Here is a 288,358-nt window from a genome sequence, read left to right on the forward strand (position 1 = left end):
TTTGGTAGTCAGTAACTGGCTGGAAGGTTTCCCTTATATTCCCTGGTGGTCTAGTGGGGCACTCTGGGAAAAAAATCCATCACTTACCTGTCCTGCAGTACTGCACAGGACAGGTAACACACTGTGCCTGACAGCACCAACATGAAATTAAAAAGCCCATTAGTAGAGACCCCATCTAGGCTTATTGTTGCAATGGTGTCTACTTTACAGTTAAAACAAATCTATAATTGGACTGGTTTGAGTACACCAGTGCAATGCAGACAAGCTTTGTCCGAAAATACTAAACAATATGTGCAGTATGGAACTTGCAACTAATCTTTGAAAACATTGATTTCTAGAGAATTTCCTGTTAACTCAACAATCTTTTTACATAATAATAATTTCTCCATAATACAATTTCTCCAAGGTGTAGTTTGGCTAGAGTGTATGACGAGTGCTATTTAAAGGGGGATTATTTTAGTAAATTTAGTACATTTTGACAACAGTTTGCACTAACCATTTCAAACTGGAAATACGGTTCTAAACACAATTGCCAGAAATCATATGAAAAGTTTGTAAAGAGTGAAACATTTATATAAGCAAGTGGAGTTTTATTCTGTAATGCTGAGAGCTGTCATTGTGGTGGAGGAACCTGTCTTACCTGTCAAATTCCTCCTCCCCCATTCCAGTAGTCCACCCTATAAAAAGAAGTGACAGTATTCCAGCCCTACATTCCTCCAGGTTTCACAGCCTGGGCACTGGACAGTTCTGGTTTGGTGACAGTGATGACAGCTCAGTCATAATAGCCTACAGTGGAAGCAGCAAAAGTAGTGGTTACTGCCTGGTCTTGAAGGTAACCCAGGAGCTGACACCATGGGTGTCCTCCCTATTCTGGTTCTCTCAGCTCTTTGTCTACTCAACGCAGCATCTACAGAAGATAAAGGTAAATATGTATCCATTTTTTTTAAATTAGTCTAATTCTTAACCAAGTTTTGTTAATTGTTTTTTTTTTTTTTTATGCATTAGATACCCAAGATCTCATTTGTGCTCTATATGGGTATGGTGTTTGACCAAAGAGACTGCAAATAACAATTATCTGATTTAATAACATTCTTTGTCTTCCATGGAGAATACAAATGAAAAGAAGGTGGTTTTCAGGCATTTTAGCACTAGAAATAGCCTCTAAATAGCACCTTAAAATCGTCTCCCATTCATTTCAGTGTGTCTTTTCACACTGGGGTCGTGCGCTTGCGGGATGCTAGGAAAAGCCCTGCAAACAGCATCTTTGGGACGGTCTGGGAGCTCTGTACACATCTCTCCTAAAACGCCCTGCCTATTGAAATGAATGGCCAGCGCCTGACAAGTGCTTCAGAAGCGCTGCAACACAGGTGTTTTTAACCCCTTCATTGGGGTTAAAAGCGCCCTGCTAGTGGCTGAAAAGTGCCGTTTAAACATCGCTAAAATGCTGCTTAAACAGCGCTAAATCATTGCTAAAACAAGCTGCCCTTTAGCGCTAATGCAGCCCCAGCCCCAGTGTGAAAGGGGTCTTAAGGTTCCATAATAGTTTTTGGTAGTACTCAACATTTCTAAAATGTATAACTTATTCTCATTTTCGATCAGATGGTTAAAGTAAAAAGTAAATGTAAGTAAAATGTAAGGCCGCGTACACACGGTCGATCCAAACCGATGAGAATGGTCCGATGGACCGTTTTCATCGGTTCACCGCTGAAGTGGCCTGATGGTCTGATGTCAAAAACCGATCGGGTCAGAACGCGGTGACGTAAAACACACAATGTGCTGAAAAAAACGAAGTTCAATGCTTCCAGCATGCGTCGACTTGATTCTGAGCATGCGCGGGTTTTGAACCGATGCTTTTGTGTACTAACCATTGGTTTGGACCGTTCGGTCAGCGGTCCATCGGTTCGATTTTAAAGAAAGTTTTACAATTTTGGTCCGAAGGACAACAGACCGATGGGTCGTACACACGGACGGTTTGGACCGATGAAACTGAACTTCGGTCTATTCTCATCGGTTTGGACCAACCGTGTGTACGCGGTCTAAGAGGAATTTACTGATGTAAGGCTCCTTTCACATTAGCGCCTCTCCAAAGTCGCACAATTTCTTTGGAGCGTGACTTTTGATGCGATTTTGATTTGACTTTACAGTCTGTGGATCAAAGTCACATCAAAAGTAGTGCAGGCACCTTTAAGTCACAGTGATTTGAATGGGTGCCATTGACAAGAATGGTGTGCGATTTGTAATGCAACTTTGATGTCCAAATTCGCATGACAAATTGCACAAGTTTGAATAGACTCTAAGCCACTGTTCACACTGGTGCGACTTGTAATGCGATTTGAAATTTCCAAATTGCATGGCAAGTCGCACCCCCTTGCCGGCAATGGAACCATTCATATCTCTGTGACTCATGTCACAGCGAAAAGAGTTCCAGCACTAATTTGATTGATTGACTACTGTTAAATAAAGTCGCAAGCTGCAATGAAATCAGTCATGCAAATCGCACCGGCATGAACTGGGGCTAAGAGTTTAACTAGAACATAGTATCTCTTTAATGTTCTAAAGCTTGGTACACACTATAAGAAAATTGAGCGAACGATCGTCTGGTTTTCCTCGATGTTTCATAGCAAATCGGAACCGTATGAAAACAGTACACATTAAACTAAAATCATTTGTTCTGTTAATGTACGGGGAACATTTTGGAGTTTGTCCCTTAGGAAATGTCTGAACCAGATTTTGAAAGTCGTGTACACACTATATGACAATTGAACAATCAAGTCTTGTAAGGCATTTTTCTTCCGATTTTCTCATTGTGTGTAGTACCCAGCTGAAGTTCAATGGTGATTGCTTAAATTAATCAAAATTATTCTCATTCTGAAAAGTTTAAAGAGCTGTTTGTTTTGTCCACTAACACCAATCTGATACAGGTGTCAGGTCGGCCATACATGGTTCAAATCTGAGCCAGTTCAGCAGGTATTGTTCGAGATTCGAACCATTAATGGGCAGACTGAATGTACCAATCATTCAACTTGGGTACAACCAGCCTGCCGGATTCTCTTGTAATTATTAACGGCTGAGTGGCTATTGTGGGCAACACATGAGACTACACAAATACATATATTCCGTTTAACTTAAAGAAGCATAGTTATTTTCTCCCAAGCAAAAAATAAACAAAAATAAATATGAACTATGGTATAAAGTATTTTCTTGGGATTTTTTTAAAACAAAAAACTTTAATAACATAAAGAATATTTACATTTAATTGACAGATAATGATACAAATTAACAATTCAAACTTCTCAACAGCTTAGGCTTATCCCAAGTTTATAAATTACATGAAGCAAAAATGCATTTGATCCTTTTTCTACTAAAAACAATTGATAGAATATATGTTACTTTAGTTAATATAAAAGCACTAAGGTACTTACGAAACTGGTTTCCCCTTTAGCCATGGAATTAAACAAAGGATTTGATCTTAACAACTAATCTGTTTAGTTTGGTGATAGAGGATGAAACAACCAATATGGTTAGGATGATCAGATCTACAACTTTGTGAAAACTTTCTGGTGCAGAATATGAGAAGACTAAACTTGATATAGTGTGTTATTATAGTTATATGGCTCACCATAAAAAAAAAACTGCATTCTGTAAAAAGAACTGTGTTGTGTAAGTGTGTTGACCTGTTCTACAAACAATAAACTGCAGAGAAACCAGGCATCCAGGCATCACTAAGCGTCTTGTTTTGTCTCACATTGCCACTCATTCTTAGAATGTCAGTTTATGGTTTCATGCAGTTAAGTCGCCGAGCCTGTTCAGAGATTCCATATAAAGAAAGGTAAAATATTTTTTCCTGCCAGTTTCTCCTTGTGTGTCTTTTAGACATAATAAGCACAATATTAGATTCATTTCTGTTTTTCCTTTTGTAGTTTAGCCAAAAAACATAGAGTATTATACGCCAATAAATACAATATATCAGGAACCTCTTGTTTGCCCAGAATGCGTAAATTAATTAAGTCTTAGGCTCCGTTCACAATAGTGCAATTTCAAATGCGAATTGAGTTGCACAGAATTGTATGATAGTGCAACTCTGTATGGCATGATTTTGGAAAAGATTCCTGTATTACTTTGGTGCCATTCCAGAACGATTTTGACCCCATAGAATATGCAAATCACATCCAAGTTGCATCCAAGCTGTACTACATAATCACAAGGAAAATTGTATAACATTTAGATCGCAGAGGTGTGAATCTAGTCTAAGAGAAGTATGTATGAAAAGAATTCACCGCTCCAGGTGTAACTGATACGCCCACTGGAACACACACCTGAGTGCTAGCCCCGACTTTCACCTCCATGGTAAATTGTCAAAATAAGAAACGGCTGTACCTCATGTGGGCTCCAAGTAAAGTTTATTGGAATATGAAAATATCCAAAATGACATCAGAGGTACTTTTACCACTGTTGGTGTCCTCTGGTGTCATTTTGGATATTTTAATTTTCCAATAATCTGTACTTGGAGCCCACGTGAGGTGCAGCCCTTTCTTATTTTGATAAGAGAAGTATGAAGTCTACAATTTCTGACCTCTGCCTTTAAAAATGCTAGCTCCTTCATTGATATGTTGACCCCCTGGCTTTGAGTTGATCCTCTGAACTCAAGCAAGTGTGTAAATTAGTATTTTATAAGCATATGTATTTGGCCAAATAATGAGACAAGGAGTAACTGTCAAGCCCCATACACACTATCAGTTTTCCTGTCAGTTTTCTCATCAGGTTTACCAAAACCATGTAGTGCAAGGGCCTGCCTGATTGCATACAAATTGAAACTCTTGAGGTTTGACCTCATATTAGATGGTTTTGGTAAACCTGAAGAGAAAACCGTCAGGAAAACTGATAGTGTGTATGGGGCTTAACTGTCATTTACTAAACAGTTGCAATAATAGAAGCAAAAAAATAAAAGTTTAAGATGGAAGAGCATACACCACAGAATAATACAAAGCAGCACAGACATGGACTCTTCACAGAAATGTCTCTGTGGCTCAATCAGGATAACATGCCTGAATAGCATAGTCTCTTGAAGACACTATAACAACCTGCTAAACAGGTTAGAAGTTAGAAAAAACAGGTTTAGGATGACAAAAACAGGCATACACTGCAGAACATTACAAACCATATTACTAGAGGTTTGCCTTTGACTATTTCACTTTTAAAAAGTTTGTATGGTTGAGAATTCAGCCCTTTGGTTTTCTGAATGCAGTGTGCAAGATTATAAATTGAGCCCTCCATAAGCTCACAGCAAGGTAGAAATATGTCACACGCCAGCCACCTACATGTGTACATTTGTTTAACACCACAGCAAAAAAAAAATAAAAAAAATACTCATTGCAATAAAGCAGCACACACAGCATGCTGTGCCAAAGGCTGGATGGAGGCCATATTATGCTAATAGTTGGAGGGTCTTAATAGGGCATGGTTAAACAAAATTTGAGTCAACGCTCAGCACAATCTTTTATTGCAATCCAATGACTAATTAGTAAACACTTTGATTAGAAGGGCTGATGGTCAATGGCTGGCTACAAAAATACCTCTCCCAGCATTGGTTATAAGTGGCTGACTGAAAAAATACCCCTCCAGCCATGGTGGTCACTGTTAAAATAACCCCTAGCCCCCCCCCCCTTCCCCACCCTGCTAGCTTTGGTGTTCAGTAGCTGGCTAGAACAATAAGTCCCCACAGGTAATGCTGGTTGGCTGGCTCGAACAATAACCTGCTATTTTACCAATTACTACACTTTGACAAAATTACATTCAAGCATTTTTTGTAACTTTGCAGGATTAAAGTTTAAGCTTATTGCACAGACATTTGCCCACTTTAACAAAATACATGTAAAATGTTATCTATAATGTAAAAAGCTTTAATAAATCTAGTTATTCTAGATGTTTGCCCAGAATGTGTATATTAATTAGGTTTTAAGAGAAATATGGAGGCTACAGCTGCTGACCTTAGCCTTCAGAAATTCTAGCCGCTTCATTGTTATATTCATCCCCTGGCTTTGATTTGAGCCTCTGAGATAGAACATGTTATAGATCAGTATTTTATAAGCATACTACACAGGTGGAAAGTTAGAAGCAAGAAAACAACAGGTTCAGGATGGAAAAAACATGCCTGCACTTCAGAATAATACAAAACAATTTAATAAAATTGCACAAACATGGTTTCTTCACAGCAATATTTCTGGGTAACATGTGCCTACATAGCATAGTCTCTAAGACTCTAGCTGAGAATAATTACTTGAACAAAACAGTTACAAAAAAAAACATGCTTCTGATCATCATCATGAACAGCAGTAAAGTTTTGCCTGCTGAGTGGGTGAAATACCATATCATCAGATCAGACCACCCAACTTCACAAAAGACTTTACCTGGACCTGAGTAATTGGGTACTTGTTGCAGCAGGAATCCTGACAGGAACAAGTGGTACATTATTGCAGGGGAGGCAGGTTGTCTACTTCCATCTGGAGTAGTGCATCCGGTCCGGTCATCATTGTTGCACCACTCTCATCACCATTGTCTCAGATGGCCTGGTGCTGAGCATGGTGAGTAATTGGGCACTCTGCTACCGTTCCTTTCTCTGAATTTCCTAATCTGCAGTAACAGCATAATGGCATAACAACAATGTGTGATTTAAACTTCACTTCCTCCTCAGAGCCTTTAATGTTGTTTACAATAGTGCACTACTGGGATTTGCCATAGTCGTTAAAACAGCTTTTAACTAAATACTTCTGTAAAATATAGTGCTTTATCTGTTAAAGATTATCAGACAAGTTTCCTTCATAAAATTTCCTAAGTAAGTTTTTATTGCTCAAACCATATCAACCTTTATCTGATTCAAAGGTATAAACATGACAGCTCTCTTCACACCTTTAATCTAGAAAGGGACTCCCAGGTTGAAGAGCAGTAACAGGTGCTTGCAGATAACAATATCTTGTACAGTCATAGACTGGTTCTATGGCGTACAGGTAACAATAGCCTTAAATTCCTTCACCAGGATTTGTGCTGCTCCTTTGTTTTCTGAGAACAGAGCAGTTCAAGCATAGCATAGCTATTGGGAAACTCAATTGCTTAGACAGGCTATACACAATTTATTTTCTTTTGTTCAATTTGAACAAAAGGAAATTAATTAATTGCCCCATCCACACATTTGAGTTGGATGGAGGAAACCCTCCTGTGGAGATATTATATTTTGACAGTGGGGAGGCTTTCCTGGCATTAGAATGCATGCACCAGCCCCGCCTGCTTAAGCTGGCAGCACAGATCGAGCAAATATTTTCCAACAGGCTGGTTGTTCAGAAGACCATTGAGAGACGACTTCTGTACATCCAGCCTGTCGATGGATGGATGGAAATTCAGCTGGTCCCTGTAGAACCAGCTGAATTTCGATCCATCTAGGGCCGGCTTAAAGTGTGGTGGCACTCCAACTAAAATATTTCAACCTAGTTCAACCTATGTGTCTGTATGAGTGTGATTTATATTATCTAACAATTCCCATAGCCCTCTTTATTCCGCTTTCTGGAGAAAGCATCTAAATGTTTTTTTGAAGTTGTTGAAACTCTCATCCTTTACCATTTCCTGGGCAAAGGGTACACATTTTTACTTCTCTAATAGTAAAGAACCCATTCCACAATCAAAGGTTAAACTTCTTTTTTTCTAACCTCAAATCATGGCCAGGTGTCCTCTTCAGGGACCTTAGAGTAAATGGTTTATCACAGTGCCCCTCTTCTCCAGAGTCAATAACTCTAATCTATGTAATCAAGCTCATAGGAGACTGTGCATGTGTGCAGTTTCCAACATGTGTGACGACATCACAGCGCTCAAACTCCTCCCTACTTGCTTTTTCTCTTAGACAGTATCTAAACTGGTAATATTGGACACAGGTATCATACCATGTACACAGTGCCTGGTGAGTTGTTTAAAACACTGAGGTGTTTTTATGGACCCCCTACAAATATGAATCTAGCCAAGATTAAATGATTAATAATTTAACACAGTTAAATTATGTTCTGTGAAGTTCCTCATTTATGCATTATTAATTTATTTGTTTTTAGGGTAACCATGAGTCCTTATGGATGCTAAAGATAAAATAAAATGATGTAGCTCTTGTGTTTGGACCTTATATTCTATGGCCCAGATTCTCAAAAGAGATACGACGGCGCATCTCCAGATACACCGTCGTATCTCTGCCTAGCGCCGTCGTATCTTTGCGACTGATTCTTAGAATCAGTTACGCATAGATATCCATTCGATCCGACAGGCGTAAGTCTCTTACACCATCGGATCGTAACTGCAATTTTTTCCCCGCTAGGTGACGCTTCCGTCGATTTCCGCGTCTAGTATGCAAATTAGCTAGATACGCAAATTCCCGAACGTACGCGTGGCCGACGCAGTAAAGTTACGGCGTTTACGTTAGGCTTTTCCCGGCGTAAAGTTGCCCCTGGATCTATGAGGCGCAGTCAATGTTAAGTATGGCCGTCGTTCCCGCGTCGAAAATTTATAAACTGACGTTGTTTGCGTAAGTCGTCCGTGAATGGTGCTGGACGTAATTTACGTCCACGTCAAAACCAATGACATCCTTGCGACGTCATTTAGAGCAATGCACGCCGGGAAATTTTAGGGACGGCGCATGCGCAGTTCTTTCGGCGCAGGGACGCGCTTCATTTAAAATGAAACACGCCCCCTACCCGCCGAATTTGAATTGCGCCGGATGATTTACGCTATGCCGCCGCAACTTTACAGGCAAGTGCTTTGTGAATAAAGCACTTGCCTGAAAACCTTGAGGCGGCGTAACGTAAATCAGATACATTACGCCCTTACAATTTTGTGGCGTTCTACCAGAATCTGGCCCCATGTTCTCCTTTTCCAAAAAATAGCCTACGCAGTTAAAGAGTCTAAATAAATAGATTAAAAAAGGTGCAGCTTTATTTTATTGCCATACCTGTAGGTCATTTGGGTCTCCCCAGAAGCTTGGATGAAACAAAAGTTAGAAATTCTTACATCCTGCTGTGTTGCTAGGACAGGAAGTTACTGAACATTTTTTAAAGCTGTACAGATTTTAATACCTATTGGTGCATTTGATTGCATAGCCTGAATTTAGCTTTTAACTGAAAATATACTATATTTTCCCTTTAAACACAGTACTCTTTTACCATTTCTAGACCCTTTTTCAAGTAAAAATATTATCAGTCAGAAGTAATCATTAATTTATCTCTGAGGGACCCCCACATATTATTTATGATTAAGATTAAAAAAATGAAGAACCTATTCAGGAGGAGCTTTTCAATAACATATTTTGAATTTATGCCCACATTTCCTTAGTTTGAGTGTTTTGATGTCACCTTTTGCAGGTTAATAAGTAACTCTGCTTTCTTAACAAAACAACCTCAAGTGTTTGCCATGTTGCTATGAACAAGACACATGTATATTGAAAAGCATTTCACATAAAAACAACAGGGATTTTCTGCTGTAAAGAACTAGGCAGAGGGTGGGGTAGTCCTGTCAGGTTTGAGTCGTAGGTAAATAGCACTATTTATTGTACCATTTGCTTTTTTTAGGTGAAGGACCTATATCAATTTATTTTATTGTCATTGCATTTCCAACTCTCTTAAAAGCTCAGAACACCTTTGACGTTGTTCAATAAATTACTTACACTAAAAGTAATTCAGAAAATATGTAAAGGGTGGAACTAAATTTATTTCTGACAAGTACAAAGACAAAATCACAGACATATTATAAAATTGTACGCTTAAAGGCAAACTACAATGGCTTTTAATTATGTTATAAGTTTATTTCAACATTTACATATTTATAAATGTATCTTTTATATCATGTGCTTATTATTGTATACAATTTAACAATACAATTAAATCAAATTCAATTCAATTAAAACACATTTTTAAAATTGTTTAATATATGATGTGTCCTGGACTTTTTGATAGCTGGATTTTTAATGAAAAAAAAATGGACACTGTAGCTTTTACAGGTAGCTCAAGGTGTAGTAGTAAGATAAATGAACAGTTGTTCCTGCACGTTGTTCCTGCAAGTGATAAATACTAAACATTGATATGTAGTATTGCAGTATTTCCATCCTCCATTCTTAAATTCTGTTTCCTGATAAAAAAAATCTGTTAAAAATAGAAAAGAAACATTCCCTTTGCACAGTGTATATACAAATGAATGAGCAGTGTAGTAGGCACCCGATATGGGCTGTTACTCATTCACAAGCATTAAGCATTGGAATGGGAGAGTAGAAACCGAATTTTCACTAGGAGCAGAAGGTATTTTTCAGGCATTTACAAGCAAAAAGAAATTGCAAATCATAACATGCAGCAGTTGAGCTGTATAAAGTGAAAAATTAAATGTGTTAAATGTGGGACTTTGTCTTTAAGTTTAAGATAGATGGATGAAAACATGCATAAGCATAGACGGTACAATCATTCAAAATCACATCAAATGATCTGTAAACCAATAGCTATATGCAGCTATAGAGATACAACTATTGACCCTTTCTGTAAAGATCAGCTTTATCCCATTCCTTGCCTCTTAAAGGGATTATGTCACTTAAAAAAGGTGTTGTCAGGAATAGATTACAGGCATCTATCAGATTTTACAATTACTGTACAATAGTGATTGGTAAAGGCATGCTGCTGCATGTACAGTATATGTATAGATGTCTAGGGATTTGCACTTTTTTCTGGCCCTTTAATTTGATGTGTGGGCCTACTGACATATAAGAAAGATTTTGAGGGGGGGAAGAGAGCAGGTTAAAAGGTTACTCTACTTTTATGGGGAAAAAATGAACAAATAAAAAAATAGGGTATATATTTACGATGCAAGTCATATAATTGAATGTTATTGCAAATTACCTTTCCCTTTCAAACTGCAGCAATGTAATTCTCTGTAAATCGCAATGTAATATGGCTACCTGGGGGCATTCTGTACACAGATGGTGTGCAGAATGCCCTTCCCTCCAGGTATGTAATTTACTGCTTAGATGATTGGCTTACTAATTTTCCCAGAAGTCAGCAAAAATCGATTTTGAGCATCCCCTGCAACAAAAATAGAATTTTTGGTGAATTATTCCCAAAGGAAATCACATCTAAAGGGACACAGACCCTGCCATTTTCCCCATTAGAGCCCTGCAGGAGCAGCAGCTGATTAATAATTACAAAACAACTCCCATACAGATTTAGACAAACAAACAGCTATTTCTTCAGAAAAACAAAAGGTAGGAATCTGCAACAAAGTTTGTTAAAATCACTGCAACGCAACATTGATCACCCAGAGGGGAATATGTTTTCTCAATGACAGTGGAGTTTACTCATTAAGCTTGACTTTAACTGAGTACTTTCAGAGTCTTTCTCTGGTTTTACTGATCCCTTTGACATGTCATCTTTTATCATGTCATATTTTTTCCAATCCTGTTTATAAAAAAAATACCCTTTTATGAAATGCTATATAAATATAATCATTGTTTGTTCTGTCTTTTCCCCTTTACCCTTTTTATAGGGACACCAGCTATAGCTACTTATGTTTTCCCATATTGTTTAAATAGAGCTTAATGGTAGCTGAAATTATTTATATCATCATATCACCGAGAGTACTTTCCTGATAATCAGCTTAAATATACATAGACATTAACATATTTCATTTTTATTTGTAACAGCAAATTGTCTTTACAATGGGAACGTGATCAGCCATGGAGAAACTGTGACTGATGGCTGCAAGATCTGGTAAGTATCTAGATCTGATAATATCGTTCTGAAAAGGAAAGCTGGCTTTATAAGGAGGATATTTTAACCTTAAAGTGGATGTAAACCCTCCATACACCAAGTGAAGTGAACAGCCTCAGATGATACACAGCGATGAAACAAATCTCCCTACATAGGTTTTACATGTATATCTGCTGTCTTCACATTTATATACTATTTAGAAAGTTCAGATTGTGTTAGGAAATTTTCTCTTCCTGTTTAACACAGAGTGTGATGTCTGGGCATACAGCCAAGATCGCTAAAATTGCTGATTGAAGGAAAGGCACACACCCCTCTCCTCATAGGCAGAGACTCTCAGAGGTGTTTTGTAACAGGGCCAGTTCCCAGCTAATCTATTTTAGCAACCTCCCCTGACAGAAATTTCAACCTGCTTTTATCTGATGTGTCAGAGAATATGTCAGGAGTTATCAGGATGATAACAGAGGAATGGGTCAGGAGAAAGCTACAGGACTTAGCTTTTTTTAAGAGAGATAACAAAATACTGCAGATATATGTGCCCAGCTCAAATTTCATGAATTGGGTTTACATCCACTTTACATTTTTTATTATAGACATGCTGTTTATGAAAGAGATTAATGATACAAGCATTGATGCAAACAACTTTGACATGCTGTTAATGGGGTCAGCCCACACGTGCCAAAGAGCTCATAGAGCTCATATTCCACTATTCTAAAATGAACACAAACCTAAACATTGGTGTTAGAAGGCTATAATGGAAGTGGTGTTTTTACTGTCTTGTGTAAGTGTTCGCTGACACCAGTACTGTTGTTTTTGAAGTTTGAAAGTTTGCATGCGGCCCCCCATGGCATATGAAAACTTGTCTTGTGGCCCTCAGGTAATTTGAGTTTGAGACCCCTGTGCTAAATGATTTATTCCTCATTTAGGACAATAAGCATAACCATGAAAAAAATCATTCCTTTATTCCTATGAACCATTGGTGAATCCAGAACTGCTGTTTCATAACACAGATACAGCTTAATATTTTAGCTTAGTTTAGACTGCGTTCAGCGAATCTAGATTATTAGCCATCATAAGTGAAAATGATACTATTAGGTGGGAAACCAAGTGGTTCCTGATGCATTTCATTGATAAAATATTGGAGGAGTAGATAAGACTTTTCGATTGATTGTGCAGGCGTTCATCAGAACCCTGGACTTTTAGCCTGTTTGGCAGGAGCCGAACCTTAAGGCCCCGTACACACGACCAGTTTCCTCGGCAGAATTCAGCTTCAGACCGAGTTTCTGGCTGAATTCTGCCGAGGAAACTGGTCGTGTGTACACTTTCGGCCGAGGAAGCCGACGAGGAGCTCGACGAGGAAATAGAGAACATGTTCTCTATTTCCTCGTTGTTCTATGGGAGCTCTCGTCCCGCCGAGCTCCTCGGCGGCTTCAGGGCTGAACTGGCCGAGGAACTCGATGTGTTTGGCACGTCGAGTTCCTCGGCCGTGTGTACGAGGCCTATATATTGTAGTGGGTTTTTCTTCAGTTACTATGCAGTATATCACAGCTACCTTCTTTTATTGACAATGTCTGTTAAGGAAGTAATGGATGTTTGAACCCATTGTGTCCTTAGCAAACAGGGCCATTAGCTACTCCTTTTTCATTTACTGGCCTGAAATCCCCTGCCATGTAAACAAAGTATGGGGTTCACCATAATTCATACCATGTCCCACAATGCCCCTTAATCAATAACGTCATCCAGTTACATAAATTAATGCCAGAAACGATACCTGACATCCTCTGACACATCAAAAGAAAGAAACCATCCTACAATCAATACAATCCTCCCCCAATGACTTCCCCTGACACATTAAAAGAAATAAACCATCCTACCATCAATACAATCCTCCCCCAATGACTCCCTGTCCTCAACTGACAGCTCCAGTGGATGGCAGCTCAATATAAAAGACCCTCTGTTTTTTAACTGCATTTCATTATTTAACATTTTTGTTTTCCACTTTCAGTGAATGTGACAATGGTGAAATTAAAGACTGCGTTGTCAAGGCTGGATGCATTTGTAAGTTGCTTTTTAAAGAGCTGAGATGTTTAGGGGTGTGAAAAAGGAAAGGCTACTTCGAAGTAAAGTGGGCATTGGTATCAACATAAAGGGGGTAATTTACTAAAATCCACTTTGCACTATAAGTGCAAAGTGGAAGTGCAGTCACTGTAGATCCGAGGGGGGCATGCAAGGAAGATAAAAAAAAACAGGATTTTAGCTTGCACATGATTGGATGATAAAATCAGCAGAGCTTCCCCTGATTTCAGATCTACCTCCCAGATTTACAGCGACTGCACTTCCAAGTGCACTTTTGGTGCAATTTCAAGTGCACTTTGCACTTGTAGTGCAAATAGGATTTGCCTTTCGTAAATAATCACCAAAGCCAAGTGTTTCTAATAATGCATTCTTTCCTTTCAGAGAGTGGTGTATGCAATGTAATTTAGATGTATTCTCTCCCTGTCAGAGAAGAAGTGTCAGTTCAATGTTATGGAGACCTGGGCTACAGTGAGGGATACACAATTATGAGTGGGGTTACTACAAATGCTCACTGATGACCTTTCTAATGAAACTGAGTAAAAGTGAGCATGCAAAAGACCAAAAAAAATCATACCCATCCTTACAGCATTGCATCCTTACAGCATTACAGTTGCTCGATTTCAATCCCTACTACTACTGTGGCACCATAGGTGTGCACAGCCTATTGCATTAGAGTGTGCACCCCAAAGCACAAACATATACTGTATGCATGCATGTGTGTGTGTGCAGGTGTATACAGTATATACTGACGGTGTCAGTAGAGCAGTGGATAGTGTCATAAGCACAGAGACTGTTTTTTTTAGCGGGAAAAAAGGAGAATTTTTTTAATTACATTTTTATTTAGTGAAGTATCAGGGGTCTAAACAGGGGAAATATGCACTACACAGGGTGATTAGGGTGTGCCTAGGCACATCTGGCACACCCTGTGCACACGCCTATGTGTGGCACATTTGTACCACAGTCTGATAATGTATCTTTTCTTCTACATAGATGCCTGGGAATAGTAAGAGGGTTATTATTTGTTCACATGGTCAAATATACATTACAGTTGTGGAAGTGCATTAGTTCAATGTTCTGAAATGTTTTCCTTAGTATATAATAATATAATAATGCATTATCAGCCTAGTTACATTTCATACATCACCTATGTTGTTTCCATTTGACATTCATTTTTGTTTTTATATCAGCCAAGAATCTTGAAACCCATGATGGTGTTAGTACTAATTTTGAAGATGACCCCAACGTCATTGAAAGCAGTGTGGGAAAGCAGTTAAAACGCAAAACACGATCTATAAAGCAAGCAAATCTAAATATGGGAAAATCAGGTATGTTTTAATTACTATTTATTTATTATTATTTCATTTCTCTGGTTGTGAGCTGTCTTAGTAAAATAGGTATATGTCTTATAAGTCTACATAAAGTAAATAGCATACATGACTGCATTTTGAAAACCAAATACGTAACTACTCATGTTAAATATAATTTATGCAACTATTGTCTGTTTAATAAATTGTTCCTTTTGTTTAATATTTTTCCCAATGTAGCTTAAAGCTTAAAGTGACAGGAGCATGATTACTGTAAATAAAAACTATTTAAATCCAGTCATAAACCTACCCCAAAAAATAATAAAAATAATATGAATACCTACAGTGTACTGTATATTCTTTATACTGAATAAAATCTAATTTTGGAAGGAAGGGTTAGAACCTCTGTCAGGTTTTTACCATGTTTCAGGGCTTCATTAAAGAGGAGACAGGAAGTGAGGAAAACTCTCCAACTTAGATAGAAATAAAAATCCAATAGTTTACATTTCTTAAGATGTAAAAAGACATTTCACTTTAGCAGCTAAACCATGAGACCAGTTAGAGAATCCCTCTCACATCAGTAAGGGCCCTTATACATGGGGCTTTCCATGTGGGGGCTCCGCTTTGCTCAGCGGGGATCGCTCCGTCGATCCCCGCTGAGCAGGCAGATGACAGGTCTGTCTCTGCACACGGTGCAGGGACCGACCTGTCAGAGTGCCGCTCTATCCTTTGGGGGGATTGGATGATGATGGATTGTAGAGTCCGTTGTCATCCAATCTGATCCACAGACGGATGGAAAAATAGTTTTCCCCTGTCACACTTTTGCAGATCGGAGCGGGTCGGATGTCAGCGGGCATGTCACCGATGACATCCGTGGCTCTATAGAGGAGCACAGAGCACCCCGTTCAGGTCCACCTAAAAAACTGACAGGCAGACCTCAACGGTCCGCCCGTGTGAAAAGGGACTTAAGATGTCTGAGCAAAGTGCATACCTATAAAGAAGACATAGAATACTCACCTCACATACTACCTAGTGAATGTAATTCCCTTGCAGAAATATTGTCCTCCAAATCTGCAGGATAACTGACACTTTCAGGAGAGACAATCTTCAGCAAATACATACAGTATATACATATATATGAATTGTCTTACATGCTAAAGGTTCTAAAGAATGATCCATTTCTATAATTTACAGGTAGCAAAGGTGGTGCTAATGTGGATGGAAAGGTTGCGGTAACCAGTGGGATTGCTAGAATAAAGGGCTTTGGGATTGGAGGTAGTGCTGATGTGGTTATGGCAAAAAAAATCCATGGACTCAACATGACTCTCAGTAAATACCCTGGGGGTGTCTACTTTCCCAAAAGGGGTGTTTGAACTGCCCTGGCATTTTAAGGCCTCTAAAACTTTATGTGCATAGCCAGCATTAAGAGATTTTGCCACAAGCCCTAAGTTGGGCAGACATAATTACATAGTTACATAGTTACATAGTTAGTCAGGTTGAAAAAAGACACAAGTCTATCCAGTTCAACCATAAAAAAAAAAAATATATAAAATAAAAAACATCATACAATCCTATATACCCAATTCTATACCCACAGTTGATCCAGAGGAAGGCAAAAAAAAACCAGCAGAGCATGATCCAGTTTGCTACAGCAGAGCTGTATGAAAAAAATATCCTAACAGATTGATTCATTCATATGAATCGATGTGGAAAAATATATTTCTACCAGAAAAAGTGTATGCCCAACATTAAAAGCTTCCGCCACACATCTACCAACATCTATCCACTTCTAATGTTGGCCATACACATAGGGCCAGATTCTGGTAGAACGCCGCAAAATTGTGCGGGCGTAACGTATCTGATTTACGTTACACCGCCGCAAGTTTTTCAGGCAAGTGCTTTATTCACAAAGCACTTGCCTGTAAAGTTGCGGCGGCGTAACGTAAATCACCCGGCGGAATTCAAATTTGGTGGGTAGGGGCGTGTTTCATTTAAATGAAGCGCGTCCCCGCGCCGAACAAACTGCGCATGCGTCGTCCCTAAAATTTCCCTGCATGCATTGCTCTAAATGACGTCGCAAGGACGTCATTGGTTTTGACGTGGACGTAAATTACGTCCAGCACCATTCACGAACGACTTACGCAAACAACGTCATTTTATAAATTTTTGACGCGGGAATGACGGCCATACTTAACATTGACTGTGCCTCATAGACCCAGGGGCAACTTTACACCGGGAAAAGCCTAACGTAAACGTTGTAACTTTACTGCGTCAGCCGCGCGTACATTCGGGAACTCGAGTATCTAGCTAATTTGCATACTTGACGCGGAAATCGACGGAAGCGCCACCTAGGGGGGGAAAAAAATTGCAGTTACGATTCGACGATGTAAGAGACTTACGCCTGTCGGATCGAATGGATATCTATGCGTAACTGATTCTAAGAACCAGTCGCATAGATACGACGGCGCTAGGCAGAGATACGATGGCGTATCTGGAGATGCGCCGTCGTATCTCTTTTGAGAATCTGGGCCATAATGTTCTTTTTTTTCAGCCTATAGGCTGAATAAAAATAAAAAATAAAATAATTTCCTCCATTCATATGGTTCGATGCGGATGAAGAAATCTCTGCCACAAAAAAGTGAAAAAAGTTTATGCCAAGCATAGGATCTGAGTCTAGAATTAAGTAAGTTAAACTATGGTATTTAGTTCTTTAGCCACTTGCTTACTAGGCATTTATACTCCTGAAACTATATTTTTTCAGCTTTCAGTGTAGTCGCACTTTGAATGACAATTGCAACCTTTCCAACACACCAATACACAACAAATAGCTGATATTTCTAAAGAATGATATATTTATACAATTTACAGGTAACAACAAAGGTGCCAATGCTGAAGTAAAGGTTGATGTAACCAGTGGAGGGGCTGATGGAAAGAGCTTTGGGATTGGAGGAGGTGCTGATCTGAGTTCCATTTTTGGAAGTGGAAAAAGTAAGTAGAAAAAATGGCCGAGTCTAACAATAAAAGGGTTAGACTATTTTGTTTTTTAACCACTTGCTCACTGGGCACTTATACCCCCTTCCTGACCAGGCCAATTTTCAGCTTTCAGTGCAGTTTCATTCTGAATGACAATTACATAGTCATACAAAACTGTATAAACTGTATACATTTGTATAATTTTTTTGAGACAGATAGAGCTTTCTTGTGGTGGTATTTACCACCACTAGGTTTTTTTGCTAAATAAATGAAAAAAGATGGATAATTTTGAAAAAAAAAAAATTTTTTTTTTAGTTTCTGTTATAAAATGTTGCAAAATTTTTCTCCTTCATTGATGTGCACTGATTAGGCTGTACTGATGGGCACTGATAGTCTGCACTTATGAGCACTGATAGGCTGCACTGATGAGCAGCATTGATGGAGGCACTTATAAGGAGCACTGATGGCCACTGATGGGCAGCATTGATGGGCACTAATCAGTGGAAGGCCATCCATTAGGGGCGCCCGGGCACCACCCTTTCTATCCTAGCCACCCCCTATATGTATAATAGATAGATTCATGCATAGCATGAATCTATTCACGGCCGCCATGGCCACCCCCTATTCATGCGTTTGGCCCCTTTCACCATGCCAGTCCACAGGTGGCACAGCGGAACCTGGGATACATGGCAGGGCAGTCGTTGGGAGGACAGTACTATTAGCAGGCTGTGGAAGTGATTGTGTGGCTTTACACCTGAAAGCCCATCACCAGATGAACAAATTTTAACACACCCTCAGCTGCTATATTTAACCACTTGGGCCCCAGAAGATTTTACCCCCTTCATTACCAGGCCATTTTTTGTTATTTAATACTCCTCTACTTTAACTGCAATGCTGTACACAAAGAAAATTGACATAATTTTTTTTCACACAAATAGAGGTTTGCTTTGGTGGTATTTGACCACAACTGTTTTTATTTTATTGAAAAAAGACCGTTTTTTTTTTAAATAGCAATATTTTTTACTTTCTGTTATAAAACATATCCAAAAAAAAATACAATTTCTTCATAAGTTTAGGTCAAAATGTATTTAGCTACATGTCTTTGGGAAAAAAAGGGTTTTTGGGATAACATATGTGAGAGACTTTTTTGAAGTCTAGCCACATACCGGGGCCCAAAATCCAATGAGGACCTGCAGGCTTTTTGGGGGCGTTTATTACACATTGGATTTCCTGACTACCTATCACATTTTCAGAGGTCCTAAAATGCCAGGACAGTATAAACACTCCCCAATGACTTGTTTTGGAAAGTAGACACTCCAAGGTATTTGATAAGTGGCATGGTGAGTATTTTGCAGATCAAAATATTTGTTACAAGCTTTTGAAAAATGAAAAAAATAAAAATAAATACATTTTAGTTTTCTTTCTTCATACTCAACAGAAGTAGCAGAATGTGTTTGGGCTGTAATTTCACATATACCCATGGCATGCATAAGAAATATTGAATTAAAGTAGCAACTGTGTGTAAAAAATAAACCATTTTTGTGGCATATTGTAAAAACTTATGGCAAAAAAAATCCATGACTCTCAGTAAATACCCTGGGGATGTCTACTTTGCCAAAAGGGGTGTTTGAACTGCCCTGGCATTTTAAGGCCTCTAAAAACTTTGCGTGCATAGCCAGCATTAGGAGTTTTTGCCAAAAGCCCTAAGTTGGGCAGACATAGTTACATAGTTAGTCAGGTTGAAAAAAGACACAAGTCCATCTAGTTCAACCATAAAAATAAATAAAAAATAAAATAAAAAATATCATACAATCCCATATACCCAATTCTATACCCACAGTTGATCCAGAGGAAGGCAAAAAAAAAACAGCAGAACATGATCCAGTTGATCCTAACAGATTGCTTCATTCATATCAATCGATGTGGAAAAATATATTTCTACCAGAAAAAAGTGTATGCCCAAAATTAAAAGCTTCCACCACACATCTACCCACATCTATCCACTTCTAATGTTGGCCATACACATAATGTTCTTTTTTTTTCAGCCTATAGGCTGAATAAAAATAAAAAATAAAATAATTTCCTCCATTTATATGGTTTGATGCGGATGAAGTAATCTCTGCCACAAAAAAGTGAAACAAGTTTATGCCAAGCATAGGATCTGAGTCTAGAATTAAGTAAGTTAAACTATGGCATTTAGGGCCAGATTCACAGAAGAAATACGCCAGAGTATCTACTGATACTCCGGCGTATTTTCAAATTTGCCGTGTTGTATCTTTAGTTTGAATCCTCAAACCAAGATATGACGGCTTTTGGCTTCGATCCGACAGGCCTACGGCTTCGTACGCCTTCGGATCGTAGGTGTAATACTTTGGCGCCCGCTGGGTGGAGTTTGCATCGTTTTCCGCATCGGGTGTGCTAATTAGCTGTTTACGGCGATTCACGAAGGTACGCGCGGCCGTCGCATTCTCTTACGTCGTCGCTAGTCGGATTTTCCCGCCGTATAGTTAAGGCTGCTATTTCTTGGCTTATATTTAGACTTGCCATGTTAAAGTATGGGCGTCGCTCCCGCGTCGAATTTTAAATTTTTTTTTTGCGTAAGTCGTCCGTGAATAGGAAAGGACGTAACGCACGTCGCCGTTCAAAAAATTACGTCGTTGCAACATCATTTCGCGCAAAGCATGGCGGGAAATTTCAAAACGGAGCATGCGCAGTACGTTCGGCACGGAAACGCGCCTAATTTAAATGATACACGCCCCATTTGAATTAGGCGGGCTTGCGCCGGACGGATTTACGATACGCCGCCGCAAGTTTACAGGCAAGTGCTTTGTGAATCAAGCACTTGCCCGTAAAACTTGCGGCGGTGTAACGTAAATGCAAAACGTTACGCCCCTGGAATTCTACGTGAATCTGGCCCTTAGTTCTTTAGCCACTTGCTTACTAGGCATTTATACTCCTGAAACTATAATTTTTCAGCTTTCAGTGTAGTCGCACTTTAAATGACAATTGCAACATTTCCAACACACCAATACACAACAAATAGCTGATGTTTCTAAAGAATGATATATTTATACAATTTACAGGTAACAACAAAGGTGCCAATGCTGAAGTAAAGGTTGATGTAAAAAGTGGAGGGGCTGATGGAAAGAGCTTTGGGATTGGAGGAGGCGCTGATCTGAGTTCCATTTTTGGAAGTGGAAAAAGTAAGTAGAAGAAATGGCCGAGTCTAACAATAAAAGGGTTAGACTATTTTGTTTTTTAACCACTTGCTCACTGGGCACTTATACCCCCTTTCAGCTTTCAGTGCAGTTTCACTCTGAATGACAATTACGTAGTCATACAAAACTGTATAAATTTGTATAATTTTTTTGAGACAGATAGAGCTTTCTTGTGGTGTTATCTACTCACCACAATTTTTTTTTTTTGCTAAATACATGAAAAAAGATGGATAATTTTGAAAAAAAAAAAACGATTTTTTTACTTTCTGTTATAAAATTTTGCATAATTTTTCTCCTTCATTGATGTGCACTGATTAGGCTGTACTGATGGGCACTGATAGTCTGCACTTATGGGCACTGATAGGCTGTACTGATGGGCACTGATAGGTGGCACTGATGAGGCGGCACTAATGGGCACTGATAGGCGGCACTAATGGGCACTGATAGGCTGCACTAATGAGGAGGCACTGATAAGGAGCACTGAGGGCCACTGATGGGCAGCATTGATGGGCACTGATCAGTGGCAGGCCATCCATTAGGGGCACCCGGGCACCACCTTTTCTATCCACGCCACCCCCTATATGTATAATAGATAGATTCCTGCATAGCATGAATCTATTCACGGCCGCCACCAAATATTCATACGTTTGGCCCCTTTCAGTCTACCAGGCTCCTAAATTACAGTGGCGGGGGTGTTTTTTTTAAGCACCTGATAGGCTCTAACATGCTACATGCAGCTCGCTACATGCGTTTATGTTCTTATGTCTGAATACCTGGAAGCAGGGAAATTTTTCTTTTACAATTTATTATTTTTTAGTTTTTTTTTTTACAACACTTTGCTCTTCCATAGGGAGCCAATAGCATACTACAATGACAGGTTCTCTTTATTTAAAACAGCAGGGGTCTGTTAGACCTGATGTCTCCTCTCATTTACAATGAAGCTAAAGGAGCACAGATTATGCTCCATTACCTTCTTTTCAGGCCAAAGCAACTGGGGAAAGTAACAGACCAAGCCATAAGTGACCTATTACATCAGTAAACAGATGTTCATTAACTCCCCCACCCCTGTTCCACCACCAACACCCACCATGCCAGTCCACAGGTGGTACAGCAGAGCCTGGGATACATGGCATGGCAGTCATTGGGAGGACAGTACTATTAGCAGGCTGTGGAAGTGATTGTGTGGCTTTACAGCCACCTAAAAGCCCATCACCAGAATTTTAACACACCCTCAGCTGCTATATTTAACCACTTGGGCCCCGGAAGATTTTACCCCCTTCATGACCCAGCCATTTTTTGTTATTTAGTACTGCTCTACTTTAACTGCTATTTGCACATTCATGCAATGCTGTACACAAAGAAAATTGACATAATTTCTTTTCACACAAATAGAGGTTTGTTTTGGTGGTATTTGACCACCACTGTTTTTTATTATTATTATTATAATTATTATTATTATTATTATTATATAAATGAAAAAATACCGTTTTTTTTTAAACAGCAATATTTTTTACTTTCTGTTATAAAACATATCCAAAAAAATAAAATTTCTTCATAAGTTTAGGCCAAAATGTATTTAGCTACATGTCTTTGGTAAAAAAAAAGTTAACGTCTAGGGGCAATCAATGAGTTACCAGTGTGCCTAACAATATATTATGTGTGTAATGTGTGCTGATTTTACTAATCAATGTGGTTGTTTTTTTCTCCCTACACTGCAGGGAGAAAAAAACGGTCACATCACTTCTCCATGTGCAGAGCTCTGTGTTGTTTGTAAATGCTAATCTCTAGGCCAATCAGCAGGTCGCAGCAATAAATCATTGGATGGGACCTGCTGACCAACTTGTGCTATATCAAATCCCAGCACAGATGGGGCAGGGAATGCTCATGCAGTACCTGTGAATGCCAGAACACGTACAGAATTTTTGCAGTGGGACATTATGCTGGTGGTAATAACACAATAATGGATTTCCTGTAACTTTATTTAGGGTTTTTAAAGGGGTTGTAAAGTTAGTTGTAAGGGAGTTTGCAAAGTGAGAAAGTTTTCTATTTTAATGCATTCTATGCATTAAGATAAAAAGCCTTCTGTGTGAACCAGCCCCTCTAATACTTACTTGAGCTCCATCTCTGTCCAGCGATATTCACGAGTGTCTTGGCAGGAATATCTTAACACCTCATTAGTGCTTTTAATTTTTTATTATATTATTGTGCAAGTTTCGATCTTTCTATTAACTATATTTATTTATTAAAACAGGCCAATTAGGTGGCATCAACAGCGGTGCAGCTTTGAATGGAGCACAAGAAAACAAAGGTAAGTAATAGCTATTTTAAATCATCTCACTTGCAAAAAATTTTATGTTTAAGTGAATGTCCATTTAACATTTTTGCTATCGGTTTTTCTTTAGTCACCATTATTGATATCAGTGTGCACACCATGCTGTTTTGTCAAACATTTAAAAAAAATGATAGTAACTGAATTTTTATAGTGCAACCCACAGTTACACTATAAATGTCAACAGCACGATAAAAATGACATGCTATAAATATAGTATAATGCAGTCTGTCACTAGCACTTTAATTATTTTTCCACTCCTTGTGACAGGTCAAGGGGGTCCAGCAAGAGTGGCAATTACAAGTTTGTAACAAACAATTTAACACTGCCAGGAATGCTTACAACAATCAGCTATAATTCATTTAACTTAAACTTTTTTTTCCAAAGAAAACATGTTAATAGAACTGTTTAAAAAGATTTAGCTCGAGTTATGCTTTATTTTATTTACACACTTACGGTCCACTTGAAACTACAACTCCAAATAGGACTACCCTATCCACAGGGTGACAATACAACTGCATGATTTCACTGCAGAATTAACAGTGCGGTCAACCTGTTAAAAGAGAAAAAACAAACAGTCGGTCTGATGCTGTACCTGTCCCCTGCCACCTCTAATGCCAAGAACTGAGCTCTCAGTTCTCGGTCTACAGTGAGCGGTCTTGAGTCAGTCAGCGTCTTTCTGTTCTGCCCTTCCAGTGCACACTCGAGTGCCGGGCTGTGGAGGAGATGGGAGCGTCAAACTACAAACAAACTACACGCCTGTGATCCATAGGAGATGCATGGCCAAAAAAGCTTTGGCCATACTTCTCCTTTTTTTAATCTAGTTACACCAAACTGCAGACAAGATGTTTCCAATTCATGCAGAATATAAACTTTGATCAATATGTGTGTTTTCTAAACTATAAACAAGCAGAAATACCTAAACACTTCATCAGTGCTTCACATTGGTTGATATTATTGTGCAAGTTTCTATTTTTCTGTTAACTGTATTTATGTATTAAAACAGTCATCGGTGTCCAAGTTGGTGCAGCTGTGAATGGGGGACAAGACAACAAAGGTAAGCTATAGCTTTTTTTATTTCATTTTTTATCTTATTTGAACCTTTATTATTGAAAGTTTTGGATGAAGTAGGGAAAATTAAGACTAGAACCCTTGCACTTTCTGATACCTTTTCTGTTGAATTGTATTGTAACTGTACTGTCTGCCTCATTTTTCAAAGCACTGTGGAAACTGGTGGTGCTATATAATTCCTGTGTAATAATAATAATAATAATAATAATAATAATAAGAAACAAAAATGCCTTACTTTAGTTGATAGAGAAACGTCAGCTTGGGTGGGGGTGCTGGATCATTTTGTTAATGTAAATTTTCCCAACTGAAATTTCATCCAGACAGCTCTCAAGAGAGTAATGATCATTGGTTGGTGCGTGATTGCAAAAGGCTAATGAAGCAATAAATACAGTCCAGTTGTAGTGTTTTATTTTTTTTTAATTACATATTCAGTTAAACACTGGACTATATTCGATTTTTTTTTCTGTCTCTGTTAGAAATTTTCTCTTACTTTCTGTCTGGGTGAGTCTCTCTAATATTTGTAGTAAAAACCTGACATGTGTCTTAAACCCTCTACATACACTTTAAAATTCCACAATGTTGTCAATAAATGGGTACTTGACATAACATTAAGTAGGCTAGATTTATTTGCTGGATGATTTCCTTTAAATACAGTATATACACCAAACAACTAGATGGCTCACATTTTGCATGTCAGTAAGGGCTAGCTATTGACAAATATTATAATAGTTGACAAAACAAAAAATAGTTGTAAAATGCATTACATCATTTGATTCTTTATGTACTATAAAATGCAATCAATATAGCCCCGCATTTTTCATGTACTTGGGGTCACAAAATACAACAGCTCTTACAAACCTTTTTTTCAACATTATAGAGGATTACACATCTGCAGAAATAGTTTACTAAACAGAGGTCTGTTTAAGAACTAATGGCAGTCATCCAGTATTTCAAAGGCATACAGTATATATTTCAGTATACTCAGTTTGTAATTTACTCCTTTTACAATTAGGATTGGCTACTACCTTGCAACATATTTGCTTGCTTTAAAAGGTGGACTGAATCTTGGTAATGCCAATATGCAGTTAGGGTGTTATTTTGGGGAACAAAGTGAGCCAACTGTACAATTAAATGTATGTGGAATAGTTCTGTATGGATTTAAAGCAGGGGTTCACCCTAAAAAAAATAATAATAATTTCTACCATGCCATCCAGCATACTAGCGCAAGCTACAGTATGCCTTTATTTTATTGCGCCGTACTCACAGTTTAATCCCTTAGTTAAGTTTCAGTAGGCGTTCCTAGGCAGAGGGGAACATGATTGACGGCCGGCTAAGTACTTACGCTAGAAGTATGTAAAGTACATTTAATGTTTCCAAAATGAATTCATACTGCAAATGTGATTTGGGGTATATTCCTTTGTCACCAAATGGGCAGACAGAGTTTTGAAGACAAAACCATATAGTGGAAGCGGCGCCATGACGTCAGCATGTAGTTCCTCCTGAGGAGCTACATGCTAATGTCATGCCATCGCCGCTTCCATTTTTGGGAACAGCAGCTACATCAGAAAGTGAATGTTACTGTAAACTCTGGTGTGTAGATTTAATGGATGTATAGAAGCTGATTTTATGAATAATATACTACACTGTATACCTTTTATTGTGGCTCTGGTGTGGTGAGTGTTCCTCCTAGACTTGATATATCGGTTGTGTTATCTGCCTTCTGTGTGAGTGGAGGACTACAATGTGGGTGGATTCTTGCCCTGTCTGTGCTAAAAGTGCTGTCTGCTGCCATGCTGATGTAGCTTAATAACTGGTGAATATGCAAGGGTGGAGGTTTGGAGTGTGGTGATATAAATCCCAAATTTTTGCTGGTTATTTTCATAAGTACCATATATTATTAACACTTTGGTTTTTGATTATTATATTCATTCTTGATCACGTAGGTGCTGCTCTTTTGTTTTCACATTTTATTTTGGGGTTTGTGTACTTCCTTACATGCTAGCTGTCTAAGTATTGCACTTGTCTACTTTTGGAGGTTTAGCAGGGTCGGGCCTGGTCAGTACTTGGATGGGAGACCACCCTAACTTGGATATACAATAATTTAGGTTTTAATCATAAATTTTTGTCCTATAGATGAATTATAATGATTTTTGGCCAATTTTGTTTTAAAGTTTAAAGGTTTTTTAACCGAAGATTTAAACCAATCAGCCATAACGTTATGATGACCTGAAAAACACCACTGCCATCAGGGAATACAATGTCCATGTGGGGTTGTATTTGGTCAGCAATAGTGTTTAGATAGGTAGTGCATGTTAAAGTAACATCCACATGAATGAAAGGACCCAGGTTTCCCAGCAGAAGATTGCTCAAAACATTTCACTGCCTCTGCTGGCTTGCCTTCTTCCCATAGTCCAACCTGGTGCCATTTTTTCCCCAGGTAAGTGATAAACATGCATCTGGCCATCCACATCATGTAAAATAAAATGTGATTCATCAGACCAGACGACCTTCTTCCATTGCTCTGTGGTCCAATTCTGATGCTCACAAGCCCATTGTAAGCACCTTTGGCTGTGAACACAGGTCAGCATGGACACCCTGACTGATCTGCGGCCCCATACACAACAAATTGCAATGCCCATTTTTTTCTGCTTTCAGTATCAACTTCATGGACAACATGCTTACTTGATGCCGAATATATGTACCCCACTGACTTTCAGATGCTGTTCTAATGAGATAATCAATAGTATTTACTTTACCTGATAGTGATCTTAATGTTATGTCTGTTTGGTGTATATCTGTTTTGGACACCGAATATCAGTGCACCATGGCAACTGTCTAAAAGGAGGGAACATTTCACTTTAGAGAAGGAGAGAAAGCGGCACCACTCTGAGTGTAGTATTTAGGTTAAAGTCATCAAGTTTAATTGATAACATTTAACTCACATTTGAGTGGAAGTATACAGATGTGTGTTGTTATCAATCCAAAGGATTCCCTTTCGCTTCAGCTGGGCAGGGGTGATCATCAGTCCTGGCCACTCCAGTGGTCTCCGAGGCTGGATGTGACCAGTGCAATAAGCACGTCAGCCGTGATGGAGAGGGGCATGGTAGAGATCGTGTTCGGAACATGCATGCTCCTTCATCATGCCTGATGAAGGAGCATGCATTCTCTGAACGTGAGCTCTACCACTCCCCCTGTCCATCATGCCTGATGTGCTTGTTGCACTGGTCACATCCACCCTCGGAGACCACTGGAGTGGCCAGGACTGATGATCACTCCTGCTCAGCTGAATGGAAGGGAATCCTATGGATTGATTACAACATACACATGCCTGTATACTTCTACTCAGATGTGAGTTGGATGTAATTAATTAAACTTGATGATTTTATGATTTTAACCTAAATACTACACTCAGAGTGGCTCACTCTCTCTCCCTCTCTCATTTGCATACAGAGTTGTCTTTTACTCTATACAGATGCCTACCGACACTGACCCTGGCCAGAATCCTTTACAGGTCTGGCTTCAGTAGTATTAGGACTTTTGCTCCACGAGTGATACCTTGGACTGTTGGAACTCTTTTGATTATTACCTTACTAGTTGCCTACCCAGCGCTCCATTTTTACCTTATCCAAAACGTCACTTTAATGTATGTAAATTTTAGTTTGCACTAATAAATTCTGTAAGGAACTGACTTTTCAAAACAAAAACTAAAGCCGGCCACACATGAACCAAAATTCAGCCGGTTTAGCAGAGAAGATCGACTTGGGTACAAACAGCCTATAATTTTTACATGTGATTACTGCCAGCGGACTCTAGCAGTAAGCGTGTTCTGCCATATGGGGTGGCTCCCTGCACCCCACACGAGCAGACCACAATTTCCCTGTGGGAGATATTTGCACTAATGAATTCTGTAAGGAACTGACCTTTTAAAACAAATGCTAAAGCCAGCCATAAATGGATTAAAATTCAGATGGTTCAGTAGGGAAGATCAACTTGGGTACAACCAGCCTGTATTTTTTACGTGTGATTACTGCTAGCGTTTATAGCCACTATTGTGTTCTACCCCACCAGCAGAACACAATAGCTCTGCGAGAGACATTCCCTTATCAACACTGACTGGAGGAATTTAGCAATTAGAAAGAAGATCAAATCATCTATGGACTGCATAAATTAAAGGAGAATTCCAGCCTGAGCTTTTTAGGCTGGGCTTCTCCTAATGATCACAGGAGTGCAATTAGTTTTGCACTCCTGTGACCCATTTTGAGCAGAGAGCGGTCTGAATTCCACTTTCTGCTGACATCACTGCCATGAGTCAAGTCTTGATCCACTAGCTACCTTGATGGATATCAGTCTCAGCAAGCCGATGAGATGCTGAGAGGGCTGCTCCCTGCCCCTCCACAGCTCAGCGCTCCTATGAGCGTGAAAAAGCAGAGCAGGGGTGATGCTGACTGACAGTTAGCAACGCTCTGCTCGGGGAGGAGTGAGAACCGAGCCATCAGTGGTGTTCGTGGCTCAGTTCTCATAGATGCCGGGGGACAGCTGCAGCATCGGTCTGATGCTACATCCACCTAGGTACTGTAAGTATGATTAGCAAAAAAAATACTTTTCTTTTAAGCTTTAGTTATTTAGGTTGTTAAGGTCTAAGAAAGCAGAAACCTAGAGATTCAAGGTGACTTTGAGATACTATACATTGAAGGTAGAAGGAAATCAGATGTTTGTGCATCAGTCTGTAATATCAATGCATAACAATGGACATGAATGGTGGTGGGATATAGTTTAAGTAAACTGTTACTTTCATAAAAGATCCCTTTGTAAATCAATAATCATGGAAAAAAAAGCAAGGTGATTTCGTGCTTAATATAAGTTCAAATCTTTTATTTTTTAAATCAGATCTCTTTGGCTTGAAAGGTGGAAACATACAGTTGGGTGGAGCCAACTTACAGACAGGGGGGCTGTTGGGTCAACAAAAGGGAAATATAGAGCTTGGCAATAGTGGGAAAATACAGACATTGGAAATCAAAGGAAAACATGAAATTAAGGGAGAATCTGAGAAATCATCTGAAGAGAACAAAGAAGATGGAAAATGTGAGTTCCCAATTTCGGAACCATATATTTTAAGTACTAATACTTCTTAATTTACAGTATATTAGAAGGGAGTTGGGATTTTTTCTATATTTTTTTGTTAACCCCCTGGCTTTGGGTTATTTTAAGTACAGAATGATGATTACAATAATGTCAGTCACAATCATTTCTGCTTCAGCTTCCCAAATTAACCTTGAAGGTGGTGGGATGGTAGGTAGGTTTCGCTTGAAGGTCTAGCTGTTAGCTAACCAGTGTTTATGACACAGTAACAAGTAACAAATCATTGTCTGTAGTTTTGCAAATGTACCTTTATTAGGCATTTTGAATAACTTTTTTATTTGAAAGGAGACAAAATAAGACTGGGCAGTGCCAACTTACAACTAGGAGGGTTGTTTAAAAAGCAGATTCAAAAAGCTTTTAGATGTGTTTCTTAGCGAACATGATGTAAAGGGATTTTGAAAATGGTAGTGACACACACGCACACTCATGTTGAAATAAATAGATATGTGTCCATCTGCGCTAGCTATGATAAAATAACATCTACATAAGCAGCCAGCACAGTTTGTTGATTGTCAAACAATAATAAATAAAAGTCCAAAAAGCAGCGCTTGTTTCAAATAACCAATCTTTCCTAGAAGGGATAGATATGAAAGGACCCTTCACTAGCTTCAGTGTGTATGGGAAAGCACACCACACCCAATGTGAATCCAATCTACTTACCAGAAAGTGATGATAAATAGGCATATAATCATCACTGCATCGCTTCTCCAAACACTGATGGTAAATCGACTTGATTAGAGCCCAGCTTGTAATGGGCACTTATTCACTTAAAGCAATCAAAATCACGAACTCCAAAGATATGATAGATGTAATTATCCAATCAATAGGTCATTTGAGACTGGGCACTGCTCATCCTCCATCATGGGATCTTCACAGAACGACATTTGAAAGCCCAACTCCGGGGTGTGTGCAAGTTAGCGTTCTCGTCCTGGTTTATGAGTTCAAAAAAGAGGAACGTCCTCTTTTTGGAACCCATGTTTTGTACTGGAGTGTCTACTTGTGAGTCATACCCCAGGAATCTTCCCAGTAAGATCTTGATATAATGCCAAGTGATGTGAAAGACATGACTAAAGATAAGTAATAATAATCTAACTTTTTACTTTTTAAAAGTTAATAACTTTGCACACAGATCAAATTGACTGGAATGATGACAAAATACAGATGAGTGAAGCTTTGCTGGCTTCCATCATCAAACAATGAAATTATGTGCAAGCAAAAATAAAGATTTTTTTTCTTTGCACATGATTGGGTATTCTATGCAATGTCAATTTTTTACCCCATACACCGTGCTAGAAAAATTATGTTACAAAGGGAAAATTGCCTTGGAAATGAACAGACTGTTTGGATTCATTAAATTAACCCCTTTGTCTGTGATAGAAACTTTGTATGGAGCCATCTTAAGAGTGTGTGTGTGGACACGTTCTTGAATCTCTAAGGCCTCCTACGCAAAACTTGCTGTTTTTTTTTTTTGCCGAGGAAATCGGTCGTGTGTACATTTTTAGACGAGGAAACTGTCGAGGAACTCGTCAAGCCAAAAAGAGAGCATGTTCTCTTTTTCCTCAATGGGAATGGAGAAAATTGGCACGTTGAGTTCCTCGACAGCCTAACAAGGAACTCGACGAGCAAAACAATGTGTTTTGCCCGTCGAGTTCCTCGGTTGTGTGTACGAGGCCTAACATGTATATGTATATATCAGCTTGAAAAAATTTTTTTTTTTTTTGGATAGCATAGGAAAAGGTTAACACCCCTGTAACATTTGTTTTGCTGTCTGTGCCCCTGTTCAGAATGTTTCACCTCACTTTCTGTTCCTGTGACAATTGGGTTATTGTGGAAACAAGGATTGGTAATAACTTTTTTTCCATGGTAACTCCTACAGGAGTGAATTTTCCCTTTTCTAGTGGTAGATTTCCTCTCACTTCTTGTTGTTTTTTGCCACCTATGCCCCATTAGGGAGATATCCATAAATTTCCTGTCCAATAGCCTAAGCAGTAATGCCCTGTACACACGATCGGTTCGTCTGATGGAAACCGATGGACCGTTTTCATTGGACGAACTGATCGTGTGTGGGCCCCATCGGTGAAAAAAAATAGAACCTGTTTTAAAATTTTCGGATGGTTAAAAAACCAATAGAAAAAAACGATTGTCTGTGGGGAAATCCATCGGTCAAAAATCCACACATGCTCAGAATCAATTCGACCCATGCTCGGAAGCATTGAACTTCATTTTTCTTAGCACGTCGTAGTGTTTTATGTCACCGCGTTGGACACGATCAGATTTTTAACTGATGGTGTGTAGGCAAGACTGATGAAAGTCAGCTTCATCGGATATCTGATGAAAAAATCCATCATGCGGCTTTCATCGGATGAACCGATCGTGTGTACGTGGCATAAGTGACAGGACATGCCTCCACACTGAGGGAAACCTTGGTGATCACCAGGGTTACTAGAATTAGTGTCCCCTTTTCTAAGATTTCCCCTCTATTACTGTTCTGAGGCAACTCAAAATGTGAGCTCTTTTACTTTTGATAATAATGGTAAACATAGCAAATAGAGAGCATTAATCTCCCTAATAGGGACACAAACAGGAATAGATCCTGACAGGGATTCTAATACCTCTCCATTGTAACAAAAACTAAAAAACAAGCTTTACTTTAGTTATATTCTGAAACAGTTTATTGTACAGTCCTCATCATAATATATATCAAAATGAAAAACTATACAAAGTCACAATACATTCCCTTTACCTTTTAAGCATCAGTCTTCAAACATTAGAGCAAATGGGATTACATTTTGGGTTAGTGGCCAGCATAGAAAGTATTTGACTTTTGATGGTGGAAATAATATACTATTTGGTAGTTTACAATACATAATAGATGTAAACACATTTATAACGTATTTTCTTAAAACAACTGAAATCAGAGTACATGATAGTTAAGAAAGGTGTCAAATGTTAGTCATCACTGTTATGTGTAGTTTTGTTAACATTTTCAGGACCTGTGTCAACTGGCATTAGTTTGCATTCGACAGGTTTTGCATCGCAATATACAAGTGTATGGGAAGGCAAAATCGTTTGAAGCAGGATAAATGCCGGTTTGAAGGAACTCAACCGCAGGTCAAATGTACCTGTGAATGAATTTTCAGTGATCTCAGAACCATTTGAAACTGATATCAAACTGATACCATTGACACAAAAGCCCAACGATTGTCAACATAGACTATTTTGGTTTAGGGTGCCTAACAATTATTGGTGTTTTTATTACTTAGTTGTAGGGATTCTTTTTTTAATTTGTGCTAAGTATCATGTGTGATATTGCATAAATACTTGTGTTCTTCCTTAAAACAGATCATATAGATTTGAAAGGTGATACACAGTTGGGTGATGTCAATATAACACTGGGAGATTTGCTTGGTCATCTAAATGGGAAAACAGAAATAAGTACTGATGATTTGACAAAGTTATTTCAGCTCAATGAAACTGAAATTAAAGGTGGATTGGGAAAAACATTTAATGTAGACGGAGGAAAATGTAAGTAGTATTTCTAATTTCAGCGATTAAAAAGCTAAGCTAAGTAATAATTTTAATTGGGAATAGGTGCCACCCTTTTCCATGCTGGATTACATGAGCAGCCATAATACATCATATCTAGTCACCTGGTCATTTACAGCAATGCAGACAGAACTAAAACATATTGTTGTTAGTAAAGTGGGAAAGGTTGGAACCCTTGTCAGATTTTCATTGCAGATTTCCCTTACTTCCTGTCTGGTAGAATTTCTAGATAAAGCAAGAGAACATTTCTATAACAGCATTCTAGAAAAAAGTAAACCCCAAAAGGGGTTTTGAACCCTTCCTTATTTATTTGACATAGTGAACTAAAAGATCATAGTACATAAAAACCAATTGCATTCCATGTAAAATACATTTGGCTATTAACAGACCTCTACTATTTTGGGAACTGCTGGTGGCCTGATATGGCTAGTCAATCTAAGAGATCATATGAAGCTCAAGAGTGGCAAAAGATGAGTCTATAGAGTCATATTTCAGATGAGGATGATTTGATTAGACATCAGACTAGGAAAATAGAGTTTGGCAATTGTGAAGATACAAGAGTATCTGAAATCATGGGGGAAAAAAAGGGACTGGATTTGTGAAATGATATGAAAAAAAGTAAGATGGAAAACATAAATTGTAGCTATTTTATGTTAATATGTAATATTTATATTGCTAAAGCTAAACAATAGGGTAGTGGGATGTTTTTATTGATATAGATTATATATCAATTGCAAGGTAAGGCTAAAAAAGGGCATTGACGGTAAACAATTGATTCATTTGTTAATTTCCTAACACAGATCAAATTGGCCTGAAAAGTGGCAAATCACAACTAGGTGATACCAACCTACAGTTAGGAGGTTTATCTGGTAATCAAAATGGGAAAATAAACTTTGGTAATGGTGGGGAGACAAGGACATTTGAAATCAAAGGACAACATGAATTTAAGGGAGGACTTGGAATATCATCTGAGGAAGATGAGGAAGGAAAAAAGAGTAAGTTAATAAAATCTTTTTTACAAAATCTTAGTGTTAGTTCTTCTAATATAGTAACTCAAATAAGGTGGTGGAACAAAAGTAAGTGTATATGCACTATAGAAATTGGGGTTTATTTACTAGAACTGGAGAGTGCGAAATCTGGTGCAGCTGTGCATGGTAGCCTATCAGCTTCTAACTACAGCTTGTTCAATTAAGCTCAGAGTGGCTCCCTCTCTCTCCCTCTCTCACTTGCATACAGAGTCGTCTTCTCCTTTATACAGCTGGCTGCCGACACTCACACTGGCCAGAATCCTTTACAGGTCTGGCTTCAGTAGTATATGGACTTTTGTTCCTTGAGAGAGACCTTGGACTGTTGGAAATCTTTTAATTATTACCTCACTAGTTGCCTACCTAGCGCTCCATTTTTACCTTATCCAAAACGTCACTTTACTGTATGTAAATTTTAGTTTGCACTAATGAATTCTGTAAGGAACTGACTTTTTAAAACAAAAACTAAAGCCCCCCACCGGTGCTCTCTGCGCCCCCCCCCCCCCCACCGGCAGAACACAATTTCCCTGTGGGAGATATTTGCACTAATGAATTCTGTAAGATACTGACCTTTTAAAACAAATGCTAAAGCCAGCCATAAATGGATCAAAATTCATCTGGTTCAGCAGGGAAGATTGACTTGGGTACTACCAACCTGTATTTTTTACATGTGATAACTGCCAGCGGTCATAGCCACTATTGTGTTCTATCCCACCAGCAAAACACAATAGCTCTGCAAGGGACATTTCCTTATCAACACTGACTGTGTTGATAGAGAAATTGAGCATTTTTTTTCCTTCCACGGTTGGAGGAAGGAAAGACGATCAAATCATCTATGGGCTGCCTAAATTAAACTTTAGTTATTTAGATTGTTTAGGTCTGAGAAACCAAAAAACCTAGAGATTCAAAGTGACTTTGAGATACTGTACATTGAAGGTAGAAGGAAATCAGTCTGTAATATCAATGCATGACAATGGACATTAATGGTGATGGGATATAGTGTAAGTAAACTGTTACTTTCATAAAAGATCCTTTTGTAAACCAATATTCATGGAATAAAAAGCAAGGTGATTTCGTACTTAATATAAGTTAAAATCTTATTTTTTTTTTAAATCAGATCTCTTTAGCTTGAAAGGTGGAAACAAACAGTTGGGTGGAGCCAACTTACAGACAGGGGGGCTGTTGGGTCAACAAAAGGGAAATATAGAGCTTGGTAATAGTGGGAAAATACAGAAATTGGAAATTAAAGGAACACATGAAATTAAGGGAGGATCTGAGAAATCATCTGAAGAGAACAAAGAAGATGGAAAATGTGAGTTCACAATTTTGGAACCATATATTCTAAATACTAATACTTCTTAATTTACAGTATATCATTTTCTATAATTTTCTTGTTAACCTCTCACCCTGGGTTTGGGTTATTGTAAGTACAGAATAATGATTACAATAATGTCAGTCACAATTATTTCTGCTTCAGCTTCCCAAATTAACCTTGAAGGTGGTGGAATGATAGGCAGGTTTTGCTTGAAGGTCTAGCTGTCTGTAGTTTTGCAAATTTACATTTATTGGGCATTTTGAATAACTTTTTTCTTTGTAAATAATCAAATAGATTTGAAAAGTGGCAAAATAAGACTGGGCAATGCCAACATACAACTAGGAGGGTTGTTTAAAAAGAAAATTAAAAAAACTTTAAAACGTGTTTCTTAGCGAACACTAAAACGGGATTTTGAAAATGGTAGTGACATAATGCAAAAAATGATAGTGACATAATGAAACAAATAGATTTGTGTCTTTATTTAATATTACAAACTATGTAACAAAGTAACTACCCAAAATGGGAAAACAGAGACTGGAAATTAATGGAAGAGAAGGGGGCTGATTTATAAAAACTGGAGCATGCAAAATCAAGTGCAGCTGTGCATGGTAGCCAATCGGCTTCAAATTTAGGCTTCTTCAACTGAGCTATTGGTTTCTATGCAGAGCTACACCAGATTTTGCACTCTCCAGTTTTAGTAAATCAACTCAATAGTGTTAATATTTATTATTACACTAATGGAAACTCTGCTGACTTTCGTTATACAATCATATGCAAGCAAAATCGTTTTTTTTTTCCTTGCACATGATTGAGTATTCTTTGCAAAGATACATTTTACCCCACCGCGTTGGACACGATCGGATTTTTAACTGATGGTGTGTAGGCAAGACTGATGAAAGTCATCTTCATTGGATATCTGATGAAAAAATCCATCGGTCCGTTTTCATCGGATGAACCGATCGTGTGTACGTGGCATAAGTGACAGGACATGCCTGAGGGAAACCTTGGTGATCACCAGGTTACTAGAATTAGTGTCCCCTTTTCTAAGATTTCCCCTCTATTACTGTTCTGAGGCAACTCAAAATGTGAGCTCTTTTACTTTTGATAATAATGGTAAATAGAGAGCATTAATCTCCCTAATAGGGACACAAACAGGAATAGATCCTGACAGGGATTCTTATACCTCTCCATTCTAACAAAAACTAAAAAAACAAGCTTTACTATAGTTATATTCTGAAACACTTTATTGTACAGTCCTCATCATAATACATATAAAATGAAAAACTATACAAAGTCACAATACATTCCCTTTACCTTTTAAGCATCAGTCTTCAAACATTAGAGCAAATGGGATTACATTTTGGGTTAGTGGCCACCATAGAAAGTATTTGACTTTTGATGGTGGAAATAATATACTATTTGGTAGTTTACAATGCATAATAGATGTAAACACATTTATAACATATTTTCTTAAAACAACTGAAATCAGAGTACATGAAAGTTAAGAAAGGTGTCAAATGTTAGTCATCACTGTTATGTGTAGTTTAGTCAACATTTTCAGGACCTGTGTCAACTGGCATTAGTTTGCATTTGACAGGTTTTGCATCGCCATATACAAGTGTATGGGAAGGCAAAATCGCTTGAAGCAGGTCAAATGCCGGTTTGAAGGAACTCAACTGCAGGTCAAATGTACCTGTGAATGAATTCTCAGTGATCTCAGAACCATTTCAAACTGATATCAGACTGATACCATTGACACAAAAGCCCAACGATTGTCAACATAGACTATTTTGGTTTAGGGTTCCTAACAATGATTGGTGTTTTTATTACTTAGTTGTATGGATTCCTTTTTTAATTTGTGCTAAGTATCATGTGTGATATTGCATAAATACTTATGTTCTTCCTTAAAACAGATCATATAGATTTGAAAGGTGATACACAGTTGGGTGATGTCAATATAACACTGGGAGATTTGCTTGGTCATCTAAATGGGAAAACAGAAATAAGTACTGATGATTTGACAAAGTTATTTCAGCTCAATGAAACTGAAATTAAAGGTGGATTGGGAAAAACATTTAATGTAGACGGAGGAAAATGTAAGTAGTATATCTAATTTCAGCGATTAAAAAGCTAAGCTAAGTAATAATTTAAATTGGGAATAGGTGCCACCCTTTTCCATGCTGGATTACATGAGCAGGCAGAATACATGATATCTAGTCACCTGGTCATTTACAGCAATGCAGACAGAACTAAAACATATTGTTGTTAGTAAAGTGGGAAAGGTTGGAACCCTTGTCAGATTTTCATTGCAGATTTCCCTAACTTTGTGTCTGGTAGAATTTCTAGATAAAGCAAGAGAAAATTTCAAAAACAGCATTCTAGAAAAAAGTAAACCCCAAAAGGGGTTTTGAACCCTTCCTTATTTATTTGACATAGTGAACTAAAAGATCATATTACATAAAAACCAATTGCATTCCATGTAAAATACATTTGGCTATTAACAGACCTCTACTATTTTGGGAACTGCTGGTGGCCTGATATGGCTAGTCAATCTAAGAGATCATATGAAGCTCAAGAGTGACAAAAGATGAGTCTATAGAGTCACATTTCAGATGAGGATGATTTGATTAGACATCAGACTAGAAAAATAAAGTTTGGCAATTGTGAAGATACAAGAGTATCTGAAATCATGGGGAAAAAAGGGGACTGGATTTGTGAAACGATATGAAAAAAAGTAAGGTGGAAAACATAAATTGTAGCTATTTTATGTTAATATGTAAAATTTATATTGCTAAAGCTAAAAAATAGGGTAGTGGGATGTTTTTATTGATATAGATTATATATCAATTGCGAGGTAAGGCTAAAAAAGGGCATTGACGGTAAACAATTGATTCATTTGTTAATTTCCTAACACAGATCAAATTGGCCTGAAAAGTGGCAAATCACAACTAGGTGATACCAACCTACAGTTAGGAGGTTTATCTGGTAATCAAAATGGGAAAATAAACTTTGGTAATGGTGGGGAGACAAGGACATTTGAAATCAAAGGACAACATGGATTTAAGGGAGGACTTGGAATATCATCTGAGGAAGATGAGGAAGGAAAAAAGAGTAAGTTAATAAAATCTTTTTTACAAAATCTTGGTGTTAGTTCTTCTAATATAGTAACTTAAATAAGGTGGTGGAACAAAAGTAAGTGTATATGCACTATAGAAATTGGGGTTTATTTACTAGAACTGGAAAGTGCGAAATCTGGTGCAGCTGTGCATGGTAGCCTATCAGCTTCTAACTACAGCTTGTTCAATTAAGCTCAGAGTGGCTCCCTCTCTCTCCCTCTCTCACTTGCATACAGAGTCGTCTTCTCCTCTATACAGCTGGCTGCCGACACTCACACTGGCCAGAATCCTTTACAGGTCCGGCTTCAGTAGTATATGGACTTTTGTTCCTTGAGAGATACCTTGGACTGTTGGAAATCTTTTAATTATTACCTCACTAGTTGCCTACCTAGTGCTCCATTTTTACCTTATCCAAAACGTCACTTTACTGTATGTAAATTTTAGTTTGCACTAATGAATTCTGTAAGGAACTGACTTTTTAAAACAAAAACTAAAGCCCCCCACCGGTGCTCTCTGCGCCCCCCCCACCGGCAGAACACAATTTCCCTGTGGGAGATATTTGCACTAATGAATTCTGTAAGATACTGACCTTTTAAAACAAATGCTAAAGCCAGCCATAAATGGATCAAAATTCATCTGGTTCAGCAGGGAAGATTGACTTGGGTACTACCAACCTGTATTTTTTACATGTGATAACTGCCAGCGGTCATAGCCACTATTGTGTTCTACCCCACCAGCAGAACACAATAGCTCTGCAAGGGACATTTCCTTATCAACACTGGCTGTGTTGATGGAGGAATTGAGCATTTTTTTCCTTCCACGGTTGGAGGAAGGAAAGAGGTTCAAATCATCTATGGGTTGCCTAAATTAAACTTTAGTTATTTAGATTGTTTAGGTCTGAGAAACCAAAAAAACTAGAGATTCAAAGTGACTTTGAGATACTGTACATTGAAGGTAGAAGGTAATCAGTCTGTAATATCAATGCACGACAATGGACATTAATGGTGATGGGATATAGTGTAAGTAAACTGTACTTTCATAAAAGATCCTTTTGTAAATTAATATTCATGGAATAAAAAGCAAGGTGATTTCATACTTAATATTAGTTAAAATCTTATTTTTTTTTAATCAGATCTCTTTAGCTTGAAAGGTGGAAACATACAGTTGGGTGGAGCCAACTTACAGACAGGGGGGCTGTTGGGTCAACAAAAGGGAAATATAGACCTTGGTAATAGTGGGAAAATACAGAAATTGGAAATCAAAGGAACACATGAAATTAAGGGAGGATCTGAGAAATCATCTGAAGAGAACAAAGAAGATGGAAAATGTGAGTTCCCAATTTTGGAACCATATATTCTAAATACTAATACTTCTTAATTTACAGTATATCACTTTCTATAATTTTCTTGTTAACCTCTCACCCTGGGTTTGGGTTATTGTAAATACAGAATAATGATTACAATAATGTCAGTCACAATTATTTCTGCTTCAGCGTCCCAAATTAACCTTGAAGGTGGTGGAATGATAGGCAGGTTTTGCTTGAAGGTCTAGCTGTTCGCTAACCAGTGTCTATGACGCCAAGTAAAAAATCACTGTCTGTAGTTTTGCAAATGTACATTTATTGTGCATTTTGAATAACTTTTTTCTTTGTAAATAATCAAATAAATTTGAAAAGTGGCAAAATAAGACTGGGCAATGCCAACTTACAACTAGGAGGGTTGTTTAAAAGCAAATTCAAAAAGCTTTAAGATGTGTTTCTTAGCGAACACTCAAAAGGGATTTTGAAAATGGTAGTGACATAATGCAAAAAATGGTAGTGACATAATGAAACAAATAGATTTGTGTCTTTATTTAATATTATAAACTATGTAACAAAGTAACTACCCAAAATGGGAAAACAGAGACTGGAAATGAATGGAAGAGAAGGGGGCTGATTTATAAAAACTGGAGCATGCAAAATCTAGTGCAGCTGTGCATGGTAGCCAATCGGCTTCAAATTTAGGCTTCTTCAACTGAGCTATTGGTTTCTATGCAGAGCTACACCACATTTTGCACTCTCCAGTTTTAGTAAATCAACTCAATAGTGTTAATATTAATTATTACACTAATGGCAACTCTGCTGACTTTTGTTATACAATCATATGCAGGCAAAATAGTTTTTTTTTCCTTGCACATGATTGAGTATTCTTTGCAAAGATACATTTTACCCCACCACGTTGGACACGATCAGATTTTTAACTGATGCTGTGTAGGCAAGACTAATGAAAGTCAGCTTCATCGGATATCTGATGAAAAAATCCATCGGTCCGTTTTCATCGGATGAACCGATCGTGTGTACGTGGCATAAGTGACAGGACATGCCTGAGGGAAACCTTGGTGATCACCAGGGTTACTAGAATTAGTGTCCCCTTTTCTAAGATTTCCCCTCTATTACTGTTCTGAGGCAACTCAAAATGTGAGCTCTTTTACTTTTGATAATAATGGTAAACATAGCAAATAGAGAGCATGAATCTTCCTAATAGGGACACAAACAGGAATAGATCCTGACAGGGATTCTAATACCTCTCCATTCTAACAAAAACTAAAAACAAGCTTTACTTTAGTTATATTCTGAAACACTTTATTGTACAGTCCTCATCATAATACATATAAAATGAAAAACTATACAAAGTCACAATACATTCCCTTTACCTTTTAAGCATCATTCTTCAAACATTAGAGCAAACGGGATTACATTTTGGGTTAGTGGCCAGCATAGAAAGTATTTGACTTTTGATGGTGGAAATAATATACTATTTGGTAGTTTACAATGCATAATAGATGTAAACACATTTATAACGTATTTTCTTAAAACAACTGAAATCAGAGTACATGAAAGTTAAGAAAGGTGTCAAATGTTGGTCATCACTGTTATGCGTAGTTTAGTCAACATTTTCAGGACCTGTGTCAACTGGCATTAGTTTGCATTCGACAGGTTTTGCATAGCCATATACAAGTATATGGGAAGGCAAAATCGCTTGAAGCAGGATAAATGCCGGTTTGAAGGAACTCAACTGCAGGTCAAATGTACCTGTCAATGAATTCTCAGTAATCTCAGAACCATTTCAAACTGATATCAGACTGATACCATTGACACAAAAGCCCAACGATTGTCAACATAGACTATTTTGGTTTAGGGTTCCTAACAATTATTGGTGTTTTTATTACATAGTTGTAGGGATTCTTTTTTTAATTTTTTACTAAGTATCATGTGTGATATTGCATAAATACTTGTGTTCTTCCTTAAAACAGATCATATAGATTTGAAAGGTGATACACAGTTGGGTGATGTCAATATAACACTGGGAGATTTGCTTGGTCATCTAAATGGGAAAACAGAAATAAGTACTGATGATTTGACAAAGTTATTTCAGCTCAATGAAACTGAAATTAAAGGTGGATTGGGAAAAACATTTAATGTAGACGGAGGAAAATGTAAGTAGTATTTCTAATTTCAGCGATTAAAAAGCTGAGCTAAGTAGTAATTTAAATTGGGAATAGGTGCCACCATTTTCCATGCTGGATTACATGAGCAGGCAGAATACATCATATCTAGTCACCTGGTCATTTACAGCAACGCAGACAGAACTAAAACATATTGTTGTTAGTAAAGTGGGAAAGGTTGAAACCCTTGTCAGATTTTCATTGCAGATTTCCCTTACTTTCTGCCTGGTAGAATTTCTAGACATAAAGCAAGAGTAAATTTCTATAACAGCATCCTGGAAAGAAGTAAACCCCAAATAGGGTTTTCAAACCCTTCCTTTTGTATTTGATATAGTGGACTAAAAGATCATAGTACAAAAAAAAATAAAAAAATTGCATACCATGTAAAAAGCATGTGGCTATTAACAGACCTCTACCATTTTGGGAACTGCTGTTATACAGTCACACAATAGGTTTCTCTGACTTGGTGGCCTGATATGGCTAGTCAGTTTAAGAGATCACATGAAGCTCAAGGATTTCAAAATATGATTGTATGGAGTCACATTTCAGATGGGGATGATGTGATTAGACATCAGACTAGGAAAATCGAGTTTTGCAATTGTGAAGATACAAGAGTAGTTGAAATCATGGGGGGGAAAGGGATGCTGAGTTAGTGTTTGTGAAATTATATCAAAAAAAGTAAGATGGAAAACATAAATTGTAGCTATTTTATGTTAATATGTAATATTTACATTGCTAAGGCCCCTTTCACACGGGGGCGTTGGCGGTAAAGCGCCGCTATTTTTACCGTCATATTTGCGGGGGTATTCAGTCGCTAGCAGGGCACTTGTAACCCCCACTAGCAGTCGAAAAAGGGTTAAAACCACCCGCAAAGCACCGCAAAGCAGCGCTTTGCCGGGGGAATAGCCGTGGTGCCCATTCATTTCAATGGGCAGGAGTGGTGGAGGAGTGGTATACACACCGCTCCTTCACTGCTCCAAAGATGCTGCTAGCAGCCCTCCGCTGAGCAAGCGGAGGTTCACGGGGCGGATCATTACTGATCCGCCCCGTGTGAAAGGGGCCTAATGCTTCAAATTGTTTTACATACTAATAAAGAATGCCAACCTGAACCAAGTGGGATATTTTTTGGTCAATTAACAATTTTACAGCAGAAGAGTCCTGTGTATCTTTGGCTCCTTTTCAGGTTTGAATTCAGCCATAAATTCGGACCTAATTCAGACCTGAAATGGTGAACAGGGACGCATCAAACCCCCTGCTGTGCCCCGAGGCCGCACATAGTGTGAACTCAAAGCGCATGCATTGTAGGTTGAAAAACATAAAAATAATCCCAATTTAATGTTTCACACCTTTTTACATACTAATGGAGAATGTCAACCTAAACCTAGGGGGGCTTTTTGGTCAACAAAATAGCAAGATGGAGTTTGGTAAAGGTGGGGAGACAGTGAGGACAACATGAAATTAAGGGAGGATTTGGAAAATCATTTGGATTAGGTGATTTGCTTGGTCAGCTAAATGGCAAAACAGAAAAACTGAAAGCATTTACTGTAGAAGGAGGAAGATGTAAATGGTGGATATTTCTAATTTCAGTAATTAATAACAAATATTTTAAGAAATAATTTAATTTGGGAATAAATGCCATACATTCACATATTCTTAGTGATCAGAATATCAAGTGACCTGGTCATAAAATAAGCTTTGCTTGGATTACCTAAAGTGTTTTTATTGTTTACACATATCATATGATTGGAGTGGTGACAAAACCCAACTATCGCTTTGGAGGATTTGCTTTCTAATTTAAATCTGAAAGCAGAATTAAAGTGTTACTCAAACCAATAATATGAAAATAGTTCACATGAGGCCGCCCCCACCCCCCGACCAATGTGACCCACAGTTTATAATTATTATTTTTACATTAAAAATTGTCACTATATACCTTTTTGGCTGATCTGTATACCATAGTCATTGATTTCCATATAGGAAATCACGTCTAAAGGGATTTTCCTCATTAGAACTTTGCAGTTGCAGCAAGCTAGTTGATAATTATGAAACCTTTTCCATTAGACTCACTGTGAACATGGGCACAGACAAACACACAGGGATTTTTTCAGACTAACAAAAGAAAGGAATCTGCAACAAAGTTTGTCAAAATCCTTGTAACATTACAAGGATTTTGACAAACTTTGTTGCAGATTCCTACCTTTTGAATATTTTGATATTCTGTAGAAATCCCTGTTTGTTTCTCTATGCTCATGTGCACAGTTAGTCTAATGGAAGTGGTTTTATAATTTTCAAAAACATTCCCCTCCTGGTGATCTATGTACATACATACAGTAGATCACCTAGAGGGGTATGTTTTTTTCTCAACAAAAATGAAGTTTCTCTTTAAGGCTGGGTTCAGACTGTTGCCACTTGGATGCAGGTTTTTCCACATCCAATTCGCATAGCAGGAGATTGTGACTGGCTCTCTATGGAGCTGGTTCACACATCTCCACAGCGGCTCTGGTGCAAATTGCACAGGAGTCCTGTGCATCTTTTGGTATGTTTCAGGTCTGAATTCAGCCCAAAATTTGGGCTGAAATCAGACCTAAAATGGTGAATGGACACACCAGACTCTTGCTATCAATGATTGTTATCACTTAGAGTTGTTGTCATATTGTGCACAGCTTTTAGCTCTACTAATTTTCCTGTTTACACACTATTTAGTTAATAGGTTTAATTTCAGATATTTATTAAAACATAACCAATTGATGTGAAAGGCATCATAATAAAGCTGGGTGATGGCAATGGAAAGCTATTGGATTTGCTTGGTTAAACACAATAGCGAATTCACACATAGGTGTCCGTTTATGAAGCAGTGAAATCTATTCACTGCTTCTTTCTCCGGCATTCACGGTGAAGATTTTTCTCCTCTGTGTGCCGGTTTATGAAGCGGAGAAGATCGCTTCACCCTTGGAGGAGTGAAGTGATCTTCCAACGCTTCAAACAGTGGAGAATGGACCAGAAATTCACAGAAATACGGAGATGTCAGTTTATTGAGCAGTGATAAATTATCACCGCTCAGTTCACTGAAAGACACGTGGTTAATGTAATTAAAATAACGAGTCCCCCTGCATAATATATATATATGTATACACACACACACACATTGTATATACATGTATATACACACACATTATATATATGTACATGTATACATTATATATATTTATGTATATATATGTATACTCATAAAAATTACAGGGGGACATGGTTACAGTGTTGGGGGGTCTGAACGAGGTAGAAGGAAGTTAAAAATCTTCCTCCTTTCTCCTCAGAACCCCCGGGATTCCTTCTTCACTCCCCGCTTCACCAGCTCTGAGTTGGTGAATCGGGGAGTGTGAATTCTGACTCAGATCACCAGTGAAGAGTTCAGATCACAGCTTCATAAACTGTCCGTTTCTGTGTCAGTCTATGAGACTTCACTATGTGTAGAGATAATCTGCGGGAGAACAAGTTCAAACACTTCTCCCCCGATTATCTCTGTTTCATAAACTGTTTATGGGCTGTGATCAGTGGTGAGCCTTGGGATCATCGCTCTTCATAAACGGACACCATAGTGTGGTGACAGTTTTTTTTCTGCATTGTGAATGCCTGTAACCACAAAGACACACAGAAAATTGTAGTTTGTGTGTCACATTCACACTGCAATGCAGCCCAAAGCTTCAACTGCAATTTGAGACTCCATTAGAGAGAATATCCCTCACTTTCTTTACTACAATACAACAATGTAGACTGAACTAAAAACTTATCCTTCAGAGAGTAGGTGAAAGCTTGAACCACTGTCAGATTGTGGACAGAAAACAAAGGAAAATCTCTCTAATGGCGTCATTGAAGGCACTAAACTCCAAAGAGGGGTTTTAACCTTTCATTATTTAATTGCCATAATTGGCCAAAAGATCACAGTAAAATAAAATGAATTGCATACCATGTGAAAGACATTTGGTCATTAACCAGTCCCAGTCAGGGCCAAATCTGACATTCCCCACCTACTTGTAAAAATATAACTTTTTTTGCAAAAAAAAATATTTAGAACCCCCAAACATTTTAAGCTTTTTTTTAAGCAGATACCCAAGACAAAAATGGTGGGTGTTGCATGTTTTTTTGTCATACAATATTAGCACAGTGGTTTTTCAAATGCACATTTTTTTAATTGAATGTACAAAAACACAATACAATATCCAATTGTTTGGTGAAATATAAAAGATGATGCTACGCTACTAAGTAAATAAATACCTAACACGACTCAAAATTGTGTACACCAGTGGAATGGCGCCATACTACAGTACCTAAACATTTTCATACAGTAGGCAACGCTTTAAAAGCCTTTACAGGTTATTAGTTTAGAGTTACAGAGGAGGTCTGGTGCTACTAATATTGCACTTGCACCTCTAAAGTTTGAGGTGACACCTCATGTATGGGGTGTGATCATGGTTTGCATGAGAGACCTTAATGCATATTTGCATTTGTATGTGAGCAGGGAGCATTACATTTTATTTAATTCAATTTTTATATTTTTATTCATGTATTTATTCTACATTGTGCCTTTATTTATTTTTCAACTTTATTGCTATCACAAGGGATGAATAACATATGTGACAGGTCCTCTTATTGGAGATATCTAGGGTCTATTGGACCCTAGAAATCTCCTCTATTAATATGTAATATTTCCATTGCTGCATTTAAAAATAAGGTAGTGAGGTATTTTTATTGCTATAGATTATGTACATAAAAGAAGAAGTTAAAACAAAAATAGAGCTTTTGTAATCTTTGCAAGGGACATTGGTTAAAAACAATTAAATAATTTGTTAATTTTCTAACACAGATCGAACTGACCTGAAAAGTGGCAAATTCCAATTAGGTGATGCCAATCTGCAGTTAGGGGGTTTATTTGGTAAAAATGGGCAAAACAACTTCGATAATGGTGGGGAGACAAGGACATTTGAAATCAAAGGACAACATGAAATGAAGGGAGGATTTGGGAAAAATTCTGAGGAAAATGAGAAAGCTAATGGTGGAGGTAAGCGTAAGTTAATAAAAAAAAGTTTTTTACTAACTTGTAGTGTCAGATCTTCTAATTTAAAATAACTTAAATGAGGTGGGGAGACAAGGAGTTCTGAATCAATAGACAACATGAAATTAAGGGTGTTTCTGAGAAATAATCCAAGGAAGATAAAGAAGTTAGTGATAACTGTTTTCCAGCCTTTAGGCCTGATGTGCCAGTAGCTTTGCAGTGAGTTTTTCAATGTTTTTCAAAGTATTAATGTTTTTTTTTATTCAATGGTTTTAAAAACATTAAACGCTGACAAGCCACTTTTTGAGCATTTATCTGCGTTTTTTTAAATGTTTTTAGGTGTTTTTTGGCATTAGAGCATTTTTACAGCTGAACAACTCTCACTAGTTTTTTTTTTTCTACAGCCAAAAAACACCCCAGCCAAAAATCGCCCCAGCCAAAAACAGTTGATAACAGCCTATGTGTGCATGAACACATAGGATAACATGCTGGAGAGTTTATTGACTGTAGTAAAAAACGTCTGAAGCCAAAAACAACAGCTGTAAAAATGTCCAAAAACATCCAGTGTGCACAAGAAAGTGTCAAATATAAATATCCAAAAATGCTGGTGAAATATAATTACTTTAAATGGATGGTTATTGGGAAAAGTTGATAACTTGTTACATTCTATAAACATAACTAATTGACTTGAAAGATGGCAAAATTCAGCAGATATAAACCTATACCTTGTGGGGGGTTTTGTTTATTGATGTGGCAAAAGAGAGTTTGGTATTGCTATAGATTAAGGAATTAAAAGGTGAAGTTAAAGCAAAAATAGAGCATTTGTAATCTTTGCAAGGGACATTGGTTAAAAACAATTAAATCATTTGTTAATTTTCTAACACAGATCGAACTGACCTGAAAAGTGGCAAATTCCAATTAGGTGATGCCAATCTGCAGTTAGGGGGTTTATTTGGTAAAAATGGGAAAATAAACTTTGATAATGGTGGGGAGACAAGGACATTTGAAATCAAAGGACAACATGAAATGAAGGGAGGATTTGGGAAAAATTCTGAGGAAACTGAGAAAGCTAATGGTGGAGGTAAGCGTAAGTTAATAAAAAAAGTTTTTTACTAACTTGTAGTGTCAGATCTTCTAATCTTCTAAGTAACTTATATAAGGTGGGGAGACAAGGAGTTCTGAATCAATAGACAACATGAAATTAAGGGTGTTTCTGGGAAATAATGCAAGGAAGATAAAGAAGTTAGTGATAACTGTTTTCCAGCCTTTAGGAATGATGCGCCAGTAGCTTTGCAGTGAGTTTTTCAATGTTTTTCAAAGTATTAATGTTTTTTTTTTGTTCAATGGTTTTAAAAACATTAAACGCTCACAAGCCACTTTTTGGGCGTTTATCTCCATTTTTCAAATTTTTTAGGTGTTTTTTGGCTTTAGAGCATTTTTACAGCTGAAAAACTCTCACTAGTTTTTTTTTTCTACAGCCAAAAAACACCCCAGCCAAAAATCGCCCCAGCCAAAAACAGTTGATAACAGCCTATGTGTGCATTAACACATAGGATAACATGCTGGAGAGTTTATTGACTGTAGTAAAAAACGTCTGAAGCCAAAAACAACAGCTGTAAAAATGTCCAAAAACATCCAGTGTGCACAAGAAAGTGTCAAATATAAATATCCAAAAATGCTGGTGAAATATAACTACTTTAAATGGATGGTTATTGGGAAAAGTTGATAACTTGTTACATTCTATAAAAAGAACTAATTGACTTGAAAGATAGAAAAAATCAGCAGATATAAACCTATACCTTGTGGGGGGTTTTGTTTATTGATGTGGCAAAAGAGAGTTTGGTATTGCTATAGATTAAGGAATTAAAAGGTGAAGTTAAAGCAAAAATAGAGCTTTTGTAATCTTTGCAAGGGACATTGGTTAAAAACAATTAAATCATTTGTTAATTTTCTAACACAGATCGAACTGACCTGAAAAGTGGCAAATTCCAATTAGGTGATGCCAATCTGCAGTTAGGGGGTTTATTTGGTAAAAATGGGAAAATAAACTTCGATAATGGTGGGGAGACAAGGACATTTGAAATCAAAGGACAACATGAAATGAAGGGAGGATTTGGGAAAAATTCTGAGGAAACTGAGAAAGCTAATGGTGGAGGTAAGCGTAAGTTAATAAAAAAAGTTTTTTACTAACTTGTAGTGTCAGATCTTCTAATCTTCTAAGTAACTTATATAAGGTGGGGAGACAAGGAGTTCTGAATCAATAGACAACATGAAATTAAGGGTGTTTCTGGGAAATAATGCAAGGAAGATAAAGAAGTTAGTGATAACTGTTTTCCAGCCTTTAGGAATGATGCGCCAGTAGCTTTGCAGTGAGTTTTTCAATGTTTTTCAAAGTATTAATGTTTTTTTTTGTTCAATGGTTTTAAAAACATTAAACGCTCACAAGCCACTTTTTGGGCGTTTATCTCCATTTTTCAAAGTTTTTAGGTGTTTTTTGGCTTTAGAGCATTTTTACAGCTGAAAAACTCTCACTGTTTTTTTTTTCTACAGCCAAAAAACACCCCAGCCAAAAATCGCCCCAGCCAAAAACAGTTGATAACAGCCTATGTGTGCATGAACACATAGGATAACATGCTGGAGAGTTTATTGACTGTAGTAAAAAAACATCTGAAACCAAAAACAACAGCTGTAAAAATGTCCAAAAACATCCAGTGTGCACAAGAAAGTGTCAAATATAAATATCCAAAAATGCTGGTGAAATATAATTACTTTAAATGGATGGTTATTGGGAAAAGTTGATAACTTGTTACATTCTATAAAAAGAACTAATTGACTTGAAAGATAGAAAAAATCAGCAGATATAAACCTATACCTTGTGGGGGGTTTTGTTTATTGATGTGGCAAAAGAGAGTTTGGTATTGCTATAGATTAAGGAATTAAAAGGTGAAGTTAAAGCAACAATAGAGCTTTTGTAATCTTTGCAAGGGACATTGGTTAAAAACAATTAAATCATTTGTTAATTTTCTAACACAGATCGAACTGACCTGAAAAGTGGCAAATTCCAATTAGGTGATGCCAATCTGCAGTTAGGGGGTTTATTTGGTAAAAATGGGAAAATAAACTTCGATAATGGTGGGGAGACAAGGACATTTGAAATCAAAGGACAACATGAAATGAAGGGAGGATTTGGGAAAAATTCTGAGGAAACTGAGAAAGCTAATGGTGGAGGTAAGCGTAAGTTAATAAAAAAAGTTTTTTACTAACTTGTAGTGTCAGATCTTCTAATCTTCTAAGTAACTTATATAAGGTGGGGAGACAAGGAGTTCTGAATCAATAGACAACATGAAATTAAGGGTGTTTCTGGGAAATAATGCAAGGAAGATAAAGAAGTTAGTGATAACTGTTTTCCAGCCTTTAGGAATGATGCGGCAGTAGCTTTGCAGTGAGTTTTTCAATGTTTTTCAAAGTATTAATGTTTTTTTTTGTTCAATGGTTTTAAAAACATTAAACGCTCACAAGCCACTTTTTGGGCGTTTATCTCCATTTTTCAAATTTTTTAGGTGTTTTTTGGCTTTAGAGCATTTTTACAGCTGAAAAACTCTCACTAGTTTTTTTTTTCTACAGCCAAAAAACACCCCAGCCAAAAATCGCCCCAGCCAAAAACAGTTGATAACAGCCTATGTGTGCATTAACACATAGGATAACATGCTGGAGAGTTTATTGACTGTAGTAAAAAACGTCTGAAGCCAAAAACAACAGCTGTAAAAATGTCCAAAAACATCCAGTGTGCACAAGAAAGTGTCAAATATAAATATCCAAAAATGCTGGTGAAATATAATTACTTTAAATGGATGGTTATTGGGAAAAGTTGATAACTTGTTACATTCTATAAAAAGAACTAATTGACTTGAAAGATAGAAAAAATCAGCAGATATAAACCTATACCTTGTGGGGGGTTTTGTTTATTGATGTGGCAAAAGAGAGTTTGGTATTGCTATAGATTAAGGAATTAAAAGGTGAAGTTAAAGCAAAAATAGAGCTTTTGTAATCTTTGCAAGGGACATTGGTTAAAAACAATTAAATCATTTGTTAATTTTCTAACACAGATCGAACTGACCTGAAAAGTGGCAAATTCCAATTAGGTGATGCCAATCTGCAGTTAGGGGGTTTATTTGGTAAAAATGGGAAAATAAACTTCGATAATGGTGGGGAGACAAGGACATTTGAAATCAAAGGACAACATGAAATGAAGGGAGGATTTGGGAAAAATTCTGAGGAAACTGAGAAAGCTAATGGTGGAGGTAAGCGTAAGTTAATAAAAAAAGTTTTTTTACTAACTTGTAGTGTCAGATCTTCTAATCTTCTAAGTAACTTATATAAGGTGGGGAGACAAGGAGTTCTGAATCAATAGACAACATGAAATTAAGGGTGTTTCTGGGAAATAATGCAAGGAAGATAAAGAAGTTAGTGATAACTGTTTTCCAGCCTTTAGGAATGATGCGCCAGTAGCTTTGCAGTGAGTTTTTCAATGTTTTTCAAAGTATTAATGTTTTTTTTTTGTTCAATGGTTTTAAAAACATTAAACGCTCACAAGCCACTTTTTGGGCGTTTATCTCCATTTTTCAAAGTTTTTAGGTGTTTTTTGGCTTTAGAGCATTTTTACAGCTGAAAAACTCTCACTAGTTTTTTTTTTTCTACAGCCAAAAAACACCCCAGCCAAAAATCGCCCCAGCCAAAAACAGTTGATGACAGCCTATGTGTGCATTAACACATAGGATAACATGCTGGAGAGTTTATTGACTGTAGTAAAAAACGTCTGAAGCCAAAAACAACAGCTGTAAAAATGTCCAAAAACATCCAGTGTGCACAAGAAAGTGTCAAATATAAATATCCAAAAATGCTGGTGAAATATAATTACTTTAAATAGATGGTTATTGGGAAAAGTTGATAACTTGTTACATTCTATAAAAATAACTAATTGACTTGAAAGATGGCAAAATTCAGCAGATATAAACCTATACCTTGTGGGGGGTTTTGTTTATTGATGTGGCAAAATAGAGTTTGGTATTGCTATAGATTAAGGAATTAAAAGGTGAAGTTAAAGCAAAAATAGAGCTTTTGTAATCTTTGCAAGGGACATTGGTTAAAAACAATTAAATCATTTGTTAATTTTCTAACACAGATCGAACTGACTTGAAAAGTGGCAAATTCCAATTAGGTGATGCCAATCTGCAGTTAGGGGGTTTATTTGGTAAAAATGGGAAAATAAACTTCGATAATGGTGGGGAGACAAGGACATTTGAAATCAAAGGACAACATGAAATGAAGGGAGGATTTGGGAAAAATTCTGAGGAAACTGAGAAAGCTAATGGTGGAGGTAAGCGTAAGTTAATAAAAAAAGTTTTTTACTAACTTGTAGTGTCAGATCTTCTAATCTTCTAAGTAACTTATATAAGGTGGGGAGACAAGGAGTTCTGAATCAATAGACAACATGAAATTAAGGGTGTTTCTGGGAAATAATGCAAGGAAGATAAAGAAGTTAGTGATAACTGTTTTCCAGCCTTTAGGAATGATGCGCCAGTAGCTTTGCAGTGAGTTTTTCAATGTTTTTCAAAGTATTAATGTTTTTTTTTGTTCAATGGTTTTAAAAACATTAAACGCTCACAAGCCACTTTTTGGGCGTTTATCTCCATTTTTCAAAGTTTTTAGGTGTTTTTTGGCTTTAGAGCATTTTTACAGCTGAAAAACTCTCACTGTTTTTTTTTTCTACAGCCAAAAAACACCCCAGCCAAAAATCGCCCCAGCCAAAAACAGTTGATAACAGCCTATGTGTGCATGAACACATAGGATAACATGCTGGAGAGTTTATTGACTGTAGTAAAAAAACATCTGAAACCAAAAACAACAGCTGTAAAAATGTCCAAAAACATCCAGTGTGCACAAGAAAGTGTCAAATATAAATATCCAAAAATGCTGGTGAAATATAATTACTTTAAATGGATGGTTATTGGGAAAAGTTGATAACTTGTTACATTCTATAAAAAGAACTAATTGACTTGAAAGATAGAAAAAATCAGCAGATATAAACCTATACCTTGTGGGGGGTTTTGTTTATTGATGTGGCAAAAGAGAGTTTGGTATTGCTATAGATTAAGGAATTAAAAGGTGAAGTTAAAGCAACAATAGAGCTTTTGTAATCTTTGCAAGGGACATTGGTTAAAAACAATTAAATCATTTGTTAATTTTCTAACACAGATCGAACTGACCTGAAAAGTGGCAAATTCCAATTAGGTGATGCCAATCTGCAGTTAGGGGGTTTATTTGGTAAAAATGGGAAAATAAACTTCGATAATGGTGGGGAGACAAGGACATTTGAAATCAAAGGACAACATGAAATGAAGGGAGGATTTGGGAAAAATTCTGAGGAAACTGAGAAAGCTAATGGTGGAGGTAAGCGTAAGTTAATAAAAAAAGTTTTTTACTAACTTGTAGTGTCAGATCTTCTAATCTTCTAAGTAACTTATATAAGGTGGGGAGACAAGGAGTTCTGAATCAATAGACAACATGAAATTAAGGGTGTTTCTGGGAAATAATGCAAGGAAGATAAAGAAGTTAGTGATAACTGTTTTCCAGCCTTTAGGAATGATGCGCCAGTAGCTTTGCAGTGAGTTTTTCAATGTTTTTCAAAGTATTAATGTTTTTTTTTGTTCAATGGTTTTAAAAACATTAAACGCTCACAAGCCACTTTTTGGGCGTTTATCTCCATTTTTCAAAGTTTTTAGGTGTTTTTTGGCTTTAGAGCATTTTTACAGCTGAAAAACTCTCACTGTTTTTTTTTTCTACAGCCAAAAAACACCCCAGCCAAAAATCGCCCCAGCCAAAAACAGTTGATAACAGCCTATGTGTTCATGCACACATAGGATAACATGCTGGAGAGTTTATTGACTGTAGTAAAAAAACATCTGAAACCAAAAACAACAGCTGTAAAAATGTCCAAAAACATCCAGTGTGCACAAGAAAGTGTCAAATATAAATATCCAAAAATGCTGGTGAAATATAATTACTTTAAATGGATGGTTATTGGGAAAAGTTGATAACTTGTTACATTCTATAAAAAGAACTAATTGACTTGAAAGATAGAAAAAATCAGCAGATATAAACCTATACCTTGTGGGGGGTTTTGTTTATTGATGTGGCAAAAGAGAGTTTGGTATTGCTATAGATTAAGGAATTAAAAGGTGAAGTTAAAGCAACAATAGAGCTTTTGTAATCTTTGCAAGGGACATTGGTTAAAAACAATTAAATCATTTGTTAATTTTCTAACACAGATCGAACTGACCTGAAAAGTGGCAAATTCCAATTAGGTGATGCCAATCTGCAGTTAGGGGGTTTATTTGGTAAAAATGGGAAAATAAACTTCGATAATGGTGGGGAGACAAGGACATTTGAAATCAAAGGACAACATGAAATGAAGGGAGGATTTGGGAAAAATTCTGAGGAAACTGAGAAAGCTAATGGTGGAGGTAAGCGTAAGTTAATAAAAAAAGTTTTTTACTAACTTGTAGTGTCAGATCTTCTAATCTTCTAAGTAACTTATATAAGGTGGGGAGACAAGGAGTTCTGAATCAATAGACAACATGAAATTAAGGGTGTTTCTGGGAAATAATGCAAGGAAGATAAAGAAGTTAGTGATAACTGTTTTCCAGCCTTTAGGAATGATGCGGCAGTAGCTTTGCAGTGAGTTTTTCAATGTTTTTCAAAGTATTAATGTTTTTTTTTGTTCAATGGTTTTAAAAACATTAAACGCTCACAAGCCACTTTTTGGGCGTTTATCTCAATTTTTCAAATTTTTTAGGTGTTTTTTGGCTTTAGAGCATTTTTACAGCTGAAAAACTCTCACTAGTTTTTTTTTTCTACAGCCAAAAAACACCCCAGCCAAAAATCGCCCCAGCCAAAAACAGTTGATAACAGCCTATGTGTGCATTAACACATAGGATAACATGCTGGAGAGTTTATTGACTGTAGTAAAAAACGTCTGAAGCCAAAAACAACAGCTGTAAAAATGTCCAAAAACATCCAGTGTGCACAAGAAAGTGTCAAATATAAATATCCAAAAATGCTGGTGAAATATAATTACTTTAAATGGATGGTTATTGGGAAAAGTTGATAACTTGTTACATTCTATAAAAAGAACTAATTGACTTGAAAGATAGAAAAAATCAGCAGATATAAACCTATACCTTGTGGGGGGTTTTGTTTATTGATGTGGCAAAAGAGAGTTTGGTATTGCTATAGATTAAGGAATTAAAAGGTGAAGTTAAAGCAAAAATAGAGCTTTTGTAATCTTTGCAAGGGACATTGGTTAAAAACAATTAAATCATTTGTTAATTTTCTAACACAGATCGAACTGACCTGAAAAGTGGCAAATTCCAATTAGGTGATGCCAATCTGCAGTTAGGGGGTTTATTTGGTAAAAATGGGAAAATAAACTTCGATAATGGTGGGGAGACAAGGACATTTGAAATCAAAGGACAACATGAAATGAAGGGAGGATTTGGGAAAAATTCTGAGGAAACTGAGAAAGCTAATGGTGGAGGTAAGCGTAAGTTAATAAAAAAAGTTTTTTACTAACTTGTAGTGTCAGATCTTCTAATCTTCTAAGTAACTTATATAAGGTGGGGAGACAAGGAGTTCTGAATCAATAGACAACATGAAATTAAGGGTGTTTCTGGGAAATAATGCAAGGAAGATAAAGAAGTTAGTGATAACTGTTTTCCAGCCTTTAGGAATGATGCGCCAGTAGCTTTGCAGTGAGTTTTTCAATGTTTTTCAAAGTATTAATGTTTTTTTTTGTTCAATGGTTTTAAAAACATTAAACGCTCACAAGCCACTTTTTGGGCGTTTATCTCCATTTTTCAAAGTTTTTAGGTGTTTTTTGGCTTTAGAGCATTTTTACAGCTGAAAAACTCTCACTGTTTTTTTTTTCTACAGCCAAAAAACACCCCAGCCAAAAATCGCCCCAGCCAAAAACAGTTGATAACAGCCTATGTGTGCATGAACACATAGGATAACATGCTGGAGAGTTTATTGACTGTAGTAAAAAAACATCTGAAACCAAAAACAACAGCTGTAAAAATGTCCAAAAACATCCAGTGTGCACAAGAAAGTGTCAAATATAAATATCCAAAAATGCTGGTGAAATATAATAACTTTAAATGGATGGTTATTGGGAAAAGTTGATAACTTGTTACATTCTATAAAAAGAACTAATTGACTTGAAAGATAGAAAAATTCAGCAGATATAAACCTATACTTTGTGGGAGGTTTTGTTTATTGATGTGGCAAAAGAGAGTTTGGTATTGCTATAGATTAAGGAATTAAAAGGTGAAGTTAAAGCAAAAATAGAGCTTTTGTAATCATTGCAAGGGACATTGGTTAAAAACAATTAAGTCATTTGTTAATTTTCTAACACAGATCGAACTGACCTGAAAAGTGGCAAATTCCAATTAGGTGATGCCAATCTGCAGTTAGGGGGTTTATTTGGTAAAAATGGGAAAATAAACTTTGATAATGGTGGGGAGACAAGGACATTTGAAATCAAAGGACAACATGAAATGAAGGGAGGATTTGGGAAAAATTCTGAGGAAACTGAGAAAGCTAATGGTGGAGGTAAGCGTAAGTTAATAAAAAAAGTTTTTTTACTAACTTGTAGTGTCAGATCTTCTAATCTTCTAAGTAACTTATATAAGGTGGGGAGACAAGGAGTTCTGAATCAATAGACAACATGAAATTAAGGGTGTTTCTGGGAAATAATGCAAGGAAGATAAAGAAGTTAGTGATAACTGTTTTCCAGCCTTTAGGAATGATGCGCCAGTAGCTTTGCAGTGAGTTTTTCAATGTTTTTCAAAGTATTAATGTTTTTTTTTTGTTCAATGGTTTTAAAAACATTAAACGCTCACAAGCCACTTTTTGGGCGTTTATCTCCATTTTTCAAAGTTTTTAGGTGTTTTTTGGCTTTAGAGCATTTTTACAGCTGAAAAACTCTCACTAGTTTTTTTTTTCTACAGCCAAAAAACACCCCAGCCAAAAATCGCCCCAGCCAAAAACAGTTGATGACAGCCTATGTGTGCATTAACACATAGGATAACATGCTGGAGAGTTTATTGACTGTAGTAAAAAACGTCTGAAGCCAAAAACAACAGCTGTAAAAATGTCCAAAAACATCCAGTGTGCACAAGAAAGTGTCAAATATAAATATCCAAAAATGCTGGTGAAATATAATTACTTTAAATAGATGGTTATTGGGAAAAGTTGATAACTTGTTACATTCTATAAAAATAACTAATTGACTTGAAAGATGGCAAAATTCAGCAGATATAAACCTATACCTTGTGGGGGGTTTTGTTTATTGATGTGGCAAAATAGAGTTTGGTATTGCTATAGATTAAGGAATTAAAAGGTGAAGTTAAAGCAAAAATAGAGCTTTTGTAATCTTTGCAAGGGACATTGGTTAAAAACAATTAAATCATTTGTTAATTTTCTAACACAGATCGAACTGACTTGAAAAGTGGCAAATTCCAATTAGGTGATGCCAATCTGCAGTTAGGGGGTTTATTTGGTAAAAATGGGAAAATAAACTTCGATAATGGTGGGGAGACAAGGACATTTGAAATCAAAGGACAACATGAAATGAAGGGAGGATTTGGGAAAAATTCTGAGGAAACTGAGAAAGCTAATGGTGGAGGTAAGCGTAAGTTAATAAAAAAAGTTTTTTTACTAACTTGTAGTGTCAGATCTTCTAATCTTCTAAGTAACTTATATAAGGTGGGGAGACAAGGAGTTCTGAATCAATAGACAACATGAAATTAAGGGTGTTTCTGGGAAATAATGCAAGGAAGATAAAGAAGTTAGTGATAACTGTTTTCCAGCCTTTAGGAATGATGCGGCAGTAGCTTTGCAGTGAGTTTTTCAATGTTTTTCAAAGTATTAATGTTTTTTTTTGTTCAATGGTTTTAAAAACATTAAACGCTCACTTTTTGGGCGTTTATCTCCATTTTTCAAAGTTTTTAGGTGTTTTTTGGCTTTAGAGCATTTTTACAGCTGAAAAACTCTCACTAGTTTTTTTTTCTACAGCCAAAAAACACCCCAGCCAAAAATCGCCCCAGCCAAAAACAGTTGATAACAGCCTATGTGTGCATCAACACATAGGATAGCATGCTGGAGAGTTTATTGACTGTAGTAAAAAACATCTGAAACCAAAAACAACAGCTGTAAAAATGTCCAAAAACATCCAGTGTGCACAAGAAAGTGTCAAATATAAATATCCAAAAATGCTGGTGAAATATAATTACTTTAAATGGATGGTTATTGGGAAAAGTTGATAACTTGTTACATTCTATAAAAAGAACTAATTGACTTGAAAGATAGAAAAAATCAGCAGATATAAACCTATACCTTGTGGGGGGTTTTGTTTATTGATGTGGCAAAAGAGAGTTTGGTATTGCTATAGATTAAGGAATTAAAAGGTGAAGTTAAAGCAAAAATAGAGCTTTTGTAATCTTTGCAAGGGACATTGGTTAAAAACAATTAAATCATTTGTTAATTTTCTAACACAGATCGAACTGACCTGAAAAGTGGCAAATTCCAATTAGGTGATGCCAATCTGCAGTTAGGGGGTTTATTTGGTAAAAATGGGAAAATAAACGTCGATAATGGTGGGGAGACAAGGACATTTGAAATCAAAGGACAACATGAAATGAAGGGAGGATTTGGGAAAAATTCTGAGGAAACTGAGAAAGCTAATGGTGGAGGTAAGCGTAAGTTAATAAAAAAAGTTTTTTACTAACTTGTAGTGTCAGATCTTCTAATCTTCTAAGTCAACGTTTCTCAACCAGTGTGCCGCGGCACACTGGTGTGCCGTGAGGAGTCCCCAGGTGTGCCGCGGCAAAATGACCCCAAATATTGTAACATTACTGCTGGGCATTTGTCTTTACAGCGGTGCCGGTCCGCTGTGTAAAACTCCCTTCCCGGCACTCGGGAAGCTGTGCTGGCTGTGCGGGCCTCCCGACCGCGTCTTGCCAACCGAATACGTCATCGGTTGCTATGGGAGGGTCGGACGCACGCACTGCTTCTGTGACGTGAGAGCCGTGGGTACCGTCCTGAACTCTGCCTGGCGCGCTTTTCCCTGAGGGGGAAGAAGAAAGAGTAGAGCCACCGTGACCAACACTGCTCCCCTGCCCGCAGACATGGCCACCCGCTCAGAGAGGGAAAAGGCCCTGAAGCTGAATGAGCAGCACCAGGCCATCCTGTCTCGTATGCTGAGGGAGGAGGACAACAAGTACTGCGCTGACTGCGAGGCCAAGAGTAAGGTGGTGAGGGAGGGCTCTACTATGAATAACCAGCTGTCACAGTCACTGCCACCCCACATCCTCCATTCATGGCTACAGCACTCTGGATCTGATTGGTTGTTGTGCAGCTCTGACAGTTCTTCTTTCAGTGTATGTGTGCATGTGTACACATGTCTGTTAGTGTGTGTGTGACAAAAGTAGTTCTGATGGTACAGGAATAAGGGGGTCAGATTAAAAGTAACATACATACAGACAGATGCGCATGCACACAAACAGACACACGTACAAACACACACACTGTGCAAGGACTGCTGCTCCACTGAAAAGCAATTTGTGTTCAAATCGCTTTTCAGGGGCATTTGTCAGCCAGTAAAGAGGCATATCTTGCCTCCTTACCACCTGTTTTAAGCCCGTAAATGCAATGCACACAGTTTGCGGGGTAGTTGCAGTGCAGCCCCAATCACCCTGGGTATACCTCCAGCTGCAGCCACAGCATGTTTACACCCCCAGCTGTTGCCTCTGCAGCTAAAGGGGCAAAAGTTGGGGGTGGTAAAAACAGCTCAACCATGTGGTTTTACTGCCCCTCCAGCCTGACATGTGAACAAGCTCTTGGTTCTGTGTGGAATGCGTGCTGCGTGTAGGGCAGCCCATTCAATTCCCTACCCGCAGTAATGCGGGGAAAGAAGTCCCTGACCCTTTTTTTAAATTGTGCCACAACAAAAGCAACCCATGTTTGCCAATGGATGGTGCACCATTAAGAATTAATGGCACCCCTAAAGAGCAGAGCATTTGTCTGTGTGTCAAGAACGAGCGCGATTTTGCGCGTGTTCCGCAACACACAGCGACGTGAACCATATCTTGGACAGGGGTGCCTCAAGACTGAAAATATTTTTCAAGGGCGCCCCGACTGGAAAAAGGTTGAGAAACACTGTTCTAAGTAACTTAAATGAGGTGGGGAGACAAGGAGTTCTGAATCAATAGACAACATGAAATTAAGGGTGTTTCTGGGAAATCATCCAAGGAAGATAAAGAAGTTAGTGATAACTGTATTCTAGCCTTCGGGCCTTTTGCACCAGTAGCATTGCAGTGAGTTTTTTTTTATGTTTTTGCAATAGTGTTTTTTGTTGTGTTTTTTTTCAATGGGATCAAAAACGTTAAAAAATGCTGGAGAGCCACGTTTTTTTGAGAGTTTATCTGTGTTTTTTGAAGTTTTTAGTTGTTTTTTGGCATTAGAGCATTTTTACAGCTGAAAAACTCATCTCAGAACCCACTATTTTTAGTGTTTTTTTTACAGCAAAAAATTAACCCAGCCAGAAACAGTTGATAACAGTCTATGTGTGCAGGGACACATAGGATAACATGCTGGAAAGTTTATTAACTGTAGAAAAAACGCCTGAAGCCAAAAACAGCAGCTGTAAAAAACATCCAAAAATGTCCAGTGTGCACGAGGCAGAGTCAAATATAATTATCCAAAAATTCTGGTGGAATATAATTACTTTAAATGGATGGTGTTTGGGAAAAGTTGATAACTTGTTACAGTCTTAAAACAGAACTAATTGACTTGAAAGATGGCAAAATTCAGCAGATACAAACCTAAACCTTGTGGGACTTTTTAGTAATTGATGTGGCAAAATAGAGTTTGGTATTGCTATAGATTATGGAATTAAAAGGTGAAGTTAAAACAAAAATAGAGCTTTTGTGATCTTTGCAAGGGACATTGGTTGAGAACAATTAAATGATTTGTTAATTTCCTAACACAGATCGAAATGACCTGAAAAGTGGCAAATTTCAATTAGGTGATGCCAATCTAGAGTTAGGGGGTTTATTTGGTAATAAAAATGGGAAAATAAACATTGGTAATGGTGGGGAGACAAGGACATGTGGAATCAAAGGACAACATGAAATTAAGGGAGGATTTGGGAAATTTTCTGAGGAAGCTAAAAGTGGAGGTAAGCGTAAGTTGATAAAACATTTATTTTACTAACCTGTAGTGTCAGATCTTTTAATTTAAAGAACTTAAATGAGGTGGTGGAATATAATTAGAAGTACATAAACTGTACACCTTTTATGCTTCTGGGAACAGTTAAATGAAATTTTTTAAACAAAACTGATTTAAAAGGTGCCAAAATACAAACAAAAGCTGTCAATCGAAACCTGGGGGGAGGGGGTTTGGTCATCAAAATGTTAAAACGGTATTATTGGTAATAGTATATACTGTATATGTAATATAATATAATAATATAATAAAATGGTAGTAGTGGGGAAACAAGGAGTTTTAAATGGACAACATGAAATTAAGGTTGTTTCTGGGAAATCATCCAAGGAAGATAAACACGTTAGTGATAACTGTTGTTCAGCTTTTAGTGTCAAATATAATTATCCATAAATGTTGGTGGAATATAATTACTTTGAATGGATGGTTATTGGGAAAAGTTGATAACTTATTAAATTCTTAAAACAGAACAAACTGACTTGAAAGATGGCAAAAGTTAGGGGATAAAAAACGAAACCTTGGAGGGTTTTTTGATTGTAGAGTTTGGCAATGGTGAGGAGGCAAGAACTGTTGAAAAACACTAGACAGCAGACAGTGGAGTTCCACCCAGATATATTTTTTTTACCCCCCCCAAAAATAAATTACCAGAAAGGGCTGTTGCTATGCGGAAGTAGCTCTTCTGCCTCTTCCTCCACCGCGGTCCTCTTCTTCTTCGTCCTCCGTTGCTGTGTCTTCTGGTGAATGGGGCACGCTGCCTTCTTGGAACTGTGTGTATCCCAGGAGACAGCCGCCCATTCACAAAGTGCTGTGCGAGTCACGCATGCGCAGTAGAAAATGGGCAGTGAAGCTGTAAGGCTTCACTGCCTGTTTCCCTTAGTCAGGATCGCTGTCGGGGGCCCATCATTGCTGGCGCCTAGGACAGGTAGGTGTCCTTATTAAAAGTCAGCAGCTACAGTGTTAGTAGCTGCTGACTTTAAAAAAAAAAAATGCGGGTGGAATGCCGCTTTAATGAATTAAGTATACATTTGTAAAACTATTGAGGAAGATAAAGTAGGAGCAAAGAGTAGGTTAATCGTAAATGTGAAACTAATTTGTCTAAAAGACTAAATAAAGTTGTTTTATTGTGGGGTGACTAAGGCCCAGATTCTCAAGGGGCTTACGATGGCGCAGCGCCATGTACGCCGTCGTAAGTCCTAATCTGGGCCGTCATATCTATGCGACTGATTCTTAGAATCAGTTACGCATAGATATCCATTCGATCCGACAGGCGTAAGGCTCTTACACCGTCGGATCGTAACTGCAATATTTTTTTTCCCCGCTAGGTGGCGCTTCCGTCGATTTCCGCGTCGAGTATGCAAATTAGCTAGATACGCTAATTCCCAAATGTACACGCGGCCAACGTAGTAAAGTTACGACGTTTACGTTAGGCTTTTCCCGGCGTATAGTTGCCCCTGCTATATGAGGCACAGCCAATGTTAAGTATGGCCGTCGTTCCCGCGTCAAAAATTTATAAAATTACGTCGTTTGCGTAAGTCGTCCGTGAATGCTGCTGGATGTAATGTACGTCGACATCAAAACCAATGACGTCCTTGCGACGTCATTTAGATCAATGCACGCCGGGAAATTTTAGGGACAGCGCATGAGCAGTTCGTTCGGCGCGGGGACGTGCTTCATTTAAATGAAACACGCCCCCTACCCGCCGAATTTGAATTCCGCCGGGTGATTTACGCTACGCCGCTGCAACTTTACAGGCAAGTGCTTTGTGAATAAAGCACTTGCCTGAAAAACTTGCGGTGGCGTAACGTAAATCAGATATGTTACGCCAACCCATTTTTACGCCGATCTACAAGAATCTGGCCCTAAGACTCTAAAATAAATAGAAAACATGAAACAAAGGGAGAATTTACAAAAATTGAGGAATGATTAAGTAAGATGAAAAGCTGACACTAAACAATATTCCTATTCTTAAAAATAATTTATGTGGGAGGATTGGATAGAAATAAAAGCTTAAAGTGATACTAAACAATATTCTTATTCTTCAAAATAATCTACGCACATCCACTGCTAAATGGCTCTGTAATCTATTTATCGTGAAATTATTTCTTAGCATGTTTTTCTGCCTACCATTGTTTGACATTTAAACTTTCTTTCAATAATCTTTATTAGACATGGATATCATTGTATATCTCCATGCCTACAATATAAGGCCTCGTACACACGACCAAGTTTCTTGGCAAAAACCAGCAAGAAACTTGCTAGGAGATATTTTTTTGTCGAGGAAACCGGTCATGTGTACATTTTCGTTGAGGAAACTGTCGAGAAACTCGACGAGCCAAAAAGAGAACATGTTCTCTAATTCCTTGACGGGAATGGAGAAAATTGGCTTGTTGAGTTTCTCGACGGCTTCACAAGGAACTCGACGAGCAAGACGATGTGTTTCGCCCGTCGAGTTTCTCGGTCGTGTGTACGAGGCTTATAAGCCTTGTTATCTTCTATAACAGACCATTTTATTATTTACTGGTGCATAACTTTGTCTAGTTCCATAAATCACATACACTAAGCGTAGGTTCACACTGTTTTTCTATGGTAATGCAAATCCAACGCGTTTCAATTGCCAGGTAATACCCTCTCCATCAGGGCTTGAACTGAAACATATTGAATACTAGACTCAGCACAGGTTGTTGGAGAGCTGAGTCTGTCAGCTGCTGGTTCAGGCTGGTCCCCTGTTCAGGTTTGCCAACTTTCAGTAAATTTACAAACAGTTTGTAAAATCTGTCCTTTTTGTACCTGTCCTTGAATGTCCATTGCGGACATATAGGCTGCATGTCTATAACTGACATTCATGGACAAATGCAACAATTACGGATTTTACAAACTGTTTGTACATTTACTGACAATTGGCAACCCTGCCCCTGTTCCCTCTATTCCCTGGCCCCAGAAACACATTGGCTTTTATGTCACCCTGGAATAAAGATTGTGGCATGGCACATCAATCACAGATTTTTTGTCACAAACCAAAGAGACAGCGGAGGTTATATGGACTGGGGAAGCTGCTGGCCCCAATAATCCAGACATCTCAGTTGAATACATGCATAATTAATGAACAGATTTAAAGCAGAACTAAACCCTTTGAATTACCTGGTGTTCTAAAATAGTTCCATTCAAGGCATGCCTGAACGATGACTGTTACAATTATAGTGTGCTTATGTTAGCTCTCAACTGAACTTGTTAAGTGGTCAACTGGCTGGTGTTATAGCTGATCACATGTGCATCACTGTGGCAAGTAAAGATCAAACAGAGGCTAAGATGGCATTTAAAGGCAAATAGGCTGTTTACAATAGAATTTTCTCTTTGCAAGGGGATTTTCCTATAGCTTATTAAATGAGATATAGCTGTATTAACTTCCATCATCAAAAATGCAAGCAAAAATACATTTGATTTCCCTGCACATGATTGTATATTGATTGCTTGCCATTAGTGACTCAATTTCTTTTGTTCCTGATATAATCTTGTATGGAGCTGTCTTGGGGGGAGGGGGTGTGGTCACATCTTTGGATCCCTAATATATGTATATACAATTCAGCTTGTACTACTGAACTCTGAAAACAACCTGGCTTTTTTAATCCAGTGTGGGCATTTATATGAATAGTGCACACTATTATTTGTTTGAATTCAAATTATATTTTATTATTATTATTATTATTATTATTATTATTATTATTATTATAGATAAGGTGACTGAGGGGCAAATCCTCTCTTTTATTTTGTTTTTCTGTTTTATTTATTTTTCCCCAACATAACTTCAATTTGAAGTCTAGGTCTGAGGCCTTGTACACACGACCGAACATGTCCGCTGAAACTGGTCCACGGACCAGTTTCCGTGGACATGTCCGACCATGTGTAGGGCCTAGCGAACAGTTTTCCGACCTAGCGGACAGGTTTCCAGCGGACAAAAGTTTCTTAGCATGCTAAGAAACTTGTCCGCTGAAACCATGTCCGTCGGACATGTCCGATGGTTAGTACGACTCATCGGACATGTCCGCTGGTTAGTACGACTCATCGGACATGTCCGCTGGTTATGACGTATAACCAGCGGCCCGGAATCCCGCGCATGCGTCGAATTGATTTGATGCATGCGTGGAAGCATTGAACTCACGTGTTAGAGAACGTCGGTGTCTTAATACGTCACCGCTTTCTCTGTCCGCGGGGATTTTGGTCTGATGGTGTGTACACATATCAGACCAAAAGCTCCCAGCAGACATGTCCGATGAAAACGGTCCGCGGACCATTTTCATCGGACATGTCTGCTCGGGTGTACAAGGCCTGAGAGGGACCCACTACTCCTCTTATTCCCCCACTATCTGTTTGATGTCTTTACACAAATCTTTTTAATTACTAATTTGTTTGTGTTTTTGTGATGATGAAGTGTTAATCTGTGAAAGGATATTTTTTGAGGGACAGAATATTGTCACCCTATAACAGGAAGTGTTGTAAAATGAGCTTGATCGCAGGACCCACAGGTTTCTACAATTAAAGATATAAAAGTTTTGAAAATTACTTAAATAAAAGCTTATATGAGAGATGACTGATTGGATTTACATATAAAGGACTTTAGTCCTGACAGATATAATCAGGGCAGAAATGCCACAATGTTAGACTAGTCTTTAGTAGTACTGTATGTCTACAGTACAAGCCTAAGTAATCCAAGTTAGCTAAGTTAATGATATACGCATGTGTATTATGCCTCACTTATCCATGTTTCATTTTGGATGGTCATGGGCACGGCACTCGCGAGGGAAAAGTGGTTAAAAAATTCAGGGTGGAATCAGGCATTAACCTCATGAAGATAAATTTAAGTAGGACTTACAAGAACTCATAGACATCACTGTTACTGTTCATTAATACCACTCAATATAACTAAATCAATGGGGTTAATTTACAAAGGTCAAAATGGCTGTGCACTTTGCAAGAGAAACTTCCATTAGGTTAGTGAATGTGGTAAAAATTCAACTTGAAAAGAATACCCAGTCACATGCAAAGAAAAAGTATTTTTGTTTGCACCTGAATAAATTACGTAAATAAATCTTTTTTACTGGTACCCTAGCATAAGTGAATTAGACCACATCTCTACTCTACATTCCCTTCCAGTAATATTGCTCTATTGCTTGCTGTTTATAACAAGTGATTTGCTGCTGCAAAGATGCATGCTGGATATGGTCTAAAAAGGATGTAAAATACATTAGACTACAAAGCTGGAAGATATAAGGGACAGAATTGAGACATTTACAAATTAAAAGACAATTCTGGGATTTAGAGAGGGTAAAGGAAGGAAAAGGTTTGTGGTTTAAAATTACCATCTTAGGTGTATCTAATTTAGTTTAAAAAAAAAAAAAAAACAGTGGTGTCTTTTACAAAGGTGCTTTCAGCTCTGCTTTTTTTATTCTGTCTTCTGTCTATTGTTCTGCCACTTCAGTGACCTGCTGTAAAAAGTATTTTAAAATGCATTATATATTCTCTTTTTATTTTTATTCATACAACATTTTCAGATTAACAACATTGGATATAGGTGTTTCCACCTTACATCTCCGTTCATATAACATTCCATATCCTACATTCCCTCCCCCTACTGCCCCCCCCCAAACAAAATAAAACAAAACAAAAAAAACAAAAGGCAACACATACCCCCCTCTCTCTCCTCCCCCTCCCCCTTAAATTCAATCCTTTTTTAAACCTGTCACATGCTCCTCTCTTTTTCCTCATGGAGCTCTATCCTCTCCCCATCTCCCCATTTCCCTTAACCCTCCAAAATCCTTGCATATTCCATTGATTTTTCAAACTCTAACCACTTCCCCCAGATGTTATTGTATGTTTCTATGGAGACTTTACTTCTGTGTATTGATTCCTCTATTGACCTCAGCCAGTCTATCTTTACTACCCATTCCTTCATAGAGGGGGCTTCAGGGGGTTCTCCATAATCGAGGGATCAGGCCTTTAGCTGCATTCAGGAGATGGGGTACTAGCGTATTTTTATATTGGGCTACCGTTTTATCCGTGTCTTGAAACAAGCATTTCCAGGGGTTTCCTGTTCCCTGTTATTTGATGGGTATTTTTTATTATTCTTTCCCAGTAAGACTGAATCCTTGGGCAATCCCACCATAGGTGCGCGAAAGTCCCAGGAGCGTTGCAGCCCCTCTAACACGCTGGGGGGGTCTATGTGCTCATCTTATGTGCTCTCTGTGGAGTGACGCACCACCTTGCTAACAGTTTAAAGCACATTTCTGTTGTTTTAACATCACTAGAAGATGCACAGGCAACCTTCAGAATCGTATTCCTATGTTCCTCACTCCACAGAGACAGGGCCGGATTAACAATGGGGCTGATGGAGCTGCAGCTCCAGGCCCCTTTCTCAAGATAGGCCCATTTGCCCAAAAAAAAAAAGAAAAAAAAAAATTTTTTTTTTTTTTTTTTTTTAAGATTTTTTTTTTCTAAGATCGAATTTGGGGGGTTGTAGCTCGATGACCAGAGGTCACAGAAACTCTACATTTGGGGGTAGGCATGGGAAGAGCTACCCCACAACTGGTTAAAATATGGGACGGCTATCATTTATGGTTCCGGAGATACGGGCCTGCTTGCACAGCCTGTCAGAAGCTACATTCAGAGCGGCCAATATAAATACAAGCTGACACACTACAGCAGACTGATAGGATCACAGTGCTTATAATAATTATTTGTATATTACTCATAGTAATTAACCCCTTGCCACCCAGGCCAATTCTGACACTTCTCTACTACATGTAAAAATCATCATTTGTTTTTTGCTAGAAAATTACTCTATGGTGGTCTTTCCACTTTTTATGTTGCACGGTATAGAGCTGCACGATTCTGGCTAAAATGAGAATTGCAATTTTTTTGCTTAGAAGATCACGATTCTCTCACGATTGTTGCGGCGTAACATCATCTTTCACATTAAAAAAAAAAAAAAAATGGGCTAACTTCACTGTTTTGTTTTTATGGTTTTTATTATTCATTGAAGTGGGAAAATGCAGTGTGACATAACATATTGCAGCAATAGACATTGTATTCCCTAGAGTCTCTGCTAAAATATATATAATGTTTGGCAGTTCCAAGTAATTTTCTAGCAAATAATATTGCTTTCTAACTTAAGAAACAAGTGTTGGACTTTAAGTGGTTAAATTTAGTTACAATGTTAGTTAGTTACAATGTTTAATTTTGTTTACAAACTTCGCAGACTGCCCAGATTTGTTCTTTACACACAGAAGTCTATCCCTTTGATCTAAGAAGGAAGTGTCAGTTACAATGTTTCCTGTTAAAAACTTGGCAGACTGCCAAGATATTTTCTTTTGACAGCTGAAAGTCTCTCCACTTGTTATATGAAAGAATCAGCAAACTCTGCATTGAAGATCGTCAGGGGGGTTGAATCGAGATCACAATTTTTTTTAACGATTAATTGTGCAGCTCTAGCACGGTATTTGCGCAGCAATTTTTCAAACATGTTTTTTTGGGAAAAAATGTTTCATTCATTAAAAAAACAGTTAGTTAAGTTAGCACAATTTTTTTTGGTATCCTAAGCGATGCTTTACATTTTTTTAGGTTACATGTTTAGAGTTACAGAGGAGGTCTAGTACTAGAATTATTGTTCTCGCTCTAACGATCGTGGCGTATGTAACCTGTGTGTATCTGGCTCTGATACTACCCGTGCCTACCCAGCCACTGACTAGTATCTCTCCCCAGCCTGTCCCCACACACCCTCTCACCTGCTGACCTGTGGATGGGGGAATCACTCCTGCAGTGTTATTGTGTTCTGCCAGTGCGTACAATGATCAGTGTTGCTAACTTTAGCTGGCAGCACTGATTGTTTTAAGAAAAAAAAAACAGGCTGGTTGTACTCAAGTTAATTAATAGATTGACTTGTGTAAAACCAGCTAGCCCATACATAGATTGACTATGGCTGGTCTCTGCATAATTGGCGTAATTTCAATCCATGTATGACCCGCTTAACCACTACTCAGTCCCTAAATATCCTTCCACTCCTGTACATAGTGCTCACTGTCATACTCTCCACACTCCTCTCCTGTACATAGTGCCCACTGTCATACTCTCCACACTTCTCTCCTATACATAGTACCCACTGTCATACCCTACACACTCCTCTCCTGTACATAGTGCCCACTGTCATACCCTCCACACTCCTCTCCTATACATAGCGCCCACTGTCATACCCTTCACACTCCTCTCCTATACATAGCGCCCACTGTCATACCCTTCACACTCCTCTCCTGTACATAGTGCCTGCTGTCATACACTTCTCTCCTGTACTTAGTGCCCACTGTCGCACCCTCCACACTCCTCTCCTGTACATACTGCTCACTGTCATACCCTCCACACTCCTCTCCTATACATAGTGCCCACTGTCATACCCTCCACACTCCTCTTCTATACATAGTGCCCACTGTCATACCCTCCACACTCCTCTTCTATACATAGTGTTCACTGTCATACCCTCCACACTCCTCTCCTATACATAGAGCCCACTATCATACCGTCTACATTCCTCTCCTGTACATACTGCCCACTGTCATACCCTCCACACTCCGCTCCTGTACATACTGCCCCATCATACCCTCCACACTTCTCTCTGGTACGTACTACCCTCTGTCATACCCCCTCACTCTTCCTGTACATACTGCCCATTGTCATACCCTTCACACTCCTCTCCTGTACATAGTGCTTTTTTCCGTACCCTTTGTACTCCTCTCCTGTACATAGTGCCCACTGTTAGACCCTCCACATTCCTCTCCCTCACCTGCACATACTTCCCACTTATATACCGTCCATACTCCTCCCCTATGTCGCTTACCCACAAAAACAGTTCTTTAAAATTATACTGAATATCCTCAATGTTACCAGCTCTAGAATGGACACACTTTTGTTAGTTCAACTAAAGGAAATCTCAGTTCTCATATTTGTTCTGCCCCATTATTAGTACTCATTTAATTTTGTGATTACTACTGTGATGTATAGAGGAACATCGGGGATCTCAGCTACTCTAAATATAGCACTTATATAAAAAAGTGGCCCTGAAAATATTTTTTAAATGTTGGCAACTGTGCACTTAGGCACTGCCCAAGGGCCACCGTCCACCGGGTCAGTAGGGGGCCCCATGAGAGGCTCCTGGGATCCTGTGATAATAAAGCGGTAGAAAACTTTCCTGACATTACTACTTTTTAGAGGCCCTGGGGTAGGTTATGCCACAATGTACAAGTATGCACAGCATATTAGCACATTAGTGTACACTTCAATTTTCAGACTGAGCCCTCCAGTGCTGCGATGAATCAGGCGGGGCCTGGACACTTCCATCTTCACCCGGTCTTCCTTCTGGGTTCTGTGCCTTTGGTCACTTGCCTTGGCTGGGCTGCGTTCATGTCATTCCCACGCATTTATTTATTATTTATTACACCCCATTCACACCTCCGCGACAAAACGCCCGACGCCGGCCGCTCGAGGGGAGAATTCCCATTGCTGTCTATGAGATGGTTCACATCTCATAGACGCCGTACACCTGCGGCATGAAAAAAAGTCCCGGACCCTTTTTTTCAGGCGGCATTGGCGTTCGGCCATACAAAGCAATAGGAAGGATTTGTAAAAAAAAAGTTACACTATTCGCGGCAAAATACGCCGCGTACGCGGCGTTACTTGTCGCGGAGGTGTGAATGCAGCCTAAAAGGCCCCACCAAAATCCTCAGCACCAGGCCCATGATGTTCTTAATCTGGCCCTGCACAGAGAGCCTATTTCTTCCTCCCACTTTCCCAGGTAGGGTGGGTATTTGGGTCCTGTTTCTTCTATCAAAATTGTATATTTTTTAGACACGCTCTGCTCCAGACACCGCGGGCATCAGAACAGTTTCTCCATTAGCTTCATATCCCCCTTTCCCCACGGTGGTTGGGGGAGTGCCTGTGTAAAGTGCTGTATCTGTGCATATCTCCACCTGTCTAGTGGCCTACTCCCCCATTTTTGTATTAATTCTGTGATTGTGCATACCCTATTTCCTATCATCACATCTTGTAGTAGCATTTCATCTTTTTTAGATCATCTAGTAAAATAAATATATTCATCTTTCCCTGGCTTAAAATAACTTGTGTCCAATAAAGAAATTAAAGGTGAATTGCCAGTGATGTGCTCTACTCAAGCCATCCCATATCCTAAAAGTATGTTTAGTAAGTGGGTTTGTGTTTTTTGACAGCCCACAATGTTGTCGTGGGCCCCATACCCTTTTCCCTAACTCTACTTTACTTTGTCCTCTCTCAATTTTCACCCACCCTTTCCCATCTTTATTATACATTCAATCTGCTATCCGTGACATAATGATTGCCTGGTAATATTTCTTAAAGTCTGGTGCTGCTAGCCCTCCTGACTTTTTCACCTTTTACCAATGTTGCATATGAAATTCTGGGGTGCTTTTGCCTCCATATGAACTTTAAAACTAGGGTACTTAATTTCACAAAAAAATCCTGTGGGACTCTTATTGGAATCATTTGGAATATGTATGTTAATTTTGGCAAAATAATCTTTTTTATGGCATTTATCCTCCCCAGCCACAAAAGGGGTTTATATCTCAGATGGTTGAGTTGATTTTTACCTCATTCAATATGGGAATATAATCAGCCGCATATAAAGATTCCAATGACGCTGTCAATTTTACACCTAGTTATTTCAGTTCCGAAGGGAAATGCTGGCTAAATTTCCTGCTGTTCCTTTTTTGGAACCTATAAATTTAAGATCTCTGATTTTGATCTATCGATTTTAAAGTTTGTCAATTTTCCCATACCTACTCAATTCCTTTAATACAATTGGTATTGTTGTTCTAGGGTTAGAAATGTAAAATAGAACGTCATTTGCATATATGGCCACTTTATACTCCTTACCCCCAACTCTTACTCCTCTTATATCCTAATTTTTCCATATTGCAGCTAAAGGGGTTCCAGTGCCAGTACAAATAACATTGGTGAAAGGTGACAGCCCTTCCTTGTACTATTAAATAGTTTCATAGAGGGAGAGAGGCATGCATTTATCCTAATTTTAGCTGTTGGATGGAAATAGAATGCGGATATCCATCGCATCATCCTTTTTCCTATTCCTAGGTGACTCAAGGTTCCCAGCATGAGGCCCCAGTCTACTCTGTCGAAGGCATTTTTCGGCATCTACTGACAAGGGCACGACCGGGGCTCCACTCTCTTTTGCCTCATGTATCAAAAACAGAGACTTGAGAGAGTTGTCTTTCCTTTCCCTCCCTGTTACGAACCGCACCTGATCTCTATGGACCCACTGTGGGAGTAGTGGTTTTAGCCTTCCCGCAATTATTTTAAAATTTATTTAAGATATTGATGAATATCCGTATCTAAACCTTACTTATTATAATCCAATCAGCATTCGATTGGGCTAGCATTGCCTGTCTACATGTTCTAAGCAGTGGCCCAGATTCAAGAAGCAATTGCGCCCGTGTAACCATAAGTTACACGGCGCAATTGCTTACTTGCTCCGGTGTAACGAGTGCTCCTGATTCAGGAACCTCGTTACACCGACTGCAGCCTAAAATCTGCGCGGCATAAGGCTCTTATGCCTCGCAAACTTTAGGCTGCATTCTTGCGTGTGCCGCTAGGAGGCACTCCCATTGTGATCAGCGTGTAGTATGCAAATTGCATACTACCAACTGATTCACAAACTTGCGCGGGCCCCGCGCAAGCCAGGTATGGAGTCTCCGTACGGCAACTTTAGCGCAAGGCTGCCCTTTCTAATAGCAGGGGCAGCCAATGCTAAAGTATAGCCGCCGCTCCCGTGCCGTGAAATTTGAATTTCACGGCGTTTGCGTAAGTGATTCGTGAATGGCGCTGGACGCCATTCACGTTCACTTTGAAGCAAATGACGTCCTTGCGACGTCATTTGCTGCAATGCACGTCGGGAAAGTTTCCCGACAGAGCATGCGCCGTACGCTCGGCGCGGGAGCGCGCCTAATTTAAATGAACCCCGGCGGGATCATTTACATTGCGCGCGCTTACGCCGGGCAATTTTGCCGGCGCGCCCTCGCAATTCATGGAGCTACTGCTCCGTGAATCGAGGGCAGCGCAAAATATTTGTGTGGGCGCAGGGCAAAATCGTTGCCCTGTGCCCGCGCAAATATAGCGCAATTCTACCTGAATCTGGGCCATTGTGTTTAAGGCCCCGTACACACGACCAGTTTCCTCGGCAGAATTCAGCTTCCGACCGAGTTTCTGGCTGAATTCTGCCGAGGAAACTGGTCGTGTGTACACTTTCGGCCGAGGAAGCCGACGAGGAGCTCAGCGAGGAAATAGAGAACATGTTCTCTATTTCCTCGTTGTTCTATGGGAGCTCTCGCCCCGCCGAGCTCCTCGGCGGCTTCAGTGCTGAACTGGCCGAGGAACTCGATGTGTTTGGCACGTCGAGTTCCTCGGCCGTGTGTACGAGGCCTAAGTCTTGGGTTGTTTACCTTGACCTAGTTTATCATATATTTAGACAACATACGTTTCATCTTTGTTTTATGTAGTAGACTGTTTATTTTGCTAACCTGTACGTTCATCTGTTACACTAAATCACACTCACTGTTGAGATAAGAATATATGAAAATCAGTGTTATTATTTTAAACCTGAATTATTTTGTACAGGGCAACTTAATCTGGGTTTTGGACGTGGTAACCAAGAGAAGCAAGGAGAGGGGGGCATTAACATTCAGGGAGGAAACAAGGACTCATCTGAAGAGGATAAAGGTATGTAGAACTTAAGAAAGCTGTTACTGGTTAAAATACCTCTTTGATATTAAAGCAGCAGTAACCCTGGCTAGCATTGCATGTTTACATCACTACAATATGACACTTATGCCCTGTACACACGATCGGTCCATCCGATGAAAACGGACTGATGGATTTTTTGTCAGTTATCCGATGAAGCTGACTGATGATCAGTCGTGCCTACATACCATTGGTTAAAAAAACAATCGTGTCAGAACGCGGTCACGTAAACCATGTACGACGGCACTATAAAGGGGAAGTTCAAATCCAATGGCGCCACCCTTGGGGCTGCTTTAGCTGATTTTATGTTAGTAAAAGACGATTCACACTTTTCTGTCTGTTACAGCGTGATGAATGTGCTATCTCCATAACGAACGCTAGTTTTACCAGAACGAGCGCTCCCGTCCCCTAATTTAGTCTGAGCATGCGTGGATTTTTAACCGATGGACGTGCCTACAGACGATACGTTTTTTCCTATCGGTTAGTTAACCATCAGATAATTTTAAGACAAGTTCCTAGTTTTTTAACCGATGGATAAAAAACTGATGGGGCCCACACACGATCGGTTAGTCTGATGAAAACGGTCCATCAGACCTAAAATGCAGTATAGTTTTCTGAAATACCCCAATGAGAATATACACTGCACCTTGCTCCACTTGGAGCTGATGTTCATCTATTGCAGTGACCCACTGAAATAGAATGAAAGCTCATTAATTTTTAAATCCCTTTTATGTAAAAAAAACATTTTTGGAATTCAGACTTTTCATCTCAAGCCTTACTTAATGTATACAGGTAATTTAAAACTAGGTGGTGGTTTTGGTGTCGTGAGGATAAAGGAAAGCTGGGCATAAACATCCAATCAGGGTAAAATCAAGGAATGAGGGTGTAAAGGTGTAAAGAACAGAACTGAGAGATCTCCTAAATTAAAAATAAAGTTCTGGTAAAAAAAAGGAAGGATAGCGCTGTGCTTTACATATGTGCATTCATTTGTGGTTGTTTCTTGCAGTAGCCTGCAAAGATACAGTAACTGGTAACCTTATCCAGTTTTTTTATTCATAATTACCTATTTCTATTCACATCAGTGCTAGACCTGGCTAGAATTGTGTATCTACATAATTAAAGTATACTATTTACATTTTGGTCATTCATTTTGACCCAGTTTATTTTATATTTAAAAAAAAATATGCTTCTTCTATTGTTTTGTGTACCAGACTATATTATTGTTTGCAACCCTGTAACTTCTTCTGCTACATTCACTGTTAAGTGAAGAAATTATTTAAACCTGAATTATTTTGTACAGGAAAATTGAATCTGGGTTTTGGACATGGTAGCCAGAAGAAGCAAGGAAAGGTGGGCATTAACATTCAGGGAGGAAGCAAGGACTCATCTGAAGAGGATAAAGGTATATAGAACCTAAGAAAGCTGCTACTGTTAATCACTATCAAATGCCTTCTTTGATATAAAAGCTGCAGTACACCTGGCTAGCATTGCATGTTCACGTTTGTACAATATGATATTTAGTCATTTATTTTGGCCAAGGTCATTTGTGTATATGTAGAGAACATAAGCTGGGATCCTTCCTTCCTTGAATTACTCTGCTGTATCACAGACAATTTTTATTAATTACTGACATGAAGTTTATGTACAAACCATATTCACTCACTGGTAAGTGAAGAAATCATTGAAATTAGTTTTTAAATAAAATATTATTATCATCTTTTATAGGCCCAATCAATGTCAGTGGTGGATTTAGCCATGGTCAAAGCAGTAATGAAAAGCGTGGAAAGGTTGATAATAGCAAGAGATCATCTCAGGAAGATAAAGGTATCTGGAATGTTTAGATATTATTACTGTATGTTAATATATCTTTTTGGTATATATGTATGTATATATATATATATATATATATATATATATATATATATATATATATATACATACATATATACATACACACACACACACACACACACACACGTAACCATGTGAGTCAAAGATGCCAATTAAAATGTTGCTGGGTTAGAGGTTATTTGTTCCACTGTTATTTCTAAAGGTATTGGTCCCAGCAATGCCGTCTTGACAGCTATGGGCCAACAATAAGCCTGGGAGCTGAATTTATTATTTTCTGGGCTTGTAATCCTGCTACAAAGTGCTCCACTATAGCAAAGTGCAATAATTTACTGTACATTCACATTGCGTTTGAACTGGAAGTGCCTGAATATCCTGCCTGTAAAGATACTGCACTTCCTGTAGGTCTCTCATCTACTGGTAACTAGACCAGAGCAGACGTAGTTCTGCCCTATGTTTCCTCGCTGCATTATTGAACTATTTAAAAAAATAGGGGAGAGAAAACCGCGCTGCTAAAGACAAAGTGGGCAGCTGCTAGCACACAACATACAAGCCTTACTTAAAGCGGGGGTTCACCCCAAAATAATTTTTTAACATGGCATTCAGCCGAGTTTTCAGAATGACAATCGGCTGTTTTTTTTTTCAGTGCAGCACATACCGTATTTTCACTGCCGCTTCCGGGTATGTAATCTGCGGGAGTGGGCGTTCCTAAGTGATTGACATCCTTCCGACCGGCGCATACAGCACGTCACTAGTTGGCGAAAGAAGCCGGACTGCAAGTCGGCTCTGTACGGTGCCTGCGCACCGACATTCGGCTTCTTTCGGCAACTAGTGACGCGCTGTATGCGCCATTCGGAAGGATGTCAATCACTTAGGAACACCCAGTCCCGCAGATTACATACCCGGAAGCGGCGGTGAAAATACGGTATGAAAAAAAAAACAGCCGGTTATCATTCTGACAACTCAGCTGAATGTCATGTTAAAAAAAAAATTTTGGGGTGAACCCCCGCTTTAATATATACAGGTAATTTCAAACTAGGTGGTGGTTTTGGTGTCATGAGAATAAAGAATAAAGAAAAGCTGGGCTTAAACATCCAGTTTAGAATCAAAGAATGAGGGTGTAAAGGTGTAAAGTACAGAACTGAAAGATTTCCTAAATTAAAAATAAAGTTATGGGGATCAAGAAGGGTATAGGAATAAATGGGTCTGGGATTCAAGTGTTTTTAGAATCACCTTGTTAGCTTGTTCACTTTGTCTAATATATTTTTAAAGTCTACAAAGGATATAGAGCATAATTATAAAAAAAAAAAGGAAGGATATCACTGTCCTTTACATATGTGCATTCAGCTATGGTTGTTTCTTGCAGTAACCTGCAGAGATACAGTAACTGGTAACCTTATCCAGTTTTTTTATTCATAATTAGGGATGAGCTTAATGTTTGAGTCAAACATGAGTTTGACTCGAACATTGGCTGTTCGCCCCTTCGCCGAATAGCAAACAATTTGGGGTGTTTGTGGCAAATTGGAAAGCCGCGGAACACCATTTAAAACTCTATGGGAGAAATCAAAAGTGCTAATTTTAAAGGTTAATATGCACGTTATTGTCATAAAAAGTATCTGGGGTCCTGCCCCAGGGGACATGTATCAATACAATATATTTTTTTTTTAAAACTTAAATTTTTTCGGGAGCAGTGATTTTAATAATGCTTAAAGTGAAACAATAAAAGTGAAATATTCCTTTAAATTTCAGACCTGGGGGGGTGACTATAGTATGCCTGTAAAGTAGCGCATATTTTCTGTGTTTATAACAGTCTCTGCACAAAATTACATTTCTAAAGAAAAAAAAGGAATATAAAACTACTCGCAGCTATAATAAATTGTCGGGTCCCGGCAATACAGATAAAAGTAATTGTAAAAAAAATGGCATGGTTCCCCTTAGTCCATTACCAGGCACCTTTGGGTCTGGTATGAATATTAAAGGGAACCCCTAAAAAAAATAAAAAAAATGCGTGGAGGTCTCCCCAAATTCCATATCAGGTCCTTCAGGTTTGGTATGGATTTTAAGGGGAACCCCACGCCAAAATGAAAAAAAATATTGTGTGGGGTTCCCCCCAAAAACCCATACCAGACCCTTATCTGAGCACCCAACCTGGCAGGTTGCAGGAAAAGAGGGGGGACGAGAGAGCGCCCCCCCCAAACCATACCAGGCCACATGCCCTCAACATGGGGAGGATGTCCCCATGTTGATGAGGACAAGGGCCTCATACCCACAACCCTTGCCCAATGGTTGTGGGGGTCTGTGGGCGGGGGTCTTATCGGAATCTGAAAGCCCCCTTTAACAAAGGGGACCTCAAGATCCCGCCCCATGTGAATTGGTAAGGGGTACATTGTGCCCCTACCATTTCACAAAAAAAGTGTCAAAAATGTTAAAAACCACAAGAGACAGCTTGGGACAAGTCCTTTATTAAAAATAAAAAAATAAAACATAAAAAAAGATTCCAGCGATGTAATCCATTCTCGGTCTCCAGTGATGTTTTTTGGTGAAATGGTAGGGGTACAATATACCCCATTACCAATTCACATAGGGGGGTGGGATCTGGTGGTACCCTTTGTTAAAGGGGCTTTTCTGATTCCGATAAGCCCTCTGCTCGCAGACACCCAATACCACCGGGCAAGGGTTGTGGGTATGAGGCCTTTGTCCCCATCAACATGGGGACATTCTCCCCATGTTGAGGGCATGTGGCCTGGTATGGTTTGGGGGGGGCGCTCTCTCGTCCCCCCTCTTTTCCTGCAGCCTGCCAGGTTGCGTGCTCAGATAAGGGTCTGGTATGGATTTTTGGGGGGAACCCCACGCCATATTTTTTTTAATTTTGGCGTGGGGTTCCCCTTAAAATCCATACCAAACCTGAAGGGCCTGATATGGAATTTGGGGAGACCTCCACGCATTTTTTTATTTTGTTTCGGGGTTTCCCTTAATATTCATACCAGACCCAAAGGTGCCTAGTAATGGACTAAGGGGAACCCATGCCATTTTTTTACAATTACTTTTATCTGTATTGCCGGGACCCGACAATTTATTATAGCGGCGAGTAGTTTTATATTCCTTTTTTTCCTTTAGAAATGTAATTTTGTGCAGAGACTGTTATAAACACGGGAAATATGCGCTACTTTACAGGCATACTATAGACACCCCCCAGGTCTGAAATTTAAAGGAATATTTCACTTTTATTGTTTCACTTTAAGCATTATTAAAATCACTGCTCCCGAAAAAACTGCCGTTTTAAAAAAAAAAAAAATTGCATTGATAAATGTCCCCTGGGGCAGGACCCAGGTCCCCAAATAGTTTTTATGACAATAACTTGCATATTAACCTTTAAAGAGGATGTTCGGCTCATCCCTATTCATAATTACCTACTTCTATTTACATCAGTGCTAGACCTGGCTAGAACTGCGTGTCTACACGTTTAAAGTATACTATTTAAGTTTTGGTCATTCATTTTGACCCAGTTTATTTAAAAATATATGTTTCTTCTATTGTTTTGTGTACCAGACTATTTTATTGTTTGCGGACCTGTAACTTCTTCTGTAACTTTAACTGTTGGGTGTAGAAAGTATTTAAACCTGAATTATTTTGTACAGGAAAATTGAATCTGGGTTTTGGACATGGTAGCCAGAAGAAGCAAGGAAAGCTGGGCATTAACATTCAGGGAGGAAGCAATGACTCATCTGAAGAGGATAAAGGTATATAGAACCTAAGAAAGCTGCAACTGTTAATCACTATCAAACCCCTTCTTTGATTTAAAAGCTGCAGTACTCCTGGCTAGCATTGCATGTTCACGTTTGTACAATATAATATTTAGTCATTTATTTTGACCTTGTTAGCTTGTTAGCTTTGTCTAATGTATTTTTAAAGTCTACAAGGCTATGGGTGGAATTATAAAAATAAATAAAAAAAGGAAGGATAGCGCTGTGCTTTACATACGTGCATTCAGCTATATTAATTTTGATCCAGTTTATTTTATATTTAAAAAAATATGTTTCTTCTATTGTTTTGCGTACCAGACTATTTTATTGTTTGTGAACCTGTAACGTAACTGTAACATTCACTGTTAGGTGAAGAAATAATTTAAACCTGAATTATTTTGTACAGGAAAATTGAATCTGGGTTTTGGACATGGTAGCCAGAAGAAGCAAGGAAAGGCGGGCATTAACATTCAGGGAGGAAGCAAGGACTCATCTGAAGAGGATAAAGGTATATAGAACCTAAGAAAGCTGCTACTGTTAATCACTATCAAACCCCTTCTTTGATATAAAAGCTGCAGTACGCCTAGCTAGCATGGCATGTTCACGTTTGTACAATATAATATTTAGTCATTTATTTTGGCCAAGGTCATTTGTGTATATCTAGAGAACATACATTTGGATCTTTTCTTTCTTGAATTACTCTGCTGTATCACAGACCAATTTATTATTTACTGCTATGAAGTGTATGTACAAACCATATTCACTCACTGGTAAGTGAATAAATCATTGAAATAAGTGTTTAAGTAAAATGTTAATATCATCTTTTATAGGTCGAATCAATGTCAGTGGTGGATTTAGCCATGGTCAAAGCAGTCATGAAGAGGTTGATAATAGCAAGAGATCATCTCATGAAGATAAAGGTATCTGGAATGTTTAGATATTATTACTGTATTTTAATATATCTTTTTTGGTATATATATATATATACACACACACACACACACACAGGTAACCACATAAGTCAAAGATGACAATTAAAATGTTACTGGGTTAGAGGTTATTTGCTCCACTGCTATTTCTAAAGGTATTGTTTCCAGCAATGCAGTTATGACAGCTATGGGCCAATAATAAGCCTGGGAGCTGAATTTATTAGTTCCTGGACTTGTAATCCTGCTACAAAGTGCTCTAATATGGCAAAGTGCAATAATTTACTGTACATTGACATTGCGTTTGAAGTGCCTGAATATCCTGCCTGTAAAGATACTGCACTTCCTGCGGCGACAATACATGAATCTATGTATTGTTTTTCAGTGGTGGTGCAGGAGCGAGAGGGGGCAGCGCTCCTGCGCCCTCTATGGACGCACCGCCACTGCTTATATAGAAAAAAATAATATTAATTCTATCGTTTTGTGTACCAGGCAATTTTACTGTTTGCTAGCCTGTAACTTCATCTAATAAATAAATCACATTCACAGTAAGGTAAAAAAAAAAATATATATATATATATATATATATATATATATATATATATATATATATATATACAAATCAGAGTTTTTACTTTAAACCTGAATTATTTTGCACATGACAATTTAATCTGGGTTTTGAACGTGGTAGGCATGAGAATCAAGGAAAGGGAGGCATTAACATTCAAGGAGGAAGCAAGAACTCATCTGAAGAGGATGAAGGTCTATAGAACTTAAGAAAGCTGTTACTGGTTAAAATCTCTCTTTGATATTAAAGTAGCAGTAACCCTGGCTAGCGTTGCATGTTTACATCACTACAATGTGACACTTAGTGGTCTATATTTTAAACATTTTGTGCACAAACATACATTCATGCGATCCAAACTGAATTTCACAGTGGGTTTTCAAACAAATTAAATGCTGTATTATCCTTTACATCTAGATCCTAAAATGCAGTATAGTTTTCTGAAATACCCCAATAAGAAAATACACTGCACCTTGCTCCACTTGGAGCTGATGTTCATCTATTGCAGTGACCCACTGAAATAGAATGAAACCTCATACATTTTTAAATCCCAATTACCTTTCATGTAAAAAAAACTTTTTGAAATCAGACTTTTCGGCTCAAGCCTTACTTAATGTATACAGGTAATTTAAAACTAGGTGGTGGTTTTGGTGTCATGAGAATAAAGGAAATATGGGCATAAACATCCAGGGTAGAATCAAGGAATGAGGATTTAAAGGTGTAAAGTATGGAACTGAGAGATCTCCTAAATTAAAAATGAAGTTCTGGGGATCAAGAAGGGTATAGGAAGGAATGGATCTGGGATTCAAGTGTTTTTTTTTAGAATCACCTTGTTAGCTTTGTCTAATATATTTTTAAAGTCTACAAGGCTACAAGGCATAATTATATATAAAAAAGGAAGGATAGCGCTGTCCTTTACATATGTGCATTCAGCTATGGTTGTTTCTTGCAGTAACCTGCAGAGATACAGTAACTGGTAACCTTATCCAGTTTTTTTATTCATAATCACCTACTTCTATTCACATCAGTGCTAGACCTGGCTATGGCGTGTCTACACATTTAAAGTATACTATTGTTTTGTGTACTTCTTCTGTAACATTCACTGTTAGATGAAGAAATTATTTAAACCTGAATTATTTTGTACAGGAAAATTGAATCTGGGTTTTGGACATGGTAGCCAGAAGAAGCAAGGAAAGGTGGGCATTAACATTCAGGGAGGAAGCAAGGACTCATCTGAAGAGGATAAAGGTATATAGAACCTAAGAAAGCTGCTACTGTTAATTACTATCAAATGCCTTCTTTGATATAAAAGCTGCAGTACACCTGGCTAGCATTGCATGTTCACGTTTGTACAATATGATATTTAGTCATTTATTTTGGCCAAGGTCATTTGTGTATATGTAGAGAACATAAGCTGGGATCCTTCCTTCCTTGAATTACTTTGCTGTATCACAGACAATTTCTATTAATTACTGACATGAAGTTTATGTACAAACCATATTCACTCACTGGTAAGTGAAGAAATCATTGAAATTCGTTAATTTTTAAATAAAATATTATTATCATCTTTTATAGGCCCAATCAATGTCAGTGGTGGATTTAGCCATGGTCAAAGCAGTAATGAAAAGCGTGGAAAGGTTGATAATAGCAAGGGATCATCTCAAGAAGATAAAGGTATCTGGAATGTTTAGATATTATTACTGTATGTTAATATATCTTTTTGGTATATATGTATGTATATATATATATATATATATATATATATATATATATATATATATATATATATATATACACACACACACACACGTAACCATGTGAGTCAAAGATGCCAATTAAAATGTTGCTGGGTTAGAGGTTATTTGTTCCACTGTTATTTCTAAAGGTATTGGTCCCAGCAATGCCATTATGACAGCTATGGGCCAACAATAAGCCTGGGAGCGGAATTTGTTATTTTCTGGGCTTGTAATCCTGCTACAAAGTGCTCCACTATAGCAAAGTGCAATAATTTACTGTACATTCACATTGCGTTTGAAGTGGAAGTGCCTGAATATCCTGCCTGTAAAGATACTGCACTTCCTGTAGGTCTCTCATCTACTGGTAACTAGACCAGAGCAGACGTAGTTCTGCCCTATGTTTCCTCGCTGCATTATTGAACTATTTAAAAAAAATAGGGGAGAGAAAACCGCGCTGCTAAAGACAAAGTGGGCAGCTGCTAGCACACAACATACAAGCCTTACTTAAAGCGGGGGTTCACCCCAAAATAATTTTTTAACATGGCATTCAGCCGAGTTGTCAGAATTTTTTAGTGCAGCACATACCGTATTTTCACTGCCGCTTCCGGGTATGTAATCTGCGGGAGTAGGCATTCCTAAGTGATTGACATCCTTCCGACCGGCGCATACAGCACGTCACTAGTTAGCGAAAGAAGCCGGACTGCAAGTCGGCTCTATACGGTGCCTGCGCACCGACGTTCGGCTTCTTTCGGCAACTAGTGATTTAATATATACAGGTAATTTCAAACTAGGTGGTGGTTTTGGTGTCATGAGAATAAAGAAAAGCTGGGCTTAAACATCCAGGGTAGAATCAAAGAATGAGGGTGTTAAAGTGTAAAGTACAGAACTGAAAGATCTCCTAAATTAAAAATAAAGTTCTGGGGATCAAGAAGGGTATAGGAATAAATGGGTCTGGGATTCAAGTGTTTTTAGAATCACCTTGTTAGCTTGTTCACTTTGTCTAATATATTTTTATACAGAGGATATGGAGCATAATTATAAAAAAAAAGAAAAAAAAGGAAGGATATAGCTGTCCCTTACATATGTGCATTCAGCTATGGTTGTTTCTTGCAGTAACCTGCAGAGATTCAGTAACTGGTAACCTTATCCAGTTTTTTTATTCATAATTAGGGATGAGCTTAATGTTTGAGCCAAACATGAGTTCGACTCGAACATTGGCTGTTCGCCCCTTCGCCGAATAGCAAACAATTTGGGGTGTTTGTGGCAAATTCAAAAGCCGCGGAACACCATTTAAAACTCTTTAAAAATGGGAGAAATCAAAAGTGCTAATTTTAAAGGTTAATATGCACGTTATTGTCATAAAAAGTATTTGGGGACCTGGGTCCTGCCCCAGGGGACATGTATCAATACAATATATATTTTTTTTAAAACTTAAATTTTTTCGGGAGCAGTGATTTTAATAATGCTTAAAGTGAAACAATAAAAGTGAAATATTTCTTTAAATTTCAGACCTGGGGGGGGGTGTCTATAGTATGCCTGTAAAGTAGCGCATATTTCCTGTGTTTATAACAGTCTCTGCACAAAATTACATTTCTAAAGAAAAAAAAGGAATATAAAACTACTCGCAGCTATAATAAATTGTCGGGTCCCGGCAATACAGATGAAAGTAATTGTAGAAAAATGGCATGGGTTCCCCTTAGTCCATTACCAGGAACCTTGGATCTGGTATGAATATTGAGGGGAACCCCGAAACAAAATAAAAAAAATGCGTGGAGGTCTCCCCAAATTCCATATCAGGTCCTTCAGGTTTGGTATGGATTTTAAGGGGAACCCCACGCCAAAATTAAAATAAATATGGCGTGGGGTTCCCCCCAAAAACCCATACCAGACCCTTATCTGAGCACGCAACCTGGCAGGCTGCAGGAAAAGAGGGGGGACGAGAGAACGCCCCCCCAAACCATACCAGGCCACATGCCCTCAACATGGGGAGGATGTCCCCATGTTGATGGGGACAAGGGCCTCATACCCACAACCCTTGCCCAATGGTTGTGGGGGTCTGTGGGCGGGGGTCTTATGGGAATCTGAAAGCCCCCTTTAACAAAGGGGACCTCAAGATCCTGCCCCCATGTGAATTGGTAAGGGGTACATTGTGCCCCTACCATTTCACAAAAAAAGTGTCAAAAATGTTAAAAACCACAAGAGACAGCTTGGGACAAGTCCTTTATTAAAAATAAAAAAATAAAACATAAAAAAAGATTCCAGCGATGTAATCCATTCTCGGTCTCCAGTGATGTTTTTTGGTGAAATGGTAGGGGTACAATATACCCCATTACCAATTCACATAGGGGTCAGGATCTGGAGGTACCCTTTGTTAAAGGGGGCTTTCAGATTCCGATAAGCCCTCCGCTCACAGACACCCACAACCACCAGGCAAGGGTTGTGGGTATGAAGCCATTGTCCCCATCAACATGGTGACATCCTCCCCATGTTGAGGGCATGTGGCCTGGTATGGTTTGGGGGGCGCTCTCTCGTCCCCCCTCTTTTCCTGCAGCCTGCCAGGTTGCGTGCTCAGATAAGGGTCTGGTATGGATTTTTGGGGGGAACCCCACGCCATATTTTTTTTAATTTTGGCGTGGGGTTCCCCTTAAAATCCATACCAAACCTGAAGGGCCTGATATGGAATTTGGGGAGACCTCCACGCATTTTTTTTATTTTGTTTCGGGGTTTCCCTTAATATTCATACCAGACCCAAAGGTGCCTAGTAATGGACTAAGGGGAACCCATGCCATTTTTTTAAAATTACTTTCATCTGTATTGCCGGGACCCGACAATTTATTATAGCTGCGAGTAGTTTTATATTCCTTTTTTTCCTTTAGAAATGTAATTTTGTGCAGAGACTATTATAAACACGGGAAATATGCGCTACTTTACAGGCATACTATAGACACCCCCCAGGTCTGAAATTTAAAGGAATATTTCACTTTTAATGTTTCACTTTAAGCATTATTAAAATCACTGCTCCCGAAAAAACAACAGTTTTTAAAACTTTTTTTTGCATTGATACATGTCCCCATGGGGCAGGACCCAGGTCCCCAAATAGTTTTTATGACAATAACTTGCATATTAACCTTTAAAATTTGCATTTTTAGATTTTTCATGTACAAGTTCCCTAGACTTTAATGTTTTTTTCGCATTTTCGATCAAATTTTTTGTCTTTTCGCATGCTCTGCTGCAAACCGAACCGTGGATGTTCGGCTCATCCCTATTCATAATTACCTACTTCTATTTACATCAGTGCTAGACCTGGCTAGAACTGCGTGTCTACACGTTTAAAGTATACTATTTAAGTTTTGGTCATTCATTTTGACCCAGTTTATTTAAAAATATATGTTTCTTCTATTGTTTTGTGTACCAGACTATTTTATTGTTTGCGGACCTGTAACTTCTTCTGTAACTTTAACTGTTAGGTGTAGAAAGTATTTAAACCTGAATTATTTTGTACAGGAAAATTGAATCTGGGTTTTGGACATGGTAGCCAGAAGAAGCAAGGAAAGCTGGGCATTAACATTCAGGGAGGAAGCAATGACTCATCTGAAGAGGATAAAGGTATATAGAACCTAAGAAAGCTGCAACTGTTAATCACTATCAAACCCCTTCTTTGATTTAAAAGCTGCAGTACTCCTGGCTAGCATTGCATGTTCACGTTTGTACAATATAATATTTAGTCATTTATTTTGACCTTGTTAGCTTGTTAGCTTTGTCTAATGTATTTTTAAAGTCTACAAGGCTATGGGTGGAATTATAAAAATAAATAAAAAAAGGAAGGATAGCGCTGTGCTTTACATACGTGCATTCAGCTATATTAATTTTGATCCAGTTTATTTTATATTTAAAAAAATATGTTTCTTCTATTGTTTTGCGTACCAGACTATTTTATTGTTTGTGAACCTGTAACGTAACTGTAACATTCACTGTTAGGTGAAGAAATAATTTAAACCTGAATTATTTTGTACAGGAAAATTGAATCTGGGTTTTGGACATGGTAGCCAGAAGAAGCAAGGAAAGGCGGGCATTAACATTCAGGGAGGAAGCAAGGACTCATCTGAAGAGGATAAAGGTATATAGAACCTAAGAAAGCTGCTACTGTTAATCACTATCAAACCCCTTCTTTGATATAAAAGCTGCAGTACGCCTAGCTAGCATGGCATGTTCACGTTTGTACAATATAATATTTAGTCATTTATTTTGGCCAAGGTCATTTGTGTATATCTAGAGAACATACATTTGGATCTTTTCTTTCTTGAATTACTCTGCTGTATCACAGACCAATTTATTATTTACTGCTATGAAGTGTATGTACAAACCATATTCACTCACTGGTAAGTGAATAAATCATTGAAATAAGTGTTTAAGTAAAATGTTAATATCATCTTTTATAGGTCGAATCAATGTCAGTGGTGGATTTAGCCATGGTCAAAGCAGTCATGAAGAGGTTGATAATAGCAAGAGATCATCTCATGAAGATAAAGGTATCTGGAATGTTTAGATATTATTACTGTATTTTAATATATCTTTTTTGGTATATATATATATATACACACACACACACACACACAGGTAACCACATAAGTCAAAGATGACAATTAAAATGTTACTGGGTTAGAGGTTATTTGCTCCACTGCTATTTCTAAAGGTATTGTTTCCAGCAATGCAGTTATGACAGCTATGGGCCAATAATAAGCCTGGGAGCTGAATTTATTAGTTCCTGGACTTGTAATCCTGCTACAAAGTGCTCTAATATGGCAAAGTGCAATAATTTACTGTACATTGACATTGCGTTTGAAGTGCCTGAATATCCTGCCTGTAAAGATACTGCACTTCCTGCGGCGACAATACATGAATCTATGTATTGTTTTTCAGTGGTGGTGCAGGAGCGAGAGGGGGCAGCGCTCCTGCGCCCTCTATGGACGCACCGCCACTGCTTATATAGAAAAAAATAATATTAATTCTATCGTTTTGTGTACCAGGCAATTTTACTGTTTGCTAGCCTGTAACTTCATCTAATAAATAAATCACATTCACAGTAAGGTAAAAAAATATATATATATATATATATATATATATATATATATATATATATATATATATATATATATATATATATATATATATACAAATCAGAGTTTTTACTTTAAACCTGAATTATTTTGCACATGACAATTTAATCTGGGTTTTGAACGTGGTAGGCATGAGAATCAAGGAAAGGGAGGCATTAACATTCAAGGAGGAAGCAAGAACTCATCTGAAGAGGATGAAGGTCTATAGAACTTAAGAAAGCTGTTACTGGTTAAAATCTCTCTTTGATATTAAAGTAGCAGTAACCCTGGCTAGCGTTGCATGTTTACATCACTACAATGTGACACTTAGTGGTCTATATTTTAAACATTTTGTGCACAAACATACATTCATGCGATCCAAACTGAATTTCACAGTGGGTTTTCAAACAAATTAAATGCTGTATTATCCTTTACATCTAGATCCTAAAATGCAGTATAGTTTTCTGAAATACCCCAATAAGAAAATACACTGCACCTTGCTCCACTTGGAGCTGATGTTCATCTATTGCAGTGACCCACTGAAATAGAATGAAACCTCATTATTTTTTAAATCCCAATTACCTTTCATGTAAAAAAATTTTTTTGAAATCAGACTTTTCGGCTCAAGCCTTACTTAATGTATACAGGTAATTTAAAACTAGGTGGTGGTTTTGGTGTCATGAGAATAAAGGAAATATGGGCATAAACATCCAGGGTAGAATCAAAGAATGAGGATTTAAAGGTGTAAAGTATGGAACCGAGAGATCTCCTAAATTAAAAATGAAGTTCTGGGGATCAAGAAGGGTATAGGAAGGAATGGATCTGGGATTCAAGTGTTTTTTTTTAGAATCACCTTGTTAGCTTTGTCTAATATATTTTTTAAAGTCTACAAGGCTATGGGGCATAATTATATATAAAAAAAAGGAAGGATAGCGCTGTCCTTTACATATGTACATTCAGCTATGGTTGTTTCTTGCAGTAACCTGCAGAGATACAGTAACTGGTAACCTTATCCAGTTTTTTTTATTCATAATTACCTACTTCTATTCACATCAGTGCTAGACCTGGCTATGGCGTGTCTACACATTTAAAGTATACTATTGTTTTGTGTACTTCTTCTGTAACATTCACTGTTAGATGAAGAAATTATTTAAACCTGAATTATTTTGTACAGGAAAATTGAATCTGGGTTTTGGACATGGTAGCCAGAAGAAGCAAGGAAAGGTGGGCATTAACATTCAGGGAGGAAGCAAGGACTCATCTGAAGAGGATAAAGGTATATAGAACCTAAGAAAGCTGCTACTGTTAATCACTATCAAATGCCTTCTTTGATATAAAAGCTGCAGTACACCTGGCTAGCATTGCATGTTCACGTTTGTACAATATGATATTTAGTCATTTATTTTGGCCAAGGTCATTTGTGTATATCTAGAGAACATACGTTTGGATCCTTCCCTCCTTGAATTACTCTGCTGTATCACAGACAATTTTATTAATTACTGACACAAAGTTTATGTACACACCATATTCACTCACTGGTAAGTGAAGAAATCATTGAAGTAAGTGTTTAAGTAAAATACTATTATCATCTTTTATAGGTCGAATCAATGTCAGTGGTGGATTTAGCCATGGTCAAAGCAGTCATGAAGAGCATAGAAAGGTTAAAAATAACAAGGGATCATCTCATGAAGGTAAAGGTAGCTGGAATGTTTAGATATTATTACTGTATGTCAATGTATCTTTTTTAGTATATATGTGTATGTATATATATATATATATATATATATATATATATATATATATATATATATATATATATATATATATATATACACACAGGTAACCACATGAGATAAAGATGCCAATTAAAATGTTGCTGGGTTAGAGTTTTTTTGCTCCACTGCTATCTCTAAAGGTATTGTTTCCAGAATTCCAGCAATGCAGTTATGACAACCATGGGCCAATAATAAGCCTGTGAGCTGAATTTATTAGTTCCTGGACTTGTAATCCTGCTACAAAGTGCTCTAATATGGCAAAGTGCAATAATTTTCTGTACATTGACATTGCGTTTGAAGTGCCTAAATATCCTGCCTGTAAAGATACTGCACTTCCCGTAAGTCTCTCATCTATTGGTAACTAGACTAGAGCAGACGTAGCTCTGCCCTATGTTTCCTCGCTGCATTATTAATCTATTGCTTACTGATTATTATAAGCGATCTTTAGTTTCAGAGGTGTACAGGGGTGCTTGATCTGATCTAAGAAGAATGTATAATATATTGGATAAGACTATAAGCACCTATAATTGTAAAGTATGAAACCGAGACATCTCCTAAATAAAAAATAAAGTTCTGGGACTCAAGAAGCATATAGGAAGGAAGGGACCTAGGACTCAAGTGGTTAAAGAATCGCCTTGTTAGGTTATTTTAATATACTATATAATTTGTAAATCTAGCTAAGACCCCACTTCCTGTCCTGCTGACAACAACAGGAAATAAGTGTAACTCTCTGACAACAACAACGACCAAAATAAATATTCTTTTCTTTAATAGAGTAGGAAAAAGTTAGAACCCCAGATTTTCATTTCTGTCTGTGTCCCTGTTGCAGATTTTCTTTCTTTTCCAGTGTGCTGAAACAATAGTCAGCATTACAGGGATTAAATCTCTCTAATGAAGCCCCAGGTAGTAATTAATACTCCAGAGAAAATGTAATGTTTTTGGCTTACATCCACAAAATATACTGTCTATGCCCCCACAGGGGATATTTCTTCCTGACAACTGTCACTGGGGAAGGAATTGTGAGGAAATAATGGGGAGACAGACAACAAAGAGACAGATAACAATACAATACTGACAGAGTCTATGAGAGTTCCCCTCTCATAAAAATTATTGTTGATCTGACAGAAATGCAATTAGCTTCTAACTTCCTGTTTGCGCTGCCAATACCATACATTTACTGATCTCAAATCCCAAGCAGTGTTGTCAACCCTTTCTTCCTGACTATCCTACAAATATTATTTCCTACTCTAGATTTATAAATTGCTCAGCAAAAAAAAATGCTGCTGCCTTGACTCCAATAAGCCAGCCCGTGTACTTTATGTAAGGAAAGGGCTCTTGGAGATTGTAGTTCTAGGGACATGCCTCCACAAACAGAAACTGACCTCTTAGCAGCTGCCTCTTCATATATTTTACAAGCCTGGTGATTATGTCACAAACAATAATTAAAGCTGTTTCTCACTACAGAAGGAAGGTCAAGTAAAAAAAATATATTCTGGACAGGTTATAGAGGGGGGGAGGTGCACGGAGTTTTGGGGTTAAATTTATGCAATGTGTAAACAGAACCTTTAAGTTGTATTGGTTCATTGAAGAGACGTTTATCATTTTACTGTAATTTCAAAAAATCATCTAAATATATAAGGTCATCCACTATCTGGAGGTAAAAGTAGAAATGGGCAAGGTAGTGATGAAGAACAAGGGAAGATCAATATTCGCATAAAGGGAGGAAAAAAAGGGTCATCTGAAGAAGATAATACAAAAGAAAAGAAGAGTCTATTTTTTTTATAATGAATGTTTATCAATATCATCTATAAATTAATATTATGGTGAATTCATTTATAAATAATCTGTTTAGATAATCTTTCCTCTACTGTATGTTTTACACTGCATGTGTTGGTAGTGTTTTCTTTTACAACAGGTTTCTGTAATTTTTCTAATGCAAGTTTAAAAAACAGTAGTGATCCTATTTCTAATTACCAGCTGCTTTTAATTTCTTCCACTGACTGTCACCGATACTATAGGAATTAACTAAAAGGCTTACTCTAGCCAAACTTTTATTTATTTCATTTAAGTTTTGGTTATTTTGGCAAATGGATATTTTGGCAAATTAATATTTTGAGAAAGGCCTGAAACTTCTGTCAATTTTGTATTGTTCCCACCACACACACACACACACACACATTTCACCCAAAAGGAAATAGGTGTAACTTTCTGACAACAACAAAGACTGAAATAAAATATCTATCTGTCTCTTTTTTCAGTCTGATTTTCCGGTATATGGATATAATGGGGAGACAGACAACAATAAATATAACAAGTTCTGAGGCCTTGTACACACGGTCGGACCAAACCGATGTGACTGGTCCGTCGGATCGTTTTCATCGGTTCACCTCTGAAGTGGCCGTACAGCCTGATATGTGTACACACAGAACGCGGTGACGTCAAACACACGACGTGCTGAATAAAATGAAGTTCAATGCTTCCAAGCATGCGTCGACTTGATTATGAGCATGCGCGGGTTTTGAACCGATGCTGTTCTGTACTTACCATCGGTTTGGTCCGATCGGGCAGCGGTCCATCGGTTCGGTTTTAAAGAATGTTTTAAAATTTTGGACCGAAGGAAAACAGACCGATGGCCTATACACACGGTCGGTTTGGTCCGATGAAACTGAACTTCGGTTCATTCTCATCGGTTCGGTCCGACCGTGTGTGCGGGGCCTGAGGCCCCGTACACACGACCGAGGAACTCGACGTGCCAAACACATCGAGTTCCTCGGCGAGTTCATTGTGGAAGCCGCCGAGGAGCTCGGCGGGCCGACTTTCCTCATTGAACAACGAGGAAATAGAGAACATGTTCTCTTTTCGGCCCGACGAGTTCCTCGACGGGTTCCTCGCTGAAAAGTGTACACATGACCGAGTTTCTTGGCAGAATCCAGCTCTGACTGAGTTTCTGGCTGAATTCTGCCAAGAAACCCGGTCGTGTGTACGGGGCCTGAGATTTCCCCTATCTAAAAGCAATGAAAAAATATTAAATTGCTGCTTGGGTCCTTTTTGGGAAAATTTCCCCTCAGTTCCTGTTCTGTCTGACACCCAATAAATAGACATGAGAGAAAGAAGAGAAATCTCCCAAATGATGACATTAGTTGACAGATGCTATAAGTTATTCTTATTCTAAGGCCTCGTACACACGAGGGGACATGTCCGATGAAAACGGTCCGCGGACCGTTTTCATCGGACATGTCCGCTCAGAGATTTTGGTCTGATGGTTGTACACACCATCAAACCAAAATCCGTGCGGACAGAATACGCGGTGACGTGACGACGACGTGAAGGCGACGTGCCGGCGACGATGACGCGGCGACGTGCGCGAACCTGGAAGTTAAATGCTTCCACGCATGCGTCGAATCACTTTGACGTCATGCGCGGGTTCTCGGGCCAGCGGACATGTCCGATCGGTCATACTGATCATCGGACATGTCCGGCAGACATCGTTCCAGCGGACAAGTTTCTTAGCATACTAAGAAATTTTTGTCCGCCGGAAAACGGTCGGCTGGACAAATGTCTGCTGGAAAACGGTCAGACGACCGAACATGTCCGCGGAAACTGGTCCGGTCGTGTGTACGAGGCCTTAGATAAAACTAGTTTGGCTAGTGTTGACCTTTAGCTAACTTAATCACGTGTTTCTATATTATATATTTAATCTCTTGTTACTATTTTATATAATCCGAATAGAAAATGGCAGTGATAGCCATGAGAATAATGGGAAGCATGAAGGAAAACACAAGGGAAGACATGACTCTTCAGAGAAAAAAAGTAAGTTAATTTCTGACCAAGATTTATCCTTCTCTAAAAAAAAAAAAATTCCTTGAAGTAGACCTGAAGGTAAAACCTTTTTTTTTCATGTTGGAAATAAAAAGGCAGAGTTATAACTCCTTTCAGGAATTTTGTTTTCTATCTGTATCCCAGCATGGAGATTTCTCATCACTTTCTATGCCATAACCACAACAGTAATGCCCCATACACACCATAGAATCCATCCGCAGATAAATCCCAGCAAATGGGTTTCAGCGGATAGATCCTATGGTGTGTACACGCCAGCGGATCTTTATCCGCGGATATATCTCCCCTGGGATGGATTCCAGCAGATCGGATATTCGCTGACATGCAGAACAAATCCATCTGCTGGAATCCATCCCAACGGATGGATCCGCTGGTCTGTACAGACTCACCGGATCCATCCGTCCTAAGGGATCCCCCGCATGCCTCATAATGATTTGACGCATGCGTGGAATTCCTTATATGACAGCGTCGTGCACGTCGCCGCATCATTATCGCGGCGACGGCGCAACACGTCATCGCCAGAGGATTTCGGCGCGGATTTCAATGCGATGGTGTGTACACGCCATCGTATAGAAATCCGCGGAAATCCTCGAGAGGATTTATCCGCAGAAACGGTCCGCTAGACCGTATTCGCGGATAAATTCTCCCGTGTGTATGGGGCCTCAGTGATAGTAAATCCCTCCAGAGTGAGGAAAATCCCTAGTAGTCACCAGGCTCACGGTGGCGGTGCTGTAAAATAAGAATAAAATATGATCACAATGTTCCGTGAGCTGTATATCTGAAAATTATAGTGTTGACCTTTAGCTAACTTAATCACGTGTTTCTATATTATATATGTAATCTCTTGTTACTATTTTATATAATCCGAATAGAAAATGGCAGTGATAGCCATGAGAATAATGGGAAGCATGAAGGAAAAAACAAGGGAAGAAATGACTCTTCAGACAAAAAAAAGTAAGTTAATTTCTGACCAAGATTTATCCTTCTCTAAAAAAAAAAAAAATTCCTTGAAGTAGACCTGAAGGTAAAACCTTTTTTTTCATGTTGGAAATAAAAAGGCAGGGTTATAACTACTGTCAGGAATTTTGTTTTCCATCTGTATCCCAGCATGGAGATTTCTCATCACTTTCTATGTCATAACCACAACAGTGAGTGATAGTAAATCCCTCCAGAGTGAGGAAAATCCCTAGTAGTCACCAGGCTCACGGTGGCGGTGCTGTAAAATAAGAATAAAATATGATCACAATGTTCTGTGAGCTGTATATCTGAAAATTATAGTGTTGACCTTTAGCTAACTTAATCACGTGTTTCTATATTATATATGTAATCTCTTGTTACTATTTTATATAATCCGAATAGAAAATGGCAGTGATAGCCATGAGAATAATGGGAAGCATGAAGGAAAAAACAAGGGAAGAAATGACTCTTCAGACAAAAAAAGTAAGTTAATTTCTGACCAAGATTTATCCTTGTGATATAAAGTTGGCCTCTATAGGGTACATATGGTATAGAATTAATTAAAAGTACAATCATCCAGAATTCTAAATTGAATAAAGGTTGGAATTTGGGTCCCAAACCAAAAACCAGGGAAGTTGTGGGCGATTGGACTATTACGGTACGATAAACGAAGATAAGGAATGCACATGTAAAGGAAAGTACAATTTTTATTAATATTGCTGTAAAACAATAAAATACAAACAAACATGAAATTAAAAAAGTGACACTCCATGTGTATCATCACAGTAATCGACCCCTAGAGGGGTCGATTACTATGGTGATACACATGGAGTGTCACTTTTTTAATTTCATGTTTGTTTGTATTTTATTGTTTTACAGCAATATTAATAAAAATTGTACTTTCCTTTACATGTGCAAGATTTATCCTTCTCTAAAAAAAAAAAAAAAATCCTTGAAGTAGACCTGAAGGTAAAACCTTTTTTTCATGTTGGAAATAAAAAGGCAGGGTTATAACTCCTGTCAGAAATTTTGTTTTCCATCTGTATCCCAGCATGGAGATTTCTCATCACTTTCTATGCCATAACCACAACAGTAAGTGATAGTAAATCCCTCCAGAGTGAGGAAAATCCCTAGTATTCACCAGGCTCACCAGAACTAATGTTCCCAATGGAAGATTTCCCCTCTCTTCCTGCCCTGGTGACCATTCAAAGTTTTTTTTTTTTTTTCACTTTCAGTGATAAAAATCAACAGGAAAAATAGAAAAGGTGCATCTCTTTAATGGGGATATGGACATAAATAAATACCTGGCTTGTGTTCTAATCCCTCCCTGATTAGATATGGAAAAAAATAGGTTTTACCTTCAGTTATATTTAATTCAACCTAATAGTTACAATTTTCATTACCTTTCAAATGTAGACCATGTAATCCCCAATACTAAAACACTGACCATTGATCTGTGCTGTTGGGTAGCTTAGAAGAGTCCAGTAAACTAATACTGTACACTTTACCATAATGTAATACATATGCATTTTATACATGCCAGCCCTATTAAAATATTGCAACTAGTGTAACTCTTGACTAACATAAGACTGAGGTTGCACAGTTTAATCAATTGTTATTTATATTTAAAAGAAGACATTGGAAAAGTCCTCCTTGAAGACATAGACTTGGACAGTGGCACTGTTCCAACTTATAGCCCAGAAATCACAATAGAGCCGATAATTATACCTCAAACTGCTCACATACTATATGAAGATAACTCAAAGGGTACAGAAGAAGTAGAGAGTAAGTATAAATAAGCAGACATATAAAGTTCCAATCTAGCCAAGTATTTTATATCTTTAAACCATAGCTCAAATCAGATCATAAAAATATGGCATTTGCATATATTTCTACATTACCTTACACAGGTTACATACATGTAATCGGTAAGGAGGATTACAGAGACACTGTCCTCTTTCCAATGCAAGGCAAGGTGACAGTGTATTCACACAGGGTATCCCCTAACCACATATGCTCACCTTACCTGCACCCTCTTGCACCTCCTTGCTTAATGTTTTTTTAAATATAACCTGTGGTATGATTTAAATGGGAGCTTTCACTGATGATCTAGCCTTATCAATATGCTAGTTACACAGGGCTGGATTCACAAAGAGTTACGTCGGCGTATCAGTAGATACACCGATGTAACTCGGAATCTAAGCCTGTCGTAAGTTTAAGTGTATGCTCAAACTGAGATACACTTAAACCTAGCTAAGATATGACGGCCTGCGCCGTTGTATCTTAGGGTGCAAATTTTTCTGCTGGCCGCTAGGTGGCGCTTCCGTTGATTTTGGCGTAGAATATGAAAATTACTAGATACGCCGATTCACGAACGTATGCTTGCCCGTTGCAGTAAAGATACGCCGTTTCCGTAAGCGTTACGTCACGTAAAGATAAAGCTGCCCCCTAGGTGGCGTAGCCAATGTTAAGTATGTCCGTCGTTCCCGCGTCGAAATTTGAAAATTTTACGTAGTTTGCGTAAGTCGTTCGTGAATGGGGCTGGATGTATTTACGTTCACGTCGAAACCAATATGTCCTTGCGGCGTACTTTGGAGCAATGCACACTGGGATATGTACACAGATGGCACATGCGCCGTTCGTAAAAAAAGTCAATCACGTCGGGTCACCAATCATTTACATAAAACACGCCCCCCTCATCCCCATTTGAATTAGGCGCACGTACGCCAGCCACATTTACGCTACGCCGCCGTAAGTTAGGAGGCAAGTGCTTTGTGAATACAGCACTTGCCTCTCTGACTTAAGGCGGCGTAGCGTAAATACGATACACTACGCCGCCGTAAAAATGCACCGATCTACGTGAATCCAGCCCACAGTCTTTCTTTGTAATCTAATGACTTTATATTTCCTTACACTCTGATCTAGAATGAGTATTACATTTGTATCATAGCCAGTTACCAGGCACTTCTAGAAAAAGGTCAACAGCAACCTTAAAGTGTTAAGCCGTGTACACACGATCGATTTGTCTGATGAAAACAGACCGAAGGACTCTTTTCATTGGACAAACCGATCGTGTGTGGGCCCCATCAGTCTTTTTTCCATCGGTGTTAAAAAATAGAACATGTTTTAAATTTTTCCTGTGGATAAAAAAACGATAGAAAATCCGATCGTTCTGTGTGGAACTCCATTGGATAAAAATCCATGCATGCTCAGAATCAACTTAATTTTTTTTCGGCTTGTTGTAGTGTTTTACATCACCGCGTTTTGGCACAGTCGGATTTTTGACTGATGGTGTCTAGGCAAGACTGATGAAAGTCAGCTTCATCAGATATCAGACAAAAAAATCCATTGGATTAGATTCCATCAGATATCCGATCGTGTGTACAGGGCTTAAGTGTATTTTTTTTATGAACCAATCTGCTACTCCAACCCCCCCTACTCATATGTAAAAATCCCACCTCATAGCTTGGCTTGATCAGGTTCAGACAAGAAACAGCTCAGCACTCACTTGAATGTACTCCAGTGCCTGGACTTTAAAATCTTTGCGCATACATGCTGTACTTCTATAGTAATTACTCCTAATCGGCGCATGTACAGAGTTCAGATTATGTGCCCCGTTGCATTACATGAATGCACACCGCATTGTACAATTTCTAAACTACACTGAGGAGAAGGCTATAGCTATGCCCAATTGGGTGGCCAGTTTAAACAAAGATTTAAAATTAAGCTGTAGCACAATATAGGCAAATTAAAACAAATAGTATCTGCATGTCTCACTTCCATCAAAAAAATCCCAAAATAAGCTATTGTTTTCACACACTACACTGTTGATGACCAACAAGTTTGAAACATATCTATGCAGTTTGAAATGAATGACTCTACATTGTTAGGCTGTAGTTTTGCTATAAATAAGCTAAAAGCACTGGATAAACTATTGGCCCATGGGTATGAAAGAATTATTTTGTTTTCCACTCCTATCCTAAATTGAAGAATAAACCATATATTTTGGGACTTTTTAAGATACCTTCAGCTATCGTGCTTCTTAAACACTCCAAAAATCGCGCTTATGGTACTATGTACCATTATGTACCATTAGTATGTACTACCATTGTATGTATGTACCATAGCGCGATTTTTGGAGTGTTTTTGTGTGTTGGTACTTCCAGGTGCCTTTATTTTCGCAGCTCTGGCTCCTCTTTCCCACACCTTATTGATGAACTAACCAAGTAATACTTTCATTAGGAACTTAGCTATAGCTGTTTCAGCGCCTGTGTATTTGTTGAGTTTTCATATCGTGCTTCTTACTCATTCAGTGAGGGCCATTTTTGATTAATTTCATTTAATTGTTGGGATATACATTCGCTGAATATATCTATTTTAAAATAGATCTTTGTGGGTAAGAGGTGGGTTTGTAGATAAAACTGCAATGTTAGTGTGGTAATGAGACTCAGCACTCTACTAATGTTTTAAACTGACACTCCTTTAGATCTAATGATGTAACATTATTCACAAAATAAAAAAGCATAAGTGTATACTTTGATAATACAGTGCAATACTTAATACTAGTTGTGTTACATTTAAAAGCCAAGAAACCCATAGAGCCTGCAGTACCTGAGCCTGTGGTACCTGAGGAACCAGTGATACCCACAACCTAGCCCTGACCTAGCTGTACCTCCTCAGAGCTACCTGAGAGTACCTGAGACCAGTGAAACCTACAGAGCTTGTGATACCTGAGGAACCAGTGAAACCCACAGAGCCTGTGCTACCTGAGCCTATAGTACCTGAGACCAGTGAAACCTACAGAGCTTGTGATACCTGAGGAACCAGTGAAACCCACAGAGCTGTGCTACCTGAGGAACCTGAAACCACAGATCTGTGCTACCTGAGCCTATAGTACCTGAAGAACCAGTAAAACCCACAGAGCTTGTGATACTTGAGGAACCAGTGAAACCCACAGAGTCTGTGCTACCTGAGCCTGTAGTACCCGAAGAACCAGTGAAACCCACAGAATCTGTGCTACCTGAGCCTATAGTACCTGAAGAACCAGTAAAACCCACAGAGCTTGTGATACCTGAGAACCAGTGAAACCCACAGAGTCTGTGCTACCTGAGCCTGTAGTACCTGAAGAACCAGTGAAACCCACAGAGTCTGTGCTACCTGAGCCTGTAGTACCTGAAGAACCAGTGAAACCCACAGAGTCTGTGCTACCTGAGCCTGTAGTACCTGAAGAACCAGTGAAACCCACAGAGTCTGTGCTACCTGAGCCTGTAGTACCTGAAGAACCAGTGAAACCCACAGAGCTCTGTGTATACCTGAGAACCAGTGAAACCCACAGAGTCTGTGCTACCTGAGCCTGTAGTACCTGAAGAACCAGTGAAACCCAGAGTCGCTACCTACCTGTGTAGTAGGAACCAGTGAAACCTACAGACCCGAGGAACCAGTGAAACCCACAGAGTCTGTGCTACCTGAGCCTGTAGTACCTGAAGAACCAGTAAAACCCACAGAGCCTGTTGTACCTGAAGAACCAGTGAAACCCACAGAGCCGGTGATACCTGAGCCTGTGGTACCTGAGGAACCAGTGAAACCCACAGAGCCTGTGATTCCTGAGGAACCAGTGAAACCCACAGAACCTGTAGTACCAGAGAAACCAACAGAGATTATAGAACCAGCGCCTGCTACCTCACCAGGTAAAAGAGACTTTGCTTTTGAAGTTTTAATAAAAGCAAATATAATTTAAAAATGATATTTAATATCAAATGTAATGGTTGGTCCAGGGGCATTATGTGAAATCAGTGGGCTTGTGTGCAAAATTATAAGCTGAGCCCCATTGCTTGTTTAAACAAAAAAAAAATGTGGTGTGCTTAGTGCACAGTGATGAAGAGTGGGCATGGTTTTCACTGCACCAGGGGTGTTGCTAGAATTGTAAAGGACCTATTGTTCCTTTGGGAAATTAAAGTAGTGTAGTAATGCGGTGCATGCAGTGCTCTGCAGCGAATGGTTGGTGTAACACTGGGAGGGAATATACTTCAACACAATAAATTTGTAAAAAATAAAACACTGCCATTACATATGATTGTACACAGGAAATAGAGAGATAACACTTCATCTGAACCTACCTTACAGAAGAACTTTACTATAATAGCCAGGGACTGGTTAACTACCAGCACTTTGGTTAAGCGTTAAGTACAATATAGTGTTTATAGCGCAGGAATTTTTAATGTACACTATAGCGTCTATAGCTCAGGAGTATGTACCGGTAATTTAAAATATAGTGTATATAGTGCAGGAGTCTAATGTAAAATATAGTATATATAGTGCAGGAGTGTTTAATGTACAATATAGTATACTTAGTTAAGGAGGCTGCAATGTAGAATATAGTGTATAGTGCAGAATTTCTCAATTTTTTTTACTTTTGATTTACCCTTGGAAAAAGGTTTGAGATCTCAGGGAACTCCTGAAATAATTTTCAGATATACAGCTCACGGAACATTGTGATCATATTTTATCCTTATTTTACAGCACCGCCAAAGCATTCAGGAGAGTCTTGTACCTTTAACAAAGATATTGTGGCTGATGGACAAACTGTGGAACTTGATTGTGTCACATGGTAGGACAAACTATTTTTACACATTTCTTTGCTGATTGGCTGGGAGAGGTGGCTTGTAATTTTGTGATGGTAAAGTGCTTCATGTATGCCAGCAGACACCTCCTAGTAGATCTAAACATAAAAGAATGGCCAGCAACAATCAGGCCATCTTAATAGCATCATGGGCCCCTGGGTAAAGTAATGCTCTGGGGCCCCTACAATGATGACAATGCAGGTAAACAGACATCAAGTAGGTAGGAGGCAGACTGCCTCACTTGTGTATCTATCACTCTCAGTGCCATCATGGGGCCCCCAATTACAGGGTAGAGTGGGCTCAAGGACCAAGTGCAGGGGCCCCCATGCAGCTAGGGCCCCTGGGCAGTGCCCAGGTGTGCCCTCTCATTAAGACAGCCCTGGCAACAATAACAATGGTATATTTTAAAGGGGTAAATGTGATAGTCACCAATAATTTACTGCAGGTGAATCTTCCTGGTGCAGATGCGTTAAAAGACAATGATTGTTTAACCTGCATTGAATGTTTGGTCACAATATTTTATAAATGTGCCTCTTAGTATAAACATTACAAATATAGTAACATAGTTTGTCAGGTTAAAAAAAGACACAAGTATATTTCATTCAATCAATAGAAAAAAATAAAAATAATAATAATAATAAATGAACAGAAAACCTAGATATACAGAACCATATACCCACAGTTGACCCAGAGGAATGCAAAACCCCTCATAAATCATGGTCCAATTTACTTTGTAGAGAGTGAAAAAGAAATCCCTTCCTGATTCCCTAGAAGGCAATCAGATATTCCCTGAATTAACAATCCCTGATGTTATAATCTATATATGCTAATATCCAGTTAGATTGTGTTCATTTATGAATGCATCCAGACCTTTTTTTAAACAGTCTGCTGAGCTGTCCAGATTTAGACCTTGAGGAAATCTATTCCACATTTTCAACCACTATCTCAAAGCTAAACCGAAGTCCCCTGGTAAAGGCCAACATTCTGAACTTTGCATTTCCACAACCCCAAAATGTTTACCATGTAGCAAAGGGCCTGGTGATGGGCTGCTAATGCACCAATCATGTGCAGGGACCGCCCTGTCAGATCGTCGCTCTCCTCTACTGTATGGGGGGATCGGATGAACACAGACCCTCTGTCCGTGTTCATCTGATCTGCAGAAGGATGGAAAAATAGAATTTTCCTCTGTCTACAGAAACAGAGCATAGCGGAGACAGATGAGATCGGGTGTCAGCGGATGTTCATCTGCTGACATCCGCAAGCCCATAGGGATACATGTATGTCCGTAGTTCATCCTAAAACGGATGTGTGAAAGAGTCCTAACGATACCTGCTAGTGGACTACAGTCCTAGTTTATATCATATGTCCAAGCTACTACATTTACACATAAAGCTGCATCTGACACTGGTACCACAGGAATCGGGGAAGCCACTGGGTGAGACTTGTATGGTGGAAGAAACATTGTCACTAACAGGGGAAGTCTAATGTATCTGAAGCATAGTTCAAGCACAATAAACGTTGAAGCCTTTGAATTTACCCTGTACACTTCATACCACCACCAATAGGAAACGTGAAAATCAGCATAATCAAAGTTTTTTGTGAAAATGTCAGCTAAATATATTTTGTTACTGAAAACCACGTTAAGGATACCTCCCCACATTAATGACTGTCTTTTGTGTTTTAGTAATTGCAACAATGGAGCCCTGACCTGTGTGAAAAATATGAGTTGTCCAGGTAATATCCTATGTGCTGTATTTTCATTTTTCGTTTTCAGCAAATTTCCATTTTTTGTAGACTTGAAAAGACCAAAGAGTACTTGTCAATGCCAATTTTTGGCCAGCTTTTATGATGTCCTTGTTACTTGACATTTTCATAGAAGATTGTTTGGCTGATTTATCAATCTACTTATCTCTTTCTGCTATTGTCCACAATACTCTAGAGGTGTATTCATAGAGCAGCAAATGCGACATTCATTGAATGTATTTAGTATATGTATTTTAAATGACAGTGATTAGTACCAGTATAGTTTGGGTAGAAATTATGTATATACAGTATCTAGTACTATTGTTTTACTGCATTACTGTGGGCTGTGGAATTATTGTGAAGTAACGTGTAGTTAAACTAGTTATCCTAGGTGACAACACTAAAATTTAGCTCAACATTTAATGACAGTATTTAACATTGTTTTTTTTTTTTATTGTTTTTTTATTTAATTAATTGAAGAATGCATTGCAAATAACATGCTGTAAATTTATTAAAGTATAACTAACAGCAAAACTTTTTTTTAAGTTTTGGATAGAGTGGAGATGGTTAAGAACACCCGTTTTTATTGCCCCCTTGGCCCCTGTTAGGGAGATTCGTCCTTTCTATTGGTCCTGTTTAAGGAAAAGATAATCCAAATTTTGGGTTGTTCCCAGAACGGTAATAGATGGAAAATCTTCCAATGGGACACTAGTTCTCGTGAGCGTAAAGGCATTCCCTTAATTTGATTTCCTGTTTTGGCTATGGGACAGGAAGTAAAGGTACATGTCCCCAATGGGACACAAATGTAAAAAAAAAAAAAAAGACAGGGGGTATAACCCTCCCTTACGCTATCCAAAATGAAAAAAATTGCCTATAGTTCCTCTTTAAATAATGTAATGGCTATAATGTTCTGGGCCTCCTGTTTTTCAGGTGTCTGTTCTGTGACTGCATACCAGATGATTCGCACATTTGATGGCACATTATATGAGACTCCTGGAACCTGCAGCTATGTTTTGGTCAAAACAAAAGACTTCACTATCACTCTGAACAATAAGCCATGCTCTGATGTGAAGGTAAGTGACCATACTAGCAGCTTAACCACTTCGGCTCCGGAATATTTGCCCCCCTTCATGACTAGGCCTTTTTTGTAAAACAGCACTGCATTATTTTAACTAACAATTGTGCGGTCACGTGACAATGTACCCAAATACAATTTATGTCTTTTTTTCTCACAAATAAAGCTTTCTTTTGGTGTTTTTTGATCACCTCTGCGTTAAAAATTTTTGGCGCTATAAACAAAAAAAGGATGACAATTTTGAAAACAAAACACAATTTTTTACTTTCTGCAATAAATCATATCCAATATTTTTTTTTAAAGATGTCTTCATCAATTTAGGCCAATATGTATTCTGCTAGATATTTTTGGTAAATAAATAAAAAAAAGCATATAGTATATTGATTGATTTGCGCAAAAGTTATAGCATCTACAAACTATGGGATATAGTGATGGATTTTGTTTCTAGTAATGGCAGCGATCAGCGACTTCAAACGGGACTATGATATTGCACAGGACAAATCAGGCACTAACTGACACTTTCGCCACTTTTTTGGGAACCAGTGACACTAATACAGCAATCAGTGCTAAAAATATGCACTATCACTGTACTAATGAATCTGGTTGGGAAGGGGTTAACATCAGGGGTGACCCAAGAGTTAACTATGTACCTAGCCTGTGTTTTTGTAGTGTGGGAGATGCTGTTTTTAGGGGGAAACATAGATCCTTGTCCCTGATTTGCAGGAACACAGACAGAACAGCAGAACGGCAACCTGCCTTGTTTCATCTGTAGCAAATGATCGGTGGGTGCCAGCAGACATCGAGTCCATGGTACCTGCAGCTCGGCTCCCTCTGTGTATAATCACAGCAGGAGCTAGCTGCCAGCGGTGTGCATGTGCATCCTTTACCCAGAAGTGCAGGATCACGTATATATATATGTGATCCGGCACACAATGGCCACGCTATAGCGCTATATCTGCTATAGGGCAGTCGGCAAGTGGTTAAAACACATCTTGTATAACTCAGGTGAAAATAATTTCATATTAACAACTTTTGTTCTTCTGTTGTAGGATCCGGAAGCAGTTTGTATTGATTCCGTAGATGTGCATATTCCACAAAAGGCAAATATCAGACTACAGTCAGATGGAAGCATACTTGTGGCAGGAGAGAAGTCAGATATTCCATTTTCTGTTCTAGGTAAGTTACATATATTAAGCACGTTTTAGAAAGAAATATATAGTTATTCATACTTAGAATCTGAATAACAGCAAGGCAGATCTAACACACACACACAAAAAAACAAATGCAAATAGTTATATATATATTAAAAAAGCATGCAACTAGTATAAGTGCTTTTAACTATCTTCATATCAGTCTCCTTGTTTCATCGGATTTTCCGACCGTGTGTGGGCCCCATCTGACTTTTTTCCGTCAGAGTTTAGAAATAGAACATGTTTTATTTTTTTCGGATGAAAAAAATCCTTTCGGAAATTCCGATTGTTTGTGTGGAACTCAGACGGAGAAAAAAACACGCATGCTCAGAATCAAGTCGGCGCATGCTCGGAAGCATTGAACTTCATTTTTCTCGGCTCATCGTAGTGTTTTACGTCACTGTGTTTTGGACGGTCGGAATTTGGTTTGACAGTGTGTATGCAAGACGGCTTGAATGAAATTCCGACAGAAAATTCCATCGGATTGTATCCCATGGGAAATTAAGATTGTGTGTACAGGTCATAAGACTGGAAGAGGGATATCCAGCAGTTCACATGCAGTTCTTTACAAAGTGAGGCCAAGTGCTTTCTTAGACAGTTGTCAACAGAACAGGTGTCTCCATTGGAACATTTTTCCTCTCCTATTGTTCTAGTGACAACTCTAAGGCCTCGTACACATGGGCAAGAATCTTGCCAGGGAAAAAAAACGTTGTTTTTCCTGACGAGATTCTTGGGAAGAATCTCTTGCCGCCTAAGTGTACACACTGACCTTTCCAAAAGAACCCCGGTTCTCTTGAAAGGCAAGAACACGATGACTTCATCATGTACGACGAGCATGCGCTTGTCACATTCGATGCCGTCGTGGCCATCTTACTTCAACTTACCTATGCCGTGGAAACTACCGCGCATGCGTCAAAGTCATTTCGAGCATGCACAGGTTTCCACGGCGACAGGTAAGTATACACACTCTCGGGTTTCTCGTCGGGAATCAGGCCGACAAGAATCTTGATGAGAAAAAAGAGCGCAGGTTCTCTATTTTTCTCGTTGAGATTCTGGCCAGATTTCCTGATGAGAAACCTGAAAGCCTCGTACACACGCTCGGTTTACTGCCGAGAAAACCAGTCGTGTGTATGAGGCCTTAAACTGTTAAATGTAAATCAATCATTTTTGGTGACAATAATCACCAGGAAAAATAGAGAGCATTTAAAACCTGAAAGGGGTTCTATCCTTCCATACCCCATCCGAATTTAAGAAAAAGTTTCACTATACACTTTAACCTACACCAACAATCTATTTTACACTGAGAAAGTAATATCGACCATAAAAGCAATGATTTCTAAACTATATTCAGTTGAACAATATGTTAGATTTCTTAAGAAGGAAGTTGATTTCATTCATACTGTATTTACATTTCCACCTAGATACCATTACTGTCTTAAGAAGTTCTTCAGTCTTTCTGGACGTGGTCAGCCAAACATTTAATCTGCAGTATGACTTTGCTGGCAATCGCCTTTATGTTATCCTTGATGCCAGCAACAAAGATACAACCAGTGGCTTGTGTGGGACTTACAATGATAATCGTAATGATGACTACAGGTAAAAAAAACATTTTTTTTTTATTAAAAGCTGAGCTTGTCAGGCACAGAAGCTACAAGTTTATTTAATAAATACCAATCTTGAACATCAGTACTGTTTGCTTATATTTTTTTACAAAGACTTTGGTCAGTTCACCTATAAGTAATATTTCCTCACTCTATATTTGTATGGCCTTATTTCTACTCCAATGGTGGTCAACATATCTTTTGCATTCTCCATAATATTACACAAAAATAAATAGACATGTGCACACTGAAATATTTTGTTTTGAAATTTCGTTTTCGTCTGAAAAATCAATGTATTTAGTTTCTCCCGAAATTCTTTTTTTATTTATTTTGTTTCGTTAAAAAATGCATTCGTCTGAAAATCCGAATTAATTAAGGTCGAATCTGTCATTGAAGGCTTATGGTGTCTGTCGAATGTTCTAAGAAGATTCAACTGAGCAGCTAAACTGTACGACGCCACAATCCTACATTTCCGGTCGAATGTTCTGCCTACAAGCTATAGAAGAATTCTAATGTTGTATGACACTAGTAATAATTATATGTATAAATTATTATTACTAGTCAACCAACATTCAAATTCTTCTATAGCCTATGGGCAGAGCATTTGACCGGAAATGTACGATTGCGGCGTCGTACAGTTTAGCTGCTTGTCGAATCTTCTCAGAACTTTTGACAGACACCATGAGCTTTCAATGACAGATTCGACGTTTGTATGTTTTTCGCTGCTTCGTCGAATCTTCGTCATTCATGTCAAATGGTCTATATAATGTCGAATCTTTCCTCTCTATGTAGAACAATCTCAGACTAATAGAGTTAAGGTTGGCCACATTCAACCACAGGTTTGATAGACAGATTGCTATTGTCAGTGTCATGTCGAATCTCCTATCTATATCGAACTGTTGTAGCAACGAAAACGAAATATAAAGCATTTTTTTATGTCGGATCTTTCGGATTTTGGATTCTGCGCGTTCGTTTTCGTTTGTTAAAACGATAAAGAAAATCCCGAAATTCGGACGAAAATGCACACGTCTAAAAATAAATACATAAATAAATGAAAAAGAAAACAACTAGAAAAGTGGTACTTCCTCACCATATTTGTGTGCAGAGCTGGAAACTCTCCTCTTTCTACCACAAAATAATATATTAGCTTTAGATAAGATTTTTTTTTAAAGGCTGACCATTTCAAGCAGATATTTCTGATTTGATTACCTGTCATTGAATTAAAGAGAATGTACGATGGCTTTGTGTATATTTTCAGTCTTTATTTATTGCAGTTAGGACTAAAATAACACTGCTTTATTTATTTTTTAAGACAGGATAATATAAATTTTTGAACCCTCTTTTATTTATTTAAACAGGTACTTATATAGCACTGTCAATTTATTCAGCGTTTTACATATATATATATATATATATATATATATATAAAAATATATATATATATAAAAAAAAAATATATATATATATATATATATATATATATATATATATATATATATATACAGGCATACCCCACTTTGAAGTACACAATGGGGTTTATTTACTATCGATGGAGAGTCCAAAATCAGGCTCACTTCTGCATAGAAGCCAATGAGCTTACAGGTTTTATTACCAGGCTTAATTGAACAAGCTGGCGTTAGAAGCTCATTGATTTTACACTGGAACCTTGGATTACAAGCATAATCCGTTCCAGGAGAATGCTTGTAATCCAAAGCACTCGCATATCAAACAGAGTTTCCCTATAGAAGTCGATGGAAACAAAGCTAATTCGTTACACAATAGACTTTTATTGCATGCAATACTGCATGTGGCCAGAGGTTGGGGGGGGGGGGTGCTGGAGAGCCTCGAAAATACCCGGGGACAGCTGAACTCAGAAGCCCTCGGAAAGGCTCGGAAACACTCGGGAACAGAGTATTTCTGAGTGTTTCTGACTATTTCCGAGTGATTCTGAGTATTTCCGAGCAGCTCTGAACGGCTACAAATTAAAGGTCTTCAAGGGAGCCAAGCAGAGTAATTTTAAGGCATATGGAGCTGTACAGACAAGTGTGTGGCCATATATTATGCAGATATCGGGGTTAAAATATGCTATAAAGTATGAACATGGCTGCACTTTTGGGTTTCACACAGTTCTCTGAGCTGTTTTGAATTTAATGGCTCAGTGATGTCACAATTTTTTTGTGAGCTAATTGGATAGATAGAAATTGCTTCAGTAACAAACGTTGGCTCTATGCATTGTGCTATATGACCCCCTACTTTATTTCCTTTACTAATGAATTATTTGTCTGTCAAACGCAGGAGCTCAAGTGATATGACTGAAACTGTGTCCGGCTTGTTCAGCAAATCTTGGAAGACACAACCACAGTGCGCAGAAAGTCAAAAATCACCAGAAAACACTGGTAATTATAGGACTAGTAAAAAAAAATTCTAGGCAAAGTAAATTGTTTAACGTCTATGAGGCCTCCAAATATTCTTTCTCCTACCTGGGATGTGATTCACATCGCATTGTAGTGCTGATCACATGCAATGTCTGTGGGATGCAAACTCAGCTATACAGATTGTGTATTTTTGGTCCGCACCAGAATCAGATCGCATGGGTGTTCACACCCATGCGATCCGAGTCATGTCCGAATTCACAGTTCACACTGCAATATGGGGGTGTCATTAACTGTCTATTGACACTCCCAGTGGTTCGCATATGGCAGTGTGAACTGTCTGCGAGATGGGTGCGATGCGGGAAACTGAAGTGGATTCACAGTGTTCTCACATGGCACCAATGTGAACCGAGCCTTACAGGGCCGATCCTAGGGTCACAGATGCCTGTGTGCAGAAATATTTCTGGTGTCACCACATGGGCGTGGTCATCGTACTAACTCCTCCCCTTTACATATGCTTCTATGGCTATGACTCAAACACAGAGATTCTCCCCTAAGAAGTCTTCATTAGTGTCCCCCATCAGAGTCCCCCCAGGAGGTGTTCCCCATCAGACCCCCCCATCAGGTGTCCCCCATCAGAGCCCCCCAAGCAGGTGTCCCCCATCAGATCCTCCCCACAGCAGGTGTCCCCCATCAGAGCCTTCCCCACAGCAGGTGTCCCCATCAGAGCCCCCCACATCAGGTGTCCCCATAGATCAGTACTTGTCCAATAGATCCCTGTAGCTCGGGTGTGCTGGGAGCAGAAGCACATTACAGGGGGCGGGGCATACGCGGCATCTTTGGTTACTTGAAGGGTGGCACTCGGAGAGCATTTCTGGGAGTGCACAGGATGATTGGCAGACGCTCCTGCCAACCCAGAAGCCTCTCATCACACCGCCTATGGGAGAAGAGCCGACACACCCAGGGGGGTGGGGCAGACAGGAGACTGCTCCATGCTCACCGGACAGAATTAATTAGTGGAGCCTAGTACCGGATCGTATTCCAGTACTAGGCTCCGCTGTGGTACCCAGCCTGGATTCTGGGGACAGCGGGAGGTCAGTTGCAAGCAGAGAGAGCAAGCGGGATGGGGAACAGCAGCACCTGCCACATGCGCTCCGCCTCTGGACACAGACAAGGAGGAGGGAGGGGAGCACTTTGGACCTTTGACTCCCCCACCCCGTGCACCCTGCCTAGGATTGGCCCTGGGACCTTACACTAACAAACCCCATACAGTTGAATACAAAAAGAATGGCAGAGACCCCCCCACTGGTAAACTGTTGTAAAAAATCCCTTTAGATTATACAGAGGGACTACAAATATACATGATAGGCCCCGTACACACGACCGAGTTTCTTGGCAGAATTCAGCCAGAAACTCGGTCGGAGCTGGATTCTGGCGAGAAACTCGGTCGTGTGTACACTTTTCAGCGAGGAAGCCGACGAGGAACTCGTCGGGCCGAAAAGAGAACATGTTCTCTATTTTCTCGTTAGTCAATGGGAAAAGTCGGCCCGCCGAGTTCCTCGGCGGCTTCCACACTGAACTCGACGAGGAACTTGATGTGTTTGGCACGTCGAGTTCCTCGGTCGTGTGTACGGGGCCATATTCTCAGCCTTGCGGCTCTTTTAGGACTGGGAAATCTTTAAAGCACACTTTACGACAAAAAAAGCACATTGACCTTGTGCAACAATCTTCCATACCTTTTTAATAAATACTTCTCATCCTCACAAAGGTACATTGTAAATGAGCATATACAACATTATATCCACCCAAGCAAAGTTCTCTCAAATCACTGCTAACCGAAGGACTTATTTAGCTATTTAGCTATCGGCTACTGACACCATTGTGCATGAAGGTGACATTGTTTAAAGGATCAAATCCTCTTCCTCAGAGCTCTAAAGAGGAGGGTTTGGCCCTTGAAACAGATCAGCTTCATATACAGCCAATGCAGAGACGGGAGGTAGCTAAACAGGTCCGAAAGTTGTCACCTGCACCTGGGGAATTAAAAGAGCTTTCACTTGGATGAAAGCCATGTTTTACATGCAAATTTTCAAAGCACCTTTGTGAGTGTGAGAAGTATTTATTAAAAAAGTTGTATGGAATTTTTTTGCATGAGACACATTCAGTACATTAAATCAACATTCAGAAAGGGAGGGGCATCACCAGGCACTAATAAGGTCTACTGCATACACATGTGCTGACATGGAATATTGTAAGAGGAGAGAGCAGAGAAAGCAGAGATGATTGCATTATCAATCAGCTATGAGTGGAGACACTTCTGTATTAATTACCTGTAACAGTAGTATCACTCTCTTGGCTGCGCTGTCTGGCAGAGGTACAGTATATGACTCACAAAAATGGGTGGACAGAATTACAAATGTTTTAGCAAATAAAACAACCTACAGCCTAAAAAAACGTGTGTGTCATCTGTGTATTTAGCTATTTGCCTGGAGAAACACATTTCTAGTACTAATCTATGTAAGAATCGATCACACCAACAGTAACAAAGCAGAATTGATACTTTCCTAAAATATCCTAGTGTATTCTCAATATTCAAAATTGTTCCTAATTTTACAGATAACAAAGTAGAGGCTGATCTGACTTGCGCTGACTCCCTGGATAGTTCAATTTTTGAAGACTGCGCCCTCCTGATTGACACTCACAGCTACAAGACCTCTTGCGCTCACAGTGTATACTATGCTGGATCTAGTGGACTTTGCTCTGCCTTGGCAGACTATGCCTATCGCTGTGCCCGTGCAGGAATCACTGTCTCTGTTAGCTCTACATTCTCAGACTGCAGTAAGTGTTTCAAATTAATCTTCATATTTTTACTGCTTGACTCAGTGGCGGCTGGTGCTCCGGCTCTAATTACTTGCTTCACAAAAAAAAAAACCCTGTAGAACTCTATGCGTCTGGCGCCCTGCATGGAGATTAGGGACTGGTCGCACAGAGATTAGGGGGAGATTTAGGTATAAATGACTCTCTGAGGTTCACACCCCTGTCATAAACTATCAAAGTGACCAGTGGGCAGGACACCTACCTTGAAGTGTGGGTTCAGTACTAGTACTATGGATTAGGTATTAGCAAGCTTTATCAGCTAAATGTTTTCATTTCTTTTTTCAGCTCCGGCATGTGAAGATAAAATGATCTTCACTACAGATGATACATTCTCTCAACAAGACTGCGCAGAATATTCTATGAAGCTCCAGAAGATTACATCATCAATTCCTCTGAACGAAGCCTGTATCTGCCCTCCCAACCTCTACTATGATGCTTCTATCAATAAATGTGTAAACGGGTAATTAGTCTCCCATTATGATTCATTAGATGTGTATTTCTGAATTATTCCTAATATTTTTTGAGTAGTCCACATGAAAATGCTAGTTCCCTGGCTGCCTCTAAATTCAGCACTTATTATATCTCCTTCTTATGTTCATTAAAGTTCATGTGTAAAGGCAGGCATCACAATACTTTTGGCAATATAGGGTATTTGAATAACTGGGACTGAACTTTTTACTCTGATAGGAAAGAATATAGGTCTGCTTTGCCATGGCAAGCCGTATGCTGCCCCATGTTTGGTGTGACACTCTGCCAGACATGCAAAGAGGAGGACAATTCACAACTGTCTGACACAAGGATGGACATCCGACAACTGGGTTTTAACTGATAGATACGCAAAAAAGTCACTGGCGCTAGATGAGGATAATAGTAACCCTAAAGTAAAAAATTTAACTCATATGTAGGGTATGAGAAAGATAGTCCGGTGCTGCGGGAATCGTGGTACCCGGAAGTACCAAAAATACAGAAAATACACCAAAAATACTCGCTCACGAACATATACAGTTCAAAATAGACCCAGTAATATTGGGAAAAAGTAAAAGTTTAAAATAAAATATTTGGGAAGAAAATCCATTTATTAGAGATCAGCTCCAAACATATAATAAAAAGTCCATATGAACTTATGTACAAAGTTATGTAAACTGTATGGATAGGATGTGAATTCAGCAGGCAGCTAACAACCAGTTCATGGGCTCAAACTTCCTGGATTCAATAAACATGCCTTTAGATGGAGTACTAACAGTACCTTAGGGGCAGATGGTGGGATAGCGATGTTGAAGAGATGGCCGTTCAACTTTCAGCTAGAGCCTGAGCCTGACATCAGGCAGTCCGCGTATCCGATGTGTCACCACGGAGCGGGAAGGACGGAACCATCCGACGAATCCCACAGCCGGGGACACAGCGCAATGAGATCTGGAGGGACAGGCGCTCGTTCCGTCCGATCGTGATGACGTCACACGTCTGCGACGCCGCTCTACGGTCGAAAACAGTGAAGCGAGGATCTGATAGATGCCCTCTGGTGGAAAATCCGTAAATTGCACACTCCAATGCAATTAGGTGGAAGCCGCCAGCGGGAAAAACAATATTTAAAATGAAGTTGATCTTAAAAACTTGAAAGATGGATTAGACTTCCATAAATAAGGGGATCAAAGGGGGTCAGATAATAGTCTTGACGACGCGTTTCGCATACATAAACTTCACTTCTAACTTCAATGTTTGGTAAAATGTTTTTTTTTCTTTGTTGTTGTTTAGCGATTCATGCCCTTGCTACAGCAAAAACCACGTGTACCAGTTAGGAGAGATCATCACTCAGGCCGATGGACAAACATGGTAAGATGCTCTCGATAACTCCAGCTAATAGAAAACATACTTTTTAGAATTCATCTCCAGTATCTAACTTTCACAGTTTTACATGGATATTTTGCTTATTGGCAAAGATTTTTTTCTACCGTTGAATCAACCTCTATCAACAATTTTTTTTAACTGTAATTTTAAGTCAAGTTCCAGAAACAACCTTCATAATATATGCAGCTATATGTCAAAGGCATATTTATTTTTTATAACATATCATTATATAACAAACAAACGTATTGTTTTTCAGCCCCTGTGAGAGAGTATTACAGTGTGGAGAACCTGAACAGCCCCCAGCCCCTGGTAAGTTGCTCATGTGACAGAAGCATAATATGATACCATTAAAGAGCTGTCCAGAGCTGGAATCAATATGCATGCAGCCATACAGTATATTCTGTGAGCTTGCTGTGGTCATTAAAGTGTCATAAAGTGTTTACATAGGTTGGACTTGATGGACTTTTTTCAGCCTCACCTACTATGTAACATGGCTGCGGTTTTTCTTTACTGCTTTGATTTGGCTAGATTGCTAAAAGGAATGCAGATTTATTTTACTAATATTATTAGTAAGAGCATGTTTGCTCACAGTCTACATTCTGAATGCATTTCATGTGACAAATAGAAAGTTAAGCCCTGTACACACAACTGGGATTCCCAGCGGTATAAAGTCCCCCGGGAATCCCGACAGGAAAACCGAGAACCTGCTCGGTTATTTTCTTCATGTACACACGGCCCGGTTTCCCATCGGGAAAACTGCAGGGAGAGCTTTGGCCGGGAATACCGGCCGTGTGTATGCTCCCTCACAGTGTTTCCCCATAGGAAAACTCCTGGTTTAAAACCGCCAGGAATCCCAGTGGGAAAATAGAAAGCAGGTTCTCTATTTTCCCCCTGGGATTTCCAGCAGTTTTCCTGCCAAAAGCTCTCCTGGCAGTTTTCCTGGTAGGAAAACCGGTCGTGTGTACGAGGCTTTAGCGTACAGAAAAAGGGCAGAGCAGCCTAGTAAAATGAACAACATTCATATGCACCCACAAGTGTAAGATAGCAGGTTGCTGTCCATTACAGGTTCCAGAGCTTGATTGGGCTGGAGCCACTCTGACAAGGACCATGCTCAGGGAACTCTGGAGCAGGGATAGATACCTCAGTTGAATCTGTTCATGCTGGTGTTCCACTTGATCATGCAAAGGATCATGGGAAATGTGTTTCAAGGAGTAAAACCTATTCTTCATCAGTCTGAAAGCAACTAGCCTCCAGGATTCTAAAATAATGGCTCTCTTTAAAAATTCATATGCTGAAGCCAAGCAGCTGTCGTGTAAATGAATGAATGCTGACTGAGCAGAGTGAGCAGATTTTCTAACTTAATCAGTGTGTTGTTGCTTTTTTACTGTCAATTCAACAGGCTGTGTCTAGTGAGGTACTTTAGTAATCCTATGAGTACAGAGCCTGCTGTGTTAATTGCTTTCATATTCCAGCACTAATTACAAAGTGATGGAATTTTAAAGGGACATATTATATTGTATATTATTGATCTGCTTTTGATTATGAACACAAGGATTCAATAAGCCAAATAAGCAATGTCAATACAGATTTGGTTAATGAGCACATCACAGAGCATGCTACTGGTGGGGATCATATATTTGATGGACAGCTTTTGTACATAAGTCTTTATATCATGAAAAATTGTTTGTAAAGACTTTAGACAAACCTTAAAAAAACTCTAAAAAGGAAAGTTCCTAAGTGTCCTAGAGCAAATTGCACCAGAAAAGCTTAGACTTTGGTCCCTGGGTGGAGGGGGTGTAGTATAGATATTTGTTATTCCATCCTTTTTTTTTCAAACAAAAAGACATTAAAAGTATATTGATTGGTAATCTTTGATTGCAATGACCATAACTAACTAGTTTTGTTTACTTGGCAGATGTGCAAACATGTCCCAAAGGTGAAATATACTCAGACTGTTTATTGGGCCATGGCAAGTCATGTGAGCCATCTTGCCAGAACTTAGAAATACTAGACCAAGTCTGCACTTCAACATGTGAACCAGGATGTGTCTGCAGGACTGGGTAGGCTTTCTGGAAATGTTAAGGTGTTCCTGATCTGTAATAACGATAAACAACAGTATTTTATTTATTCTATTTTCTAATTACTCTAATCTGCATTACCTCTTAGTATGTTGAGGAGCAGTGATGGAAATTGTGTGCCACTAAATGAGTGTCCTTGTGTGCATGGCGAAGATGTGTACAACCCTGGAGAAACACTGGCCCAAGACTGCAACACATGGTAAGCACACACTTTAGTCATAATCTTGGGCAGTGATGTTGAAGATCATTTATTGTATTTAAGCAAAGTTAAAAAAAAGACAAATTATTTAAATGCTGTTTTTTTTTCCATAATTTCCTTTTAGCACATGTGAAAATGGCAAGTTTGTGTGCAGCAACAACCCATGTAACAGAGTGTGTAACACTTATGCCGGATCCCAGTTCTTCCTGTTTGATGGAGTCTGGAAGACCTTTCCTACAAGGCACTGTGCGATTTTGCTGGTTGAGGTTAGTTGAAAATTGAATGTTTATTTACCATAGTTTATTCAGAGTATTTAATCAAGGAAAAAGTTCAGTAAATTCATATAATATAAGGAAGCGATAGTGAATTCCAGCTCAGTCACTCAGAAGGTAACAAGCCATTCGACCGAAATGACAGTCAGGAAATTTGTTTTTTCAGTAGTGGATGTCTGCAGTTTTAGCACCCACACTCTCCTAGTACCGGTGTTCTTGTGCTCACCTGGTATTTCCATGTTTTCCATGTCCCTTTTAAAAGTCCTTCTAGTTACATGTTAAACTATACATGTGTTATATATTGTAAGCTCCATTTGTAAGGCCGCGTACACACGATCAGTCCATCGGTTCACTGCTGAAGCAGACTGATGGTCTGATGTGCGTACACACCATTGTTTCCACCGATCGCGTCAGAACATGGTGACGTAAAACACACGACGTGCTGAAAAAAACGAAGTTCAATGCTTCCAAGCATACGTCGACTTGATTCTGAGCATGCGCGGGTTTGGAACAGATGCTTTTCTGTACTAACCATCGGTTTTGACCTATTGGTCAGGCGTCCATCGGTTCAATTTTAAAGCAAGTTCTCTGTTTTGGGACCGAAGGACAACAGACCGATGGGGCGTACACACGGTCGATTTGGACCGATGAAACTGAACTTCAGTCCGTTTTCATCGGTTTGGACCGACCGTGTGTACGTGGCCTTATACTTACACTAATGATGCTGCTTTAAGATGTAAAATGTCGATTTTTATAACCAATAAAACATATTGAAATTAAAAAGTCCTTCAAGTTTTGAAAAAAAGATATTATGCCCAAAGCAAAATAAATTTATGAAGACTGCTTTAATTTTGCAATATGACCAATGAGTGTGCTGGTGCCATAGTGTAAATTGTCCCTTAGTTTTTCAGAATATTTGATAACTTGCATGGTACTTTTTATGACCATCCAATTATATTGTCTGCCCTCTTCCCATCAAGAAAGTTGCATCTCCTTTCCCATGCATTGCTTTATTGCACATGTGTTAACACACGTTGTGTCATGTTTATTTTCAAAGGTCTGCCAATGCACATGAATGGACCAAAATACAGGCATGCAGCATATTTGCCGACACAATGCACCACAGAACACGGTATTGTGTTGTGGAGTGCTGCAACATGTGTGCGTTGGCTCTGCATTGTTCTCTGCCCCGACACACGATCAGAATTTCCGATGGCCTAAAATCCGATGGAATTTTTTGTCGGAATTCCATTCAAGCTGTCTTGCATACACACTGTCAGACCAAATTCCGACTGTCCAAAACGTGGTGACGTAAAACACTACGACGAGCCAGGAAAAATTAAGTTCAATGCTTCCGAGCATGCGTCGACTTGATTATGAGCATGTGTGGGTTTTTTCTCCCTCGGAGTTGCACACAGACAATAGGAATTACCTATCGTTTTTTTTTCTATTGTAAAAAAATAAAACATGTTCTATTTCTAAACACCGACGGAAAAAAGTCAGATGGGGCCCTTTTTTCATCGGAGATCGTGTGTACGCGGCATTAGTGCATTGAAGAGCCATTCATAAATAATGGCTCTGCAACACGCTAATTTATATTTTGTGTTTTGTAGTAACACACACTTTACAATGTACATTACCGCAACACACCCAGTCACAAAGGTGTGTTTCTGACCACATTGTGGAATATTGTGAGATTATGATAAATATATTGAAAAAAACATAATAACAAATAATAGTATTTAATGTATGCTATTTGATTTTATTTCTTAGTCTGTGGAAGGTGTAAGCCCATCATTCAGTGTTGTCATGCAAAATACCCTAAATGAGGAAGATGGAGGAGCTTTACACAAGAAGATCATTACCATCAAATTTGGAGGAACTGCAGTGTTGCTCAGTGACTCTGACCCTGTGGTGGTAAGTGTTGATCCAAAAGGATCATGGTCATTTGAGGTTGGAAAAATTTACTGGGACTAAATGCTATTTTACAAAGTCTATCTAGTGCAGCAGAGTTTGGCTTCATATGAATTATATGGTTTATGCAGTAATTACAGGCTCATGACTTCTCTATATTTCTCCATATATCTCCATATTTCCATCCAAAATAGGATGATACCTCTGTTAGTTTTTATTGCTATCATGTCCTAGCGAACATCAGCTTTTAATTTATCAGTATTTAGAAGGTTGATTCCCTTTGTGCTTCCTAGTCAACTGATAACGGTATTACAGGTATTGACAGGAAGGGAGGGGAAAGCCGGCCACACATGGAACAACATTTGACCTGTTCAGCAGGGACTGGCCGTGATTCGATCCATGTATGGTCAGGCTGATGGGTACAACCAACCAGTCAGGTTTTTTTTACGAGATTACGGCCAGCTAGCAGTAATCATTGAGTGCAAAATCTGGGGCAGCTCTGTTTAGAAACCAATCAGTTTCCAGGTATTATGTCAAAGCTTAATTAAACAAGCTGAAGTTAGAAGCTGATTGACAACCATGCACAGCTACACCAGATTGTGCACTCCCCACCCCCCGGAGAAAAAAATAGCGCTGCGGGATGCATTTCCCCATCCACATTGACTGTGGGGAAAGGAAAGAAAATCAAATAATCTATGGGTAGCCAAAGCCTTCCAAAGAGGGCCACAGTCAGCAATATATAATAAACATGTGATACGATCGACTCCTTTTGCACTTACAATCCAAAACTTACTGGAGGGTCCACTATCTGTAATCAGATTAAAACCTTACAAAAGTATTGATACAGTTATCTTTTTGGTATTTTACTAGGCAAATTGCATGTATAGAACCATGTCAAATTAAAGTTAAGTTTCCTCATAAGAAAAATAAGGCACAATGCATGTCTACATTCCCCCCTGCAACCAGTGGGGTAGATTTACTAAAGCCAAATAAAATATTCACTTTGCAAGGGTTTTATCTTTCTGCATATGCAGTTGCACACATTTTGCCCATAGGCTTAGTAAATGTAGCAAAACTCTGCTGATTTCTAGCATCCAATCATGGGCAAAGCGAACTTGCTTTTTGTTTACCACGGAAAATGGATGCAACTACACTTTCAAAGTGCACAGTTTATCTGCTTTAGTAAATTCATTCCAGCGTGTACAAAAAAAAATTGCACAAATGACAAATAGGGAATGAATAATGGAAACTATTCTCACCCTTCTTTTGACCTTACCAAACTCAATTCTTTTGTAAAATATTAACATTTACATCAAATGCAATAGAAGAAATATTTCTCTATTGATCTTCAGGAAGCAAGCCAGACACACTTGATTTTCAGGTTTTCATCTTATATGCCGGCCATACAGGACTTGACAAAAACAATTAGTTCAACCAACCTGTGCATTGTTGCAACAGTCAGGCCATGTAGAGGTGCAGTCATTATCATCTCCTTTTGACTGATAGCCCATTTTGTTCCTTTTATGCAGTTCATCTCAAAACACTCCAAAGCTGAAACAAGTGCATTAATATGTATTGTGTCGCATTACTTTGCTCACTTTGCATTGCTTTCAGCTGCATTAAGGCTGGGTTCACCCCCCCGTTCGGAGCGGCTCACAGCAGGGGTCCGGTGAATTCCTGTTCACCATTTTAGGTCTGAATTTTTGGCTGAATTTGGACCTTAAACAGACCAGAAGATGTACAGGATGTACAGCCATGACTAAGCACTAACAGTGTGCGAAACGCGTCGGCTGTCCCTTCTTGTGACTGTATTTTTTGGATTTGCATGTCCAGTTTTTTATGAATAAAATACTACTTTTTAAGTTTCCCTGGAGTGCGGCTGTCCATTTATCTTCATTTTTTGTATCCAGGACTCTTGTGCAATTCGCTCCACAGCCGTCCTGGAGCTGTGTGTACCGGCTCCATTGAGAGCCGGTCACAGGCTCCTAACATGCAAATTGGATTACTGTTGTTTTAAACTTCTTTTTTATGTTTCTTCCGTTACTTCCTGGCTTCCATGCCCAGGCAAATCATGTCATACATCCCAGGTTTCTTCAGGAGGGAGGAGGGTTTTTCTCAACTTGACACACCTGCCTGCCTGAATGCCTGAACTAAGGGCAGATTACTTCCTGGATACCAGGAAGTAAATGCTACATAAATCATTTGCCCTTACCCAATATGGCCATGGAAAGAAATGCTAGAAAGTGTTTTTCTAAATAAAGCATGTAGTCATGGATGAATGGGTGAATGGGGAAGTTTGCTTTAAAAATAGATTAAATAACATTTTTGGCTTGTGGTGCTCAGATGCAGTGTTGTTCCGCTTTAAACGTTGATTACATATCACTTAGTTGTCTCCAGTATGCTAATAATTGTGTGCATGGTGTATTCTTTCTTTAGATAAATGATGTCGGTGCTAACTCTGAATTTAAAACCTACCGCTCTGGATTCTACGTGGTTGCCCATTTCCTGGGAGGACTTGCTGTTTACTATGATCAACACTTGGATGTCATCATTCAACTGGAGCCCAAACTACAGGTATAGTGGCTTTTCTAGCTACTTTAAGGGAAAGAATAGTTCATTTTCAGCGAGAAATGTAGAGATTAGTAGAATAGCCTCTAGAGGCAAGATATTGTTTATACTGTATTGAGTTTGCCTAACTGCTTGAAAAATTAGACTACCAAATATGTTGCCCATGTGCACCACTTTTTTACCACTCATCATTTTTCAGAGTTACAGGATTATAATGCAGTGCCCATACAGAATACTATAGATATGTCCAAATTAAACATTGTATTTCACACTTGTCAAGAACACTGAATTCTCATACACTAAATAGTTTTTTGAGCACATCTGCCTGCATTCGCAGACTGTTGGTGCGATATGAATCCTGTATAATAATATTCATTTCCCAAACTTATCACACTTTCATACTCTTTAAATGCTCATCCACATGATCTTCCTTCTTCTTACGTTGCTAGCTGGGAACGCAACTTGAGTTCTTCTGTTGCTCTGAGGGACTGGAGTAAATCTGGTCCAGGATAACTAAATGTTCTTTCAACAAGACCACTCTAGAATATGCCAATAAAGTGCTCTTGAAGTTGTATTGGACCCCTTACACATTGTGAAAGCAGACACATGCTTTATGGGCTGTGGCCAGCGGGATGATGTGCTATACACTTGATGGTCATGCCTCAGATGACTTTTTGGTCTAGATCATTTAGCCTCCTCCAACCTTTCTTTCACAGTACTGTTCAGAGAGAACCCAGGTCAGCCCTTCCTAAGCTCTCTACACAAAATGGTCACCTACCTTTTATAGCCCAACCAAACCATAGCCTGAGCTTGAAAAAAAAAACTAGATTTGATCTGAAATTTCATGAATATAATGTTTGTCAAAGAGAAGATGTACAGTATTCGCATAGTTAGCCTGGTTGAAAAAAGGCACTTCCTGATCCCCTAAGAGGAAATCTGATATTGCCTGGTTCTACTTTACCTATAATATTAGTATCCAGTTATATTATGTGTATCTAGTAAAGAAAGCAGGTCTTTTTTTAAACAATCTACTGAGTGGACCAGATCCAGCTCTTGAGGTAGTCTAATCCACATTTCCACAGCTCTTACTGTGAAGAAGCCTTTCCGTATTTGGAGATTACATATTTTTTCCTCCAGATGTAAAGAGCCCTTGTCCTCTGCGATGACCTTAAAGTGAATAACTCAATATCAAGTTAACTATAAGGACCACCTATGTATGTATACATGTTGAACATATCCCCCCTTAAAGGGGTTGTAAAGGATTTTTTTCTCCCCTAAATAGCTTCCTTTACCGTAGTGCAGTCCTCCTTCACTTACCTCATCCTTCCATTTTGCTTTTAAATGTCCTTATTTCTTCTGAGAAACCCTCACTTCCTGTTCTTCTGTCTACACACAGTAATGCAAGGCTTTCTCCCTGGTATGGAGAGAGCCTCTTGAGGGGGGAGGGGGCGAGCAGGAGGGTCAGGACACTCTCTACTTTGCAGATAGAGAAAAGAGCTGTGTTAGTGGGTGTCCTGACACTCCTGCTCGCCCCCTCCCCCCTAAAGAGGCTTTCTCCTTACCAGGGAGAAAGTGTTGCATTACTGTGTGTAGTTACAGACAGAAGAACAGGAAGTGAGGATTTCTCAGAAGAAATAAAGACATTTAAAAGCAAAATCCAAGAATGAGGTAAGTGAAGGAGGACTGCACTAAGGTAAAGGAAGCTATTTAGGGGGGAAAAATCCTTTACAACCCCTTTAATATCTTCTTCTCAAGAGAGAATAAATTCAGTTAATCTAATCTTTTATCACAGCTGAGCTACCCCATGCCATAATCTAATTGCTTACATCTATCCCTAAATCCTTCTAGCTATTGCTATATTTAGTTCATCATCTACAGTATCGTGGAACTGAGCCACCGAGGGAACCACTGGTTCCTTCTCTTCTTTTCTTACCCCTTTTCTTTTCCCCTCACTCCTTTTTATTTATCTCTCTCTCTCTAATATCAGTTTGTCATTCTTTGAACACAACATGCTTTTACAGTATGCTGTTATGGGTATATTATATTTTACATATAAACATTGTGGTCTGACTTCAATCTCATTTTTGTATAAGAGGTTAAACATGTCTTTGTATCTTACATATCATAGCCTTTGTATTGATCCATTAGTGGAATGTTGTCTAGGTAGTATTGCAAGTATTGTAAGTTCAGACAGAGCCGCTGGAGGCATTCCATTATAAGAAAAGAAAAAAAAACACATCTATGTAGCCATGACCTCCTTCTTTTTACAGTGTATGCTAATAAGAATAGAGACAATGGGGGAGATTTACTAACACTGGTTCACACAGAATCTGGTGGAGCTGTGCATAGAAACCAATCATTTTCTAACTTCAGCTTTTTTAAATTAAGCTTTGACAATAAGCCCTCATTCACATTGCAGCGATTTGTTATGCGATATGACAGGTCAAATCACATGACAAGTCACAGCCTTTTGCTGCCAATGGCACAGTTCCAATCGATGCAAGATCGACTTTGCGACAATATTTAATTTGGAGATATCAATTTGCAAAAGTAGTTCCTGCACTACTTTTGACGATTTCAGGAACGACTTCAATTGACATCTGTGCATGAAGGCGCACAGATGTATTTCAGGTAGCACCTGAAATCGCGCTGACCTGCTACTTTGAAATAGCGCTACTTCAAGTAAAGTAGCACGATTTCAAATTAGCATCAATGTAAACCAGGGCTAAAACCTAGAAGCTGATTGGTTACTAAGCACAGCTGCACCAGATTCTGCATGCAGTTTTAGTAAATGTCCCCCAACAATGACTAGTCATAGGAATATATCTTTAGATTCCTTGTGCATGAGATAGTAAATAGCCACCTTTTTTTTACGAACAAAACAAAGTAAATGCTATAAACATTAAAGGACTAGCTGTTGTAATAGTCTTACAGCAACAACAAAACAACAAAACTGCAAAGTTAGACACAGGGGCTAATCATAGAAATACATCTTTAAATTCCATGAGCATGGGATTTCCTAAAACAAGAGGCATCATAAATAGTCAGCAGTGTTTAACTAATAAAACCGACACCTCTGTGTCCTCTTACTTCAAAGTCAAATTGCACCACAGTCCGTCTAGTGCAGTGGTTCTCAACCTGGGGGTCGGGACCCCCTCGGGGGTTAAATGATGATTTTCCAGGGGTCATCGAATCCTGGGCTGTTCCTGAAGCTTGTACTGCCCTCCTAGCCTTTTTGGGCTATCTCTGGAACCTGTGGGCACCCAGCTGAACTGTTCCTGGAGCCCGCGGCCGCCCACTCAGCCCCTTTAGTTCACACCATGGCTGGGGGACTGAGACTAGAGGTCCGCTTACTGGTGAGGAATGTGAAGTGGGAGGGGCTGGAGGAGACCTCCGATTTTGGCATAGGTGTCTCTGCTGTGAGACACCACAAAGTCAGAGACACAGTGAGTAACACTACCTGTGATTATAGTCGCTATTAAAAGTCCCCACTACAGTTCTCAGATCAGCAGATGACCTTGATGAAGAGCACCTAAGTTGGCTGATCAGAACTCCCCCCAGCATTGCCACTCATCCCAATTCCCCATCAGCACTGCCACTCATCCCATTCCCCCCATCCCCCCACCAAGGAGTAATAGAAGGAAAGAAATAGAGAATACATGGAAGGGGGAGGAACAAAGAAAAAGGGAGAGAAAGAATAAGAGAAAGAACAAGAAAGATGGCTAGAGAGAGGGATGGGGGGGGGGGGGGACAAGAAATTAGGATAGAGAGAAATAAAAGAGAAAGAAGGGAGAACAGAGAAAGAGTGGTACATCCTAAAATGTACCATAAGGGGGTTTAATACTGTATGAGTGAAAGAAACTCTAAGTGATGCTAAATGTCCATGGGTTAGGGATGGAAAAGCCTTGTCTTGCCTTGGGTGCTGACAACCTACACTATGAAAATAATTTTACTGTTAGGGGTCCCCACAACTTGGGAAATTTTATCAAGGGATCACGGCACTAGGAGGTTGAGAACCACTGGTCTAGTGTCTAGTCCTTCAAATTCTTCAAGGAAAGGCTGTCATCCTTATTTATGCTGAAACTCCACATATCAAAGGTTCATTTTTTTGGACCTCAAAAATATCGCTTTCCTATTAGGATGAATTAAAAAATGTATAATCTTATGAGCCCTACCCGATTCACACAGGGGCGACCTGTCAGGCGACTTAGCCACCTGAAAAGTCGCGCTCCTTTTTGTACAATGGAACCGTTCTAATAGGAGTGACTCAATTTTGTCCGACTTAGAAAATGGTTCCTGTACTACTTTTGGGTGACTTCAGAGTGGTTTGCATACAGAAGAGTCGGGCGACTTTGAAGCCGCCCCTGTGTGAACCGACACAAGATCCATTTGGAGGTCTGGACAAAATAAACAACTGAACTCCTTCATAATATGTGTTATGGAACTCAACTACTGTATGTCAATGTAATTGCAGTCATACACCATATGATTTGAGAGGCTGATATGCAAAGCAGCACCAATATTTACCTGATAAAATAATCAGATTTTCTTTTCATTGGTTTTACCTTTATGCTTTATTGTATGTGGAGCCATTATCAACATGTGTTTTATGACCCTTCTTTCTGTGTTATAGGGCACTATGATTAAGAAATCAAAAAAGCCCCTAGACCAGTTTGAATTGAAGTTCCACAACAGCTGGAGGGCCCCAGGTTGCCTACCCTTGCCCTAGACCAAGCTGAAACACTGCTTGGTTTATTTAAAAATAGACAGTGTAAAGAACATTCACCTATATGATTTCAATTTACTATGTCCATATTAATACATTTAAATTCATTGATTGCTATAGGACACTGCCTATGTTTATTAGCTTAATAAACAGTTCTGCATCAGCTGACCTTTTTGTGGTTGACATTTAGATTTCTACGATCTGAAACCTGTGCCTAATGTTTTATATTCTCTTTTTACACAGGGCAAAGTCCAAGGTATGTGCGGTGATGCAGATGGAACTACAACATCTGAGGTGGAAATCAGTAACATGGCTCAGTATGCCTCTCGCTTCATAATTGGTGAGGTAGGTAATCTTTTCAGCACCATTGTACTTGTTGTATAAAAACTTAATGAGTGTGTTCAATAAGTTTGCAAATTTCATTTCTCCGAACATTTCCACAGTGTCCTGAAGATGAAAATCCTCTACCTCCTCCATCTGAGAATCATAAGAAGTTTGTGGAAAATCGATGCAACCTTCTCAAGAGCAGCGTCTTTGCTGATTGCCATTATGTGGTAAGAATTGCATTTTATTGTTTACAAGGTTATATAGAATTTTAATAGCTACTATGTGGCTTCTGATGCCAAAAGTGAGGGGGTCGACGGTAAGCACATTTGATTGCTTAATAACAAATTGATGTCATCACATATAATCCACACATAATGTTCTTATCCCACAAAATGATGTTTGTAATGGAATCCCTTCCTAAACTGATTTCATTTAAACTATACTAAAATGGATGCACCAGGAAGAAAATACATTAACTTGTAAATAGTGTTAGTTTAATACTGGTAAATAGGGTCTATGCAATACTTAGATGGACACAGAAAATCGATTTTGGTCTTATTTAGAATTTTACTGACCTGTACTGTAGTACTTTTATGCACAGAATATCAGATGTCATGTACCCCAACCTGAGACAAGTGATTTTTACCGGGTTCTGCATTCACCATAGTCACTATAGTCATAGTACTTAGAACTAAGGAAGCTATTTGGGTGCGTGGCAAGATTTTTTTTTAGCATTATAGGCATGTCCAGTTAAAAGTAACTAACTGCTACTAGCCATACCCATAATAGACCTTGCAACTGCTCACGTCTCTGGAATCACAGGGGGCCTGTCCAGCTACAAAGTGATTTATGGAGCTAGTAAAAACACTTTGATAAAAATAAAAGGGCAGTATATATAGTATATAGCTTGGAATCCTTTATATAATTGCTATGAAAGCAGTATTCTCTATCATTAGATAAAATGCTTTTGAAGCAAAGAATAGACAGATTGTTAAGAACACAGTAACACAGTACTGAAAAACACACAGCTCTTCCTAATTCATACCAAATTCTTTTATTTTTTGACTATTAAACTCCTTTATGCTGATGACACCTCTGTCTTCATGTCAGGTCAATGTGGAGCCTTATTTCTCAGCTTGTGTGGAGGAGACAGAGGCCTGCAGAGAGGGTGAAAGCTGTCTCTGTTACTGCACCTCATTGGCAGCTTATGCACGTGCCTGCTGCCGAAAGGGGGTCACAGTCGAATGGAGAGGCCCTGACACCTGCCGTAAGCATATTTGCATAAATATGAAATTATTATAGTTTTTGTGGGAAGAACCTGATAATAAACTTGTTTTAAATTTTCTTTCAGCATCTCCTTGTGAATATTATAACAGAGGTAAGATGTCTATAATTTCCCATAGTCCAAAATGTAAAGTCCAGTTAACAGGGTAATCATTTTCACGTAGAAACCCACTGGTACTAACTTTGGGTTTTGATTTCTGTTTCAGATGCTGGAGAGGGACCGTATCGCCTTGAAATGATCAATGGCAAATCTCTGGTAGCTGATTATGATAATGGTGCAGTGGCACTGGAAGAGATCAAAACTCCTGGAAATCTTCAAGCAAGCTTTATGGTTACCAAAGGCCTTTTTGTAGACCCATTGAGTAAGTCCAGAACTGCTGATAATGTTTCTTATGTTTATATACCTTTCTTTCAAAGTCTTATATTTAATACTAGGCCAAAACAAACATCGCTTGATATTGGGTCTGTTTATTTTCCTGCATTATGGAAAATCCTTTTGAGGAGCTTCATACAATAATTTGGGCTTTGTGATGGACAGAAGAGTAAGGCAACTTTGTTATATTTTACAACTGAAACTACTGAAAGGTAGACAGGATAAAGCCTACATATGACTCAGCTCTTTAAGCTTGAGTCCCCAGGATGCATTTAGGAGTCATTGGTGCAATTCTCTGTTCTTAACCACTTAATGATCTGGGAATTCTCGATACTTTATAAACTTTATAAAAAATATATATTTACAGATACAGGGCTGCAACAATATATCATCTCTGCTTCTTGACCAGAAAAGCTCTGAGGTTAAGATAGGCTTATATGGCAACCAAGGATATTGGTGACACTGTTTTTATAGCTGATCACTACAAGGTAGCTCACCAGCTTTGAGACATTGTGTTTGGCTACAAACCAATTCATGCTAGCCATTGATGCTAAAAACAATGTAGTCACAGAAAGTGGACAGTACACCTAAGTATGTACAGTACCTTTTCATTTAAACTATTTATGCATTTATGTGAATGTAAGGATATGCATATGTACTATCTAAAGAGGCTTTCAATATTCAGAGAGAATGAGGAAAACATCTGCATTTTCTACCTCCTGGGGGTCAGGGGATGTTGTGAGAAAAAGTCTGATTATAGTATAAGTATCCTGTTTTTGTATATTCTTTGTTTCTTTGTATGAAATACCCGCAGTTCCTGCTACTAGGCACCATGTGGTGAGTATTCTAGCTTTGCTGGGAACTCAGCCTGCTCTCCTCCAATGATCAGGCTTGTGCTCACATGCCCCCCCCCCGCACATCCATTTACTGGGGCGTTCAGTGTCCTGCTGTATCTCCTCCCTCGGCTCTCTAAGCTCCTTATGCCGCTGAGAACAGAGGGTATGTGATCACTTATAAAAATGTTTTTTTACATGTATACACAAATGTTTTGTCTTTCATTTCAATTTTAAACTGGATGGGTTGTTTTACAATGTGAGGCTTCACATATACTTTAATTTGTTTCCCATGTATGAACATAAATATTCCATTGGTGTACGCTCATGTGTGAGCCAATATTTTTTTAATAACATGTATGCTGTCCTAAACAGTTGTTGACAAGACATGCTAGTTTGAATATTTAAAAAAATATATTCCTGGAAAATATTTGAAACATTTATATCTTTATCAATAAACACATTGAATCTGATTTGTCTCCAGATGGCAGAAGGTTGGTCTCCCTGGAGTCCGCTCAGCACCACAACTTCTTCATTGTGCAGGATAACGATGGAATGCTGAGCTTGAGGAAGTGGCAGCCAAGTGTGGAATTCCGTTCACAGGCCACGTTCATCTTGAGGCCAAGCCGTTTGGTGAAGAACTATGATGCTTTAGAATCCTACATATCCCGTGGAAATTATCTGTCCCTTAACAACAATAGGCTAGTTATGTCACGGGTGAAGTCAGGAAGTATGTTGCAGATGAACTTCAATTTAGTTGGTAAGACATTTTTGTCTATGACTCCTAAAAAACAAAAACTGTAATCCTAAAATACGAGTTACTTTATGATGAACGAGTGAATATAAAAAAGTGTTCAAGGCTATATGGAAAATGGCATAGCTGAGGTTCTATGAATTTTGTAACCTATTGTTCTTTGTTATCTACAAATTTGATGCCAAAGAGGCTTGCCAATAAGCATTTAGTTGTATTCTTCTGTAAAAATGAATTGGCTATGTGTAGAGAAATCTCTTCTCCTAAAATGTCCAATTTACAGTATGTTAAAGTAAACCTGTACTCAATTTTTTTATTTTAAATATAGGTATCTTGCTTAAGCACAGATACAATGCCTTCTATAATTTTTATTAGCCAGAAAGTCTCTTCTTTGCCTTTCTTTATTATTTTCACTTTGTTACCAGGGTGTAACTTCCTGGCCATGCTCCAGCAGCTGCCACCCTCCTGTCTAATGAGTATATAATGAGTGTACCCTAGCTGACCTGGCATTTTTATTGGATAGTGGTTTTAAAACTAGGGAAGTGAAACGCCAATAAAAAAGTAAAGCTAACTGGTATTTTTCCACAAGATGCAGGGGAAAGTACCAATACTTGTTTTATATAGTTGTTCCTTTAAAAAAAATAAAAGACTATATATTCTATTTAACACATATTTTAAAGGATATTGCTGACATGTGTTATTATTTTACAGAGGAAACCTTTGGGTTGCCATCGTTCTCTATCTGTACATGGAAATACAGAGCTTGTGGTAACCCATGCATTCCAACATGCCAAGATCCCTTGGGTTCCAAGTGTACGTTAACACTCAAGTAAGTAGTAGACATTTTGTATTTCTTGAAGTGCACTTAAAACCAAAATGTAAACAGTCACAGTCAAATATATAGTCAAAGTTATTGAAAAGATAACTTTTATTGTTTAAAATATAATTGCTGAAACAGCTGTAAGGCATTCTGAATTTTATGGGTCTTGTGAAGTTAATGTGATTGTATACCCTCGCATATAACCAGTGAAGTGAACAGCCTCAGATGATACACAGAGGTTAAATAAATCCAAGTACATAAGTTGCACTTGTAAACAGGGCCAGCCTTAGGTGTTCAGGCGCCCTGTGCGAGCTAATTCTGTGGCGCCCCCCCAATCTTCACCCCTCGCCCCCTGGTCACCTAAACATACACAAAGAGGGAAAAACCCAACATGCCTGGGCCCCCCATCCCTCACTATCCAGAATGCCTAGGTACACCTTCCCTTACCACCTACTGTGCCTGTAGCCCCCTTTATTGCAGAAATACTACAGAAGATGGTCAGAGACTGCAAAACATACTACATGAGAGGGTCAGAGACTGCAGACATAGTACAGGAAAGGGTCAGATACTGCAGACATGGTACAGAAGAGGGTCAGAGACTGCAGATATGGTACAGAAGATGGTCAGAGACTGCAGACATGGTACAGGAGATGGTCAGAGACTGCAAACATGGTACAGGAGATGGACAGAGACTGCAAACATTGTACAGGTGGTGGTCAGAGATTGCATACATTGTACATGAGAGGGTCAGAGATTGCAGACATTGTACAGGAGAGGGTCAGAGATTGCAGATATAACTTAAGAGAAGGTCAGACTGTGGTCATAACACAGGAGATGGTCAGAGACTGCAGACATTATACAAGTGTGTCCTAGCAGTGACCAGTGTGGAAAAACATTGATCACTGCAAACAGGAGTTTACAAGCTATAACTTTAAAGCGGAGCTCCACCTCCACTCCCGCTCATCGGAACCCTCCCCCCCTCCGGTGTCACATTTGACACCTTTCAGGGGGGTGCAGATACCTGTCTAAAGACAGGTATTTTCACCCACATTTCCGGCCACACAGTCTGCAGGTAGACTGCGGGCAGGACTTCAGAACCCCCCCCCCCCTCCGTTGTGTTCTGGGAACACTTGGCTCCCAGAACACAGCGGGAACCAGTCAGCATGGGAACCAGGCAGTGAAGCCGGAGTGCTTCACTTCCTGGTTCCCTCACCGAGGATGGCGGGGGGGGCCATCATTGTCTAATCTACACACAGGACAGAACACACCGATCATTAGACTTCTGCATTACCAGTGAGTGACATGATGATCATACCTTCTTCATTCTCAGGTATGTCGGATCCTCTGCATCCCTCACTATCATCTTCTCCTGGTCAAATGTGGCGGGCTGGGCAATCTGATTGGCTAAGGGGGTGGTGATAGGCGGAGCAACCTAGAAGTCACGTCCTCCCACTCAGAAGAGCAGCGCTATTGGCTGCCTGACACACTGGTCTGTCCCTCTCCCTCCAGCATGTGAAAGCCATGGGAGGGAGAGGGGGGGAAGCTGCACACCACTCTGCACCTAATAACACCTGAGCGCCTTGCTGTCCGGGGCCCCTCTATCCTCTGCCGGGAGCGACAATGAGGAGGAAGAGGTGACTCACATTCTGCGAGCTGTGCTGGCCGCACGGCGCCCCCCTGTTGGCCATGGCGCCTTGTGCGGGCACACAGCTTGCACACCCCAAAGGCCGGCCCTGCTTGTAAATCTGTAGTCTTCTCTTGCCTACACCCCTTCAAAAAGGCAGATCTTGTTAAAAATCTCTCTTCATCTGCCATCAGCACAGAGGAGGGGCGGAGAGACTGCAGTTACACTGTGTGAAAGCTGATTGGAGGAAAGGCACACACCCACCTCCACACACAGAATAACTATGTTCTTAATAGACAAGCTGTCTGCTGAGCTCTTCCTCCCCGTCCCTCCCAACACAAATTTATCTCATGTTGGGAAAACTCAGAATTGATTAATGCTTATAACAGAGGAACAAAACACCATAGAGAAAAGACACTTTGGGCCAGATTCACATACATTTGCGGCGGCGTAACGTCATGTCATTGTCATTTACGTTACACCGCCGCAAGTTTTCAGCGCAAGTGCTTGATTCACAAAGCACTTGCCTGTAAACTTGCGGCGGCGTAGCATAAAGCCGTCCGGCGCAAGCCCGCCTAATTCAAATGGGGCGTGTAGCATTTAAATTAGGCGCGTTCCCGCGCCGAACGTACTGCGCATGCTCCGTTTTGAAATTTTGCACCGACGTCATTTTTTTAATGGCGACGTGCGTTACGTCCTTTCCTATTCACGGACGACTTACGCAAGAAAAAAAAATTCAAATTCGACGCGGGAACGACGGCCATACTTTAACATGGGCTGTCTAAATTTAAGCCACGAAATAGCAGCTGTATATTTACGCCGGGAAAAGCCGACTAGCGACAAAGTAAGAGAATGCGACGAACGCGCGTACCTTCGTGGATCGCCGTAAACAGCTAATTAGCATAACCAACGCGGAAAACGCCGCGAACTCCACCCAGCGGGCGCCGAAGTATTGCATCCTAAGATCCGAAGGCGTACGAAGCCGTACACCTGTCGGATCTTAGCCAAATGCTGTTGTATCTTTGTTTGAGAATTCAAAATAAAGATACGACGCGGCAAATTTGAAAGTACGCCGGAGTATCAGCAGATACTCCGGCGTACTTTTTCTGTGAATCTGGCCCTTAGAGCTTTGGAAAGACATAAGTAAACACTGCAGATACATGTGCTTTGTTCAAATTCCAAAACAACCACTTTAAGAAAGGCAGCTGAACAGATGAGGGGGGAGGAAACTTGATGCCATCCTTTCCTAAAATGCACCATAGAGGCAATGAGATGCTTAAGCTGTGTGCTGCCAGGAATTTTGGGGATCTCACATGCTTACTTTTATTATTGAGGCCCACTTTAAATTCTAGAAAGCTGATAATACTGGAAGAGCTGATGTTGATGGTGAATAAATGTTGATGGTGAATAAATCTTTATAGGTGTAAATTGAAACCTAAAAAAAGTGAAGCATGACACTAAACAAAACAGAATTCATTCATCTAACATATTTAAAAACAAAAATCAACCAAATGCTAGATCCAGGGCCTTTGCAAAAATGATTCTCTATGGATTTTTCCCTGGGATCGTTAACCTGTATTTATTTCAATGTTTTGACATATTTAAAGGATTCATGGTGAGAGAAAAATGAAGTTGTCAATACTGTACTTTTCTTATAAAAATGGTGACTTCATTGCTGTCATACTAAACTTCTTGCTTCAATAATCCATCAGAGATTCAGAACAAGTACACAAATGTGAGATTTCTGATGTACATACTTCCTGCTCAATACCTCGAAAGTACTGAAGTCAAATGACAAAATAGTCAGGCAACTAGCATTTTCAGAAAATAAAAGCAATAGCAGCCCCTGTTTTTCTCTAGTGACAAGTTTACTTTAGCTGACTGCTGACCAGTGGCAGCTGGTGGTATATTTTATTTGGGGGGGGAGCCCACAGCTACCCCCCTTCGGTCGGGTCACCAGCCCCGCACTTACCTCATCTATGGTGCAGCCCTTATTCTGGATGGCGGCTTTCCTTGAGTCTCCTCCCTCCTCCTCATAGGCAGCCAATGGGATCGCTTCTCCTTTCGGACAATTTGGTGATGGGTCTCAGGACCCGCTTCCTGATTGTCCGGGAGGTGAATCAGGAAGACAATAGTGAATATTCATTCGCTATTGTTACACAACTGAGTGGGCTCTGCAGCCTGAGCCCACCCTTTTTTTAAGCCTATTAGAGACTCCTCTATTCATGTGCTTAAAGCGGATGTGCCATGGGAAAAAAATATTAAAAGCCAGCAGCTACAAATACTGCAGCTGCTGACTTTTAATATTAGGACACTTACCTGTCCTGGAGTCCAGCGCTGATCGCAGCAGAGGACGAGCGATCGCTCGTCTCTCTGCTGCTCCCCCCGCCATCCACGCTGAGGGAACCAGGAAGTGAAGCGCTGCGGCTTCACTGCCCGGTTCCCTACGGCGCATGCGCGAGTCACGCCGCGCCCGCCGATTGGCTCCCGCTGTGTGCTGGGAGCCGAGTGTTCCCAGCACACAACGGGGGGGGGGGGGGATGGGATGTGATGGAATGCCCGTCTTTTGCCCGTGAATGCCGGGCCGGAAGTGGGTGCAAATATCTGTCTTTAGACAGGTATCTGCACCCCCCTCCCCCCTGAAAGGTGTCAAATGTGACACCGGAGGGGGGGAGGGTTCCGATCAGCGGGACTCCACTTTAGGGTGGAGAACCGCTTAAAAAAAAAAAAAACAATTGTAATCCAATGAGTCCGACGCATGTAGGTTAGGGGGCTGGACGAATGGATAGGGGGTGATGCCCCTGGGCCCTGCATTACTCGCTGCCACTGCTGCTGATTAAATGTATAACATTCATTAATACTAACTGACTGTGCTTGATTGCTGCTGTAGAGTTGAAGGCTGCTACCCCCTCTGTGCCCCAGGAATGGTGTTTGATGAAGTGACCCACCGCTGTGTACAATTCGAGGACTGTAAGTATTATACAGGTTCTCTGTGTCAAAGTTTGGAAATATAGAAATATATAGTAATTTAGTGATGATCTTAAAATATATAATGAAAAATACAATATTGGCGATGTTTTCCAGTTAATCTGCTTGCTGAAGACTTCTACTTTAACTAGTAATAGGGGCATGGAGAATATTACATTACTATATGTAGAATACATTTTTATCCCTTGTAGGCTGTCATACCAAGATTAATTAATTAATTCACTTCCTGCTTGTCTGATTTTACTGACCACCGTGAAGGGAGGCTTTACTGCGGTGGTCAGTAACGTGCTCACCCCCTCCTGGGAAATACATCTGTGCGGCAGGACGCTCTCTACGTGTAAGGCCCCGTACACACGACCAAACATGTATGCTGAAACTGGTCCGCGGACCAGTTTCAGCATACATGTTCGGTCGTGTGTAGGCACGAGCGGGCAGAATTCCAGCAAACATTTGCCCGCCGGGCCTTTTCCCAGCGGGCAAATATTCCTGGACTTGTTTTAAAACCGTCCGCTGGAATCCTGCCCGCTCGGACATGTATGGTCGTCAGTACAGACCTACCGTACATGTCCGAGCGCCTGCCGTCCCTCGCATGCGTCGAATGACTTTGACGCATGCGTGGAAGCATTTAAAAGGCAGGCCCGCCCACGTCGCCGCGTCATTGCCGCGTCATCGTCGCGGCGATGGCGCGGACACGCCCCGCGTATTGTTTACGCGCGGACTTCTGTACGATGGTTAGTACAGCCATCGTACAGAAGTCCCCGGGCAGACATGTACGGTGAAAACGGTCCGACGGACCGGTTTCATCGTACATGTTTGCCCGTGTGTACCCGGCCTTAGAGACTTCCAGGAGGTGTGAATTACTGGGCGTGCCGCAATTTATACTGGGAAATGTAGTTCTTACATGAACGAGTGATGCAAACCAGGAAGTGAATGAGAGAACAGAAACTAGAATGCCGGAGGTGATATAGATGAAGGAATTTAATGGGTATTTACTTGTTTTTTAACAGAATCATTACACTATTTTGTCTGTCTACCTTGCAGATATTAATTTTAGGCAAAAAAAAATCCTTTACAACTCCTTTAACATGTTTATGAATTAACTAGCTTTTCTAATTTTTTTCAGGTATCAATCTGCCTCCTGTGATGCCATCTCGACAACCTGGAACTCTACCTCCCCATACTCCACCTCCACAGACTCCACATCCCGAGACTCCACAACCCGAGACTCCACAACCCGAGACTCCACCTACTCAGACTCCACCTCCCCAGACTCCACCTTCCCAGACTCCACCTCCCCCGACTCCACCTCCTCAGACTCCACCTCCTAACACTCAGCCTCCTCCTCTACCAAGTACTTCTAAGCAGGTAAAACTTTTTGTTGACTTTATATGTACAGTATATGTGGAAAATAATTTACACAATAAAATCGCTTCAGTTTTATTTAATTACATTTGTATTGCTTTCAAACAAGAGTAGTTAAAAGGTAAAAGTAGTAAAATAAACATAAAGGTAAATTATTGATTCTATCAACCAAGCAGTTCTCAGTTTTCCTAGCAGCCCAATGTAACAAACCAGATATCTGTTTTACTTGTCTAAACTTCAACAGACCTACCAGTTGTTAGTCATGATGTTCCAACATTGGTTTGATCCAAGCTTGTTCTTATAAGATATTAAAGGGATTGTAAACCCTTGTGTTTTTTACCCTAATGCATTAAAGGGTCACTATAAAGGAAAACCATTTTTTTGCTGAAATGACTGTTTACAGGGTATAGAGACATAAAAGTTAACTGATTCCTTTTAAAAATGATTACAAATAGATAAAAATCAATCATATAATGTGCCTGCAGGTTAGTTTCACTTTTAAACTGGTTTCATGTTCCTGTGAACTAGAGAGACACACAGAACAAAAACAAACAAATCCAGGGCAGTGTTTTGTTTTTAAAATGAATCTGATTGGTTCTGTTAAGTTTTAGACACACAGTAATGACAGCTTAGATCACAGTGAAAAGCTCCCAGTACTGTGGTTATAAGGAAACAGGCAACCAGGAAGTGTGGAGATCACAGCAGAATTACAGCAACTTCAAAGCAAAAACGAACAATAAGGACATGAAACCAGTACTGCAGTAAGGTAAAGGAAGCTATTTAGCTAAAAAAAAAATTCCTTTAGTGATCCTTTAAGGTGAAAAAACACTTGGCAGTCACCGGCCCCCCAGCCCCCCGTTTTACTTACCTGAGCCCTTTAGAGTTAGGTACAATGAGTTAGGTCTTATGTGTGTTATGAGAAGTAACAGTAACAGGAAGAGTCTGCCTAATACCTGCCTTCTCGTGTTTCCATTATAAATAAACTGCATGATCTGCAGTGTTTAAAAATTCATGCAAAATTGGATACAAATATCCAATTTCCAGTGCATAAGTATGATTACACTATTCTTTATTGTTGATTAATCTGACAGCCCCTTGATGGTATCTAAACCCAAAAACCAAAAATGGAATAGTGACAGCAGGTGCAGGATATGTGCACAGAACGCAGGTTTCTTGCACCACCTTCTGGTGTGAACTGGCAATAGTGATTGGTCTATTAGGAATATTTTAATACACTGCAACATTTCATTGAATTCTGGGCTTAATGCTGCTTATCAGTGCTTATTATAACCTTATGAGGTTCACTAGCTAACAAATGCTTGAGCATACAGCATGTATAAAGATATAATAGGAAAAGAATATCAGTTCTTTGTTCTTTGTATATTGTTTCCAGATTTGCACAGAGTGTCCCCCTAAACCTTTCTGCTTCATGAAAGACTCTGAGCTTGTCGTTATCAGAGAAGATCCTTGCTGCCCAGAATATGATTGTGGTAAGTGTCGATGTTAAGCAAACTGCTTTTCTTAAGCAATTAACAGAATGCCATTGCCTTCTGAGTCACTGAAATGGGAATAAATATGCCGATCACGAGTTCTCACTGCACTGAGTGTGTACTTCTTCCAAGTCAGTGACTCAGTGACTGAAGGAAGAGACAGGCATTGACATTTTCAGAGGGAATTCAGGAATTGTAGCCTCCAAGATTCTCTCATGACAGGCTTCCTCTAAAATGAGACCTGCTATATTATGTTCATGATGAACAAAAATATTTGTATCTACAAAACAGCAGTTATATAGAATGAGGAAAACACATATAACATAATAACTTCTGTATTTTTGTATTATGTTTGAAGTGTTCTGCTTTGTTGAAAATAATACATTTTTTAGTGATGTACATATTTACTGATCAACACAGATCAAGCCTCATAGGCCCCGTACACACGGCCGAGGAACTCGACGTGCCAAACACATCGAGTTCCTCGGCCAGTTCAGCCCTGAAGCCGCCGAGGACCTCGGCGGGCCGAGAGCTCCCATAGAACAACGAGGAAATAGATAACATGTTCTCTATTTCCTCGCCGAGGTCCTCGTCGGCTTCCTCGGCCGAAAGTGTACACACGGCCGGGTTTCTCGGCAGAATTCAGCCAGAAACTCAGTCGGAAGCTGAATTCTGCCGAGGAAACTGGTCGTGTGTACGGGGCCATACACACGACTGGTCTTCCTGCCAGGAAAACTGCAGGGAGAGCTTTTGGTCGAGAAAACCAGCCGTGTGTATGCTTCCTCGCAGTTTTGCCGACAGGAAAACTGCCAGTAATCCCAGCGGGAAAATAGAGAACCTGCTCTCTATTTGCCTGCCGTGATTCCCGGTGGTCTTAAAGACAGCAGTTTTCCTATGGGGAAACACTGCGAGGGAGCATACACATGGCCTGGGATTCCTGACCAAAGCTCTCCCTGCAGTTTTCCCAATGGGAAACCCGGCCGTGTGTACACAGGGAAACTTGCCAAGCAGGTTCTCGGATTTCCCGTTGGGATTGCCGGTGGACTTTATAACGCCGGGAATCCCGGTCGTGTGTACAGGGCTTAAGTCAGGGGAGTTGTTCAGGATGTGTCTGCCAGATCAGAGGTTGCAGATGATTATTGTTTCCTTGGGCTTTGTAGGTGGTTATTCAGGGGGAGGGGATTGGCTAGGAGGGGGTAAGATATGTCTAAATAAATGAAAAATTGTTTCTTTTCTCCCAGAATGTGGTCCTTGCAGTCTGCCACCAGACTGTGGACCCAATGGCCTACTCAGCAAGTCTATTGATCCAGAAACCCAGTGTTGTTTCCAATACAACTGCAGTGGTACTAATAGTAAGTCTGTGTCTTATTTTGATTCATTTCTGTAAATAGTACTTTGAAAACAGTCTTATTATAAAGGTTTATGTAGCAAGATACTGTATAAGATATAATTTCATCAATAAAACGGAAGTAAATAAACTTATACCAAGCATTCCAAGAGTACTTACTTCGCAACTCCATTTATTGCTGACCTTTCAGATAAATAGCATATTGTATAAAATAACTGTTAAATATATTAAACTGAATAATTAATAATACATTTTTTTTTTGTTTTACTTTTGTAGGTAAACCAACAATACCAGTAAGTCGTTGAAATATCTGTCCATTGTATAGAATCAACTCAAAATGTTTTCAGAGAGTAGTTATACACGCACCAACATTTCAGGGTATATTTTCATAACAGTGTTGGCTATATATAGTAAATAAAAAATAATATAGTAAATAAAAAAAAATAAAAAAAATATATAAAATATAAAAATATATATATATATATAAATGCTAACAATGGAATACTTAAAAAATATATATGGTGCCACAAACGTGAATCATAAAGTGCTGCAGTGACGTTCTGATTAAATGAAGGTCAGTCCAACACAAATTGTATACAGTCCTTATAATGGTGACTCTGTGAAAACAATGGCCCAGATTCACGTAGACACGCCCATCTTTAGGCGGGCGTAGCGTATCTCAGATACACTACGCCGCCGTAACTTAGTGAGGCAGGTCCCGTATTCACAAAGAACTTGTGCCCTAAGTTACGGCGGCGTAGTGTAACTGTGCCGGCGTAAGCCCGCGTAATTCAAAGTCGGCTGGTGTGGGCGTGTTTTATGATAATGAATCGTGACCCGACGTAATTGACGCATTTAAAGAATGGCGCATGCGCCGTCCGTGAACGTATCCCAGTGCGCATGCTCTAAATTACGCCGCAAATAGTCAATGCTTTTGACGTGAAAGTAACTTACGTCCAGCCCCATTCACGGACAACTTACGCAAACAACGTAAAATACGATGCTGTTCGTACGTTTCTGACGTCCATACCTAACATGACTTACCCCTGCTTTATGAGGGGTAACTTTACGCCGGCGTATGTCTTACATAAACGGCGTATCTAGCTAATTAATATATTCGACGCGGAAATATACGGAAGCGCCACCTAGCGGCCAGCGTAAAAATGCACCCTAAGATACGACGGCTTAGGAGACTTACGCCGCTCGTATCTAGGCAACTGTGAGGCGTATCTGATTCTATGAATCAGGTGCCGAGTTGCGACAGCCCGCACTCAGAGTTACGATGGCGTATCTGGAGATACGCCGTCGTAACTCCTATGTGAATCCGGGCCAATGTGTTTCAGTGTCCACACGCAATTAGTGCTAGCAGTTGTCATTTATTATTACATATTGTTTATTTGATATATATTTTTTAATAGCTCGCTTGCAATGTCCTCATAGTCTGTTTTAATTGTACAATATATTTAGTTTGAATGTGCAAAATTCTAAATCATGTACATTAATAAGGAACGAGAAAAGAAAAGAAAGAGGGCGCACCACCCTTGTGCATTAGCCTTGGGTTGTTTTATTCAAGTAAAATAAAAAAAACTACTTACAAACAAATAGTAAAGGCTTGCGATACAGGTGATCTCCAGAAGACAATAATCTATCTTGGGACAACAGACTCCAGATGGTAACGGTGGATATTCAAGGGCCACTGCCTGCTGACGTGTTTTCAAAGGGATACCCCCTCAGAGCCCAGCAGTCCTAAGAAGGAAAATTGGATAACAAATTGACAATATTAACAAAAGTGTTGAGATTTAAATACATTTACATGTAATTGAAATGTTACAGTCAAGCTACATGTTTCACTATTAATCTTATTATTAATATTTTTTTTTCCCCTACAGCCTCCAGTCCCTGGCACAACACCGGTAATTTCTTCTTATATGAAAAAGATAAAGAAACAATGTTGATCTAGTTTAGTAAACAGTTCTTAAAGCGGAAGTCCACCGATTTTTTTTTTTTTTAGTCAGTAGCTACAAATACTGCAGCTGCTGATTTAAAAAAAAAGGCACTTACCTGTCCAGGGTGCCCGCGATGTCAGGTGCTGCCGCCATCTTCGGTAAGGGAATCAGGAAGTGAAGCCTTGCGGCTTCACTTCCTGGTTCCCTACTGTGCATGCGCAAGTCGCGCTGCACGATCTGAATGGTCCCTGCTGTCTTCTGGGACCTGTGTGTCTCCCAGAATACAGTGGGGGGGAGTGGCATAGATACCCACAGATAATGCGGCTATCTATGCCCAGAAGTGGTAGCAAATACCTGTATTAAACAGGTATCTGCTCCCCCCTGGAAGGTGCAAAATGTGACACCAGAGGGGGAAGGGTTCCAAAAAGCGGAAGTTCCATTTTTCGGTGGAACTCCGCTTTGTTTCCTAAAGTGGAAATGTCTTCATAAGGTAAAATCCTGCTGTTTTTCTCCCTTTGAGACATAATTTCGTTTTTTTTTTTTTTTTGGGGGGGGGGGGGGGGTGAGTACTGATTTTTATCAGTACCTGCTCCCACTTCTGCAATCCTCACCTAGGTGAGGCGGATGTACCTTTCCCCACTCCATTGCTTCCTGATGCCTCCTAGTACACATCGCACATCTCAGGAGGCTGCAGGTTTCCTTCCCAATGCCTGAGCTTGCGAATGCGCAGTGGGATGCCAGTTGTGGTTCCTCAGGACACTACAGCCAGCTCCTTTATCTCAGAGGGCTGCTCTGGTGATCTGCAGCAGTTAGATGAGCTAGCTGCAGGAAGACAGAACTAGACCACAGGCACTGGAAAGTGTCTGATTATTAAAAATCTGCAGCTACAGTATTTGTAGTGTAATGAATCAAACCGTTGTTCCTCTTTAATTGTGAATTATTAAAGTGTGTTTAAGCAACAAAAGCTTGACAGAGGGTTTAACAATTCCGTATACACATTATATACATTTTGTAACGGTGAATGAATGCTGATTGGTTGCTGTGGTTAGAAATTGGCACTTAAGAATTAAGACCTTCATACTGAATGTGCCAGTATATTAGTGTCCAGTGTGCTAACGAAAGTCCCACCATTGCTGTCAGTATGATAAAGAAACAATATCTTGAGTGTTCAGCCATTAAAGAAAGTTCCATCATTGGTGTTTTGTGGGATAAAGAAAGCCCCATAATTGGTTTGCACTAGTTTAATTGCCTGAAGAAGCATTCAGTGTCCTCCTGTCATGATGAAATCATTGCTGGAACTGTGTAGGCAGTTGAACAGGAGATCATCTTTGACATTGAAACATAAGGTATGCCTGTGGGACCCTAGGATTCCTGGGACAAACACACCATGGCTATGTTTCAGCACTGGTTTCCAGAGTGGGCCTGTAGCTGCTAAATTGTAGTATACCCCTCATCTTATCTGCTTGGATTATTTGACCCATTTGCAGACTTGCAGAAGTGTACATACATTGTGTCTTAACCAACCCTTTAGTGAAAGTACTGTATTTACCTTGTAATGTATATTTAGCACTTAAGCTTCATTGTATTTGTGTTTCTCAAAGTCACCATATTTCAATGTGGTTTGCAAATCTACAACCTGTACCAAGACAAATCCCAGTGCTTGTTGGCCGTCTTTCAGCCACGTGCTATGGCAGTCACGGTGATACCGCATGAGTGGTATGATCACTGTTTACATATGCATGTGGGACCTACATGCATATTCGCATTTGCGCATGAGCATGAGGGGACTGGGTGCTTTAACTTTTATTTTATTTTTTCATTGTACCTTTCATTTTTTTTTAAAATACATTTTATTGCTATCTCAAGGGATGAACAACATACTTTGTGATAACATTGGCCATGGCATGTCCTCTATTAGACCCCATATGTTTCCTCTGGCCTCCAAAGTTTCTGATCAAATTAGGATCTATTTGATTAGATGCTTTCACAGCTGGTAATGGCTTGTTCACAAGCTGGAAATGAAAATCTCATTGCATGCGATTTCTTACATCACACAGTGGGGCAAACAACAGCAGTTCCTCTCATCATTTCCCAGGAACCAAATTTTGCCAGTCGTGTCCTTACAGGGCTCCCCAATAGCCCAGTAAAGGTGGTGGCAGGAGGGAGGGTGGCGTTCCTCTGCCTGTAAAAGTGGTTCAGTGGCTCTAGACACAATGGCCAGCTAAAAGAAAATGATACTGGGATCATAGTTGTAGCCTCAATTATGATCCCGATATAATGACTCCAACCTTAAACCATTTATAAATGGGTTAAGGATGGGAAGTGGTTAATTACCCCATAGCATGTTCCACCAAAAACAGCTTTTTCTGTAAAACACTATCAGTTTTCCTGCAGGTTTTTCTCTTTAGGTTTACCAAAACCATGTAGTGCAAGGGCCTGCCTGATTGCATACAAATTGAAACTCTAAGGCCCCTTTCACACTGGGGCGGGAGCTATACCGTCGGATTTGTCGCGGGATTCGGCCGCTAGCGGTGCGGTATTAGCCCCCGCTAGCGGCCGATAAAGGGTTAATACCGCAATGCGCTTCTGCAGAGGCGCATTGCGGGTGGTATTGCTGCAGTTTCCCATTGTTTTAAATGGGAAGGAGTGGTGAAGGAGCGGTATACATACCGCTCCCTCACCGCTCCAAAGATGCTGCTGACAGGAGATTTTTTTCTCTCCTGCCAGCGCATCGCCTCAGTGTGAAAGCCCTCTGGCTTTCACATTGAAGTTGCTGGGCAGGAGTTTTTCAGGCGGTATAGCAGCGCTGTTTTTAGCGCTGTACCGCCTGAAAAACTCCTCAGTGTGAAAGGGGTCTTAAGGTTTGACCTCATATTATATGGTTTTGGTAAACCTGAAGAGAAAAACCTGCAGGAAAACTGATAGTGTGTATGGGGCTTTAAGGGGTTGTAAAGGTTTGTTTTTTATTTTCTAAATAGGTTCCTTTAAGCTTGTGCATTGTTGGTTCACTTACCTTTTCCTTCAATTTCCCTTCTAAATGTTTTTTTTCTTTGTTTCCTTTGCCTGAATTCCTCACTTCCTGTTCCTCCTCAGTAAGGTGTTCAGTAAGCTGTTCTAAATGACTTTTCACCGCTCGGATGATGGTGGAAAGCTTACTGAGGAGAAACAGGAAGTGAGAAATTCAAACAAAGAAAAAAAACATTTAGAAGGGAAATGGAAGGAAAAGGTAAGTGAAACAACAATGCACGAGCTTAAAGGAACCTATTTAGAAAATAAAAGACGAACCTTTACAACCCCTTTAAGTTATGCAAAATGTGCCTGTTGTCGCTTCACTGACAAAATAACAGTGTTATAACTGTATCTAACATTTTTTTTTTATTATTTCATAGAACAACCCCATCCAAACACTACCTTCACCTCCAGTAAGTTGAACAATCTGTTACCTGTATAAATAATAATTTTATGGGATAAACTGAATTTAGCGTCTGTCTGAATATACCCCCCAAAGATAAAGCATCTGCCAGTACATGTTCTTGGACGCTGGGAATTGTGCCCAAAAAAGTCAAGCAAGGGCAAAAACTAGTCAACCAGTAGTGCATGCAGGCTTCCAGCAGCTATTATTTTCCTCGTTGCTGACACATAGATAGTGTGTTTCTGGGTAGAAGTCTAGGTGGAATCTTTAACACATTTTTGCTTACTCATGTCAGAGCTGCCTCCCTGATGGTTGGTGATCTGATACTGGGGTGAGGATCAAAAATCAGCAGGAGAGGTGAAAGAATCACAGATTCACAGAATGAATGAAGCAGAAGCAGGGAGATTCTTGCACTACCTCGGGTCCAGGCAGGAGAACAGTGAGTGACACAGCAGTACAGCAATTCTCACCAAGCCCACAAGAGGCAGCAGTGCTTTAGACAATCTCACCTTGCAGACATACAGCTATGAGGCAGTGGTCACATGTCAAAACCTTTAATAATTTATCCTCCTGTGATAAAAACTGGGCATAAGAAATGAATAGCTTTGGGTGGACTACGCTTTCACAGCCTGCTAACTAGTTTTCTTTTAATTATTGTAAAAATATTTTTACACATATATGTATGTATTTCACATAATTGTATGTTTTTTTTTTCCAAAAGCCACCATGCTTGGGTGTACTCTGTCCACCTGTATCTTGTGAGAAGGTAGATGAGATTCCAGTGGTAGTTGAACCTTCTTCTGCCACTCGCTGCTGTCCAGTTATTGAATGCAGTAAGTTGAAATATACAAACTAATGTATTGTACGCTAACACTGTTTGTTTCAAATCTTCCCAATTTATTCACACTTTTAGTTTTACTGCAAAGCATAGCAGACATTTCTTGAAACAGAAGTATATATTTAAATTCAAATCCCTAAAAAATCAAAATTTTTCCCAATGTAAGGATAGTGAACAATCAAGTCATCCTTTATGCAGTTGAATTACCTATGCATGTAGGCTTAAAATAATATTAATCCAATATTAATCCAGAGCTCTAGAACAGCACAGAAGTTTGGACCCAAATGGCAAACCCCATTGAAGTCTATGAGACCCAAACTTAAAAAAACGAAATTCCCCTTTTTGAAGACTTATACGAATGGTATCGGTCATAAAAGGGGTATGGGGCCCCGGTTTCTGCCCTGGAGAACATGTACCAATGGAAATAAAAACTTTTAAAAAGATAATTTTCAAAGGAGCAGTGATTTTAATGATGGTTAAAGTGAAACAATAAAAATAAAAAATAAACTTTAAATATAGTGCCTGGGAGGTCCCCTTAGTCTGCCTGCAAAGTGGTACATCTATACTGTGAATGGAACCTGCTGCAGCAAAACTAGCATTTACAAAGAAAAAAAATTGCACGTTAATTGATTTTCTCTTTAGGCTTTCCTTATTTTGTAAACAAGGGTTTGGGGAGCCAGTCTGCATGATGAAGCCACAGTTTAGTGCACTCGGAACAAGATTAGAGTTTTTTTTAATACATTCTGGTGTCTCTGGCAGACTTTGCAGGTACATAATACGTTTTTGCACCAAAGTAAGCAAGCCTTATGTCAGGGGTAGGCAACCTCGGCCCTCCAGCTGTTTTGAAACCACAAGTACCTTGAGACATTGCAAGACCCTGACAATCACAGGCATGACTACTAGAGGTAGAGGCATGATGGGATTTGTAGTTTCACCACAGCTGGAGGGCCGAGGTTGCCTACCCCTGCCTTATGTGAAGAAGACAAATGTTACTAATGTACACTTGGGCCAAGATTAACAATTCTTTTAGATAAAGTCTGGTGTCTCTTTCGCAGACATTGGATAGAAGTAACAGGTGCAGAAAAATTGGGCTTTGGGTTTTGGTGGTGCCTTCACCCCATAACCTTCTAAAGGTACTCTTGATGAAAGTAACGTACAGCAAGGTAAAAAATAGAAATGTGATGCCCCTGTCACACTGTTGTGGAAAAGTTGGTCTTTGAGTGTTAGTGGTGCCTTCACCCTGTAATTTTCTAGAGGTACTTTTGATGAAAGTAAGAATTAGCCTTGCTGTAAAAAAAAAAAAATCTTTATTTCATGCACTTGTCAAAAAGGTGCAGAAAATTGGTCCTTGGGTGTTAATTGTGTCCATGAAACCTATACCAGAAAAATAGCTTCAAGATAAAATCAACATCCAAAAAGCTAGGCAGCCTAGACAGTCTTGCAGATTCGAGATTCCAATAACATTAAATCAGTGACATCACTTTTAGGGGCTTTATGGTTGTTGCTAATCCAGGACTGATTCATTTTGACAAAGGTCAGCCAGTCAATGGAATCTATGGACAGACACGCTCTTTTACCTGTCACAAAATCTCTGGCAGCACTGAATGCCCATTTAGAAAACACGCTGGGCAAGTTCTGGCCAATGGTTACCATTAGGTGAGGTGCAAGGCTTCATCCAATTAGGGCCCTAGATAGCACTGTGAAGTGCTCAGTGCATTTTGGTGCACTCGGAAGGCAAATGTCCCGACGAGTGCCCCGCAAATTCGGGTGTTCGCCGCTCGGTGAGGCCGAACATTTGCTTGGCTCAAAACGTTCACCCAACACTACTACACTGTCTACTTTACACTGTACTACACTACACTGTCTACATCCATATCAGGCTAATTAACCATCAATGCAGCGTATGGAAATCATTACTTAGTAACACTTTGGGAGCAATAAAAAGTCTAGCTAAAAAGGTAATATTAAGGTGGAATTACAGCTGAACTCAGGGCACAAATAGAATAATCACCCTGCACCAGAAGAAAGCAGACGTGATCAGTTTTTACAGGAACCTCCTGCACCTTCAAAAGCGCCTGCAAAGTTTCACACATAATTATCACACAGATCAGGAAGAAATACACAACTGACAGAGATACACGTGCCTCCCTTGTTTAGATTTCATTTGTTTATCCCAGAGATCAGCTTTAAAAGAACCAAAAATGTTTTACTTCAAAAGATTGATAGTTCGAGGTTCCTTAAAGCCTACCTTAGCATATCCTCTCTGGTTATGCTTTACCTTTAATTTTATATAAACATTTTCTGTTTTTTCACATGCACTGTTCAATGTATTGTCAAGTCTATTAGCTTTTATATACCATTATTCATAGTTGTTTCTCTTTACATTCAGAATGCCCAAAGGAATGCACTATTCCCACATGCACCAATGACAGGCCACCACTGCTGGTTGGATTCCCTGGATTACAGTGCTGCCCAACACTTGAATGTCGTAAGTGTCTTTATAGCAGCAGAGTGATTGTGAGCACAGGGTGCTTTATAGCAAACCTCATGTAAATGATAAACTGTCTTTGCTACCCCTAGAAACCATTCAGCTTAATATTTTGCAATGCAGATTTCACAAGTGACTGTAAAAACTCAAATGACATATGATCCTCATTAGTTACACTTTAAATAAGCACCAGTTCTTCACACTGTGATAGACTTGTGAGTGTGAAAGCCTGGCCTAGCCAATAAAGCATGATGATTCCTGCACTGCTGCAGTGAGATAGAATAAAACTGGCAGGTCTCAGCTGTCTCCAAAGTGAGGGAGAATGAAACGATAAGGTGCCCCCCCCCCCAGTCTATTGATTATGTAGCAGTCATCTCCTTTGCTACCACTTTTGCTACATCATTGCCATTGCTATTTAAAATGCCATAACATCAAGTCAGTTGAAGTATATCCTTTAACTGGATTATTATTATACTTTGCTAATCATAGTACTTTTAGATCTTGTATGACTTGCTAGATTTTATGTGTTACATAAAATTATTTCATTCTGCCAGTTCATTACTGTTAGCTACTAAGTTTAGGGGGGGCACTCTTTGGCATATTTGCCTGGCACTCCGTGGCAGAGGCATGACCAGGATCTGCAAAAAGAAGATTTGTTATGCCTCTATTGCCATAGACCTGAACATGATGCATGCTTCTGTTGTTAGTTTTCTTAAGTCAGATAACTGAAAATGAATAATGATTGGTTATTGTTCCATGTTACACTTTGTTTTATTCGGTATGCCTGTGTTTTGCTTTGGTAACATTTTCTTATGCTGATTTATGTACTAAGATTTTTTTTTTCCTTTTCAGCACCTCCACCAACACCACCTCCTGTAAGTTTTCACCTGTCTAAAAACTTCATAGCCAGGTCCAACCAAAGCTCATACTTTAATTTTGATTGGACATCAGCATTTTTTTCAGGGGGTCCTCCATTGGCAAGATATTACCACCATTGTTTTTGGCACCTTCTCTGCTTATTGGTATTATGAAGCTGAAAACGGGTGTCATGTTAACATTGATAGATACTGAGACGTGAGCATGACTCTCGTGTAATGAAAAAAGGAGTGATGTGGGTTCAGGAAGAATGGGGGGGGGGGGGTGGTTGGGTTATCTGATCATCAGAGTCTCCAGGAAAAAAAAAGGAAACATTTGGCTACCAGAGTCCCCAAGAGATATAAGAAACTACTCCAATGTTGATTATCCAGTCTATATAATTTTTGGGTGGACTGTTTCTTTAAACTATGTATTTTTGGGGGTAAGGATTTCAGGAGATTAGCCCTATTCATTGGAAAATGTGCATATCATTAAAAGTAAATATTCATTTTTCAAAAAATGTATTGAAATATTCTGAAAAGTTCTTTAAATTGTGAATATATATGTGCTGGCAAGGAGCATGCTCAGTATGTTTCCAAACTTTATGGTATTAGAGATTTTTTGCAGCACGCACATGATGTGTGCTTTTAGTGGCATATTTTGTGTCATTATGTATTGTATAGAGATTAACTGTTATAAGGCCTTCATGATATAGCTATATAGCTTTGTGTGTGATGCTGGTTTGTACTCACTCAGTCCCCTTTAATTAGTTTCTCAAATCCAGAAAGCTGCTGCATTGGCCTCCCTACTCGGTAGGCTGTTCCTGGCGTGTCTTGATGTCTGCAGCTCAGCCTAAATGAGACTGGGCTAAGTGAAGATTTGAAGCTTTCTTCTTTTCTCTCTCTTGCTCTTTCTTCTGCCCCAGGGGCAGAGTCCCCAGCACATGGTGTCTCGTCCAGACGACTGGACCCTAGACTCTGCGCCAAGACTGCCAGTCTCCTTAATATTTTTTGGTTGTTTCCCGACCTTCTGGACCCTGTTTACCAGGGGATTGATGGAAACTCCATAAATATTCATGATGCAGCCTTTATCTCTCCACCCACTACATTCTGTAAATATCCAGAGAGTTCCAGAAGACAGGGGAAGGCAACAGAGCCACAGCCTTTGAAGCACTGCACAGCTTCCCAAACAAAATGAACACATGCTCCTCTGCCTACAGGGGAACCAAACTAAAGTTATCTACGCTAGCAACAGTGAGGGTGCTACACAAGTTTGACATAAAATACTCTGAATCAAGGGATTGTGTTATTCAAATATCAGTTTCTTGGGAGAAAATACAAATTCTACAGTGCTGGGGTAATTATTATTGTAAACTGAGTATTTTTAAAAGGTTAAATAACAATGCAGTAAAATGCCTTACACATCTTTATGAATTGACTCTAACCTCATAGCTTAGTTTACCTAAATAGGTCTTTTGGGGATAATTGTACTCTATAACATGTCCTTATGACCGCTCTAATTGTACACCTCTTTTTATATTGTAGCCTCCGTGTAGCCGAATAACATGCGCTCCTGAACCCACATGTGATAAAAATGAATATAAGATTCAAAGTGTAACAGATGACCCTTGCTGCAAGACATTCCTGTGTAGTAAGTGCTACTATTTTATTTTGTTACATTCTTTATTTGTCAGTATGTGGCAGTAAGCTGTAGATGACAGCTCAATCACAGTTCTGGTGGTGCTGATGGTGCCATTGTACATCGTCGTGCGCTGGTCAGCAGGTGGTTAATGCAAGTTAAGACACCCTACTTAATGCAATTTAAGAAACTCTACTGAATGGCTATGCTGCTGTGTTTATTATATGCTGTGCTGTATGAGGCCAATGTTTAGTCCTGGGTTGTAAAATAAACTCTGTGGTGGCTTGCCATTTCCCCACTGGATGTGGAATTAAACAAATTTAGCTCCTGTTTATATGCTATTAAGTTTGTTTAATAAAGCAAGGTGCTGCAAACCATAACATCTGCACCTGTCAATCATCTGACATTTTACAATTTGGGTCGGTTGCTATCGGTTGCTGCACTTTGCATGTTTGCAGTGTCTTATTGAATAAACTTGTCATATTATTTGGTTGCTGATTTTTAGTTAATGTATATACAGTATGCTATACACAGTTGTAAGTTGCTTGTTGTATTTATGCTAGCTAGATGTTAATACCATATTCTTCTTTTTTTTATTTTTCAGTTCCTCAACCAACAACTTCTGTAAGTACAAAGAGGGTAAAATATTACAAAATGAAGGTTGAACTTTGAATGACAAAAATAATTATGTGTGATCAGGCCCTTCTGCATAACGACTGAAGGCCTTCTGGCTGGTTGTAAACCCTTCCATATATCCAGTGAAGTGACTAGGCTTAGGTGATACACAAAGATGAAGCAACTCCTCCTACATAAGCTGTTTATTTGCAGCCATCTCTTATCCACAGCCATTCAAATCACATAGATTGCATAGGATTTGTTATTGCCAGAATGCAAACAGCAGGGATCTGATGCCACACTGCATATCTCAGAAAGGAGAGCTGAGTGTATTTAGAGATATGAATGGAGCAAAGGGATATACAATCTCCTAGGGAAATGTGCACATCTGTCAATCACAAGCTGTGTGCTGGAGCTTCTCTCCCCATCCTCCTCGATCCCTTGGAGTTTGCACATCCTGTCAGAAATGGCCCATGCAGATAGGAAAGAAATCAGACTGCAGTCAGAAATCACACTCAGTGCTTTGGATTGAGGCAAGTGCACACTATAGAAGGATATGTTTTATTTAGTTTTCATGTCAGTTTTACAGCCACTTTAGGTCGTGTTTGAGGCCATTCTAAAAAATATAAAACTGTACATTATGTATAACTGAATTCCAGGTGAACAGCTAAAGAAACAGATACAATACATATAATACATAAAACATACATTTTACCTGCCAAACAATGTGTATTTCTGTCCATCCGGTACTAAGGTTTGCACAGCTTTGACAAATAGCACAGCCCTATGTGTCAGGGCAGGATGCCTGAAATGTATCTACTGCAGTTGTATAACTCTTAAAGGTTTTTTCTAACTCCCAGCCCTTGATGGAACAGTGGAAAGAGAAGCAGCAGGCTTATGAGCTCATGTCACTCTGCTCTCTCCTTCTATTTGGAGGTCACTTGTTCTTTGATTGGCTCATTGAGCTGCTTTTCCATCTAGCAGTCTGAGTTCTGTTATACGAAAACTGCAAGAGACTGATACCAGATTAAATGTAACCCCTTCTTGCCGCCACCTCCCAGCCCTTCAATTGAATCTAAATGCTGGGAGGCAGGCCTCATGTGACCACTGTGATTGGCAAAGCTACTGGTCACAAGTATGCATCGGGAGCTTTCAGTACCCATTCATTGCTGTGGGAGCACACATGGAACGTGCTCTCATCACAGTAATGTGTGTACCTAGGGCCCCAAATATACGGTCATTCGGGATTAAAGCCCACCTACATATATGCGCCAGGTCAGTGGGAAGAGGTTAAGCTACTTCCACTTCTTGCACTTGCTGCATGTCACTTGTCCTTGATTGGAGTGAATACAGAGCTGCATTAAAGGGGTTGTAAAGGATTTTTTCCCCCCTAAATAGCTTCCTTTACCTTAGTGCAGTCCTCCTTCACTTACCTCATCCTTCCATTTTGCTTTTAAATGTCCTTATTTCTTCTGAGAAATCCTCACTTCCTGTTCTTCTGTCTGTAACTCCACACAGTAATGCAAGGCTTTCTCCCTGGTGTGGAGAAAGCCTCTTGAGGGGGGAGGGGGCGAGCAGGAGGGTCAGGACACTCTCTACTTTGCAGATAGAGAAAGGCCGTCCTGACACTCCTGCTCGCCCCCTCCCCCCTCAAGAGGCTCTCTCCACACCAGGGAGAAAGCCTTGCATTACTGTGTGGAGTTACAGACAGCAGAACAGGAAGTGAGGATTTCTCAGAAGAAAAAAGGACATTCAGAAGCAAAATCGAAGGATGAGGTAAGTGAAGGAGGACTGTACTAAGGTAAAGGAAGCTATTTAGGAATTTTTTTTTTACCTTTACAACCCCTTTAATATGTGTTTTATATCTGCCTGGAGTTCAGACTTTATTCTTAGCGAATACAATATACAGGGATATATTAAAATGCTAGTACATACTAGAAACACACACACACACTCAGGTTGAACTGGATGGAGTGGTATCTTTATTCAGCCTTACCAACCATTTAACTATGTAACTATTCAGCATTAAAGCCCAACTCTGGGCAACAAAAAAAAATCCCCATGCAGTGGGGCTGTACCCCCACTGCATGGGTCAACTGCTTGTCTTTTCTAGGGGTAAGCTCAAAGTTCATACACACCTAATCCGCCAATCCTTTGGAAAACTGTGTTCCCCCATGGTCCAGTGGTGGACTGTTCCTGTCTATGGAGCATGCTCTGAGCGTGCTCCATAGACAGGTGTTGTGTGGGTCAGGTAAGTATATCTCCGCTGTCTGCTCCCCTAGAACAAAACAAGCAGGTAACCCGTGCAGCATTATACCCCAGCATTTTGAGATGGGAACAAGGGACACCTATTAGCAAAAATATGTAGGCATATGACCCCCCCTGCCCCGCCCTCCTTAAAGGAGATTTATACAAAATGATTAGTTGAACCTACAAGTGCTTTTTTACCACTACTATTCCTTTATACTGACTTTTAAAATTTACAAATGCAGCAATTTAGAAATGTTATGAAAGGTTTAGCACTAGGAAACACTTTTTTAAAGATAAAAAGTGCATTTTATATATACCAACAAAGATCAGACCAAGATGTGGTGCAAATGAGGAGGAAAGAGGGACAGAGGGACTTTGTTCCAAATCAGGGACAGTCCCTCGAAATCAGGGACAGTTGGGAGATATGCGTGCAGTGTGGGCACAGCCCTGCTGCACATGGGGAAAAAAAATGCCCATTGTTCAGTTTTAAAGTAAACCTGTATTGGAAATATTATGCACTGACATTTTCTTTTTATCTTTTTTTTTTGTATCATATATCATTGTATATTTTGTGCATACATGTGTTTGTACTTTTTTTACTCTTCCCTGTATACACATATTTTTAATAAAAGTTGAGTATATCCAAAAATATGTTTTGAAAACTGTCATATAGCTTTAGGCACAATAAGATGACAATGCATACCAAAAGCTCATCCAACAGACTTAAAGACTGAATGTAATTTAACTGTACTAGGATTTTGGCATGCCTTGCCCTCCCACAGTGCAATCCTGTATGCCTCAGCCTCATCTACCTATACAAAGGCTGGAGCTTTGGGAAGCACTGACATTTATTTGTAGTATGTACTGGTATATACTAGCATCTTCTGTTGCTTACTACCCATCATTGGTTTACTTTTGTTTGTTTACATCATAAATATTGCCATTGATTAAGTACAGTATATTGTATATAAAAATTAATTTATACATCTTTTTTTTACAGCCTACTCTTCCTTCTGTAACAGTAAGTTTTTTTCTTTCCTGATGAGTAAGCTGATGTAAAATTATGCATTTGAGTGGCAAAAATACAAATGCAATCTATACTAAAGGGGAGAAACTCTGGGGGAATCTAGGATGGAAAATGGCCGCACCTGGAGTATGCTGTCCAGTTCTGGGCACCAGTCCTCAGGAAGGATGTACTGGAAATGGAGCGAGTACAAAGAAGGGCAACAAAGCTAATAAAGGGTCTGGAGGACATTAGTTATGAAGAAAGGTTGCGAGCACTGAATGTATTCTGTCTAGACAAGATACATGGCCACTCATTAAAATTAGTAGAAAAGAGGTTTAACCTTAAACAATGTAGAGGGTTCTGTACTGTAGGTACGGCAAGGATGTGGAATTCCCTTCCACAGGCGGTGGTCTCAGTGGGGGATTGGAAGGTTAAGTACATGTGCAATTTTTAAAGAACCAGAAAATAGCCCACCAACCTTCTGTAGCCTTCCTGAACAGATCTACACTTAAGCCTGCCTCCACTGTTTACTAACCTCAATAGTGGAGCTGCAGGCTCTTCTAATGTTTACAGCTCTGCAGCAGAAGTCTGCTTCAGTACTAACCGTGCCTGTGCAATGAACTCTCATAGATTTGTATGTTTTTAACATCCACAATACAAAAAAACATTTCTTACCTAGGATTAAAATGCTCTCCTATCTCTAAGATGTTGTATATATGATTATTAAATGAGAGAGAGATCGGATTTCCTAACTCTCAATTTCTACAGCCTTGTGAAACCAGTGGATGCCCACCAGCAGACTGTAAAGAAGGTGTACAAGCAGTAGAGATTCCAAACACAGAAAATGCTTGCTGTCCCTCATACATATGTAGTAAGTATTTTTCTAAAACACTTTTTTAGGGATCATAAAATCTTTTCAAATTGATTACATTGTAGAAATAGTAAAGCTCTCAGGAAATGCAAGAATAAAAAATAAAGTTTACTGCATTATTTATAATTTTTTAAGAAAACAGTCTTTTAAAAACCCCAAAAATCTTCATCAGACTTTTCAAAGCTTTTTGCACCAGTCATGACATAGCTGGATAAAAAGGGGTAGTACATAATAGAAAGATGGCAGAGTTTCCTGTCAATAGGGCTCCAGTACCCGAAGCTGAAACAACAGTGGACATTTGTGCTAGGGATGCTGTAATACAGCTTTGCAGCCGAACATAACATGCATCTGGTTATAATAGTAGTAGTTTAATTCACTTTTTAATGTAAAATGTATGTTTTTCTACAGTAAGTACGCCAGTAACAACTGCTGCATTGCCTTCAAGTGCTGTAAGTATTATTATGACTTATGTAATATCCCACCTGTTTATATTAGGAGAAAAGCTAAAAGTTATGTGTAAAACCAACATTTATTCTTTGTAACTTTTCCAGTCTAATTGTCACGGTATCACATGCAATGTGCCTGTGTGCTTACGTAAAGGAGAAATAAAAGTCCAGGTTCCCACCTCTGAACCTTGCTGTCCAGCATACGAATGTCGTAAGTGTGTTTGTGGACATTTTTTTGAGCAAATAAAAAAAAGATGATTTAAAGTTTTTTAAGTTATTATATTTCCCAAAATGATGCTTTATATCTATCTAATATCTAAACACTATCTATATCAGCCATTCTCAACCAGGGTCCCATGGAACCCTGGGGTTCCTCCAGAGGTTGCTAGGGGTTCCTTCAGCTGTGGCTGATGAAGCACCTCTTTGATGGTGCCTACAGAGTTCAAGGTTCAGCATTACTTAGCAAAGCCAGCGGCTTGACACAAAATATATTTTTAACTGTCTTCAAGGGTGGCATTCTGAGCACCACTTTAAGGGGAACATTCTTCTTTTTGATTACCAGTATAAGGGGCATGGTTCCTATTGACCCCTGATGAATTGGTTTTAGTATGGGTTCCGCAAGACCTGAAAATAATTTTCAGGTCTTGATGAATTGGATTCAGTAAGGGTTCCTCGAAACCAGAAAAATACTTATGGGTTTCCTCTAGGGTTAAAAGGCCTAGAAAGCCTGATCTATATAATTATATATATGTGTGTGTGTGTATATATATATATATATATATATATATATATATGTGTGTGTGTGTATATATATATATATATATATATATATATATATATATATATATATATATATATAAATTAAAAGTCCAATCCAGGATGCACCATTGACACTGGTTTCACAGATAACTATGGGCCAGATTCACAAAAGAGATCCGACGGCGTATCTCCTGATACGCCGTCGTATCTCTGTTTCTAACTATGCGACTGATTCATAGAATCAGTTACGCATAGATAGGCAGAAGATCCGACAGGTGTAATGGACTTACACTGTCGGATCTTAGGATGCAGTACCGCGGCCGCCGCTGGGGGGAGTTTACGTCGTAAACCAGCGTCGGGTATGCAAATTAGGAGTTACGGCGATCCACAAAGCTTTTTCCCGTCGTTACGTCGTCGCGAGTGTTAGATTTCCGTCGCAAAGATAGGGCACCTTTAACATGGTGTAAAAGTACTCCACCATGTTAAAGTATGCCTGCCTTTCCCCCGTCGCTTTTTAATTTTTTTTAAATCTTTTATTTTTCCCGGCGTAAATCTTTTTTCACGTCGCGATTCACAAAACGTCGGCGCGTCGTAATTTCGTGCAAAGCACGTCGGGAAATTTGCGACGAGAGCATGCGCAGTACGTCCGGCGCGGGAGCGCGCCTAATTTAAATGGTACCCGCCCCATTTGAATTGGACCGCCTTGCGCCGGACCTGTTTACGATACACCGCCGCAAATTTCCAGGTAAGTGCTTTGTGGATCGGGCACTAAATCGGAAAAATTGCGGCAGTGTAACGTAAACCGGTTACGTAAACTTGCGCCCGCTGTACATGAATCTGGCCCTATGTACTTCTTAAAGTAGGACTAAAAGCAAAACAATTTTTTCCCTTTTTTAGCCATTTGTGTCCCATTGGGGAGATTTCCCTTAACTTCTTGTCCCATAGCCACAACATAAAATAAGAGGAAATCCCTCCAAAGCGATTGTCACCAGGGTCACCAGAACCAGTGTCTCCACTGAAAAATGTGCCCTCTTTTATTGTTTTGGGGACAACTCAAAATTTGGGAGTTTCTTTTACTTCTATTTTTGATGATAACAGTAAACCTGACAGGTGTTCTGATCCCTCTCCATAACAAAAAAATACAAGTTTTGTCTTTTGTTACACTTTAAAGAGAAAGCAGAAGCTGATTGCTACCTCCTTCTCTGTGATCAAAATTCTCTAGTGCCCTGTCTGAGAAGCAGGCAAGAAGGAGGAGAGAGGGGCATAATTGACTATTTTGGGTCGAATTTAGATCTAAAGTATCTCTGTAGTTTTGAAGCAAACACTACACTACTAAAAAGAGACAATTAATACGTTGATTGGTTTACTAAATGAATAGAGTATTTTCACTTTATAAAGAAAATATTAATTTAGTCAATGAGGTGAGGTCGTGTTGAGTTCAATAATTATTTTATGTGCAAGAAAACATTTCTTTAAATTCCTGCATGATTGCATATGAGGGGAATTCAAAATTAAGATGCTTATTGTATTGATTAATCTAAGTGAACATTCCGTTTGCTCACATGAAGGTAGATCTGCAAAGTTACATTTTGACTACACACTCCTGAAATAATTACAACACAATTTTTTTGGGGGTTTTATAGAGTGTGATCCATGCCCAGCAGCTCCTTATTGTGGTGATTCACAGCCACCAGATGTGAGCTTCACCCTGGATGCAGATTGTTGTCCAATATATCAATGTCGTAAGTATGCATACACGTTTTTTAAAAATTTAAACATATTTGAATATCCATGAGTTTAGTAGATCTCAGCAGATACATAATCATAATCTTAGAACTGGCGTTGCAAGTTTAATTTGCTAAAGGAGTAGCAAATGTTCAATTGATTCAAGTAAATCTATGTTTGCTTTGACTACCCAATGACGTGAAAAGAAAAATTAAGCAAAATATATTTTTGCTGGATCACTGGATTGAAGACAGCTTCATCTAAAACTAAGTGAACATTAATTTTGAAAAGCAAACATTCTGTATTCCTTTAGATATTCAACTCGATTGAGATTTGCCAAAAAGAACCCTGACTTTTGTCGACCATCCATTTCTTAAACTGAATTGAACTTTCTCATTTATCATAACAATTACAAAATATCCGGCAATACCACTAAAATAGAACATTTCTATTTGTATCAAAACGTATCATATAATACTACCTCTTACAATTTCAGAAAATCCACAAACTTTTCTGTGAAAATTGGATTTTTAGCACCTCTATTAGTCAGACTTATATAAAAAGAGATTTTTTAGGACCTTCATGATCTCTGCCCCTTCTTCATGTCATGGCTGGGAAGATCAAAAAATTATGTAATAGGAGCCTCCCTATAATGCTGGGTGCCAAACTAATTTAGTGGGAGGGCACAGAAACAGTCTTATTATAATAGCTGCTCTTCTAATGCAGGAGATTAGGTAGTGGTCATGTAGCAATTTGAGCATCTTTACACCTAAAATGTGTTGTGTTTCCCTAGGAATATCTAGAGCTGACATTTTTCTCTTTACATTTTAGAACCACAAACAACACTTCCATCCTATACTGTAAGTCATTACTCAATATTCTACTAACATGAAGCATCTTTTTAATTTTGCTATTTTTTATATTTATTATTATATACCATTTTAACGTATATTATTAATGTTGATGTTATTGTTACAATTTTTATTATTATTTTCCCTAAATTATAATAAAATAATAATATTTATTATCCTCATCTACACTTCTGGATGGCTAAAAAATTGAGGCAAGAAAATAAATAATACACAATCACTGTAAACAGAACATGTAAATGCAATAAGTACATTTTATTAGAACTTATTCATATAGAATTAAAAATCATGCTCAATAATATGCTTCTTTAAAATTTGACAGTTGATTCAAAATGTATCTGTTGTCACAACACTGACAAAACTGCATTTTTATTTAATTTTAACTCTTTCTAACCTTTTTTTATTCTGTTCATCCATAGACCACACCCATTCTACCCTCACCTCCAGTAAGTTATGCAAGTAGTTATCTTTATAATGTATAAATATATTTTTTAATACGCTAAGGCAGGGGTTCCCAACCCAGACCTGTGCCGGTCCAGGGCTTGCTGTTGACTGGTCTGCACAGGGCAGCACAGACTGTGGTCGCCACTCACCTCCTGCCGTGCATCAATCCGTGTGTTCTCTCCTCGACTCCTCAACAGGCAGGAGGAGCTGCAGATCATAATAGAGAGCTCCTCCTGCCTCCTGCCCTGCTGAGAGGATGACATTGTCGGCCAGGCTGGCCAGCAGAGTAGCTGGGAGAGGACACATGGACTGTCAACATCCTCTGTTCTGCAGGTCCTGAGCAAGAGAGTTGGAGTTACAGTGCCCCTTTACAGTGCAGTCCCCTTTATATCACAGTGACCCTTTACATCACAGCCCCCTTTAGGTTACAGTCCCCCCTTTACAGTGCAGTTCCCTATATATGACAGTGCCCCTTTACAGTGCAGTCCCCTTTACATCACAGCCCCCATTTACATTATAGTGCCCCCTTTACAGAGCAGACCCCAATACATTAATGTAAAGGGGACTGAACTGTAGAGGGGCACTGTAATGTAAAGGGGGGCTGTGATGTGAAGCAGAACTGAGGACACTGTGGGACTGCTTTAAAAGTGGAACTGTTATATAAAGGGGGACTGTGGACACTGATATAAAGGGGGACTGTACTATAAAGGGGGGTTGAAGTGTGAAGGTGGCTGAGGACAGACTTGGTGAATATCCCATTCCCATCCACCACAACCACCATCCTCCCCCAATCTGCCAACACCCTGTCCCTAGGAAAATGGGATGCCAGGGGTCCCTGGAGACAAAAAGGTTGGTTACCGCTGCGCTAAGGGAGCACTGGGGATTCTGGAGCTCAGATCAAGTAGAGGATATACATTGAGAGAAATGCAGGCTGGCATTGATTAACTTTCCAGCAGAAAATGCTAGTTGCATGCCATCACTGCTTATCCAGTGGAGTCTTACACAACCTTTTACTTTAAGGGGGATCTTGTTCACAGAAGGTTTTTTACCTAAAAGTGGTTGTAAATGCTTACATATACTCAGTGAAGTGAGTGGCCTCAGGGGATACACAGAGATGAAACAAATCTCCGTGTATCCCCTGTTTACCTGCAGTCTTTTTTCTCTACATATCTGTTTAAAGTGCATCATTTATAAAGCTTGTCTGAGTTTTAAGAAAACAGGGGGCGGATGCGCTGAAGTCACACTCTGGAGAGCTCAGTGAGGAGAGCTCTGAGAGCTGACTGGGGGGAAGGGACACAACCCCTTCATACATCTCTCTCCACTGTCATCCTTTTTCTCTTGGTGTTAAGAAAACTTGTCAGAAGTGAATATGAGAGATATACTAAGGGTGCATTCACACCACGATTTTATCATCCTACTTGTTCTCACAATTTTAGGTTTTAAATCGTACAAATCTGTATGGCAAAACGTATCCATTCACTTCCATTCATTAATTTAGGTCCCCAAGTGCATCCGATTTCATCCGCATACGATTTGATACGATTTAAAATCGCATCAAAAATCGTGTTTGACCACGTTTTTTGGTCCTGATTTGAAATTGTATTAAAATCGTGTCCGATTTTGTATTAAAATCGTGTCCGATTTTTTTTTATATTGTGGTCAATCTAAATCGTACTAAATCGGATGACTGTCCGATTTTCATATGATTTTGTCATATACGATTCCATCCGATTTAACGGTCCGTTTATCGGATGTAAAAATCGTGATGTGAACCTAGCCTGAGTTCATATTTCATGTCTGAGGTTTAAAACCACTTTGATGCAGATTATAGCTAATCTTATACTCATTACTGACATAGAGACAATGATATTTGATAAAACAGCAAGGCTTTGGCTAGTCATGTCAGAGCTGTCCCACAGATGACTGGTGATCTGATAACTATGGGACAATGATCAATAAGCAGCAGTAGAGGAAGCACAGATTTAAAGAATTTATGAAGCATCAGCAGGGAGATTCTTGCACTGCGTGTCTTCAGATACAACGTCCTTTCCAGAAAACAGAACAGTGAGCAGCACGGTAGTGACATCTTCAATTCTCACTCCAAAATCCATGAAACTATCCAAGTCACAGGCAGCAGTGCCTTAGATGAGCTGAAAAAAAATGAGAGACTGAAACTAGGTCGAAGAAAATAATACATTTGGTTGGATTGACCTTTCAGTTACTATTAACACTTTTTCATATATTTGATGATTTTACACATATGTGCAGACACTTACACATAATTGTATTTTTGTTTCCAAAAGCCACCATGCCTGAATGTGCTCTGTCCTCCCGTGACTTGTACGAAGATGGGTGCAGTCCCAGGGGTAGTTGAACCTTCTTCTGACACTCGCTGTTGTCCAGTTATTGAATGCCGTAAGTTGACTTGTACAAAGTATTTTTTGTTCGATAACACCGTAAAGAAGTAAAAAAAAAAATTTCAGTTTATGCACAGTTTTCATTTTACTCTAAAGCAGAGGTTCTCAACCTTCTAGTGCCATGACCCCCTGATAACATTTCCCAAGTTGTGGGGACCCCCTAAAAGTAAAATAATTTTTGTAGCATGGGTTGTCAGCACCCAAGGCAAGGCAAGTAATTTGCGCTTCTAACCCACGAACATTTAGCGCTCCCTGAGTCCCTTCCACTCGTACAGTATTAAAACCCCCTTATGGTACATTTGAGGATGTACCCCTCTTTCTCTTTGTTTTTATTTCTTTCCCCTGCCCCATCCCTCTTTCTAGCCGTCTTCCGCTCCCTTTTTCTTTGTTGCCCCTCTTTTTCTCTCCCTTCCATGTATTCTCTATTTTTATTCCTTCTCTTACCCCTTGGTTTTACAAGGATCAGTGGCAGCGCTGGTGGGGAGTTCTGATCAGTCAACTTAGGTGCTCTTGATCAAGATCATCTGATCATCTGAGAACTCTAGTTGGGACTTTTAATGGCAACTATAATCACAGGTAGTGTTACTCGCTGTGTCTCTGGATTCACGGTGTCTTAAAATTTGTGGTGTCTTGTAGCAGTGACACCTATGCCAAAATCAGGAGATAGGGTCGCCTCCATCCTCTCCCACATTCCTCACGTCAGCTGACCTCTAGTCTCTGCACCCCAGCCATACCGTAAACTGAATGGGCGGATGCAAAGCGGCTGAGTGGGCGGCCGAGGGCTCCAGGAACAGCCGAGGATTCAGTGACCCCTGGCAAATCATCATTTGACCCCCAAGGGGGTCCCGACCCCCAGGTTGAGAACCACTGCTCTAAAGCATGGCAGTGCTTTCTTAAAACAGAAGGTTTTTAAGAGCCATACCAATTTTTTTTTATGCAGCATGGCCAACTGTGCAATCATGTACAGAATGAATCCAAACTGCCTATCTCCATTTAAAGCTAGATAGCCAGCACCAAAGCAGTGTATGAGAGGCCATGTCTGCATAACCCGTCTGACTGTACTTTACCTTTAATTTCGAAAAATACCGTTCCTTGTTCATTGAATACTTGTTGTTTATTCTTTATGTGCAGAATGTCAAGAGAAATGCAGTATTCCCACATGCGATGATAACAGGCCACCACTGCTGCTTGGAGACCCTGAAACAGAGTGCTGTCCCGAGCATCAATGTCGTAAGTGTCTTTAAAACCGAAGAGTGAGAGAACTTTGCAGCAGACCTTGTCTAAATCATAAAACTGTCTTTGCTATTGTTAAAACAATTCATAATACAGCTTTTTATTTTTCTCAATGCAAATTTGGATTTAATAATTATTCTAAGCTGAAAAATATTAGTTACACCTTATATGAGTACCAGTTTGTCACAGTGTAATAGACTTGCGAGTGTCAAGGCCTGTCCTATCCAGTAAAGCATTATGACGCCTGCACTGCTGCAATGAGGAAGAATGAAATGATCAGGTCCCGGGTTTATTTTTTGTTTTGTTTTTTACACACTGTGACCAGAGCAATATAATGTTACCATACTAACATTCTACTGCTCTGGGGAAGTGATCAGGATTTGTTTTTTTCTTTTTTTACACATGATTGCTTATAGCAGTGCTATGAGCAAGAATTTTACTGAATGACACTTAGGCCTCGTACACACGACAGAGTTTCTCGGCAGAATTCACCGAGAAACTCGGTCAAACCCGGATTCTGCCGTGAAACTCTGTCGTCTGTACACTTTTGGCCCGATGGAGCCCCTGAGGAACTCGTCGAGAAAATAGAGAACATGTTCTCTATTTTCTCGTTGTTCTATGGGAGAAGGCGGCCCGCCGAGCTCCTCGGCGGCTTCATCCCTGAACTCGACGAGGAACTCAACGTGTTTGGCACGTCGAGTTCCTCGGCCGTGTGTACGGGGCCTTATTCATTCGTTGGGCCGGATTCAGATAGAATGCTCTATCTTTCTTCTGCCGTAACATATATCAGATATGTTACGCCGCCGTAACTTTGGTCGCAAGTTCCGTATGCAGAAAGAACTTGCGCCCTTAGTTACGGCGGCGTAACATATGTGTGGCGGCGTAAGCCCGCCTAATTCAAATGGGGATGTTGTGGGCGTGTTTTATTTAAATTTGACTTGACCCCGCGTATTTGACGTTTTTTGTGAACGGCGCATTCGCCGTTCGTGAAAAAATCCCAGTGCGCATGCTCGAAATGGCGCCGCAAAGCCTCATTGGTATCGACGTGAACGTAACTTACGCAAAGCCCTATTCGCGAACGACTCACGCAAACAACGTAACATTTTCAAAACTCGGCGCGGGAACGACGTCCATACTTAACATTAGCTACGCCTCATATAGCAGGGGTAACTTTACGCCGGAAAAAGCCTAACGCAAACGGCGTAAAAAAATGCACCGGCGGGACGTACGTTTCTGAATCGGCGTAAATACCTATTTAGCATATTCCTCGCGTAACTATACGGAAGCGCCACCTAGCGTCCAGCGTAAATATGCAGCCTAAGATAAGACGGTGTAAGACACTTACACCAGTCGGATCTTAGGGAAATCTATGCTTAACTGATTCTCTGAATCAGGCGCATAGATAGGACGGCCCGCACTCAGAGATACGCCGGCATATCAGGAGATATGCCGTCGTATCTCCTATCTGAATCCGACCCAGTCTATTTTGTTGTGATTATCTGTGATTGGTGGAGCACTAATCACATGGTACAGATGGGTTGTGATTGGTCGTGCCTGTATCATGTGATACAATTTACCAATCACAGCTAGCAACACAGTTGTACACATTGGATGGCATGAAAGAAAGCCATCCATTGTGCAAAACTGTCACGTGACCTGCTGTGATTCTTCATGGTGTTCACATGGTACCTGCAACGGGCCAGTACTCTGATCGGCTGTTCAGGCCCTGTGCTGATAACATGCACTCTCCCAAGACAAAAAAAAAACCCTCTCTAGCCATACACACAAAACTGAGCATGTGTGGCCTATCCCCAATGCTCTGTTCTGTCAGAAGATGGTTTTGGGGACCGTGGAAGAAGGGGAGGATTAGAGAAGATGGAATCAAACAGCCTTTTTACATAATGCAGAGGATTAACCCCTTAGATTTCACAGTGAGTATAGCAAGCATGCTGCATATACATACTGATTTTAATGTTGTGGATGTATAGTAATACTTTAAAAAGTGATCATTGCGGCATTTAGTTAGCTGAAAAACATCAGTTAAATGGATCAATAATAGTGTTTTGATCATGTATTATTAGATGATATACTGCATGTGTCTTACTGGAAACTATTTTATTCTGTCAGTTTATTATAAGTTACCGATTTGGGGATTTTTCTTTGGCTTCTTTTCCTTGGGTTCTACTTGACTTGGTCTCAGAATGCTGGCAGATTGAATGATGCACTTCCTGTAATATTACTTCTTCTGCTCCAGCAGTGATATCTCAGCATTTCCAGTGGCACCCATTTTCTCTTGCTATAATCTTTAATTCTGAAAAAAGGAGAAGGCAGAGTGAAACTCTGTGGCAGGACCACAGCTAGGAGGTCCAGAGGGGAGATATGTTGCCTTGATTGCCATAGGTCTAATCAAGCATGTTTAGGAGAGTGCAAGTTTAAAAAAAAAAGATCTTCTGTCAGAAAGCTCATGCCTGTCCATCTATGTTGTGACCTTAATTCAATAAGAGAGTGCAAAGCAGAGCAAACCCCCACAACAACAAATTTGAGGTTAGCTTCCCAGATCACTGAAAAATGAAATGTGATTGGTTTTTGTGCAACTTTACAATTTGCATTATAACATTTATTAAAGCTAATTTTTGTACTTTTTTTTTTATCTTTTTCAGCACCTCCACCAACTCCACCTCCTGTAAGTTTTTACCAGTCACACAACTTCATAGTCAAGTCCACCCAAACCTCATACTTAAGCTTATTTTCAGGGTGTACTCCATTGGCAAGATATTCCCTCCACCTTTCTATATGGCCACTGAAAAGCTTCAAATGGATGTCATGCTAACTTTATTATAGTATTCCTAATACTGTAAAAAAAAAAAATACATGAATAATTGGGACCCATCAATGTGGGCATGATTCTCTAGTAATGGACCAAGTAGTGAGGTGAGTTTAGGAACTTGGGAGAGAATATCTGACCACCGGAGCCCCCCCAAAAAAAGAAAAATAAGAAATGCAGCCAAAATGATTCCTCTATTACTATATAATATCATTTTTGGGTGGACTGCTTATTTAATAATGTCTGTAAGTGGGGGAGAGGAATACACATTGTAATTTTTATTAAAAAGGGGATATAACTTAGACCAAAATGTGTTAGAATAATTGCAAACATTCTTAATATTGTGAATACAGGTGTGCTGGTGAAGAGCATGGTCAGTGTGTTTTCACCCATACAACTGGTAATAGATAATATTCCCAGCATGCACTTTATGCCCGAGTAGTGATGTGCTTTCAGTGCCACATATTATGTTGTTAAGTGTTGTACATAAATTAACTGTTATAGGGCTTTTAATAGCACTAAAAATACATTTAACATTTTTTCATTTCAAGCTTTGACATTAGATTAGATTGCAAAGTACATGCAAACAAGACTTTTCCTAAGCACTCCTAGTAGTGATAATTGTACCCCATAACATGTTCCTATGACCACTGAAATTGTACAACTCTCTCTATATTGTAGCCACCATGTAGACACGTAACCTGCGCTCCTGAACCCACGTGTGGAGAAAATGAGTATAAGATTCAAACTCCAAATGAAGACCCTTGCTGCACGTCATTCCTCTGCAGTAAGTGCTGACCTTCATTATCTTATTGTGTTGCATTCTTTATCTTTAAAGAAAAGCTTTGTATTAGAAAACACATGCTACGGCAAGTAGAACAAATTAATATAGAGCAAAAAAGTATTTGAAGATCAAGGGAAGTGCAGAAGAACACTGATGTCCTTAATATTCTCTTTTAAGATTATCTACCTGAATCTGTCTTTTAACAGATTCTACAAACTATTTGTTATTATCACATTTTATAAAATATGCCCTGAAGGTCATACACAGGAAATCTGACCTTATTGTAATTAGAAAAAAAATTAGAGGATATCGAGGAAGGCAAAAAAAAAAAACTGACATTTTCCTGCATTTCCATTGTTGATGCTTCACTAGCCTGTGGTAATCTGATGCTGGTTTGCATTTACAGCATATCTGTTATTATAGTCACATTAACTAGCAAATTCAAAGAGACATTGCACATTTATATAAAGGGAAAATGCTGCACATATACATTTAAAATACAAGATTTTTCTGTAAATATATTAGATCAAGGAAAACATATTTTAGAGAAAGCAATCATAATTACGGTATTATTACAATTTAGGGTAGTCATGAATGTTTCCTCTCTTTCTGAAATCTGTGGAGTGATGTTTATTATTCACACATTTTGCAGGAAGTGTGTACAGGGACTATGCTGTTTTGTTTGTTATGAACAGTGCTGTATACAGCCAGTGTTGGTCCTTGGTTGTAAGATGAACTCTGCCCAGGTGGTGATTTGTCATTTCATCCTCTAGATGAGGAAATAAATAAACGTAGTCCATGTGTCTATCCCATCAGGTCTATTCAATAAGGCAAAGCGCTGCACGCCATAACATCTGCACGTCGCCGTCATTTGACTTTTAACATTTCAAAATCTCATTGGTGTCTGTTGGTCACATTATTGAATAAACCTGTTGTGTTGTTTGAATGTTGATATTTAACTGATGTTTATATAGAGTATGCTATGCACAGCTATAAGTTGCTTGCCGCGTTATTCTAGATATTAATACCATATTCCTCTTTTTATTTTTCAGTTCCTTTATCAACAACTCCAGTAAGTACAAAAAAGGTAGAATGTGTAAAATCTGATTGTAGTATAAATCCTAGGACTATCAGGCTGTTTTTGAAGGTTCGGAGCTTGGAATGTCTAATATCATGATATTTAACCAAGCCCCACTGTATAACCACTGCAGACCTCCTGACTGGTTAGACTGTATCATTGAGTCTTGCTTTATTGAAATGTACATACATTTCAAACATATATGCCAAATGCTGTTGGTGCCTGTATAAAGCATTATTCAATGAGACTGTCCTGGTCCTTATGTGCTGCTGGGCCCAGGGCACCTGCCTGACCTGCTATGGCTAAAAGATGATTGAATGCAACTGATGGTTGTACTTTGCACATCATCATTACTCTTTTCAAAGCTGAACTCCAGGCAAGCAGATTAACAAACAGATGAAATACATACATGGGAGCTGTTTTACCTGCTAAAGGATTTGTCTTTTTGTCCATGCAGTCTTTAGATTTTCACAGCTCAGCCACATAGCACATTCACGACTGACAGGGACGGATATCTGAATTCTATCTACAGCAGTTTCATAACACTTTCAGCTCCAATCCTTAGGAGGAACAGTGAAAAGAGAAGCAGCAGGCTTGTCAGCTCATGTCTCTGTCACATCTTCTCTCCTTCTGTTAGCATGTAATTTGTCCTTTGTCTCCTTGTTCTGCTTCTGCATCTTTCAGTCTGAACTTTTCTGTGCAGGCATTGCAACAGGTTGATCCCAGGTCAGATTCAAGCTACTTACACCCTTTGCATTTAAACATATACATTTACTAATGTATAAATGAGCACAGAGCTGAATTAATTTTACAAAAAAAGAAAAAAGACACAAGTCCATCTAGTTCAACCAAAAAAAAAAATACAATCCCATATACACAATCCTATACCCACAGTTGATCCAGAGGAAGGCAAAAAAAAACAGCAATGCATGATCCATTTTGCTACAGCAGGGGAAAAAATACAGATTTTCCCTGGATGGACCTTACTTATAAATGTTAGTACCCAGTTATATCATGTACATTTATGAAATAATCCAGGCCTTTTTTAAGCAATCTAGTGAGCTGGCCAGAACATCCTCTGGAGGGAGTATATTCCATGATTTCACAGTTTTACTGTGAAGAAACCTTTCCGTATTTGGAGATTTTTTGTTTCCTCTAGACGTAAAGAGTGCCCCCTTGTCCTCTGTAATGACCTTAAATTTAATAACTCAACACCAAGTTCACTATTTGAACCACCTATGTATTTGTACATGTTGATCATATCCCCCCTTACTCTCCTCTTCTCAAGAGGGAATAGATTCATTTCCTCTAATCTTTCCTCATAGCTGAGCTCCTCCATGCCTATTATCAATTTTGTTGCCATTCTCTGCACTTTCTCCAGTTCCCCGATATCCTTTTTGAGAACTGGTGCCCAAAACTGAACTGCATATTCCAGCTGAGGTCTTACTAACGATTTTTACTGGGGCAAAATTATATCTCTCTCTCTGAAGTGCATACCTCTCTTAACAAGAAAGGACTTTGCTCGCTTTGAAAACCGCAGCTTGGATTTGCATGCTATTATTCAGCTTATTATCTACCAAAACCCCCAGATTCTTCTCCACCATTGATTCCCCCTATTGTTCTACCCCTAGTATGTATGATGCATGTATATTCTTAGCCCCCAAGTTCATAACTTTACATTCATCAACATTAAACCTCATTTGACACTTATTTGCCCAATTAGACAGAGCATTGAGGTTGGCTTGTAAATTTCAGACATCCTGTAAGGACGTTATTCCACTACATGGCTTAGTGTCATCTGCAAAGACAGAAATTGTACTTTTAATCCCAGTCTCTATATCTATTATAACAATATAATAAAGTAAGGGTCCCAACGCTGAACCTTGGGGTACACCACTGATAACCTTAGACCATTCAGAGTAAGAGTCATTAACCACTACTCTCTGAATCCTGGTCTTTTAGCCAGTTTTCTATCCATTTAGAAATTGACCTTTCCAAGCCTGTAGACCAGGCATGTCCAAAGTCCGAATGTGTAAAAGGGGAAAGGGAAAGAGGAAAATTTGCGCTTGGTAAAGAATAAGTGAAATAAAGTGAAAAATATATTAATAATCCCTGAGGGATCCTGCAGCTAGACACTAAAACCTTGATAACAAGTAAAAAAAACATATATAAAAAACAGTGTAGTGCTGGAAACTAAATCAAAATGAATAAACAATAAACGTAAAAATTGAAAAATACGTGACATTCAAAAACTTTAAAAAACAAACAAAGTGAAAATCTTAGGATACATGCAATTAACATATAATATATTCAAATGGTGAGTGATCAGTGAAAACAATGAGTCCAATGAATCAGCAGATGGAATTCCAGAAAGGAAAGTTCAAAATTCAAAAGGAAGCTATGAACATCCAGTGCGTATTGAGTAGTTCCAGATAAACGTGAAATTAGCCCATCACCTGATAGTAAAATGAAAGGCTTACCAGAAAGCCTGTGACCGCCCTTCTCAAAATCAAGAGGGTTTATTGTGGGTATAAAATACAAACTCTCGTGTTCAGCGAGAGGTAATAAAATATCCTTGCAAGGAATTATAAAACAAAGTAGCTCCGTTTAGCATCAAGCCGCCTATGGGGAAGAAAAACCGTGCATGCGCAATGCGTGTGCATGTCGCCCGACAATCATTTCATCACACTGACATCATCAGGGGCACGCCAAATGGAGCTACTTTGTTTTATAATTCCTTGCAAGGATATTTTATTACCTCTCGCTGAACACAAGAGTTTGTATTTTATACCCACAATAAACCCTCTTGATTTTTAAAGCTGAGGTTCACCCATAGAGAACACATTTTCCCCTTAGATGGATGCTCGTTTTGTCTAGGGGAATCGGTTAGTTGTTTTAAAATATGAGCTGTACTTACCGTTTACGAGATGCATCTTCTCCGTCGCTTCCGGGTATGGGCTGCGGGACTGGGCGTTCCTATTTTGATTGACAGTCTTCCGAGAGGCTTCCGACGGTCGCATCCATCGCGTCACGATTTTCCAAAAGAAGCCGAACGTCGGTGCGCAGGCGCAGTATAGAGCCGCACCGACGTTCGGCTTCTTTCGGCTACGAGTGACGCGATGGATGCGACCGTCGGAAGCCTCTCGGAAGACTGTCAATCAAGAAGGAACGCCCGCTCCCGAAGACCCATACCCGGAAGTGGCAGAGAAGATGCATCTCGTAAACGGTAAGTACAGCTCATATTTTAAAACAACTAGCCGATTCCCCTAGATAAAACGAGCATGCATCAAAGGGGAGAAGAGAAAAAAAAACCGAATTGGGTGAACTCCCGCTTTAAACGCCTGCACTATGGAACTCTTTTTTTGTTTCTTTTCCATTGCGGCACACCCACCCCCACTTTGAGTGTGTATTCAACACTATACACACACACCTGTGATATTCCTGGAAGGACCTGTGAGCCGTGGATGGAGCCATAGAAGGTGTGAGAGACGGAGGATTTTCTCAGCTGCTCTGCAGGATATCTTCATCATATAAGCCTGTTTTGACCCCCCTGAGAAGGGCGGTCACAGGCTTTCTGGTAAGCCTTCTATTTTACTATCAGGTGATCGGCTGATTTCACGTTTATCTGGAACTACTCAACATACACTGGATGTTCATAGCTTCCTTTTGAATTTTGAACTTTCCTTTCTGGATTTCCATCTGCTGATTCATTGGACTCATTGTTTTCACTGATCACTCACCATTTGAATATATTATATGTTAGTTGCATATATCCTAAGATTTTCACTTTATTGTTTTTTTGAAGGTTTTTGAATGTCACGTATTTTTCAATTTTTACGTTTATTGTTTATTCGTTTTGATTTAAATTCCAGCGCTACACTGTTTTTTACATATGTCCAAAGTCCAGCACGCCGGCCTGGTTATCTAAACCAGCTATTCTCAACCAGTGTGCTGCGGGATCAGGGGAGAAAAGGACTGTCGGATGAGCCCATCCCCCTGCCAAACTATACATGGCACTGTGAGAACCGTCAGCCTCAAAAGTGAAAGTAAAAAGTGCAGGGCAATATGCTGTGCTCTCTGCTTCCCCCTACAGTGCAGTACTCAGCTGAACGAGGACACAAGGAACTGTGCTAATGTTTAAGTCTATGAAACCAGATGTATTGGGTATTGGGGGGGGGGGCTCTCTGTGCACCCTGATGTATGGGGGGGGGTTCTCTGTGCACCCTGATGTATGGGGGGACTCTCGGTGCACCCTGATGCATGGGGGGGGGTTCTCTGGGGACCCTGATGTATGGGGGGGCTCTCTGGGGACCCTGATGTATGGGGGGGGGCTCTTTGTGCACCCTGATGTATGGGGGGCTCTCTGTGCACCCTGATGTATGGGGGGCTCTCTGTGCACCCTGATGTATGGGGGGGCTCTCTGGGAACCATGATGTAAGGAGAGGCTCTCTGGGGACCCTGATGTATGGGGGAGGCTCTCTGGGGACCCTGTATGGGGGAGGCTCTCTGGGGACCCTGTATGGGGGGAGGCTCTCTGGGGACCCTGATGTATGGGGGAGGCTCTCTGGGGACCCTGATGCATGGGGGGGGGGTTCTCTGGGGACCCTGATGTATGGGGGGCTCTCTGGGGACCCTAATGTATGGGGGCTCTCTGTGGACCCTAATGTATGGAGGGGCTCTGGGAACCATGATGTATGGGGGGGCTCTCTGGGAACCCTGATGTAAGGGGGGGCTCTCTGGAGACCTTGCTGTATAGGGGGCTCTCTGGGGACCCTGATGTAAGGCGGGGCTCTTTGGGGACCCTGATGTATGGGGGAGGCTCTCTGGGGACCCTAATGTAAGGGGGGGGTCTTTGGGGACCCTGATGTATGGGGGAGGCTCTCTGGGGATGCTGTTTGGGGGGAGGCTCTCTGGGGACCCTGTATGGGGGAGGCTCTCTGGGGACCCTGTATGGGGGAGGCTCTCTGGGGACCCTGTATGGGGTGAGGCTCTCTGGGGACCCTGATGTAAGGGGGCTCTCTGGGGACCCTGATGTATGGGGGGAGACTCTGGGGACCCTGATGTATGGGGGGAGGCTCTCTGGGGAACCTGATGTAAGGGAGGGCTCTCTGGGAGCATTCGTCTATGTGTCAAGAACGAGTGCGACAACGGCAAGAGAATTCTTGTTGGACAGTGTATTTAGTGCTCGAACAAACACACTTAGACCACATTTTAATGGTTCAAAGAATGTCAGACAAAAAGGTCGGCCCTCACGCATGTTCACTTAATCAAATCTGTCCCTCTTTGAAAAAAGTTTGGACACCTGCTGTAGACTTTACCTTACACATGAGTTGTGTGTGTATTTCAATCTCCAAGAAGTTCAAGTTTAAAGTAAACCTGTGATGAACAAATCCTTCAATGATATTTGCTTTTATTTAGGTGTTTTACCACCTATTATTTGTATCATATATCGTTGTAAGTTACGTGCATACATGTGTTCTTTGTACTCTTCCCTGATTGCAAACATTTAAAATCAAAAATTGAATGTATCCAAAAATACATATTAAAGACTGTCACATAACTTTAGGTATCATAAAGTTTCAGTGCATATCAAAAGCCAAAAAGACTTCAAGAGTGAATGTGATGAGCAAAAGACACATTTCCTGGTACTAATAAATAGGCATTTCCCCAACACCACCGCCATAGTGCAATCCTGTTTGACTCTGCCTAATCTATCTATACAGAGGCTGAAGTATTGGGAAGCACTGGCAGCTATCTGTGGTGTGTACTGGTATGCACTGGCATCTTATGGTGCCTATACCTATGCAATAGGTTTTTATTCATTTGCTTTTTGCAGCAGGGGTTTAATATTGCCATTCATAAAATACACTGTATATCAATATTTGTTTATACTTTTTTTTTTTCAGGCTCCCCCTATTCCTGTAACAGTAAGTTTATTTTTTTTCCTGATGACCAAATTGATAGGATAGCATATAAAACAATCAGTAGTATTCCACATTGAGATCTTAGTGTAAATGTGGATTAGTGAGAGTAATGCCGCGTACACACGATCATTTTTCGGCATGAAAAAAAAACGTTGTTTTTAAAAACGTCATTTAAAATGATCGTGTGTGGGCTGCACAAAAAAAATTCGAACATGCTGCATTTTTTAACGTCGTTTTAAAAAAATTTGTTTTTTTTTTTGTAAAAAATGATCGTGTGGGCTAAAACTACGTTTTAAACCCGCGCATGCTCAGAAGCAAGTTATGAGATGGGAGCGCTCGTTCTGGTAAAACTACAGTTCCTAATGGAGTAAGCACATTCATCACGCTGTAACAGACAAAAAAGCGCCAATCGTCGTTTACTAACAAGGAATCAGCTAAAGCAGCCCAAAGGCGATTAGAACTTCCCCTTTAGAGTGCCGTTGTACATGTTGTACGTCACCGCGCTTTGTTCATCATTTTTGAAAAACGATGGTGTGTGGGCAACGTCGTTTTTAATGATGAAGTTGGAAAAACTTTGTTTTTTGGACATGCCGAAAAATGATTGTGTGTACGCGGCATTAGGCTTTAGGGTTTAGAAGGTTTAAGCACAGGTGTGCCTTTAACCAAACTAACAACAGGCCAACCCTCTGTAGCCTTCTAAATCTTTTTTCCTTCCCTGTTTACTGACCTCAATAGCACAGCTGCAACCTCTTCTAATGTTTTAAATCCCTTATGCTTCTGCAGTATTGGCACTGCATGTACAGAGATCCTTCATAGATTTATATGGCACCTCACATTATATTTATAACCTCTACTGTACCAAAACCCCTTTCCAACCTGAGATTAAAATGTTCTCCTATCTCTTAGGCCGCGTACACACGGTCGGACAAAACCGATGAGAATGGACCGAGGTTCAGTTTAATTGGTCCAAACCGACCGTGTGTAAAACCCATCGGTCTGTTGTCCTTCGGTCCAAAATTGTAAAACATGCTTCAAAATCGAACCGATGGCCCGCTGCCCGATTGGTCCAAACCGATGGTTAGTACAGAAAGCATCGGTTCAAAACCCGCGCATGCTCAGAATCAAGTCGACGCATGCTTGGAAGCATTGAACTTCATTTTATTTAGCACGTTGTGTGTTTGATGTCACCGCGTTCTGACCCGGTTTTTGGAACGATGGTGTGTACGCACATCAGACCATCAGGCCACTTCAGCGGTGAACGGATGGAAATGGCCCGTCGGACCATTCTCATCGGTTTGGAACGACCGTGTGTATGCAGCCTAAGATGTTGGGTATATTGACTGTCAAATGAAGGTGATCTGATTTTGAAACTCTCACGTCCTACAGCCTTGTGAAAGCAGCGGATGTCCACCAGCAGACTGTAAAGATGGCGAAAAAGCAGTAGAGATGCCAAGCTCAGAGAATTCTTGCTGTCCCTCATACACTTGTAGTAAGTACATTGCTAGAAGTACATTGCTCTTCAGCAGATTTAGTCTAAACTTACACTGTTCACACTGCCCCCCCCCCCCCATGTGTGAAGTCAAGGTGTGGCTTTTTGTCAGTCATGACACAGCTGGATAAAAGGGGGTAGAACATAGTGGAAAGATGGTGGAGTTTCCTGTCAATAGGAATCCAGTACCTAAAACTAAAACAGCAGTGGGCATTGCATTTGTGCCAAGGAATCTAATTTCCTAGATGTCATAGGACATTGTTGCAGCAGTGCTCACATGAATGACACATCTCAGAACATGCATGCATAAAAAGTGTATAATTTTCAACAGTACCTCCTCTTCAATCACCAACTACTCTTCCAGTGGTATCAATGTAGTTCATGTGTCTATCCCATAAGGTCTGTTCAATAAGGCAAAGTGCTGCAATCCATAAAATCTGCACCTAGCTATAATTTAACGTTTAACATTTTAAAATCTGATTGGTGGCTATTGGTCACTGCACGTTTCATTTTACATCGTCTTATTGAATACACCTGTTGTGTTGTTTGGATGTTGATATTTCAATGATGTTTATATAGAGTATGCTATACACAGTTATACACAGCTGGATAAAAGGGGGTAGGACATGGAGAGATGGGGGAGTTTCCTGTCAATAGGACTCCAGTACCAGAAACTAAAACAGCCGTGTGCATTTTATTTGTGCTAAGGAATCTAACTTCACAGATCTGTAGGACATTTTTGCAGCAGTGCTCATATGGAAGACACATCCCAGAACATTCATCTGGTAATATTAGTAGTAGTATAGCTTCCTGTTTACTGACAAATGTATCATTTTCAACAGTACCTCCACCTCCACCACCAACTACTCCTTCAGTGGAAACAACTACACGTGGTGTAAGTATCATTATGACATAAGTAATATTTCACCAAATTACATTAGGAGAAATGATAACAATAATGTGTGCCAACCAACATTTTATTCTTTGTATCTTTTCCAGCCCGAATGTCACGGTATCACATGCAATGTGCCTGTGTGCTTACGGAATGGAGAAAGAGAAGTCCAGATTCCCACCTCTGACACTTGCTGTCCAGCATATGAATGTCGTAAGTGTAATTGTGGACTATTTTTATAGCAGATTAGAAGGAAAGTTGTTGGTTTATTCAGTTTCCAAAACATGTTTTTCTTATCTATTTAAATATTTATATTTACAATTCAAAGTCTAGTCCAGAATGCTTTAATGATACTGGTGTCACGGAGCACTATGGCAACGATCAGAGCAGAAGGTGTTTGCCTTCAGACACCTTCTCTATGATGCAAACTCACTAGTGACCTTCCTAAAGAGCAGGCAATGAGGTGGAAAATGAGGGGGATAATTCACACTTTTGGGTGGAATTGTACACCAAAGTGTCTCTGTATTTGAAGCAAACTTTACACTGCATTAAGGAAGAAAGCAACATTTGTAATTTGATTGGCTTTCTAAGTAGATGGATAGAGCATTGTCACTTTACAAAGAGAATATTAACAAAATTTGTGAGACAAGGCTCACTTCAAAATGTATTTAATGTGTAAGTAAAATGCAACTTCCTGAATTTTTGCACATGGGGGAAAAATCTAAATGAACATGTACTTCACCAGATTTATCAAGCTAAGAGAACATTCAGTTTTACCATTTAAATGATGTATCTTTCTGTATGTAGTGAAGGTTAATCTCCAGGACTTAATTTTGCCTACACACTCCAAAAAGGTTGTCTGATAAAATTTGTATTAATGTGTTTTTTGTTTTATAGAGTGTGATCCATGCCCATCAGCGCCCTATTGTGGGGATATGCAGCTAATTGTGATCTTCGACTTGGATACAGAGTGTTGTCCAATATATAAATGCAGTAAGTAATTATACACATGTTTTTCATACTTAAAGAGGAAGTAAATGCTCTTCATTTATTTTAGCTTATAATAAAGCTTACCTGTGAATAAAGGAAATATCTCCTAATTTAGGAGATATTCTAGTGGGCAGCAGCTAGTGACGTCATCAGTGCATGCGCTCTGAAGTAACAGAGTGCCTGTGCTATTCCTTCAGAGCTGTGTACTGTGCTAGAGACTTGAAAGACTTTAGAGACGTGATAGACGTGATCGCTGCTCAGTCATTTCACTGTGTGAAAAGGAAGCCTCTGCAGCAGTGACATCAGTGACAGCAATGACAGCGCGTCACTAGAGGGCATGATTTCAAGGTAAGGCTCTCATAATATGCAAGTACGTGGTGCATACTAGCTCATTATGATATTGCCTTGCAGGAAGATATGATATTGCCTGGCAAGGAAATGCCATTTGCATCTAGACTGGCCCTTAAAAAAAAAAACAAGCACTGTTTATGGGTCCTTATACATCAGCCATTTACATACACTACAATATCTGAAATAAGGTGCCAAAAGAAAATTACCTCACTAAGGGATGATAAAAATGCAATAGTTTACATATTTCCAGTCGTTTCTTTTCCAGGATTATGGTATTGAGACAAGCTATTAGTCTGGTACCCACACTTAATAATTGTGATTGGAGGGTTTCTCATGAGAATTTATTTGAATATTCATGAGTTGGGTAGGTCTCAGCAGATAGATAAATCATCATTTTAGAACTGACATTGCAGGTTTTGTTTACTAAAGAGATAGTGAATGTTCATTTTTCCAAGATAAATCCATGTTTGTTCTGAATATCTTGTACAAAGGAAATAAAAAAAATAAAAAATTGAAGTGAACACAATTTTACTTCAACATTCTTTATTGCTTTAGACCTTTGCCTGCCTTAAAGTGGCTCTTAGGGCAGTATTTTTTTTTTTTACCATAACAAATTCTCTGCATTAAGGTAAAAAACCTTCTCCATGCAGCCCCCTCCCCCTTACATTTACCTGAGCCCAGTCTCAATCCAGCAATGTGCACGGCAGCAGCAACTCTCTCGGCTCTCTCCCTCTCCTTTGATTTAAAGACAACAGCAGGGGTCATTGACTCCTGCTGCTGTCAATCAAAGCCAATGAGGAGGGGGTGGGGTGAGGCCAAACCCTGAAATGTGTGGATGAGCGGAGGAGACAGGAGCACTGGAGAAGTATCTCAGAAAAGGAGGATTGGGGCTGCTTTGTGTAAAACTATTAAACAAAGCAGGTAAGTATGACAAGTTTTTATTAAAAAAATATATTGGTAATTTACATCACTTCAAGATCTGCCAAAAAGAACTCTGAAATTAAACTCAATCATCACCATGGTAAAAATATCTTGCAATAACATCCATGCATCCATGCTTACCATATAATACCTCCTCTGATGATTGCAGAAAATAATCAGAAAATAATACCTTACAAACCTCCCTACACTGCTGGGTGTTAACATGATTTACTTTGGGGGCTAACAGTTTTCTGTTAGCTGCTCTCATAATGAAAGGAAAACACAGATTGGTCATGTACTGTAGTTTGAGCATGTCTGCTCCCTAATATAGTGTGGTGCTGTGATTCCGTAAAAGTATCTAGAGCTGATATTTTGTCTCTTTACATTACAGTACCAATACCAACAACACAACAGCCACCTCTACCCGAGACTGTAAGTCATTACACAATATTCTACCAACATGAAACATTATTTTCAACTTGCTATTTATATTATATTTTTTCCTTTAAATCATTATAATGTATACTTTTGATTCTGTTGTTGAAGCTTTTGTTTTTAATATAATATCGTCCAAATTATATTTCATTATATTCTCTAAATATGCTTGCTTACCATCTACATTTCTGGATGAATAATATATTGAGACAAGAAAATAAATGATAAACAATGCTATAAACAGAGCATGTAAATACAATGAGTAAATTCAACTGAAAGTTAATAATATAGAATTAAAAATCCTGCACAATAATGTGATCCTTTAAAACTGGATATTTGATATTTGATACAAAATGTGTCTATTGTCACAATGCTGACAAAATATGACTGCATTTTAACATGATTTTAGCTTCACCTGACATTTTTCATTCTGTTCATTCATAGACGACACCCACTCTACCTACACCTCCAGTAAGTTATGCAAGTTGTTATCTTCATAATGTATATATCATTTGTTAATGTGCTAAGGAAGCAGTGTGGACACCGGAGCTCAGGTAAAGTCAATAATATACATAGGCTGGCATATGTACCCTGCTGTGGTTTGTACTTTTGAGATTTTGCACAATAAAGGCATTTTTATTAGAGTGCGGCTGTCCAGACCTTCCCTCTTCTAATTACCTAATCCTATTCTCACTACTGACATAGAGACAGTGTGGAGGCTTTCATTTGATAAAACAACAGGGCCTTGCCTACTCATGTCAACAGATGACTGGTGATCTGATAAATGTGGGGCAATAATCAATAAGCAGCAGGAGAGGTGTAGGAAGGACAGGTCCAAAGAATGAATGAAGGGAGATTCAGGGAGATTCTTGCACTTTGTGTCTTCAGACAAAACTTCCTTCCCTGAAAACAGAAGAGTGAGCAGTACAGTAGTGACAATTCAATTCTCACTCCAAAACTCATGAAACTATCTAAAAGTCAGAGGCAGGAGCACCTTATATGATCTCACATTGCAGATATAAAGCTATGAGGTTATAAGACAGGGTTGCTTGGAAACTGTCGCATGTCAGGACGTGATCTGCTCTTTTCCTGGAGAAATTTAAGACAGATAACATTTTTTGGGTGGCCGCTTAGGTGCAAAAAAAAAAATATTTTTTTAGATGTTTCCCTATCAGATAACAAATGAGTTCAGGTCCATTTTAATAACGAATCCTTTCTTTGAAGGGAAACTAGGTCAAAGAAAATAATACTTTTGGTTGGATTACCCTTTCAGTTACTACTAACACTTTTTCCTGTATTTGATGATTTTACACATATGTGCAGACACTTACACATAATTGTATTTTTGTTTCCAAAAGCCACCATGCTTGAATGTGCTCTGTCCTCCTGTGACTTGTACGAAGATGGGTGCAGTCCCAGGGGTAGTTGAACCTTCTTCTGCCACTCGCTGTTGTCCAGTTATTGAATGCCGTAAGTTGACTTGTACAAAGTAATTTTTTGTTAGATAACACCATGAAGAAGTAAAAATTAAAAATAAATGTTCAGTTTATGCACAGTTTTCATTTTTCTCTAAAGCATGCCAGTGCTTAAAACAGAAGGTTATTTGCTTTTATCACAAAAATATCATCATCCCCAATACCCAAAAAAAGGGTTTACTCCAGTTTTAAGTGTAGTAAGTTGAGCCATACCAATTATTCTTTATGCAGCATGACCAACTGTGCAATCATATACTGGCCAGATTTTATGTATTACCTTGGGGAGATGCAGACTAGAATACTGCAATCACTGAGCAGCAAATTATATCATCTGTGATGTATTTCAGTTATCTTGCAACCCTGGTCTGTTAGTGGGCCCTAAGGACAGGGTTGATGACCACTAATATACAGATTTATTCCAAACTGCCTATCTACAGTACATTTCAGGCTAGACAGCCAGCACCAAAGCAGTGTATGTGTAACATGTCTGACTGTACTTTACCTTTCATTTTGAAATGACAATTTCTTGTTCATTTAATACTTGCTTACTGTTTAAGGTGTTGTTTATTCTTTACATGCAGAATGTCAAGAGGAATGCTATATTCCCACATGCGATGATAACAGGCCACCACTGCTGCTTGGAGATCCTGCAACAGAGTGCTGTCCCGAGCATGAATGTCGTAAGTGTCTTTATAGCAGAAGAGTGAGGGAACTTTGCATGTCGTAAGTCTGAAAATGCACCGTCGTATCTATGCGCTCATTCTTAAAATGAGCTACGCCTTATGGTTGCCAAGATACGACCGACGTAAGTCTCCTACGCTGTCGTATCTTGGGTGCATATTTACGCTGGCCGCTAGGGGCGCTTACGTTGATTTACGCGTCAAATATGTAAATGAGCAAGATACGCTGATTCACGAATGTACGTACGCCCGTCGCAGTAAGCTACGCCGTTTACGTAAGACATACCCCGGCGTAAAGATCAAACACCGCTATAGGTGGCGCAGCCCATGCAAGTTATGGATGACGGAACAGCCGTCGCATTTTACGTCGTTTGCGTAAGTCATACGTGAATGGGGCTGGGCGTAGGTTACGTTCACGTTGAAAGCATTGAGTCGACCTATCTTAGGGAGTATTTGCGACGTGATTCTGAGCATACGCGCACATGCACCGTACCAACCGTCCTTCATTTACATGGGGTCACGGTTAATTTACATGTAGTACGCCCACTACCTGCCTAATTTGAATTAGGCGGGCTTACGCCGGCCCATTCTCGCTACGCCAACGTAACTTTGGGAGCAAGTGCTTTGTGAATACAGCTCTTCCTCTCAGAGCTACGTCGGCGTAGTGCATATGAGATGCGATACGCCGGAACAAAGAAGCGCCGCTCTACCTGAATCCGGCTATATGTGTCTTAATGGAAGCTATTTTATTCTGTCAGTTTATTATAAGTCACTTTTTTGGGGATGGGGATTGTTCTTTGGCTACTTTACCCTGGGTTAAGCTTGACTTTATCTCAGAATGCTGGCAGATTGAATGACACACTTCCTGTATTATTACTTCTTCTGCTCCAGCAGTGATATCTCAGCATTTCCAGTGGCACCCAATTTCTCTGGTTATAATCTTAAATTCGGAAAAAAGGAGCAGGCAGAGTGGAACTCTGTGGCAGGGCCATAGCCAGGAGGTCCAGAGGGGAGATCTTTTGCCTTGATTGCCATAGGTGCAAGTTTATAAGAAAATGCTCATGAGTGCCCAGTGCCCACCTGACCTCTGTCAGAAATATGTTGTTACCTTAATTTGATAAGAGCGCGCAAAGCAGAGTGACCCCCACAACAACAAATCAGACATTAGCTTCCTTGAACCATATTACTGAAAAATAGATTGTGATTGGTTATTGTGCTACATTACAATTAGCTTAATACCATTTTCTAATGCTGATTTGTGTACTTTTTTTTATCTTTTTCAGCACCTCCACCAACCCCACCACCTGTAAGTTTTCACCAGTCAAAAAACGTTATATTAAAGTCCACCCAAGGATCATACTTTTGGATGAATATCAGAACTTATTTTCAGGGAGTCCTCCATTGGCAAGATATCCCCATCACAGTTTCTGGCACCACCTTTCCATATGGCCATTGTAAAGCTTAAAATGGGTGTCATGCTAACTTTATTAAATTATTTCTAATACTGTAGAAAATAAATGAATAATTAGCACCCATCAATGTGAGCATGACTCCACAGTAATGGACCAAGTAGTGAGGTGAATTCAGGAATTTGGGAGAGAATATCTGCCCACCAGAGCCCCCCCCAAAAAAATAAGAAAAATAAGAAATTCTGACAAAATTATTAATCTATTACTAGAATATAATTTTTGGGTAGACTACTCATTTAATCTGTGTCTTTCAGTGGGGGAAAGGTGTCAAATTCACATTGTAATTATCATTGAAAAGGGGATATTACTTTGCCCAAAATGTGTTGGAATCTCCAGAGAAAATTGAGTACTGTCAGTGATAATTTTTTTATTTGCAGTAACATATAAGTATCACGGACAGTACTCAATTTTGTCTGTCACAATTGCACTAATACGGCTACAATCATGTCAAGTAGCTGGAATATTCACAAACATTTCTAATATTGTGAATACATGTGTGTTGGTGAAGAGGGTGCTCAGTGTGCTTCCATTGTACTAGATAATATTTCCAGCATGCACTTTATGCCCGAGAAGTGATGTGCATTCAGTGCCACATATTATGTTGTTATGTATTGTACACAAATTAACTGTTATAGGGCCTCCATGTTGCACCTCCATAATGCTTTTAATAGCACTGAAAATACATTTAACATTTTTTTCATTTCAAGCTTTGACATTAGATTAGATTGCAAAGTACATGCAAACAAGACTTTTCCTAAGCACGCCTATTAGTGATAATTGTACCCCATAACATGACCCTATGACCACTGAAATTGTACAACTCTCTCTATATTGTAGCCACCATGTAGACACGTAACCTGCGCTCCTGAACCCACATGTGGAGCAAATGAGTATAAGATTCAAATTCCAAATGAAGACCATTGCTGCACGTCATTCCTCTGCAGTAAGTGCTGACCTTCATTATCTTATTTTGTTGCGTTCTTTATCTTTAAAGAAAAACTTTGTATTAGAAAACACATGCTACAGCAAGTAGACAGAAATAACAAAAAAATAAAAATAAAAAAAAACTGACATTTTCCTGCATATCCATTGTTGATGCTTCACTAGCCTGTGGTAATCTGATGCTGGTTTGCATTTACAGCATATCTGTTATCATAGTCACATTAACTAGCAAATTCAAAGAGACATTGCACATTTATATAAAGGGAAAATGCTGCACATATACATTTAAAATACAAGATTTTTCTGTAAATATATTAGATCAAGGAAAACATATTTTAGAGAAAGCAATCATAATTACGGTATTATTACAATTTAGGGTAGTCATGAATGTTTCCTCTCTTTCTGAAATCTGTGGAGTGATGTTTATTATTCACACATTTTGCAGGAAGTGTGTACAGGGACTATGCTGTTTTGTTTGTTATGAACAGTGCTGTATACAGCCAGTGTTGGTCCTTGGTTGTAAGATGAACTCTGCCCAGGTGGTGATTTGCCATTCCTCCTCTAGATGAGGAAATAAATAAACGTAGTCCATGTGTCTATCCCATCAGGTCTATTCAATAAGGCAAAGCGCTGCACGCCATAACATCTGCACGTCGCCATCATTTGACTTTTAACATTTTAAAATCTCATTGGTGTCTGTTGGTCACATTATTGAATAAACCTGTTGTGTTCTTTGAATGTTGATATTTAACGGATGTTTATATAGAGTATGCTATACACATCTGTAAGTTGCTTGCTGAGTTTTATTCTAGATAGTAATACCATATTCCTCTTTTTATTTTTCAGTTCCTTTACTAACAACTCCAGTAAGTACAAAAAAGGTAGAATGTGTGAAATCTGATTGTAGTATAAATCCTAGGACTATCAGGCTGTTTTTGAAGGTTCGGAGCTTGGAATGTCTAATATCATGATATTTAACCAAGCCCCACTGTATAACCACTGCAGACCTCCTGACTGGTTAGACTGTATCATTGAGTCTTGCTTTATTGAAATGTACATACATTTCAAACATATATACCAAATGCTGTTGGTGCCTGTATAAAGCATTATTCAATGATACTGTCCTGGTCCTTATGTGCTGCTGGGCCCATGGCACCTGCCTGACCTGCTATGGCTAAAAGATGATTGAATGCAACTGATGGTTGTACTTTGCACATCATCATTACTCTTTTCAAAGCTGAACTCCAGGCAAGCAGATTAACACACAGATGAAATACATACATGGGAGCTGTTTTACCTGCTAAAGGATTTGTCTTTTTGTCCATGCAGTCTTTAGATTTTCACAGCTCAGCCACATAGCACATTCACGACTGACAGGGACGGATATCTGAATTCTATCTACAGCAGTTTCATAACACTTTCAGCTCTAATCCTTGAGAGAAGCAGCAGGCTTGTCAGCTCATATCTCTGTCACATCTTCTCACCTTCTGTTAGCATGTAATTTGTTCTTTTGTCTCCTTGTTCTGCTTCTGCATCTCTCAGTCTGAACTTTTCTGTGCAGGCATTGCAACAGGTTGATCCCAGGTCAGATTCAAGCTACTTACACCCTTTGCATTTAAACATATACATTTACTAATGTATAAATGAGCACAGAGCTGAATTCATTTTACATACTTAGTCAGGTTGAAAAAAGACACAAGTCCATCTAGTTCAACCAAAACAAATTACAATCCCATATACACAATCCTATACCCACAGTTCATTCAGAGGAAGGTGAAAAACCCCAGCAATGCATGATGCATTTTGCTATAGCAGAGGAAAATTTTTGGATTTTCCTGGATCAACCTTATCTATAAATGTTAGTATCCAGTTATATTATGTACATTTAGGAAATAATCCAGGCCTTTTTTTAAGCAATCTACTGAGCTGGCCAGAACCACCTCTGGAGGGAGTCTGTTCCACATTTTCACAGAGCTTACTGTGAAGAAACCTTTCCGTATTTGGAAATGATTTTTTTTTTCCTCTAGACGTAAAGAGTGCCCCCTTGTCCTCTGTAATGACCTTAAAATGATTAACTCAACACCAAGTTTACTATATGGACCACTTATGTATTTGTACATGTTGATCACATCCCCCCTTACTCTCCTCTTCTCAAGAGGGAATAGGTTCATTTCCTCTAGTCTTTCCTCATAGCTGAGCTCCTCCTTTCCTATTATCAATTTTGTTGCCATTCTCTGCACTTTCTCCAGTTCCCCGATATCCTTTTTGAGAACTGGGGCCCAAAATTGAACTGCATATTCCAGACGAGGTCTTACTAACGATTTTTACAGGGGAAACATTATAATTCTCTCTCCGAAGTCCATACCTCTCTTAACAAGAAAGGACTTTGCTCGCTTTGAAAACCGCAGCTTGGCATTGCATGCTATTATTCAACTTATGATCTACCAAAAGCCCCAGATCCTTCTCCACCATTGATTCCCCGTATTGTTCTCCCCCTAGTATATATGATGCATGCAAGTGCATAACTTTATATTTATCAATATTAAACCTCATCTGCCACATAGTCGTCCAATTGACAGAGCATTGAGGTTGGCTTGTAAATTGGAGACATCCTGTAAGGACCTTATTCCACTACATGGCTTAGTGTCATCTGCAAAGACAGAAATTGTACTTTTAATCCCAGGCTCTATATCATTTATAAAGATATGATAAAGCAAGGGTCCCAACACTGAACCTTGGGGTACACCACCTTAGACCATTCCGAGTAAGAGTCATTAACCACTACTCTCTGAATCCTCGTCTTTTAGCCAGTTTTCTATCCATTTAGAAATTGACTTTTTATATGAGCCGTGTGTGTATTTCAATCTCCAAGAAGTTCCGATTTAAAGTAAACCTGTGATGGACAAATCCTTCAATGATATTTGCTTTTGTTTAGGTGTTTTACCACCTATTATTTGTATCATAAATGGTTGTAAGTTACGTGCATACATGTGTTCTTTGTACTCTTCCCTGATTGCAAACATTTTAAATCAAAAATTGAATATATCCAAAAATACATATTAAAAACTGTCACATAACTTTAGGTATCATAAAGTTTCAGTGCATATCAAAAGCCAAAAAGACTTCAAGGGTGAATGTGATGAGCAAGAGACAAATTTCCTGGTACTAATAAACAAGCATTTCCCCAACACCACCACCATAGTGCAATCCTGTGTGACTTGGCCTAATCTATCTATACAGAGGCTGAAGTATTGGGAAGCACTGGCAGCTATCTGTGGTGTGTACTGGTATGCACTGGCATCTTATGGTGCCTATACCTATGCAATAGGTTTTTATTCATTTGCTTTTTTTGCAGCAGGGGTTTAATATTGCCATTCATAAAATACACTGTATATCAATATTTATTTATACTTTTTTTTTTTCAGGCTCCCCCTATTCCTGTAACAGTAAGTTTATTTTTTTTCCTGATGACCAAATTGATAGGATAGCATATAAAACAATCAGTAGTATTCCACATTGAGATCTTAGTGTAAATGTGGATTAGTGAGAGTAATGCCGCGTACACACGATCATTTTTCGGCATGAAAAAAAAACGTTGTTTTTAAAAACGTCATTTAAAATGATCGTGTGTGGGCTGCACAAAAAAAATTCGAACATGCTGCATTTTTTAACGCCGTTTTAAAAAAATTTGTTTTTCGGTTTGTAAAAAATGATCGTGTGGGCTAAAACTACGTTTTAAACCCACGCATGCTCAGAAGCAAGTTATGAGATGGGAGCGCTCGTTCTGGTAAAACTACGGTTCCTAATGGAGTAAGCACATTCATCACGCTGTAACAGACAAAAAAGCGCCAATCGTCGTTTACTAACAAGGAATCAGCTAAAGCAGCCCAAAGGCGATTAGAACTTCCCCTTTAGAGTGCCGTTGTACATGTTGTACGTCACCGCGCTTTGTTCATCATTTTTGAAAAACGATGGTGTGTGGGCAACGTCGTTTTTAATGATGAAGTTGGAAAAACTTTGTTTTTTGGACATGCTGAAAAACAATGTTTTTTTCATGCCGAAAAATGATTGTGTGTACGCGGCATTAGGCTTTAGGGTTTAGAAGGTTTAAGCACAGGTGTGCCTTTAACAAAACTAACAACTAGCCAACCCTCTGTAGCCTTCTAAATCTTTTTTCCTTCCCTGTTTACTGACCTCAATAGCACAGCTGCAACCTCTTCTAATGTTTTAAATCCCTTATGCTTCTGCAATATTGGCACTGCATGTACAGAGATCCTTCATAGATTTATATGGCACCTCACATTATATTTATAACCTCTACTGTACCAAAACCCCTTTCCAACCTGAGATTAAAATGTTCTCCTATCTCTTAGGCCGCGTACACACGGTCGGACAAAACCGATGAGAATGGACCGAGGTTCAGTTTCATTGGTCCAAACCGACCGTGTGTATAACCCATCGGTCTGTTGTCCTTCGGTCCAAAATTGTAAAACATGCTTCAAAATCGAACCGATGGCCCGCTGCCCGATCGGTCCAAACCGATGGTTAGTACAGAAAGCATCGGTTCAAAACCCGCGCATGCTCAGAATCAAGTCGACGCATGCTTGGAAGCATTGAACTTCGTTTTATTTAGCACGTTGTGTGTTTGACGTCACCGCGTTCTGACCCGGTTTTTGGAACGATGGTGTGTACGCACATCAGACCATCAGGCCACTTCAGCGGTGAACCGATGGAAATGACCCGTCGGACCATTCTCATCGGTTTGGAACGGCCGTGTGTACGCGGCCTAAGATGTTGGGTATATTGACTGTCAAATGAAGGTGATCTGATTTTGAAACTCTCACGTCCTACAGCCTTGTGAAAGCAGCGGATGTCCACCAGCAGACTGTAAAGATGGCGAAAAAGCAGTAGAGATGCCAAGCTCAGAGAATTCTTGCTGTCCCTCATACACTTGTAGTAAGTACATTGCTAGAAGTACATTGCTCTTCAGCAGATTTAGTCTAAACTTACACTGTTCACACTGCCCCCCAACCCCCCCCCCCCCCATGTGTGAAGTCAAGGTGTGGATTTTTGTCAGTCATGACACAGCTGGATAAAAGGGGGTAGGACATAGTGGAAAGATGGTGGAGTTTCCTGTCAATAGGAATCCAGTACCTAAAACTAAAACAGCAGTGGGCATTGCATTTGTGCCAAGGAATCTAATTTCCTAGATGTCATAGGACATTGTTGCAGCAGTGCTCACATGAATGACACATCTCAGAACATGCATGCATAAAAAGTGTATAATTTTCAACAGTACCTCCTCTTCAACCACCAACTACTCTTCCAGTGGTATCAATGTAGTTCATCATGTGTCTATCCCATAAGGTCTGTTCAATAAGCCAAAGTGCTGCAATCCATAAAATCTGCACCTAGCTATAATTTAACGTTTAACATTTTAAAATCTGATTGGTGGCTATTGGTCACTGCACGTTTCATTTTACATTGTCTTATTGAATACACCTGTTGTGTTGTTTGGATGTTGATATTTCAATGATGTTTATATAGAGTTTGCTATACACAGTTATACACATCTGGATAAAAGGGGGTAGGACATGGAGAGATGGGGGAGTTTCCTGTCAATAGGACTCCAGTACCAGAAACTAAAACAGCCGTGTGCATTTTATTTGTGCTAAGGAATCTAACTTCACAGATCTGTAGGACATTTTTGCAGCAGTGCTCATATGGAAGACACATCCCAGAACATTCATCTGGTAATATTAGTAGTAGTATAGCTTCCTGTTTACTGAAAAATGTATCATTTTCAACAGTACCTCCACCTCCACCACCAACTACTCCTTCAGTGGAAACAACTACACGTGGTGTAAGTATCATTATGACATAAGTAATATTTCACCAAATTACATTAGGAGAAATGATAACAATAATGTGTGCCAACCAACATTTTATTCTTTGTATCTTTTCCAGCCCGAATGTCACGGTATCACATGCAATGTGCCTGTGTGCTTACGGAATGGAGAAAGAGAAGTCCAGATTCCCACCTCTGACACTTGCTGTCCAGCATATGAATGTCGTAAGTGTAATTGTGGACTATTTTTATAGCAGATTAGAAGGAAACAAATGATTTAAAGTTTTTGGTTTATTCAGTTTCCAAAACACGTTTTTCTTATCTATTTAAATATTTATATTTAAAATTCAAAGTCTAGTCCAGAATGCTTTAATGATACTGGTGTCACAGAGCACTATGGCAACAATCAGAGCAGAAGGTGTTTGCCTTCAGACACCTTCTCTATGATGCAAACTCACTAGTGACCTTCCTGAAGAGCAGGCAATGAGGTGGAAAATGAGGGGGATAATTCACACTTTTGGGTGGAATTGTACACCAAAGTTTCTCTGTATTTGAAGCAAACTTTACACTGCATTAAGGAAGAAAGCAAAATGTGTAATTTAATTGTCTTTCTAAGTAGATGGATGGAGCATTGTCACTTTACAAAGAGAATATTAACACAGTTAGTGAGACAAGGCTCACTTCAAAAATGATTTCATGTGCAAGTAAAATGCAACTTCCTGAATTTTTGCACATGGGGGAAAAATCTAAATAAACATGTACTTCACCAGATTTATCAAGCTAAGAGAACATTCAGTTTTACCATTTAAATGATGTATCTTTCTGTATGTAGTGAAGGTTAATCTCCAGGACTTAATTTTGCCTACACACTCCAAAAAGGTTGTCTGATAAAATTTGTATTAATGTGTTTTTTGTTTTATAGAGTGTGATCCATGCCCATCAGCGCCCTATTGTGGGGATATGCAGCTAATTGTGAACTTCAACTTGGAAACAGAGTGTTGTCCAATATATACATGCAGTAAGTAATTATACACATGTTTTTCATACTTAAAGAGGAAGTAAATGCTCTTCATTTATTTTAGCTTATAATAAAGCTTACCTGTGAATAAAGGAAATATCTCCTAATTTAGGAGATATTCTAGTGGGCAGCAGCTAGTGACGTCATCAGTGCATGCGCTCTGAAGTAACAGAGTGCCTGTGCTATTCCTTCAGAGCTGTGTACTGTGCTAGAGACTTGAAAGACTTTAGAGACGTGATAGACGTGATCGCTGCTCAGTCATTTCACTGTGTGAAAAGGAAGCCTCTGCAGCAGTGACAGCAGTGACAGCAATGACAGCGCGTCACTAGAGGGCATGATTTCAAGGTAAGGCTCTAATGATATGCAAGTACGTGGTGCATACTAGCACATTATGATATTGCCTTGCAGGAAGATATGATATTGCCTGGCAAGGAAATGCCATTTGCATCTAGACTGGCCCTTAAAAAAAAAACAAGCACTGTTTATGGGTCCTTATACATCAGCCATTTACATACACTACAATATCTGAAATAAGGTGCCAAAAGAAAATTACCTCACTAAGGGATTATAAAAATGCAATAGTTTACATATTTCCAGTCGTTTCTTTTCCAGGATTATGGTATTGAGACAAGCTATTAGTCTGGTACCCACACTTAATAATTGTGATTGGAGCGTTTCTTATGAGAATTTATTTGAATATTCATGAGTTGGGTAGGTCTCAGCAGATAGATAAATCATCATTTTAGAACTGACATTGCAGGTTTTGTTTACTAAAGAGATAGTGAATGTTCATTTTTCCAAGATAAATCCATATTTGTTCTGAATATCTTGTACAAAGGAAAAAATAAATAAAAAATTCAACACAATTTTACTTCAACATTCTTTATTGCTTTAGACCTTTGCCTGCCTTAAAGTGGCTCTTAGGGCAGTATTTTTTTTTTTTTACCATAACAAATTCTCTGCATTAAGATAAAAAAACCTTCTCCATGCAGCCCCCTCCCCCTTATATTTACCTGAGCCCAGTCTCAATCCAGCAATGTGCACGGCAGCAGCAACTCTCTCGGCTCTCTCCCTCTCCTTCTCTCCCTCTCCTTTGATTTAAAGACAACAGCAGGGGTCATTGGCTCCTGCTGCTGTCAATCAAAGCCAATGAGGAGGGGGTGGGGGCGGGGCCAAACCCTGAAATGAGTGGATGAGTGGAGGAGCCAGGAGCACTTGAGGGGTATCTCAGAAAATGAGGATTGGGGCTGCTCTGTGCAAAACTGTTAAACAAAGCAGGTAAGTATGACAAGTTTTTATTAAAAAAAATATATTGGTAATTTACATCACTTCAAGATCTGCCAAAAAGAACTCTGAAATTAAACTCAATCATCATCATGGTAAAAATATCTTGCAATAACATCCATGCATCCATGCTTACCATATAATAACTCCTCTGATAATTGCAGAAAATAATCAGAAAATAATACCTTAGAAACCTCCCTACACTGCTGGGTGTTAACATGATTTACTTTGGAGGCTAACAGTTTTCTGTTAGCTGCTCTCATAATGAAAGGAAAACACAGATTGGTCATGTACTGTAGTTTGAGCATGTCTGCTCCCTAATATAGTGTGGTGCTGTGATTCCGTAAAAATTGTCTAGAGCTGATATTTTGTCTCTTTACATTACAGTACCAATACCAACAACACAACAGCCACCTCTACCCGAGACTGTAAGTCATTACACAATATTCTACCAACATGAAACATCATTTTCAACTTGCTATTTATATTATATTTTTTCCTTTAAATCATTATAATGTATACTTTTGATTCTGTTGTTGAAGCTTTTGTTTTTAATATAATAACGTCCAAATTATATTTCATTATATTCTCTAAATATGCTTGCTTACCATCTACATTTCTGGATGAATAATATATTGAGACAAGAAAATAAATGATAAACAATGCTATAAACAGAGCATGTAAATACAATGAGTAAATTCAACTGAAAGTTTATAATATAGATTTAAAAATCCTGCACAATAATGTGATCCTTTAAAACTGAATATTTGATATTTGATACAAAATGTGTCTATTGTCACAACGCTGACAAAATATGAGTGCATTTTAACATGATTTTAGCTTCACCTGACATTTTTCATTCTGTTCATTCATAGACGACACCCACTCTACCTACACCTCCAGTAAGTTATGCAAGTTGTTATCTTCATAATGTATATATCATTTGTTAATGTGCTAAGGAAGCAGTGTGGACACCGGAGCTCAGGTAAAGTCAATAATATACATAGGCTGGCATATGTACCCTGCTGTGGTTTGTACTTTTGAGATTTTGCACAATAAAGGCATTTTTATTAGAGTGCGGCTGTCCAGACCTTTTCTCTTCTAATTACCTAATCCTATTCTCACTACTGACATAGAGACAGTGTGAAGGCTTTCATTTGATAAAACAACAGGGCCTTGCCTACTCATGTCAACAGATGACTGGTGATCTGATAAATGTGGGGCAATAATCAATAAGCAGCAGGAGAGGTGTAGGAAGGACAGGTCCAAAGAATGAATGAAGGGAGATTCAGGGAGATTCTTGCACTTTGTGTCTTCAGACAAAACTTCCTTCCCTGAAAACAGAAGAGTGAGCAGTACAGTAGTGACAATTCAATTCTCACTCCAAAACTCATGAAACTATCCAAAAGTCAGAGGCAGGAGCACCTTATATGATCTCACATTGCAGATATAAAGCTATGAGGTTATAAGACAGGGTTGCTTGGAAACTGTCGCATGTCAGGACGTGATCTGCTCTTTTCCTGGAGGAATTTAAAGTGGAGTTCCACCCATTCTTTTATGTTTGTCTGTGCTGCATGCTCTAATCTCATAGTGTTCAGAATGGACAATTTTTATTTAATTTGTTGCTTGTAAATACCTTTATTTTGTAGTCCTTCATTACTTCCTCCTCCTTATTTACCTAGGCTATTTGCAAGGGTTTCTGGGATATGCATCATGTTTCCCAGTAGTCCTTGCAAACCTGACTGAAACCTATTACATTGCTTGTGCACTGAGCATGTGCGAGATATGCAAAGCTGAAATCCAGGAAGTCATAGAGTCTCAGTCTGGCTTCATGATGCCCACACTTAAGATGGCCACGGTCTATTTCTAGATTATAAACTATCTAAATGCTGTAACAACCTAACAAAACGGACCTTAGTTTACAGACGAACTTTACTAGAATACATTAAGCTTGTGTATTACAGGGGTATTTATATTTAAAAAGTGAAATTGTGGGTGGAACTCCCCTTTAAGACAGATAACATTTTTTGGGTGGCCGCTTAGGTGCAAAAAAAAAAATATTTTTTTAGATGTTTTCCTATCAGATAACAAATGAGTTCAGGTCCATTTTAATAACGAATCCTTTCTTTGAAGGGAAACTAGGTCAAAGAAAATAATACTTTTGGTTGGATTACCCTTTCAGTTACTACTAACACTTTTTCCTATATTTGATGATTTTACACATATGTGCAGACACTTACACATAATTGTATTTTTGTTTCCAAAAGCCACCATGCTTGAATGTGCTCTGTCCTCCTGTGACTTGTACGAAGATGGGTGCAGTCCCAGGGGTAGTTGAACCTTCTTCTGCCACTCGCTGTTGTCCAGTTATTGAATGCCGTAAGTTGACTTGTACAAAGTAATTTTTTGTTAGATAACACCATAAAGAAGTAAAAATTAAAAATAAATGTTCAGTTTATGCACAGTTTTCATTTTTCTCTAAAGCATGCCAGTGCCTTCTTAAAACAGAAGGTTATTTGCTTTTATCACAAAAATATCATCATCCCCAATACCCAAAAAAAAGGGTTTACTCCAGTTTTAAGTGTAGTAAGTTGAGCCACACCAATTATTCTTTATGCAGCATGACCAACTGTGCAATCATATACTGGCCAGATTTTATGTATTACCTTGGGGAGATGCAGACTAGAATACTGCAATCACTGAGCAGCAAATTATATCATCTGTGATGTATTTCAGTTATCTTGCAACCCTGGTCTGTTAGTGGGCCCTAAGGACAGGGTTGATGACCACTAATATACAGATTTATTCCAAACTGCCTATCTACAGTACATTTCAGGCTAGACAGCCAGCACCAAAGCAGTGTATGTGTAACATGTCTGACTGTACTTTACCTTTCATTTTGAAATTACAATTTCTTGTTCATTTAATACTTGCTTACTGTTTAAGGTGTTGTTTATTCTTTACATGCAGAATGTCAAGAGGAATGCTATATTCCCACATGCGATGATAACAGGCCACCACTGCTGCTTGGAGATCCTGCAACAGAGTGCTGTCCCGAGCATCAATGTCGTAAGTGTCTTTATAGCAGAAGAGTGAGGGAACTTTGCATGTCGTAAGTCTGAAAATGCACCGTCGTATCTATGCGCTCATTCTTAAAATGAGCTACGCCTTATGGTTGCCAAGATACGACCGACGTAAGTCTCCTACGCTGTCGTATCTTGGGTGCATATTTACGCTGGCCGCTAGGGGCGCTTACGTTGATTTACGCATCAAATATGTAAATGAGCAAGATACGCTGATTCACGAATGTTCCTTACGCCCGTCGCAGTAAGCTACGCCGTTTACGTAAGACATACCCCGGCGTAAAGATCAAACACCTCTATAGGTGGCGCAGCCCATGCAAGTTATGGATGACGGAACAGCCGTCGCATTTTACGTCGTTTGCGTAAGTCATACGTGAATGGGGCTGGGCGTAGGTTATATTCACGTCGAAAGCATTGAGTCGACCTATCTTAGGGAGTATTTGCGACGTGATTCTGAGCATACGCGCACATGCACCGTACCAACCGTCCTTCATTTACATGGGGTCACGGTTAATTTACATGTAGTACGCCCACTACCTGCCTAATTTGAATTAGGCGGGCTTACGCCGGCCCATTCTCGCTACGCCAACGTAACTTTGGGAGCAAGTGCTTTGTGAATACAGCTCTTCCTCTCAGAGCTACGTCGGCGTAGTGCATATGAGATGCGATACGCCGGAACAAAGAAGCGCCGCTCTACCTGAATCCGGCTATATGTGTCTTAATGGAAGCTATTTTATTCTGTCAGTTTATTATAAGTCACTTTTTTGGGGATGGGGATTGTTCTTTGGCTACTTTACCCTGGGTTAAGCTTGACTTTATCTCAGAATGCTGGCAGATTGAATGACACACTTCCTGTATTATTACTTCTTCTGCTCCAGCAGTGATATCTCAGCATTTCCAGTGGCACCCAATTTCTCTGGTTATAATCTTAAATTCGGAAAGAAGGAGCAGGCAGAGTGGAACTCTGTGGCAGGGCCATAGCCAGGAGGTCCAGAGGGGAGATCTTTTGCCTTGATTGCCATAGGTGCAAGTTTATAAGAAAATGCTCATGAGTGCCCAGTGCCCACCTGACCTCTGTCAGAAATATGTTGTTACCTTAATTTGATAAGAGCGCGCAAAGCAGAGTGACCCCCACAACAACAAATCAGACATTAGCTTCCTTAAACCATATTACTGAAAAATAGATTGTGATTGGTTATTGTGCTACATGACAATTAGCTTAATACCATTTTCTAATGCTGATTTGTGTACTTTTTTTTATCTTTTTCAGCACCTCCACCAACCCCACCACCTGTAAGTTTTCACCAGTCAAAAAACGTTATATTAAAGTCCACCCAAGGATCATACCTTTGGATGAATATCAGAACTTATTTTCAGGGAGTCCTCCATTGGCAAGATATCCCCATCACAGTTTCTGGCACCACCTTTCCATATGGCCATTGTAAAGCTTAAAATGGGTGTCATGCTAACTTTATTAAATTATTTCTAATACTGTAGAAAATAAATGAATAATTAGCACCCATCAATGTGAGCATGACTCCACAGTAATGGACCAAGTAGTGAGGTGAATTCAGGAATTTGGGAGAGAATATCTGCCCACCAGAGCTCCCCCCCAAAAAATAAGAAAAATAAGAAATTCTGACAAAATTATTAATCTATTACTAGAATAGAATTTTTGGGTAGACTACTCATTTAATCTGTGTCTTTCAGTGGGGGAAAGGTGTCAAATTCACATTGTAATTATCATTGAAAAGGGGATATTACTTTGCCCAAAATGTGTTGGAATCTCCAGAGAAAATTGAGTACTGTCAGTGATAATTTTTTTATTTGCAGTAACATATAAGTATCACGGACAGTACTCAATTTTGTCTGTCACAATTGCACTAATACGGCTACAATCATGTCAAGTAGCTGGAATATTCACAAACATTCCTAATATTGTGAATACATGTGTGTTGGTGAAGAGGGTGCTCAGTGTGCTTCCATTGTACTAGATAATATTCCCAGCATGCACTTTGTGCCTGAGTAGTGATGTGCATTCAGTGCCACATATTATGTTGTTATGTATTGTACACAAATTAACTGTTATAGGGCCTCCATGTTGCACCTCCATAATGCTTTTAATAGCACTGAAAATACATTTAACATTTTTTTCATTTCAAGCTTTGACATTAGATTAGATTGCAAAGTACATGCAAACAAGACTTTTCCTAAGCACGCCTATTAGTGATAATTGTACCCCATAACATGACCCTATGACCACTGAAATTGTACAACTCTCTCTATATTGTAGCCACCATGTAGACACGTAACCTGCGCTCCTGAACCCACATGTGGAGCAAATGAGTATAAGATTCAAATTCCAAATGAAGACCATTGCTGCACGTCATTCCTCTGCAGTAAGTGCTGACCTTCATTATCTTATTTTGTTGCGTTCTTTATCTTTAAAGAAAAACTTTGTATTAGAAAACACATGCTACAGCAAGTAGACAGAAATAACAAAAAAATAAAAATAAAAAAAAACTGACATTTTCCTGCATATCCATTGTTGATGCTTCACTAGCCTGTGGTAATCTGATGCTGGTTTGCATTTACAGCATATCTGTTATCATAGTGACATTAACTAGCAAATTCAAAGAGACATTGCACATTTATATAAAGGGAAAATGCTGCACATATACATTTAAAATACAAGATTTTTCTGTAAATATATTAGATCAAGGAAAACATATTTTAGAGAAAGCAATCATAATTACGGTATTATTACAATTTAGGGTAGTCATGAATGTTTCCTCTCTTTCTGAAATCTGTGGAGTGATGTTTATTATTCACACATTTTGCAGGAAGTGTGTACAGGGACTATGCTGTTTTGTTTGTTATGAACAGTGCTGTATACAGCCAGTGTTGGTCCTTGGTTGTAAGATGAACTCTGCCCAGGTGGTGATTTGCCATTCCTCCTCTAGATGAGGAAATAAATAAACGTAGTCCATGTGTCTATCCCATCAGGTCTATTCAATAAGGCAAAGCGCTGCACGCCATAACATCTGCATGTCGCCATCATTTGACTTTTAACATTTTAAAATCTCATTGGTGTCTGTTGGTCACATTATTGAATAAACCTGTTGTGTTCTTTGAATGTTGATATTTAACGGATGTTTATATAGAGTATGCTATACACATCTGTAAGATGCTTGCTGAGTTTTATTCTAGATAGTAATACCATATTCCTCTTTTTATTTTTCAGTTCCTTTACTAACAACTCCAGTAAGTACAAAAAAGGTAGAATGTGTGAAATCTGATTGTAGTATAAATCCTAGGACTATCAGGCTGTTTTTGAAGGTTCGGAGCTTGGAATGTCTAATATCATGATATTTAACCAAGCCCCACTGTATAACCACTGCAGACCTCCTGACTGGTTAGACTGTATCATTGAGTCTTGCTTTATTGAAATGTACATACATTTCAAACATATATACCAAATGCTGCTGGTGCCTGTATAAAGCATTATTCAATGAGACTGTCCTGGTCCTTCTGTGCTGCTGGGCCCAGGGCACCTGCCTGACCTGCTATGGCTAAAAGATGATTGAATGCAACTGATGGTTGTACTTTGCACATCATCATTACTCTTTTCAAAGCTGAACTCCAGGCAAGCAAAATAACAAACAGATGAAATACATACATGGGAGCTGTTTTACCTGCTAAAGGATTTGTCTTTTTGTCCATGCAGTCTTTAGATTTTCACAGCTCAGCCACATAGCACATTCACGACTGACAGGGACGGATATCTGAATTCTATCTACAGCAGTTTCATAACACTTTCAGCTCCAATCCTTGAGAGAAGCAGCAGGCTTGTCAGCTCATGTCTCTGTCACATCTTCTCACCTTCTGTTAGCATGTAATTTGTTCTTTTGTCTCCTTGTTCTGCTTCTGCATCTTTCAGTCTGAACTTTTCTGTTTAAGCATTGCAACAGGTTGATCCCAGGTCAGAATCAAGCTACTTACACTCTTTGCATTTAAACATATACATTTACTAATGTATACATGAGCACAGAGCTGAATTAATTTGACATACTTAGTCAGGTTGAAAAAAGACACAAGTCCATCTAGTTCAACCAAAACAAAATACAATCCCATATACACAATCCTATACCCACAGTTCATTCAGAGGAAGGTGAAAAACCCCAGCAATGCATGATCCATTTTGCTACAGCAGAGGAAAAAATTTGGATTTTCCTGGATCAACCTTATCTATAAATGTTAGTATCCAGTTATATTATGTACGTTTAGAAATAATCCAAGCCTTTTTTTAAGCAATCTACTGAGCTGGTCAGAACCACCTCTAGAGGGAGTATATTCCATATTTTCACAGAGCTTACTGTGAAGAAACCTTTCCGTATTTGGAGATGTTTTTTTTTTTCCTCTAGACGTAAAGAGGTCCTCTGTAATGACCTTAAAATGATTAACTCAACACCAAGTTTACTATATGGACCACTTATGTATTTGTACATGTTGATCATATCCCCCCTTACTCTCCTCTTCTCAAGAGGGAATAGGTTCATTTCCTCTAGTCTTTCCTCATAGCTGAGCTCCTCCATGCCTATTATGAATTTTGTTGCCATTCTCTGCACTTTCTCCAGTTCCCCGATATCCTTTTGAGAACTGGGGCCCAAAACTGAACTGCATATTCCAGATGAGGTCTTACTAACGATTTGTACAGGGGCAACATTATATTTCTCTCTCTGAAGTGCATACCTCTCTTAACAAGAAAGGACTTTGCTCACGTTGAAAATCGCAGCTTGGCATTGCATGCTATTATTTAGCTTATGATCTACCAAAAGCCCCAGATTCTTCTCCACCATTTATTCCCCCTATTGTTCTCCCCCTAGTACATATGATGCATGCAAGTGCATAACTTTATATTTATCAATATTAAACCTCATCTGCCACTTAGTCGTCCAATTAGACAGAGCATTGAGGTTGGCTTGTAAATTGGAGACATCCTGTAAGGACGTTATTGCACTACATGACTTAGTGTCATCTGCAAAGACAGAAATGGTACTTTTAATCCCAGGCTCAATATCATTTATAAAGATATGATAAAGTAAGAGTCCCAACACTGAACCTTGGGGTACACCACTGATAACCTTAGACCATTCCGAGTAAAAGTCATTAACCACTACTCTCTGAATCCTGGTCTTTTAGCCAGTTTTCTATCCATTTAGAAATGTACTTTTCACATGAGCCGTGTGTGTATTTCAATCTCCAAGAAGTTCAGATTTAAAGTAAACCTGTGATGGACAAATCCTTCAATGATATTTACTTTTGTTTAGGTGTTTTACCACCTATTATTTGTATCATAAATGGTTGTAAGTTACGTGCATACATGTGTTCTTTGTACTCTTCCCTGATTGCAAACATTTTAAATCAAAAATTGAATATATCCAACAATACATATTAACCTCCCTGGCGGTATGATTCTTTCAGAAAAAACATGCTGAAAGCGGTACCATTATTTGCAAGGAAATTTGGCGTTTTATATTGTAGGCCTGTAATTTTTAGAAATAACTCACTTAAATCTGACCAAACAAGAATCTAATAGGCATCCCGGGTATGACATTTTTTTAAAAACAAAATTATAAATTATAATATAATAAATAATTATAAATAATTATAACAAATAATAATATAATTATAATAAAAATTATTCAATAATGTAATCAAATCAAAATCACTGAAATTTGCTCAGTTGCAGAATTGTCGTTATTTTTATCATTATTTTTTTTTTTATGACGAATTTCCCCACAAATCGCTATCGCACAATTCTGCAAGTGATTATAATTTATTATCGCTGTTTTTTAGCTAATCTAAAACTATTTTTGACATAAAGGGACACTTTTGGTTGCTATGGACAATCTACAGTTTGCAGGGAGAAAAAAAGGTTTTTATTATATAAAATGACATGCAGGACACTGGGCAGACCACTAGGGACAAGGGGGCGTTTTTTTTTACATACAGTACTGTAATCTATAAGATTACAGTATACTGTATGTAATGTGTTTGTTTACGTTTTTGAATTTGGCGCCGTTCTCTGTCCCCGTGCGTCGTAACGTCGCAGGGAACGGAGATCGGCGGCACAGGAGGACGCTGTGTGAATCGAGCGAGGTCCCGCTCGCTCACACAGCGCGGTGGCATCGCTGAATCCAGGGACAAGGTAAGTAAACACTCCCTGTGGATCCAGCGAAGCGAGCCCGAGTCTGACTCGGGGTTACCGATTTTAGCCCAAAAATCTCACCCCGAGTCAGACTTGGGAATACCGCTCAGAAGGTTAAAAACTGACTTCAAGAGTGAATGTGATGAGCAAAAGACAAATTTCCTGGTACTAATAAACAGGCATTTCTCCAACACCACCACCATAGTGCAATCATGTGTGACTCTGCCTAATCTATCTATACAGAGGCTTAGGTATTGGGAAATACTGGCAGCTATCTGTGGTGTGTACTGGTATGCACTGGCATCTTATGGTGCCTATACCTGTGCAATATGTTTTTATTCATTTGCTTTTTGCAGCAGGGGTTTAATATTGCCATTCATAAAATATACTGTATATCAATATTTGTTTATACTTTTTTTTTCAGACTCCCCCTGCTTCTGTAACAGTAAGTTATTTGTTTTTATTTCCTGATGACCAAATTGATAGGATAGCATATAAAACAAACAGTAGTGTTCCACATTAAGATCTTAGTGTAAATGTGGATTAGTGGGAGTAAGGCTTTAGGGTTTAGAAGGTTTAAGCACAGGTCTGCATTTAACAAAACTAACAACTAGCCAACCCTCTGTAGCCTTCTAAAACCATTTTCTTTCCCTGTTTACTGACCTCAATAGCACAGCTGCAGTCTCTTCTAATGTTTTAAATCCCTTATGCTTCTGCAGTATTGGTCCTGCATGTACAGATGTCCTTCATAGATTTATATGGCACCTCACAATATATTTATAACCTCTATGGTACCAAAATGTTCTCCTATCTCTAAGATGATGTGTATATTGACTGTCAAATGAAAGTGATCTAATTTTGTAACTCTCACGCCCTACAGCCTTGTGAAAGCAGCGGATGCCCACCAGCAGACTGTAAAGATGGCGAAAAAGCACTAGAGATGCCAAGCTCAGAGAATTCTTGCTGTCCCTCATACACTTGTAGTAAGTACATTGCTAGAAGTACATTGTTCTTCAGCAGATTTAGTCTAAACGTACACTGTTCACACTGCCCCCCCCCCCCCCATGTGTGAAGTCAAGGTGTGGCTTTTTGTCAGTCATGACACAGTTGGATAAAAGGGGGTAGGGCATTGTGGAAAGATGGTGGAGTTTCCTGTCAATAGGACTCCAGTACCTAAAACGAAAACAGCAGTGGGCATTGCATTTGTGCCAAGGAATCTAATTTCCTATATGTCGTAGGACATTTTTGCAGCAGTGCTCACATGAATGACACATCTCAGAACATGCATCTGGTAATATTAGTAGCAGTATACTTTCCTGTTTAATGAAAATTTTTTAATTTTCAATAGTACCTCCTCTTCCACCACCAACTACTCTTCCAGTGGTATCAATGTAGTTCATGTGTCTATCCCATAAGGTCTGTTCAATAAGGCAAAGTGCTGCAATCCATAAAATCTGCACCTAGCTATAATTTAACGTTTGACATTTAAAAATCTGATTGGTGGCTATTGGTCACTGCACATTTCATTTTGCATCGTCTTATTAAATACACCTGTTGTGTTGTTTGGATGTTGATATTTAACTGATGTTTATATAGAGTTTGCTATACACAGTTATACACAGCTGGTTAAAAGGGGGTATGACATGGAGAGATGGGGGAGTTTCCTGTCAATAGGACTCCAGTACCAGAAACTAAAACAGCAGTGTGTATTTTATTTGTGCTAAGGAATCTAACTTCACAGATCTGTAGGACATTTTTGCAGCTGTGCTCATATGGAAGACACATATAATATTAGTAGTAGTATAGCTTCCTGTTTACTGAAAAAATTATCATTTTCAACAGAACCTCCACCTCCACCACCAACTACTTCTTCAGTGGTATCAACTACACGTGGTGTAAGTACCATTATGACTTAAGTAATATTTCACCAAATTACATTAGGAGAAATGATAACAATAATGTGTGCCAACCAACATTTTATTCTTTGTATCTTTTCCAGCCCGAATGTCACGGTATCACATGCAATGTGCCTGTGTGCTTACGGAATGGAGAAAGACTAGTTCGGGTTCCCACCTCTGACACTTGCTGTCTAGCATTTGAATGTCGTAAGTGTGATTCATAGCATATTAAAAGGATACTGCAATGATTTAAAGTTTTTGAGTTATTCAGTTTTCAAAACATGTTTTTTAAAGTCTACTTTTAATATTTAAAAAAAAGCCTTTATATTGAAATATCAGAGTGCAGTCCAGAATGACACTGGTGACACAGAGCACTATGGGAAAGAGCAGAGAAGGAGGTGTTTGCCTTCAAACTCCTGCTCTATGATGTAAGCTCACTAGTGCTCGTCCTAAAGAGCAGGCAAGGAGGTAGAGAGTAGTGTTGAGCGGAATACGCCATATTCGATTTCGCGATATATCTCGAATATATAGTCGAATATTCGAGATATATTCGCTAAATTCGAATTTTCGTGATATTTTATCGAAATGAAATGATTGCGAATTTTCGCTATTGCGAAAATAATTGCGAATTTTCAATAACTGCGGTAGGAGCACTCTGATTGGCTCAGAATATTCTTGATATTTTTTCGAAATTTCGCAAAATGTGAATGCGATATTTACTGCGCAATTTCGACAAATGCTGTAGGAGCACTCTGATTGGCTCAGAATATTCGTGATATTTTACAATACAAAATAATTGCGAATATTCGGCAAATGCGGAAGGAGCACTCTGATTGGCTCAGAATATTCTTGATATTTTACAATACAAAATAATTGCGAATATTCGGCAAATGCGGAAGGAGCACTCTGATTGGCTCAGAATATTCTTGATATTTTACAATACAAAATAAAAAGTGTTTTGCATTGGTGGTGATTCTTTACTCTATCCATCTGTCACAGCCGTTTGTCAATCAAACACCTTGAAGATTGAACACGTTCATGCTGCATGCTTTGGACTTTTTTTCACTTCACATATCAAAGACATTTTTATGAAAGATTATTTTTCTATTATTGGGACTATATTTCTTTATATATTTGTTTCACTGTGTATTTCACAAGTTATTTGCGCTTGCTTATTTTATAATTTGCCCACATGTCTTGTCACTAGACATATTTTTTATTCTTGTAGAGCGACTCCATTTTCTGTCTTGTATTAATTTATGTTGTATAACATTTTTGAGTTGCTGCTGTATTCTCCCCTTTTTTTAAGGTATGCGCAATTTTTTCCTTCTTACAAAAAAAAAATAATATCAAACATACAAATATTCATAACAGAAACATACACAAAGCATCAGAGACAATCAGGCCCCGTACACACGGCCGAGGAACTCGACGTGCCAAACACATCGAGTTCCTCGGCCAGTTCAGCCCTGAAGCCGCCGAGGACCTCGGCGGGCCGAGAGCTCCCATAGAACAACGAGGAAATAGAGAACATGTTCTCTATTTCCTCGCCGAGGTCCTCGTCGGCTTCCTCGGCCGAAAGTGTACACACGGCCGGGTTTCTCGGCAGAATTCAGCCAGAAACTCGGTCGGAAGCTGAATTCTGCCGAGGAAACTGGTCGTGTGTACGGGGCCTCAGAGTTCTCCTACCACAGTTATCGAAAATTCGCAATCATTTTCGCATTCGCATTAGCGAAAATTCGCAATTTTTTTGTTTTCAATTCGGCAACATAAAAGGATCGCCTCAGCTTAGCTACTCGGCCCAGGGTTTTTAATCATACCAGCAATGCTTTTAGACATCGATAGGATGTGATCTGTTTTAAAAATAAAATTGAAAAAATGTGAATATTCGGAATTGCGAATATTCACCGCGAAATTCGAAATATATCGCGAATACTCGAATATGCCATATTCAAGCCGAATATTCGCAATACGAATATTCGTGAGCAACACTAGTAGAGAGAGAGAGAGAGGGGGATAACTCACTCTTTTGTGTGGAATTGTACACCAACGTTTCTCTGTGGTTTTGAAGCAAACGATACACTACAATAACGAAGAAAGCAAACATAGTAATTTGATCGGTTTGCTAAATTAATAATTAATAGAGCATTCTCACTCTACAAAGAGAATATTAACTTAGTTAATGAGGCAAGGATCTGTTCACATCAATAATTATTTCATGTGCAAGCAAAATGCTGATTTTTCTTGCACATGAAAGGAAATTCAATACTAACATGTACTTCACCAGACTCATCATTTTGTTTGATTAAATGATGCATCTTTCTATATGTAATGAAGATACATGTCCAGGGATTAATTTGGCCTACACACTCCAAATGGTTGTCTGATAAAATTTGAATAAATATGTTTTTTGTTTTGTTTTTTTACAGAGTGTGATCCATGCCTACCACCTCCCTATTGTGGTGATAGCCAGCCAATTGTGATCTTCAATATAGATACAGAGTGCTGTCCAATATATGAATGTCGTAAGTAATTATACCTATGTTTTCCACATTTAAAGAAGACCTCAAGGAAAGGCCATTTGCATTTAGAATGTCCCCTTAAAAAAGCTTATGAGTCCTTATACATCAGCCATTTACATACACGCAAATATATGCAATACAGAACCACCAGAAAAATGCTTCATCAAGGGAAGATAGAAATGCCATGTTTCAAGTTCTTTTTCCCAAGGATTTTGTTAATTATACAAAGGTTTTCCACACATAAAGTAGACCTCAAGGAAAAGCCATTTGCATTTACACTGTCCCCTTAAAAAAAAATGCAATATCAAAGAATAACAACTCTATAGTGTGAAAGCAAGCACTGGTTATGGGTCCTCATACATCAGTCATTTATATACACAAAAATAAAAAAAAATCATAACCCCTCTGTGACTACTGTTGGATATCCGTTGTTTTAAGGGTCAGGTCTAGATCATGCAAATAATATAAGAAACATGTAATTTTCCCTCCCATGCAATGTGACTTTGTACGCAAATATCTGGAATACAGTACAGAAAAAGACTTCACTAAGGGATGATGGGAATGTCATTGTTTACATTTTTCCAGTCCTTCCTTTCCAAGGATTTTGGTATTGAGACAAGCTATTAGTCTGGTACTGACACTTAATAATTGTGATTGGAGGGTTTCTCATGAGAATTTATTTAAATATTCATGAGTTGGGTAGGTCTCAGCAGACAGATAAATCATAATTTTAGAACTGACATTGCAGGTTTCATTTGCTAAAGGGATAGCGAATGTTCATTTGATTAAGGTAAATCCATGTTCATTTTGAGTAATTGATCATGTACAAAGGAAATAAAAAAAAAATATATATATATATATATATATATATATATATATATATATATATATATATATATATATATATATATATATATATATATATATATATATATATATATATTTTCGCTGGATCATTGAAGTGAACACAGCTTCACCTTTTTAACTAAATTAAATGAACATTCACTTTGCAAAACATACATGCTTTATTTATTTAGATTTAGATCACCCCAATTAAAGTGGTTTTAAAGGCAGAAGTTTTTTTTTTACCCTAATGCATTCTCTGAATTAAGGTAAAAAATATTTTGCATGCAGCTCCCCCTCCCCCTTATACATACTTGAGCCCAATCTCGATCTACCGATGTGCACAAGAGCAACAGCTGTCTTGGCTCTCTTCCTCCTCATTGGCTCAGAAACAACAGTAGGAGCCATTGGCTCCTGCTGCTGTCAATCACAGCCAGTGAGGAGAGAGCAGAGGCTTAGGCCAAGCATTGCTCTTTGTGGAGGAGAGAAGGAGCCAGAAGCACTGGTGAGGTACCCCAGAAGAGGAGGATTGAGCCTGCTCTGTGCAAAACCATTGAACAGAGCAGGTAGGTATGACATGTTTTTGTTTTAATTAAAAAAAATTGGAGCATATACAATCACTTTAAGATCTGCCAAAGAGAACCCTGACTTTTGTTGATCATCCATTACTTAAAACTAAATCAAACTCATTCATAATAATAATGGTAAAAATATATTAAAATAATATTGCTAAAAAGAAAGCTTTATTTACATCCAAGCTTACAATATAACACCACCTCTTACAATAACAGAAAATCTAACTTTTTGGTGGACATCCATTGATTTTTCTAGCCCCCTAAAGTTATCAGATACGTATAAAAGAAAATAGAATTAGGATCTTTGTGACTTCTCCTCTTTCATCATATCTTTGCTGGTAAGATCTGGATGAGAAAATATTACAATAGAAACCTCCATATGCTGCTGGGTGTCAACAGGATTTGGTAGGGAGCATGGGTAGGTCTACAAAAACAGCTTTCTGTTAGCTAATCTCATAATGCAGGAGAAACACAAAGTATTAATTGGTCATGAAGTGATTTGAGCATGTTTGCACCATAATATAGTGTGGTGCTGTGATTCCATAAGAATATCTAGAGCTGATATATTTCTCTTTATATTTTAGCACCGACAACAACATCACAGCCACTTCCAACCTCTACTGTAAGTCATTACTCAATATTCTACCAGCATGAAGCATAATTTTAATTTTGCTATTTTTATTTGTTATTATTATATATCGTTCTAATGCATATTATTGTTGTTGGTGTTATTGTTGCTATAATAGTAGGAATAATAATTATTATTTTTCCTAAATTATATTTATTTATATTCTCTAAATCTACTTGCTTACTATCTACAGTTATGGATGTCTAAAATATTGTGACATTTGGTACAAAATGTATATGTTGTCACAACACTGACAAAATATGACTGCATTTTAACAAATTTTAGCTGTATCTGACATTTTTCATTTTATTCATCCATAGGCTCCACCCACTCAACCTCCACTACCTACACCTCTAGTAAGTTATGCAAGTTGTTATCTTTATAATGTACTGTATATATATTTTTTTTATGTGCTAAGGGAGCAGTGCGGACTCTGGAGCTCAGGTCAAGTAGAGAATATACATTGAACGAAATACATAGGCTGGCATTGATGAACTTTCCCTCATAAAATTCTAGTTGCCTGTCATCCCTGCTTATCCCACGGAGCCTTACCCAGTCACTGGCACAACTTATCACTTTGTGCTTTGTTTAATGCATTCAGATTCCAGTGATTTATAAAGTATTGAATAGGTCAGCAATAACAGCCTATACACTGTATATATTTTGCTGTACGTGTTCATGTACTCTGGAAGCCGTACCCTCCCAAAAAGGCAAGCAAATGAAAAGACCCTTCAAGTAAAACTACTTTATAAGCAAAACATTTGTTTTTATTTTGGATAAAGGGAGGGTTATTTGTCAGGTCAGGTTTTTGTTTTGCCAACTGTGTGCCCTTGGGGAGGTTTACCTTCACTTCCTGTCCCATAGCCAAAACAAGAACTGAGAGTAAATCCCTGCAAATTAAAGCAATCCCTTGGGGCCCCCCAATCACCAGAACTAAGGTCCCCATAGGAAGATTTCCCCACTATTACTTTTCTAGATTTTTCCTTTACTTTCATTGATAATGGTAAACTGGAAAAATACAGAAGGTGTCCACTCCAATCCAAAACTAAAAGCAATGTTTTGTAAAGATTCTAAACCTCTTTTTGTTTAAATAATAAACATACTTACCTGCTCTTTGCAATGGCTTTGCACCGTAGCAGAACAATCCTTCTCTTGTGGGGTCCCATAATGCCCCACCTTGCTCCTCCTCTTCAGCAAGTGCACCCATAGCTAGAATTGTGCAGGATTGATCCCAAGCTGTAATGCCTGCATCCATAGACACAGATAGTGTGATGTGGCCCGGCCCTCAATTTGCTCATCACAGGATTTGATTGACAGCAGCAGGAGCCAATGGCACCCACTGCTGCCTCTCTGTCTTGTGAAATGAGAACAGAGCTGCTGTTCTCAGGCACAGGGCTGGGTGGAGAACCGGCTCAGGTAGGTATTTATGGGGGCTGGGGGGGTATACAGTTCACAGAAGTTTCCTTTTACCTTAATGCATTCTTATGCCCCGTACACACGATCGGAAATTCCGACAGCAAAGTCCGATGTGAGCTTTTGAACAGAAATTTCCCGATCGTGTGTATGCCCCATCAGACTTTTGCTGGCGGAAATCTGATCGTCTGTAGCAATTCCGACGCGCAAAATTCAGACGCATGTTCGAAAACAATTCAACACATGCCCTGAAGCATTGAACTTAATTTTCTCTGCTCGTCGTAATGTTGTACAACACCACATTCTTAACTATTGAAAGTTCAAAGAACTTTTGTGTGCCAGTGGGTATGCAAGCCAAATTGCGGCGGAAAAACCATGCCCGTACACATGAAAATCCGATTGTGTGTATGGGGCATTACATTTGTAGAACCACTTAATGCATATATGCTTCCTATAGCTAATCTTACTCTCATTACTATACTATACATTAACATAGAGACAGTGTGGAAGCTGTTATTTAATAAAACAACAGGGCCTTGCCTACTCATGTCAGAGCTGTCCCACAGATTGAATAGTGGTGTGATAACTATGGGGCAATGATCAATATGTGGCAGACGAGGTGAAGGAAGAACAGATCAAAAAAATACCTTAAGCAGAAGCAGGGACATTCTTGCACTGCAGGTCTTCAGGTACAGCTTCTTTTTCAGGAAACAGAACAGTAAGCAGCACAGTAGTGACATCTCCAATTCTCACTCCAAAACTCATAAAACTACAAGTCACAGGCAACAGGAAGTGACATACGCTTTTCCAGGAGGAATTTAAAGTGGTAGCGAAGTCCTTTTTTTATTTATACCTACAGGTAAGCCTATTAACAAGGCTTACCTGTAGGTACAGTAAATATCTCCTACACGTGCACCGTTTGCAGTGATGTCACCGGTGCATGCGCACTGCACTCTCAATGGAGAGAGTGCAGTGCCACGGCTCCTTCACACATGCATGGGAGTGATGCCATCGTGGTTTAGACATTCAAATGGCCGCAGCCAGTGAACCGGGTAGGAAGACTGGGTAAAGGTGGAAGCCGCGTCAGCAATGATAGCGTACCACTGGAGGTCTTCGTTTTCAGGTAAGTCTTTCATAATGCAATGCATACTAGCACAATATGCTCTTAACTTGTAGGGCGAAAAAAGTTTGGTTTTCTTTTTTGTGGTTTACTACCTTTTGAAGACAGAGTACATTTTTTGGGATGCTGCTTAAGTGCAAAAAAAAAAAAAACTATTTTTTTTTTTAGATGTTTCCTTATCAAATAGCAAAAGAGTTCAAGTCCACTTTAATAATAAATCCTCCTTTTAAAGCAATGGAAACTAGATTGAAGAAAATAATACTTTTGGCTAAAGTACCCTTTCACTTACTACCATAGGCGTGCGCACAGGGTGTGCCGGGTGTGCCTGGGCACACCCTAATCACCCCATGTGCATCAGCATTATCCAGGGGTGGCACCAGGTGGGTGGTTGGGGTGCCAGTGGCCAGTGTAAATGCCCCATTATATTAAAGGCTAGGTTCAACTGTAGGAACACATTACACCTATACTTAGGATGTAACAAAATATGCTCCCAATCAACTGTCTCCCACCATCAGAGCCTCCTCCCTTTAACAGCATGTGGCATTATTGTGTGTTTGTGCTTTGGGCTGCACACCCTAATGCAATAGGCTGCGCACACCTATGCTTACTACTAACACTTTTTCCTATATTTGATGATTTTACACATATGTGCAGGCACTTACACATAATTGCATTTTTGTTTCCAAAAGCCACCATGCCTGAATGTGCTCTGTCCTCCCGTGACTTGTACGAAGATGGGTGCAGTCCCAGTAGTAATGGAACCTTCTTCTGCTACTCGCTGCTGTCCAGTTATTGAATGCCGTAAGTTGACTTTGTATTATTAGATAACACCAAAAAAATAATGTTTTTAACTATTATCAGTTTATGCACAGTTTTCATTTTACTGTAAAGCAGCTTTCTTAAAAGAGGAGGTTATTTGCTTTTATCACCAATCTCTCCACACACACACCCCCCCCCCTCTCCTATTTTAAGGATAGGAAGTGGAGCCATACCAATTACTATTTTTGAGTATGGCCAACTGTGCTAATATATACACAATTAATCCAAACTGCCTATCTCCATTCCAGGCTAGTTAGCCATCATCAAAGCAGTGTATGAGAGCCCATGTCAACATAACATGTCTGGCTGAACTTTACCTTTATTTCTGAAAATACAATTTCTTGTTCATTGAAAACTTGCTCACTGTTTAAGGTGTTGTTTATTCTTTACATGCAGAATGTCAAGAGGGATGCTATATCCCCACATGTGATGATAACAGGCCACCACTGCTGCTTGGAGATCCTGCAACAGAGTGCTGTCCCGAGCATCAATGTCGTAAGTGTCTTTATAGCAGAAGAGTGAGGGAACTTTGCAGCAGACCTTGTCTGAGTGACATACTGTCTTTGCTATCGTTAGTAATTATTCAGAATACTGCTTTATTTTTTCCAATGCAAATTCTAATTTATAATTATTCTAAGCTTAAAAATATTAGTTATACTTCATATGAGTCAGTAAGCCATGCCTTGCTGGGACAGGCCTGGACACTTGCAAGTCTATTACACTGTGGTGTGATAGACTTGCGAGTGTCAAGGCCTGTCCTAGCCAATAAAGCATGATGATGTCTGCACTGCTGAAATAAGGGAGAATAAAATGACCGGGTCCCAGCTGCCCCCCAAAGTTATGGATTACGTAGCAGTCCCTTCTTCTGCTACCTCTGCTGCTACACTATTGCCACTGATATTAAAAAGTGATCATTGTGGCATTGTTGGTTGAAAAACATCAGTTAACTGGATCAATAGTACAGGTAGTGTTTTGTGATCATATATTATTAGATGATATACTGTATGTGTCTTACTGGAAACTATTTTATTCTGTCAGTTTATTATAAGTTACTTATTTGGGGATGGGGGATTGTTCTTTGGTTCTTAGCATTTCCAGTGGCACCCATTTTCTTTGGTTATAATCTTAAATTCTGAAAAAAGTAGCAGGCAGAGTGGAACTCTGTGGCAGGGCCATAGCCAGGAGGTCCTGGGGGGGAGATCTGTTGCCTTGATTGCTATAGGTGCAAGTTAAAAAAAAAACTCATGTCTACCCAGTGCCCACCTGACCTCGGTCAGAAATATGTTGTGACCTTAATTTGATAAGAGCGCACAAAGCAGAGTGATCCACACAACAACAAATCAGACATTAGCTTCCTTGAACCATATTACTAGAAAATAAATTGTGATTGGTTTTTGTGCTAATTTACAATTTGCTTAATACCATTTTTTAATGCTGATTTGTGTACTTTTTTTTTTATCTTTTTCAGCACCTCCACCAACCCCACCACCTGTAAGTTTTCACCAGTCAATAAACTTTATATTAAAGTCAACCCAAGGATCATACCTTTGGATGAATATCAGAACTTATTTTCAGGGTGTCCTCCATTGGCAAGATATCCCCACCACAGTTTCTGGCACCACCTTTCCATTTGGCCATTGTAAAGCTTAAAATGGGTGTCATGCTAACTTTATTATATTATTTCTAATACTGTAGAAAATATATAAATAATTAGCACCCATCAATGTGAGCATGACTCTATAGTAATGGACCAAGTAGTGAGGTGAATTCAGGAATTTGGGAAAGAATATCTGACCACCAGAGCTCCCCAAAAAAATATTATTAATTTATTACTAGAATATCATTTTTGGGTAGACTGCTCATTTAATCTATTTCTTTCAGTGGGGGAGGGGGTTTCAAATTCACATTGTAAATTATCATTTAAAAAGTGGATTTTACTTTGCCCAAAATGTGTTGGAATATTTACAAACATTCCTAATATTGTGAATACATGTGTGTTGGTGAAGAGGGCGCTCGGTGTGCTTCCATTGTACTATATAATATTCCCAGCATGCACTTTGTGCCTGAGTAGTGATGTGCATTCAGTGCCACATATTATGTTGTTATGTATTGTACACAAATTAACTGTTATAGGGCCTCCATGTTGCACCTCCATAATGCTTTTAAAAGCACTAAAAATATATTTTAAATGTTTTCATTGCAAGCTTTGACATTAGATTAGATTGCAGAGTACATGAAAACAAGACTTTTCCTAAGCACGCCTAGTAGTGATAATTGTGCCTCATAACATGACCCTATGACCGCTAAAATTGTACAACTCTCTCTATATTGTAGCCATCATGTAGACACGTAACATGCGCTCCTGAACCCACATGTGGAGAAAATGAGTATAAGATTCAAAGTCCAACTGAAGACCCTTGCTGCAAGGCAGTCTTCTGCAGTAAGTGCTGATATTCATTATCTTATTTTGTTGCGTTTGTTTGCGTTTTGCTTTGTATTAGAAAACACATGCTACGGCAAGTAGACAAAAATAACAAAGTAAAAGAGAGCAAAAACGTATTTGAAGATCAAGAGAAGTGCAGATGTTCTTAATATTCTCTTTTAAGATTATCTAGCTGAATCTGTCTTTTAACAAATTCTACAAACTATTTGTTATTATCACATTTTATAAAATATGCCCTGAAGGTCATACACAGGAAATCTGACCTTATTGTAATTAGAAAGAAAATTAGAGGATATCGAGGAAGGCATTTCCATTGTTGATGCTTCACTAGCCTGTGGCAATCTGATGCTGGTTTACATTTACAGCATATCTGTTATTATAGTCACATTAACTAGCAAATTCAAAGAGACATTGCAAATTTATATAAAGGAAAAATGCTGCACATATACATTTAAAATACAAGGTTTTTCTGTAATTATATTAGATCAAGGAAAACATATTTTGGAGAAAGCAATCATAATTACGGTATTATTACAATTTAGGGTAGTCATGAATGTTTCCTCTCTTTCTGAAATCTGTGGAGTGATGTTTATTATTCACACATTTTGCAGGAAGTGTGTACAGGGACTATGCTGTTTTGTTTGTTATGAACAGTGATGTATACGGCCGGTGTTGGTCCTTGGTTGTAAGATGAACTCTGCCCAGGTGGTGATTTGCCATTCCTCCTCTAGATGAGGAAATAAATAAACGTAGTCCATGTGTCTATCCCATCAGGTCTATTCAATAAGGCAAAGCGCTGCACGCCATAACATCTGCACGTCGCCATCATTTGACTTTTAACATTTTAAAATCTCATTGGTGTCTGTTGGTCGCATTGAATTTTTGAATAAACCTATTGTGTTGTTTGAATGTTGATATTTAACTGATGTTTATATAGAGTATGCCAAGGATATGCAATTAGCGGACCTCCAGCTGTTGCAGAACTACAAGTCCCATGAGGCATAGCAAGACTCTGACAGCCACAAGCATGACATCCAAAGGCAGAGGCATGATGGGAATTGTAGTTTTGCAACATCTGGAGGTCCGCTAATTGCATATCCCTGGAGTATGCTATGCACAGCTATAAATTCTTTCCGTGTTATTCTAGATAGTAATACCATATTCCTCTTTTTATTTTTCAGTTCCTATACAAACAACTCCAGTAAGTACCAAAAAGGTAGAATGTGTAAAATCTGATTGTAGTATAAATCCTAGGACTATCGGGCTGATTTTGAGAGGTTTGGTTGAAATGTACAGATTGCAGGTAGAGCTTTGAATGTCAAATATCATTATATTTAATCAAGCCCCACTGTATAACCACTGCAGACCTCCTGACTGGTTAGACTCTATCATTGAGTCTTGCTTTATTGAAATGTACAGTCGTACCTTGGATTACGAGCATAATCCGTTCCAATGCTCGTAATCCAAAGTACTTGCATATTCAAAGTTCCCCCATTGAAGTCAATAGAAACGAAAATAATTTGTTCCGCATTGACTTCAATGGCATGCGGTCAGAGGTGGGGGTGAGCCGGAGAGCCTCGGAAACAGCCGGAAAGGCCTGAGGACAGCTCGACCTTTCCAAGGTTTGCCGAGGTCAGCCGAACATTCAGCTCCAGCGCCCCTCACCTCCGGGCAAAAGTGGTACTGCCACACCGCTTTGGCCTGAACATATATGCCAAATGCTGTTGGTGCCTGTATAAAGCATTATTCAATGAGACTGTCCTGGTCCTTATGTGCTGCTGGGCCCATGGCACCTGCCTGACCTGCTATGGCTAAAAGATGATTGAATGCAACTGATGGTTGTACTTTGCACATCATCATTACTCCTTTTAAAGCTGAACTCCAGGGAAAAAGATTAACAAACAGATGAAATACATACATGGGAGCTGTTTTACCTGCTACAGGATTTGCCTTTTTGTCCATGCAGTCCTTAGATTTTCACAGCTCAGCCACATAGCACATGCACGACTGACAGGGCAGGATATCTGAATTCTATCTACAGTAGTTTCATAACACTTTCAGCTCCAATCCTTAGGAGGAACAGTGAAAAGAGAAGCAGCAGGCTTGTCAGCTCATGTCTCTGTCACATCTTCTCTCCTTCTGTTAGCATGTAATTTGTCCTTTGACTCCTTTTTCTGCTTCTGCATCTCTCAGTCTGAACTTTTCTGTGCAGGCAGGTTGATCCCAGGTCAGATTCAAGCTACTTACACCGTTTCCATTTAAACATATACATTTTCTAATGAACACAGAGCTGAATTAATGTTATATAGTTAGTCAAGTTGAAAAAAGACACAAGTTCATCTAGTTCAAACAAAAAATACAATCCCATATACACAATCCTATACCAACAGTTGATTCAGAGGAAGGCGAAAACCCCCAGCAGAGCATGATCCAATTTGCTATAGCAGAGGATAAAATCCTGTCCTGATCTCCCAACAGGGAATCGGATTTTCCCTGGATCAACCTTACCTATAAATGTCAGTACCCAGTTATATTATGTACATTTAGGAAAGAATCCAGACCTTTTTTTAAAGCAATCTACTGAGCTGGCCGGAATCATCTCTGGAGGGAGTCTATTCCACATTTTCACAGCTCTTACTGTGGGAAAATTAAACCAGGTGGGAATATGGCAGCAGTTGCTGATGCTGCCCAACCAATATATAATCACCTAGAGGGACTATCTCGGTACTGATTCAATGACACATATAATATAATAAAAAATATACTTTATGACATATATAACATACATGGGTCTAAAAACGGGTAACCCTGTGAAGTTTCTGTTGGAGTAAAGTATAGATGTTTCCTCTACCGGTTTTGCTACAGCTCTTACTGTGAAGAAACCCTTCCGTATTTGGTGATAAAATATTTTTTCCTCTAGACGTAAAGGGTGCCTCCTTGTTCTCGGTAATCCAAAAATATGTTTTAAAAACTGTCACATAACTTTAGGTATCATAAAGTTTCAGTGCATATCAAAAGCCAAAAAGACTTCAAGAGTGAATGTGATGAGCAAAAGACAAATTTCCTGATACTAATAAATAGGCATTTCCCCAACACAACCACCATAGTGCAATCCTGTGTGACTCTGCCTAATCTATCTATACAGAGGCTGAAGTATTGGGAAACACTGGCACCTATCTGTGGTGTGTACTGGTATGCGCTGGCATCTTATGGTGCCTATACCTATGCAATATGTTTTTATTAATTTGCTTTTTGCAGCAGGAGTTTAATATTGCCATTCATAAAATATTCTGTATATCAATATTTATTTACGCTTTTTTTTTTACAGGCTCCCCCTCCTTCTGTAACAGTAAGTTTATTTATTTATTTCCTGATGACCAAATTGATAGGATAGCATATAAAACAATCAGTTTAAGATCAGTAGTATTCCACATTGAGATCTTATCGTAAATATGGATTAGTGAGAGTAAGGCTTTATGGTTTAGACGGTTTAAGCACAGGTGTGCCTTTAACAAAACTAACAACTAGCCAACCCTCTGTAGCCCTCTAAAACCTTTTGCCTCCCCTGTTTACTGACCTCAATAGCACAGCTGCAGTCTCTTTAATGTTTTAAATCCCTTATGCCTCTGCAGTATTGGCCGTGCATGTACAGAGATCCTTCATAGATTTATATGGCACCTCACAATATATTTATAACCTCTACGGTACCAAAATCCCTTTCCAACCTGAAAGTAAAATGTTCTCCTATCTCTAAGATGTTGTGTATATTGACTGTCAAATGAAAGTGATCTAATTTTGTAACTCTCACGCCCTACAGCCTTGTGAAAGCAGCGGATGCCCACCAGCAGACTGTAAAGATGGCGAAAAAGCACTAGAGATGCCAAGCTCAGAGAATTCTTGCTGTCCCTCATACACTTGTAGTAAGTACATTGCTAGAAGTACATTGTTCTTGAGCAGATTTAGTCTAAACGTACACTGTTCACACTGCCCCCCCCCATGTGTGAAGTCAAGGTGTGGCTTTTTGTCAGTCATGACACAGTTGGATAAAAGGGGGTAGGGCATTGTGGAAAGATGGTGGAGTTTCCTGTCAATAGGACTCCAGTACCTAAAACGAAAACAGCAGTGGGCATTGCATTTGTGCCAAGGAATCTAATTTCCTATATGTCGTAGGACATTTTTGCCGCAGTGCTCACATGAATGACACATCTCAGAACATGCATCTGGTAATATTAGTAGCAGTATACTTTCCTGTTTAATGAAAAATTTATAATTTTCAATAGTACCTCCTCTTCCACCACCAACTACTCTTCCAGTGGTATCAATGTAGTTCATGTGTCTATCCCATAAGGTCTGTTCAATAAGGCAAAGTGCTGCAATCCATAAAATCTGCACCTAGCTATCATTTAACGTTTGACATTTAAAAATCTGATTGGTGGCTATTGGTCACTGCACATTTCATTTTGCATCGTCTTATTAAATACACCTGTTGTGTTGTTTGGATGTTGATATTTAACTGATGTTTATATAGAGTTTGCTATACACAGTTATACACAGCTGGTTAAAAGGGGGTATGACATGGAGAGATGGGGGAGTTTCCTGTCAATAGGACTCCAGTACCAGAAACTAAAACAGCCGTGTGTATTTTATTTGTGCTAAGGAATCTAACTTCACAGATCTGTAGGACATTTTTGCAGCTGTGCTCATATGGAAGACACATATAATATTAGTAGTAGTATAGCTTCCTGTTTACTGAAAAAATTATCATTTTCAACAGAACCTCCACCTCCACCACCAACTACTCCTTCAGTGGTATCAACTACACGTGGTGTAAGTACCATTATGACTTAAGTAATATTTCACCAAATTACATTAGGCGAAATGATAACAATAATGTGTGCCAACCAACATTTTATTCTTTGTATCTTTTCCAGCCCGAATGTCACGGTATCACATGCAATGTGCCTGTGTGCTTACGGAAGGGAGAAAGAGAAGTCCAGATTCCCACCTCTGACACTTGCTGTCCAGCATATGAATGTCGTAAGTGTGATTTATAGCATATTAAAAGGATACTGCAATGATTTAAAGTTTTTGAGTTATTCAGTTTTCAAAACATGTTTTTTAAAGTCTACTTTTAATATTTAAAAAAAAGCCTTTATATTGAAATATCAGAGTGCAGTCCAGAATGACACTGGTGACACAGAGCACTATGGGAAAGAGCAGAGAAGGAGGTGTTTGCCTTCAAACTCCTGCTCTATGATGTAAGCTCACTAGTGCTCGTCCTAAAGAGCAGGCAAGGAGGTAGAGAGAGAGAGAGAGAGAGAGAGGGGGATAACTCACTCTTTTGTGTGGAATTGTACACCAACGTTTCTCTGTGGTTTTGAAGCAAACGATACACTACAATAACGAAGAAAGCAAACATAGTAATTTGATCGGTTTGCTAAATTAATAATTAATAGAGCATTCTCACTCTACAAAGAGAATATTAACTTAGTTAATGAGGCAAGGATCTGTTCACATCAATAATTATTTCATGTGCAAGCAAAATGCTGATTTTTCTTGCACATGAGAGGAAATTCAATACTAACATGTACTTCACCAGACTCATCATTTTGTTTGATTAAATGATGCATCTTTCTATATGTAATGAAGATACATGTCCAGGGATTAATTTGGCCTACACACTCCAAATGGTTGTCTGATAAAATGTGAATAAATATGTTTTTTGTTTTGTTTTTTTACAGAGTGTGATCCATGCCTACCACCTCCCTATTGTGGTGATAGCCAGCCAATTGTGATCTTCAATCTAGATACAGAGTGCTGTCCAATATATGAATGTCGTAAGTAATTATACCTATGATTTCCACATTTAAAGAAGACCTCAAGGAAAGGCCATTTGCATTTAGAATGTCCCCTTAAAAAAGCTTATGAGTCCTTATACATCAGCCATTTACATACACGCAAATATATGCAATACAGAATCACCAGAAAAATGCTTAATCAAGGGAAGATAGAAATGCCATGTTTCAAGTTCTTTTTCCCAAGGATTTTGTTAATTATACAAAGGTTTTCCACACATAAAGTAGACCTCAAGGAAAAGCCATTTGCATTTACACTGTCCCCTTAAAAAAAATGCAATATCAAAGAATAACAACTCTATAGTGTGAAAGCAAGCACTGGTTATGGGTCCTCATACATCAGTCATTTATATACACAGAAATAAAAAAAATCATAACCCCTCTGTGACTACTGTTGGATATCCGTTGTTTTAAGGGTCAGGTCTAGATCATGCAAATAATATAAGAAACATGTAATTTTCCCTCCCATGCCATGTGACTTTGTACGCAAATATCTGGAATACAGTACAGAAAAAGACTTCACTAAGGGATGATGGGAATGTCATTGTTTACATTTTTCCAGTCCTTCCTTTCCAAGGATTTTGGTATTGAGACAAGCTATTAGTCTGGTACTGACACTTAATAATTGTGATTGGAGGGTTTCTCATGAGAATTTATTTAAATATTCATAAGTTGGGTAGGTCTCAGCAGACAGATAAATCATAATTTTAGAACTGACATTGCAGGTTTCATTTGCTAAAGGGATAGCGAATGTTCATTTGATTAAGGTAAATCCATGTTCATTTTGAGTAATTGATCATGTACAAAGGAAATAAAAAAAAAAAAAAAAAATATATATATATATATATATATATATATATATATATATATATATATATTTTCGCTGGATCATTGAAGTGAACACAGCTTCACCTTTTTAACTAAATTAAATGAACATTCACTTTGCAAAACATACATGCTTTATTTATTTAGAGATCACCCCAATTAATGTGGTTTTAAAGGCAGAAGTTTTTTTTTTTACCCTAATGCATTCTCTGAATTAAGGTAAACAATCTTTTGCATGCAGCTCCCCCTCCCCCTTATACATACTTGAGCCCAATCTCGATCTACCGATGTGCACAAGAGCAACAGCTGTCTTGGCTCTCTTCCTCCTCATTGGCTCAGAAACAACAGTAGGAGCCATTGGCTCCTGCTGCTGTCAATCACAGCCAGTGAGGAGAGAGCAGAGGCTTAGGCCAAGCATTGCTCTTTGTGGAGGAGAGAAGGAGCCAGAAGCACTGGTGAGGTACCCCAGAAGAGGAGGATTGAGCCTGCTCTGTGCAAAACCATCGAACAGAGCAGGTAAGTATGACATGTTTTTGTTTTATTTAAAAAAAATTGGAGCATATACAATCACTTTAAGATCTGCCAAAGAGAACCCTGACTTTTGTTGATCATCCATTACTTAAAACTAAATCAAACTCATTCATAATAATAATGGTAAAAATATATTACAATCAGGGCTTTTTTCAGGGGGAACTTGGGGGAACTCAGTTCCACCACCTCTGTCTCAGACCCTGTGCTCCCTGCTCACCACAATCACTTGTAAACACAGAAGTCTGGTTTCTGTGTTTACAAGTGACAGCTTTGTAACACCCTGAACTCTGCACTCTGTATGTAATGCAATTCTGGTATTTAATACCCCTTTAAGACCCTTCTATTGTTTGTGAAATCTGAACTGGTCGTGGTTGAGTTCCTGCACCTATTTTCTGCGGAAAAAAAGCTCTGATTAAAATAATATTGCTAAAAAGAAAGCTTTATTTACATCCAAGCTTACAATATAACACCACCTCTTACAATAACAGAAAATCTAACTTTTTGGTGGACATCCATTGATTTTTCTAGCCCCCTATAGTTATCAGATACGTATAAAAGAAAATAGAATTAGGATCTTTGTGACTTCTCCTCTTTCATCATATCTTTGCTGGTAAGATCTGGATGAGAAAATATTACAATAGAAACCTCCATATGCTGCTGGGTGTCAACAGGATTTGGTAGGGAGCATGGGTAGGTCTACAAAAACAGCTTTCTGTTAGCTAATCTCATAATGCAGGAGAAACACAAAGTATTAATTGGTCATGAAGTGATTTGAGCATGTTTGCACCATAATATAGTGTGGTGCTGTGATTCCATAAAAATATCTAGAGCTGATATATTTCTCTTTATATTTTAGCACCGCAAACAACATCACAGCCACTTCCAACCTCTACTGTAAGTCATTACTGAATATTATACCAGCATGAAGCATAATTTTAATTTTGCTATTTTTATTTGTTATTATTATATATCGTTCTAATGCATATTATTGTTGTTGGTGTTATTGTTGCTATAATAGTAGGAATAATTATTATTATTTTTCCTAAATTATATTTATTTATATTCTCTAAATCTACTTGCTTACTATCTACAGTTATGGATGTCTAAAATATTGTGACATTTGGTACAAAATGTATATGTTGTCACAACACTGACAAAATATGACTGCATTTTAACAAATTTTAGCTATATCTGACATTTTTCATTTTATTCATCCATAGGCTCCACCCACTCAACCTCTAATACCTACACCTCTAGTAAGTTATGCAAGTTGTTATCTTTATAATGTACTGTATATATATTTTTTTTATGTGCTAAGGGAGCAGTGCGGACTCTGGAGCTCAGGTCAAGTAGAGAATATACATTGAACGAAATACATAGGCTGGCATTGATGAACTTTCCCTCATAAAATTCTAGTTGCCTGTCATCCCTGCTTATCCCACGGAGCCTTACCCAGTCACTGGCACAACTTATCACTTTGTGCTTTGGTTGATGCATTCAGATTCCAGGGATTTATAAAGTATTGAATAGGTCAGCAATAACAGCCTATACACTTTATATATTTTGCTGTACGTGTTCATGTACTCTGGAAGCCGTACCCTCCCAAAAAGGCAAGCAAATGAAAAGACCCTTCAAGTAAAACTACTTTATAAGCAAAACATTTGTTTTTATTTTGGATAAAGGGAGGGTTATTTGTCAGGTCAGGTTTTTGTTTTGCCAACTGTGTGCCCTTGGGGAGGTTTACCTTCACTTCCTGTCCCATAGCCAAAACAAGAACTGAGAGTAAATCCCTGCAAATTAAAGCAATCCCTTGGGGCCCCCCAATCACCAGAACTAGGGTCCCCATAGGAAGATTTCCCCACTATTACTTTTCTAGATTTTTCCTTTACTTTCATTGATAATGGTAAACTGGAAAAATACAGAAGGTGTCCACTCCAATCCAAAACTAAAAGCAATGTTTTGTAAAGATTCTAAACCTCTTTTTGTTTAAATAATAAACATGTCATACTTACCTGCTCTTTGCAATGGCTTTGCACCTTAGCAGCTATCCTTCTCTTGTGGGGTCCCATGATGGCCCACCTTGCTCCTCCTCTTCAGCAAGTGCCCCCATAGCTAGAATTGATCCATGTGCAGGATTGATCCCAAGCTGTTATGCCTGCGTCCATAGACACAGATAGTGTGATGTGGCCCGGCCCTCAATTTGCTCATCACAGGATTTGATTGACAGCAGCAGGAGCCAATGGCACCCACTGCTGCCTCTCTGTCTTGTGAAATGAGAACAGAGCTGCTGTTCTCAGGCACAGGGCTGGGTGGAGAACCGGCTCAGGTAGGTATTTATGGGGGCTGGGGGGTATACAGTTCACAGAAGTTTCCTTTTACCTTAATGCATTCTTATGCCCCGTACACACGATCGGAAATTCCGACAGCAAAGTCCGATGTGAGCTTTTGAACAGAAATTCAGATCGTGTGTATGCCCCATCAGACTTTTGCTGGCAGAAATCTGATCGTCTGTAGCAATTCCGACGCGCAAAATTCAGACGCATGTTCGAAAACAATTCAACATATGCCCTGAAGCATTGAACTTAATTTTCTCTGCTCGTCGTAATGTTGTACAACACCACATTCCTAACTATTGAAAGTTCAAAGAACTTTTGTGTGCCAGTGGGTATGCAAGCCAAGCTTGAGCGGAATTGCGGCGGAAAAACCATGCCCGTACACATGAAAATCCGATTGTGTGTATGGGGCATTACATTTGTAGAACCACTTAATGCATATATGCTTCCTGTAGCTAATCTTACTCTCATTACTATACTATACATTAACATAGAGACAGTGTGGAAGCTGTTATTTAATAAAACAACAGGGCCTTGCCTACTCATGTCAGAGCTGTCCCACAGATTGAATAGTGGTGTGATAACTATGGGGCAATGATCAATATGTGGCAGACGAGGTGAAGGAAGAACAGATCAAAAAAATACCTTAAGCAGAAGCAGGGACGTTCTTGCACTGCAGGTCTTCAGGTACAGCTTCTTTTTCAGGAAACAGAACAGTAAGCAGCACAGTAGTGACATCTCCAATTCTCACTCCAAAACTCATAAAAATACAAGTCACAGGCAACAGGAAGTGACATACGCTTTTCCAGGAGGAATTTAAAGTGGTAGCGAAGTCCTTTTTTTATTTATACCTACAGGTAAGCCTATTAACAAGGCTTACCTGTAGGTACAGTAAATATCTCCTACACGTGCACCGTTTGCAGTGATGTCACCGGTGCATGCGCACTGCACTCTCAATGGACGGTGGAAAGTCCATTGAGAGAGCAGTGCCACGGCTCCTTCACACATGCATGGGAGTGATGCCATCGTGGTTTAGACATTCAAATGGCCGCAGCCAGTGAACCGGGTAGGAAGACTGGGTAAAGGTGGAAGCCGCGTCAGCAATGATAGCGTACCACTGGAGGTCTTCGTTTTCAGGTAAGTCTTTCATAATGCAATGCATACTAGCACAATATGCTCTTAACTTGTAGGGCGAAAAAAGTTTGGTTTTCTTTTTTGTGGTTTACTACCTTTTGAAGACAGAGTACATTTTTTGGGATGCTGCTTAAGTGCAAAAAAAAAAAACTTTTTTTTTTTTTAGATGTTTCCTTATCAAATAGCAAAAGAGTTCAAGTCCACTTTAATAATAAATCCTCCTTTTAAAGCAATGGAAACTAGATTGAAGAAAATAATACTTTTGGCTAAAGTACCCTTTCACTTACTACCATAGGCGTGCACACAGGGTGTGGCGGGTGTGCCTGGGCACACCCTAATCACCCCATGTGCATCAGCATTATCCAGGGGTGGCACCAGGTGGGTGGTTGGGGTGCCAGTGGCCAGTGTAAATGCCCCATTATATTAAAGGCTAGGTTCAACTGTAGGAACACATTACACCTATACTTAGGATGTAACAAAATATGCTCCCAATCAACTGTCTCCCACCATCAGAGCCTCCTCCCTTTAACAGCATGTGGCATTATTGTGTGTTTGTGCTTTGGGCTGCACACCCTAATGCAATAGGCTGCGCACACCTATGCTTACTACTAACACTTTTTCCTATATTTGATGATTTTACACATATGTGCAGGCACTTACACATAATTGCATTTTTGTTTCCAAAAGCCACCATGCTTGAATGTGCTCTGTCCTCCCGTGACTTGTACGAAGATGGGTGCAGTCCCAGTAGTAATGGAACCTTCTTCTGCTACTCGCTGCTGTCCAGTTATTGAATGCCGTAAGTTGACTTTGTATTATTAGATAACACCAAAAAAATAATGTTTTTAACTATTATCAGTTTATGCACAGTTTTCATTTTACTGTAAAGCAGCTTTCTTAAAACAGGAGGTTATTTGCTTTTATCACCAATCTCTCCACACACACACCCCCCCCCCCCTCTCCTATTTTAAGGATAGGAAGTGGAGCCATACCAATTACTATTTTTGAGTATGGCCAACTGTGCTAATATATACACAATTAATCCAAACTGCCTATCTCCATTCCAGGCTAGTTAGCCATCATCAAAGCAGTGTATGAGAGCCCATGTCAACATAACATGTCTGGCTGAACTTTACCTTTAATTCTGAAAATACAATTTCTTGTTCATTGAAAACTTGCTCACTGTTTAAGGTGTTGTTTATTCTTTACATGCAGAATGTCAAGAGGGATGCTATATCCCCACATGTGATGATAACAGGCCACCACTGCTGCTTGGAGATCCTGCAACAGAGTGCTGTCCCGAGCATCAATGTCGTAAGTGTCTTTATAGCAGAAGAGTTAGGAAACTTTGCAGCAGACCTTGTCTAAATGATAAACTATCTTTTCTATCATTGAAAACCATTCAGAATACAGCTTTATTTTTTGTAAATTCCTATTTAACCACTTGCCTACTGTGCACCTACACCCCCTTCCTGCAGAGACGAGATTTTAGCTTCCGGCACTGCGTCGCTTTAACTGACAATTGCGCAATCGTGCGACGTGGCTCCCAAACAAAATTGGCGTCCTTTTTTTCCCCACAAATAGAGCTTTCTTTTGGTGGTATTTGATCGCCTGTGCGGTTTTTATTTTGTGGGCTATAAACAAGAAAAAGAGCGTCAATTTTGAAAAAAAACACAATATTTTTTACTTTTTGCTGTAATAAATATCCCATTTTTAAAAAATATTTACATATTTTTGGTAAAAAAAAAAAATTCGCAATAACCTGGTTTGCGCAAAAGTTATATTGCCTACAAAATAGGGTACATAATGATTTTTAAAAAAAATTTTTTACTAGGAATGGCGGCGATCTGCGTTTTTTTTTCGGGACTGCGACATTATAGTGGACACATCGGACACTTTTGACACATGTTTGGGACCATTCACATTTATACAGTGAACAGTGCTATAAATATTCATTGATTACTGTATAAATGTGACTGGCAGGGAAGGGGTTAACCACTAGGGGGCGGGGAAGGGGTTAAATGTGTAGCCTGGGTGTGTTCTAACTGTGGGGGAAGGGGAGTGACTGGGGGAGGTGACCGATCTATGTCCCTATGTACAAGAGACACAGATCGGTCTCCTCTCTCCCTGACAGGACGTGGAGCTCTGTGTTTACACACAGAGCTCCACGTCCCCGCTCAGTTACTAGCCAATCGCGGGTGCCCGGCGGCCATCGCGGCTGCCGGGCACGCGCACCGTGTTCCCAGTGACGCGACAGGTGCGCGCGCGCCCTAGAGGCTTTAAATGACAGGACGTCATATGACGTCCTGTCAGAACAATAGAACAATAGAGCGTTCCGCCCGCCGTCATTTGACGGCGGGCGGGCGTCAAGTGGTTAATAAATTATTCTAGGCTGAAAAATATTAGTTACACATTATATGAGTACCAGTTCTTCATAGTGTAATAGACTTGCAAGGATCAAGGCCTGCCCTAGGCAATAAAGTATGATGATGCACTGTTGTAGTGAGGGAGAATGAAATGACCAGGTCCCAGCTATCCCTCAAGGCTATGGCCCCCCATGTCAAAAACACTGCAAAAAATATTTCCATGGGCAATCATTTTAAAAGGCTAAAAACAAAAACATATGTGGTTCATGGCCAAATGTAAAATAAGAAAAAAAAATAGGAGAGAGCTTTAAAAAAATATAAAAATGAGGGAACACTACCATCTTTTAAATGTTACAAGGAATATAACAGAATATGTAACAAGAAAATCAAGGCCACACAAATTCTAAATTAACTACATATTGCAAAAGAGAGAAGAACAAACTCTACAAATTCTTCAAATATATTAATAGTAAAAAAAAGTCAGGTCTGATCATGTAGGCCCTTTCCAAAATAATCTAGAGTGGGTAACTGGGGACAGAAGAAGCCAAATATAATAAATAACTTATTCAGCTCTGTGTATACAAAGGAGCATGGGGCAGTTCATGTCCATAATGGGGGTGGTATTGACAGCCCCAAATGAACCACTATGGCTCAAAATTGATATGGTCCAGAAATAGACAGAATAAAGATGTATAAGGTACCTGGACCAGATGGCATACACCCACGGGTCCTCAAAGAATTGAGATCTGTCATTTCAAAGCCATTGTTTCTAATTGTTAGGGACTCTTTAAAACGGTGTTCCAGCCACAAACACAGTAGCTACTGACTTTTTATAAGGACACTTACCTGTCCAGGGACCCCACAATGTTGCCCCCCCCCCCCGAGGCTGATCCGTCCATCGGATCGGGTGCAGGCACCTCCATTCCTACTAAGGGAAACCGGCAGTGGAGCCTTGCTGCTTATGACTGCGCATGTGCGCCACACGCGTGACGCTTTGTGAATGGCCAGCTTGTCTTCTGGGACACACACAGGTCATACTTTTTCTGGGACACCCACAGGACACACATATTAGCATACAAAGGCAAGCAAAATCCTTTCTTGTATTAAAAAAGGTATGGGTTGCAGAAAGAGAGATATCATGTTTCCCCTGTACAAAACATTAGTAAGATTACATCTGGAATATATATTTGGAAACTGGGGAGAAGGGCAACTAAACTGATAAGGGCAATGGAGGAGCACAGCTATGAGGAAGGATTAGCTGAACTGAATTTATTTCTTTTGAGAAGAGGAGATTAAGGGGGATATGATCGACATGTACAAATATATAAATGGTCCATAAAGTGAACTTAGTAGAGATTTAATCACTTTAAGGTCATCATAGAGGACAAGAGGGCACTCTTTATGTCTAGAGGAAAAAAGATTTAATCTTGATATATGGAAAAGCTTATTCACAGTAAGAGCTGTGAAAAAGTGGAATTGACTGGTTCTGGTCAGCTCAGTAGATTGTTTTAAGAAAGGTATGGATTCTTTCCTAAATGCACATAATATAACAGGATACTACTATTTATTAGACATGTGCATTCGTTTTCGTTAGAATGCATTTTCGTCCGAAAATCAGGTTAGTGCAAGAAATGAAAACCGAAAGATCCGACATAAAAAATGCTTTATTTTCGTTTTCGTTGCGGTAAAAATTTGATATAGAGAGATTCGACATTATAGGGAAAAGATTCGACATCATAGAGAAAAGATTCGACATTATAGAGAAAAGATTCGACACTATAGAAATAATAGATTCGACATTACAGAGAATTGATTTCGCTTTATGAGAAAATAGATTCGACATTATAGAGAATGGATTCGACATTATTACTAGTCATACAACATTAGAATTCTTGTAGGCGGAATATTCGAACGGAAATGTACGATTTGACGTAAAGATTCGACGTTCCGTCGAATATTCGTTTGCCCATTCGACAGAAACCAAAAAGATTTGACGTTCCGGCGAATATTCTTTTGACCATTCGACAGAAACCAAGTATTATTGGATTTTCGGACGAAAGCTATTCCCCAACGAAAAACGAAATAAATCAAAACGATTTTCGGGAGTAACTAAATAAATTTATTTTCCAAACGAAAACAAAAAAACGAAACAAAATATTCCAGTCTGCGCATGTCTACTATTTATAATAAAAGTTGATCCAGAGAATATCTGATTATCTCTTGGGGATCAGCAAAGACATTTTTTGCCCCTTTATTGATTTTTGTTTTTTTTGCCTTCCTCTGGATCAACTAGGGGGGATAGTGCATATGGAGATTATCTATTTGAGTACGTTGGCTTTCTTTCTTTTTTTTTTCTTCTCTGTTGGTTGAATTGGATGGTCTTTTTTCAACCAGATTAACTATGCAACTATGTAACTATGGGTTATGTAGCAGTCACTTCCTCTGCTACTTATGCTGCTACGCCATTGCCACTAATATGAAAAAGTGACCAGTATGGTTAATAATAATGTTTTTAGATCATGTATCATTAGATTATTTAGGTGTCTTACTGGAAACTATTTTATTCCTTCAGTTTTTTATTTGTTTCTGAGTTGAGGATGTGAGGTTGTTCTTTGGTTGTTCTTTGGCATCGTTGCCTCGGGTTCTAGTTGACTTTGTCTCAGAATGCTGGCAGATTGAATGATACATTTGCTGTATTAATGCTTCTTCTGCTCCAGCAGTGATATCTTTATAACTCCAGTGGCACCCACTTGCTCTAAAAAATAATAATAATTTTAAACAATGGAAAAAGGAGCAGGCAGAGTGACAGGCACATAGCCAGGAGGTCTAAAGGGGAGATCTGTTTTGGTAATTGTTACAATTTTCTTTATAATGTTCTAACATGTTCTAATGCTGATTTGTGTACTTTTTTTATCTTTTTCAGCACCTCCACCAACTCCACCTCCTGTAAGTTTTCACCAGACAAAAAAAAACTTCATAGATAAGTCCACCCAAAATTCATACTTTTGTTTTGGATGAATATCTGCCCTTGTTTTCAGGGTGTTCTATATTTGCAAGAAATCCCCACCATAGTTTCTGGTACCACCTTTCCATATGGCCAATATAAAGTTGAAAAAGGGTGTCATGCTAACTTTAATATTTCCTAATACTGTAGAAAATATACAAATAATTAGCACCCATAAATGTGAGCATGACTCTATGGCAATAGACTAAGTAGTAAGGTAAGTTCAGGAACTTGGAAGCAAACAGAAAAAAAGAAGAATAAGAAATTCAGCCCAAATCATTCATCCAATACTAGAATATCATTTTTGTGTGGACTTCTCATTTAATCTGTCTTTTGGGGGGGGGGGGGTGATTTCAGAGATTAGCCAATTCGCTGGGAAATATAGCATGTTGTACGTATCATTGGAAAGTGGATAATACTTTGCCCAAAATTTTTTGGAATATTCACAAACATTCTTAATATTGTGAATACAGGTGTCCTGGTGAAGAGCAAGTTCAGTATTTTTCCAACCATACAACTGGTATTAGATAATATTTCCAGCATGCACTTGATACCTGAAAAGTTATGTGCTTTTTCATCACAGACCTACTCTGACGTTGGATTGAAACAAAGTACATGCTTTCCTAAGAAGGCCTAGTAATGATAAGTGTAACCCATAACATGTCCTAATTGTGCAACTCTCTCTATATTGTAGCCTCCATGTAGACACGTAACCTGCGCTCCTGAACCCGAGTGTAAAGAAAATGAGTATAAGATTCAAAGTCCAACTGATGACCCTTGCTGCAAGGCAATCTTCTGCAGTAAGTGCAGACCTTCATTTAATTTGGTTGCTTTCTTTATTTTCAAAGAAAAGCTTTGTAATACAAATCACGTTACGGCAAGCAGACAGAACTAACAAATAAGGAGAGTGCAAAAAATAATTTGAAGATATATTTTAATTCGAAATGAAATTAGAGGGTATTAATAAAGGCAAAAAATAAATACAAATCTGACATTTTCCTGCACATCCATTGTTAATGCTTCACTGGTCCATAGTAATCTGATACTGGTTTGCGTTTACAGTATATCTGTTATTAGACATATTCCCCAGTAATCTCAAAGAGATATTGCAAGTTTGTGTAAAGGAAAAATGCTGCACATATATATTAAAAATAAAAAAATGTTCTGTGCTTTTATTAGATCAAGGAATGAATATTTCAGAGGAAGCAGCCATAATTATTATTACAGTTTAGGGTAGTCCGATGGTTTATTAATCACACATACACAAGAATTGTGTACAGTGACTATACTGCTATGTTTCTTATAAGAAGTGCTCTATAAAGGCCAGTGTTATGCCGCATACACACCATCACTTTATGTGATGAAAAAAAACGACATTTTCTGTGAAGTAAAAAACGACGTTTTTGAAACTTCAATTTTCAAAAACGAAGTTGCCTACACACCATCGTTTTTTCACAATGCTCTAGCAAAGCGAGGTTACGTTCCACCACGTTTTTCCATTGAAGCTTGCTTCATAAGTAGCTTCTGGGCATGCGCGGATGAAAAAACTTCGTTTTAAACTATGTTTTTGCTACACACGGTCAATTTCTGTGAAGTAAAAGTTGACGTTTTGAAAAACGACACATAAAATTGAAGCATGCTTCAATTTTTTTTGGTCGTTTTTTAGAAGACATAAAACGACGTTTTCCCCCACACACGGTCAATTAAAGTGACGTTTTTAAAAACGTCATTTTTTTTCATCACATAAAACGACCGTGTGTACGCGGCATTAGTCCTTGGGGAGACAAAAAAATGTAGGTCATGTGTATATGACATTAGGTCTGGTCAATACGGTAAATTGCTGCAAACCATTCCATCAACCTCCAGCTATCATTTGACTTTTAACATTTTAAAATCTGATTGGTGGCTATTGGTCACTGCACTTTTTAATTCTGCATTGCCTTATTGAATAAACCTGTTGTGTTGTTTGGATGTTGATATTTAACTGATGTTAATTATATAGAGTTATTCTAGATAGTAATACTATATTTCTCTTTTTATTTTTCAGTTCCTATACCAACAACTCCCGTAAGTACAACAATTGTGGAATATGTAAAATCTGATTGTAGTATAATATCATAGGACTATCAGGCTGATTTTGTAAGTTGGGTTGAAATGTACAAATTGCAGTTAGAGCTTTGAATGACAAGTATAATTATATGTAATCAAGCCCCACTGTATAACCACTGCAGACCTCCTGACTGGCTAGACTGTATCATTGAGTCATTTTATTACGTACGGTAATTATTTAATTACAGAATTCTGTATGCTTTTCCAACATATTTGCCAAGTACTGTATAAGCATTATTCAGCCAGACTGTCCTGGTCCTTCTGTGCTGCTGGGCCCCATAGAACCTGCCTGACCTGCTATGGATAAAGGATGATTGGCTGCCACTGATGGTTGAACTTTGCACATCAGCGTTACTCTTTTTAAAAATGAACTCGAGGCAAGAAGATAAACAAACAGATGAAATACATACTGTATAACGTCCAACCCCAAGCATCTGACAGTACAGTGAAAGGAAAAGCAGCAGGCTTGTTAGCTCATCTCTCTTCTACTCTGCTCGCTCCCCCTATTAGCATGCATTTTTCCCTTTAATTGGCTGGTATGCACTGGCATCTTATGGTACTTACACTTATGCAATAGGTTTTTATTCATTCGTTTTTTTTGCAGCAGGAGTTTGATATTGCCATTGATAAAATGTACTGTATATTAATATTTATTTACATATTTTATTGTTACAGACTCCCCCTACTTCTGTAACAGTAAGTATTATTATTTTTTTCCTGGTGACAAAACTGATAGCAAAACAGATAGCATATGAAGTAATCAGTGTTATATCAGTAGTATTCTACATTGAGATCTTATTATAAATGTGGGTTAGTGGGAGTAAGGCTTTAAAGTTTAGAAGGTTTAAGCACAGGTGTATCTTTAACAAAATGAATAACTACCCAACCCTTTGTAGCCCTCTACAATCTTCTGCCTCCACTGTGGACTGAGTATAATAGCACAGCTGCGAGCCTGCGGCCTATTCTAATGTTTAAAACCTTGCAGCAGAGAGCACTCATAGATTTGTATGGTATTTCTCACATCATATTTACAGTATAAACTTTTCTATCTCTAAGATGATGTGTATATTAATTGTCAAATGAAAGTGATCTGATTTTGTAACTCCCACGTTCTACAGCCTTGTGAGAGCAGCGGATGCCCACCAGCAGACTGTAAAGATGGCGAAAAAGTAGTAGAGATGCCAAGCTCAGAGAATTCTTGCTGTCCCTCATACAATTGTAGTAAGTACATTGCTAGAAGTACATTGCTCTTCAGCAGATTTAGTATGAACAGTACACTGCTAGGGACCATAAAAATAATGTAAGTTGCTTACACTGCAGGAAGTGTAAAAATCTCAGGAAATATTTTAATTAAAAAAAAATAGTATTTTTATTTAAAATGTTAATAACGCAGTCATATATATATTCCATTAGCAGATTTAGCCTGAACTTTGCTCACATTGTTTCCTCTCATGTGTTAAGTGAATATAGGGGCCCAGATTCACAAAGGAGATACGACGGCGTATCTCCAGATACGACGGCGTATCTCCAGATACACCGTCGTATCTCTGAGTTGTGCCGTCGTATCTATGCGCCTGATTCTTAGAATCATTTACGCATAGATTTCTATTAGATCCGACCGGCATAAGTCTCTTACGCCGTCGGATCGTAACTGCATATTTACGCTGGCTGCTAGGGGCGTGTACGCTGACTTACGCCTAGAAATATGTAAATCAGCTAGATACGCGAATTCATGAACGTACGCCTGGCCGACGCAGTACAGATACGCTATTTACTCTAGGCTTTTCCCAGGGTAAAGTAACCCCTGCTATATGGTGGCATACATGCGGCGTACCAATGTAAAGTATGGACGTCGTTCCCGTGTCGAAGTTTGAATTTTTTACGTCATTTGCGTAAGTCGTCCATGAATGGGGCTGGACGTCATTTACGTTCACGTCAAAACCAATACGTCCTTGCGGCGTACTTTGGAGCAATGCGCACTGGGATATTCCACGAACGGTGCATGCGCCGTTCGTGAAAAACGTCAATCACGTCAGGTCACAGAACACGCCGCAACTTACGGAGCAAGTGCTTTGAGAATACTGCACTTGCCCGTATAAGTTGCGGAGGCGTAATGTAAATAGGATACGTTACGCCCGCTCAAAGATACGCGGCTATACGTAAATCCGGGCCATGGTGTTTTGTACCAGTCTTGACACAGCTGGATAAGAGGGTACAGTGGAAAGATGGTGGAGTTTCCTGTCAGAACTAAAACAGCAGTGAACATTACTGTTTGCTAAGGAACATAACTTCACAGATGCTGTAGGACAGCTTTGCAGCAGTGCCCACATGAGAGACACATCTCAGAACATGCATCTGGTAATAATAGTAGTAGTATCGTTTCCTGTTTAATGTGAAATGCATAATTTTCTACAGTACCTCCATCACCACCACCAACTACGCCTCCAGTGATTTCAACTACACGTGGTGTAAGTACTATTATGACTTAAGTAATATCTCACCTACTTATATTAGGAGAAATGAGAACAATTATGTGTGTTAACCCACATTTATTCTTTGTATATTTTCCAGCTCGAATGTCAGGGTATCACATGCAATGTGCCTGTTTGCTTACGAAATGGAGAAAGAGCAGTCCAGGTTCCCACCTCTGACATTTGCTGTCCAGCATATGAATGTCGTAAGTGTAATTGTGGACTATTTATGGAACAAATTGAAAGGAAACTGTAATGATTTACATTTTTTTAAAGTTAATACATGTTTAAACTGATGTTTTATATCTACTTTTAATATTTAAATACAGTCTTTATATTAGAAATTAAAATTCCAGGATGTACAAATGACACTGGTGTCACAGAGCACTATGGGAAAGAGCAGAGCAGAATGGGTTTGCCTTCAGACTCCTTCTCTATAATTAAAACTCTCTATTGCCCTGTCAAAGGAGCCAGCAAGTAGGTGGAGAGAGGGGTGGGGGTGGGGGGGACAATTACATTTTATTGGGTAGAATTTTTCTCTAAAGTGTCACACTAAGAAAAATAGCTAAGTTGGTAATTTTTTTGATTTACTAAATTCAAAAAGGGGTTGTCACTTTTCACAAGTAAATATTCACCCAGTTAATGGGGTGAGGCTCTGTTCACTTTAGTAATCTTTCATGTGCATATTAATTACAAATTAATGAGTGATTGCACATGAGAGGAAATTCAAAATTAACATAAGCTAAGAGAGCATTCAGTTTGGCCAATCAAATGATGCAGCTCTCTGTAAGTAATGAAGGTACATCTCCAGGGCTTACTTTAGCCTATACACTCCAAATGATAGTCTAATACAATTAGAATAAATATGCTTTTTGTTTTACAGAGTGTGATCCATGCCCATCAGCTCCCTATTGTGGTGATAAGCAGCCAATTGTGAAATTCAACCTAGAAGCAGAGTGTTGTCCAATATATGAATGTCGTAAGTATTTATGCAAATGCTTTACACACACACACACACGTTTTCCACACTCCCAGGATAGGTCTCACTGCAATATCACATAAACAATAATTAAAAAAATCAGACCTGCTTTGTGTCTAACTATACATATCTGTTGTTCTAAGGTCATAAAAAAACATAATAAAAATTCATGTTCCCTTCCATTCCAATGCGACTTTGTATGTAAACATCTGCAACGAGAACCAACAGAAATAGACTTCACTGAGGGATGCTGGCAATGCCATAATATACATTTTTTTGTTGTTGTATTGAGACATGCTACCTGACTAGGTACTGACAACCAATTGTGGAGTCTGCCAGTGAACTTTATTTGAATATTCAGGAATTAAGTAGATCTCAGCAGGTCATTAAAAATAGAAGACAATATGGAGCATGCACTTGAGAAAAAGAAAGTATAAGCTCACAGCAATCACGGAATGCCCATGGAGAAAACACACTGAAATCATAATTTGATAAAAATTCTAACCTTAACATAAAAAACAAAACTGGAGTTCCACTTTAATAATGTATGTCCATTTCTGAAAATAGTGACATGGAATATATGGCTATATAGGACTAACATATTCTTTACTTTTCAGCACCAACACCCACAACACCACCGCCACCAACACCACCATCAACACCTGAACACACTACTCCAGTAAGTAAACAAAAATGTAATATTGGTATGCAAAACAGTTCAGTCCTTCTGAACCTTGGAAGAAATGTAGTAAAGCATTTGCCTATTAAATAACATGCCATTTTTTACATTAAAAAGCATTAGCATGAGCCTTTGGGTCTGTTTTACAACCAAAGCAACTATGCCTAGTTTCTTTCTTTTGCCACAACTGCAAGCACCTCTTTTGCAAGTTAATATTACCACACATCTGTTGCAAAACTAAGAAACTCTTAGAGCCGGTTCACACTGGGGCGACTCGTCAGGCGACTCAGCTGCCTGACAAGTCGCGTCCCATTCTAGTCAATAGAACCGTTCTAATAGGAGCGACGCAAGTTGCTCCGACTTAGAAAAAGGTTCTTGTATGACTTTGGGGGCGACTTGCATTGACTTCTATACAGAAGTAATTTTGCAAGTCGCCTCTGAAGTCGTCTTCAGGACGCCTTGCCGAGTCGCCCCCGAAGTCGTGCTGCCCCAGTGTGAACCGGCTCTATGGAGCGCTTTTAAGTATAGATATTCAAATTTATTATGCAACTTTGCATACTGGTTTTAAATCTGTATCTGACTTGCAATATAAAATACCTGATTTCACAGATTAGCAACCATAATCACTAAGATAATCTTGATAAATATTCCCTTTTGCCTTTGGTGACCTTTTTATATCAACATTTCTGATGTAACTCAGAAAATAAATGAGTATCAAGGTTATATGTTATATATATAGAACCGTATGCAAAGAATATTGATCCCCTGACAGTCTGATGTCCTAATTACTATCTTACTATCCTACAGACACTATCATGTTAGGGACACTTTTGGATGGGCCATTTAATTCATTAGCATGTGTATTGTGTGTACTTTGGAAAAGTCAACTCAAACATGGCAAGCGTATACTAACCCCACTTTGATCCTAGTGGGATTCTTACATGGCACTACAGGGATAACCAGCATTCTTGGTGCTTTTAATTTTGTTATGGTCCCCATGTGTGCAGGGTGAGCTGTTGTTAATCCATCCTAACCAATCTCTGATCACATTGTTCAGCAATTCAGCTACCAAAAAAACTCTAGACACTGACACTTTACAGACAGGGTCTGCAGCAGGAAGGCCTCTATTAAAGTCTTGTGAGGCAGCAGTTAGTTGAGTCTGTACCAACCAAAATGGTGATTTTGTCTGTGTTGAAAACTCTTTTTATTCTCCATGAATAGCATGGTTTTGAATGTATGCTTTAAAGATGAATCCTGTCTGGTTTCTTTTTTCTCTTTGTTTTGTAGAGAGGTATTAGAACCAACGGGGTAGATTCAGAAAGCAATTGCGTCTGCGTCTGCATAGATACGCAGCGTAATTGCTTAGTTGCGCCGGCGTATCGACTTCTCCTGATTCAGAGAGCTCGATACGCCGACTGCAGCCTAAGATATGACTGGCATAAGGCTCTTATGCCGTCGTATCGTAGGCTGCATTCTTACGCTGGCCGCTAGGTGGCGTTTCCGTAGTGGTCAGAGTAGAGTATGCAAATTGCATACTCACGCCGCTTCACAACCCTACGTGCGCCCGGCGTACGCATTTTACGTCGTTTGCGTTCGTCGGTTTCTGCGTAAGGCTGCCCATGCTATTAGCAGGGGCAGCCAATGCTAAGTTTACCCGTCGTTCCCGCGTCGCGATTTTTAAAAATTACGTTGTTTGCGTAAGTGAATCGTGAATGGCGCTGGACGCCATTTACGTTCACGTTGAAGCAAATGACTACCTTGCGACGTCATTTACCGCAATGAACGTCGGGAAAGTTTCCAGACGGAGCATGCGCACTACATTCGGCGCGGGAACGCGCCTAATTTAAATGATCCACGCCCCCTACGGGATAATTTAAATTACGCGCGCTTACACCAGGCAGTTTTCCGGAGCGCACACGCAAATTATGGAGCTACTGCTTCGTGAATGAAGCATAGCGCACGTAATTTACGGAGGCGTAGCGTAAAAACGGTACGCTGCGCCTCCGTAAGAGGGCGCAAATGTACCTGAATCTACCCCAACGTTAGGTTTTAGTTGCTCTCTATGTCTCCATTGGGGGACGTCTCACTAAGGTAGACACAGTTACAAAAAGTAGACAGAGTTTCTAACCCTTACCTATGTTGTCCAAAAGAAAGTCTGGCTGGCGTGTCACTTATAAGCACTTTTCAAACACTGCTCCATAATCAAACAACACTTCTTGCCTTCTACATTGAAGATATATGTAATCTGTTTTCTTTTTACTGAGTTTTCTGTTTGTTCTTTTTATAGAAAACAACTGTCATCATCTCTTCAACTACAGTAAGTGATGGCTAAACTTTGTTTTCAGTGAATAAGCAGTAAGGTCCCAGTGTTTTACTCCTTGTATGTAACATGTTCTATTTTTTTACTTCTTTAGCATGGATGTAAGGACAGAACTTGCCCAGTCAAACAATGCAAAGATTTCGAAACATTAGACACACATTTTAATCCAAAAGATCCATGCTGCCCACATCAGACCTGTGGTAAGTATAGAGAAAATAGTGATAGAAAAATAGCAAAATAATTCTTTATAGAAGGCATAAATAAATATCCCTATTTCTACAATTCTGTTCAAAGACTGCTTGCCTTACTTGAATTGCATAAGGGTCGCCAAAGGATACTTATGAACATACACAAGCTAGAGCAAAGGGCAATAAGCAGAAATTCTATAATCTACATCAACCAATAACATTTCATCCTCCTGATTGGGTACTGTAGAATAGTGTAGACAGATTTTGCAAAAGTGTTTCTCATGAGTTCTAAAAGTGGCAAATCATAAGTCAAATTCATATACTAGTTCTAGACAGGTAGATGCAGAGCTTTTTTCTCAGAGAATCGGCACAAGAACTCCCCTCTCCTGAGTCACTTCTTGTCTCTGCCCCCTACCCACCTCTGAGCACTATCCCTTGGTTTTACCCACCTCCCAGTACCGCTCCTATAGTGAATATAGAGACATATATTATTTTGTGGTGCTAAATAACAATAGATCCCCACCAGTAACAATAGATCTCCCAGCATCAATAGACCCTCCAGCACACCCCAGCATCCCCTGCTATTATATACACTCCGCTCCTTCACATTCCCGCTGAAAAAAGCCCTGGATAGATTCATGTTGCGCATTCTGCGCCAGTTTTAGAACTCATGAGAGACACTTTTGCAAAACCTGTCTGCACCAACCTTCATGAATTCCAGGGTAAATCTGTTCGTATGAGCCCCTATTATATTAGCAGTCTTGGAGGCAAATCAGTAGGATGTGATCCTTTCGACTGATATATTGGTGCTCAGTATCAAAGCAATTTTCTGTGTAATGAATGAATGAATGAATGAAAAACTTATATAGCGCGGCACATGCGAACTGAATCGCCTGTAAGGCTCCTAGTACTGTATTTACCAATGTGAATAGTGCAGCTGTCTACCATTTTATCCCCTAAAATAAAGCCCCCTTTATCTGAACACTAAACATTCTCTAAGACCAAAAATAGTGTTTATTATTAAGCACAGTGCCTATAGGCAGCACAGGGAAAGAGGTGGGTTGTTTCTGTATAGTTGTAGGTCACACATCTGTTCCCATCATCAATTTTTACATTGTAATTCTAGCAGAGGGGCGTTGCTTTGGCTGCCAAAGTCTGTGTGCCTACAGGCTGCATCAGTGGAAATCGGACTCTGCCTAAAACAAACCTCACCATTTAATCTTTTCTATCAACCCTTAAAGTTAACCTGTGTTTGCTTATGCAAAGCACAGCAACAGGCTCACTTTAATTCCCAATTGTATATACTGTAGTCATCTTCCCTTTGCTTTAACAAGCCTGTTGCCATGGAAGCAATGAGAAATGCCAGGTACTGGATATGGGGATCATGTCACTCCTCCTTTCATGTAACAGTGCTGTTGCTTGGTGACTAGCCTAGGGCTGTATCTGGATCTAACTATTATTACATTTTGCTCCCATTGGCAAAGTGACTAAAGGAAAAGTAGATATTAGATTCAGCAGGGGCTGCCTTTAAAAACTTTTAGATGCACATCCTAGCAAACTCAATATTCAGAGCTATGGGCATTGGCATAAACACACACACACACACCACACAGGTTGAAGTGAATGGACTGGTGTCTTTATTCAACCTTACCAATTATGTAATTATGCAACTTGTTGCAATGCCGTGTATGCTCTGTTTGATTTGTAAATGTCTTTTATTTTTATTAACACTGTGATAACTTGGTATTCTTTTTCAACAGAATGTACCTGCAAGACTATCCCATCTTGTGACAGTGATGAGAGACTGGTAGCAGTGCGCCAGAATAACCAGTGCTGTCCGAAGCTTAAATGTGGTAAGTACTCAAATCTATCTGTGGGTGTGACACTGAATTGTAAAGGTGGTCAATGATGGATACTTTATTATTTGGATAATGTTCATCTATTGGAGGAGGTCATTCGTGGAGTTAAACTGCCCTCTTCTTTTTTCTTTCTGTGTTTAGAGAGGAAGAAAGATGAATGCCACCCAGTAAACACAGCAGTGAATCTACAATCCGGCCATTGCAGTGCCAATGTAAGTTACAGTGCAATATAGTGCAAGCAAATCAGCCCCTAGAATGTCTGCCCTAATGGTATTATGTTCTGGTACATTGTAATGCTGTTCTATGACCATTTCATATTCAGCACCTGCACTTATAAACCAGAGCAATTTTTTTCACCCATGGACAGGGATGGACTGGCCATTGGGACTACAGGTAGTTTCCCGGTGGGCCGATGGCTCAGTGGGCCGGCTTCAGTGACAGCGGACCGCCGCCCCCATCCGCTCCTCTGTCTCTCCCTCCCTGCAGCGCTCACCTGGGGGGAACAGAGACGCAGGGGGAGGACCAGAGGAGCAGGGAGGAGGGGACAGACAGCTGACTCAACAGCTATGGCCTGGGAGTTTCTCACTTCTGCCTAATCTTGTCCCATAAGGGGGAGCACAAAACTGATTCTTTGCCCCAGATGAAATAATGTCTAGCTTCCCCACTGGTACTGCCTATAAGAGTACCAGTAACTAATAAAGTAGAACGACTAGTGGTTAGTGAAGGGGGAGAGGGGGCTTGGGTGGCCGGGGGGGGGGGGTGCAGGAGTTGCCTGGCCGCCATGGGAGAGACCTGTCAAAGTGGGCCAGTCTGGATAAAGTCCAGGGCCAAATTTGTGTCCCAGTCCAGCCCTGCCCATGGACAATAGTGTATGGTCCTGCAAAAAAAAAAAAAAAGATTTGCTTTATATTACCCCCCCAAAAAAAATGTAACGCAACGAAATAAAAAAATGCTTTTTCTAGCCTTTCTAGTGTTTGGATTAGGACAGCTACAAAGTGCAAATTGCATTCTGTAATTTTCTTTCCATTTTGGATAAAACTGAAATTACATTTTTGTTCAAAGCATGACAAAGGCATTTTATAAATGAAATAAAAGCATTTTTATTATTTAGTGCATTGTTCATTACTGTGAAATGGAGAGATTAAAGCGGAGGTCCACCCTTAAAAAAAAAAAAGCCAAAAGGCTCAAGAAATGTGGATTTTTTTTTTATATATATACTTACCGGAAATGGCTGTTGATGGGCAGATCGTCCTAATCTGCCACTTCCTCGTCCGCGGTGATCTTCTCTCTTCTCCTCGTGTTGCCTCCTGAGAAATGGGGAGCGCTGTCTTCTGGGAACTGTGTGTTTCCCAGAGGACAGCCGTCCATTCACAAAGCGCTGCGCGACTTGCGCATGCACAGTAGGAAATGGGCAGTGAAGCCCCAAGGCTTCACTGCCTGTTTCCCTTAGTGAGGATGGCAGCACCGACACACGATCCAGAGGATGGATCAGCCTCGGGCGGCTGACATCGCGGGCACGCTAGGCAGTGTGCTTATTAAAAGTCAGCAGCTACAGTGTTTGTAGCTGCTGACTTTAAAAAAAAAATTCCATCTGGACCTCCGCTTTAAATATATTTATGTACAGCATATTATGGCTACTTACAATTTATACAGTAAAGGGATGAAATAGGAACAATTATTAATTAAATATTTAAACAGTTTTCATTCTAATGCATGCTTCTTTGACTTGCACATAAACACTCCAATGATAATTTGTGATAACAATTTTGGTCAAGAATGGAGCTTACATACACTGTTCATTTTCTCAGAGAATAGAGGGAGAAAAAATAAGGAGGAGGAGGGAGGGAGTGTATACACTCACATGTATAGTTACTCTATAATCACACGGGCTGCTCAGATGTGATAGGGAAGAAATGCTCAGTGTAGAAAATACACTGAATACTGAGCATTTGCAACAACACAGATTTGCAAAATCCCCAACTGCAGTGGGACATGGATAGTGAGGGTGGGGGTTAGGGGACAGAGAATCACCTTTTATTTTTGCAGAATACAGAAAATGAATCCCATAGTGACTGAGCGAGTATGGACAGCATGTAATACAGCATTTATTGATATTTTTTAACAATGTGGGTTTAATGACACTTTGCTGCTCTATTGTTCCCCATCAGAGTGCTATCTTGTTTTAGTGACCACTATTACTGAGACAGGAAGTGCAAGATCCATCCTCTATAGGGATATGGAAAGCAGTTAAAACACTTTGGCTGGAGTTTTACTTTAAATATACAATATACAGAGATAAACTGAACAGCTCAAGAAGTGTTGTTTTTTCCTTCAACTCCTCCTCTGCCTGTAGTCATCCTTCTAAAGTATATATTTTTGTATAATAATGTTTTTTTTTACTAGCATAAACATGGGCAGACAATTAACATATTTGATGCATTTGGCCAGCATAAAATATATGGCGATATGTAAAATAGGTAGTTCTTGGTTTAATACAGAAATATATAGGCATGTTTATAAAAATGTGTAGAGAGGTTTGGTGGTGTGTATTAAATGCCATGCTTGTGTATCACATCTGAATCGTATAAATATATTCTTCTTGGTTCTCAAAAGAAACCTTATTTCGATGTATCATATTTGACAATGTCTAATGTTTTCATTTTCTGCTTTATCTCCAGGTCATCCTCGCCACTTGTAGTGGATATTGTCACTCCAGGACAGACTACAACAGCCTGTGGGCCCCAGTTTCTCAGTGTAGAGGCTGTTCTGTAACATCAACACGTCCTAAGAACTTTGAGCTGTCCTGCCATGATGGCTCAAAAGCCCATATAACAGTGCAGGAAGCATATCAGTGTGGATGCCGCCACTGTTCTGATGATGGAGGTAGTGGCGATGGAAGTGGGAGTGGAAGTGAAGAAGATGGAAGTGGGTTTTCCTTATGGTCAAACTTTCAAGAGAAAAACTAAATTTTAAGGATGTAACTACCATCTGAAATAGACAAAGCTATTTACCAAAGTTGTTACTTTTATCAACTCTTTGAAACAGAACTAGATTTAGAATAGTCTGTTACAGTATATACATTCCTTGTTCTCTGCACATACTTGTACCTGTCACCACCTAGTGGTAGAAAGCAATAAAAACAAAACAAAAACCCTTTAGAATTAACATTCACAAAATTCTTCAACTGTAACCATTATTTTTGTACTAACAAACGTTATGTAAAAAGAGAGATTGCAGAATATATTTCAACAAGTCATATGAATATTGTCAATTAAAAAAAAATTCTTAAATTACAAACACATAGCCTAGACAATCAGTAATTTAAGTACTATTATCATTTTACCATCAGTACAAATGTTGTTTAATCTGGATAAAAAAACAGCACACACCCAGGAACTAGAGTTAGCTCTATCTCAATGTTGTATATGCAGATTATATCTGAATTTCATAATTTTGAAACAACCCTCATATAGTTACATTCCACTGAAATATGTTATAAATGAAGGATTTATTTTGATACCGGAGATGAAGAAATTTTGTGAAAGTATAAATAGATTGTGAGTAATTTTGAATGTGATGTATATAAAGCAATGTGTTGAAGTACAGGCTTTTCAAGTGTGGTTTTATTTCCTACTGTTTGTTAAGGCAAGGTATACATTTGATTTATGAAAACTTTGCCGTGATTCTCTAAATAAAATGCTTTCAATGAACATTTGTGAATTCTCAGTGCTTATTTGTGGTGACTATTACATAACTACAATTCATAACTGCAGATCTGAGCTACTTTGGATGTACAGTAGCACTCATTTAATACGCAGCATGGTTATCAGTGTCTGCCCAGTTTAAACTCTAAAGCCCTGTACACACGATTGGATATCTGATGAAGCTGACTTTCATTAGTCTTGCCTACACACCATCGGTTCAAAATCCGATCGTGTCCAACGCGGTGACGTAAAACACTACGACGCGCTGAGAAAAATGAAGTTCAATGCGTCCGAGCATGCGTCGACTTGATTCTGATCATGCGTGGATTTTTGACCGATGGATTTCCCCACAGACGATCGTTTTTTTAACTATAAGAGAAATTTAAAACAGGTTCTATTTTTTTTCACCGATGGATAAAAAAAAAACAATGGGGCCCACACACGATTGGTTCGTCCAATGAAAACGGTTTTCGTCAGACGAACCGATCGTGTGTACAGGGCTTAATATTGTATTATCTGCATAAGCATGATATCAAGTGGAGACAACCTAGCACTGGTGATTCCATTGAAATGCAAGTCTGTTAGTTTTAGTCAGCAATAGTAGTGGGTTCAGGAAACGGAAAGGTACATGCAGTATACAATTTGCATATCCTTCCTATTGTATTATACATGCCGACTGCCCTTCTCCTATTGGTTGGTATGTGACTTGTGTCTCCTACCTGCCAAGCTGCACAATTACTGCCCTGAATGTTTCCCCCAACCTCCATTATTACTCTTTTTTTAGTTTACAGTTATTGCATGCTGAATTGACAATTTTTCTAACTGGCATATTTATAGCCACTCCGTCCCAACTGCTTAGTCTGCAATTTGACACAGTTCTTTGTGCCGTGAGAATATTAATCTATTTCGGCCACTTTGCAGACACAGTATTCTAGACAGAACAACAGCCTGTTATAAAAGATTACTAAATAACTTAATATGAAATTTACACATACAATTGAATATGTAAGAGCAGTGAAACCCCCTTATTGTAAGGCCCCATTTGAAGTTCCAGTCAGACAATCCTTCCAAGCAGGTAGCCTCTGCTATCTCTTTAACCCATAGTGCTATGGGAATCCTTTGTTGTGTTTAATGTCTACTTTGTAAAACAAATATGTATGCATAAATTCTAAAAACACATACAATATCTCACAAAAAGTAAGTACACCCCTCACATTTTTGTAAATATTTTATTATATCTTTTCATGTGACAACACTATAGAAATGACACTTTGCTACAATGTAAAGTAGTGAGTGTACAGCTTGTATAACCGTGTCATTTTTGCTGTCCCATTAAAATAATTCAACACACAGTCATTAATGTCTAAACTGCTGGCAACAAGAGTACATTCCTCAGTGAAAATGTCCACATTGGGCCCAAAGTATCAATGTTTTGTGTGGCCACCATTATTTTCCAGCACTGCCTTAACCCTCTTGGGCATGGAGTTCCCCAGAGGTTCACAGGTTGTCTCTGGAGTCCTCTTCCACTCCTCCATGATGACATCATAGAGCTGGTGGATGTTAGAGACACGTAGAACACTCATACGTCTATTTCCCAAAGACACTGGATATGGCGCTGAGCACGTGCATTCAACTTCTTTGGTCGACCATGGCGAGGCCTGTTCTGAGTGAAACCTGTCCTGTTAAACTGCTGTTTGGCCACCGTGCTGCAGCTCAGTTTCAGGGTCTTGCCAATCTTCTTATAGCCTGGGCCATCTTTATGTAGAGCAACAATCATTTTTTTCAGCTTCTCAGAGAGTTATTTGTGGTGCCATGTTGAACTTAAGTGACAAGTATGAGAGAGTGAGAGTGATAACACCAAATTTAACACACCTGCTCCTCATTCACACCTGAGACATTGTAACACCAAAGAGTCACTTGACACATAGTTACGCAGTTACATAGTTACATAGTTAGTCAAGTTGAAAAAGACACACGTCCATTCAGTTCAACCATAAAAAAAAATACATAAAATAAAAAATATCGTACAATCCCATATACCCAATTCTATACCCACAGTTGATCCCAGAGGAAGGCAAAAAAAAAACAGCAGAGCATGATCCGATTTGATACAGCAGGGGAAAAAATTCCTTCCTGATCCCCCGAGAGGCAATCGGATTTTCCATGGATTAACTTTACCTATAAATGTTAGTGCTCAGTTATATTATGTACATTTAGGAAAGTATCCAGACCTTTCTTAAAGCAATCTACTTAGCTGGCCAGAATCACCTCTGGAGGAAGTCTTTTTCTACATTTTCACAGCTCTTACTGTGAAGAAACCTTTCCATATTTGGAGATTGAAATCTTTTTTCCTCTAGACGTAAAGAGTGCCCCCTTGTCTTTTGTGTTGACCGTAAAGTGAATAACTCAACACCAAGTTCACTATATGGGCCCCTTATATATTTGTGATAAAAATATAGGTTGCGCTAACTGCAATATGTCTGCACAAAATATAGGCAAAAATAATAATTATTACCACTTGGTGCACATAAATGTGTAAAAACACAAAAAAGTATGATAATCCAGTGAACTGAACAGTATATCATTACGTGAAATAAATTGGTATTTGGTAAACAAAGTGAGTCCAAAAGAAACACAAATCAATACAAAAGTATAAGTATAAGTAGTGTAAAGATGGTAAAATAAACAAGACTTGAAACACCTGTGTGAAAACAGTCTCTAATCCCTTCCTCCATATGCTGTGATTCCTTCACAATAAAAGTTGTTTGATAGGATCCACCACCGAGGGAAATGCTCGCTTACCAGATTTCAATTCCAAATCCAATGACGGTGGTTCAGATCAGCACACTCACAGACTCGATGGATTCCAATAGCAGATATCATGCCAAAAAAACATAGATAGCTCCCATAGTGTAAAACCGCACCAATCTGCGGACCAAGCCTCGTTTGGAGCCTCCAACTGGAAGCATCTGCATAAATTGTGCAGACATATTGCAGTTAGCGCAACCTATATTTTTATCACTTTTGTTCACTGTTTTGTTCATCAGCAGGTTTGCAGCTTTCTTATTTTCACAGATACATTAGTTCATTATTTACATTGGGATTCAATTTCTATAGTATCTTTTAGCGCAGTTTCTATCCCCATTTTTCCCCTTATATATTTGTACATGTTGATCATATCCACCCTTATTTCCCTCTTCTCAAGAGTGAATAAATTCAGTTCCTCTTATCTTTCCTCATAGCTGAGCTCCTCCATTCCTCTTATCAGTTTGGTTGCCCTTCTCTGCACTTTCTCCAGCTCCCCAATATCCTTTTTGAGAACTGGAGCCCAAAACTGAACTGCATATTCCAGATGAGGTCTTACTAATGATTTGTACAGGGGCAAAATTATATCTCTCTCTCTGGAGTCCATACCTCTCTTAATACAAGAAAGGACTTTGCTCGCTTTGGAAACCGCAGCTTGGCATTGCATGCCATTATTGAGCTTATGATCAACTAAAACCCCCAGATCCTTCTCCACTATGGATCCCCCCAGTTGTACTCCCCCTAGTATGTATGATGCATGCATATTCTTAGCCCCCAAGTGCATAACTTTACATTTATCAACATTAAATCTCATCTACCACTTAGTCGCCCAATTAGACAGAGCATTGAGGTCGGCTTGTAAATTGGAGACATCCTGTGAGAAGGGAAAATGGCTAATTGGGACCAATTTGGGAATTTTCACTTAGGGGTGTACTCACTTTTGTTGCCAGGGGTTTAAACATTAATGGCCGTGTGTTGAGTTATTTTGAGGGGACAGAAAATTTACACGGTTATACAAGCTGTACACTCACTACCACAAAGTGTAATTTCTTCAGTGTTGTCACATGAAAAGATATAATAAAATATTTACAAAAATGTGAGGGGTGTACTTACTTTTGTGAGATACTGTATATGAAACATCCATTTCATTGTTTTATAAACCTGTAAATTGTACAAAAAATAAAAAAATCTGCGGTGTTTAATGTAAACACTGCTTCAACTTCAAATAAAAGATGATTAAGGACAGAAAGAAAGACCTTTAATCTCTTGGCTCTTAGAATCTTGGGGACATTGTGGTTTTCAGAGCAGATTACAGGTTGAACTGTATTTGATGTCTTAATCCAGGCAGACAGATCAGCATGCCATGCTATAAAGTCTGCTATTCATAGAGAGTCCTGTGTTGTAATTAATGACATGGGAGATTTCCTTTTCTAAGCTGCCAGGCTTTTTGTTTTTCTGTCTACAATTTTTCATTATTATAAACATCCTTTTGGAATCAGGTCTCATTCTTTGCTAGTAAATCTGCTCAGATTCATCTTTGACCACAGTTGTCCAAGTACAGATGTTACATTTCTTTACAGAAACAAGGTTTTAGGAGTTTACAGTCGTGACCATTGGATTTGCAAGGTTAAAGACAATTACATAAAACTATATAGATGCTGAAAGTAAAACAAACTTACTTATCTTTTATTTTATTTTATCAAAATAGAAAACAGAAAACAGGAAACTACAATTGATAATAGTACACATACAAACCAAAATACATATTCCATAAAATTCACCATACATCAATTATTGATCTATACATTCATCACTCCTATTTCATTGTTCTCTTATAATAATTCCCTCCCCCCCAAAAAATTTTTTTTTTTTTTTTTAAAGACTCTCTAAGACCTAAATTATTCCAAATGAGAATAAAGACGTAAAGATGCTTATTTGTATTGTACCCTAGGAGAGGAAAGGACCAGCGAGACACTCTGGGTAGCAGAGGGACAATCAAAGGGGAATGGATAGGATTCTCAGATCTGTCTCATCAACCTTATCAAAATGTCCTTATTTCTTCTGAGAAATCCTCACTTCTGTTCTTCTGTCTGTAACTCCGCACAGTAATGCGAGGCTTTCTCCCTGGTGTGGAGTGTTGTGCTCGCCCCCTCCCTTGCACTACATGAGAGTCAGGATGGCTCACTAACACACAGCTTCTTTCTCTATCTGCAACGTAGAGAGCGTCCTGACTCTCCTGTAGTCCAAGGGAGGGGACGAGCACGACACTCCACACCAGGGAGAAAGCCTCGCATTACTGTGTGGAGTTACAGACAGAAGAACGGAAAGTGAGGATTTCTCAGAAGAAATAAGGACATTTAAAAGCAAAATCAAAGGATGAGGTAAGTGAAGGAGGACTGCACTAAGGTAAAGGAAGCTATTTAGGAAAAGAAAATGTACCTTTACAACCCCTTTAAGAGTAGTTGTATAGCTAGCTGGTTCTGCTGCAGTTGTCTCATCTCTATAGAAAGCTGAAAATCAACATGATTAAATCACAAATGTGGTATAAGATGCCATACGTCATGACAAAATGATTTATGTAAATAAATTAAATAAATCTTCAGATTATTTGTCAATAAAATGAAAGCTATTCTTGGCCAGTAAAGGATGCTTAGACATGATGTGACTGCCCTGAATCATGTATTTCCATTACCCCTAGTTCATATCTGTGTGGGTTTGTAATATGTGTTTGTGTGGGTACAGCAGCCCATTCATTTGAATAGGCTTCTGTGCCTGCGTTTCCTGCAACAAAAGGCGGCCATGATTTCCCTGTGGTACCCACACCCACAAGCGCACTGCAGGTTGAAGTGCGTGGGGGTGCCATTAAGAATCAATGCTGCTCTAGAGCAGTGTTTCTCAACTCCAGTCCTCAAGGCGCACCAACAGGTCTTGTTTTCAGGATTTCCATTATTTTGCACAGGTGATTTTATCAGTTTCACTGCCTTAGTAATTACCACAGCAGTTTCATCTGAGGGAAATCCTGAAAACATGACCTGTTGGTGCGCCCTGAGGACTGGAGTTGAGAAACACTGCTCTAGAGAACAGCACAATTTGGCTGGTGGTGGTTGCGGGTGTAGGAACATCTGTGATTTCTGCACCTGCAACCACCCTCTGTAATGCAGTCAAGTGTGAACTTAGGCTATACTGAAACACAAACTATTGACTCAGATGACCTAATGTTTAGGTCTATGGTGTACGTTTAACAAACAGAGAAGAGCTGAGATCCTGATGATCACGGCTGATCTCAGGTGTGCCCGTTTATGAAGCTGAAATGAGGAGTGGATAACATGCTCTTCACTTCTCATCACAGGACACACACCTTTGCCATTCACTTTTACACAGATGATCAGTTTATGAATGTGAGATATGAAGATCTCACTGGCCATCTATGTAAAATATCTCCATTCCAGATTCTCCAGCTCAGATGTAGAGACTATGGGTGAGAAGCTGATGTTATGTGAGGAAGGAAGCTGCTTTCTTCCTAACATCAGCACCAGCAAGCTTAAAGATTGATATAAATAATACCTAAATATATTTACTTGTATAGAAATGTACTACAGCGCTACTATCATACAATTTTACAGAGAAAAAAAAACACACAAAAAATACCAAATAATAAAGCTGCAATCAAACGGTGAACTAAACCAAAAAGTAATTAAAATAATAATAGTGATGCGCTAATATTAACTCATGTATGGTACAGAGTACAGCATGTGCAAATGTGAAGTGCAAACAATTGCAAAAAGTCCCCAGTGCAAATGAAAATAACAATGGATATATTATTAGGAAGTCCTGGTAATGAGTGAGATGATCCACAGTGCCTCCCCACTTGTTAGTACAACACTCACAGCGCTCCAGTTATGCCATAAGTCAGATCAAACCAGACACCAGGAACACTCAGGGATATCCACAATCACATGCAAGAAAGGAGAAGGAAAAAAAAACCTCATTGCGCAATATGTTTAAGATATGGGTTGCGGACAGGGACTACATCTGTAGTGTGTGCATTCACGAATCCTTGCATAAACTCAGGCTTTGCCGCTCAGTTCGATAGTCTCCTCACTCGGATCCGACATCCGACGGTCCCGTCACTATAGGCTCCTCCCCCACGCGTTGCGTCACTCGTCACGTGACTTATTCATGGGTTACTACGTGACAGGAGACAGCTGAGCTTATAAATTGCCATCTGAGTGTCCGCGATTGCGGAAGTAAGACAACGGAGGGAACTGATATCAACATCATTGCTGGCAAAAACTTAAGTCATAAAAAACTGGGTGTGCACACACCACAGATACAGTACAAACATAGAGACTTTAATACAAAGTATAAAAATGTTAAAATATACATTTTAAAATACCTAATGCCTATTTAGGCACTAAAAACCAATTTTACACATCCAGCACTTAGCGCCTCTTGTGGTGGAGAGTGAAAATGTATGTATAGACAAATATTCATCAACTGAGAACACCAATCCCACATATTTCACCCATGTTCAGTATATACAAAATTGGAAAATTATATCATATAAAATATAAAATATAAAATATAAAGGGAGAATCCAATATATGCAGACTATGGTTAGTAATCCGAAATAAAGCAATTCAAATCAAATTCAATGTTGAGGCCATTAGGCGATAAAGACCTCATCTCATCTATCCATCTTGATTCACTCTTGCTTAGTTCTCTAACTTTGTGGCTGCCTCTCCAATGAGGAGTGTATTTATCAATAGCCCAAAATTTCAGTTCCTTTGGGTTCTTTTGATGACATAATGCAAAATGACGAGAGACATTATGTTTGGGGAAGCCTTTTTCTATGTTCTGCACATGCTCCCTTATACACTTCCACAGGGGTCTTTTAGTACGCCCTATGTATTGTAGCGAACAAGAGTTTTTTTTAAAAATAGCCAATGTTTTTTTTAAAAATAGCTTCTAGTTGCTTATGTTGGACACTGTAATTTAGAATGATAGGCAATTCATTATCCAATCTGCTCTGTTTGACTTTATCATGTATGAGAGTAGTTCTCGGAATTTCATATACTTTCGAAATTTGCTCTTGTATAAAATCTTTATCATAACCTTTATTGATAAATTTCATGCCTACTGCATTAGCTTGCTCCAAAAAGACCTGTGGGTCAGTGCTGTTCCTACGGATCCTCATCATTTGTCCTTTGGGTATGTTGATCAACCAAGGATCAAAATGACAGCTGTCTACAGGTATGTAGCTGTTTCTTTCTACTGGCTTAAAATATGTTTTGGTTGTAATTTGCTCAGTTTCCAAAGTAATTTCCAGGTCAAGAAACTGGATAGTTTTGTCACTTATTGTGTAGGACAATTTGATATTCTTTTTATTCTGATTCAAACTCTCAAAAAATTGTATCAGGGAGGCCTCATCGCCATCCCAGATGACTATACAATCATCGATGAATCTTCTGTACAATATCAGATGTTCAGGCATGTCTGTGTAAATGGACACCTCCTCCCATTCAGACATGAACACGTTCACTACACTTGGTGCATATTTAGCGCCCATCCCTATTCCGTTAAGTTGCCTGTAATACTCTGATTTATGCCAGAAATAATTGTGCTGTAGACCATAGGCCTAACATCAAGACAAACCGTTTTTGCTTAGAGATGAGATGGCCAAAGTTGTTCAGAGCCCATTTAGTAGCCCCAATGGCTTCTTCATGATTGATGACTGTGTATAGTGATGCCACATCGGCTGTGGCTATTAGATTTTTTTGCTGTGGATTCATCACTTCCGTGTCAAGAATCTGAATGAGATGCTTTGTGTCTCTGAGATAAGCCTTGGTTTGAGGGACTAGTGGCTGAATAAACTTATCAACATACTCCCCTAACCGTGAATTAATCGATTGGATCCCATTGATGATGTGTCTCCCAGGTGGTCTAAGAGGATCCTTGTGCACTTTTAGAACTGTGTATATAATCGGAACTCTGCATACGTCCGGGATGAGGTATTTTTCTTCTCTTTTATTGAGGACACCTCTTTCCCTTCCTTTTTGGATAAGTTCAACTAGCTCCTCCTTATATTCTCCTGTAGGATTTGCTCTGAGTTTAATATAGGTGTTTATATCTTTGAGTTGATTGCCCAATTCCTCATGGTAATATTCTTTTGACAGGACCACAATGGCCCCTCCCTTATCAGCGGGCCTGATTATTACTTGTTTATTCTCTTCTAGTTCTTTAATTCCTTTAATTTAATTTAATGTATGACCTTGAGATCTGGTAATTTCTTAATTTTTAATTGATCCAAATCCCTTAGTACCATTTTATTAAACACCTCTACATGTTGGTTATAGTGTACCTGGGGATTAAAGAGTGACTTGTTTCTTAAATCACTATGTTTGACTCTTCCCAATAGATTTCTATCAGGTTCATTCCTCATTGGTTGGTTTAACATATACTTTTTGATGTTCAATTTTCTTGTATATTTTTGGATGTCCACATATACGTCAAATTTGCTCAGGTTTCTTTTAGGGGCAAACTTGAGACCCTTATCCAATGTGATTAATTCTGTTTTGGTTAAATCTACCCCACTAATGTTGATTATACCTTCACCTATTGGACCTTTCTTCTTTTGGGTCTTGTGTCCCCCTCTACATCCCCTCTTTCGTCTGGACTTCGAGTGTGTGCTACCTCCTCGTGTCGAGGGGGTGGAGCGCTGTGAGTGTTGTACTAACAAGTGGGGAGGCACTGTGGATCATCTCACTCATTACCAGGACTTCCTAATTATATATCCATTGTGTTTTTTCACTGGGGACTTTTTGCAATTGTTTGTACTTCACATTTGCACATAGTGCATCACTATTATTATTTTATATATATATACACACACACACACACACAGTTGTGCTCATAAGTTTACAGTTTACCCTGGCAGAATTTATGATTTCTTGCACATTTTTCAGAGAATATAAATGATAACAAAAAAGCTTTTATTTCACTCATGGTTAGTGTTTGGCTGAAGCCATCTATTATCAATCAACGGTGTTTACTCTTTTTAAATCATAATCACAATGGAAACTACCCAGATTACCCTGATCAAAAGTTTACATACCCTGGTGATTTTGGCCTAATAACATGCACACAAGTTGACACAAAGGGGTTTGAATGGCTTTTAACCACTTGCCGACCTCCTCATGTACATTTATGTCACCAGAATGGCACGGACAGGCACAAGCACGTACCTGTATGTCCTCTGCTTGACGTGGGTGGGGGGTCCAATCGGGACCCCCCCCGGTACATGCGGCGGTCGGCAAGCCTCGGGGAGCGATCCGGGACGCTCCGTCGCGATCGCTCCCCGGAGCTGAAGAACTGGGAGAGCCGTGTGTAAACACGGCTTCCCCGTGCTTCACTATGGCGGCGTATCGATCGAGTGATCCCTTTTATAAGGGAGACTCGATCGATCACGTCAGTCCTACAGCCACACCCCCCTACAGTTGTAAACACACACTAAGGGAACACTAAATGTTACAGCGCCCCCTGTGTTTAACTCCCAAACTGCAACTGTCATTTTCACAATAAAGAATGCAATTTAAATGCATTTTTTGCTGTGAAAATGACAATGGTCCCAAAAATGTGTCAAAATTGTCCGAAGTGTCTGCCATAATGTCGCAGTCACGAAAAAAACGCTGATCGCCGCCATTAGTAGTAAAAAAAATAAAAAAAATTTAAATGCAATAAAACTATCCCCTATTTTGTAAACGCTATAAATTTTGCGCAAACCAACCGATAAACGATTATTGCGATTTTTTTTACCAAAAATAGGTAGAAGAATATGTATCGGCCTAAACTGAGGAAATTTTTTTTTTATAGATATGTTTTTGGGGGATATTTATTATAGCAAAAAGTAAAAAATATTGAATTTTTTTCAAAATTGTCGCTCTATTTTTGTTTATAGCGCAAAAAATAAAAACCGCAGAGGTGATCATATACCACCAAAAGAAAGCTCTATTTGTGGGGAAAAAAGGACGCCAATTTTGTTTGGGAGCCACGTCGCACGACCGCGCAAATGTCTGTTAAAGCGACGCAGTCCCGAACTGTAAAAACCCCTTGGGTCTTTAGGCAGAATATTGGTCCGGGGCTTAAGTGGTTAAAGGTAACCATCCTCACCTTTAATCTGCTTGTAAATAGTGTGTGTGTATAAATGGTCAATGAGTTTTTGGACTCCTGACAGACCCTTCCATCTTTCATCCAGTACGTTTCTGAAGTCATGGGGAAAGCATAAGAATTGTCAAAGGATCTGCTGGAAAAGGTAGTTGAAGTGTATAAAACAGGAAAGAGATATAAAAAGAGATCCAAGGAATTGAGAATGCCAATCAGCAGTACTCAAACTCTAATCAAGAAGTGGATAACGAGGGGTTCTGTTGAAACCAAACCACAGTCAGGTAGACCAACTAAAATTTCAGCCACAACTGCCATGAAAATTGTTTGGGATGCACAGAAAAACCCACAAATAACTTCAGGGGAAATACCAGGACTCTCTGTAAACAAGTGGTGGGGCTGATTCAAGATGCACAATAAAGATACACTTGAAGAAAGATGGGCTGCATGGTCATGTTGTCAGAAGAAAGCCATTACTACGCAAATGCCACAAAGTATGCCGCTTACAATATGCCAAACAGCACAGAGACAAGCCTCAAACCTTCTGGCACAGTCATTTGGAGTGATGAGACCAAAATTTTGCTTTTTGGCTACAACCATAAATGCTACATTTGGAGAGGAGTCAATGAGGCCTATGATGAAAGGTACTCCATGCCTACTGTGAAAAACAAAGGTGGATTGCTGATGTTTTGGAGATGTGGGAGCTACAAAGGCACATGAAATTTGGTCAAAATTGATGGCAAGATGAATGCAGTATGTTATCAAAAAATACTGGAGGAACATTTGCATTTATGAGTCAGGAATCTGCGCATGGGACGCACTTGGACATTCCAACATGACAATGATCCAAAACACAAGACCAAGTCGAAATGTCATTGGCTTACACAGAATAAAGCAGTGGTGGTGCATTCATAGTGGGCACAGGAGCGCCGCCCCCTCTCTCCTGCACCCGTCACTCAACAATATAAAGATTCATAGATTCATTCACTATTTAGGTGGCCAACCTCCTGTTGAGGGCCGAACATCTGAATAACAGCGGTGGGTGTGTTTTGAAAGTGTCTATCAGAGCCAGCAGCTCTGATAGGCTTCCCGATTACAGCCTGTGGGCTCTAATCGGCCTCCAAATGGGTAATCAGAGGGCACACAGGGTGTGCGTTCCCTGGTTAACACTGACACGCGTCTCAGCCAATTAGGTTCACCGGGTCTGGTTACCGCTCTCCTGATTGACTGAAGTGACATCGAGGGCGGGAGAAGACATCGAGGGAGCACGGAGGAGGATGGTTGACCTGGGAAAGGTAAGTGCCTGGCGGGGGGGGTCAAACTGGAGTTTTTTTGGGGCAATCTGGCGGCATTTTACGGGGCAAACTGGTGTCATTTTATGGGGCAAACTGGTGTCATTTTACGTGGCAAACTGGCAGTATTTGAGGGGGCAAACTGGCGGCAATTTATGGCACAGTGGCGACAATTGATGGCACAGTGGCTGCGTTTGATGGCACAGTAGCGACAATTGATGGCATAGTGGCTGCGTTTGATGGCACAGTGGCGACAATTGATGGCACAGTGATGACAATTGATGGCACAGTGGCGACAATTGATGGGCACAGTGGCTGTGTTTGATGGCACAGTGGCGACAATTGATGGGCACAGTGAGGCAGCAATTTATGGGTTTTTTTTCGTTTGCTTGCATGCCCAAAAAATGTTGAACAACAGCCGCCACTGGAATAAAGTGAAGGTTCTGGAGTGGCCATCTCAGTCTCTTGATCTCAATATCATTGAGCCACTCTGGGGAAATCTCAAACGTGCAGTTCATGCAAGACAATCCAATAATTTACAGGCACTGGAGGCTTTTTGCCAAGAGGAATGGGCAGCTTTAACATCTGAGAAGATAAAAATCTACATCTACCACAAAAGACTTCAAGCTGTCATTGATGTTAAAGGGGGCAATACACAGTATTAAGGACTGGGGTATGAAAAAACTTTTGATCAGGGTCATTTGGTGTAGTTTTTTGTTGTGATTATGATTTAAAAAGAGTAAACACAGTTGATTGGTAATAAATGGCTTCAGCCAAACATTAACCATGAGTGGAAGAAAAGTTTTTGTGTTATTCATATTCTCTGAAAAATGGCCAAGAAATCAAAAATTCTGCCAGGGTATGTAAACTTATGAGCACAACTGTATATATATGTGTGTGTGTGTATGTATATATATATATATATATATATATATATATATATATATATATATATATATATATATATATATTTACACACAGTATAAACACACACACACACACACACACATACAGTATAGCTCTGAAGATAGCTCCATGCGCTGTGTTTATGGCCTTTTGTCGGTTGCATTTTGTACCCACTTTTATACAAAAAAAATCTTATTATTAAATGATCTTTTTTTTTATTTTCTGTTTGTTGTACAATTGTTTTATTTATATATACAAAACGTTATTGTACGTGCGCCATAGAGACATCTGACAATTCCCCAGCACTTTCCAATGTCAGCATTAAAGTGTGTGACCCGAAGACCCGAAGAAACGTTTATTTTTATTTTTTTAGAAAAGTAAATCTTTAAACTTTTATTATGAAACTCAGCATCAAACTATTATGCCGCGTACACACGGTCGTTTTTTGTCTTGTAAAAAAACTTTGTTTTTTCTCATGAAAAAAAAACAATGTTTTTCAAACTTCATTTTAAAAAACGACGTTGCCTACACACCATCGTTTTTTCAAAATGCTCTAGCAAAACGCGGTTACGTACAAAACGTACGACGCCACTCTGTTTCATTCAAGCTCGCGTCATAACTTGCTTCTGAGCATGCGCGGGTTTAAAAACATTGTTTTAAACGTCGTTTTAGCCCACACATGATCATTTTTTATGACACAAAAAACAATGTTTTGAAAAATGTCATAAAAAATTGAAGCATGTTCGAATTTTTTTTTGTCGTTTTTCAGAAGACATAAAACAATGTTTTGCCCACACACGATCATTTTAAATTACGTTTTTAAAAATGTCGTTTTTTTTCATCACATAAAACGACCATGTGTACGCGGCATTAGGCTTCATTTCCATGGAAGTTTTTACAGCCACTTTTCTGAGCGTTTTTTGCAGCTTAAAAACGTCTCTCCATGTTAGTCTATGGCCTCATGCCCACCATGACGTTTTTGAGCTGTAGATGGCTGAGCCTTTTTTAAGCTGCAAAAAAAAAACAGGACCAGTGCGTTCTGAAGCTCCAGCGTTAGAGCTCTAAAAACGCCAGACGTTAAAAAACGCTCAAAAACGCTCAAAAACTCTACCGCTGCGTTTTTGAGCTCCAGCTCAAAAAAAAAAAAATAATAATAATAAAAAAAAAAACATGGACAGGCGTTTTTAAGCTGTAAAAAAGGCAAAAAAAGTGGCTGTAAAAACGTTCATGGAAATGAAGCCATGTGACAAACTAAGGGTTAGGTGACATGTGACAAAGTAAGGGTTGAGTTATGTACTAGCTTTAACATAATATAATCAGTGCAATTGTTTGGGCAATAGTTTAGTGAACAAGGTACCCTTTACATTACATTTGCAGCAAGGTTAAGATCTTTAGAGGATATACTGTATTTCTTTTTTTTATTATTTAATTCTTTATTAGATTTTTCTTTTTTTTTTTTTCATCATATACAAAAGCAGATTACATTAATATAAAAACCTTAATATTATCATTTCCAATTACTCATGTAACATAATCCTTTTGATGTCATACATTTATTCAAGTTTTTTGTCCCTCCCCCCCCTCCCTCCTCCCCTCCCTCCCCCCCTCTTTATTTTTCGTTGTATTTTTATTTGTTTGTTCACCTAAATATCCCTCAATGATATTACATTTTATACAGTGCAAACACATTATGGAGTATGCAAATATGCCTTCAGAAAAGCTCCATCCCCTGGAGGCTGCCTTATCTGCAAGCTGGCCACGTAGTATTATTCTATGAGTAAACTAGCACCAAGTAATCATAACCATAAACATCTTTGGCATTGTTTTAAGGGTATAGTCAGAAATAATTAATTTAAAACCATCATTTAATAACTCTCTGTTATAATCAGCTATCTATTGCCCGGATATTAATTTGCTCCATCAAAAAAACCATTGAGGGGGAAGCAACGGTCCGTCCCCCTTCCTCCCAGCAGGCCCCCCCCCCCCCAATCAACGCACCAACAGCCCGGAGGAGGAACTGGGAGTGAAAAACCTAGGAGCAGAAGACAAAGAGATCCACACCGGAAATCGAAAAAGAAGGAGCTCACCCAGAGAGCAAAAGACGAGCCTCCACATCCCCCCCAATGTCATTTCGCCACGACCTATCGCCTTGCCAGGGTTAAAATTGTTTAAAAACTTACTACGTTTATTATATCTGTAGTTTATAATTCTTGTTTGGCTTGTGGCATTAAATGATCAATTTACTAATTTTACCAATACATTTGCTTATGTCTACCATTAGTCTGGAGAAAGAGCCTTGTAAACCCGGGGTCTTCCCAACCGCTGAATTGAGCAAGAAATAACTAATCATGTGTATCAAGTCTACGGACCCTTTCAGCCTAAGTGCTGATACCGTTTTCCTTTGAAAGAAAAATGCCTCTCCTCCTAATCCCATGGGGCTCCTCGCACCACTACTTCAAAAAAGTCCTGCCTACTGCCCATTGGGGGAAAAAAAAAAAACCCAAGCAGAACACATTTGCGTTTTTAATCACAGTTTTGCTACAGAGCAGGTGGAGGGTTCTCAATGCTGGGTTTACACTAATAGAGTTTATGTTTTCTCCTTTTTCTTTTCTCTTCCCCCCTTTATCTTAAGAGTATTTTCTAAAGATATCCCACACGTAGCTCTTCCATCCGTTATCCATCAGTTATTATATTTAGTTCTTCTCTACCCCCCCCCCCCCCCCCCCCCCCCCCCCTGTGGCTCTTACTTACATTATCTTTGGTAATGCACTAGGTGTGCACACCCTCCATTTCTGTTATTATAATGTATTTTCTTTTAGGACCACATCTGAGCAATGCAGAATTGTTGGTAGAATTGAGCAATTCTTGCCACGATTCCAAATTGCTGTAAAAATTTGTCAAAATACGAAATGTGCTTTTGGGTGCCATTCATTGTTAATAGCACCCCAAATGCAGTTAGCAGACATGCATTTTGCCATACATTTTGTAATTTGACAAATACACCAAATTGTGAATTGAAAAAATACACAACGCACCATGCCAATACATTTTCAATTTGGCTTTATGTCCCTTTTTTGTGCGCATTTTGGTACAGTTTTTAATGCACTTTTTGCTGCTTTTTTAACAAGCGTTTTGGCATGTTTTTTAAACACATTTTAGCAATTTTTTATGTTCATTGTGATGCTTTTTTTAACATGGCTCATTTTTTACCTGTGTTTTTGTGTGCATTCCTGAAACATTCCTGAAACATATGCAAAATGCATGATATGCTTGTGGTGCCATTAATTGTTTATAGCACCCAAAAAGTGTCTAGAAAATGTGCTGTTTGCCAAAATACGCATAAAAAGCAACACAAAGGAGTAGATTCAGACTCAGAATCTGGTGCAGCTGTGCATGGTAGCCAATCAGCTTCTAACTTCAACTTGTTCAATTAAGCTAAGAAATAAAACCTGGAAACTGATTGGTTTCTTTGCAGAAGTGAGCCTGATTTTGGACTCCCCAGCTTTAGTAAATAAACGCCACAATGCATGTCAAACTACATGCTAAAAAAAAGCGCCAAAATGGGCGTTACAAACCACACCAAAATGCGTGTTAAAATAACCTGTGCCAAAATGTATTTAAAAAAGCACCAACATGCACAATAAAAAAAAACACTATGGCCCGGATTCACAAAGCACTTGCGCCGACGTATCTCCAGATACGCCGCGTAAGTGCAAATATGCGCCGTTGTATCTGTGCGCCGTGCCCACAAAACTAAGATACGCCTAAAAACAGGCTTCATCCGACCGACGTAACTTGCCTACGCCGGCGTAGAGTGGGCGCATATTTACGCTGGACGCATTTGGCTCTCCCATTAATAGTCTATTCAAATATGCAAATGAGGGAGATACGCCGATTCACGAACGTACGTGCGCCCGACGCAGGCTACGACTGGTGCGTGTAAGTTCTACGTCCGGCGTAAAGTTAAGCCCCATAAAGCAGGTGTAACTCAGCAGCAGACATGGAAAGGTCTGCACCAGGGAACTCAAGCCCGTGTATTTTACTTAGTTTACATTGGACGTGAATATGACTAGGCGTAGGTTACGTTCACGCCGTAGGCAGTGATCCGGCGTATCTTAGGTAGTTGTTCCGACGTGATTGTGAGCATACGCACTGGGATGCGCCCACGGGACGCCGCATGCGCCGTTCGCTATACGTATCTGTCTGCCGCTCGGCCCATCATTTGCATGGGGTCACGCCTCATTTGCATGGCTCACGCCCACTTCCACTTACGCCGACTTACGCCTTGGAAACCCAGCGCAGTTTTGGGAGCAAGTGCTTTGTGAATTCTGTGCTTGCCTCTCTGCGCTGCGTCAGCGTAGCGTATTAGGCCCCGTACTCACGACCAAACATGTCTGCTGAAACTGGTCCGCGGACCAGTTTCAGCGGACATGTTCGATCGTGTGTAGGCAGTAACGGACAGGATTCCAGCAAACATTCGTCGGCCAGACCGTTTCCCAACGAACAACTGTTTCCTGGTCTTGCTTTAAAACAGTCCGCTGGAATCGTGTCCGCTCAGACATGTTCGGTCGTCTGTACACAAAAGCAGCGTACAAAAACCCTGCGCATGCTCAGTCAAAATGAGGAGACGGGAGCGCTCGTTCAGGTAAAACTCGCGTTTGTGTGGGATATGGCACATTCGTCATTTGCAAGCTTTTATTCTAGCAAGAGAACAATGTCTTAAAACGGCGCAATAAACCACAGTTTATTGCCTCGTTTTATTAATTCTTCTCTTGCTGATGCAACTTCAATTGAGTTGTCCCATACTGAAATGTCACATTTCTTGCTTGTGATGTAATCATTTAAAAATGTTTTCTAGGCCAGACGTGTGTTTTTGTTGGTGGTCCTCCATATTTTTTAAATTAAATTTTGTAAAGGAATGTTCATCTTCTTTTTTTTGGGTGTGTTTCTAGTTATGTCACCATTTTCTTCATTTTGTTCTTACATGTTCTATTTGTTTTTATAGGGCATTTTTTTTTTTTTTGGTTTAATTTTAGAATATTGAACCATGTTGGCACACCAAATGTCCCCCCCCCCCCAAGGAGTTTGTGTCCTTTGTAAATGACCCATTGTATATTTTTTTAAGGTTTGCTGCCTAATAATCCCCACAGTCTAACAAACAATAGACAGGTTTTCAAATGATAGCAAAAAGCCATTTATTTTGGCAAATGTCATCCAAACAAAAAAAGAACGGCAGCACTAGAACAGATAGCAAACTATATGCAAACTCGCATTTCCAACATGGTGAAGGATAAACTACCAAGCCTCAGGAGGCAAACCAAAAAATCTGAAGCAGCAGCATAGAACCAAAGGAACCCAAACTGTGGTAGTCCAAACAAGATGTCCTTTGTGTGGAAGGAAATGGAAGGCAGGGAATCACCGTTTCCTCCTCTTTCCAGTCTTCCCTCCAGGCTGCCTTCCAGCGGATCTTACACGGGCTCTTGCAGGTGGGGTCGATGTGGCAGCAGGAGGATGGTGTTCAGCAAGCCAGGCCGGGTCACATAGCCCAGTGTCTGGGGTCAGCAGGCCCTTCTGCATCCACCAAAGGACCTGGTTCATCAGGGCCTTTGCCTGTCTTCTCTGCTCCTCCTCCCCTTCATTTAAATTGTGTGCCAAGGAGGCACTGAAGGCCTCTGTGGGGTTGAGGGGGGCCCTCATGATGGTGCTTGCCTCCTGGATCATGCGGAGGCTTGCCTCCTCCACAGGCCTCAACTGCCTCCTTTGGCCTGATGGCCTCACCTGGGGGGGAGAAGACTGGCTGGTGGTGGTTGTCCTGGGCGGGGGGACCTGCTGCAGGCCACTGGGCCCGGCCTCCTCCTGGCTGCCACTGACACCGGCCTCCTCCTGGCTGACAGACACGTGAGGATCTGCCACCTCCTGGCTGATCTCTTCTTCCTGTGTCAAAAAAAGGGACATTTTTTACTATTTCGCCAAATCAAACCACACTCATTTTCCTGTTTTTCTTTTATTATTTTCGGTTCATTATTACTTGAATAGACTCTCCTTCTGACCCCTGCAGTTGTCATCCCCGACACCTATTTGTCTGGCGACCTTTTTTTTTGCTTTTTCCCAGCTTGGCTTTTCTTTTACAATATCAACTCATTAATCCACCAATAATTATTTACGCAAGAAATATAGAGGAAACTACTATACCTCCTCATCGAAGGGTGGCAGATCTACATCTCTGTCAGCCAGGCCCTCTTCTTCCGACTCTGCAGGGCTGTGGTCATCTTGGGAAGGTCCGCTGGAATGTAGCGTGGAGGGAAGGTTGGAAGCAAGACTAGACATCGATTTCCTGCCCTCCATTTCGTTCCGCAAAAAAGCCATCTGTTTGTAATACCACAGTTTGGGTTCCTTTGCTTGTGTTGCTGCTGCTCCAGATTTTTTGGATTTATTAGCTTTGTATGCTCTTCTATATGTGCTTCTCAGGTTGGCAAGTTTATCCTTCACCATGTTGGCAGTGCATCCTGGCACCCATGTTTGCATATAGTTTGCTAGCTCCTCTAGTGCTGCCGCTCGTACTTCTTTATTGCAATATAAAGAGTTTTTGGAATCCCACAGGATGGGCGTGTCCTCAAATTTTTCAAGTAAGGCCTCTATTGCTTCCTTAGTTTGGAGGAGGTCCATTTCCCGGCCTTATTTTCTAATTGTTTTTTTGAGTCTAGATTAGCAAAACATAAACCAAAGAAAAATAGATATTAAAAAGGATCAGCGTTGACCTTGATATAATATGTGTCTCCAAATTTATGACCTATATCTAATTACAAACACAGTCTCTCTTGTTGTAAAAATGATTGGCAGCTCGGCCGCATTGATTGTACCAAACATTGATTTGCTACATGCAGACCCATTGTTAACATTGCAGTAACTAATTTTAATATAGAAACCTAAACAATGCTTACAAATGAGAGCATTCATCTAGGCACTCTTTCATGTGTAGATCTCCTGCCCCTGAGAATGGATGACATAAAAGACACTTCCTAATGACCTCTGTACAACCAACACTGAACAATACTTTGCCTGATCTGAATACACCATTCAAAAACTTTTAAATGAGGTACAGCATTGTTCACATCTCTATTTTGTGAGGTGTCCAAAAGCATTTGGATACCAAAATAACATTGTGGTACTTAAGAGACAGAATAGCTTAAAAAGGGTGCAACCAACAGACCAAACCCCCATCCCATGGCTCTCCATTTTCTAGGCCTCTGCTGATCCCATTTTGAATTTCCTTACCTTCCTGTCTCTCGCTCCTCGTTTCTCACGCTCGCCTAATTACCGCGTAAGCTGCGTAATTACGGCGTGCGCCTTTTAAACACTCCGCGTATGTATGAAACGCCGCCCTCGTCAGCTTTGCCATGCCCCTAATCAATGTGTTTCGGAAATATGGCGTTAACTGTGTATGTTCTGGATGCGCTCGAATATTCTCCGCGTAACCTACGTAAACACGTTGTTTGCATTCTCTACACTCCGCGTATGTATGAAACGCCGCCCTCGTCTCCGCCCATGGCGGAACATTTCCTCTTTTCCCCATAATCTCTGTGGGAAAGGAAAGATGGCAATGTCACACGAGCGGGCACGATGCTCTCAGGCCGCAAGTGAAGGGACAGAGGCAGGGACATCCCGATCCAGGCAAAGAAGATACAAAGCCACTAATATGCGGTTCGAGGAAATGGTGGAGTTAGTTTCCATCATGCGGAGGAAGGACTATGATGGTGAATTAGGGCCATACAAGACCCCTAACCGCCGAAAGGCACACATTATGGACAAGGTGGCGAGGAGAATGCAGAGGATGTTTGGGATCAACAGGTCCAAAGAACAGCTGAGGAAACGCTGGTCCGACTTAAAATTGAGGGAGCCACATCAGATGAAGAAGATCCTTAAAATTCTGCGTAAAAGTAAGTAAATATTTTTGGGGTTGGGGGATTGTCTGCAAGAATGTGTTGCCATGTATATTTCACCATCTGCCTCCTTGGCCTGCTTGTACTTTTGAAGACATGTTGTCATTTTTTTTTAGAACATAAATACCTACCTATTTACAAATAGTGTTCTTAGTAAACCGCGTAACATCACATCGTTTCTCAGAAAGGCTCGGTTATTCCAGGAACAACACACATGGACATGGCTCACTGGCCAAAAACTTTGTTTGTAAACATTGTGTAAAAGCTAGTTTCTAAAAATCTAATTAAGAGAATGTGAAAGGCAAACAGGATTCATTCTAAAAACAGTGCTAATAAAGCAGATGTTATCCCATCTGCAATGCAGAGCACCTGTGTCTCCCAAAATAAATTTAGGTTTTTGGTAGGGTCTCCCAGAAATACAGTTTAGGGGGGACATCCATGTGTGTCACTTTGCTAAAAAGGGGCAGGATCAGAGCTTGCCATAGAAGTCTGTCAAAAATGTAGGTTTGGTGAAAGAAAAAACTAAATAAATGAAAGCCTCTTCTAAGCAATGTTTGCGATTTCTGCTCTCCAATATCTGTGTGCTGATGAGTATACCTTTTGTTTTGTGTTATTTAGGGGAAAGAAGTCGCCAGCATTTGGAGGAGGCAGAGAGGGCCAGACAAGGCCAAAATCTTCCATCTCGCCATGTGGAGGAGGAGGAGGATGTGGAAGGAGAAGAGCATGTGGAAGGAAAAGAGGATGTGGAAGGAGAAGAGGATGTAGAAGGAGAAGAGGATGTTGAAGGAGAAGAGGATGTGGAAGGAGAGGAGGATGTGGAAGGAGAAGAGGATGTGGAAGGAGAGGAGGATGTGGAAGGAGAGGAGGATGTGGAAGGAGAGGAGGATGTGGAAGGAGAGGAGGAAGTAAGAAAGGAGGAAGGAAGAGAGGAGGAAGAAGTAATTTTGGACTTAGAATTTATAGCAGATGAAGGGCAAGTGGCGGAAGAAGAATTTGGCGAATTGAAAGAAGGTGGATTGATGGATGAAGGAGGAGTCGATGATGATGGGGAAGTGGTTGAAGAAGGAGGAGTCGTGGAAGATGATGGGGAGGTGGTGGAAGAAGGAGGAGTCGTGGAAGATGATGGGGAGGTGGTTGAAGAAGGAGGAGTGATCGAAGATGGCGAAGTTGTGGAGGTGGAAAGGAGAAGACCATCAGGTCAGTGTCACCCCAGCTTGATTTGGAAAAACATATGTAGATAGGCCTCATCAAATATTTTAGTTTTGATTGCCCATTTTTCTTTTTTAGGGGAGGAAGATGGTGTGGCAATATTTTCGCGTGCAAGTGCTGCTATAATTATTCAACAGGTAATGGAGTGCAGCACTGAAATGCACAATATGCGTGAAAGGATGGTTGTCATGGAACAGAATGTAACAAATGTCCTTTTGGAGTGCAGCACGGAAATGGACAATATGCGGCAAAAAATGATGGTCATCGAATCAAATTTTAAAAATATTATTGACATGATGGGCCGTGTCAAAGACTGAAACACCCCCCGCCCATCCCCCACCCCCACAACCATTTTTACTGTTTTAATAATGAATACGCCAAAATTTGAAGATGCACACACAGTGTGCCAACATGTGCTATCTGCCATCACAGAATATCTAGTGTCTGTGCTTTGTGGGTCCAACCCCCTCCTCCATCCTCAAGTAGTTGAGAGGAAGGGTTTTCTCCCACAAAACACAGACATTGATCACCCATGATGTCAGATAGCACATGTGGCCATTTGTCTGTTGAACCAATGACATTTGGCGAGTTTTCACTGAATGTGTGCATCTTCAAATTTTGGCGTGTTCCAGTGTGAAAGCACACCATGACTGACTGCTGTTGTGAATTCTTATATTTTTAGAAGGTTTAAGTTCTTTTGTTTGTCCATTTTGTTAATTTTTGGATACTATAAAGTTTAGACCATAAACAATCAAAGAATAAACACCAAACAAAAAAAAAAAAAAATATATATATATATATATATATATATATATATATATATATATATATATATATATATATATATATATATATATATATATATATATATAAATAATTATATATCTCTAAAAATCCTAAATTTAGTGAAGTCGAGATTTGACACCAAAATCAAAAACAAATATAATCGTATTTGCAAAAAAAAAAAAAAAAAAAAACATTTTCAACAAGAAAAAATAAATAAAAATAAATAAATATATATTTGTGAAAAAATAGAAAAAGATAAAATTTCGAAAAATATGAAAAAAATATTTAACAAAAATAAATATATTTTTTTTGGAAAAAAAAGGTCCAAAAAAAATATATATGATTTTTGCTAAAAAAATATGCAAAAAAAAATAAAAAAAATGGCGGTAAACACCCCACCGAAAAAATTCGATATATATATATATATATATTTTTGGAGTTTATTGGCAAAAGTTTTACGACATTATATATATATATATCTATGTAAAAAAGAAATAGAACTGTATTTGATAAACAAAACTGTGAACTTGTTTAAAAATGTATATTCTTGAGAATATTTTTTGTTAAATAACATAAAAAATTACTACAAAAAGGACTAAAAATATTGTAGACTCCTAAGTCCAAAAGCAGGGAGTACTTTAAAAAAAAGAAAAAAATGTTGTGGTCATGAACAAGCAGAAATTAAAAAGCTTGACCTCAAAATTTGAAAATGGAGTGGCTTCTTATTTCTAGACTCAATACCCTGTTTGTAGATGAGTGAATAATGTGCAAATGTGGTTATTTACTAAAAGTGGAGAACTAAATTTTGCACTATAAGTGCAGAAGTTAGTTTGAGAACCAGGAAGACAGATAAAAAGAGAAAAAGCATTAATGACAAACAACTGTATAAAGTCCAATGGTCTAATTATTTATTAGTTATGTGAATATTTCTTTCTTTTGGGGGCCGAATTAGAAAGAAATATGATCTGGCATAGCAATGGCCCCCCGACCCATGAAGTACTCAACATATTTGTCGCGTACCTCACGAGCTGATTGGGTGGCCAAGCCAGCGCGACCAGTGTCCAGCCCGGGAAGGGGATCTGAGGGTAGTCTTGCCTCAGAACCGATGTCGGGTAGGTACGTCTGGGAGTGCCTGCGTAAAAAGTTGTGCAAAATGCAGCAGGCAAATACAACGGTGTTCAATTTATTGTCCGCCAAGTGTATTGCTGTCCTGAACAGGCGGAACCGGTTGGTGAGTATCCCAAAGGCATTCTCGACTACCCTCCGAGCCCTGGCCAACCGATAATTAAACACCCTCCTCTCTGAGGTGAGGGTCCTCTGGGGAAAAGGCCGCATGAGGTGAGGTGAGGTGGCTTGGTGCCCGAAAGCCTCGTCCGCTAGGAACACAAACGGAAGTCCTTCCACATTATCTTCATCTGGTGGCAATGCCAGACCACCAGCTTGGAGACGATCATAGAAATCAGTCCGTGCGAACACTCCCCCATCAGACAGCCGGCCGTTCTTCCCCACGTCCACATATAGAAACTCATACTGTGCCGACACCACCGCCATAAACACAATACTATGATAACCCTTGTAGTTATAATAGTAGGACCCCGAGTGGGGTTGGGGCACTATGCGGACGTGTTTCCCATCTATTGCTCCACCGCAGTTCGGAAAATCCCACCGCTGGGCAAATTGGGAAGCCACAGACTGCCATTCCTGTGGTGTGGAGGGTAGCTGTGGGGACAAACAAATAAAGAGATTTAGTACTTTGGCACATAAACATTGAAAACATAATCCTACAAGCATCCTTTGTGCTACTTCACAGTCTTAAAATTGCATTGCGAAAATGTGCAGGGAGAATTTGGGTAATGAAATATATAGGGACACTTAATTAAGAGACTCCACAGCCCTCTGATGGGGACAAAAAAAGTTTTAAGGGGGGGGGGGGGTGGGACACAAAAACCAAAAAGTCCTGTTTTAAAAATTGCCAAGGTGGGTTTGTCCCTAGGATAGCATGCTGGACAGGTTAATATTGGGTAAGGGACAAATATGCAGGTAGGCCAAGAATAAAACATGGAAAGCTTATATCAACATGCATAGGGAGAAAAGGTAACGTTAGTTAAACACACAGCATATCTGGGAAATAAAAAAAAAGGTTAGTTGCCCCCATTATTACAGCCAGATTGTGAGGTTATAATGAGGAAACTTACCTTAATATACTCCTCCTGCAGAACTTTGATGATGGCAGCACACGTGTCCGGTATGATGACCCCAAGCGCCTGCGGAGAGATGCCTGTCGAGAACTTGAGGTCCTGCAGGCTCCTCCCAGTCGCCAGGTACCGCAACGTGGCAATAAGCCTCTGCTCGGCCGTGATGGCTTGGCGCATCACAGTGTCCTGCCTCGTGATATAGGGGGACAGAAGATCCAGCAGACGGTTGAATACGGGGTCCGTCATGCGGAGAAAGTTCCTATAGTCATTAGGATTATTCTCCTGGAGTTCCCTAAGCAGAGGCATATGTGAGAACTGGTCACGCTGGCGCAACCAATTCTTGGTCCAGAAACACCTCCGCCCCCTGTTTCTGGCCAAAGTACTGGAATGATGAACATATCCAGCAGCCATCCCATAAACAGCACCAACTCGCGAAAATTGACGCTGCTGCTCCGTCATGGCTTCAAACCGGCCGGCTGGTCAGTCAAGAACACACTCCAACAGAAAGCACTCGCAAATCCAGCACTACCTGCGACGAACGCGTGACAAACAGATACGAGCGCACAGGATGCAACTGCAAAAGCAGAAACAACCTGCTAGCCTATAGCCGAATGACAACTACGATCCCGCAAGCACACGCACTGAACTCGTGAATACAAGCTGTCAAAGCGTGAAGACCGAAAAGCGCGAATCAGCTCTAACCAAACCTTCACTAACACGAGCAAACCCGTAACTAGCAAAAGAGGAACAGAGGGCGGCGCCATTAACTTTGGTCTTCCCCTTTATAGTGACGTCGTACGTGGTTTATGTGCACGCGTTCCGGTACGACGGGAATTTGGTCCGCTGGTGTGTACAAGCCAGCGGAACAAAACAAAAATCAACCTTGTTCGCCGGAAACTGTCCGTCAGACAGTTTTCAGCGGACAGATCCGGTCGTGAGTACAAGGCCTACGGCAGCATAAATGTGCGCCAGCGGCTGTGAATCCGCTGTGAATCACTTTAAAAAAATATGGCATGTTAAAAACCATCTTTTAAACTTTGGTTTTACTTTTAAAACTCACCTGCTCTGTAATCACACAGGTATCTCACCAGATCACAGGCTGCCCTCCCTCTTCTACTCAGATCTCAGGTATTCTCAGAGGAAAAACTTCTCCTCTTCTCCTTCTGAGAAAAAAAATTCATAAACAGGGTGCCAAAGGAGAACTGCTGAGAATTGAAATTAGATAAATCATCAAATTTGTTTGATAAATGTACACCTACAGTATATACAGTGATGTGGACATACCCTGCAAAAAAATTCTGTGCTCATGTATTCATGAATGACAATACATAATTTAACCAATTCCAGACCTGAAGATTTGGCTGCTTAATGACCAGGCAATTTTATGCGATACGGCACTGCGTCTCTTTAACTGACAATTGGTGGACATCGCACCTGCCACGCATGCGGGGGTTCAATGTGTTCCCTCATTTTTGTTTCTAACTGTGGGGGGATCGAACTGACTAGAGAAGGAGACATATCGTTGTTCCTAGCTAGTAGGAGCAGACAATCTGTCTCTCCTCTTCTCACAGAACAGGGATGGGTGTGTGTTTACACACACCCATCCCCATTCTGGCACTCGTGCCCATGATCGATGTGGCTGGCGGTTGACGCAACTGCCGGCCACCCGCATCGGCTCTCCACCTTGCAGCAGATGCAAATGCACCTCCGGCGGCACGCCTGCTAAAGGCATTTAAAGGGCCGACATACAGCTACGACTGTGAGATCGTGCCGACCTGCCGCAGTATAATTAGGATTGTGACCTGATCCAACTGGAAAGGAATCATATGATTTTCTTTTCTGGTGTTCGTGGAGCACAGAAAAATCATAAAGCTTACTTGCAGCACTTTACTTGTTCATAAATTGCCCTCTCCTCTTCTGGGAGTGTCTCAGTGGGGGCTGGTGCTCAAAATTTTTGGGGGGGACGCAAACAAACGGAAAAAAAAAACATCATTTGCCGCCACTGTGCCCATCAAACACAGCCACTTTGCCCATCAAACGCAGCCACAGTGCCATAAATTTGTCGCCACTGTGCCATGCCATCAAACGCAGCCACTGTACCATGCCATCAAAAAACGCAGACACTGTGCCATGCCATCAAATGCAGCCACTGTGCCCATCAATTGTCGCCACTGTGCCATGCCATCAAACGCAGCCACTATGCCATCAATTGTCACTACTGTGCCCATCAATTGTCGCCACTGTGCCATGCCATCAATTGTCGCAACTGTGCCATGCCATTGTTGCCACTGTGCCCATCAATTGTCGCCACTGTGCCATGCCAAACGCAGCTACTGTGCCATCAATTGTCGCCACTGTGCCATGCCAAACGCAGCCACTGTGCCATGCCATTGTCACCCCTGTGCCCATCAATTGTCGCCACTGTGCCATGCCAAATGCAGCCACTGCGCCATGCCATTGTCGCCACTGTGCCCAGCAATTGTCGCCACTGTGCCATGCCAAACGCAGCCACTGCCGCCAGCGTGTCCCTAAAATGCTGCCAGATGGGACTTCCACAGCCAACCAGCTGCCGTTATTCAGATGGCCGGTGCTCGCCAGGGGGCCGGCCATCTGAATAGTGGGGGACAGCGGTGACAATACATAGATTCATGCAATGCATGAATCTATGTATTGTTTTCAGTAGAGATGAGCTTCGTATTCGAGTTGAACTCATGTTCGACTCGAACATCGTATCTTCGATCATTCGTCAAAATACATACAAAACGGGTCATTCGCGCCAGATTCGAGTTACGTTTCACAGACCATAATTCACTGTGGCATCGCAGTGCATTGCTGGCTGATGATTGGCCAAGCATGCACTATGACCCGCATGCTTGGCCAATCACAGCTTGAAAAAAACGGAGAGCCATAATTGGCCAAAGCCAGGGTGGCTTTGGCCAATTATGGCTCAGGGGGTTTAGTACACGCCCCACACTATAAAAGGCTGCCTGTAGGTCGGCCTTGTGTAGTGTGTTGCGGTGGTTAAGAGAGGACAGAGAGAATGTCATTTTTTGAAGGTAGATAGAGCAGGCAGGCAGGCAGGCTAGTCAGTTAATGTTACAGTGTGTAGAGGATATATATACATCCCAGGTATTGTACATATATTTATACACTGTATAGTTTAGCTAGATCAGTTCTTCCTAATTTACTGGCAGGCAGGTGATTGTGCTAGCTGCAGTATTCTTACGTGGTTTATTGCCTGTGTCCTCTGTAGTTTGCACCTAAAGCTACTTGGTGTGTACTGGCTGTGTGCTCTGTAGTTTGCACCTAAAGCTACTTGGTGTGTACTGGCTGTGTGCTTTGTAGTTTGCACCTAAAGATTCAGGAGCAGTGATTTTAATGATGCTTAAATAAAAAAAAATTCCTTTAAATATTGTACCTGCTGGGTGTCTATAGTATGCCTGTGAAAACGTCTTTGAGAACCCGGGTCTTGCCCAAGGGAACATGTATCAATGGAAAAAAAGTTTTAAAAACGGTCGTTTTTTTCAGGAGTCCTCAAAGACGTTTTCACAGGCATACTATAGACACCCAGCAGGTACAACATTTAAAGGATTTTTTTATTTTTTTTTAAGCATCATTAAAATCACTGCTCCTGAAAAAACTACCGTTTTTAAAACTTTTTTCCCATTGATACGTGTTCCCTGGGGCAAGACCCGGGTTCTCCAAGACGTTTTACGACAATAACTTGCATATTAGGCTTTAAAATGAGCACTTTTGAATTCTAACGTTCAAATCCCATAGACGTCAATGGGGTTCTAAATGTTTGCACGAACGTTCGGTCCGTTCGAAGGTTCTGCTGAGAACCGAACGGGGGGGTGTTCGGCTCATCCCTAGTTTTCTGTTGTGGTGCAGGAGCGAGAGAGGGTGGCGCTCCTGCGCCCTCTATGGACGCACCGCCACTGGAGTGTCTCATTACTCTCTGTTACGGTTCAGCATCACCAACCATCCCCTCACCTCTACACTTCCCTATTTAATTGCAGGAGGAAGGATTGGATAATGCTGCGTACACACGATCAGGCTTTTGCCTGGACAAATCACATCTAAATTCCGACCGAATTCCATCGGAGAATAATTGAACATGTTCTATATCTAAACTCCAATGTAATTCATCAGAATTTCCGATGAAAAAACTCAGATGGGGCTATCGGAAATTCTGATCGTGTGTACGCGGCATTAGGCGTAATATAGAGTGTGACTTGAGTAAAAGCACTGAGGCTACTAAGGGTACTGACATCTCATCCAAGATGGCTACTGACATCTTGTCCAAGATGGTGATTTATAGTTAAATAACATGTACAATAAATGTAAATACTAAACACTCCTATAGTCAGATTGTTGTTGAAATTAAGGGTTTGACAAAAGGGTCCTATATACAACATAGAATTTAGGCTTTCAGCTGTAAGCTTTCTTTCCATTCAGAAGAAACTTAATGCTATAAAATATGAAAAACAACAAGAAAAATAAATACACAAAATACACAAAAGTACAAAACAGTTTAATTTAGGCTCATCGTTTTCATTATGTGAACATTTACTACATATCATTTGACACACAATAGTTGGGTATGTCATATGTACAACATTGAGGTCATCACAGCAGAAACACATACATTATCTACTTGAATAATATGGTTATATTTATCCACCAAAATAAATACACAAATTCCTTTAGAACAGTGATGGCGAACCCTGGCACCCCAGATGTTTCGAACTACATTTCCCATGATGCTCCACTACACTGCAGATTGCATAAACATCATGAGAAATGTTCCAAAACATATGTGGTGCCAGGGTTCGCCATCACTGCTTTAGAAGAACTTCAGTGTCATCATGCAGGCAATGCGACCACAAAGTCAGCATGCCCCAACAGCTTTTATAATTAAAAAAAAAAAAAACTATTTATTACTTTTTATTAAAATAATATTTTTCTTTACATTTTGGGGAAATCACAAAGTAAGCTTACAATGATTAACAGAAAACAAAACAAGGCGAGGGTTCTAATTTCACAACCTTGAACTGTAAAGGATGAACAAAAATCATAGTGTACTTATGGAAGAAAACGGCCAATTGCTTTGTCTGTATCCATTAAGTTTTATTGTATTTATTCTAGGCCTGTTACAATAAATGTAAATTGATGATGGGGTGTAACTACAAATTAAGTGCTCCTTTGCTGACATTTGAATGCCCCTCTCTACAGTAATTGCCTATATGACTGTTCTCTTCCTGTCAGGGCTGGATTGAAACAAAAACGTGGCCCTAGACTTCATCCAGACCGGCCCAGGGCACAGCACATCAGGGTACAGTGCACATCAGGGCACGGTACAGAGCTCAGCACATCAGGGCACAGCACATCAGGGTCCAGCACATCAGGGTACAGGGCCCAGCACATCAGGGCACAACACGTACAGGGAACATCACATCAGGGTACAGGGCACAGCACATCAGGGACCATCACAGCACATCAGGGCACACCACATTGAGGCACAGCACATCGGACACGGGGCACATCAGGGCTGGGGGCACATCAGATCACACCAGGGCACATAGCACATCAGGGCACGGGGCACATAGCACATCGGGGCACATAGCACATCGGGGCACAAAGCACATCAGGACAGGGGGCACATAGCACATCAGGGAACATAGCACCACAGGGCACATTGCACCATAGGGCACATAGCACATCAGGGCACATCAAGGCACGGGGCACATAGCACATCAGGGCACATAAAACATCAGGGCACATAGCACATCAGGGCATGGGGCACATAGCACATCAGGGCACATAGCACATCAGGGCACATAGCACATCAGGGCATGGGGCACATAGCACATCAGGGCATGGGGCACACAACACATAGCACATCAGGGTGCACATCACATCAGGGCACATAGCACATCAGGGCATGGGGCACAGGGCACATAGCACATAGCACATCAGGACATGGGGCACATAGCACATCAGGGCAGGGCACATAGCACACCAGGGCATGGGGCACATAGCACATCAGGGCATGGGGCACAGGGCACATAGCACATCAGGGCACATTAGGACATGGGGCAGATAGCACATCAGGGCATGGGGCACATAGCACATCACAAAATGGGGCACGGGGCACAGGGCACATAGCACATCAGGGCACATCAGGGCATGGGGCACAAAGCACATGAGGGCACATCAGGACATGGGGCACATAGCACATCAGGGCATGGGGCACAGGGCATGTAGCACATGAGGGCACATCAGGACATGGGGCACATAGCACATCAGGGCATGGGGCACATAGCACATCACGGCATGGGGCACATAGCACATCAGGACATAGGGCACATAGCACTTCACGGGCATGAGGGAACATCAGGACATGGGGCACAGGGCACATAGCACATCAGGACATAGGGCACATAGCACTTCAGGGCATGGGGCACATAGCACATCACGGCATGGGGCACATAGCACATCAGGGCATGAGGGCACCTCAGGACATGGGGCACATAGCACATCAGGGCATGGGGCACAGGGCACATAGCACACGAGGGCACATCAGGACATAGGGCACATAGCACTTCGGGGCATGGGGCACATAGCACATCACGGCATGGGGCACATAGCACTTCAGGGCATGAGAGCACATCAGGACATGGGGCACATAGCACATCAGGGCATGGGGCACAGGGCACATAGCAAATGAGGGCACAGCAGGACTTGGGGCACATAGCACATCAGGGCATGGGGCACATAGCACATCAGGGCATGGGGCACAGGGCACATAGCACATGAAAGCACATCAGGACATGGGGCACTTCAGTACATGGGGCATATAGCACATCAGGGCAGGGCACATAGCACATTGTTTACCAGCCAACATGCAGAGTAGCACAGGAAGCGTGTCTAATAAGTTCTCTCTCATGTCACGGCACGCCACGGCAGTCACGCTGCACCCTGGCAGCCCCTCCACTCTTCTGGTCCATCCCAGATGATGTCACAAGCAAATGGTGATGGACAAGAAGAGAGGAGGGGCCGCCGGGGTGCAGCGTGACTGCCGTGCTGTGCCGTCAGTGCCGTGACATGAGAGAGAACTTATTAGACACACTTCCAGTGCTACTCTGCATGCCATCTAAATTTCGATTTAACTGTCAGGCGCCAGCTGTCGGCGATTGACTGGTAGATCACCGCGGACCCTGGGAAGCACTTTCACAAGGGGGTTAGATTGCGGGCGCGCGTCCCCGAATACAGCATTTGCATCCGTAGACACGAATGCTGGACTCAGCCTCCCCCGGGGCCCATGTCATTTGATTTGATTGACAGCAGCGTGAGCCAATGGCTGCACTGCTATCAATCTATCCAAAGAAGAGCTGAGAGGACCGGGCCGAAATGTAGCGCGTTCTCGACGTGGGACTTTTGAGGGCTCAGGTAAGTAAACCGGGGGGCTCGGGGAGGCCGGTAAGCATTGGATGTTTTTTCACCTTCATGCATAGGATGCATTAAGGTGAAAAAAACAGAGGGCCAGATTCACAGAAGAAATACGCCGGTGTATCTACAGATTCTCTGGCGTAATTTCAAATTTGCCGCGTCGTATCTTAATTTGTGATTCACAAACAAGATACGACGGCTTTTGGCTAAGATCCGACAGGCTTACGGCTTCGTACGCCTTTGGATCTTAGGCTGCAATACTTCGGCCGCCGCTGGGTGGAGTTTGCGTCGTTTTCCAGCGTCGGGTATGCAAATTAGGTTTTACGGCGATCCACGAAGGTACTCGCGTGCGTTACGTCTTCGCAAGTTGTTTTTTCCCGTCCAAAGTTAAGGCTGCTTTTTCATGCCTTAACTTTACACCAGCCATGATAAAGTATGGCCGTCGTTCCCGCGTCGAATTTTACATTTTTTTTTCGGCATAAGTAAGTTACGCACGTCGCCATTCACAAACACGTCGGGGCACCGTAATTTCGCGCAAAGCACGGCGGGAAATTTACAAACGGAGCATGCGCAGAACGTTCGGCGCGGGAGCGCGCCTAATTTAAATGGTACACGCCACATTTGAATTAGGCGGGCTTGTGCCGGACGTCTTTACGTTACACCGCCGCAAGTTTGCAGGTAAGTGCTTTGTGAATCAGGCACTTACGCTGAAAACTTGCGGCGGTGTAACGTAAAGACGATACGTTACGCCGCCGCGATTCTTTCTGAATCTGGCCCAGAACCTTTACAACCCCTTTAACTACATATTCTACAAAGGAGGCATTTATAAACATCATCCACAAAGCCTTGTCTACCAAAATGTTTGCACACAAAAGTAAAAAAAAAAATAACTGCACAAGTATACAAATTCTGCCATAAGCAAGGGGATTGATATAAAAAAGCAGAGCTCTACCCAACTTGACTTTTTACTATTGGCTGGATTAAGGCCATATATAAAAGGGGCCAGATCCACGAAGCGCGGCGCTTCTTTCCGTCCGGCGTAGCGTATCTCTGATACACTACGCCGCCGTAACTTACAGCGTATTTTCTGTATCCTGAAAGAATTTGCGCCGTAAGTTACGGCGGCGTAGTGTAACTTTGGCGGCGTAAGTGCGCGCAATTCAAATGTATGAGACGTGTTTTATGTTAATACGTCTTGACCTGACGGAAATTACGTTTTTTTTGAACGGCGCATGCGCCGTCCATGGGGGTATCCCAGTGCGCATGCTCGAAATTAACCCGCAACAAGCCAATGCTTACGACGTGAACGTCATCCTACGCAAAGCCCTATTCACGAACGACTTACGCAAACAACATAACATTTTCACATTTCGATGCGGGAATGACGTCCATACTTAACATAGGATACGCCTCATATAGCAGGGGTAACTATACACCGAAAAAAGCCTTATGGAAACTACGTAAAAAAATTCGACGGCTGGACGTACATTCGTAGATCGCCGTATCTAGCTAATTTGCATACTCAACGCAGAAATCGACGGAAACGCCACCTACCGGCCAGCGTAAATATGCACCTTAGATCTGACGGCGTACTAAGACGTACGCCAGTCGGATATAGCCCAGCTTCAGGCGTATCTTGTTTTGTGGATACAAAACAAAGATACGCCGGAGCAAAATAGGTCGTAACTTCTTCGTGGATCTGCCCCAAGGAATCGAACCAACCCTCACTTAATTGGACAATCGCAGCCAGCCATTTCTATCCAGAAAATACAAAACACCCAAATTAATACTCAATTGATCAAAGGAAAAGGTTTTTATAATAAAGGAAACCTCTTAATATACACTTTTGGTAAGCCATATTAAGGTGGCGGTGCCGCACTTTAGAGATCTATTGGTGATTTGATGTTCGAGCACCACATTTGAATAGTGCTCGAACTCGAATAGAGTTATGCCCTGTATACACGATCGGATATCTGATGGAATCTAATCCGATTGATTTTTTCATCAGATATCCGATGAAGCTGGCTTTCATCAGTCTTGCCTTCACACCATCAGTCAAAAATTCAGTAGTGTCAGAACGCGGTGACGTAAAACACTACGACGTGCTGAGAAAAACTAAGTTCAATGCTTCCGAGCATGCGTCGACTTGATTCTGAGCATGCGTGGATTTTTGACCAATGGATTCCCCACAGACGATCGTTTTTTTCTGTCGGTTTTTTAACCATAAGAAAAATCTAAAACAGGTTCTTTTTTTTTTCACCGATGGGAAAAAAACGATGGGGCCCACACACGATCGGTTCATCCGATGAAAACGGTCCATCGGTGTTTGTGTTCCGCCTATCACAGAACACTCTGAAGAGAAGGCGCGGCTTTCAAATCATTGACGCGTGCAGGACGGAGACTGTCACCGCCTGTCTATTCACACAAAAAAGTGAGTGATTGCACTGTCTGTTTGCGGTGATTGCACTGGGGGGCAAGTGATGGCACAGAGAGGGGCAAGTGATGGCACATAGAGGGGCAAGTGATGGTACAGTGAGGGGCAAGTGATGGTACAGTGAGGGGCAAGTGATGGTACAGAGAGGGGCAAGTGATGGTACAGTGAGGGGCAAGTGATGGTACAGTGAGGGGCAAGTGATGGCACATAGAGGGGCAAGTGATGGTACAGTGAGGGGCAAGTGATGGTACAGAGAGGGGCAAGTGATGGTACAGTGAGGGGCAAGTGATGGTACAGTGAGGGGCAAGTGATGGTACAGTGAGGGTCAAGTGATGGTACAGTGAGGGGCAAGTGATGGCACAGTGGGGGCATGTAATGTAATGGCACAGTGAGGAATGTAATGTAATGGCATAGTGAGATTTGAAAAAGCCTGTTTCTGTCAGCGGTTCTGGCTACCCCTCAGCTTCCAGAAAGACTAGTAAGAAGGGAGTAGTCTTATACAGTGAGTATATCCCAAAACCAAAATTTTTCCTGAAAAATTAGGGGGTCGTTTTTTACACCCAGTCGTCTTATACGCCGGAAAATACGGTAATCTCACATAATTAATAAATAATATATATATTTTTTTCCTTTCTCTCTCCTCTCCCACCACTTTTTGCTGTTTGGGGACAGCTGTCATGTATTGTTTCAGAACTCAATGATTACTGTGAAGAAATGTAATTATTTATTTATTTTCATATATTTTTTTTGCTCTGTAAATTACAGTACATGTATGTTTAATATATCTTAGGTCCTGGAGAAGTGGTGACCTCTGCGAAACGCATCTATCTAATTTCTATATCTCAACCATAAGTTATGCTTGTTCGTAGCAGATGATAAATGCTGGTAGCAATATTGAAGCAACTATACACAATATATGTTTTTATATATTTTATTAGTAGAACACAAATTTTGTATTTTTTATAATGCTGTATCTCTGTGATCACTGGAGGTGTATTTAACTTGCCGACCAGCCACAGTACATATACTGCAGCAGGTCGGCTCTATTGTGAAAAATTACGTACCTGTAGGTCGTTTAATGCAATAGATAGTGTGGGCACGTACGCCCTCGGTGCAAAGGTTGAGCTGATGCGTGTGCCCAGCGGACCCGATATTCTCCGGCCACCTGCGATCGCTTCACAGAGAGGCAGAACAGGGATCTGTCTATATAAACAAGGCAGATGCCTGTTATGACAGGGGACAACATGAAGATCTGCTGTTCCTAGTGATCAGGAACAGCGATCTCTCTGTTGTCCCAGCGAGCCCATCTCCACATAGTTAGAACACACGTAGGGAATATAGTTAAACCCTTGATCGCCCCCTAGTGTTAACCCCTTCCCTGCCAGTGTCATTTATACATTGATCAGTGCATTTTTTTAGCACAGATCACTGTAATAATGTCACTTAGGGACTGCGCAATGTTGCAGTCCCGCTTAAAAATCGCAGATTGACGCTATTATCAGTAAAAACAATACAAAAAAGTCCATAAATCTATCCCCTATTTTGTAGATGCTCTGGCCCGGATTCAGAGACGACTTACGCCGACGTATCTATTGATACGCGGTGTAAGTTCAAAGATGCGCCGTCGTATCTATGCCCTGTATTCAGGAACCAAGATACGCCTGAATTTTAGCTTGATACGACCGACATAAGTCTCCTACGCCGTCGTATCTTGGGTGCATACTTACGCTGGCCGCAAGGGGCGATTCCGTAGATTTACGCGTCGAATATGCAAATGACCTAGATACGCCGATTTTATGAACGTACTTGCGCCTGTCGGATTTAGCTACGCCGTTTACGTAAGGCTTACGTCCGGCGTAAAGTTACCCCTGCTATATGAGGCGCAGGTAATGCAAAGTATGGACGTTGGAACAAGCGTAGATTTTTACGTCGTTTACGCAAGTCGTACGTGAATAGGGCTGTGCGTAGGTTACGTTCACGTCGTTGCCATTGAGTCGTCGTATCTTAGAGCGTAAATTGTAATTCCGAGCATGCGCGCGCATGCGCCGTTCGTTCAGCGCTTAATTTACATGGGGTCACGCCTTATTATAATACTACACGCCCACTGCCTTGCTTATTTGAATTAGGCGGGCTTACGCCGGCCCATTTACGCTACGCCGACGTAACTTTGGGAGCAAGTGCTTTCTGAATACAGTACTTGCCTCTCAATGTTACGTCGCATATGAGATACGACAATGTATCTGAATCGCGGCCTCTAATTTTTGCGCAAAATCAATATACGCTTATTGTAATTTTTTTACCAAAAATATGTAGAATACATACTGGCCTGAATTGACAAAGGAATTGTTTTTTTTTTTGTTTTTTTTTGGGATATGTGTTATAGAAGAAAGTAAAACATTTTATTTTTTTCAAAATTTTTGTTTATAGTGCAAAAGATAAAAACCGCAGAGGTAATCAAATACCACCAAAATAAAGCTCTATTTGTGGGAAGAAAGAGACGTACAACGTCATACGTACGCGCAATTGTTAGTTAAAGCGACATAGTGCTGTATCGCAAAAAATGGCCTGATCATTAAGGGGGTTAAATCCTTCCGGGGCTGAAGTGGTTAAAATTCTACTATTCATTTTTCAACATTATGGTGCTGCCGGAAGAGACGGCTACTTCTGAGGTAAATAGAAGAACCAGCCTTAGGGAAAAAAAGAAGGAGGAGAGCATTATCCTCATCGCCCCCCCAGGAGTAGAGGAAGGCAGACGACTAAACCAGCATTCACTAGGATATCTGAGGAGGAGGCAAGTTCAGCAGAAATAATTACTTAACATATCCCGCCCAGTGCTAGTCTGAGTTGCAAGTATTCCAGTCAAAGTGAACAAGAAATACCTCGACATCTAGCGGTCATGTCGAGTTATCACAAGTGTTAAACAACATAATGGAATACATTAATAGGTTAGCTGACAGCATTAATACACCAATTCATGAGAATAGCAATTATGCAAACGTATGGTCTAATGATTTAATGAATAGATTTGTAAACGGGACAAATGCTAGCAGTGTTACATCTTGCTCTGTGGCTAATGTCATTTCTAGTAATTCATTGCCTGCTCAACTTAATATTACTAATTCCTCAGTTCCAGAGTCATGTTTAAAAGAAACATTGCCATGTGAAATCTCACTATTGGGATACTACATTTCTGCTCAGGTTAAAGATAAGATATGGAAAGGGTAGTTTGTAGACATTTTGTCATTACTTCCCTCTGCAAAATAATTTATTAACAGAACAGACAAAAAATGATGATAAGCCTGAGAGAGAGAGACATAGGCCTTCGGCAGAAAGAAAGAAAGTTAACGCTCCAGGTGGATTGTGTTAGGATGATCAGTATGGTCTCAGGAGATCAAGGGTGCTGGCAATGCACAAGGCAACAAATGGAAAAAAAAATATGGACAGCACACTATACTGGAGTAAAACAGCTGACGCGTTTCGCACAATAAATTAGTGCTTAATCATAGCCTGCGGCAAAGTCATTTAAAAATTGGTTTTATGCAAGTGTTCTAGGGGAAAAACAAAACAAATACTGTACCAGTCTTTTCCAACACCTGGATCATATACTGGAAGCCTACAGAATCTTTGGTGGATTAGACTGATACCATTATGATTAATCTTTTAGGCAAAAATACACTATTTACCCTTCTTTAAAGTGGGGTGATATGAATATTTGTCTATGGTTGAACTTGATTTTGCCGCAGAAGGCTTTTTATCCCAAACAGTAGTCTTCAGCTGTCTTACTGTTTTGCATACAATGAAAATCAGTGTAAGTGGGGGGGTTCATGCAAATATTAGCATGAATGGGGTTCCTCTAGCTGCAGAAAAAATGTGTTCCCATCTACATCTATCAAATTTTTAGGGATAGAATTAGATACAGAATTATTAGAATTTCAATAGCCCTTGGATAAAATTTGAATAGGTCAAAGCCATGATTTCCTAGTTTCTAATACGAAAGAAAATATTATTAAAAGAACTTCAGTCATTATTAGGACTCTTGGCATTCACGACCAGAGTCATGCCAGTGGGCAGGATATTTTTCCGTCACCTATATTTATCCATGTCTGGATTGAAAACGGAAAATTATCAAATACTTACCGTAATTTTCCTCTCCTGATGGACTCCATGGCAGTCTACGTGTGGGTTAACCCCACCTCCTCTCCAATGCAATAGGACCCCATTCCCATAAATTTGAGCTCACAACTAGAGACTGCATTCCGTAACTAACCAACTCTTGACCAATGGGTGGGCACTCCGTCTGCCATGGAGTCCATCAGGAAAGAAAAATTACAGTAAGTATTTGATAATACATTTTCAGTTTTCCTGACAAACTCCATGGCAGTTTACGTGTGGGAAATAACTAGCCAGACCACATGGGTGTGTATTCTGATCAAAAATACATTTAATTTACCCCGTTAACTAACAGGATTCTTAAACCAAAGTTTACAGAACATAGAGAAGCAGGTTCTACGCAATATTGTGATATAAAGGTATTAATGGAGGCCCACATGGCCGCTTTGCAGATGACATCAAGAGCTACATGCCAGGCTGCTGCCCATGAAGCCACCATACCCCTGGTGAAATGGTCCATCACTGCCTCTGGAGGAGCCCTATAAGCCATGCTGAATGGATTGGATGATCCAGGACACAAACGTTCTGGTCGAAGCTTGCTTTCCTTTGTTACTGCTGGAGTGCAGGATAAACAAATAGTCAGAGCGTCTAAAAGAGGAAGTAACTTGCAGGTTTTCCTTCAGTATTTTCCCTATACCCAAAGGGTGAACCTCCATGGACCCTGGGGAACTAGGAAGAGAGGGGAGTATACCCCCTGAAACTCTTCGCCTTTTGGGACAGGCACCGCGGCTCCCTGTACTGTCAGCGAATCCATGTAGGACAGAAACACCTGCTTCTGTTCTTCTGACTGTGGTAGCAGGGTGGAAATAAATCTGAGGGGAGAAGTAATGGTGAAGGACCATGTGTGGCCTGTGGAGACCATCTTGATGGTCCAGCAGTCCGAGACTGAGGCCACCCAGACGTGCCAGAAGAGAAGCAGACAAGCCCCAACTTGACCCAACGGGCCCAATCTCAAAACAACTTAGCTGGCTCACGCTCACTGGACGCGTGGTTTTTAGTGGACTTTTAAAAGGATGTCTGACCTCTGCTCCAATTCCTTATGAAATCTGGACCAGGCCTGTAAGAGCGTGCTTCCCTTGAACGCTCAGTACTGCGTCTTCTGCGCTGGGGCCTCTTCTGACCGAACAGACACCTATCCTGGAGCAGGAAGCTCGACTTCCCACTCGCTGCCTGGGCTATGGCACTATCCAACCTGTTCCTGAACAACGAATACCCCTCAAAGGGGATCCTACACCAGGCTTGTTTGGACACTGGATCGGGGAGCCAAGGGCGTAACCATAAGGCCCGATTAGCTGTGACCGAGGATAGCATAGTCTGGGCCAGCAGGCGGATAAGGTCGATAAAATCCTCCCCCGGGAAGGCCACTGCCAGCTTCAGTTCCTAGACTGCAGAGCCCCTGGCCAGTTCTTCTGAGACGCCCCTGAGTAGTGAGTATAGAGTCCACGTTCTCTGTCCAGGCTTCCATAGCCTTGGACATGGCTGCAAGGGCCAAGGTGGGTTTGCAAGCTATACTAGCTAGCCCATAAATTCTCTTGAGGTCTTGGTCTATTCTCATCTCAAGCCCATCCTTGAAGCATACAGCATCCTCTAGTGATGTGTTTGGCCAGTCGCATCAGTACTGTGTCTACGAGGGGAGCAATTTCCAGATGTTTCACTTCTGCCTCAAAGGGAGATAATCTGGATGTTTTGCTTGACATAGAAGTCTTTTTTTCTACCTTGCTCCACTCCTCATCAATGATATCCTTCAATTCGGAAAGAAGCGGAAAATTGGAACGTTCCTTCCCCAGGTGTTTAAAGAACTTCCTTTGCTCAGCCGGGGCAGTGGAAGGATCTTCCCTCTTAAGGGTCTCTTTGGCTGCTTTAAATAGTGGAGAAACAAGAATGAAGTCGAAGCCTCTGGAAAATTTGTCTCCCTCCAATTCGCTATCGGAAGAGCCGGGAGAGGCATTGTAAGGCTGGGCCTTGTCCGCCAGGGAGCCAGATAGAGTGGGGGACTGGCTCCTTGTGCGGATTGTACCCCACTGCTTTAGGGATTGATGCGCCTCACACAACAAGAGATTCCATCTGTTAGTTTTTTCGTCTCTTTCTCTCCAACCGCCCGGGCATTACATAAAAGTACAAAATGCAGCTCTTGTAGAAGAGATAGGGATAATGAAGATCCCTCCACCGACTTCAATGTGCAATCTGCTTACCAGAAGGATATGAAAAACAGACGGTTAAATCATATATCACAGGGGACCAATTGAGGATCAAGGTATCACACTCCAAGCACTGTAGAATGATCGTAGGGATTACAAATTCACCAATCTCATGTAATCATTAAAACTCCCAGGAAGAGAGGAATATGATATGCATTCGCCAACAAGACATTGAAATATACAATAATGTATTCAGGAATGTTTGCTGGGACGAATAGCTGGCACGTACAGGGGAAATTTCACTTGTGTCCCACATCCCCAGCAGGCTCTGCGATCAGAGCGGCTGTTATGACCATGGGTGCAGTGTCTGGAGGAGGAATGGGAACATTTCCTCTGCTGGTGGGTCTTGGACGGAGAGTCAGATCTGGACCTGGATGATAAGTGATGTTACGGGCCTGGTAATGCCTCTGTTGTCTCGGACCATGATTTGGCAGTCTGATCTGGAAGGGCTTGAAGAAAAAGGGAAAAGAAGAAATGCAAAGTCTGGTGTTAACGCATTCTTTTTCAACCATGAATAATCTCGGCCCATCCCCCGCGTCTGCACATACCTTGTGCATGAGGGCTGGCGGCACTGAGGTGCTGACCTGTCCATGGTACCTTGGACGGAACGTCAATCCGAATAAGAAGGAACCACACAGACTTGGGCAATATCCAAAAGACCCAGGATAATCCAGGGAGACAAGCAAGAGAAATATATAAATATATATATATATTTTTTTTTATTTGTGCCTTTCCCTAAACTAAGACTCCTCAACTAAGGTTTACCCTGTCCTGTGTGATCCTGGGCTTGGAAGAAGCTGTCGTTCACTGCCCGCAGGAGTTCCCAAGCGGACAGGGGCTGACAGCTATTTAAACTATCCACCCAGATGACGTCACCACCTCCCCCTCTTCGTGCTTGTGCAGTAGAAAGTGGCCAAATGGCACCTGTGCAACCGATGGGTGCTCCGCGGAGCTGCAGATGCGCGAACCAAGTCTTGATGTCACAGAGACCCTGAGCATGTGCAGATGCTTGTTGCAGACGAAACCCAGAAGTATAGTGGCACTCTGGAACGCAGGAGCGTTTTGGGCATGGAAGAGACCAGAAGGCTGACCCAGGGGAAAAACAGAGTGGTGACATGACAAGGACAACAAAAATATAAACGGCTGCCATTGAGAAATAAAACACCAGCCAGTTTGAATCCGCCAGATGTCCATCTTGGGCATACCTAGGCATACCTAGGCAACCTCCCCTCCACCACTGGGGTATCCCGTGTCTGAAATCCATTAGCCTGCCCATGGCTGGGCCCTGAGCTTGCACCGCATGATTGGTATGCCGGGCTTAGGAGTCATCCCACGCGATGTAAGTCCATGGAGGAGGACAAAAAAGAAAGGCAGGGTTAACCCACACATAGACTGCCATGGAGTCTGTCAGGAAATCTCAATTCTCCCACATCAGATTATCATTAGAGATTAAGGAAGACCTTCTGGTTTGGATGAAATTCTTTGACATTTACAATTTGCATTAATTTTTTTAGGAGGAATTTGTATTTTCATCTGACCTGGATCTTCAGGTTTTTCTGCAATATGGAATGCCCACTGGTGCTGCGGTGTATGGCCAGATAGATGGATACAACTTAAAGCTAAGCTAAGCTACTAAGAGCATAGTTCTATTAGAATTATTCCCGTTAGTAGTAGCATTAGAGATATGGTTTGAGAAATTTGCCAATAAAAGAATATTGATTAACTCTGACAATAAGGGAATCATTTATGCGGTTAAAAGTTTTTCAACAAAATCCATGTTTGTTATAAAATACTTAGGTACCTAATTTTTCTATGCTTACACTTTAACATATGGCTAAAAGCAAAACATGTGCCAGGCAAGGAGAATCAAATGTCAGATGCCTTATCTCAGTTACAGATATGCAAATTCCATCAGCTACTGCCCAACCCAGACAGGGAAGATGAAGTATATCCAGAACCATCTATGGCAGGGCTCAAAAGTCCTGAGCTACTTGCCAGACCAGAGTTACTTGCCACCAGTTGCCCCACCCAACCCCTACCTCGCCCCACTCCTAATTGTGCCCCTAAACACGCCCTCTTATATTATCTCTATTATCTCATAAAATGACACCACTAAAGGTTTTATGCAGAATTAAGTTACAAAAATAAATATTAACAACAACTGTAACATCATTAACCACTTGCTTACTGGGCACATATACCCCCCTCCTGCCCAGGCGAAATTTCAGCTTCCGGCACTGCATCGCTTTAACTGACAAATTCGCGGTCGTGCAACGTGGCTTCCAAACAAAATTGACGTCCTTTTTTCCAAACAAATAGAGCTTTCTTTTGGTGGTATTTGATCACCTCTGCGGTTTTTATTTTTTGCGCTATAAACAAAAAAGCGCAACAATTTTGAAAAAAAACACAATATTTTTTACTTTTTGCTATAATAAATATCCAAATTTTAAAAAATATATATTTTTTTTCTCAGTTTACACACACAGATCCACGTCCTTGTCTGTGTAACCGCCGATCGCGGGTGCCCGGCGGACATCGCGGCCGCCAGGCACGCGCATCAGCAGCTTGCGCGCCCCCCAGTGGCCGGAGGAGCCAAAGACATCTATAGACGTCCTCCCAGCAATTGAGAGCCACCTTGTGGCCGTCTTTTCACAATAGGCTGGATACCAAGTGGTTAACATAAAGCATTTTTCATTGCTATGACTGTGAAAAATAAAATAAGGATAAAATATGATTGACTACTATAGGCACTGTATACATCATCGTAACTGCCTTGTTAAGTAAATACATGCATACTGCAGGGTTGAGAGATGCGCTACCCTAGTGCCTGAGTGGCAGTGACACCTTCTTTCTGGGTTTGCACCGATCTCATCCCCACTCACACCTGCACATTTTGTAAATGCATGCCACTATCCAGCAAAGGTAATTATTCTTTAATCCAATGAATCAGTGCCCCACTCAGGCTACTTAGCCACATGCACTCTTCCAAAATATTAATTTCCTTTCTGTATCTATTTCCTCTTAGAATTCAAGTGGTAATATATGGTACTTTCCTTGGACCACTTTACTAATACTACCCTTAATTATAATTCAACGGAGGCATTACATCCCCGGATCACAACAGGAAATATTAATATATTTTTTCTATTACTACTTAAGGTAAAAAACTCTCGCTTACCTCTCCATTTTCTTACATATAGACAGTTGCCTTACTATGACATTCAGTCACAGGCACTGTGTTTACTTATTTATAGGATAATTATTAATTTCTGATATTTATATATATATATATATATTTACTTTCCATCTATAGAATTTTGTGGAAACCTATTGGGAACCTCTTGGGAT

General features: G+C 39.7%; 2 protein-coding genes across 2 annotated transcripts; both read left to right on the forward strand.

The window, feature by feature from the left end:
* The first annotated feature begins 698 nt into the window (after positions 1–698).
* LOC120916574 (uncharacterized PE-PGRS family protein PE_PGRS54-like) lies at positions 699–95,541 on the forward strand. Its single transcript, XM_040327624.1, has 44 exons — positions 699–922; positions 11,705–11,771; positions 13,774–13,826; positions 15,032–15,169; positions 16,343–16,423; positions 18,017–18,136; positions 21,205–21,324; positions 23,591–23,647; positions 24,675–24,725; positions 29,627–29,821; positions 33,221–33,403; positions 34,225–34,419; positions 37,678–37,860; positions 38,681–38,875; positions 40,013–40,207; positions 42,172–42,354; positions 47,225–47,419; positions 48,300–48,494; positions 49,374–49,568; positions 50,447–50,641; positions 51,520–51,714; positions 52,596–52,790; positions 53,669–53,863; positions 54,742–54,936; positions 55,815–56,009; positions 56,888–57,082; positions 57,963–58,157; positions 59,029–59,223; positions 74,453–74,554; positions 75,876–75,977; positions 76,301–76,399; positions 80,062–80,163; positions 80,573–80,674; positions 80,997–81,086; positions 82,804–82,905; positions 83,233–83,331; positions 86,898–86,999; positions 87,409–87,510; positions 87,833–87,922; positions 89,664–89,765; positions 90,088–90,186; positions 93,994–94,074; positions 94,974–95,055; positions 95,461–95,541. The coding sequence occupies exons 1-44, from the start codon at positions 853–855 to the stop codon at positions 95,471–95,473; spliced, it is 5,895 nt and encodes a 1,964-aa protein (XP_040183558.1). The 5' UTR covers positions 699–852; the 3' UTR covers positions 95,474–95,541.
* Positions 95,542–96,110: 569 nt separating this feature from the next.
* Positions 96,111–243,469, forward strand: LOC120915832 (otogelin-like protein). The gene is made up of 97 exons (XM_040326638.1): positions 96,111–96,150; positions 96,691–96,843; positions 100,382–100,441; positions 100,524–100,745; positions 101,578–101,665; positions 103,363–103,412; positions 104,352–104,494; positions 105,546–105,672; positions 107,108–107,282; positions 109,583–109,683; positions 112,273–112,494; positions 112,819–112,993; positions 114,286–114,363; positions 114,635–114,687; positions 116,294–116,438; positions 116,545–116,655; positions 116,780–116,921; positions 118,701–118,844; positions 121,278–121,415; positions 126,379–126,480; positions 126,579–126,689; positions 127,573–127,729; positions 127,814–127,840; positions 127,953–128,108; positions 129,437–129,712; positions 130,415–130,532; positions 135,038–135,117; positions 136,259–136,500; positions 137,891–137,987; positions 139,229–139,339; positions 139,612–139,628; positions 141,225–141,248; positions 144,671–144,703; positions 145,415–145,526; positions 147,921–148,019; positions 148,872–148,894; positions 150,419–150,524; positions 151,117–151,136; positions 154,378–154,398; positions 155,152–155,254; positions 155,663–155,703; positions 155,806–155,911; positions 158,103–158,201; positions 159,016–159,044; positions 159,473–159,499; positions 161,801–161,912; positions 163,046–163,144; positions 182,274–182,296; positions 183,297–183,402; positions 184,248–184,267; positions 186,827–186,847; positions 188,255–188,357; positions 189,212–189,264; positions 189,369–189,474; positions 190,172–190,267; positions 191,939–191,979; positions 192,427–192,453; positions 193,819–193,930; positions 194,522–194,620; positions 195,905–195,927; positions 196,928–197,033; positions 197,879–197,898; positions 201,270–201,290; positions 201,726–201,828; positions 202,688–202,740; positions 202,845–202,950; positions 205,173–205,268; positions 207,268–207,305; positions 207,632–207,667; positions 210,534–210,645; positions 211,060–211,158; positions 212,132–212,154; positions 212,998–213,103; positions 214,288–214,307; positions 216,435–216,455; positions 216,924–217,026; positions 217,881–217,933; positions 218,038–218,143; positions 218,848–218,943; positions 221,174–221,211; positions 221,538–221,573; positions 224,472–224,583; positions 225,000–225,098; positions 229,074–229,096; positions 229,849–229,954; positions 231,202–231,221; positions 231,939–231,959; positions 232,382–232,484; positions 233,679–233,731; positions 233,835–233,940; positions 234,618–234,713; positions 235,331–235,392; positions 237,680–237,709; positions 237,807–237,912; positions 239,661–239,753; positions 239,901–239,971; positions 242,438–243,469. The coding sequence occupies exons 1-97, from the start codon at positions 96,111–96,113 to the stop codon at positions 242,723–242,725; spliced, it is 8,526 nt and encodes a 2,841-aa protein (XP_040182572.1). The 3' UTR covers positions 242,726–243,469.
* The last annotated feature ends 44,889 nt before the right edge of the window (positions 243,470–288,358 follow it).

The sequence above is a fragment of the Rana temporaria genome, chromosome 10 (assembly GCF_905171775.1).
Source record: "Rana temporaria chromosome 10, aRanTem1.1, whole genome shotgun sequence".
NCBI lineage: Eukaryota > Metazoa > Chordata > Amphibia > Anura > Ranidae > Rana > Rana temporaria.

Bases quoted from the DNA above. Each gene is read 5' to 3' on its own strand.
- LOC120916574 (XM_040327624.1), top strand. From the start codon at position 853: ATGGGTGTCCTCCCTATTCTGGTTCTCTCAGCTCTTTGTCTACTCAAC. The intron at 37,861-38,680 runs GTAAGTAGTATA...TTCCTAACACAG, and splicing joins TAATGTAGACGGAGGAAAAT to ATCAAATTGGCCTGAAAAGT. The intron at 57,083-57,962 runs GTAAGCGTAAGT...TTTCTAACACAG, and splicing joins TGAGAAAGCTAATGGTGGAG to ATCGAACTGACTTGAAAAGT.
- LOC120915832 (XM_040326638.1), top strand. From the start codon at position 96,111: ATGGAGATTTCTCATCACTTTCTATGCCATAACCACAACA. The intron at 100,746-101,577 runs GTAAAAGAGACT...CTTATTTTACAG, and splicing joins AGCGCCTGCTACCTCACCAG to CACCGCCAAAGCATTCAGGA. The intron at 239,972-242,437 runs GTAAGTTACAGT...CTTTATCTCCAG, and splicing joins CCGGCCATTGCAGTGCCAAT to GTCATCCTCGCCACTTGTAG.